This window comes from Haliotis asinina, chromosome 1, assembly GCF_037392515.1.
Source record: "Haliotis asinina isolate JCU_RB_2024 chromosome 1, JCU_Hal_asi_v2, whole genome shotgun sequence".
Taxonomy (NCBI): Eukaryota; Metazoa; Mollusca; class Gastropoda; order Lepetellida; family Haliotidae; genus Haliotis; species Haliotis asinina.
Window position 1 is genome coordinate 96,522,246 of NC_090280.1, and position 218,003 is coordinate 96,740,248.

General features: G+C 39.8%; 7 protein-coding genes, 1 long non-coding RNA gene and 1 pseudogene across 10 annotated transcripts; 5 read left to right on the top strand and 4 right to left on the bottom strand.

Moving 5' to 3' along the window:
- Window positions 1-1,786: 1,786 nt before the first annotated feature.
- Window positions 1,787-2,957, top strand: LOC137277366 (uncharacterized; annotated as a pseudogene).
- Window positions 2,958-18,331: 15,374 nt separating this feature from the next.
- On the top strand, window positions 18,332-30,944 carry LOC137255935 (NFATC2-interacting protein-like). The gene is made up of 8 exons (XM_067793540.1): window positions 18,332-18,484; window positions 21,786-22,026; window positions 23,245-23,326; window positions 23,926-24,060; window positions 25,590-25,749; window positions 26,130-26,274; window positions 26,596-26,720; window positions 27,639-30,944. Exons 1-8 carry the CDS (start codon window positions 18,449-18,451, stop codon window positions 27,798-27,800), a joined length of 1,086 nt encoding a protein of 361 aa, XP_067649641.1. The 5' UTR covers window positions 18,332-18,448; the 3' UTR covers window positions 27,801-30,944.
- Window positions 30,945-33,031: 2,087 nt separating this feature from the next.
- Window positions 33,032-76,396, bottom strand: LOC137255942 (citron Rho-interacting kinase-like). Of its 2 annotated transcripts, XM_067793551.1 has the most exons (45): window positions 76,288-76,396; window positions 75,069-75,278; window positions 73,638-73,813; window positions 71,697-71,845; window positions 71,052-71,147; window positions 70,432-70,525; window positions 69,224-69,436; window positions 68,343-68,496; window positions 67,549-67,720; window positions 66,479-66,794; window positions 65,807-65,934; window positions 65,199-65,361; window positions 64,665-64,790; window positions 62,998-63,153; window positions 62,789-62,860; window positions 61,884-61,967; window positions 61,380-61,505; window positions 61,117-61,191; window positions 60,471-60,566; window positions 58,047-58,144; window positions 54,632-57,242; window positions 53,943-54,134; window positions 53,299-53,343; window positions 50,939-51,010; window positions 50,581-50,697; window positions 50,351-50,460; window positions 50,121-50,204; window positions 49,626-49,761; window positions 49,406-49,510; window positions 48,297-48,437; window positions 48,034-48,144; window positions 47,310-47,472; window positions 46,418-46,723; window positions 44,814-45,009; window positions 43,708-43,944; window positions 43,008-43,113; window positions 42,758-42,832; window positions 42,401-42,551; window positions 41,470-41,702; window positions 41,055-41,163; window positions 40,617-40,748; window positions 40,396-40,476; window positions 40,122-40,203; window positions 34,820-34,990; window positions 33,032-34,095 (listed from the first exon to the last, which is right to left on the bottom strand). In XM_067793551.1, the coding sequence occupies exons 2-45, from the start codon at window positions 75,265-75,267 to the stop codon at window positions 33,981-33,983; spliced, it is 8,574 nt and encodes a 2,857-aa protein (XP_067649652.1). In that variant the 5' UTR covers window positions 75,268-75,278; window positions 76,288-76,396; the 3' UTR covers window positions 33,032-33,980. The 2 variants fall into 2 exon arrangements, with proteins under 2 accessions (XP_067649652.1, XP_067649660.1); XM_067793559.1 differs by lacking the exon at window positions 53,299-53,343.
- Window positions 76,397-77,674: 1,278 nt separating this feature from the next.
- Window positions 77,675-91,618, top strand: LOC137255956 (eukaryotic translation initiation factor 3 subunit I-like). The gene is made up of 9 exons (XM_067793570.1): window positions 77,675-77,736; window positions 79,011-79,191; window positions 80,041-80,106; window positions 80,790-80,927; window positions 81,513-81,640; window positions 82,200-82,310; window positions 83,137-83,226; window positions 90,433-90,599; window positions 91,467-91,618. The coding sequence occupies exons 1-9, from the start codon at window positions 77,734-77,736 to the stop codon at window positions 91,546-91,548; spliced, it is 966 nt and encodes a 321-aa protein (XP_067649671.1). The 5' UTR covers window positions 77,675-77,733; the 3' UTR covers window positions 91,549-91,618.
- Window positions 91,619-95,228: 3,610 nt separating this feature from the next.
- On the bottom strand, window positions 95,229-121,059 carry LOC137277374 (probable ATP-dependent DNA helicase HFM1). Its single transcript, XM_067809082.1, has 31 exons — window positions 120,897-121,059; window positions 120,016-120,060; window positions 119,168-119,235; window positions 118,765-118,897; window positions 116,818-116,969; window positions 115,662-115,742; window positions 114,901-115,047; window positions 114,287-114,333; window positions 113,703-113,856; window positions 112,164-112,302; window positions 111,786-111,887; window positions 111,270-111,415; window positions 110,710-110,757; window positions 110,504-110,550; window positions 109,737-109,870; window positions 109,439-109,486; window positions 108,289-108,372; window positions 107,335-107,426; window positions 106,869-106,978; window positions 105,938-105,985; window positions 105,061-105,158; window positions 104,597-104,725; window positions 103,879-103,964; window positions 102,658-102,741; window positions 101,038-101,192; window positions 99,807-99,910; window positions 99,153-99,232; window positions 98,563-98,844; window positions 97,378-98,020; window positions 96,271-96,559; window positions 95,229-95,586 (listed from the first exon to the last, which is right to left on the bottom strand). Exons 1-31 carry the CDS (start codon window positions 121,057-121,059, stop codon window positions 95,229-95,231), a joined length of 4,296 nt encoding a protein of 1,431 aa, XP_067665183.1.
- Window positions 121,060-121,360: 301 nt separating this feature from the next.
- LOC137286008 (uncharacterized) lies at window positions 121,361-127,077 on the bottom strand. The gene is made up of 3 exons (XR_010956977.1): window positions 127,047-127,077; window positions 126,170-126,215; window positions 121,361-121,465 (listed from the first exon to the last, which is right to left on the bottom strand). It is a non-coding gene; the product is annotated as an uncharacterized lncRNA (long non-coding RNA).
- Window positions 127,078-128,629: 1,552 nt separating this feature from the next.
- LOC137284745 (uncharacterized) lies at window positions 128,630-138,548 on the top strand. 2 transcript variants are annotated; one of them, XM_067816680.1, is made up of 9 exons: window positions 128,630-128,693; window positions 129,025-129,163; window positions 129,397-129,552; window positions 130,496-130,730; window positions 131,199-131,418; window positions 133,862-133,937; window positions 135,668-136,444; window positions 137,335-137,390; window positions 138,077-138,548. In XM_067816680.1, exons 1-9 carry the CDS (start codon window positions 128,649-128,651, stop codon window positions 138,152-138,154), a joined length of 1,782 nt encoding a protein of 593 aa, XP_067672781.1. In that variant the 5' UTR covers window positions 128,630-128,648; the 3' UTR covers window positions 138,155-138,548. The 2 variants fall into 2 exon arrangements, with proteins under 2 accessions (XP_067672781.1, XP_067672790.1); XM_067816689.1 differs by having other exon boundaries at window positions 135,668-136,437; window positions 137,324-137,390; window positions 138,077-138,412.
- A 2,460-nt stretch (window positions 138,549-141,008) lies between these two features.
- Window positions 141,009-151,210, bottom strand: LOC137255963 (ubiquitin-conjugating enzyme E2 G1-like). The gene is made up of 6 exons (XM_067793583.1): window positions 151,065-151,210; window positions 149,191-149,293; window positions 148,345-148,442; window positions 146,495-146,673; window positions 145,160-145,260; window positions 141,009-144,117 (listed from the first exon to the last, which is right to left on the bottom strand). Exons 1-5 carry the CDS (start codon window positions 151,108-151,110, stop codon window positions 145,183-145,185), a joined length of 504 nt encoding a protein of 167 aa, XP_067649684.1. The 5' UTR covers window positions 151,111-151,210; the 3' UTR covers window positions 141,009-144,117; window positions 145,160-145,182.
- A 2,906-nt stretch (window positions 151,211-154,116) lies between these two features.
- On the top strand, window positions 154,117-209,035 carry LOC137255971 (mediator of RNA polymerase II transcription subunit 15-like). Its single transcript, XM_067793595.1, has 17 exons — window positions 154,117-154,212; window positions 155,163-155,250; window positions 155,696-155,747; window positions 159,760-159,903; window positions 160,500-160,660; window positions 160,780-160,860; window positions 161,942-162,025; window positions 162,923-162,981; window positions 165,130-165,242; window positions 167,489-167,635; window positions 174,895-174,958; window positions 175,986-176,052; window positions 176,858-177,009; window positions 181,254-181,423; window positions 188,838-188,936; window positions 206,506-206,603; window positions 207,717-209,035. The coding sequence occupies exons 1-17, from the start codon at window positions 154,154-154,156 to the stop codon at window positions 207,768-207,770; spliced, it is 1,692 nt and encodes a 563-aa protein (XP_067649696.1). The 5' UTR covers window positions 154,117-154,153; the 3' UTR covers window positions 207,771-209,035.
- The last annotated feature ends 8,968 nt before the right edge of the window (window positions 209,036-218,003 follow it).

Consider the following 218,003-nt stretch of genomic DNA (forward strand, 5'->3'; position numbering starts at 1 on the left):
TTGTGTGCATGAATTTGTTCCTTATCATTTCAGGTTATTGGTGGTCCAAAAGACAACTTCTTTGCACATTATATTCGGGTTCCAACAACAAAAACCCCATCCTGCAACATGTGATCAGTATAAACAAAATATTCTTGAAAATGTTGTATGACATGGATTAACATTCAGGTTGCATAAATTGAATTAAAATAGTCATGTATTGCAATACACTGGGTTACAACATTCACACAATACAGTGAGAAAAATAAATTGTATATTTAAGGAAATAAACCTTACCCATCTGTGGAAAGGAATGGCAATTTAATTTACCCAGTTTGGCACCTGCAAATAACATCTGCCAAATTCATACCACTGCAAGAAATACAATAACTGAAATACTTTAAGTACTTGTTATGTTGAAAATAATTTGCTAATTATTTGCAATGTTTCTTAAAATATATTTAAACAGTGTAAATGATAACGTCTATCTTAAATGTATTTGAATAAAAGAATATCATATTAAACTAACCTGTGGCAAGTAACAATGTAGTTTGTGCTGTTCTATTGCTGGATACTAAGTGCCATGTGCATGGACACTCAGTGTAAAATACATTCCTTAAATACGAGCTAAATAGGCATAAACATTGCATCGTGTTTGTACTTGCCACACAAAATTAGGTATATTTAATCACATCACCATAACTGCATTCTGCTAACAATATCTCCTGTGTAGTCTACGGATGTCCAATGAACTATGACCCGTAATTAGGGTTTTTCTTTAATTATGAGTTCATTTGCTGTTTATTCATTCTGTACTTCGTTCTACTGAATCTGTTATTCGTTTGCCAGCGTTGAGCCCTAACTGCTGCTTTAAGGCGTGATACCCTAGGTTCTGTTTCTCGCTCATCCGCGCCGAACTTTACCGTCTCATCCTTAACGATTGCTGTCTTGCTCAGTGGTATCATTGCGAGTCTATACTTCGTTTATAAAATAAATATGGGTATCAAACTCGAGAGTATTTTTGGACTTACCTTTACTTCTGCGCTACATTGTACTTGTAGCGCGCCACTTGTCTATCTGCTACACACTGGTATACCATAAACCTTCTACTTCAAACCAGAGACCATATAATAGATTATACTATTATATGGTCTATGTTCAAACACACTTGTTTCTCACATGAGAATTTGCTTTTCACGTTCAGTGAACAGAGCTTTCATTCACGATGGGGTTCATTGAGGAGGAATGTAGTAGCGGTTAGGGGGATAATGTTGGTGGAAGGGGGTGCACACAACTGCTGGTTACAGCTGACCACCCTTTCTTTCCATTAAGACGAACGTTTGAGGTCACCCACTATGTGGCAACGGGTGAATACAACCTCATGTAGTCCCAGATCATTCTGATAAATGAACTCATTAAGTCCCAGAAATGTTCCACAAAACATCCAATATATTGATCTGATCCTTTTAAATGATCTGTGTCGACTGCCAACAAGCTATGTGAAACAAACCTTTAAAACGTAGCAGACAATAGGTGGCAAGCTGACCAGAGAAACAGACACAAGGACAAAAGTAGCATGTGCAGAGTGTAAGCGCATGGGTTAGTACCTGGCCTGACCCAGTAGAGTGGCTATTGTTAATTGGAGTGATTGTGGGTGCAGAGATACATTTAACTGACAGGGTTATATTTTATTTGTACACATAAAAGCTGACACCTATTAACTATATACAAGTACTTAAAATTGAAACGTATAAACTATGAAACTAATAATGATTAAAACATGACTTGGCCACAGGAACTCGATACCATGGCGGAAGCTTTTCGAGAGGCAGGATTCAAACCCAAGTAGGACTCACCTGAGGATTTAAAGTATTGGATTCAAGGATTATCACAGCAGGATACAACTCCTGTCATTAAGAAGGAACCCGACTGAGTAAACCCAGAATCTGATACGAAAGCATTGGCAGTGACCTATCTAAACTTCCCAAAGTTACCTTCAGTGGACAGCCTGGTAAGGACACTGAGTATGACTTGTGGCGCTATGAAGTCGATTGTTTATTTGATACACAAATCTATTCCAAGATAAAATCCTACAAGCCATGGGAAGATCCCTTAAAGGAGAAGAATCTCTAGCAGCCATGAACTGGGACCTAAGGTCATCACATCAGATATATTATCAAAGAGTTAAATGTGCTCTTGGACACTTCCACGGAGATCTGCACTCGTGTCCACGTTTTACAGCAAGCGATGTCGTCTCAGCATGGAGTTGTCGCTTGGAAAGGCTACTCTATCAGCAAAACAAAAACCAATACCACCTGATGAACAGGATGAAATGTTGAGGACACGTTTATGGGATGGTCTAAATCCAGCTCTTAAAAGTTTGGCTGGATACAAGTATGACTCAATCTCAAACTTTGAAGATCTTGGTTTGTGGCTCAGGGAAATGGAGCTGGATCTCCAACGAAGCACTGCTGACGCAACCTAGGCAAAGGCCAAACAAGCCACAGTTTATTCAGCTAAGGATGAGTCAGCCACTGACTCATCTAGTCAGGACATTTCTGACATTAAGTCAATGTTCAAGGAGATGTACTCTGAGTTTGCCGAGATGAACTAACAACAGAAACACGTGACCGTTCAGACACAAGCTCCATCTGTCAACTACAACCATCAAGTACCTGCAGTTTCATCATTCCGAGGTGGACATAACAGAAAGAAAGGCAGAGGTTAACATAAACATGGAAACGAAGGTTGGTCAGCTTATGGTCCAAGCAGTGTATCATCTGCTCATCCTAGTGCACCGCAACAAGCTACTTCCCATTCACCATCTATAGCAACCCAGAACCGGGCTCAGTCTCAGGAATTGTAGGAGATGTGGGTACCCTGGTCACCTTGCTTATGGATGTTGGGTCCGGTTGTATCATCGCCGCAAACCTTTAAACTGGAACAGGCCTATGGGCAAAGGGGACTATCAGGCCTAGGCTCAAAACCCCGAGGAAAACTGATAATGGACAAATTAGTAGGACGTTCCAATGGAGGTGAAATACAGGTTGAAAACATTTCCTCGAGAGTTTTATTGGATACTGAAACAACAACTGTATCAGAATTATTCTATGACCCCAGTCATACCTGTACAAGTCTTAGAATGCATGTTGGATATTGAACACGGTGAGGATCGCCATTGCCGTATAAAGGATTTGTGGAAGTCAACATCAAATCTGTTGGTAGTGGAATAGGTTCCTGATTCTAGATACAACTGTAGAGTAGAAGTCGTATTGGGAACTAATGTCCTTACACATTTATTGAAGGAATGCAAGGCCTTCAATGGAACAAGGTTTCTTCAAAAAGGCGACTTGTACACACCGTGGTATCTAAGACAAGGAGTTGACTGAGAACGGGGAAAAAATAGCACTTCTCAAATATGCAGAATACAAAGGTATTTCCATTCCAGCTAACAGTCAGCAGCAAAGGACATTCGAGTCGTGGGATTCCATATTGTTAAGTATGTGCACCCCTACAGGCTACCGTAGCCTCATCTGTATCATCTGATCTGGATATTGCAGCGACACTTGTGACCTATGATTACCATCATCCAGAGGAAATAGAGGCAGTAGTGCCTAATGTCACTACACAGACGGCTATCATACACCCCATAAGCTGTGCTCTGAACTGCAAACTGACCATTGAAAAGTTATCACATGGCAAACCTGCGGACTGACAATTTAGTAGAGCAAGTGAAAATTGAACAGGAAGGATTATGTGATGAGATTCCACAGGGATTTGGACTTTTCTTGAAGTTTAAAGATGTTTTCTCCAAACGGATAGACTTACACGATGAGATCCCATTTAAACAGATACCGTAGAATTCCGCCTGGCATGTACAGTTAAGTAAAAAGTCATTTTCAAGACCTTCTGTCTGCCGACATTATCCGACCCTCACATAGTCAGTGGACCTCTAATGTTTTGGCTAAGCGCAACGATGCACAACTGAGACTATGTATACATTTTTGCGAGCTGAACCGTCATAAAATCAAGGACAGTTACGCTCTTCCGCGAATTGAACACTTTGTCTGGGGATGAAATACGTTTCTGAAAAGCAGGTTGAAATGGGAGAAGAACAAACAGAACGGCTTTTACAGTATAGGGTTTGATGAATACAACAGAATGCCTTTTGGGTTATCTAACGCACCTGCCACATATGAAAGACTTATGGAAAAATGCTTGGAGGGACTTCACATGAGTGAGTTTAGTTTCACACTCAGCAATATTACAGCCATATGGCGGCAGTCTGTAAATAATCGAGTCTGGACCAGACAATCCAGTGATCAACAACATGAGTATCGATCTGCGCAATTGGAAACCGATGACATGTGTCAACCAAGTCAGCGAGCCTGACCACCCGATCCCGTTAGTCGCCTCTAACGACAAGCATAGTCGCCTTTTATGGCAAGCATGGGTTGCTGAAGGCCTATTCTACCTCGGGACCTTCACAGGTATGGAAGTGACACGAACGCCTGTGATTCTCAGGCCTGTATGTTCACGGGTGGAAGATACCTGGAATATGTAGGGACACTTGTACTTTCATGCGTTCCCTCATTGGTTTCCATGGGTATACGGTTACAACGAAGATTGACTTCTCTACAAACGCGGGGGGACCAACTTCATATCTTATGTAAATGAATTGTACAGGAGCATGTATCCAATTGCTGAAAAGCATATACCATGCATGGGAACAGCTGCGTTTGGGTATAAAAACTTCAGAACTTGCTAGACATCATTTTTGTTTAACAGTACGAATTTGTTTTAGAAGACATCCGTTCATGTGTAAACAGTACTTATAACTGTATGGAATAGTTTCCAAGAGTTTACGACAGTTGCATGAAGTGGCTACACTCACTAGCGAGTCGACACGTTTCATGGGTAGTATATTTGTAAATGTTTAATGTTGACAAATTGGAACCGATTACACTCAACAGAAAAATGAAAACCGGGAACATTTTTGTATTGATGAAATGGTTATAGCTGCCTACACTTGTGACCAGTGAAAATAGATCTGGTAATGTCACGGAACATCGCGAGACCCTACGTTGTTTACTACTTCCGGTGATTCTTCGAATGTCTCCTGCACACTCCGGCGCAGCGACAACTTAGCATAACATCACTGCCACAAGCTAATTTGCATATCACGTGACCGGACTTCTCATGTTTGTAAACAAATGCGCTCATTCATTAATATGCTGCGACTGGCATAAGGCAAGCGATTCCCCGAGGCTTTCATAATGTTTTACATTGTTACGTAAATAAGTTTCTACAACTGCGTCAGTAAGATCTGACAACACATACTTACATTTCAAACCGGCTGCATAGTTTGCAGTCCATTAGGCTTGATGACAGCACGTGGAGCCGTACAACCCATGTAAACAAAGGATCGCTCCTCAAATCGAAATAGTGTTGCAGGTTTTAGGATAATTTCTCGGTGAAACTGAACCGTTTTAACAAAGATGTTTAATTAGATGTGTAGACTCACCAAAAAATGAAACAGTTATTAAATTTGTATAGTATTCCCAGAAATTATTGAGAATCATGTTGCGTCATGTAACTCATTACGTTTATTAACTTCTGGCGTTTTACTTACATAAACATGTTAAAACATCATCCTTTTACAGTCTCAGTCTTGTTTTAGTACTTTGTTAGACCTCCTCGCTCAGCAATGCATGCCTGAATACGCCTAGGCACACTACCCATCAAAGTTTGTAGGTAATCGTGTGACAGGGTATCCCAGTATTGGACCACCTCGGCCTTCATATCTTCAATATTTCTCAGTCCCTTTTGGTTTATTCTGTCATTCATGACTCCCCACACATTCTCAATTGGGTTTAGGTCTGGGCTGTAACTGAGCCAGTCTAAAACTTGAACATTGTCGCCCGACAACCACTGTTTTGTGTAGCGCGCAGTGTGTTTTGGGTCATTATCATGCTGGAAAATCCAATCATCTTCATACAATGTTTGTGCTGTCGGAAGAAGGTGACCATTTAGAATGTCAACGTATCTTTCTTTTGTCAAGTTTCCCGTGAAAACACACAATGGCGTCACTCCGCGAGCCGATATGCCACCCCACATGTGAAACTTCGGGCTATGTTTTGGTCGCTGGAAGATAGGTTTGACAGTATCTTTGGTCCAAATTTTCACACAATTAGGGAAAAGCCAAACAGAACTTTCATCCGAAAAGAAAACATTATCCCCAATCTTGATTTTCATGAGCCCGACACCAGTTTAAACGTTTTTCCTTTTGTGCATCTTTCATCAACGGCAAGGGAATTCCACGTTTTTTCACCCAATTAAGTCTCTGTAATTCCTGCCTAACTGTTTCATTGCATACCTGAGGACTTCCTCTGCTAATCATTTCATTTCTGATGTTCTCAACACTTTTCAATTTGCCCCTACTCACAATCTGCCCAAGTCTTCGGCGATCCACAACACTGAATTTCCTAGGCCGACCTGCCCCTGCTTTGTGCTCTATCCCGGTGCCTGTTTGAATATTCTTCAAAGTTCTGTATACTGTAGACAGAGGAATACCATGTCTACAAGCTAACACTTTAGCATCAGCCTCACCCCTTTCAAAATCATCTAGAGTGAGCTTTCTTTTCTCTCTTGCTGTAAATTGTGCCATGTCAACACAGGAAGCCGTCTGCTCAGACAAGGGAGATAACTGTTGACGTAATGAGCTGCCTTCTAAGCCTTCAAGAGTTGTCTCCATTATTTAGTATGCTTAGTGCATAGTGAAAGCCCTTTTTCCAATCTTAGCATCATTAGGGAAAAAACAAAGATTTTCTCAATAATTTCTGGGAACACTGTACATTATATTGACTGAACTGTGAAAGATGTGAGGAATCGTCACATCTTTCTGGCCTGTGGCAGAGATACTTCGCTGGCTCGCCGCATGGAGCTCTGGGTACAAAAGTGGGTCTCCTGCACAGTGTTCCATGCGCCCAGCCAGCATAGTACATGTCATACAAAGTCATCACAGCGCCTGAGTGTGGGGGTTCATGTTTGTCAGTTGACAGAAAAAGGTACCTATAATCCTTGCATGAATAACCATTTTCCGATCTAACTATCCCAAAGTCAGCCAACTATTTCGACTGTCATTTGGTTCCGTCAAGTCATCTTTGGAGGTCGAGCAATTTGGAACCAGAACTGGTTCTTGAATATACGTTTGTCACCGGAAGTAGCGCCTCGCGAGACTTATGGGCCTTTGAAAAGTCACATGCAGCCAAAAGTCAAACGTAATTAAAACACTGTTATCACGTGTTTATGATATATATAAAAATACATTGGTGATTGTGAAACAAGAAACAAACTTAAGCGTATAATCGGAAATCAACCAAGCAGCCGTGATACTGAACCCAGAGCCGGAGGGTGTGCACTCAGGTGTAAAGGCCTTTTTCATCGGCCACTGGTTTATTTTGGTTCATTTGCCAGCTCTTTGTTTATGGCGTATAAGCCCGATAGATGTTAATTGCATGTGGACAGTGATTGAAGTTGTGCATTCCATATGATCATTAACAAGCAGTCATAGGTGTCAAACCAGACAGTGAGTTTTCTCCGAGTCTGCTTATCACAACCAACCTGTTTTTGTTTGTTTGGGTTTTTTTCCCCAAAAAACGTAACGAGTAGACTATTTCCTTGTTTGTGTACGCAACCAAGATCAGACTAGCCCTCACGACCTCATAGTCAGGGCAGGCATACCGTTTCAACCTCCGCGAACCTACTCACTGCGCATGCGTTATGAGCGCTTTGTCCTTAGACCAAAATTTCCTCCATCTGTCTGGAGTAAGTCAACTTGTATTTCTAATGAAACAACCAAGCCTTAACCACTCCGTCACCGCTTTGATTAAAACTATGTTTAGACTGAGACCCTCAAAAATGTGACTCAAGATATGATTTTTTAATGTTTCTTACCTTTATTTATCAATTATTTACTTTTTTAGGTAAGCTATTGTAATGCAAGCACATTCACTATGTTCCTATGCTGACTTACTATTACCTTTTAGCACCTATGGTGCTTTTATATGTACCTTTCAAGAGAATTAGTGTCAAAAAGGCAGACATTAGCCGGGTGATATTTTATCTGATATTTTGATATTTCATACTGTGTCTAAGGATTATATTACTTGACATTTAAAATGTTTTTCTTCATTATTCTTCTATGAGCGCAGCACAGCTGTTATGATCAACTCTGAGACTAACTTACCATTTGGTCCTTTCAGCAAAAAGTTAAAGTCGCGGCTTCTTCACTTGTTTAGATTAACATCCCCTAGTATTTGGATTGGGACCTGACCACTGTTTCCTCCAGTGCCAAAAGAATCTTTCCATTGTCTCCGACTGCAGCCTAGGACACCCTGTTCTGAAGTTGAATTCTGAAAAAATAAAGCACGCCATCGGTAGTTACGTGTATGACCTAACCAAGAACTGCAGTGAAAAAAGGTAAATTTGACAGTATGATCATAATTTACATTGCCTGAGTGGATTTAATTACATACGCCGTTTTCAGCAAATGTTAAATATTCCAGCTATATCATTGGTTACACCAGAAATAAGCTGCATACTTTGTACAGAGCCAGATCGAATCATCTACTTTACCGGATAGACTACCCCCACCACACCCTCTTCCATCAAACATATCCATCAAATCAGGGTCATTACTGATCACATACTCTAGCGGGTGCAAATACATAAATAACTCATTTGCATTGTTATAAATGAAACTGCCTTGAAAACTACCCATTTCAATCTTTAATTACCTTAAATCGACCGTTTAGACAATAGTGTGAAAACTGAAAGCTCTATGTTCTCACAATCTACTATCATTTAGTTTTGTCTCCTGCTTCGCCTAGTTTCCGAGTTAAACACTTGTTTGACTAGATGATTCTGTCAAATTCACTTGGTGTCGCTAGGTTGTAATCCGTGTTAGGTGGTATAAACTTACACGTTATTTGTCATCATTCACTTGATGCTCATTTAATGAATTTACAATAGGTATAATTAGTGGTAACGCCACTTAGATTACCCGACAAAACGTCCCCATTTGGCATTTGTGTCTGGATCGATCACAGGATTAACCGATAACACGCTGATTACTTTTATGCGGATTTGTCAAAAGGTAGTTTATGTATGTACATTTACAAATCCATACTGAATACTTTTTTTGTGTGTGCTTCTAAAACCAACACCGTTCTTTCAAAGGATTAACCGTCTATACATTGATTGTTTATTATTGGTAACTACGTTACTTTTTATAAAAGTATGAGACTATACACCAGTGTGATATACCTGCAACGATACATCACTTTTTCGTATATTAGACTGTTAAAAGACAACACTTGCAAAATCTCCAGATGAATGGCACATCACTGTTAGTGATGGATACATTCCTCGAACAAGGCAATAGCCTGACATTGCTCCTATAACCTTGCTTGAATTTTAATATTCGGATTTTGTCGTAGCTTTCAACAAAATCATTGTTTTCGTCGTGAAGTGTAATGATACCGACAACATACACTAGGGCTTGCGTGCGAATTATGATTCACATTGGCAAACTATAAAATGTATTGATATTTTACATTCCTGCAAAACATTCGCTACAAGTATCAGATCGCTTCTTTTTATTAAGTTTCAAAATGCGTACACGTATAATAGAGTAACTGGGATTATAAGACCAAATATGAAGACGCACATTGACAATTAAGTGTCTATCCTGGCGAACGAATGTTTATAAACCAAGTGAATTTAGCAACTGAAGACATTTATCGAGCAGTATTTTCACTTCGATCCCCACCTCGCCTCCGTGGAAGAAGTCGTTATGTCGTGCAAAATACTTTTAGCCATGATTTTGAATATATTGAGTTAAAAAAGAAACTTCACAAAATGTATTTTTTTTAAAAAATAATCTTTCCCTGATGATACATACATGTATCCGAAATGGGATCCCTATCTTTCGACGCTAGAAAAAACGTTAGCAAAATCCTCTCAAACCCATCCATTCGTCGTGCAAATAACCTTAGTGCCAATTCAGGTTTTGCAGGTGCAGTCGATCACGAGTGATCATCGAATAGAAGTGTTCTTCATTTCCACGTGTTTGCATTGGCCTCAATAATTGAAAAAACCGAACTTTTAAACCACAGTTCTAACGGTACTGTAAATGGCGACTGTCATATGTGTAACGTGAACGTGCCGTTGGCATGTTGCAAGCAGGAAGATCAGTTATTGACGTCGCAAGAGCAATGGGATGCAGCAGTCGTACTGTGTTTGACTTGAGAGGTCGTCTACTAACTGGCACCACTTTTGATCGCCCAAGGTCGGGTCGTCCACGTGTGACGTCACGAGCAGAAGACCGTCAAATCGTCCTACGTAACAGATTTCTGCCAGCTACACGAACCAGGGCTGAGATGTTTAGAGGTCGGCTCTCCTCAGACAATCTGAAATCGTCCATTCTCGACGTCCATATTGTGGCTTGACATTCTGTATACCTATGTTTTGGAACGGCGGTGTAGCCTAATGGAACTGATTGCGGCACTGTCAGTATATCGTGTACATCAAACAGATCTCACCAATGAAATAACAATTTAACCATCTTACCATCTCTTGTTCTTTTACAGTGCCCTGAAGAAAGAATGTGAAGTTTCTTTTTTGACCCAGTATACATATCTAACTACTATCACAAGGTAGTTTTGATTATTTAACTAGATGAAAACAAACCATAATCTCAATAATTCTACCGGACTTTAGCCCTTGGAAGCGAGGCGGGGGGTCATTATAATATTACTGACAATATTATTGTCACATCGACCACAACAGTGACCCAATCTTTTGGAGAGAATTCCAATTCTACTGTACATCACCATTACGTATCAACTGTATGATCTTGGCTCCACTTCAAGATATCAGCAACAGGCATATAGATTGTGATATCATCCTGTTACACAGAAGGCAAATTCCACAAATCATGTTATCTTTTCGCATTAATAATAGTAATTAAAGAAAACGAGCAGAAAGTTTATGCGCATGATGCCACTTAAGAAATATTTATTTATTTTTATTCAAACGGTTTACCGATAGTGCTTAAAAGTCACAGTGAAGTCACTGGTTTATGGCACAAAGGCTTGAAACATTAAAACTGCCACCAAGGCAGGTATTGTCACTAACGTGATCTTCGCACTATATAAAGGTTATCAATTGACGGAAAGATTTCAAAATTGCCATGTTTGATCATCAATACTTAAGGACTAATTTCAGACAAATACAAGTCAAAGGACGACAGGTGGCGCTGGAGTGCCAATAACGTGTATGGCCTCCTTTAGCGTTTAATCGACAGTGTTGGATCGTTTGTACATGGCGTGGACGAGGCGGTTGACGAATCCCATATACTAGTATAGGAACTTGCATCCCGACTCTTCTTGACCCTGATACGCCTGCATGCGAGTATAACTGCAGCTGTCGGCCATAGTCGCACATCACTGAGCCTGTGAATCTCGTCCCACAAGTGTTCTACTGCGTTTCAAAGTCTGGAAAGAAGGCAGGTCACTGAAGAGTTTGTATGTCGTGTTGACGGAGAAGGCTGTAATTGCTCTGGCAGTATGGGCCCGGGCGTTCTGCTGGAGGCGTGGTTTTCATGATGACCAAAATGTGGCACAGGGAAAGGGCCTCAACGTTATCATAGGCGGTCTTCCATTGCGAGGACGGTTGGCTGTGCTTCCAGTGGCTTGCATGGGCTCGTTGCTGCAAGTTGTATATTGTTCCAGGGAAAGTAAAAGTAGTAGATTACGATAGTTTATCTGTTGAATATCCCTGATTGTTAGAACATGTCTTAGTCTAGCCAGCATACAGTCTTCCAAAGCTTGGTCCCTCTGTTCCTTTGATAATCGTGGCATGTCGCTACTGTCGATCAGTATTGTATGATATCTCGGGATGTACGTACAGTGTCATGTTAATGAAATACGCACAAAACCTCGTCCCATCATCACTTTAGTAACTGCATTTTAACTTATTTTTGTATCAAATAAAGACTCCCAAACCATTTTTGAACAGTCCACGAACCATGTACGTCTAGCCAAGATATAGAAGGTGAAAAAAATCGAAAATGAAAAATATCCCGCAACTTTTGGTATGGCGACTTTTCTTTTGCGGTTCAGTATATGAGCGGTGTTCTATGTTCACATGTACTATTCAATATTTCAATATTTTGCTCAAAAATTATGGGAAGGGGGTCCACTGGTTTTGTACACGGCATGCAAGGGGGACACGAGGGTGTCAGACTGTACATTTCTTCATATAAGATACCATTCCCTAGCAATAAATTATGAACACCATGTACCTTAGTTTGATAAACCTGCAGTTGATGCATTTCTGGTTAGCAATGTAACTGCATTCCAACTCACACCGTACGTGTAGCCAGAGAAATAGAGCGTAAGCACAAATGAAACATTTTGAAAACCGAGACCATAGCATCTCTAAAAGTAAAACATTCTGAACATGAGATAATGTTCAGACAAACAAAAACCACAGGAAACCATACAAACCATGAAAGTAAACTCCAAACTAGCGGATCAGTCTCAAGCATCTCATGACCAAGTAAATATACGTACAGCAGGGAGACTATAGAGAGTGTTGTAGATTATCGCTGGTACAGTTACTCCATATGACCCCGTATCAACCAGTGGAATCTGTCGTTATTTGTCAGTTCTACCAGCTCAGCAGAGACGGATAGTTTCCGACGGTCTTATTTAACAACTGGCGAGGAATCGGTCCATGACTCAGATAATGCACTTTTATCCGACTGTTTGGGAACACTTGGTACTATTGTTACGTAAAACGAGTGTTTCAGTCAATTTCGGTTGTTTAAAGGTCACATGCAATCAAAAATCAAACATACTTAAAACACAATTATCACTTACTCATGACATCTAATATACATTGCTGCCTGTTAAAAAACAAATAAACAAAATTATAAGCGTACAATCGCGATTCGAAAGTGCAATATTTTGTACTTGGCCTTCCTTCCCTCGAAACGAAGCCCCCTTTGAGACCGAACCCAGTCATAGCGGATGGATTGCACTCAAGTGTAACAACGGCTTCCAATTGGCTGGTTCATTTGCTGATACGCTGAGGGTTCATTGTGTGTTCAGAAATATGATATTGTTGATGGGCCTTTCATAAGTATGGCTAGTCACAAGAAAGTAAGATTCTTTATGGATAGCAACTTTTATTGTACTTGATGCATTGTTTCAGTATCGATTCATCTACCGTTGTCAAACAAAATCATTTACGAGTACACTAGAATAAGTTGTTATCCCTAGAGAATGTAAATAGAGATGTTGGGTTTTGTAAATACGTTCCCTGAATTTGAGTTTGATCAAATCAAAAATCATCTCCGCAGAGATGGGGAACTACTGCGTGACTGGAAAGTGTCATTTGTCCAAGTACAGAGCAGGATTGAAAGAGTTTGCACCAGTTTCCGTCAAATCCAGTCATCCGAAAAAATGATTGTTTGCAACCCACAGACATAAAAACTTGTCATGTGTTCAAGTATCACACCTGCCTAATTACATAACGTGGCAGAGACTGGACTCTGGTACACGAGTCATAAATCAATTCATTTTTTTTATGGCGTATAGTCCGATAGGTGTTAAGTTCAAATTGCATGTGGTCAATGATTGAAGCCGACTATTGTATATTGTCTTTAGCAGACAAGCTGGCAGACATACAGGTGTCAATAATCCAGACATTGAGCTTTCTCTGACAGAGGCCGCTTACTATAAGCTTGTTTATGTAACGAGTAGATTATTTACTTGTTTGTATACACAACCAAGATTAGACTACTGCTCATGACCTCATACTCGGGGCAGGTACACTGTTTCAAGCTCCGCGAACCTATTCACTGAGCATGCGTTATGGGCGCAGCGCAGCACAGCTGTTGAAACCAGTTTCAATTTTATTTTATGTTATTTTCAATTCTAAAGTGCAAGCATGCGCATTTGTGCTACGGTGTATAGCTACGTACGCTACACTTAACGAATTTTTTTTCAAGGTAGTCAAGATGTTCATATTCCACCAGACCGCATCTCCCTGGGGTGTGTATGGCACAAGGAGTAACTAATTTTAAGCATCACATCCTCGCAGTTATCAATAACTACCTATGTACGGTCATGCCATCGTGAACTGTTTGAGAAACATCAGTGAGTGAATATATTGTCTTCCGCCAAAAATACGTTAACAATAAGCAGTCTGAGCGTTAAAATGTATTATGAAGTGTCGAGTTCATTTTAACCCCGCATGGCAGACACCATTCCTGAATAGTTTTTTGTAAATAGTTTTATTATTCAGGTGTTATGTTGTGGTATTTTAGAGTTGTCAGGATAGCAGGTTTCTTTAACTTCTCATTATGGTTTTGGAGCAGCCTATTATTGTAAAGGGGTTTCAGCTTATTCCATGATTGATATTGTCGCTTTGTTTTTAATCCAAGCGTTGTTTTCATTGGTCAATTGAGACTTCACTTTTCACCCACCTCGACAAGACTGACGTACAGACTAGTCATAGACAGTACTCGGGATAGAGGATTGGTATTGTTTAAGGTTAGTAATATGTACTATTGCTAGCTAGTCTGTACATATGTAGTGAGTGAGTTTGGTGTTACGCCGCTTTTAGCAATATTCCAGCAATATCACGGCGGGGGACACCAGAAAATGGGCCTCACACATTGTACCCATGTGGGGAATCGAACCCGGGTCTTCGGCGTGACGAGCGAACGCTTTAACCACTAGGCTACCCCACCGCCCCCCTGTACATATGTAGGTAGACTTAGCTATGTTTAAAACGCATTTCAGTGTACTTAATATATTGTTGGTATGGTATGTCAACATAGGTATTATCTCAGTAGGGATAAAACATTCTGATCTGTTCTAACATCCCTCTGAATCTACCTGTGTGGATGTTCAGCGAGTGAATGTTATCTATTTCAATGTATTATATTTATTTACAATGTGAAACGCTTCCCTCACTGATCATTAGAGACACTTTAGTCTTTAGTGCAGTATTGTTTATGCAGGGGAATTCATTGTGTGTTTAGGTGTCATATTTGCATTTATGTGTTTCTTGTTAGGTGAATAGTCGTTCAACGGGCAAGGCGGCTGAACACTGAACAGGGCAATTTACACCCTGGTATCACCCACAGGGTAGGGATAATTTCAGTATTAATTTTTGTTCTTTGTATACATTGTAAATAGTATATTATGACAACTATGTACCTCTGATTACATTTTATATCATTGGCACCACACTGTGGTGATTAGTTTTACTATTAAGAACATGTAATATAATCCATAACTATATTTTATTATGTTTACGGTATGCCTCATGTACATTACACATACTTGAGTTATCACCCTTGATGTCTCCAAGGTATGGTATTACCTCCGTTAGCTGCCAGGTAGATGATGTTTACCTGGCCGAACCCTGTACCTGCGATGGGCGGGTCCTTACCCGAACTACGGTATACCCCCGTATTTCGGTCCTGACGATAGGGTATGTGTGAGAGGTACAATGTCAGTACCCGGGGGCCCTTGGAGTTTTACCGTAGTTCCTCCAGCAATCACAAGACGATGATCTTCGTTCAATAGTTTATTTGAAACTGTTGCTGAACAACCCACTCTATGGTCACTCTATAAGACTTCGGCCGCAAAGCTTCTGTCTTAAGCCAAATGCTGGTGCCTTTTAAGATAGTTTTCCGACGATTCCTTGTGACCAAACACCAAGAGTGGGAGCGCACCAGACTGTCGACCCTGGGCTTTGCTACCGCTTAAAGCTGGGTCCCTACGTCACAGCCAACACCCTCTTTTTTGCCCATTGGTCAAAAAACCCCTAACCCTGCATACTTTTTCACTCTCCCGTCCTTATTCCGTACCCCCAATACCATATTTGTAAAGCTGTGAGGTGGATTCCAAGAAACTCAAAGTTTCTACCTCCTAACCATATATGTCCCGTGGAATACTACGAACTTCTACCGAGGTCCCCGGACAAGTTGCTCCATCTTGATAGTACCGTCACTATCCCTTTACCTATTCTATGAATCATCTCGACTTGCCCCCACTAAGTTCTGACGACCTACTTTCATGCTTATTTCCTCCACAGCCGATTACCTACCTCTCCTACATTGTTTATGTTTACTACCTCACAGGCCTTTATCTATTATTTCCCATTCTAAATATACTATTAGAACACCTTGATCACTTATTAATATCACCACTAGATCTGAATATTATAACCACAATAATAATTCCTCGGCCCTGATTCGCTACTATTATAATAGGATCATAATTCCATGCCTCTGATAGATGAACCATTTGTGTAACCTCAGGTCTCTTTGACAGATGATCACCTGTATATGAAGGATGAACCATGTTTTCGAGACAAGACACTGATTCTTATGATATTGTCTTATTGTTATCGTATTGTGTTACAGGGTGTCAATACTGCTCTTCCGCATATAAAACCTCACACCCGTAGCCTGTGTTTGGATGTCTTCTATAGGCAACACAACCCGGTTACAATAGTATCACAGCGGGGTACAACGGAAATGGGTTTCACACATTGTATTCATGTGGGAAATCGAACCCGGGTCTACAATGTGACGAGCCAACGGTTTAACCACTAGGCTACCCTGACCACCTGAATATTACATTGACAATGAATCATAATAATCATGTATAAAAGAGAATTTAAGGTCACGTTGGCAATGTTTCAGCCATGTCGAAAACAGTTCACAAATACTTGTTACATAAAATCTGTCTCCAAATGATAGTAAAACTGGTAGTTAGAGATTTGAAGCACCCCTTCAGTCATTGGTGATTGAAGTCAGATCTAGCCATGAATTAAAAGCAAACATTATGCTTTTATAAAGGACAAGTTTAAATTTACATAAAATGTATTGAGATTTGCGTAAACATCACAGTGTAACCCTTATCAGCTTTCATTTTATATGAAAGGAAGCATCTGACTGAACTAAAAGACAGGGAGAGTTCCGCCCGTATCCCTCTTTTTACGTAGTAAATTTGCTCCTTCCCAGGTGTACTATTCCAACACTGAAATAAGTTCATAAATTGTTCTTTACACATGTTTTAGTTTATTAATGTATATTCGGAGTGAAGTATGCATGCAAGTTTGCAATTTATATTTTTGATCGGGGTGGTGGTACGGGCGGAACTCTTCCAAAGCGTCATGTCAGTAAGCAGTTGATAACGCGTGTCAATACTTAATGCTAAGTTTAAACGGCCCCAGGTTTTTAACGAAAGTGACATGCATTCTATATATTCCTGCGATCTATATGTAGGATGGAACATAAGGCCTTAATAAACACTGAATACTCAGTTTGTCAAGTCATGACATCTCTTCCTGTTTGACATACGGCTGACATGCGAGACCCACTTTTGTGGGTCTTGGAACAAACACTTTATATCACATGCAAGTAGAGGAGCATATAACAAAGCTTACAAGGTGGACCATACATAAAGCTACCCATACCCCTAACTAAACTGCACATGTCTGAAAGGAAAGTTTTGGGTTACAAGATTGTATACGTTTCCCACGACGTATAAACGCACTCGAAGAGGGCATTCGCTATAATTAAAACAGTATAACATAGAAATATGTGCAATATATATCCCGCCTTCCTAATACAGTTATTGCATTAGAATGAATACATGCATATACTTGCGAAATACCATTGTTAACACTCACCATTCGGAGCCTTCGCACGTTTGACTGTGTGTAAATGGATGTATCTCAATACCAAAGCCCTCATTAAACCTCCAGCCAATCAGCGCGCTCTTGCACATTTACAAATGCACGTGAAACTGCACGGGCTTTTCGATCAGCACGAGCCCCCAATGATCCACGTGGCAATCACTTTTTCAAATATTTTTTTCTCTTCTAACTATGACCATTTCATTGTGGCATCTAATCTTCAAACGCGCATCGTATAATTGTTGTTTATTAGAATTTGATAATTGTTAAAATGTACCGACGAACAGTCATACGAATAATGTGACAGCTAGATTATGAACATAATCACAGTTCTCGTACAAGTGAAAAATAACAGCGTACATAGTAGTGTACACTGTTTTCAATACTGTGACAAGACAACTAAATAGAAAACTTACAATATAACTGATTGGTTTGCAAATCACAAATATTCCACACGTCGATTTGTGCCTTAACCTTCAAACGTTTCGGTACAACGTGGAAATGTTTTTGTTACATGTAAGGAAACGGAAAAAGGTTTCTGACAATTTGCATAGCCGAAAATATTACATAACGCACTGGCGTTGGTGGGGGGTTGGGGTGATTCACTGTCCGTATCCAGGGAACCTTCAGTTACACTTTTTGAGAAACTGGCGCTAATCGTCATTTTGAAAGAAACAACATGGGAGACAGGATTCCCCTTGAAAGCAAAGATATGGTCAGTGGTCACCTCGGTTTGTTTGACATATATTTACTTTAAATGGAACGTATCATTCAGGTCTCTGAGATTCTATTGTGTCTGAACTGAATCACGCCGCCTCTTTATAGATTTGTCGTGAATGCTGAAAGTGTTCAGAACCATAACGAATACTAATGTCTAGTTTAGTTTAACATCGATACAGTTTGATGATTTTGACCGACAGCGTAAAGGAAAGGCATTATAATGCCATATAGTTTGTCTGTTGTTCTGGTACATGTTTGAATGTCAGTCATACTGACTTCCTCTTAACGTTTGAGAAGCTGAAACAAGACGGTATGCCATTTCATAACGAGCTTATTCACTGTGGCGGAATATACAAATTAGGTCACGTTCGATATGCTTACCATCAAAATGTCTTAGAGAACTAAACATTACAGTAAGGGATTTTCAAATTTGACTGTGTACAAGTGTACCCAGATTTTGGGAACCTTGTTAGAGTGTGTTGTAAAAGTGATGAAAGTCGGGAGTAAATACTTATCTTATCTGTAATTTTTTTAAAAAGACATCGAAAGTGATGTGTCATGTGGTAACAAACGGTTTGATGTCATCAAAACAGAAGCTTGACATTGCATACTTATAGTAATACTGACACAATGTACACTGTACAACCCTGATATCTCTAACAGAACTATCTGTTGTCATTCATGATGAAAGGTAAAGGTATGCCTGTGCCAATTTCACAACATTCACCCTTTCTGAATGGCTTTCAACATTTCTATTACTTTTTCAGTAACGTAAGTAATCTGTAAGAAATTCACTTCAAGGAATGAGAAATTTGTTTCCAAAAATAATTCTTTGCTTACTGCTTGACAAGTATTAGATGAGCCACGACCTGACAAATGACCCCAATTTGCATATATAGGAACGCCTTCCAGAACATTCCATTTGAAACAAGAGGGAAACAGGTAGTCTAAATATTATAAGTTCAATTTCCTCTTGCGAATCCGGTCATGATCGTGTTTTGCTGAACTAAATCACTCTACGAAACACCAGTTAAACAGTAGCGGTACTGATTTCATGCCATGGTCAGCATGTATTGCACATGCTTAATCACCAGTCTACCTGCAGCAACGAAAGGTATTCGTCCAGAATACTTGCCCCGCCTGCTTGTCGCAAGCTTGTTCACTGTGCTGGCTCGTTTAATACTTGTCAAGTAGTAAATGATGAGCAGTGATCATTGCCCAACTTCCAATACAAAGAAGTCAGATATGTAGCAATGGCTAACAAATAACAATATACAATTTTCAATTAAGGCCACTAAACCACAGTTGTACTGGTTGATTAAAATTAACAAACTTCCCCCCACATTGACAACATGCCACGTCAACATGACCATAAGGTCTTGAGATTACCACCGTACTACTGTGATCTCAACCCAGTCGAACTTATCTGGGGAGACCTTAAAATACAGTGACCTGGAAAAGTCAATCATTCAAGTTGAATGATGTCAAGCACATTGTCAACATTGCTATATATGACATTGACAAAGACAGTCTAAGTAAACTTATCCTCAGTGCTTTTCGTAAAACTCCACCACCGAGTCTAACAGAACCTTATGAGAGGTCGCGTCAGGTAACCTTTGAGATTAACCAATCAGAACACAGCGTACTAAATCGCAAAAGTGGACATTCACACATTTCTTTTGAACCTTTTATCTTTACCCGAACGATTCCGAATGATTCCGGGTGATGCACAGGGCGCACGTTACAACCATGACAACGGTGAGTAAACAGTCCCTGAAAATAGTGTTTTGGGCAATATTCAAGGATGTCAGTCATCTTGCGGAAATATTAGCTAATGGTAACCATGTCAACAGAACCCCCAAAGCGTATATACAGCTGGTCAAATAACTGTGTTATATACAGATTTTTGTTTGTGGAGAGATCTGTGTCGGTAACCTGAATATTTTGAAAGTCCCTCCGATCCCTAAATAGTAGCTGTTGTTTGATTGGTTAAATCTGTTTAACCGTCTTGCGTTTGATTGGACGGTTGTGAGTAGCTCAAAGGTTACCTGACACAACCTTCTACTAGGTTTTGTTAGACTCAGTGATGGAGTGTTGACAAAGAGTACTGGCTCAAAGATGGCTTGAAGGAAGGAGCAAGCAGTTAATCCAGTTGTCATTAGTGGGGACGCTGATGACTCCTCTGCAGAGCAATGGAGTGAACTTGATGAAGTTTAATTCTGTTATTATATTTACAGATGACAATAGTATCCAGCCAGATATGCTGAAAGAAATATAAATTCTTTTGACAATGGCAACACTGATTCCAATTATTTATAGTGTAACACGAAACACTCATTTCACATAAAATTATCATGAAAATATAAATGTTAACTATCTATATGCTTAAAGCTATTAGAAATGCATTGCTTAATTTGGAATGTTAGCGACATCAAAACATGACACTTTTGTCTTCATTATATCTTTTCTTCAATGAGTGTGCATGATTGTGTGTGCTTGTGTCTGAGGGAACAGGGTTTTAAAAGTTCTAACCATAGGTGGTCCGATTAATGATTTAGTGTAAATATACTTTCTGTGTTCTTTAAATGCATTTCCACTAAGGTAATTCATAAACAAAATATGACATTAATATTACGAATTTAAAGATTTTAACCCAAAGGATAATTCTCACTAATGAGTTTTGTGGTTCATGTTGAATAACTCAGAGAAACAAACTGTGTGATGGTTAACAGTTGGCACCCACCTTACCCCATTCACGACCTGTGACACCTCTGCCACAGAGGTCACCTGTCACGTGCAGAACTTGACAAACATTTACCTTTCTGACCCAACACTGCCGCCGATACAGGTCATTGGCTCCCTCCCTCTGCAGGCAGTTGGCGTTCTGCTGTTTATTTTGTTGACAGTTACATAGACAGATTCTTTCATACAAATGCAAATGCAGTGACTTACAATGTGATTAGGCTGTCCACTTGCAGCTTGAGATCGATTGGATCATTGGATGAAAACGGACCCACATGCATTTCATGCCAAACTATAGCACGCTTTGTTTTTTATGGTTGACTTCTGTGAAAGTTCAAAGGTGTAGATTCTCTACAGTTCAAACGGGCAGTTATGGATATAAACATGTACATGTATTCACCAGTACTACTCAAAAGAAGTTTAATCATGAGGAAAATTACATTGTCATATATGATTAGCAGCAATTTAGACTCTCAAAGGTCATTTTTGAAAATATTCTGTAGCAACCCATTCTTGTTGTACAAGGTGACTAACACACATTGTTTTCATTACAGAATGTTATCTCTGGGTCAGACAGTGACAGCTCAGATGATGATTCTCCTCCGAAGATCCGCAAAACACGGTCAACAAGGTCCGTCCGTAGCACATTAGCTGCCAACCCATCAGCTAAGCCTGTACCATTTCTCAAGAAACAAGTGTCAGTGTACTCGACTAGAGTTACAAAGTGTTTGGAAGACTTGAAATCAGGCAGGATTCAGCTCTGCATCGACAAAGATGAAGAGGAAATACCAAAAGGTGTTACAGATTTTATGTGGCAATGCTAGATTTGAATTGTAATGACATTGCCATGGTTGCCATAGTGACTGAGCCCACTGAAGATTGCAAAGATGATTGATGATGTCATGTTTTGGGGTAACAATATGGCCACAAATACTGTTTAAAATTGACATTAGTTACGATGTTTGTTGCTTTTTTCACTGCTTACGCATTCTTTCCCTTGTTTTGCTGTTTGTCAGCATAGTCAGTGTTTGGTAGCCTGTTGGTTAAATTATACATTCGTCATACTGAAGACCCGGGTTCAATTCTACATATCAGTGCGATGTGTGTGCGTGAAGCCAATTTCTGATGTCCGCTACCTCACACTCACTCATTCTGTTTTTGTTTAGACAGTCAAATAAAAGTTGGCTCTCTCATTGTCTTGCATGATCAGTCTGAATTATCTGCTTTGTCATAGTTCTATCCCTGTCTCTTGTGTTCTGTCCATCTTGCCACAATCACACAGCTTTTCTTTACCCCAATACCCCTGAAGATCCGTGTTAGAATTGGTTTTCAGCAATCCATGCTTGGCGACTAACAGAATTGTTTCCCAAGTGGGTGGCATTGAATGTCAGTTGTGTAGATTAATGTCCATGCTGTTGATCACTGGATTGTCTGGTCAAACTTGATTATTTACAGGCCATTGCCATACAGCTCTGGTACTGCTGTTTGTGGCAGTAAGCAACAAGCAGATTCCTTCCCCCCCAAACTGTATGAAACATTTGACATTCAGACCATGTTAAAAATCAAAGTACCCCTAAATGTTTTGTTTTTCTCATTGGCGTTACAACTGGTCACTCATAACTTCTTCACTTTGATTACAGTGTGTGAGGTAGTGGTGTTGTGATTAATTGAAATAATCAAAGATTGGTGGCAAGTTTGGTGACCAAGTTAATCGATCACATTTTCTCATAATTGAACACAACCAATTTTGGAACTAATGTTTTAGTGTTTGAAGGACAATGAGGGGACATATCTTTGAAGTTGTCAGGACCTGAAAACTTGTTTAATGCTTAGAAAACTCCTCACAATACTAATTGAAAAGTCATGACTGAATATTTCTTTGATCTTGAGTTTTGATCTTGGGAAGAAAATAACAAAAAAAACTTGGTTGATTTCAACCCATTCCCAACCCATGCTTATCATATTGTTAGATTTTTGTTCTCACCATGCTTACTGGTGTGTTTCTGTTGCTAGCTGACCCCCAACAGCCAGATGTAAAGACCGACAACAGAGTGCCGGTAGTGGCGCTCGATGACAGCAAGGATGATCTGGAGTGGTGAGTTTACAGTACTACTGACCAGTGAAGATCTGGCTTAGAATTCTTCAGCAGCCCATTCTTGTAGTTAGAGGCTGCTAAAGGGGATTCAGTTGTCAAGCTCACTGACTTGGACCTGTTATGATCTGCAGTAGAAAAGGTCTTCAGCAACCCATGCTTGCCATAAAAGACAACTCTGCTTGTTTCAAGAGGCGACTAACACAATTGAGTGGTCAGACTCACTGATTTGGTTGACACATAATCAGTTCCCAGTTGCGCAGATCGATGCTCATGCTGTTGATCACTGGATCACAGACCGTTGCCATATAGCTGGAATATTCCTGAGTGCGGTATAAACTAAACTCACTTGCTGCCTGACTGACTGACTTGGTTGACCCATGTCATTGTATCCCAACTGCATAGGTTGTTGTTCTTGCTGTTGATCACTGGATCATTCATCATAGGGTACTCACATTACCTGCATGGACCCTTAAAGCTAATAATTGGATGTCCCAGGGATCCCATGTTTTTTACGTTGAAGTAAAACACTTTTAATGAGTATCTCACCATGTTTTCCCCCACAAACAGTGTTGCATTAATATTTGCATTTGGTTTATCAGCTCTCATGTCGCAACACCTGAGTCTTCATTTGTGCGTTCCCGTTCGCCAACGCCGCCTCCCACCCCCGACTCTACAGTGACACACAAATCAACCAGGACTCGCAGGATGAACAGAAACATGAAGAAGGCTCTCAAGTAAGCTTGGACAAGCAGCCACACACTTGCTTGTGTGTACTTACAAGTGCAGTAATACAATATTGAACTCTCGGCCTCACTTCAACTCTGGTGCTGTAAAGTTGAGGTATAAACATGGTAGCTCCACAGAATTTCAGAGCCAAACTGAAATCAGTATTTTGAGGTAGCAAGCCAGACTCATTGTAGGGGAACCCCAACTGTGCATATCGGTGCTTATGATGTCAATCACTGGATTGTCTGATTCAAATTTGGATGCTTTAGGTACTGCTTGAATATTACTGAGTATCCCGAAACAAACATTGATTACCTGCACGGACATTGGGTTGTATGTAGTCGTTCAATCAATTGTAACAAATAGGCTTGTCGTAGGGGGTGAGTAACACTAAACAGGATCTGGTGGTCAGACTCAGTGACTTGGTTTCCCAGTTGTGCAGATTCGTATTCATGCTGTTGATCACTGAATTGTCTGGTCCATACTCGATTATTTACAGACTGCCACCATATAGCTGGAATATTGCTGAGTGTGGCATAAAACTAAACTTAATGATTTGGTAGGGCTTAGAGCATATACCGTGTGTGAAATAGGCATTTAAAGGTCACATGCAACGCACAACTTTGCAGATTCTAATACCTTTCAGTATGTACTTACAGTAACAAATTGTAATATTACATATAATATATGTTTTTTCATTAGAAATGCTAATATCATTGTTAAAAATTTCTCATCTTGAAACTGAAATGTTTTGACTCATGTCTGTGGAAACAGAAAAATACATGTTGATAAGCAGCCTCTGTCACAGACCTACATGTCTGCCTGCCTGCCTGCCTGCCTGCCTGTCTGCTAAGGACAATATGCAAAACACAGCTTCAATCATTGACTACATGCAGTTTAAGCTAAGAGCTTTTCTGTCTATACACCATAAATGGCTCGTGCACCTGAGTTTTGTCTCTGTCACGTTATATGTAATTACAGACAGGCAGGTGTGAGACTTGTTCACATAACATGTAATGATGTCTGTTGATTGCAAACAAACTGCATCCATTTTTCTCGAATGACTGGAAATGGGCACAAACTCAGATTGTCAGTGTCAGTCCTGCTTTGTGCTTGGCTGAACAACAGTTTCTAGCCATGCCACATCTCAGTATTTGTTGATTGGATTGAACATAAATGTAGAAAAAATGAGCATGTATTTACAAAACCCAACATCTCTATATATACTCACCCCTGCAAATGAACCATCCTATAGAAGTCTGTTACACTTGACTGCATGCCTATCTGCTCTGACTGAGTTCAGTATGCTAGCTATTTCGAGGGAAGTAAACTCAAGCATAAATTTTGCACTTTTGATTTGCAGTTGCATGCTTTAAAGTTGATTTGTTTTTCCTTAATTGGAAATGTATATTATACGTCATGAATAAGTGATAAGTATGATTTTATCATGTTTTTTTTTGTGTGTGTGTTTTTGTTTTTGGTTGCATGTGAGCTCTAAATATATGTTGTTGTTAAAGCATTGCTTGCTTCTGTTTAGGACATTGGAAGGTATGAAGGACACAATACGAGTGCACTCGTCGTCCGAGGACGAGGACCTGGTGATTGTCAGTCACCTCTGCAGCCCTACACCCGAGACCACAAGCATGACAGCCAAGATCCGCTACAAGTCCAAGATCTATAAGTACAGCATGATGAAGGTGAATACAGATCTCAGTGGATGCCTTCCTTCTTTGACTGAGAAGTTTCTACTGCTTAAGTCTCTCATCATTCATAAGCTGTTATTATCTATGACTGTGGTGGTTCTCACCAAATCTGGCTTGCGAGATGCTGACTGCATGTGCAGTGTTCCTGCATGTTGCATATGCAGAATAATGTCAAGGAAAATATTCATCCACACAACTAGTTAGGCCTCCATTTTAAAATCTTTGAGTGATTATGTGTAATAACAGTGATACACTGATATGATAGTGGTATGTTCTATTGTTTTTTCAGGAATTATGCAAATTATTCACCACCAAATACTGTTTGTTACATGAATTCAAGTTCTGTAAAATGTATGGTGAACTGTTTACTTTAGGCAGACACATTCCAAAGCATCAAGACGAGGCTAGCAGGGGACATTGATGTAGAGGAGGATCATCTGTTCCTAATGCTGGCCGACAGGAACATCCTGCCCACAGACACACCCATCAGCATTGGCCTGCACATCGCTGATATCCTCGGTAGGTGGTGCATATGTATAACAGGTGGACTGTAACTGTTCTAAATTACAAACTTTGCTGGATTAAGGGTTGAGCTTAGCAAAGTGGAAAGTCTTATGATAGCTGGAGAAAGTTGCGAGTTTCAAGGCTCGCTGACTTGGTTCACACATGTGATTGCATACCAGTTGCGTAGACTGATGCTCATGCTGTTGATCAGTGGTTCAGACTTGATCATTTGTAGACTGTACAGATAGCCATATAGCTTGAATATTGCTGAGAATGGCGTTAAAAGTCAAACAAAGAAATAGAAAGGACTGATACAGATAATGGTCCTTCTTCCAGACTGCCACCTGTACAGTCCTGGAGTGTTGGACATGTTGGAGGAAGACATTCCGGCCAGGGACGCCATATCGCTCTATGTGCAGTGCAGCAACAGGAAGAACAAGGTCCTCATCAAGATAAGCAAGGTTGGTACACAGACAGCTACACAGTCCTCTCCACTTTATTTCCTAACCAAAAATTACTGGTCAGGCACTGGTAGGAGCAGATAATAGCCTAAAGGGCATATTTGAACATGGCGGATAGTGACAATGGAAGTTTTGAATTTGAAACTGGTTTAGTACTGGGAGTAATTCTTCCCAAAAATGTCAGTCCTGCCCTATGATTTAAGTGTGGTGAAGAGAGCAGGAACTCTAGGGTAGGCAAACAAGTTTAAAGGACAAATCATAATCTTATACTCAATGGCTTTGGGAAACTGTGTAAATGTGCTTTGAAAAGTAGCCTTAAAAAGCCAATTTTACAAGCACTGCAGTGAGAATAATTTTTCTGGTTCTCAGATTTCAGCTTTTCCTGTTTGAACAAGACAAAGATGGTTGTTGTCAGTTTTATTCAGTTCCAATTTGCAACAAAAGTAAATGTTTGAGAACTGGTACAGCAATATATAGCCCACAAATGCTTCTGGTCAACGAGTTCCATAAGAATTTCTGTTGCATCCTAAGTGATAGCTAGTTTTGTAGTCCCAGACTCGGAATGAACTTTTTAAGTCTAGTAAAGGATCAGTGCCAGCCCGGCAACATATGTAGATTTTGTATTCTTGGTAAAAGTGACCTTGTTGCAGGGAGGAAATGTGAAGTAAATGTTTACGTGCTCATTCCCAGTATGTACGATAAGCTGAACATGTATTGATAAAATGACCTGCAAGAGCCAATTCAGGACATTCTATCAGTTGCATCTTATGGCAAGTATGAGATGCAGAAGACAAATTGTAACTGGCCCTTCACACGAAATACAGAATTAATGTCTCGAAACAAATTGGGTGGTATGACAGCTTTGTTAGCCTCTGTTCAAGAAACTGTCCCTTTACTTCTGATCAATCTGTGTTTCAGCACCAGGCTTTGCGCAAGCTGATGAGTACATATGCAACCAAAGTAAAAACAGAACTGTCGTACTTGAAGTTCATGTTTGATGGAGAAGACATTTCACCGTCCATGACTCCAGAGATGTTGGAGATGGAGGACATGGACACAATAGATGCCATCGAATTGTGAAACTTGCGAGACAAATTGTGCCAGCTCACCACTTAGGTGTGAGACTTGTCAAGAGAGTTGTGACTGCATGTGGCAATTGAAGTGTGAAATTTATAAGTGGTGTTGTACCAGCACATCATTGAGATGTGAGTTTGGACAGAAGTTGCGCCATTATTGTGAGAGACTGCTTGGAGGAGTTGTGCCTTCACATGCCGCTGAAGTGTATGAGCCATCAGCAGAGTCATCTGTGCAAGCCAGTGAAATATAAGACATTCATTCAGAAGCAAGCGTACAGATTTCATATAATTCTCTTTGGCAAGTCATGCTTCGTGATGCAGGCCATTGACCTGGGAGTCTGATGATGGATGCTATTTGTCACTGTGCTTATACAAAACACAACATGTCTGAGTGTTCTGCCACTTGGGAACCAACATGGCAAAGTTCTACTCTGGGGAATCTCGGTTCCCACAGGGCACAACGTCAGCAGGGCTGAAGTCATTACTGTTAGCAAGAAATATGCCCAACAATGCTTTGAGAGGACAGCTCATGTTATCTGATATCTTTTAAAATGACCTTCAAAACTTGAGTCCAGAAATGGTCCAGGACGTTTTTAGCCTTCTCCATCATCATCATGTCCATCCATCAAGTGTGTAATGTATGTAGTGATCTATAAAGTAGGTGCATGTATAAACACAAGAATAGAATCATTTGTGTGTCATTGGTGAAAGAGGTTCATTTCTAATTCAGACCTGCACTTTCAGTGTTCTGTGCCATGGGAATGTACGTGTGATTCATAAGAGGAGTTGTGCATGTGCAATCAACTCTCCCTTACAGGGACACTTTCTCTCTCTCTGAATAAAGAAATTCCTTGATATCTTAAGCTAGCCAGTTACCTCCCTTACATATGTTCTATGGAGGCAAGAAAAATACTATTTTATGAGGAAAATTATTTGAGTATATTTTTAAGTCAGTAAACACTGTATCCAGTCATCAAAGTTAGGTGAACGAACATGTTACCATGTTATCTGATATTTTTAATAAAAAAAAACTTGGTTTAAAAAAACAAAACTGTTACATTAAAAAGATATGCAATTAGACTATTACAAGACACAATGATTTTCTGTTTTAGTTTTCCTGTTCTAGGAATTGTTAAGTTTGATGAGAACATAGTAACATGTGTATTTTTCTTTTTTAACATTTACTTACCAAAGACTGGTGGACACAATGCAATATTTGGCACTGGTGGCAATTAAAATTCCAGATCCAGAAACTAGATTCTCGGTATATGAAACATTTTATGTGGTATGTATTTTATTCTGTGTAAATATGGGACAGTTGGGTAGCCTAGTGGTTAAAGCGTTTACTTGTCACACCAAAACCTGAATTTGATTCCTCACATGGGTACAGTGTGTGAAGCCCTTTTCTGGTATTCCAACTGCCATATTGCTGGAACATTGCTGAAAGTTGCATTGAAACTATACTCCTTGTAAATATTGTCCCCTAGCTGAGATACAGGGTACAAGTGAGGTCCCAATACGCATGATTTTATAGTGTGTGGCACTGACCTGGGATCCAGTCTTCAAGTTTGATATTAAGATTCTCTGAGGCAAGTCATACTTTCTGATGCCATGAAAGTTTGAACTTTGAACCATGACCTCAGGCTGACACGCATCTTGGAATCATGCTGTTGACATGTAAAACACGTTTAGGAGCCAGCAAGGAATACCGAGGATGCATGAAGTGTGGTTGCAGTTTCTACACACTGACGGGGGCAGCTGGATGGTAGCCTAGCATTAAAGTGTTCACTCCTCGTGCGAAAGACCTGGGTTTGATTCCCCACATGGGTACAATGTGTGAAGCACATTTCTGGTGACCCTGCTTTGATATTGCTGGAATATTGCTAAAATAACTCACTCAGTCCTACACACTGGCACAATATCAGATTGTATCCACTCTAAATATGTAGAACAGTGCCTTAAAAACAGTTCCAGTGTCAAAATGGCTTCCACAGAATGAAGCCCAGAAGTGGTGCTGCTGCTTTAGGCTCCTCGTGGCATTTGTCATGAAATGGTAACTGACATAAGCTTGTGGTCGGACTTTTCTGGTCAGTATACATGGTGATGAAGATTTTGTGAGGATGGAACATGTTCAGATATGTATTATTTTAGAAGAGCAGTGCTTTCAAGTTTTAGGCAATATTCACACTGATTGATCTTCGGCATCCCTTGCTTGTTGTAAGAGGCAACTAACAGGATTACGTGGTCGGATTCACTGACTTGGTTGACTCATGTCATCGTTTCCCACTTGCGTACATCGATCACTGGATTGCCTGGTCCAGGCTGGATTACAGACTGCTGCCATATAGCTGAAATATTGCTGAGTGTGGTGTTAAACAACAAACAAATGATATGAAAACAGTCATCAGCAAATTATAACTTCATGCATAAACGTTTTTGATAGAGTGAAGTTTTAATTTACTCACACATCACTACACAACATGAGGTCTTTATTCATGGGCTGCAACTACATCATGTTCAGGAGGTTGTTCTAAAGGTGTGTAGTAGCCTCCTTGTTAAGGTATTTGCTTATCAGTCCAAACAAATGGGTTTGATTCCCCACTTCGATGCTTTGCTTGAAGCCTTGTTTGTACTTGTCCTAGGTTGCGATATTACTGGAAGGTTGCTGGAAGTGATGTATTACTACTCATTGCAGGAACACAATACCAAACGACAGGACTTTTTCCACCATGATCAAGTTGGGGAACCCAGGGTCAAGTTCTTGTGTTAATTTGCGTCAAGTACATCCATCAAGGGTGTCATGTGTATAGTGTGTGTATACTGTACAGTACCTGTACGTAATAGGACAAGAAGAATGGTTGTCCTAATTATTTTTGTGTAGTTGTAGAAAACTGTTTGTTGCATATTTAGACAGACCTATGATTTGAAAGATTTGGGTCTCTGTACCTCTGTCAATTCATTCGCATACAAGGGGTGGCTGAAACGGTCAAGGCACGCATGTACGTGACATGTACAATCCACATGTTAATCCACAGCTTTCCCTCTGCATGTTTCAACTTAAAGTTCCTGTTTTGTCCATTCATATATATGTAACTGTATCCACTGAAAATTAGCTTTCACAATCTTGTAATAAAAGTTCTACATCAAACAGCCTTCCTTGCAGACTACTGCAGCACTTTGGCAAGTGATCATTGAATAATCACAGGATCATGTATGATCATCAACTTCTCACCCACAGAGCAGTTACAGAAGCCATATCTCATCGTGAGTTGAAAATGTTATAAAAAATGAAATGAGTGACTAAGGGGTGGGTATTGCAGAGAATTCTCATATTGCCAAATATTGCGATGTGTATTGCAATATGATGAATGATGTTTTTGTGGACTAAAAAACACTTATAATCAAGTTTTTGGTTGATCTATGAAGCAAAAACACAACAAAATCTCTATGCTCAATTAAACTTTGATAAAAACTTTTAATCTTGACGAAATAAAATTGTTACAAAGTTTTCCAAAAGCATGTTAAGGTACCACTTTTCGGTCAGAGTATTGCAAAAAAAAAAATGTCATTTCATGTCTGAATCTGTAAATCAGTTGTATCGTGCTGCCCTGTAACTCATGTTTCCAATAGCTCTGATTCTAAAAATGATCATGATATAGCTGAATTTGTTGAACAATTTGAAATAATTGACATGCCTTGGGTTCTCCAAAGTTTGTGGTTAACAGGAATTCCAAATCAGTCCTCCTGTGGAATATGCCCTGAAACAGACCATTAATCTGCTATTGGAAATGTTTCCACCACAAGGAGGAATCCTCTGTTGGTGGCATGAGGCATCTTGTAGATCCAGGTTAGAACTTGTCTTCAGCATCCCATGCTTGTTGAATGAGGGATGATGGTCAGGCTTGCTGAGTTGGTTGACAAGTTATTGTATCCAGTATTGATCACTGGATTGTCTGGTCCAGGCACAAAGATAAACAGACTGCCACCATGTAACTGAAATATCGCCGAGTGTCTCTAAACAACAAATAAAAGGCACTGCAGCATGGAGAAAAGTGAGGAGGGATAATCAGCAATTCCATATGAACTGTCCATTTCAGCCACCTTTTTGTACAATATGTCTTGCATTTGTTACACACAGAATGTATCTGAAGTCAATTAGGATGTACATTGTTGATTTAAGTTGCATGTTATCGTTCACTTTTCTGGTAAAATGTTGGTTTTTTATCAGGCAATATATTTTCATGTAGGTGTGAACTGATAAATGTTTCCTTGTTGGTGGTAAACAAATTGTTACTTGAGATGTTACTCATGCATACAGCGTTGTGGAAATGACCAGATTTGTTAAGAATCCTTGATTCAGATAATGAATTTGTGCTATCCTATGCTACATCAAAATATATTAGAAAGTAAAACTAATTGTCATGTGTGCACTTGTCTGATATATGCATCTAATTATAACTTCAAGGCCAGTTTGTGGCACTTTTATACAGACCGATAAATTACCTCAGAATTGTTAGTGTGTATATTTTATGAATAAAGGAAAATGTCCACCAAGACAGCAATAAGTATTGTCTTCAACTTCATTCAAGAATCAAACTGGAGATTGTTGGTCAGCAGGTCAACATGGAAGGTCATTCACAGAACCCAGATTACTATTTCACTGATAGTTGATAAACGTCATCTGTCACCAGTTTGCCTGATAGACGATTACAGCTTGTTCAGCATGCCCTGATAAGTGAATACTAATCTATTTCATGAACTTAACTCGACCTGCTTTTTGTGCCATTTGATCTCCTAGGTCATGCATGAGTACAGTAGCTCAGGTCAAGCTGTAAATGTAATGTTCCTGGATACATTACTCACAGAAGGTGAACAAAGCGCACTGGTCTCCAAGATTACCCCACCAACCGACTACATCGATTTGTATGTCCATTTGATTTTAAACACCAGCTGAGCATTGATCAAAACAACTGGGATACAGTGTCATCTGTCAGCAAAATCCTCGATCGAGACCAGACCAGTTCTAACTTAAATCTTTATGGATGAAGATTTCAAAACAAAAACTCTCTGTTGTTTTGTCATTTGTTTTAATGAGATTCATATTCACAGCAGTATTGATACAGCAAGCATGTACATGATAAATATCAACAAATATGTTTCAGGGGATAGCAAGAGATAAGGATGAAAAAGTGGCTGATGACATTTTACAACATGAACACAACAGAGTTGTCAAAACTTCTGAAACTACCTGCACTGATCTTATACATGTTCTAAAACTTTTATACAACTCAAGTAATATTTAAGCCTATTAGAAAAATTAACCCCCGTAACTGTTGCTAGGTTACTGAAAACACAACCCGAGGTGAGAGATATTGCACAGTCAAGTCGCCATCCAACTCTGTTAGTCCTTCTCAATAAGTTGATGTTATATTCTCTTACATGATTCAGTTTCATAGGCATCTTAAGAATGCAATTAACATCAAGAATATTTTCTGAAAAAAATATTCCAATTACTTTCATTAGCAGTCATAGGACCTCTGAAAATAACTTAAGCTGGTAATATGATAGCAGTTTAGCTTCAACAAACGTCTTGAATAATGTTTCATTGTAAGCTCTACATGTCTACTCTTTCACTCACAATGTCACTGAATGGATATTACATTATGTACTGACATTCCTGCATCTACACAAACAGTATTTTCTGCTTTGGAAATATCAGAGACTTTTCCTCGAGGTATAGTCATGCCATGTAATTTCACTGTATTGAATTAGGTCTGGTGGACAGTAACAGGATTAGGTTCCTAACAGATTACTTCAGTGGTGATGAGTTCCCATGCATCTTGTCACGTAATTTTAGTGATCATTGTCATTACAAAATACACCCAACTGATATTGTCCCCTCACCCCCATCTAACACTCAGTGTTATCTAAAATACTTCAAATTCATTCTCATGCCTGCTAGATGATCTTAAAGAAATATCCATGTGTATGTTTAAGCACTACTGATAGTGATGATATAGTAAATATACTCAGTCAATGACATTTGGAAGTCTGCTTCCATGTTCAACCGATATGGAAGGGAGTGCAGCCTGCTACCTGACAAGATTCAGGAATACATTGCACAGTTCTGATAAACTCTGCAAAATTGGATCTTGGAATTATACTAGTTGTGTGTTCAGGGGAGCTAACTGCTGCTGGAATCTGTTGTATTGCTGTCAATTGAAGTGAGTGACAGTCGTCTCCTTGATTCCTTCTGGGGACTAACAAACCTCACTTGCATTTTGTCAGAATAACGTAAACTGAAAGAACAATAAACGTATATGCAGGTATCTTGTAAAAGTGCAAAAGTGAGAACTGGAAGAGTTAAGAAATATCAATTTTTGGACTTCATTAAGGACTGTTAATTTATGACTGGGGTTGAGGGATGTGATGATGTTAAAAGGAATACACCCACTTTGTTCTCTTTTGCACACACATAAGGGAGTTGGGGCGTGAGTGTGTGCATGTGTGAGATATCAGTTTTGTAAAACAACTATGGGAAGGTGGTGGTGGGCACATTGATTTTCCACATGAGAGACAGGGAGTGTCACGTACTTTGTCTTACTTTGTACATTCATTTTAGATTGGGTCATTCACATTGAACATGCTTCACCATAAAAATCATCATCACAACCCTCACCATAAGTTATGAATGGTCCCTTAGAAATACAAAATATTTTATACCTGTTCTGCCAGGACAGGTTAACAAAATAAACAAAAAAGTCTTTGGAGGCCTTTGACTTCTGAGCAATATATCCATGACACATGCAAGGAAACAAGGCTGGATGGAGTCACTGAACATGACTCTTAAGCTTACCTGAATTAGGTGGAAAATAGGGCAAACATTTAAGATGAGAGGAAACTTTTTTATTAGTATCAAAATGTTGAAGTTAAGTTTCTGAAGGTACCATCCAAAAGTAAGGTCTTTCTGCACTTGTTTGCAGCTTATAGATGGTAAAGAACACAACACAGATGACAGCCTACCTGTCTACTCTTCTGTTCTCCTTGTCGTCTGTGATATCATGCTCCTCCAGGCCACGTAAACACATCAGTTCAATGGCGTTGTTATGACAGGCCAGGATGTACACTGATCCTGATGTCACTGCTGGACCCAAGTAACGAGGAGACTGCAGATCAATGATGGTTTTACGGCCTCTGTCAGAGAGATACAAATACAAGTAGTCAGTCGCAAGTGAAATGAGAGTTTATGTTACTTATGAGAGTTACGATCACTTTGCATTACTCCCTGGGTATTCAGGCTTGCAGACCTGTCTGGATTAATGCAGGGCATGTAATGCTAGCCCACCAAGATACCAAGCCACAGTTTAAAAAGTGCATTTGTCTGTATGACTTGGCAGAGGAATCAAACCATCATCCTTAAACTCGTTGGACCGTGGATTGAGTTCTTCCTACTACCACCAGATTTTTTATTTAAATGGTCAACTTTATCAAATAAATTTTTAACATCTTTTGGAATGACCTGACTAAGACTGAAGCCCTCAGTTTCTTCTCTCTGGGCAGATACACTGTACATTGGACCACCTAGTTGGTCTGCATGTGGGTCATCAGACACCTCATGAAATGTTATATGCTCAAATCTATTAATTTCACCAGATGAACATGTTCATAGTGATAACATGTTCACTAATAAGGAAAACAAATTGTACGCTAATTTGCTCATTGATTCAATGTGTTGTGACCTTCCTTTAACATCACAACACAGTGCTATAACATCACACAATATGACTGCAATGCCATGACATTATACTATAAAAACATTGAAGCTTCTCTCATTCATTTTTGTGCACATCGTAGTTGACTGTCATCATATAGGAATTATTCATTCCTTTCTGCAGCATCTTTTGTGGTTTCAGTTTCAGTTTACGATACACAGTTTTGAGAATAGGGGAATGGATTATTGTTTCTTGTTTAATGCCACACTCGGCAATATTCCAGTTATATGACGGAGTCTGGACCAGACAAGCCAGTGAAAAACATAATGAGCGTTGTACTACACAATGTGTCAACACATGTCCAACAAATCAGAGAGCCTGACCACTCAATCCCATGAGTCGCCTGTTACAATAAGCAAAGGATGCTCAACTCCAATTTCTTGCACAACATTGTGTGAAACTCAATTCTGATTGGCTGAGAGCTCATCAAAACCATAGTGCCCAGTCCTTCCACTTTCACTGCCTATGTTTCCCATATAAAAGCTGGCATGTCTTTCCCAGATTGGGAATTTTAGCATTGTTATCAACAATTATGCTACCGACAAGAAATAAGGGAACTAATGAAATAATAGCGAATTTGAAACCGCTTTAAATATCCACTAAATCAATTTCAGGCGTCAAGTTCAATATCTGGTGTGTCCACCATGTTGGGCAACACATTCACGGCACCTTGATGGCATGTTGTTAATCAATTTCCGGATGGTTGCCCGTGGTACTGCCCGCCATTCCTCTTGGAGAGCTGCACCAAGCTGGGCCAGGTTGGCGGGTACCTGGCGTACACCCTTCGACCAAGAAAGTCCCAGAGATGTTCAATTGGGGACAGGTCTGTGGACTTAGAGGGCCAGTCCAATGTCTGGATACCTCCTTGTCGGAGATAAGCGGAGAGAATTCGGGCCCGATGTGGTCTGGCATTATCATCTTGGAATACAAAATTTCGGCCGATAACTCTAGCCAATGGAGCCACAACAGGACGCAATATTTGGTCAACGTATCGCTGACCAGTCATGGCTCCGTTAATGATGACCAAATCTGATCGTCTGTCATGTGTAATCCCACCCCACCACCATGACAGTACCACCTCCATATCGATCATGGTCAAGAATTGCTGCTCTGGCATATCGCTCCCCGCTCTGACGCCAACAACATTTTCTGCCATCTGTGAATCATAGGCAAAACCTTGACTCATCAGAGAACATGGTGTAACGCCAGTGGCGCATAGCCCGTCCCTGATGCTGCCTAGCCCATGCCAATTTTTGGCGCTTATGGTGAGCTGAAAGGGTGACACCCTTAAAAGGCCGTCTTGCTTTCAGACGAGCTTGATAGAGTCGGTTTTTAACGGTTGAGGTTGAAATGCGTCTTCCAGTGAGTGTGCGGAATTCTCTATTGATGGCAGGGGCCGATTTAAACCTATCGCGTAGAGCAATTAACATAATGAGACGATCCTGTCGTGGTGTTGTTGATTTTGGTCTACCACGCCCAGGTCTCGTTGCAACCCCACCCGTTTGACGGTACTTATCCCACAGGCGTGAAATTACACTTTTTGATTTACCCATCTGCCGGGCAACTTCACATAATGATGTCCCCCCCTCTATCATCCCCACAATTCTCCATTTTGTTGCTTCACCGAGATACTGCCTCGGAGGCATTTCTGTCAGTAAGTGTCAATCTCTGTTGCATTAGTGATTGCGACTTTTCGAGTACATTTACAGGAGTTAACTTCTGTATGCACGTGTAGCACGTGCTGGGCATGCATTATGCGAAATTCCATTGTCATTGGATGTTGCATTTGGGAGATACGCCACAATAACGGACCCTGTCACAGTCAAAGTCATCTACATCCAATTTCTTGGTTCCCTTATTTTCTGTCGGTAGTATACTTCCACGAATAAAGTTAGCAGCATCAAAACTTAGCGAGTTAACTGCTTGACTTGGGGTGAGTCAGTTGTCATACATTAGGGTATATTAATAATTCACTTGAGAAAAATTCAAATAATTCAATAAAAACAATACCTTTTTCAGACAAATACGCCTGTAAATGATTCTAGATACACCCTTGCTGTGGTGTGTATAAGCTTTGTTAATTATCAGCTTATTTCCTAAATTATTTCCTACCAAATCATGCATACTTTTTTCCATACATACGTAAAAAAGTAAAACTCGCTCTAGGCAAGTCTTTTCTGATTTACAAGTATCATCATTTGTTTACAAGAGAAATGGCTGGTCAAGTGACAGTGATGTTATGCTAAGTCTTGATATGAGGCAGAAATGTTAAATGGGAGTCAAAGATTAGGCCCAAGAACTTGGCCTCCTTTACAACTTTGATGGGAGTGCCATCTAGAGATAGTTCGGGGTCCTTATGTGGTTTATATTTTCTGCAAAAATGTATACAGTTAGTTTTGGATTTAGAAAATTTAAAGCCGTTTTCAAGACACCATTTATTTATTTTGTTTAAAAACAACTGCAGTTGTCGTTCAATAGTATGCATATTTTTCCCACGACAAGAAATATTAAAATCATCCACAAATAACGATCCATCAATTGAATCATTTAAAACTTTTGATAAACTGTTTATCTTTATGCTAAAAAGTGTGACTGACAAAATACTGCCTTGTGGAACACCCTGATCCTGATTGTAATGATCAGACAGGGTAGAACCCACTCGAACTTGAAACTGTCTGTCCTTTAAAAAATTTGCTATAAATTGAGGTAAACGACCTCGCAAGCCGTAGTCATGTAGGTCTCTTAAAATACCATATTTCCAGGTTGTGTCATATGCTTTTTCTAGATCAAAAAAGATAGACACAGCATGTTGTTTATTAATTAGTGCATTTTTAACAAATGATTCTAAACGCACTAAGTGATCGACAGTACTTCTGTTTTTACGGAAACCACACTGTATATCAGTTATAAGGTTATTTGTTTCCAAGTACCAAAATAGTCGATTGTTTATCATGCGTTCCATGGTCTTGCAAACACAGCTAGTTAATGAAATCGGACGATAATTGGATGGATCCGTATGATCACGTCCAGGTTTAGGTATGGGTACTACTATGGCGTCACGCTATGAGGGAGGAAAGTTACCCGATGTCCAAATATCATCAAAAATATTGAGAAGAGTTTCTAGGCAGGATTCTGGTAAGTGCTTCAGGAGTTGATAATGTATGTTATCAGCTCCAGTAGCAGTGTCATGAGCTTGATCAAGAGCAGTATGGAGTTCATGAATAGAAAACGTTTCATTATAATCTTCCCCATTATCAGAATTGAAATTAATAGTTTTCTTTTCTTGTTGTTTTTGATATTGCTGGAATTTTGGTACATAATTTGAAGAGGAAGAGTGTTTAGCAAGGGTTTCACCTAGTTTATTAGCAATATCTGATTTATCTGTAAGCAATTGATCTCCATGTTTGAGATGATGGACAGTAGATTTAGTACCTTTACCTTTGATTTTCTGGACCATGTTCCATACCTTGGACATGGGTGTCCGAGGATTTATTTTGGACACATAATTTTGCCAAGATTGGCGTTTGTTTTGTTTAAAAGTACGCCGCGCTTTAGCATTTAAAATTTAAAATTTATTTAAATTATGTACCATAGGATGGCAACGGAAATAATGTTCTGCCTTTTTCCTTGCCTTCCTAGCTTGTTTGCAATCATCATTGAACCATGGTTTTCTTATGTGTGGAACTACAGAGGAATTTGGTATACACTCATCAGCTATGGAATTCAGTTCATCAGTAAAACATTTAATAGCATCAGGAACGTCAATAAAAAGTTCGGGTTTAAGTTTTTCAGCACACAGTGTTTCATATAAAGTCCAGTTAGCCTTTGTAAAATTCCGCCTTGATGATGGAGGAACATCAGATGGAGTTACAGCTTTTAATATAGTAGGAAAATGGTCACTTCCACAGAGGTCATCGTGGACTGACCATTCAAATTCATTTAATAGTTCTGAATTTGTAAGTGACAAGTCGAGAGCAGAATAAGTCCCTGTACCAGGGTGTAAATATGTGTTGGAACCATCATTATAAATACATAAATCATTGTCAGAACAAAAGTCCTCCAACAATTTACCTCTAGTGTTTGTATTTACACTACCCCAGAGTGGGTTGTGGCCATTTAAATCTCCCATTATAATGCAGGGCTTCGGCAGCTGATCATATAGAGCTTGAAGATCGGTTTTGGCAAAAGCCGAAGATGGTGAAATATAAAGAGAGCATAGCGTAAATGCTACATGTAAAATAATTCTCACTGCAACAGCCTGCATATTAGTATTAAGTGAAACAGGGCTTTGAATAACATTTTGTTTGACTAGAATGGATGATCCGCCAGTGGCCCTATCACCCAGCGGTGAAAAACAATGATATGCATTAAAATGGCGAAGGTCAAATGCATCTGTTTGTTTTAAATATGTCTCTTGGAGACATAACGCTGAAGGTGTGAAATGTTGGACTAATAGCTGTAATTCATGTAAATTAGACAGTGATGTTATGCTAAGTCATCGCTGCACTGGAGTGAGTGGTCCAGCTAATGTCATGTAGAAAAATGTAACTCACTTGACTTCCTGTTTGCTGGCAGGGACAACGGTTGCCTGGATACAGTTGAAGTATGTGATGTAGAGGAAGGGCTCTCGGTAGACTGCGAACAAAACATCAAAGTCAAGACAGTTTGCATTTATAAACTTGTGAAGTTTTGATTCATGCATAACCTGTTCCACTGAAATGCAGATATTTTCACATCAAATATTTTTTCTTATGTATTTGTTTGGCTTTTCAGGTGCATCAAAATATGGAAATAGACTTAATAATTGACAATTACAGAGCTACATACCAAATGTAAGTGGAAGTCCACTCCATTTCACATCCAGTGGTCGGCTCCTTCTGCCCTTGCCATCAACAAAAACACCAAACTCTGAAAACAAGGCATATTGTAGAACATTATATTTAATGCATTTATTATAAATTTTCATATATAATTATTACCACAGGGATTATGATGTGTATTTACAGGGAAAAGCATATGAGACAATCTCAGTGTAAATATGATGTTACCATGGAAACACAAGAGGAATTCATGAGGTAGTCCGGCTGGGGAGACTTGTACAACAGCAAGAGGGTAACTGTGATGGTTGGCAGCACCAAATGCAGCAAATGCCAGCGAACTGTCTTGTCGGTCTACAAAATCTGGAGTGGTAGAAAACAAAGCCTTGAAGCATATTTGTCATGGAACACACATATCAAAAGGAAAAACAGAAAAAAGTCTGCCTCAGTAATGGAAAAAGAAAGAGGGTACATATATGTGTTCACATTTATAATGGGTGGGTGGTCCAGTTCTTGTACATAACTATCACGAGTGGGTGGTCCAGTACTTGTACACACCTATCACGAGTGGGTGGTCCAGTACATGTGCACACCTGTTTGGGGTGGGGGGTCCAGTACATCAAAACACCAATCATGCACCAGTTCTCTGGTTCATCTAGAGCTACCTACCTATCATGGATGGATGGTCCAGACTGATTTTGTAGAACTTCTCTGTACCGACCAGTGCATAACTATCAGCAATACACACACAGCTGCATGGCTCATAAGAGTCAAACTCCTACAACAAGAATATCCACAGTATGTAAGTATTTTTCTTAGATCAGATAACTCTTTAATTATCTAAAGAGTAAGACCCACATCAATGCCCTGTATGAGGAAGAAAGTCTAATCATATAGCAGAATTAGAAATATCTATAGTTATAAAATTCTCTGCATTTTAATCATGTCCCTATTATATTTCCCCGTGTCACACCAATCGATACAAAAACAGTGTCACTGAAAACTTTCAGACAACTTTCACCACTCTGATCTGTAAACAAAGTCCTGTTGGTTCTAAAGACTACTTCAATGACAACCTACTGACCTTTCTGGTACAGAACATGCCTAGACTGGGGTTGTACTTCATCAGTAGCACCCTGTCCGTCATCCCCACACACAGGTAGGTGCTGTCCTGCCACATGCCAACATCAAACACTGTACAGCCCTGCACCCCGTCGATGTGCTTGTACGGGAGGGGAGCTGTCTCACCACCATTACACTGAGTCAGACGCAGCTTGATCACCTTCTTCTCCACCATCAACAGCCGACGATCAGTACCTGGCAACCACAGAGACACCACATGTAAAACAAGAGTAGCACCAAAATATTATTGTAGAATTAATAACAGTTTGACTTGTCTGATCAAAACATTTAAAAACAATACAAATAAATCATCGAATTAGAATTAAATTAAATCAAATTCACAATATGATTCAATGTTAATTAGTGAGGAGGATCTTTGGGCACTGTACTTCTTGAATCCAGAGATCCGTCTGAATCTTATTGTTTATTAGGATCTCTTTACTTTCCTTCTAATTTTCAAACTTTATCATATGATGAATAACAAACAGATAAACAGCATGATTTATATATGACATCATCTGGAATTCATTTTTTTCGCTCTAATTTATGACTTACAGCTCTTAGGATTATGGCTATACAGCAGGATTTTTTTTCTCTTAATTAAGACTATGATGAATTCCTGATGTAAATCCTATTTAGCCATAATCCTAAGAGCTATAAGTCTTAAATAAGAGCAAAAAGAAAAAAGAGACTAAAGGATAAAATAAAATTGATAACATATGTGAATCTTCCTATTTAACCATGATTCTAAGACCTATATTTTTGCTATTATTTAGTACCTATACCTCTTAGGATTACGCCTAAATAGGAGGATTTACATATGTTATCAACAGGCATTCATCTTTGTTTTAGCTTTTATATCCCACATTGTGAACATTGTCGGATGTACTGACCTACAATCATGATGATAATGCCAAGCCCGGAGGCAAGGGTCATCTGGTGGATGTTGGAGATGCCAGTGAGGGGAATGAGGACCTTGTCACTGGCCACTGGACTTTGGGGGTTCATGGCAAACAGTCCCTCCTCCGCTCCGAGCAGGACCAGCTGACATGGCAGTTATACAAACGATATCATCAAGACTTGGAGACATAATCACACGTAATCATACTAATCAATTGTTAAGCTATTTCAGTTTGTGAAGAGTTGTAACAAAGTGAGTAAGTGAGTGAGTGAGTGAGAGAGAGAGAGAGAGAGAGAGAATAAATAACTTCTTGTGCTAAAAGTGGGAAATGATTGGAAAACAGACAAACCTGCTTTGAGAGAACTAGGGTGCTGTTGACTTCCTTCCTTTCCGTAAATGTCAAAACAGTGTTCATCTGGATTCTCTGCAAAATCGATCATCATCATGGTACAGTTGTGTTTTGCCGTTGTTTTCATGTCTGGACTATATGGTAGGAGGATACCTCCATAACAGTTTTATACCTGAACATTTATCAATGATGAACATTAATTCCCATCTCTGGCAAAGTTCTCAATATGGTTGAGTTTTAAATGCCTTACACTCTTCCTGAAAGCCTCGCCCTTTGTGGCACACTTGACAGCTGCTTCCAGCGAAGCCACCCACTTCTGTTTCTCTGTGAACGTCAGCGCCATTAGGTACATCACTCTGCACAATGAATAAACAACCTTGTAGCAGTCAGGGGGATACCAGGATGGATCTTATCTTTGAAGCAGTCGCGCAAAAAATGTTTGATCTGCACTTTGTTGAGAAAACCAACTGCTGTGCTGATCAATAGCATGGACATTACATGCTGGTTTAATGAAGGGTGACCAGCACTGATGTTCAACATGGTCAAGATATGCAGTGTTGGTGATAAGTTGGGGGTCACTATTGAGGGGGAAACAGCTATTGCAATACCGATAGTCTATTGCAACATGCTATTGCGAAAGCGATTGCCTATTGCAACCAACTATTGCAATAGATTTTTGTCCTTGAACTGTCTTCAACTAAATAGTTAAAACATAACCCAAAGAAGCTGCAAGTCTGCACCCAACATTGTATGTTCTGCACTGTGCATTTATCAATAGATGTCAATTATTAAACTATCAATAGGCTCACACATTGATTAACTGCTATCAGAGACTCAACAGCTGCAATCTATTGATAGTTCGATGCATCGTTACAGCCAGATTACTTGACTTTGATACTGTATCTACATATGGCCTAGGAGCAGATTGTTTGCGCTATCTCGCTTCTCACCTTCCCGGCCAGCAGGTGGTGATGGGATCTTGATCTATGCGGAGGACGTAGGCGAGGTCACTTGAAGCGGTGTTAGACAGTTCTGCCGCTGTGACGGCACTGTGGACACTAACTTCAGCATCCCCAGGGTTCAACTCCAGTGTGTCAATAGGGTTGCCATCATTCTGCTGGTTGTGCATCATCAGCCATGTACCGTCTAGTGTAACATAGCGCTTCTCCCAGCTTGACTTGCCAGTTCTGTCAGATTTGGAGAGGGGAAAATTTCAAAAACAATTAAGTCGTGGCTTAAGTATTTTTATCAGAGTATTTCAACAATGTCTGCACATCTGCATACAAGGGCAGCAGCAAATACACTATTAGGCAAATACGATATGTTTCAGTAATACATAATAACAGACATGAAGATCTGGTCATGAATACTTCATGTTTAATATCAAAAACAATGAAAATTACAAACGTCATGTAATTGTTTAAGGTGAAACATTTAAATAAAATTTTCCTCAGAGCAATAAACAACACATGCAAACGATGTCACTCATAACCTGATGACAGCAAAAGTAACACACTGTAGTTGAAAAACAAACTAGTTTCAAGTAGATCCACTCCTTTAAACATATTCACAAATATTGATTCTAGTGATCATGAACAACGGAATGATTTCATGAAGGGGTGCGCATGACTGAATGTGTGCATTCCACAGTCCACACATCCTAGACTTGAACAATTGGTAACACTGACCACTACTTTTTCTACAAAGTAGCTAGTAACTCTGAAGAATCATTTTATCCTCATATATTTAACTTAAAGTCAGGTCATTCTTGCTGACTTTTAAACAGATTTTACCAATATTTTACTAAAATCACTGAAGATTTTAATCCTCAAAACTGTCCTAGACTTCAACTACAAGTAACAGACCTGGAACCAACAATTTGAGGGTGTTGATAATAAAAGAAAAGCAACTAGGTCCCTGAAGCATAAATTGATCAGGACATTTTCCCTTGGAATTCATTCGCAGTGCACATTCCATACTTTTAACACTGACAGTGATTCATAATTGTGTGAAAAGAACTTGTTCCCTCATCCTCTGAAAGTGACTTTCAACATACCGTGGCACTTTCAGCCATCCCTCCATGCGTATAGCACTGCTCAGATCCTTCTCCTCCTCCTCCTCCCCGTAGTACAGAGGCTGCTCGGTGTTGCCCCGCGCCATCATCCCTGTGTAGTGACTCACATATTCTGTGGGCAGGCCACACGATGCTGGGACCGATGCCACACATCGAGGATGGCAGACTATATGACATTCTGAAAAGTACAGAGGTTATGGAATTTTCTGAAAAAACTTGACATTTTATACTTATCCTTATGCTTAATTCCTCCCTATATGCGAAGATAGTGGAACACTTGAAGTGCCTTGAAGTTCCCTTCTAAACGTAGCAGACGTACAATACACTCACCCCTTGGCACCCTCCCTTTCACACCAATACGGTCACATGACCAGCCATGCTTGCCACTCATAAGTCCAATACAAGAATTACTGTGAATTCAGCATGCCTGAGAGTGAGAGTGGCGGTTGGGAGAGCTTGACGTCTTGAGTCAGGATAAGTAACAAATATCAATTATATTCAGAAAATTGCATATTTTTCCTTATCCTGACTCATGCTTATAATGCTTACAGAATCCAGCGGAAATGGCGGTATATAGAGGTACATTCAGTACTTCCCCACTATAACAGCGATAGTTCAGTCCTGTTCTTCCAATATTCATCTGTGAGATGTGGGGGGATCACATCCAGTTGAACTTGGCTTCTCTTGAAGCACTCGTTGACTGATGATACATAGATCAGCCAGCATCCTGCTAGTGTCTAATGCAACTGTATGTCAAGATTTCCTATCAAGACCAGTCATGGCCCTTCTTCATGTACATGTATCTTCATTACAGTGTCATAATTCATGCTAGCCTGTTCAAAACGTGCGTATGGACTCTCAACCGTTATACTCTGCACGGCGCTTTGATCTCAACAAGTCACATGATAAAAGGGTGAGTGAAACTCTGTGCATTTTATGGAACCATTAGTTGTTGTGCATGCCAACGATGTTCTCTGTGGCGATGTCCTGTAGGTAGCGATCCATACCAATCCACAGCATTTTCTGTGTCAATAATTCAAGCGATGTCTGGTCTAGTGGCTTGCAAAAAACTTAAAGCAAACACTTATCACTGTATTGGGACCCAAAGTACCTCCAAACTGTCCTCATCGGGCGATGAGGGAGAGAGTGGCAAGCATGGCTGGTTATGTGATCGTATTGGCAGGAAAGGGAGGCTCCCCGTGGTTGAGTGTATTGTACATCCACTTCAGTTAGAGGGGAACTTCAAGGGATTTCAAGTGTTCCACTATCTTCGCATAAGCATAATAAGCATGAGTCAGAATAAGGAAAAATATTAATTATATTACAATTACATGTTGTTATTGAGATGAGTTAAAACAAATGTTTAAAAATTGTTTGGTTCAACATGAAATCATACTTGTGATAAAATATGAAACCTGATTTCTTGTGTTGTGGGTTCAAATCCTGTCTACAGCATAATGAGCTCACACCTTTAGCCACCAAGCAATCCCTGTGCCCTATACTGGGAACTAATGGTCTGAGCTTATATGTGAAAACAGAAACTGAACAACTTGATGTTTCACTGCTACATGTGCTTCAAGACTTACCTTGACATTTTGCTGCCTGTTTGACAAAGTGAACACTCCCAAGGCACACAGCACATTTTGTGGCACGGGTGTTGAGGCCGGTGACAAAGCGGTGGGGGATGTTGTGATGCATGCGCTGCTGTTTAGGCTGTGGTGTTGATGGAGTTCCCACAACATAGGAGGCAACGTCTGGCATCAGTGTACCAGGGTCTGGTTGACTGGATGGAGATTGGGCAAGGGCAGCAACAGCAGCCTTCACCTTGGGGGTGAGAGTACTGGTACCATCCAAGATGAGTTTCTCACGGAGAGGACCCTTCAGCTTCAGTACTACAACAATCAAAACCCCACGTTTACAGTTTGTTGCTTAACACAGCACTCAACAATATCTCCATCACATGTATACAATCCATTGATCAACATCATGACCATAGATCTACACAACTGGAATGTGATGATGTGTCGACCTAGTTAGCAAGTCTGACCATCTGATCCTGTTATCCTCTTATGACAAGCATGGGTAGCTGAGGACCAATTCTAACCCAAATCGTCACTGAATTTTTCTTTGCAATCTCAAATCTTTGTGCAACACTCATAAAGGACAATACGAAACAGCTTAACCAAATTTAGAACTTTTATGCATTTGCAATGTTTCCCACTAAAATTAAGATGAAAAATATTCCCAACAAACTGCAAGCAAAGTCCAAATATTCTGCTAAACAAGGTCTATTGTTGTAGGACGTCTATGCTATCTGCTGCCAGTGAGTAAACATATACTATCTAGACGGTTTAACTGAGTTTGATCACAGCCATTTTATCCTCCAGTGCCTCATGTGATGATTGTAGAAAGTCCAGTCTTGCCAGTTAGGCTATAACACTGTCCGACTCTGTAAGCCAGGGCTCCAGTTCCACTTACAGTCATTGGAAAGCTGGTAGTTCTCCTGGCGTAGTCGGTCCAGCTGTTCCTGGAGTTTACAGTTCTTCTTCCTCTCAGACTCCAGACTGGCCTGAAACTCCTTCCATTGTGGAACAGGAGTTGGTGTGTCCTTGCCTCTCATGCTGCCAAAAATCTTGCCAGGCTGAAGGTAACGAGCAGTAAATAGCAACAACTGGTACAAATGACTGTTTTCACATTATAGTAAACACTAGTCAAAATGAGCCATGGTATCACAGTTTATCTTATTTAACGGTTAGCTAGAGTCAGGAAGACATACAACACTACTCCTATGTGTTAATATGGGCAAGTGGTGTTGTTTAAACAAGCACCAGTTCATATATCAACCAAATTAATGAATCTCACGGTTAATCCTGAACCGCTAGCTCAATCACGATACCTTGCTGTGACTGGTTCTTGGTGCCCAATAGATTCAATGAGTCATTTGGGTTTTACATTATCTATTATGGAATAATTCAGTCACATTGTGCCTGACACCTGGATTTGAGAGAACCGCCTAATATAACAATCTAAATGTTTAACATGTTGGTGAAATCACAGGCATGGGTCAGGTCTGTGCTGACAATTGGGCAACCAGTGAATGGCAGAGCCTTAGATGACAGAAGCTCTGGAGCTCCAGTACTAGTGTGGTGAATCTCATAAAGGTTGAATAATCCACATAAAATCATCCATTTTGCTTACTTACCTTCTTCTTCTTGGACATACTATCATGCCACAGCTCCTGTAGATAATCTATCAGTTTCATCTGCTGGCCGATGGTACTCTCAAACTTGTATTTCTCCAAGAAGTGGAGGCCCTAGCAAACAAAGATGTCTCTCCTAGAAGTTGACCATGTTTGTTATTAAAGCCAGTGATTAATGGAAAAGATTAATGATCACAGACTATTCAGTTCACAGAGCCTGTGTGAAAGGACAACATTATAAAAATGGGAAAGGTTTTTAGGGCTACCTGCATGGCTTCAGTAAAGTTTTCAAGATCAATCTTCTCCCCGAAGATAAGCTCGAACTTGTCCATGGCTTCATCAAGATTCTTCCTAAGCTTCAGGTTGTTCCCTCTAAGTTCCTGGTTCTCAGTCAGGATCTTGGAGATCTGAACACATAGTAGCAGTACATGAATGTGGTTTGTACATAAACCTGAAGGGTGCTTTTCCCTATACATTAGACATGGCATCATTTCCCGTAATAACTGCATTTGAGGTTTTTGTGTATTCCCAGGTTTTACTTTCTGTAAGTATGACTTATTTCCCAGTTTCACTTTTCGTCAGTAAGACCTCTTCCCAAGTTTGACTTTTTTCTGACTTTATATTTACATCAACATTCAAATTCAGATGATATGTGAGTGTTTGAAATCAACTGAAAAATATTGCCAAAGATCAATCTTAAAGTGCAAATATTTTCCCTAGCAGGAATGGAAGTGCATCTACATGTATCTGGTTATTAAGCAATTACTCTACCTAACGGCCACCAGGCCACCAATGTTGCCAGATTTGAATTATCTATTTATAGTTAAGCCTACTGTCACTAAATTGATTTTACTAGCGCTTCAGTTACTGTGATGTAGCTTCATTACACGATCATCTAATTATCCATCATTGACTGTTCACATGTATTTTAAAGCACTCCGCCTCGGTTATGGTTGGGAAAGTAAGCCCTCGACCATTGGGTGGACAGAAGTAAGGTTTCAAGCATTACATGCTCTCAGTCTTACTTTTCTCCACCCTCTAGTTTCGGGTCTTACTTTCCCAAACATTAAATCTGAGTCATGCTTTATCCTACACATAATCTATGACAGGATATGACCTAATACACCCTGTTAGTCATGTCTTTGACAAGCACTGGTCACAGAAAATTACCTCTAACGGTCATATTCATGGTGTCCACCTCGGAGTTATTTCAATTATATGACTGTTAGCTGAATGTTGGAGAAAATCCCACAGTGACTTTGCTGAAGAATAACATCACACACAATACATTGGTATATAATCAGCAGATCCTGGCACACATAAGAAATGAAACATAAAAAATTCCAGCAAATCCAGGTCCAGTCTGTTATCATACCTCCTCCTTCAGCTTGATCTTGTCCGTGTCTTGGGCATCCAGGATCTGCTTCTGGTGGCTAAGGATCTGCTCACTCTTCTCACACTTTTCTTTAAGATCAGACATCTGAAACATCAAACAGTCTCTTACATTGATCGTAAAACCTGGACATACATCTTAACCCCAGTGGATACAGACAGAGCAGTCATTCAGTGGTTGGCTACTTGATACTGAGACTGACCTTGGTGTTGGCCTTCTGTGCCTTGGCTCTCTCTTCCCATAGTTTGTGGTTTAATGCCTCTACTTCACTCTTGTGGGCAGCCTTGGCAGACTTCAGCTGCTGCTTCAGACTTGTCAAACGCTGGTCATTGGCAGATCTGATAATATTGTAGGAAAAACGTCTAGTTGGTTTCCTCACAAACATAAACACATATTTTCCAAAGAAACTAAAACTTCTATATGACACACTTATCCCCTACCTGGCCTTCTCTATGACTGACTTATGCCCTATTTCGCTTTATCTGTATGACTGACTTATCTCCTACCTGGCCTTCTCTGAGACAGGCTTATCCCCTACCTGGCCTTCTCTATGACACACTTATCCCCTACCTGGCCTTCTCTATGACTGACTTATCCCCTACCTGGCCTTCTCTATGACAGGATTATCCCCTACCTGGCCTTCTCTATGACTGACTTATCCCCTTACTTAAGACAGTAAGATAGACTTATCCTCTACCTGGCCTGTTCTATGGCAGACAGCCTCTGACTGGTTCCCTCAAGTTCCTCCTCTCGTTCATCCACCACCTGTTCATACGTCTTCCTGTACAACACACATGATTTTACTATATTACTGCAATGCCAATAAAATTAACACTGAAAGAAGGAGTAGAGCTGGACTGTTCTACAGAACTACAAACAATTTCCTTGAAATGACTTAACAGCCCTTCAGAAAACCTAGTCTGTTACCTGATCTTATTCCACTCAGCTTCACGCTTCTCGTACTCTGCCACAAGAGCTTCCAGGTCCTTCATCTGTTCTTCTAATTCCTTACACACCCCACGGAACTTCTCCACTTTCTGCAACACATGACACATAGGAACTGACACATACATCTGAGATTATTACGTCATTAATATTTATCTTTACGCAAACATTTTGTCAAATGCCAACATAAACTGATGACAAAGGACACTGACCTTGACCTCCAGTTCTATCTGCCTGTCTTTGTCATTAATCTGGGCCTTGACCTTGGCCAGTTCCAGAATGTCAAGGCTGCGCTCCTTCTGAATCTTCACCAGTTTCTCCTCCAAAGTCTGACAACAGGAACACAATAATCACTGCATAACTTAAACAAATAGTCTGACAAGATTCATGCATTTTCTATTCAGACAAAATTCTCCCTTGTTTCATATACAACACACAAGATAAATACCTTTCAAAGCACACATAATCCAAGGTAGACCATGGAACAGTTCTCACTGGGGTTTAAGAATAGCTCCAGACATGTTGCATAATTTCCATTCTATTTCATTCAATTTCCCCAATAAACCTGACCTTGTTCTGTCTGTTGAACATTTCATACTTGGACTTCAATAGATGCAGCTCTGCCTCCTTCTCATCTTGAGCCTGCAACAATAATCCCACAGAGGGAGTTATCTGACATGTGAGTGAGTTTAATTGTATTCCGCTTTTAGCAATATTTCAGCAATGTGGACACCAGAATTAGGTTTTACCCATGTGGAAAATCGAACCAGGTTCTTCAATGTGATGAAAGGACCCTTTACCATTAGGAACCATTAGCCTACCCCACCGCACAGTCTGACATATGATTAGGTGGTTATAAAGTATGATCACATGGTTACAACATAAAGTATGCTGTAGAAAAAATGAGGGACCACAGTATTCAGTTAATATAGTTTACTGTTACGGATTGGCAAATAAGGTTTAGTGTAACTTCAACTGATTATTTATTGCATAAATCATGGATATGTTGCAAACCAAATATGTAGAAAAGTCTTAAAAAATCAAACGCAAAATTTCAAAAGAAATGACAATATATGTACCAACAGAGACTTATGTAGGCAATGATAGGTGCAAGATATAGGTGCTTGGACTGTCAACATCAAAAACTCTGACTCACCAGAAAACAACCCAAATACCAAATGATTGTCCCAAGCTCACATAGTCAATGTGACCAGTTCAAAAGTATGATTTCAGATAAAACATTTCATTCCTTCAGTTTAAGAATGGGCGTCTTACTGATCTCACAAATTTTCACGACTATCTAAATGTACCATATTTCTCAATATTGTTTATAGCATCTGAAATAAGCCTCCTTTCCTGTTTGTTCATCTTGCCTAAACATTCTGTAACATTGGTCATATTTTGTCAGATGAAAATATGGGAATGGTACTAAAATATAGTTATCTGCCTTCTGCTATGTCTTCTGTTATGTCCTCTGTTATGTTATGTCTTCTGTTCTGTTCTGTTCTGTTCTGTTATGTCTTATGTTCTTACCTGTCTATGTTTTGTTATGTAAGGAATTCAAGACTACAAATGTTCACATTTTTTAGTAGCACAATGAAGGGGAACGTAAGGAATTGAATTTTCTATCCTAAACTGGACTTTTGAACTGGTACATATCTTATCACGAGCTTGACATTTACAGCCGAATGGTATAGTGCATGGTTACATGGGATTAACTGTAGTTGTCAGTAATTCTTATCTGTGTGGTCAAAATAAAAGTCACCATTTTCTATTGACCTGAGATCAGATTCCTCTTGTTAAAGACAATAATAAACAGCTATTGATTACACTGTCATGGTATGTTACATTGATACTGGATTAGAATCATTATGATAAAGAGATCAGATTCCTCTTGTTAAAGACAATAATAAACAGCTATTGATTATACTGTCATGGTATGTTACATTGATACTGGATTAGAATCATTATGATAAATGAAGGTGGAATGAAAAGCATGTCAGTAGATATCTCTTGAAACAGATGAGGCCATGAAACGTCCTCCTGTCGCCTACAAAACAGAAGTTAGTAATACCCTTCTAGGATTTAAATACAAAACCTTCCTGCACAAAATGGTCCTAGCTACACAACTGTTTGTTCTTGGACATGAGTGAGTGAGTGTTACGTCACTTTCAGCATTGTTTCACCAATTCTACTCATGTGGGGAATTGAACCCACATTGCCATAGAAATAGAGACTCTATTGCAAATGTCCACGAGAGAACCAGATGGTCAGGAAGCTGTTGTGTAGACCAATTTTCTAGACCTTTGGAGTGATGATAGAGGTGTGTACTAAAGTGGGTTCTATTTCCTGAAAGTTGACCAGAAAGCATTTACCCATAACCCAGGGCTCCAGAAAATGTTTCAACATGAGGAGTACGTACACCTTATGTTTTCAGTATAAGAGTAGAGGAAAAAGTTAAGAGTACATTTAGAGTGCTGAATGGAATTTAATGGCACGTTTCATTTTATATATGCACCACAACATTGCTACTCTTGTGTATACAGGTCAGTAAGCAATAAAGCAATAGTTTTTCAGACAAATATGGCCATAAATGATTCTAAATATGTACACCATTGCAGTAGTGGGCATCTGCTACATTTACTGATTGTTTTCCTACCGTATCGATCATATTTTTTATCTGTACATATGCTGATACAGCCCTGATCTGGAGCCCTGCATAACACATCCAAACAGTCCAGTTGAGACCAAGGGAACACCTATCTCATCCACAGTGGTGTGATGTCATTGATTACTTTGTGCAAGAAGGCTTTGATGTCAAGGTACATAGTGTATAAAATGTGATTAATGATATGAACATGATTAACAATATGAACATAATGAAACTCGCCACCCAATCAACATGATTATGTATAAAAAAGATTTCTTACGACTTTCACAACCTCCTGTGCGGGTTGGATGGCCAGCTGTTCATCCTGAAATATGTGACAACTCCATTCCGGTTCATAATCCAAAACATCACTCACACGCTTACAACCTCAGTCATCAATGCATAAGTCGCCCACATCTATTAGACCTTATGACTGTTCAACCTCATGTTCCCAACAGCAAGGTAAGCAGGCACACCAAATTTGTTTACTCATTCTGACATGGGGAATCAGACTCACTCTAAAACATGGTCTAACCCTTGAACTACTCCACCATGTTTCTTTGGAGTGCTTTTCATCTCACATAATAATCTAGTCTGGACTAGAAGAGAGTAACTGGGTATGGTTTTATGCTGCTGTCACCAACATTTCCCCAACATCAGCAGAAATGGGCTTTGCCCATGTGGTAAACCAAACCTGGGCCTTCAGCTTAGCGAGCAGACGCTTTAACCACTAATCCACTGCCCCATCTGGATCAAACAAAACAGACAGTCTGACTATGTTAGTCTCCTCTTACAATCATAGGCTGTTCTATGACTTCTAAATCCTGAATGAGGTCTTTATGGGACCCTTGTTCAAGAACTCCTGTGGGAGAACTGGACACAAGCCCATCGTAAGATGGTACCTAAAGAGATTCCACGACTTACGTTTCTTTTGACTCCTTGTTCCATGGCGTTGTTGTCCAGCTGCCTCTGCATCAGGTGGATCTGATCTCGCAGCTCCAACTCCTGGCGCTGCGCAGCAGACAGAAGTGACCTTGCCTCACTCAATGCCAAGTTTGACTCGTTCAGCTCTTGTCGCACGGAGGCCAGACTATCGTTGTTGTTCTGGTTTGAGTTCTAGTTGGAAAACCATGTCTGTCTAAATGTTCAGTAGAAACATGGTGTCCACACTCACTTTCACCCTTACATTCTTATTTTCAGAATCAGTTATATTCATTTACATGATGTTGCTAATTAATTGCAAAGTATTCAGAAAAGATGCCAAGAACTGGTGATGAACACATCAGTCTGGTGATGCTTGGTAACTAGTTCTATAAAAAGCATCAACCTTTCAGTGAATGTAATCTATAATAAAAGATAAGGCAAGCTCTGTGGCTCACCAAAATGTTTGTAAATATCATAATATATGAAAAATAAGTGAAAGAAATAACAAACATTTCTATACAAGAGGCATTCTCATGTCTCATTCATTAATCAAAGGTTGAAAGGTTGAAACTATGTCAAACATCAAAATAGAGCCTTTGTAATTCCTCCACATGACTTTTCATGCTAAAAATAATACATTACTATGATCATGTTCAATGTACACAGAAGGTGCCAACACATCCACTGACCTTGACCTGATCCTGTGCATCAAGCTTCCTCTTCAGTGTGTCAATCTCTGTCTTCAGCTTTTCATTCTGATCCTTCAGATCATCCACACCATCGGTCTCCTCCAACAACGTCTCCAGCTCCTTCTGCAGCGTTGCTGTCATCTCGGACAGCTGCTTCACTCGTTCCTCCAGCTTCACCTTCTCCTGTCTGAGACTGACCAGCTCAGATGTCTGATCACTACTCTTGCCATCTGCTACCTTCTTTTGGTCAAGCTGCTTCTGCAGACCATTAACCTTGGCCTCTAGGTATCTTTTTTCCTGCTCAAGGTCACCAACCTGATTGTCTTTTGACACAGCAAATGACTTTGTCCTTTTCAAACTATTTCTAACCAGCTGGAGCTCATTTACTTGAGATTCAAGCTTAAGTTTCTCTGTCTTCAGTTCATCTGCCTTTTCTGCCTGAGATTTGGACTTTTCCAGGGAAACTCTCAGATCAGCATTTTCCTTCATGAGTGACACAACCTTATCCTGTACAGAAGTTCTCCTACTACCTTGATCATTCATCTTGTTGATCTGTTCTTTACTACGGCTGAGTTCTTGTTCAAGATCCCCAGTCACTTTTTCTAATCGCTTGACCTTGTCTTCAAGGTCATTCTTTGCCTTCTGAAGGTCACTTTCATGCATGGATGTCCTTTTTCTCAAATTGTCCCGATTCAGATTATCTTTCTCCTTTTCAAGAATTTCAACCTTTCGTTGGAGGTCAGATTTCTCTGTCTGCAACCTATCAACCAATGAACGTCTGTTGTCACTGCCAGATTTCTCACAGACCCTTTTCTCCAAATCATTCACCTTTTTCTCAAGTACTTCTTTTTCACTTTCCAGTTTCTTCAAATTTTTCTCTAAAGATTGGTTCTCTTTTTCCAACTTATCTGACTGTTTTACCTTTGTTTCTAATTCTTTCTTTTCAGTTTCTAAGCGAACCAAGCAGTTCACCTTGATCTCAAGTTCTCTCTTCTCCTTCTCCAAATCCTCCATCTTTTTTTCAAGTACTTGTTTTTCACTTTCCAGTTTCTTCAAATTTTTCTGTAAAGAGTCCTTCTCTTTCTCCAACTTATCTGACCGTTTTACCTTTGTTTCTAATTCTTTCTTTTCAGTTTCTAAGTGAACCAGGCAGTTCACCTTGATTTCAAGTTCTCTCTTCTCTTTCTCTGATTTCTCCAGATCCTGTTTCTCCTTTTGTGTCTTCTTCAGCTTCTCTTCCAGATCCCTCTTCTCCACCTCCATCTTCTCCAACCGACTCACCTTCCTCTCAAGTGTTCTCCTTTCTTCTTCAGCTTTCTGAACATCAAATTTGCCTTTTTCCAAATCCCGTAACTTGTTCTCTAAATCTTTCTTCTCATTCTCCAGTCTTCCTAGCCGAATGACCTTTACCTCCAGATCTCTTTTCTCATCCTCTGTCCTCTCCAATTCATATTTCATCATCTCCATTTTTTTAACTTTCTGCTCTAAGTCTTTCTTCTCAAGATTAAGTCTTCGTACAAGCGATTCCTTTTCCACCCTGTCATCCTCTGTTCTAGACAGTCTCTGACTCTTTTCATTGTGAGACTTTTCTACATTTTTTAGCTTGTCCTTAAGCTGTTCTACCTCCTTAAGCTGTCCCTGCAATCTTGTCACCTTCCCTTGGAGTTCACTATTCTCAACTTCCACCTTTTCCAGCTGCTGAACCCTCTCTTCTAGATGAGCCTCCTTCTTTTCAATTTTTTCCAGGTTCTCCTTTTCAGACTTCTCCATATTCTTCAGCTTGTCCTTTAGCTCATCCACTTCAGCCTCAAGTCTCTGAAGCCTGATCACCTTTTCCTGAAGCTGATGCTTCTCTTCCTCCACTTTCTCCAACCTCCGAATCTTCTCCTCTAAAGAAGTCTTATCCTTCTCCAACTTTTCCCGAATACCTTCCCTATCCTTCTCCCCACGTTCTATTCTCACTATCTTCCTCTCAAGTTCTCGTTTCTCCTTCTCCACACCTTGCAGCTGTTCCTCAAGCCTGTCCTTCTCCTTCTGAACCCTCTCAAGCCGCACCAGCTTGGTTTCAAGGTCCTGTTTCTCCCGGCTAACACTCCTTAACTTCTCCAGCTTCTGTTCCATTTCCTCCTTGTCCTTCTCCACTCTCTCCAGCCGACTCAACTTCCTCTCCAGTTGACCCTTCTCCCTCTCAATCTCCTCCAACTTCTGAACCTTCACCTTTAAATCTTCCCTGTCCTTCTCCAAGTTCTTCAGCTTCCTCTCAATCTGTTCTTTCTCCTCAGACAGATCTTCCATTTTGGCCTCAACAGTTCTCTTTTCCTGCTGCAAAGAGTTTATCTGGACATTGAGTTCTGCCTTTGCCTTCATGTCCTCATCCTGACTGGCTGACCTCCTCTGGAGGGATTCCATCCTCATCTGGAGGTTGGTCTTCTCCTCACATAGCTGCTGTATCTGAGTCTTTGACTCAGTAAGACGGCGGTCAGCAGACTTCAGCCTGTCAGCCAAGTCATCCACCTGTCGCTGCAGAGAGTCTGACTGGGCATGAAGAGAAGCAATCTTCTTCTCCAGGGTGAGCTTCTCCGAAGTCAACTTCTGAACAGAGGTGTCAAGTCTGAAATCAAAACACCTGCAGTATGACCTTATAGCTTACACCTACTATAATGAAGAAAAAAGCCTTTCATGGTGATTAATACTGACTATGTATTGAATTCACAGGTGTGATGGCAAATTTATTGCATATATATAGCTTCATGATACGTGCCTTATTTATAATGACAGCCCACTGAGATAACATGCCACAAGTTTATGAGGATAATCCGCTCAGGGTCAATCTACTGACTGTGGGCCAACCAGTCTTTCATTTTTTTTTTTGATGATAAGCATCAACCGAGCCTTATGAAGTACCTGTCAGGAATCAAATTAGCCACCTTCTGCTCCTTCAAATGGCCAATGCACTACACCAGCTCTCTTCAATGACACCAAAACAACAACAAGCATCAGTCCCGATAACGTTTTTGGTCATTGAGTTATGTACTCATATATGTTCATCTCAGTTGGGTATCCTAATTTTCCTTTGATAAACTAAATATATTATACTCACCTCACTCAAACTCAGCTGGTATTTTCCACTGATTGTGAAAACAAGACTAATGTTTAAATGTTGGTTTACCTGTATGTTATTAATATTTGATATGTAACACAAGAATTGTGTTTTCAAATAAATATTTGCATAATGTACGCAGACCTCCAGCTTATCTGTACCTCCATCAGAGCCTGAGCATGCTTGATGATTTGTAGGTTCACGCATATATTTAACTACTAAGCAAATCAACCCACAAGTATTGAGTGCTGACTGATATGACATGATGTAACAACTGACCTTGAAGAGTATTCCTCCTTGATATTTACAACTGACCTCGAAGAGTATTCCTCCTTGATATTTTTCTTCTCTCTTTCAGCATCCTCACATTCTTCCTGAAGTTTGGAAACAAGGATAGACAACTCCTCCAGTTCCTGAAAACAACATCATGTTGTACTTCATAACACGCTCAAACCTCGATTCCTTTCATGAAGTAACACCCTGACTGTCCTAAGTCAAAGTTAAAGTGGTCTCATCATCTTAGCACTAAGATGGTTTAGACAAGCTGGGCCATGAGATTTCTTTTACAAAGGCACTAAACGTCTGAGCTGTGCCAGAGATCTTCATGTGAGACCAATGAAAGTAATGCTGAGGTTCCAATAACACATAACTAGACCGAAGAACGTAGCCATGCTTATTTTCATGAGATACAGTGTTCCCAGAAATTATTGAGAAAATCTTTGTTTTTTTCTAATGATGCTAAGATTGGAAAAAGGGCTTTCACTATGCACTAAGCATACTAAATAAGGGAGACAACTCTTGGAGGCTTAGAAGGCAGCTCATTACGTCAAGAGTTATCTCCCTTGTCTGAGCAGACGGCTTCCTGTGTTGACATGGCACAATTTACAGCAAGAGAGAAAAGAAAGCTCATTCTAGATGATTTTGAAAGGGGTGAGGCTGATGCTAAAGTGTTAGCTTGTAGACATGGTATTCCTCTGTCTACAGTATACAGAATATTCAAACAGGAACCGGGATAGAGCACAAAGCAGGGGCAGGTCGGCCTAGGAAATTCAGTGTTGTGGATCGCCGAAGACTTGGGCAGATTGTGAGTAGGGGCAAATTGAAAAGTGTTGAGAACATCAGAAATGAAATGATTAGCAGAGGAAGTCCTCAGGTATGCAATGAAACAGTTAGGCAGGAACTACAGAGACTTAATTGGGTGAAAAAACGTGGAATTCCCTCGCCGTTGATGAAAGATGCACAAAAGGAAAAACGTTTAAACTGGTGTCGGGCTCATGAAAATCAAGATTGGGATAATGTTTTCTTTTCGGATGAAAATTCTGTTTGGCTTTTCCCTAATTGTGTGAAAATTTGGACCAAAGATACTGTCAAACCTATCTACCAGCGACCAAAACATAGCCCGAAGTTTCACATGTGGGGTAGCATATCGGCTCGCGGAGTGACGCCATTGTGTGTTTTCACGGGAAACTTGACAAAAGAAAGATACGTTCTAAATGGTCACCTTCTTCCGACAGCACAAACATTGTATGAAGATGATTGGATTTTCCAGCATGATAATGACCCAAAACACACTGCGCGCTACACAAAACAGTGGTTGTCGGGCGACAATGTTCAAGTTTTAGACTGGCTCAGTTACAGCCCAGACCTAAACCCAATTGAGAATGTGTGGGGAGTCATGAATGACAGAATAAACCAAAAGGGACTGAGAAATATTGAAGATATGAAGGCCGAGGTGGTCCAATACTGAGATACCCTGTCACACGATTACCTACAAACTTTGATAGGTAGTGTGCCTAGGCGTATTCAGGCATGCATTGCTGAGCGAGGAGGTCTAACAAAGTACTAAAACAAGACTGAGACTGTAAAAGGATGATGTTTTAACATGTTTATGTAAGTAAAACGCCAGAAGTTAATAAACGTAATGAGTTACATGACGCAACATGATTCTCAATAATTTCTGGGAATACTATATGTCAAGGACTTGAAAAGAGAAATACATCAAATTAAGGTTGGGTGGTAACTAAATCCATTTCTATTGTTTCCAGGCCTTAGGTCACTTTGGGAATATGATTGCTGATGTATAACACATTCATGAATCTCTGTACATACTAATACACTAGAAACCAGAGAGGAATCTTTCAGACGTTGTGATATTAATGCCCGTAACTGATAGGTTGTTTTGTCTGTTTATTGCTTACTGCCACACTTGGCAACATTCCAACAGCTTGGCAATGGTCTGTAAATAATCAAATCTGGACCAGACTATACAGTGATCAACAGCATGAGCATCAACCCATGCAACTTAAATATAGTGATATGTCCCAACCAAGTCAGTGAGCCTAACCATAAGTTGTGTCTTATGACAAGCATGGGTTGCTGAAAACTAGAGCTGTGACGATATATCGTAGTACTGATAATCATGATACTTTATCGAACGATAAATATATTGATACTTTCTTTCACATTGTGATACATATCGTTCACCCCAAAATTGTTAATTATCACTAGAAATTGACAGTTATGTCAATATTTACACTGTTACTTGACATCAAAATACACCCTTCTAAAGAAAATATCTGAAGATAGCATATCATGATGTGTATAGTATCATATCGTTTCTTAAGAAGATATCGCGATACGTATGATATCGTGAATTTTCTGTATCGTCACACCTCTACTGAAAACCAATTCTAGCACTGATTTTCACAGGTCTCTATGTACAGTAACATGAGGCACTACCTTATTCTGTTTGTCCAGGAGAGCCCTGTGCTGTTCAGCCACCTCCTGCTCCTGCTCAAGCTCTTGCTCCAGGCTCTGCTTCTCTTTCTCCAGCTCCTGTGTAAATAGAAGGGAGATCACTTGTCTGTCTGAATAGCAGCGACTTGGGTTACACTCTGCTTTTAATAGTTTTCCAAATCATATCACAGTGCAGTCACCATACTGTGGAGTGACAGTTGATTGTAATGATCATTGAGACAAACAAGTGTATGTTTGTGATATGTCCAAGGGAAGCAACTCTTCACAATGAACTGCTGTACCTAGACTACCCAATGTCTGAATTGTGCACTTTTAGGATGTCTCTAATAGTATTTTCTATATATCGTCTACTAAAAATGAGTAAACTGGACACACAATTGGCTTGAGTTGTGAGAGTAACGTTAGTGGTGACAGTGTGATCTATGATTACCAAGAAGAGGTGACTTTGTGTGCAACAGTTTGTGGTCAAGTAGCAAACTCAGCAAGTTTCAAGTGAAAACATAATCTGGTCTGAATCAACTCGGTGGCATCATGAGCATCGATCCATACAGTAGGGATACAATCCACCAAGTCTGACTAACTGATAAAAAAATCACCAAGTGCTAACCATGACTTCCACTTTACCCACCTGCACCTGCAGCCTCAGCTCACCAGACTTGACCTGCCTCTCGGCCAGGCAACTCTTCATGGTGGACTGCAGGTCCTGGCAAATAATAGATGCAGCATTGATTAACATACAACACCTTGAGTGAACCAGTATTACCTACAGAAATACAGAGACACTTGTATTAACATGAAGTATTCACTTCTTCACCGAGACCATGGTATGCACAGTTGTGGTACACATTCTGGCTTGTAGAGGTGTAGGGAATGTACAGGTGTGGAGCTGACCTTGATGAGCTGTTTTTGGTCCTGCACCTCCTGCTGGTACAACTTCAGGTGATTGAAGAGACTCTCCTTCTTTTGATTTTTGCTCTCATTCAGCACATTGTTCTCCGTCTGCTGCTGCTGCAGTTTCTGGAAGGACAACACAACTTCACTCAAATACACATACTAACATATCAACACCACCACCTAACCAGGCTTTCTTCTTATGAACACAGGATGGTGGGTTAACCTCATGGTTGACATGTTCACTCATGTCCCAGGTCCAATTTCCCATAGAGATACAATGTGTGAAACCTATTACCAGTGTTCCCTGATACAGTGTTCTTGGAAGCTTGAAGCCTCTCCTACTAACACCCTCCAGGTAACAATTAACGTAGGCGTCACTTCCTGTCACTTTCAGGCCATCACTAATTTTAGGATACAAGCTAACGCTGAATTTCTAAGAAAAACAATTTCAAATTTCTATAAGTTCAAATGATTTGCTGTAAGTTCTATAGGGCTCAATACCTGAATGGTGTTCCTCATATCATCCTCCCTCCGACGCCAAGCCTTGGCCTCTCCGCTGTAGTGGTCGATCAATGACTCTAGATCCTGTACACAGTAAACAGTAGTGGTCAAACAAGATAGCCATAGGTGTCAGTGACAAAATCAAATTATTTACCCATTATGGGCATTAGTCAGCACTAAACATGTTCACAGTTGCAAAGTATTTGATAAAGGTCAGCAGAAACTAAATGGTGACTGATTAACAAATAAACAGGACCTAACCATATAGACATGGTTAGGATAGGCATGATGGACAACTGAAGGTAAAAACATTGCCCAGTAGACATGGTAGACAGTACCAAGAAAACACATTGCCACAGAAGACATGGTAGACAGTACCAAGAAAACACATTGCCACAGCAGACATGGTAGACAGTACCAAGAAAACACATTGCCACAGCAGACATGGTAGACAGTACCAAGAAAACACACTGCCACAGAAGACATGGTAGACAGTACCAAGAAAACACATTGTCACAGTAGACAGCACTAGGTATCACTTTGCCTCAATAGACACAGTAGGCACTAACAGGTAAAAGCATTGACAGAGTCGACAGTAGGTGGTAAAGATATTAACACAGTAGACAGTATTAGATAAACACTGTTGCAAAACAGACATAGTAGACAGCATAAGGTAAACACAGTGTATGACAGAACTCAGAAGATAACCACAATGCCACAGTAGACAGCAGATGGTAAATACATTACCAGTGAACAGCACAAGGTAAACACATTGGCACAGTAAACATCTGAATGTGAACCCATTGCCACAGTAGACAGCAGACGGTAAACCAATTGCCATCGTAGACAAGGTAGAGAGTACTCGAAACACATTTCCGAAACAGACAGGGTGCTGACTGACTTACCTTGATCTTGTCCTCCAGGTGGCTGTTGTTCAGTACAGAAGGTCTCCCTGTCTGGAGAGTAACAAACAGCTCCTGCAAAAACACAGCAATAACATTACAATCCAATGATCCCCTTATGGATGCATCCATATACTAGTAATACTGCACAGTAGCCTTAGCTCTGAACATTCAAAGTGTAACCTATATTGTTAAGAACACAGCACACTCACCACTTTCCTCTTCTTGGGTTCTTCAGACCGGACGATGTGCGGCACGATGAGGCCGTTCTCCCTCAGGGATGTGTTCATCTTGTTATGGAGCAGCTCAATCTCCTCAGCATGTTCCTGCTCCTGCTGTTCATACGCCTCCACCAGGTCCTCGAGGTCCTGTGTCAGTGAATCATGACTACTACACATACATAAACTCCAATACAGGCAGCAGTCAGGACCTCTATATGTTTGTGATTTCACAACAATCTCAGCAATATTCCAGCCATATGTCAGCATCTGCTTTAAAGAAGTATACATCAGACAAACCAGTGATTGATATGAACACTGATCCGTACTGCTGTCAACCAAGCGTGACTTGCCACGTAACACAAGGATAGTTGTTGGGGTGGTCTCTAAACCAGAATCCAAACAGCAGCAACATCTGTTTATCCACAACATGCAGTAAAAATGTCTTAGTGGTTAGTTTGACCAGTAGAAGTTACTGAAAGTAATGAAAGACATCATGTCCCATGCCTTGTTCACCACAGTGTTACTTCTTGCCCATTCAGTGAACATCGTCAGAAATTAGAACAAACTTGTAGAGGTTGCTGAGTGTTACAGACATAAAGACACACTCAGCCAGTACCGGCGACTCAAACAGTGCATCCTCTCCCAATGGATACCGCCTGATTATCTACCGGAGATCGAAGCAAGAGCAGTTACCCGAGAGAAGAGGATTTATCACCTCGCCAACCAGTGATGGAAGAATACAAAGTTTTGCCTCAAACACTCGCGTAGGCGGAAAAGCCTCCCCTAGAAGGCAAAATTCCGACGGGTAAGGCTCAGGCACAGGAACAGTAACCTGTGGCAACGTTTGCGCAATGCATTCGCGCAGCTGCCTCAGTGACAATCTGGAAGAGTACGAGAACCTCACCCTCCGGCTGATCTCCACCCCCATCCTTCTCCATGTCCAAATCATCACAATCCTCAGTAACCAAACTCTCTAAAAAGACAGTGCTACCAGTGCGAAGTTGACATGGTACACAAAGCACTCAAGGGAGAGACTGGAACCAACGGGTTCAGGTCGCCCTGTCACCAGCTGAGACCCAAACTGGGACTGAGGCAAAAGAGTAGGAACTGCCGAGGCAGGCCGCCCCATATGCCTAGCCAAGCCTCTGGATGCCAAGAGACCTGGTTGTCCAGGTATCCTCAGTTGTCCATCGACGGAAGACAAATCCTGCGCCCAACTGGAGCCAAAGTCAGAGCCCTAGTCAGCACTAGGAATAGCAGACAAACCATCCCCGAAACCAAGACTTGGGTCATGTTGCCCGAGGACAGGTGCACTCACTGGACTGCACAGAATATTGGGTCATGTTGCCCGAGGACAGGTGCACTCACTGGACTGCACAGAATATTGTTTTTGTTTTGTAAATATTTCATTCAAAATATAGTGATAACTGTCGCAGGGATTAACAATGGACAACTTAATGCTTATATGTACCCAAAGGAGGATCTCTCATGAAAAAGAACATTAAGTTATTGTCCTTGAAGTCTGGTTATACCATTTTTTCATCAGAGTTACCTGAGTGAAGATGTGACAACCAGACAAGCCAAGATACAAACTTAACGATCCAATGATAAGTGTTTCACATACATTGCATGATATAGACATGACACACCCTACATACCCTGATTTTCTTGTTGAGATCATCAATGGATGCCTGCTTCTGTTCCAGCTGTTGTTTCCACACTTCATCTCTGTTCTCCATCATTGCCAGCTCACGGCGTTGGTCATCCCGAGACTTCCTCCTTTCCTAGACAACAAACAACCTAGCTTACTTGGGTGCTTGCATCATATTGGTGTCAATATATCACCTCAAACAGAACTTGCAGGTCTAGGATAAGTGTCTGAAGTTTTGACAGTATGTGCAGAAGGAGCACCCCAAAATTAATCTTTACAATCTGTACCTGTGTCACAAACATAACCCTTCTATATAATGACAAATTAACATTGAATTACATCACACCGTAGGAGCTGTAAAAGTGATTGCTACTTGATAGACTTAAACCAATGTGCCTGAGTCAGCTAGATCCCAGGAAATGACAACCAACACACAAGACTGAATAAGGGTGAAGATCACTGTCAGAAATGCAGTAGCAGATATCTGCAACTGATGTACCAGAAGTGTCAGATCAGACCCAAAACATCATGGCTGCATTACCTTATCTAGTTTGAGCTGGACACTAGTCAGTTGTTTCTGTGTTTCATTGAGGTTGTTGGTGACAGAGTGATGCTGTCGGTCTTTCTGCCGTAGCCGCCTCATCAGGTTCTCGTTCTCCATCTCAAGCTGGCTGATGATGTCACGGAGGTCATCCAGCTGGTTCCTGCAGACACATAACACAATCCTCCAGCACATAACGATGACAACACTCACCTCTTCACAAAAACCACCACAACTCCATTGAAATGTAGAGGGATTAAAGATCAGATTAGACATTAGTAAAGTGACACAAATATGACAACAAATCCATCTCTTGGAGAGTTCATGCTATATTCTTCAGACCAAAGCAAAACTAAATAATGTTCAGGCTGACTTGGAAGCTCTATCTTCTATCAGAATCCATCTCCCTGTGAGTTCATGCCATATTCTTCAGACTATTACATAACCTGAACCAAAACTACATAACGTTGAAGCCGACTTTAAAACTCAACCTTCTATCAATCTTACAAGAGCTCATGGACCACAAATGAAGAGGAAGTGGTTCTCTGTACAAACAGAAAAGTGGGCACAGGAAATCTGAAAGAGATAATTAATAAACAAGCACTTGCATGGTAAGTTCATCCTGGATGTTCCGAGCCTCTTGAGACATTTCCTGTATCTGTAAATACATCTGCTCTGCCTGCTTTTCCAACTGCTGCCGCTCATCAGATTCATTCATCAGTTGTTCAGTGAGCACCTACAACCAAAACAACATTACCCATCATTCTACAAAACACAACTGGATGTTCTTGGATTGTTTTATTCTTGTTTTGATCTTGTTGAATTTGGCATATATGCCATTCACACTGGACAAGACTGGTGGATTTGGTTGACTGCATATCACCACACCCTACTGCCCCGAGACATTAAACATACAGACAAAATCTTGTTGATGCATGTTGATCAAATGAGTGAGTGAATGCAGCCTTTAAATGCTTGAATAAAGAATGATTGAGAGTATGAACTTACACATATTTTTAAAGCAAAGACATTATTTTACTTTTAAAGAACTTTACAAACGCAACATAGGAAAAAATATTCATCTTATTTATTTAGAAGATTTATTTGGTTTGGTTCATTATAAAAACACCAGAAATGGGCTTCATACATTGTACACATGTTGGGAATCGAACCAGGGTCTTCAGTGTTAAAAGCCAACGCTTTAACCACTAGGATACTGCAAAGCCCCTAAGTTTTAAAAGAAGACCATAAAAACATTTAAACCCCCTGAAGCTTCTAACCTTGGTTTTGTTAATGTACATGTCAACATCCTTCTGTAACATGGTTGTCTCCCCTTCCCGCAAGCTACTCTGGTTGGCTGTCTCCTCAAACTTGTGTTTCCATTGCTCCACCTCTGACTTCAGCCTGATCTCAGAGTCCTCCAGCTCACTGCAACGCTCCTTCAGTGACCTCAGCTCTGCGATCTTCACAGTCAGTGTTACCTCCAGATTGGTGGAGTCTGGAGCTGTCTGGAGCGCTGTGGAGCAGGAGGTCTTACCATCGGACTCTTTGAGAATAGTTGTTGACACCTTACCACTGTGGCAGGAGCAGTAGCAGCTGACAAGGTAGAAAACACAGGTAATGAACAGTCCACAGTAACCAAATCAGTCCTTGATCTTGTTTATCTATCTACACTATGCTTGATTCCGGCAGTATAGTGTAAAGATCTGATGCGTATGATAGCCAAGAGTTGAACCCATACTCAAAGGCATTTAGCAAACTTAAACATTACAGAGAATTCAAGCGCATTCAGAATTCAAGTGTGGGCTCATTTCTCATTAAAAGTGGTTCAAGGCTATTGTTCATGGCTACTGTCACAGTATGGTCTCAGCTTTCATGAATACTGATTTCATAATCAAGTCATGACAATCCGGTGATTGATATTATGAGCAGTGGTTTGTGAACATCCCATGATATAAGCCACTGAGTCAGAACACTGTATCAATTCTTAATCTCTCATTAGTGGTCATAAAAGATAGCATAGCATAGTATGTCAAACTTAGGATATGACCTAAAATAATTGTCAGGGTAAACACCACAAATAATGTAATTCTTATGATAAAGTTGATATTTTATACTTATCCTGACTCATGCTTATTTGGGTTCTCTTTTCTCTCTCACAGTTAAATGGAAACTCAAATCCCTTCAATTCCCTAGAAGCAAATGAACAATCACTCACTCTGGGCTACCTCCCTTTTCCTGCCAAAAGCACCCTCGTGACCTGTGCACACACAATCCTCACTCTCTCCTCTAAGCGCTATTTCTCTTTGCGACTTATGACAAATATAACAAAATAGACAGTGCTACTCACAGGTCCTTCAGATCCCTGACATATGTGAATCCCACAAAAGGCAGATCTCGTCCAGAGAAGTCCTTCTGAATCTTGAACTCATCTAGTGAGGGCTGAGGTTTCACCTTCTCCACCTCCTCAAAGTTGGATGTGTCATCCAGGCTGTTGACGGTCGGGATGAATGGTGGTGAAGCTGTCAGCAGATAGAAGCGTGCAACATTAGTCTCTAGTTTCATGCCATGATCAAGTCAAATTTGTTTCAATCTACTGCAATCCTGTGAAAGTCTGTTAAAATTTACAACCTGTCAACTTAAAACACAAATCTACATCTTCTGTCCAGCTGACAACAGACAGAATGAACGGTTTCTTCATAGCCCAGTAACACCCACATGCACTGACGTATTCACAACAGATTAATTCACCTACACTACTTCACATCTTTCTTTTTGCTCTGTTTACTGATGTTACCATTTATTTTTTTGGTTTGTTGTTTTACATCCCATTCAAAATATTCCAGCTAAATAGCGGAGGTCTGAAAATAAATCTGGACCAGACCATAAAATGATCAACAGCATGAGCATCAATCTACACAATTAGGACATGATGACATGACAGCCAAGTCAGGCAGTCTGACCACCTCATCGCCTCTTACAATAAACATTGGTTACTAAGACCAGTTCTAACCTGGATTTTTATGGGTCATCATTTCGTTGATGAACTTACTAGAAACAAAATTAGAATTACTAAATTCACATATATAAATTGTTGATGGCCTTGTATGTAGAAAATGACTGCTGCTTGATGTTTGTACTGACTTTTGCCGATGGTGCTCCAGTTGATGGTGTTGAAGTACTTGTGGCTGTAGATGTCCTGCCAGGTGTAGCGCTGGTCCTGCTCCATCAGCAGATTTTTCATCAGATCTTTGGCTGACTCAGAGACGTTGCTGTCCTCCAGAAACTTTAACTTACTCTGAAACATGAGCTACTTGATGAGAAAGTGAACTGAAAGTCATTCCACTTTAAACAATATTTTGGTTCCGATATGGCGTATCCAGTACAGACAAACATGAGCGAAACCACCAATCCTGTGATTGGTTCCATCAGCAACCATCCACAACTTCACAAAAGACTAACACAAAACAACCCAATGAACCTGCAGTTGATGTCTTGAGCTACCATCCATAACTTCACAACAGACTAACACGAAACAACCCATTGAACCTGCAACTGATGTCTTGAGCATGTCAATGTAACAAGCCTGCTAAATGGTTCATACATATCATCGTATCTCAGTTCCCTACACTGATGCTCATTTTGTCGATCACTTAATTTTCTGGCCCACACTCAATTATTTTTAGACCAGCACCACATAGCTGGAACATTGCTGAGTGAGATGTCAAACAACAAACTTCATTCTGAAACACAATCGATCAAGACCAGTGAAGGTTGGGCTAAAATAGGCCTTCAGCAACCCATGCTTGCCATAAAAAATGTGATCGGCGGTCAGACTCGCTGACTTGGTTGACACGTCATCAGTTCCCAATTGTGCAGATCGATGCCTAAGCCGTTGATCACTGGATTGTCTGGTCCAGACTCGATTATTTACAGACCGCTGCCATATAGCTGGAATATTGCTGAGTGTGGCGTTAAACTGAACTCACTCACTAAAGATCAAACTAATTTTTGTCCCAACTGACCTTAAAGTTCATGATATTGCTGTAGGTTGTGACCATGGAACCATAGTCGTCAGTGAAAGGGGTTTTCCCATACATCATCTCGTAGGCACAAATGCCCAGAGACCACCAGTCCACCTCCACGCTGTAGGTACGAGGTCCACGATTGTTGTTCATAGATGTCAGCAATTCGGGGGCAACATAGTCTGGGGTACCAACAGGCATACGAGATGAGACCTGCAATATACACATATATCATTTGTACAATATCTCAAAAACATCAAGAACTGGCTTGTGACATGAGACCTGTCTTCTTTACCTTACTTTTAAATGTTTTAAAGTGTAGGTACATTTCATTAACTCAGTATACATGTCTCCAAAACATTTGTTATTCCCTTCAATGAACTGATTAGTCCCTCACACTTTGCTAAGTAACCTGTGCCACATAAGTAAGTGAGGGAGTGTGTTTTTATGCCGTGTTTGCAATATTCCATCAACATCACGGTGGGGGACCCCAGAAATTGACTTCACACATTTTACCCATGAGGGCAATCGACCTAAGTTGTTAGTATGATGAGCAAATGCTTTAACCACTTTGGTACCCCAGAGCTACAACAATCACCTGTGATATAATTGATGATTTGACCATGTGAATAACATATATACTGTATCATTTCACCTTTCACAAGCTCATATCACATAATGATGACAATTTAACCAAAACAAAATGTTCATAGTGCATCTACACAAACACAAGCATAGCAACCTGCCAGCTCTCTGTCTAATTCGTACTGTCTTGGGACCAACTAAAAACTTCACACTAGACAGCAGTCCGAGTTACTCAGAAATTTCCTATATCGATTCCTGATCGTCTCCATTTTATGATCATTTCAATAGTTTACAAATTAGTGTTAATCACATCAAAGGTAAATAGGCATTCACCACTAGACAAAATACGCAAACCAATCAACGTGTTGTTTATTCAAGGTTTATTGGCCAAGCAGACTTCCTGCTCAGTCCGAATTATAAAGCAATGTTTTTACATGTAACTACCTTTTCACGCTGATACTTTGGTCTGAAATCCAAAATGAGGGTCGAGATATAGAGCTTTTTCATTATGACAACAAAGAAGGATTACACTGGGACCGTAAGTTCAGTCTGGTTTATACAGCAATCCGAGAAAGACAAGAGTCTCAGCTGGACAGAGTGCACTGTATTCTGTATACACATACCAGCATGTCTGCAGACATCTTGGCAGCAGAACCAAAGTCAGCTAGTTTAATGTGACCTTTCTGGTCCAGTAAAATGTTTTCGGGTTTGATATCTCTGGAAATAAAATAATATTTGAAAAATGCATCCACAAAAGCATATGAATAAAAAAGTGTACTTCTGTACTGACCACTGTCAAACTGAATCTAAAACCCACAAATATAAGCCTTTTCTAATGTATGCTTTACTGAATTTTCAGGTGTAAGCAGTTATGTTATCAAAACTTAGATTTGACCAAAACACTTTCAGTATTTGTTAATTTGTTTAACACAGCACTTAGTGTTATTACACCTTTATCATGTATACATATGACAGTGGACTGTAAATAATCAAGTTTGGGCCAAACAATCCTGTGTGTGACAGCATGAGCATCGCCAAGTGCAACAGGGATATGATGATATGCAATTATACCAAGTCAAGAAGGTTGACCTCTACATCGATTTTTCAATAAGTTGCGACATACAAATAACAGTAAATCACTGTGAACCATGTAGAACGATTCTCCCCAGGTATGGTATTGGATCCAAATGCAGATATGACAGAACACCCTTATATGTTTTATATGAAAATCCTTCCAGTTTACCTGTGCACATAACCCATCTGATGAAGGTCATTGATGGCGACAGACATCTCAGCCAGGTAGAAGCGCGCCATGTCCTCTTCAAATATGTCATCATGTCTGCCAACAAACAAGACTTGTGTTACATTCTTAATGGTGGGCAACAGGCAGGGTACCTACACCTTTTAATGTCTATGAGCATGACTCGAAAGTAATTGCACCTTCAACCTTCCCCTGAGTAGACTCTCTAGCCACCAATACAGGGAGGGGTCAACGAGATTTGGACTATTCCTAATAGTTTCAAAGTCTCTCAGTCATTATGTCCAGCAACATTTTAAATCAATTTCCCAGTTACCACTGTCAGTTTTATTTTTCCTCAAAAAAGATTATGTTTTCACAATGACCCATGGACTCAGGTGTTGTCAAAATAAAAATTGCAGTTTGGGATACTCCAAGCTATAAACAGAAGCATTGCGATACCATCTACATTTCTGATCGGTCGTTAAGGTGCAATGTCTTGCGCACAATGAAAAGCATGATCCCTCGACCAGTAAAACTTAACAATAACTGGTATTTGAAATGATAGCTGATCACAATGTGAAGTAGTAGAAAGTGTCTGTGGAAACAGTTCCTAATGACCTCCATCAACAACTCCAGCAATGGACTGACCTTGAGAGGAGAGAAAGCAAGTCACCACCAGGGTGGAAATCCATGACAAGGTAGAGACAGGAGTTGTCCTGGAAGGCGTAGTGTAGTCGTGTGATCCACTCACTGGTTGCTAGAGCCATGATGTCACGCTCCTCCTTATAGAAGGAAATCTGTGGACATACAGCCACGATGTAGACATGTTACTTGATAGTTGTCATCAATATACTACATGTTAACAACACATTTTACAAACCAATTTCAGAAAACACACCTTGAACAAATTGAATCAATTAACAATGCCTATCATTTCAATTCAATCACACATTAATCTCATAGTTCAAAATTATCATCACCAAAGACACATTTGCCAGCAAATTCAGGTTACATTTTGTTCCAAGTCTTACATGGAAAATATATCTTGTTATCGGTTCATTCCCAGTATGACTACTCCCAGTTTTACTACATAACCAATACATAACCTGTTCCATTTGAGTGGTTTTTAATTACTCCCCTCCACCAAGTAGACTGTTCCACCAACACTTACAAACAATTATAGCGGTACCAAGTTCATACAACATTTATTCAGCTAATCATATAGAACATTCTTGTGGAAGGGTTTTAGCATACACATATATTGAGTTACATGATATATCATATACACTGCATAGTAAGTGAATTAAGAAGTTATTGTTCCGTATCATAACAAGAAACACAGACTTTGTAAACACTGTGATGGGTCCGCTATTCACAGCTCATTGAAACACTGGTACTTTCATATGGTTCGAACATATTTTACTTCATCAAAACAGAAGCCTGGATGGGCAAACAACTTAGTGCCTCATTTAGATGCCACTCCAGCACACTGTTCCAATAGCTGAATCATTATATGATTAATGAATTTGTGCATTTAAAGATTATGGTGTTGATTATGCCTAGCAACGAAATGAGCTGCCGTGGAAAATCAAGTTATATAAAACTTGTCTTACATTGAATATATATGTAGAAGTGATAATCACTGGAAGCAATTACTTTTAGAAATGAACTGATGTAATGAGCTGAGAATGCTGATATTTGCGGAGTTGTTCCAAGTGTTGTTACCGTATGAAATAGTTTTAACAATGTATCCTTGAATATGAAAACACACAGCTGTTTTTAAATTTTGATAGTTCCAACATGTATACAGTTAGAGAATAATATTGTCATTATAATGATCACATGAACACGTAGATGTTTCTGATATATGTTGATTATGTCTGTGCTTTGATCACTACAAACAGCTTTGAGACGAAAATGCATGATTTGTTAAAATCTATTTCCAAAATTTATATCAAAGTAATTGTGTGCTTCTGTTGGGTTTACAGCACTTTTAAATTGATTCAGGAACATAGCGGTAACAGCTCCCCCAAGAAATCAATTCCATAATCATGCTCAGTAAAAATGATATTAATAATTTTGCATTCTACAGTTAATAGTTTGAAAAGAAAGTTGGAGGGATATGTCCAATTTTCAAAACAAACAACATCAACTTTAAGTTTACAAAGTTTATATCACAGCAGAGGAGTTATCTCCAGATATGAAAACAATGAATGTTTACAAGATTCCCAATTCACTTGGCTTCTTCTTGTTATAAGTAGACCCTAGGAGTCTCCCTTATACTTAGGTTCATTTCAGAGAGTAGACAAACTTGGAGTAATCAGCTATACAGGTACAGTACATTAATGTGCAGGGGTGCACCATTATATGCTTATGTTCATGAGAAGTCAAACTGGGAGTCGTTATAATGGAAAGATGACCTGTTATCTAAACTGTTGGTCAACACACTTCTCATTATAAACCAAGTAATAAACATAATAAACTTGGAATCTTTTCACAAACAATATCTGCTTTTGAGAATATTGTAAAATAACAATGTGATCAAATACCTATTGGTATCATCATTTAAAATTCTAATGAGAAACGTACATCTGGTTGTGACAAAATGTCATTTTTCCTGAGAACTTTCATTGCATAAACTGTTTCCAGTTTCTTCTCCTTCACGACCTGCACTATCCCAAAATGGCCACGGCCAATGATGTCTTTCACCTCAAAGTCAGAGGCTTTCAACATCAATTGATGGGCCTCATTCACAGCATCTTCATCTGTAAAAACAAACAGACACTAATAGCAGTGTTTCGTTGATTGTAAAAATCACATTTTCAATTAATTAGAATTTTGTTGCTTTAGTTCACACACTTGAATGAAGTAAACTAACCATTAAATCTGAAGAATATTCACAAGCAAAGATGTGCTCAAAAGTGTTAAATGATATTCACTTTAAAATTTTAAAACTTTTATTGTTTAATTACCATTCCAATGTCTTTCATTCATGTGTGCTTTTCATTTCAAGGCAGCATTAGTTATAAAAAAACGTCAGAAAAACGCAGGGAAGAAAACTTAAAACTGGTGATTACATTAAAAATGTATATATTTCGATTTTAATCTATAATCGAGAAAAAGTATTGGTCATCCACAATATCTCCAGGGCATACATTCCAATAAATCTCTGCTGTACCCTGCATGCATCTACAGCTTGAATTCACCAGGTAAACTTATTACCACCCTTGGTTGGCTTTTTAACTGCAATCAGTTGTCTACATTGGGAAGTTAAGCGTACCAGTTACAACTCACTTTCACTTTAAGAATTATCTAACCAATTAAACTTGACAACACAAATGATACAGAGATACTCTGAAAGGAGTAGAAAGAGTTCTTGCATATTTTGTGTCAATTTGTCCATATGGTTTCCCTCATATCTGACTCGCACTGCAAACAAACTTTCACAGCAGCAACCACTATCTTTGTTGACACTGGCAAGCTCGGTTTTAATGACGGCTTAGCTGACTGGCTTCTCTGTGAATGCAGAGCCATGAGGTAACAAAATTAGTGAGCCCGAGCTGTGGATGCATCCAGGGTATAGTGGAGATTTATTGGAATGTATACCCTGGAGACATCTAAGATGTATCCCAGCAGCTGTGATGGATCTTGAAACATGCCCAGTTTGTCTTAATTTTGTTGTTTTCGTGAAAACGGTATAAGAATCTTTACTGAAACATAACCATTATCAAAATAATGAAGTTGATCATCTATTAACGTCTTGTCACCTCTATACCACTAACTTTTAGAATGCCACTCAAACAAAACACACATGAGTCCTGTCTGAACACAAACAAACCATGATCTGTGTGACCACTATAGCATCAACATAATGAAAGTAAGATCCAGCAATGAGGCTTTTGATAGTGAGACACAATATATCCACATGTATGACATTAACCATCCTAACAGTAACATGAATCAAAGGATCATTACACAACATCATGATTCTCATGTTCAATATGCTATTGAATGACTTACATCTCTTGGTGAAGCCTGATATATGTTTGATACGAGCCAGGTTGTCATGGGTACACTCATCATACAGAGTGAGAAAACCATCCAGTAAACCCTCCTGGCTCAGAGGAAGCATCTCCTGACCTTCCGCATTGTCATGGTGATTAGCACAGATCTCATACAGGCTTTTTAGCCTGTCCCTTAATGGATCCTCATTTGACATTTTGATGATATCTGGAAAGAATAATAATATATATATGTTTTTACTATGATTACATAAACACATGAACGAAAATGCAAATATGGAAAATGAAATCCCTAAAATAATTTTGTAGCAACTTAAAAGGCTATAAATTAGCAGAAAGTGTCTGTAACAAATCCCAAACTGAATTAACAGGTATCCAAATTACTAAGCTCATCAGCAATGTTAGCATGATGGTAAGGTTTTACCAGTGTGACTTCCTTTAAAATAATCATGTTTATAAGAATGCTACAAAAATGTCAAAATGTCCCCATTTGTAAGTAACTGTATCCAATGTTGTTCTTCGATTTGGACATAGCTGTGTTCCTGATCAGGCCAAAGCTGACATACTTAGACCATAATTTGGAAAATTTACTTACTCCAGGCCAGTATTGGAAACAATTCAAATACACTTTAAGTTTAATGAATCATTCATCATTATTCATCTATTCTAAGATCTGGTATTATATCATACGAATGTGTACTGTTAACATGATTAATATTCTAACATATAGGTAGTATGGCAAGTGATGACAATTGTTTTAGCAATTCACATAATTCAGTCAACATATTACAGAATGAGAATGGAAGTTCAAATATCTTTATTATTTTCAAACTGGTCTAAAATTATATTGGGTAGTAACATACGATTAACCATGGACATGTTTTCCCATTCCCTGACTCAGCTGTTCGTGAAATGTTGTTCATGTGGAATATTACAACAAAGGGATGTCTGTGAGTCTTGCCCGATGGATAAAAACGATATAAAACTTGCTATCTTTGTTACCACCTTAGATATGTTATTATCGCAGAGATAAATCAAACGTTGTGTTTAATGCACAATCTGACACGAGGACTGCAGTTCTGTAGCTGTTGGATTCTCAATAAAATGATTAAGGCAGGTTCATCACCAAACTAGAATGGTTCTCCTAGATGATCGCCTGTGTCACTGAAACCTGGTGGTTTAAGAGAATGAAACATTCTAATTAGAATAAAACTCACCAGTCAATCAGGAATAAAAACAACCACTATGATGTATTTACAAACATTGTCTTTGAATGAACCGCGTATGCGTGGTGAAATCGTAATTTTGAAGTAGCAGCCAATCAAATAGCACCTCTTCGCGAGGGCGCCATCTATCTAGAATTTAGCGCGAGTATTATAGTTTTCGTGTATGTAACCTTAAACGAATACAGAAAAAAACAACTACAAGAACTGTATATTTGTGGCTGATAATTTTTGTCTGTATCTCAAATATTTGGCATTAAATCGGAAGATTTGACCTTTAGTCTGTGGTTCTTAGATCCGTGGCAACATAAGCTGAATAAAGTAACATCTATAATTGTGGTGTTGCAAAACGCTACACAGCTTTATGTGTCCTTGGTTTTACAAAATAAAATAAACAAACGGAAAACATGAGAGTGAAATGCAAACAAAACAAATATGACAATTTCAAAAGAGAAAATCAATATATGCATTAGGTTTCAACATAAGAAAGTAAATTGTTCGTAGGTTTTATTGGTGGGCTCCTTGCTCGATGTGTCAGATTCGATATTTTGACATTTAAAGGTTGAGTAATTCATGAAAGTGATGATTTTATATTTCGTTTTACTTGTTTATGAATGGGGTTCCTGTTAGATTTAAGACAAATCGCACAGTATGTCACTTTGTTCATCATGGTTAGTTTAGAAAACAGGAGCAGTTCGTCGCCTGAAAGTCCACGTTTGACAAAATGAGAGAAAGTTCAGGAAGGTTTTAGAGGTTAGTTTACCACTCTAGTATTTTTTTTCACACTGCTTTCTTACTTTGAATTTTTTTTTCAGACGCAAACTCTGTTCTCTCCTCATGAAAAATAATGTTGTTAGTTTTCAAGTGTTCTTAGCTGTCAGCTGACCAATGAGATTTATCCGTTTTGAAGTGATTTTCATCATGGAAATGTAACATTTAACTGTGTTCTGATTTCATCAAACACTCCTTCTGAACGTAAAAAGGTTTTAAAGACCAAAATACAACCTTGTAAAAAGAAATAACAATCAATATCCATAAATTACTGATGGACACTTTGGTTTTGAGAAAAGAAATCACGATTTCTTTGGTCAAGTGTTCAATCTCCAATCATTTTTCTAGAATTTCTTAATACATTGGGCATATAAGTTGCTATTTTCAGACACTGTTTGCCATGTCACATGTATGTGCAAAATGCTAAAAAATTGATTGAATAGTTTAGAAGATATGGTTCTCCTAAACCTCAAGATCAATTTTACTGAAATAGGTTTTACTGACTTAGCACACTCGCGTTTTCAGGCGATGAGATATGCCACATCGTGTTCGTTTAAAGACGCCCAAAGGATTCAACAATGTTCAGAACAGAGTACTTTTTGTGTGACACATGCGCAATTTCACTCGCTTGCCCATGCTTCCTGTTTGACTTGCGATCCTAAAGACAGCATGGTATGTTTTAAGCAGCTGTAAATTGTGCATTATTTCTTTATTTGGGTGAAGACAAAATGCCATTCTTGTGTGTGGCATGTCTTTCCGTCTAGGGTACGTTTATCAACTGATCGGTCCCCAAATGTTTACGTTTTGAATTTATTTGCTTGGTATGGCGCCGGCAAGAATCAGCCATATGTCATACCAATGGTGCATGTTTCCATTCGCTGCGATCATTTGTTTGCCTCACGTATTATACACTTATATTAGACACTTATGAAATTCATTCTTATGCCTTTTCACTTGTAGTTACCCAAAAGTGCCAGGTGATTCGATTGAAGTATCATGACCAGCTGTTGTAAATTATAAACTTCAGGCGTTAAATTTGGTAGATTATCAGAACACACTCTGATGAAGCCTAATGGTTAACCAGCTTCAGTTAATTTGCATGATACAATGTCTAGAGCTGTATGTTATATGATTAGGTTCACATTTATGATTATGTTGTGCTTGAGCGAACGTCTTGAGTGACAAATAGTTAAGAAGATGTTTTAAGATGATGTTATTTATAGACGTGACAGAATGTCTGTTGCAACATACTTGACTGATTTGTGTAATCTCGATTGATTTGATATTGGAGATTTGGCATTTATCTATTTCATGTAAATCAGCCTACCTGTTCTTAATTACTGTAGCAGGACAGCGATTATTTGAACTTAGAGTTTGAGTGCCTTGTTAATCACATGAATGACAACACTTCTATGATAATCAGAAATGCCATGTTTAGAATGCAGGAATAAATAATTCTTAATATATAGATAAGATCATACAGTCTGTTGTAAAGTTGTGATATGCATTAAAAGTACATGTAAGAAGGAGTTAAAGAATGCCTGATTATTTTATGTTGCTATCTAGAATGTTATGTGCCATGGCTGATTATGTGAAGTATATATTTTATAAGTGCACAGGGGTTTGTATCACTATATTATAAACTGCCATGAAGGTATGTACTGTCACTAACTATATACCGGTTAGTGACAGTACACAGTGTTAGTAGTGCACACCTTGATGGCAGTTTCTATCATTACAAACACTTGTGCAATAGTTGGGTTAAATTAATCAGGTAATGTACACAGTGGCTGGAAATTGTAGACATTGTACACAATGACTGAGTGAATCAGGCAGTGAAACATGGTCTGGTTATGTCAGTCATTGTACACATTGCCTGATTGTAGACATTGACTTTTAACCTATAAAAGTGAATAGTTTGCAATGTGATGTATTTGCTGTTACAGAGGCCTATACTGCTTCAAGGACACGAGAGGTCCATAACACAACTCAAATACAACCGAGAAGGAGACTTAATATTTTCAGCAGCCAAGGATCAAGAACCAAATGTTTGGTACTCATTGAATGGCGAAAGACTTGGAACCTTCCAGGGTCACAATGGTGCCGTTTGGTGCATTGATGTCAACTGTATCCTTGGAACTGCTGAACTGATCATGTAGAGGCCCTTGTGAACAGTTATATATCTCTGTTCAACCTGTTATCACATGCTTCATAAAGGCAGTCAGCAATTCAATTCACTAGTCAGAGAGCCAGAGTCTATTAAAAATAATAAATGGTCTTTTTCTAGGCTTACATAGTAATAATCTAATGACAGATATACTGGAAGTCATGGTCATTGCCAACTGCAGGCAAAAAGAATCTAAATGTTTTGGCATGCTTTGGAGGTATTGATAGACAAAAGTTTTATTATTACTTTTGACGAGTAAATTAATGGATTGGAATTTGGTGTTTTTTGTTGATGGCCCTGTTTGCAAAAGTTGGTGTTCATGATGTCTGTCACTGGATCATCTGGTCCAGACATAATAACTCATATGCCACCTTTCTATCCTGGAATAGTGACATGTTTGATGTTAAGTTTAGAAATTACTGTGACAAAGTCTTGTGAGTCCTCTTTAAATCAGCAAAATAGAACACTGGCAAGTCTGTAGTGTTAATTATATGTTTAATGGAAACACGGTTATAATGAATGACAGTACAGGTCCCTAATGCAGTTGGGGTACAAATCTATAAACTCACAGGAGTCATGATATTTCTGGTAAACAAATTTACAGATTGAAGATAGTTGACAGCTGCTGAGAGATTAATGTAGACATGGGCTCAAGCAGTCTTGATATGTCAATGTCAGCAGACAGAGGAGCGTAATTCCAGTGTAGTAGTCCCTCATCACTCTCACGAACAATCTTTGATATGGATTTCTCTTTGGATAACTTTTTGAGATTTTGATGTAGAGTTTGAATGTCCTTGACCTCTGACCAGGGGATACCACCAAGGTGTTGACAGGTGCTGCTGACAACACCTGCAGATTATGGGATTGTGAGACAGGTGAGTCATTTTCTGGAGAATAGTACAAAAACATAGCCGTGGCTGTAAAAGTACTGCAACTGGATGAATTAATCTGTGCAATTTCCAATGGATTTTTATCCAGCATGTAGACTGGTGCCCAGCCTGTGCTGCACATGCTTCATTGTACTACACAACAACTAGGTAGCTGAGGCTATGCATTAAGACTGGGAGCCAGACTAGTATCGCAAAAAATTGGGTAGTTACAAATTGTTATTGAAACATGCTGCATCATCAGAGTTTGAAAGTTTATGCCAGTAATTTTCATGATCAATACCCAAGAAAACCTGGGTTAGAATTTGTCATTGGTACCTCATGCTTGTAGTAAGAGGTGACTAACAGGATCAGGTGGTCAGACATACTGACTTGGTTGACATATGTCATCATAACCCAGTTGAGTAGAGTGATACTCATGCTGTTGATCACTGGTTTGTCGGGTCCAGACTGGATTATTTGCAGAAGACCACCATATAGCTGGAATATTGGTGAATGCAATCTTTAACCCCCCCCAAAATAAATTTCATATTCACACTTACTCAGTATGCATTTTCATAGTCCCAGCATACTTACTAAACACACATTTACGAACAATGCATTCAGATTATGTTAACCTGTTTCAAATGTAAATTTTTTGCTAGAACAGTTGTGTTGTTGGTGTGTTGCAGGCAAGACATTGAACATTCTGGATTCACGCACAGCTGTGCGATCTTGTGGTTTCTCGTACAGTGGGAACCTCCTCATGTACACCACAGACAAGACAATGGGATTACCCTGTGAGATAGATATCTTCGACATCAATGATTGTAAGTCTGACAGTCTTGTCACTTCCATGTAACAATACTTCAGATAGTATCAATGACTAAGTGTTCTGAGATTGATGGTATTACTATACTATTGTATGTCTATGCTATTTTAACATACATATTATTGTAGCATCTCATGGTAAGGGAAATACTACAAATACTCTCAGTCTGAATGGAAGTTATTGGTTTAACATGGATTATTTCAACCTTCATTAGTGCCATACAAGAACAAGAGAGTTGAGGTAGCCTGGCAGGGTAAACTGTTTGCTTGTCTTGCCTAGGATCTGGGTTTGATTCCCCATGTGGTTCCTCTATGTAAAGACCATTTCTTGTGTTCCATACTATGAAATTGCTGGACGATTGCAGAAAGTTACAATGCACTATTTGATTCATTCAATCAACTACTTGATAAAAAGGCTTCATATATATGTTGTACATAATTAAACTCTCTGTTGGATAGATATCAGACAACATCACTGTTGTACATGCACCATCTGGATTGTAAAACAAACAACTACTCATAGACTTGACCTCAGTTATTAGTCCTGTGTAACCATCGTAACCCAGGTTTCACAAACATTTCAGCTTCTAATGAACCAGTGATGGTGATACCAATCGATGGGTCAAAGATCACATCGGCCATCTGGGGTCCGTATGAAGAATGCATCATCACTGGCCATGAGAACGGAGAAATCTGTCAGTACGACCTGAAGGTAAGACAGCCCTGTTCCAGGAGTAGTCTTGTTATGAAGACATAATCCCATTAAATGATGAGAAGTATATCATAGTAATTGGTCACGTACACAGTGCTAACTCCATGCTTGGGGATATACCCTAAGCTCATGCATCATGATGGACATTAATACTCCTGATAACCCGTCAGATGCTGGAAGGTTAATAGTAATATGACTTTCTGCTGGGTGAACAGACGCAGTTTCATACATACACATTTCCCTATGGTGTGACCACACAAGTCCAAGAAACTCTCAGGAGTTCAGCTGTCAAATATGGTTACGACCAAGGACTTTCCGTGACCAACTTTGCTTAAAGTTAACTTTAACTGATTTGGGACCTCTGCGCTATGCACAAGACCTCACTCCACCACATTACATGGTATGTTTAGACTGTTTGAAAGTCTCCTTGCCCTTGGGAAACTATGAACTGCAACAAAACTGGTCAAGGCTTGATCTTAGGCATTGGATGGGCACAAAAATAGTAATGAATGAAGACTTTGTTTCCCATGTGTAAGAGACATTCCATGACTTTTCACAGACTGGCCAGAAGGTGAACTCTGTCAAGGAACACACAAAGAACATCAATGATATTCAGTTATCAAAAGATGGGTCCATGTTCATCACAGCTTCAAAAGACACATCGTCCAAGGTGAGACGGCCATTTTCTCACATCTTTTAAAGGCATGTACACCAAGGAAAATGTGAAACGCATTTGACTGTCATAATAAGGATGATCCAAACTTTGTTGTTAATACAGTACATGATCTAGGGTACATGATCTAGGGTACATGATCTAGGGTACATGATCTAGGGTACATGATCTAGGGTAGAAATAGTCTTCAGCAACCCATGCTGGTCATAAGAGGCAACTATTGGGAAAGGGTGGTCAGACTCGCTGACTTGGTTGGCTCGTCATCGTATCGCAACTTCTTTGCTCTTCACTCACGGTGTTGATCACTTGATTGTCTGGTCCAGGCTCAATTATTTAGAGACCACCCCATAAAGCTGGAATATTGCTGTGGCATTATAGAGCATAAGGACTAAGGGACCTGTCATTTATTGTAGGGCTTTGAGGAAGGATGGCCCCAGGACTTTCATGTTTTGTTTTCATATTAACATTGAGCAAATCATTCACTACTTTATAACAGATGTGATTTTTATCCAATCCTGCACTTATTGCAGAGGTCTCTAAATGTGAAGTTTGTTCACCACTGCTCGATCTCGACAACTTATGTAACTTATACATGGTTCTGATTGTAAACCTTTGTAATTTCATAAGGCACTTGTTACTTGAGTATGATAATGATAACGCCATTACCACTTGCCTGAACTGTAGGGTATGCATCAGTTTGATTCCCTAAATAGGTACAATATCTGGCTTCATTCTTAGGAGTCCTGGGAGTTTTTGTCTGTCATCGTTATCTCTATGCCAGCCGTGATTTCTTTTCAAACAATCACTGTTTAATCTACTGCAGCTGTTTGACACAAAGACATTCGACTTCTTGAAGTGCTACAAGACTGAGCGACCTGTGAACTCTGCATCCCTCTCACCCATCTATGAACATGTAAGTGTTGTTGCCAACATGTGTCCACGTAAGGATTGTTCACCCAATTCATGTAAAGGGGTAAATTAAAAGAATACAAAATCTGGTTGGTCGATACAATATTATATCCCATTTGTATAGATCAATGCTCATGCTGTTTATTCCTGGATTGTCTGGTCCAGCCTTGATTATATATAGACCGGAGTCACGCATGTTAGTTTGGCATTTGCTATTTGATCAACACTGATATTCTTTTTCAGAAGAAGTCCTCCTTGGGGTACATATAAGCATTTTTATGTCCATTAAAAATCCCTACGACAGTTGTAACTATTTTGATAATAAAATATTTACAAAACAAAAAACTCGTTTTTGTCTTGTGGGACCACCTTTACAGGGCCCCCCAGGCCCCCCACAGCCAAGAGCAGGTAACTCTGGCCGTCTACCTTGCACCTCACTTTTCATGCTGTCGTTCGACTAGAAAGACGTGTGTAGTCCATTTAGATAGTTTTTGTGCTATCTGCCTACGGAATTATGAGTGAGAAAGAGTCAGCTACTGTATGTATGGTTCCTTTTCTTTCGCACGGGCGTTAGTTGGAATTTCTTGGCTGAAATTTTCATTCATATATTGTTGTAACTTTGCCGGTCGGGTCCTATCTTCCTGTCATGTGGCAGGCAAGATGGCGGTCTTTATGGCTTCTTTTTAGTGCGGGAAGTGTTTCGCTTGCGTCTCACTTATTCCTACGTGTTTCTTATTAGTATGTTTTACATGCTAAGATGTCTTAACCCATTTGTTCTTGTTTCAGTCAAAATGGGGATGTTGGTTTTTAAGACTTTTCGTCTTTTTCATTGCATTACGCACTTGTGTGTGCACACTTGTTATTGCATTTATCCGCTTATACTTTCTTGTTTAGCTGGGTTAATGTATTTTGGCAATTTATTATCGCCCGTGCGTTTATATTTTGCATATTGTGTGTTCAATTGCGTATGTTTTCTGTACATCAGTTACCATTAGTTGGTTCTGATTGTTACAGTTTCGGGGTGCACCCAAGTCTTGGGTCTAGGCTCAGGCACGGGTGCTGTCCCTGTGGGAATCTCAGATCCAAGCTACGGCTCTGGTGTCGTTTTCCCAGCTGGCTCTAGGGGTTTTGCACCGAGCACCGGCTCGGGTGCAATTCCGCTTGCCGGCGCCGGTCCATCGGGTCTCGTACCGTTGGTCACCGGCAACCTAACTGGTGGTTCTCGAGCACCGGCTTTGCCGCCTGCCTCGGTTCCGCTCAGTGCATCGGGTGTCCCTGCTTCGGCAGCCGACCCCACAGGGTCTCGACACCCTGGTTCTTCAATGAGCCAGGGGTAGGCCGACTCGGACATCTCGGCTCTTCTGGGTCTGTTGTCCTTGTTGACGGGTCCCTTGTGCGTCGGGGTTACCGGCAACCTAACTGGTGGTTCTCGAGCACCGGCTTTGCCGCCTGCCTCGGTTCCGCTCAGTGCATCGGGTGTTCCTGCTTCGGCAGTCGACACCACGGGGTCTCGGCACCCTGGTTTTTCAGTGAACCAGAGGTAGGCCGACTCCGACATCTCGGCTCTTCTGGGTCTGTTGTCCTTGTTGACGGGTCCCTTGTGCGTCGGGGTTACTGGCAACCAAACTGGCGGTTCGAGCACCGGCTTTGCTGCCTGCATCGGTTCCGCTCAGTGCATCGGGGTCCCTACTTCGGCGGTCGATCTCACGAGGTCTCGACGCCTTCTTTTTTCGACGAACAGACGGAGGCCGATTCGGAGCTTTTCGCTCCGTTCGTCCCCGGGGCAGGTACGCGAATGGATCGCGGTAGCACTGACCCGATTCCACAGAGTTTCGTCTTCCTGGGAAGTGTTTACTCCGTGCAGGGTAGCCGAGATCAAGGGGCTGTGCCGCAGGTGGTCGTCCCTCTGGACGCCCCCGATCCCGCGGAGTTTCGTCTTCTTGGGGAAGCGTTTGCTCCGTGTAGGGTGGCTGAGGCTCAAAAGGAGAGATTGCCTATTTTACCTTCACTCCTCAGTGAGGTAATTAATCTGCTCCTGTAGGGTAGCCGTTCGCGGTTCGATCTCCCGGAGCTTGACTGGCTACTTGATGGGGGACGATGCGCTATTTGACCCTCCCGCTGTCGACGAGTGCGTGTACGCCTCGATCGCGCTTGGGGGGTCGTCTGGCCACTGCCAGGCGTCGGCTTGTCAGGGTCGCCGCTTGCCGCTTTGTACCTCATCGAACCAGGTGTTGCGCTCGGTTTCCGCTCCTTTGAGGAGCAATATCGGAACGCCGTGCAGCAACTTAAGGTTGCAGTGCACGCAGCCTACCTCTCTGTCTTGCAGAGGCAGGTGGTGTCGCAGGAGGACGGGGACGAGGATTTTTCCTCGTCCACGTTAGAGCGGCAACTTACAGAGGTGCATTCACATTTGATGCGCGACTCAATGCGTTCACGAGTCAGATGATGTATGCTGTGATTGGCCTTCGTAGGTTATGGCTGTCGCCAGGTATTCACCGGCTACACAGCAGGCACTGCTGTCTCTGCCTTTCCGACTGGGCTTGACCCTGTTCCCGGTGGCTTTGACGGGAGTTAGTGAGGCTGCGGAGGCCGTTAGTCAATTCAAGGACTCTTAAGTCTTTTCTTGAACAACCCTCCACCTCTCGCTCGCGGCCTTCGGTCCTCAGCTCAAGCTATCCTGCGACTCAGTCTAAGGATGCGCCGAAGTGGACTGCTCCACTACAGGCACGGAAGAGCAAGGGCAGGGGTAAAGGGAGTACCTCCGGAGCCCTCAGTTGTCCCGTTGCAAGCGGCAATCTCTGCCGTCGGCCGGGACACTTTGCCTTCTACCCGAAATTCCTGTGGGTGGTCGCCTCCCGTTATTACTCAGGGATGGCCACACGCCACAGTGGAAGCGAGAGCTTACTCCTTTTGCCGGGATTCGCTGCACTCCGGTGCCGAAGTCGCCAGAAAAGGTGGCAATCCTCCGTGCCGAAATTCAGTTTTTACTGGACAAGGCAACTATAGAGATGGTTCCATCAGGACAGGAGACTATGGGGTTTTACTCCACATTTTTCCTGGTAACCAAAAAGAACGGAGGGTTCAGACCCATTCTAAATCTCAAGGGTTTGAACAACTTGATAGAGATGCCGTCTTTCAAGATGGAGACACTGAGGTTAGTGATCTCGTCTGTAGAGGCAGGGGATTGGCTTACGTCAATCGACCTCAGAGACGCATACCTCCATGTACCGATGCATCCCGAGTTCAGGAAATACCTTCGGTTTTCCTTCGACGGGGTTTGTTATCAGTTTCGTGTGCTCCCCTTCGGCATCTCCACGGCGCCAAGGGTGTTCACCAAACTCATGCTAGTACCAGTTCAGGTCGCCAGGGCGCAGGGCAACTTTTGTTTCCCGTACCTGGACGACTGGATCCTCAGAGCGCTCTCCCAACACCTAGGTCTAGAGCGCTCTCCCAACACCTAGGTCGAGAATCCACACAGCAGGTGATGGATATTCTCACCAGACTAGGTTGGGTTATCTATCTTAAAAATCAATTGGTGCCGAGGCAGGATCTGGTTTTCTTAGGGGCGAGGTTCAAGACAACCCGAGGGGTGGTTTCTCTGTCCCAAGAGCGCATTTTCAAGGTACAGGGCATAGTGTTAAGGTTCCTTCAGTCCCATATTGCCTCAGCACGGACGTGGCTTCAGTTGCTAGGCAACATGGCGGCGACGGTGGACATAGTCTGGCGTGCACGTCGTTCCATTCAGCAGGCGTTAGCACAACAGTGGTCCCACTCGGAGAGCTACGAGAAGAATCTGGCTATTCCCCAGTGGTTGATACGTCACTTGCGGTGGTGGACAGATACCGGGAATCTATTCAAAGGTTTACGGTACCGTCGCTCACAGTTCAGACGGATGCCTTCCTCACAGGGTTGGGGGGGATGCGTCCTGGGCGACCTCGCGATGTCGGGACTATTGTCCGACCAAGAGGCGACCTTGCACATCAATGTGTTAGAGTTGAGAGCTGTGACGTTGGTGTTCGAACGCTTCGTGGATCAGGTTCGAAGCCGAGTGGTTTGTCTAGAGATGGACAACCAGACGGCGATGTCCTACATTCTGAAGCAGGGCGGCACTGTGTCTCCGTCGCTCCTTCAGGAGGCGTGGCAGTTTTCTACTATGGTGCGATCAGTTCAGCATACGGGTTATGCCTGTGTATCTCCCAGGGGTCGACAACGTGCGTGCAGATGCGCTCTCACGACGTGTTCTGGCTCCCCACGAGTGGTTGCTCGATCGGGAGATATCCGGGATTATCTCCCTGGGTCGTTCTAGGTGGATCTGTTTGCCTCTGGAGTGACGAACTAGATTCCGGGGTTTTTGTTCGCGGATTCCTGATCCGAGAGCGATTGCCGCCGACGCCTTCCAGCGGGACTGGACGGACAGGGTGGTGTCGGCGTTTACGCCAATTCCCCTGATTTCCAAAGTTCTGTCTCAGCTTGCCACCCAACCAGCGCGGCTACTAGTGCTTCTCGCACCTCTGTGGCCGTCTCAACGTTGGTTTCCGGTAATACTCAGGTCGCTAGTGTAGCCGCCGGTACTATTACCGCGGCGACCGAACCTACTATCCCAGGACGGCCAGCCTCACCCCAATCCCCAGGATTCAGTGGGTGGCCTGGCCACTGTCCGGAATCGTCTCCAAAAGAGCGGAATTCCTGCATCAGTTGCAGACACAATTCTGGCTTCGTGGACGGATTCCACGAATGTACAGTGTGAGGATAGATGAGCCTGTTATGCGCGCTGGTGTGGAAATAGAGGGATTCTCGATCCCTTTTCTTCGACTGAAGTTGAAGTATTGGAGTTCTTACCGTCTCGTTTAGAATCTGGCTTAGCCGCTTCTACGATTCGAGGCTACTCCCTGGCTATTTCAGCCTTCCACATACCCGTTGAGGGTGCCTTGTTGGGACAATACCCCCGGGTACAGCGTTTTCTTGCAGGCGTGGACAGACTGCGTCCGGTCGTGAAATTTGTCTCGAGTATTGGAATGGTTACCCACTCCTCTCGTTTATGACTTGGCCAACCCGTCGTTACAACTGTTAAGTTGGAAAACGACTTTTTAGTGGCGGTTACGTCTGGTAGATGTGTTAGCGACTTACACGTCATGTTTTCAGACCCGGATCTTACTATGTTCCATAAGGATCGGGTTAGCATTCGCTTACCGGATTCATACCGCCCAAAAAAATTCGATCATTCGCTTCGAATGACCGCGCCTATCGATCTAACTGGGTGCATGCTGCCTGCGTCGTCTGATAATACATACCGTAAGGTTCGTGTATTAGACGTTATGAAACCTCTTAAAGTTATTTTAAGAGAATAGCCTTGCTCCGTACGGAGAAACAGCTATTTTGCTGTTGTGGTGGCGGAATGGCTGGCAATCCAACTGATACACAGACGGCATCCCGATGGATTGTATCGGCAGGCTGCAAGGTCTATATACATAAAGGCTTATCTCCCCAAAAAGGGGTTGTCAGCTCACTCAGTGAGAGCAGGGGCCACGTCAGAACCGTCATTACCAACTGAACAGACACTCACGAGAGTGTGCTCGGTTCGGTCAGTCAGTTCCCTGCAGTAGACAGAATAGTTCTGCTCAAGCTGATTAAGCTTTGTTTGATAACTATATCTGTTTGCACTCGGTGTTGGGTAACTATCCATTCCCATTTTATCGGCGGTGATATTTGGTGATGGTTTCTTAGTCCCGCCCTCTTTGGCTGGGTGCCTTACTTTCCTTTCCATTTCCCTGCTTAGCTTGCTAGTGCGGTATGGACAAGGTTCAGTTTGGCGAGTGTCCCGTACGTCCAGGTCTCCAAACTTTGATTTGGGTGGGCGGGGTTTCTCATTTGGGATTTCCCAAATTCTAGCCAATGGGCATGTAAGCTTTGACAAGCGGGTCCTCAGCTTTGTCACGCCCCCGCCTTGATTGACATCAGCGGTCAGGTGACCAGGTCGGTGCCTTTTCTATTTCCGTGTGATTGTAGATTTGCACTTCGATCGAATGGACTGTTGCTGTCAGACAGAATACCACTCCCAATTGCTTCTCTTCGGGAGTCTGTTTAATGCTTATATGTACCCCAAGGAGGACTTCTTCTGAAAAAGAATTATACAAACCTGTAGAGGTTATGAATTCTTTGAAGAATGTCCTCCTTGGGGTACGGCCACCCACCTCCCCTCATTCTGTCTGATACGTTCAGCATGAAAAGTGAGGTGCGAGGTAGACGGCCAGAGTTACCTGCTCTTGGCTGTGGGGGGCCTGGGGGCCCTGTAAAGGTGGTCCCACAAGACAAAAACGAGTTTTTTGTTTTGTAAATATTTTATTATCAAAATAGTTACAACTGTCGTAGGGATTTTTAATGGACATAAAAATGCTTATATGTACCCCAAGGAGGACATTCTTCAAAGATTTCATAACCTCTACAGGTTTGTATAAATTTTCTGGGTTTCATCTTCTTTAGAACAAAAGATGATAAATCCCAGAAGATCCTCTATGTTCAGTGCCATATAGCTGGAATACTGCTGAGTGTGGTGTTAAACAACAAACCAACCAACCTTATGAGGGCATGACTGTAAACACATACACACATGTACATGGATATATAAGTGCAACATCTTGAAGACAATGCTGTTTCCCCTCACCTACATGTGCTAGCAATTCAAGGGAATATGGTTAAAGTTGTTTATGGAAAGAGTGTATCTTCAGTCACATGCAAACTGTAGCGCAACTAGGGTTGCGAAGCATAGAGAATATGACGAGTCTACTATATATGTGAGCAAAACGAGCAAAGGTTGGCAACTTACTTTCCTTGCTTTGGATCGAAAAATATTTTTCATGTCAAAACCAAATATTGCCATATTGAGGTGAAGAACGATCTGAATACCATGAGTGGCGCTTAAATGTTGATGAAATCATATTTCACATGAGTAATTATTACATGGGTTGGAAACGTGAGGGCACAACCCAGTGAAGAAATAGGTGTATACTCTTGATGGTGGTGATATTTTATTTTGACATGAAATTTTTTTTCAATCCAAAGCGAGAAAAGTATGTTGCCAACCTTTGCTCGCTGCGCAACCCCATTTGCACTGAATGTTTGCCTGTGCTTCAGTTAAGTTCATGTTACAAGTGAAATGAACACCTTGACCTCAGGAATTCTGTACTAACAGTTTGTATTCTGTCTTTTTCAGGTGGTGCTGGGTGGTGGTCAGGAGGCGATGGATGTCACAACCACTTCAACAAGGGTTGGAAAGTTTGATGCTAGGTTCTTTCACATGATATTTGAGGAGGAGTTTGGCAGGGTCAAGGGTCACTTCGGTCCCATCAACAGTGTTTCATTTCATCCTGACGGCAAAAGGTGAGTTGTGCTTTGTTCTTTGCCCCAATCAGGAGTTTGGTTCAGATTAGGTTCCTAGTAAGGTCCAGTGAAGGTCTGGACTAGAATAGGTCTTCAGCAACCCATGTTTGCCTTATAAGGTGACTATACTTGTCGTAAGAAGCAACTAACAGGATCGGGTTGTCAGTCTGACTGACTTGGTTGACAGGATATCATCGATTCCCAATTGCACTGATCGATGCTCATGCTGTCGATCCTTGATTTGTCCGGTCCAGACTCGATTATTTACAGACATATTAATGTTACCTGCACTGTCCTCTACGGGTTTGTGTTTTTCTTTTGCTGGATAACTTTCAGGATGTCTGATGTAGCTGAAATTTGCAACATTGACAGAAATGGCACGATAGTGCTGATAATCTGTTAATACTACAACAGTGCTGCAATCTTTATGCCTTCAACATGTTCTCTGAGTGACATAATAGTGCTTAGATAATGGGATTCCACAATTGTGCTTAGATCATGTGATGGCACAAGGTCATGCAATGATGCAGTTGTGCTTAGATCATGCAATGATGCTATTGTGCTCAGATCATGTGATGATGCAATTGTGCTTGGATCATGGGATGACGTGATTGTGCTAAGATCATGTAATGACACAATTGTGCTTTGAGGAACCAAACACAGTTACACTGGCATTTGCTTCGAACTTTATCAGCTGTATTAAATACATATCAGTCCAAATAAGTCTCGAGTACACAGTGTTTGGTGTGTTTTTAGCATGGGTGAAAGGGTTAACATTATGAATTTAACTGCCCCCAGTTGTTTTGTGGTAATTATTTGTAGTGTGTTGTCAACCAACCTGATCTCGTGGTCTTGTTTGTGTTTCAGCTACACGAGCGGAGGAGAAGATGGTTATCTCAGAGTACACTTTTTTGATCAATCTTACTTTGACTTTAAATTTGAATATTAAGTTATGTCTGTATATTTTCGTTTCCTATGTAAAAAGCCATCAGTCAGGTTAAAAAAAAATATCAATCTGAGTGGAGTTTTGTTGTTTTTAAGAACTTGGTATGTTCTTATATGGTACGGTAAACTTAACTTGACTCCAAAAGAATTGGTTTGAGCAACATTACGAGAGACTGTAGATCCTGTGATCAACATCATGAACATTGATCTACGCAATTTGGATACGATGGCATGTGTCAGTCATGTCATGTCAGCAAGCCTGACCACCTGATGCCGTTAGCAGCCTCTTACAACTAGCGTTGGTCACTATAGACCAATTCTGACCAGGATCTTCACTGGTATTTGTCAATATTACATTCGTAGGTAACAGAAAATAGGTTGAAAGCCTCAGACACTGTCAGTCAAGCTAAAAGCTAAGAAGGACTCATGAAGATACTGTATGAGGATATAATGTAATGATGGAATGGAGAGGCAAGTGCTTTTCTCTTTCTACTCATGTCCAATGGGTCCAAAGCAATGGAGTCAGTGTAATTCTTGATGTACATGCTATGTAATGTTCATGAGTAAGATTGGAATACACTACAGTTGTGCCCCATTTATCCGAACACTTGTGTTTTTATTGAAATTGTCCGGATAAGCGAATTTTCATATATCTGAATCACGGGCCATATGTACAAAGAAACGAACATAGTAGGCATCAGACAAAATCTTTATTGATTACGGTACACATAAACAAATATCAGTGCATACAATGTCTCATACCTGTTCATGCAGTTATGCTTGCTTGAAGAAATCAATCATAGCCTTTTGCACTGGCTGTATAGAAAAGCGAGAGGACTTTCGCCGGTCAGTTTGTCACTGTCGACATTCACAAGATCATCGGCGGTAACAGTCACAGTTGCAACTTGTGCACATGATCGTAGTTCATCGTGAAGTTCCGACAAGGCCATGTCTTCTTGTGGGTCCTCAAGTTTGGATAATGTCCACATGACGAAAGCCGTTAGCAATTGTCTTTTGGCTCACAGCTGTCCAGACTTGCTTGATCATCCGGATTAATTAATTATAGTGACCCACAAATTGACACACGTCAAAATTAACTCAGTGTCACCTTGCTACTCAGAGGTAGTTAATCGCTTGTGTAAACATACAGGTGCTCAACCATCCGGATATACGAGACAAAAATGCACATAATTTAGTGTTTTGTATGTGAAAATGATCGTACGGATACGGAAACCGGATTTCCAGATAGGTAATTTTACAACGTTGTGAATTCGTTTTAAGGAATTTTCGTTCGGAAGGCGTGTTTTCTGGATATCTGAGGTTCGGATAAACGGGGCAAAAATGTATCAGGTTTATCTGATTTGACTTCATGTGACTCAAATGGATTAGGTCTGAGTCTGTTGGGACTTATAGACTGACCACTGATAGTAGATCTGGGTTGATTTGTAACCAGTGAAATTAGCAATCAACTGGTACATCTAGCTTGGACTATTACATTTTGTTAGGACTAAACTCACAGTTGATAAATGGTTTAATAATCTAATACATATTCTACACTGTCAGGTCCAGTTCTTTTGTTAGAACCACTGGCTGCAACAACAGTATGTAAATGTTATGAAACAGCATCATTAATGTACAATGTTTATATCACAGTTGGGTAATATCAGACTGTCAAAACATCAGGAAACGTGAAACAATCATAAAAAATCATTCAATCTACTGTTATGAAACAGTTTTTGGTACATTTTTGTCAAATCAAATGAAGCCATGGTGTGACATTCACTTTATCACACTCAACAGTCATTCCCCAACCTGCACGCCCAGAATAAATATACATTGTACCGATTAAATGTTGTGTGGGATTACAGTTCACAGAAATAACATTTCACACTGGCAACTCATTTCTAGTTTGTGTCAAAGAACTTCATACATGTATTTTGACAGCAAGATGCATCTTGATGAAGAGGTTTCAGAAAATGCCAGCGAAAATGTTCTCATTTATGTCCCCCATTTCATCAGTCATGTTGGGCCTGAAACACAAACATCACACATGAACAAATATGCATCAATACCTGACCGCTTGGGACAGGTTGTTCTCCACACAGACTGACAGATTCTCAAATTCACCGACCTGACAGTCCTATGAAATTTAGGCATGTATATGGAGATATTCATCATACTTTGGGATGATAAATCATTTATTCTATTCGTAAGAATGAATGATGAATTCCAGTTGGATGACTGGAACTATGTTGCTTGTCAAATTATTTGTGGGAAGGTTAGTTTTGGTCAGGGCTGGCAAGTTTTACATCTAATTAGCTCTGTGGACTGGTTGGAATTTTTTTCTTTCATACCCTGAGATATATACAACACACCAGCAAAGGTGTCATAATCCACGATGGCAATGATTAAATCCTTTTCTATTCTTGGAAATTGTATTGGTAGACATGGCAAAAGTTGAGACTTGGTAAATACAGCCAGACTCAGATGCACATGTATGTGTCACTGTATACTGATATCATGAAAATAAAAGATTGAAAAAAATCAACTGTTTTAATTTTATTTCATTTCAATTGCAACTACCGACTGGAGGTTTGTCAGGAATATCTGTTAAATTGGTAAAAAGAATGTTGTAAATGTAATATTCTTGAATGCAACGTTGAGACCCATTTCACATCACAACACTGAATATACCTGAATAGATGGAAGAAGCTGGATGTGCTCGTTTCTGGGTAAGCGAGGTCACCTTTCTTCCCAGACAGCTGCTGAAACATGGGAACAGAATCTCTGTATGAGTGAGTAGAAATGTTACAATCACCACATTCCATCTACATCACCAATATCCCAGGTTCAGTGACACTGCTGCAAACAAAAGTGTGACAAGAACACCAACATTCCAGCTATATCACCAACTGACTTTGGAAATATCTCTTTGAACATACAACTTCTTTATTTTCATATACATGGCATCGGTAGATGCAAACACTGTTATGAAGCAAATGAGTATTACCTGCAATACTGTACATCATTTGCTTGTTGACAGTAACTATTCTTTCCAGTCGGGCCAACAATATTTTCCATGTAATATAAGACAACTGATTTATATGTTAGACTAGGGTGCAGTACTAACTTACCACAGATTTCTCTTCATTTTCACTGGTCCTTGAGCCATTTGTGGGTGTTCTGTTAAATATTGTGATTGAGTTTAGTTTTATAAACACTCCTCAAAATTCCAGCTATATGGTGAATAATTGAGTTTGGACCAGACAATTCTGTGATCAACAGAGTAAGCATCAATCTGTGCAATTAGGAATCGATGACATGCATCAACCAAGACAGCGAGTCTGACCACCTGATCCAAGCATGGGTTACTGAAAAACAATTGTAACCTGGACCTTCAAAGGTTGTCAAATAAAGTAGTCAAACAGGAATCTACTGCCTCAAAACAGTGGCAAAGACAAGTTTTGGAAATACTCTGGATATACATGAGAAACATTACATTTGAAGTAGTACGTTGAACATTACATCTAAGAGTTATTTTGAAACTGGTACACAAAACTGAACAGGTGGGACACAATAGGGTAAAAAATATTGAATATCCAAAGAGAGATGGCAGTATGCAATTTCAATATTTCGACCTAAGTAAATACTCAGATGGTCTTAACCATTATCGAGCATCCAGCATTACCTTTTCTGAAAGTCAACCATTAAATTGCTCTTTTTCACCAGTGGTGTCCTTGACCTTGGAATGGACTTCTGGCTGCAGGGAGAGGAGTCTGAGTCTGCAACCCAGGCCACAACTTGCCCAAAACTATGTTTTCTGGATTTAGAAGGCTGTTCATAGGGACTGTATGGAGGAGTTTTCTGTCCTAGAGGCAGCTTGTCAGCACATGGTGCATGGTCGGGACCTGTTGGGACTGGGCTGTTACCTGTTCTCAATTTTCCATATACATGTAATGTTTTTGGTGTGTAGTTTGTTGGTTGCTGTATATCACAGTCCTGTCTCGGAAGTATTTCTCCTATATGGAACAGTTCATCATCACTGAAACAATGATTATTAGTCACATAATATAAGATATGTTTGATACGTAACAAGTGATTGCAAGTGTATGTCCAGGTATGACAACAATAACAGGCATTGAACTTGGACAATACATTATTTTAATGATGCACGCCCCAAGGCATTGATTCCACAGACTATTTTCCTGGTTGCTGTCAGTTGGAGAAAAAATATTTCCTGAATTCCACTATATTTTCCTTCTGTGTCAGCATACACCGAGGACAGTGATCATAATGTCATTATACTTTCACTATATTATGTAATAGAATAGAATTCTAAGTGCCAAAATATAAGTGGCGAGGAGGAGTATGAGAAACCTATTATCATCTGTTTGATTCCCAAATTTGAATAATTAAGCTATTAGGTCTGTCAAGGCTATATTATGCTTGTATCTTACATAAATTTTCATAAACATCTAAGACCTGCTGACACGCCCTGATAAAAATTGAAATACTGTTTGAAGCCTTTTATATCAAACTCATCATGCAAGGCCCATCATTACTGTGGAACATGAACAGCTCTATACAATGTACCAACATCGAAAAGAGCATTCAGGTCTCCTGGATCATGAACCATTCCATAAGAGTAAATATCAGATGCTGGACCAGGATCATGGCAAACAGATTATATATGTCCATATGAAATTCTGGCATGATCAAGCATTACCTTGACTGACTTGTTGGAAAGTCTCCAGTGTAGTTCTTGACCTCATCTACACCATGATGGGACAGATGCTCTTGTCCATCCTTTTTCACACTGCCACCATTCCTATACTGGGTCTGCTGAAGTACTGGCCTGCCATATGTTTGAAGTTGTAAGCAGCTGTTCCTTGTTGGACAAGACTCTGTCAGTCTGGTGTCTTCAGTCTGAAGGTTGCTGTGTCTGTCCAGCTCCTGGAGATCATCACTTGTAAATGATTCTGGGGAAAAGCCATCAGGATCTATGTCATACATCTCTGGAAAAGCAAAAACAATGACTATTTATACCAGCTCCTACACCACTTGAAAACACTTGGGTGAAAAGCCACCACTGTTTTTGTCAAACTTGCCTGGAATAATACAACCAAATTTTGTACCTGCTCCTACAGATCACCACTTGAAAACACTTGGGTGAAAAGCCATCACTGTTTTTGTCAAACATCCCTGGAATAATACAACCAAATCTTGTACCCACTCCTGGAGGTCTTCACTTGTAAATAGCTGGGTGAGAAGCCATTATGCTCTATATCAAACATCTCTAACAAATAATTTTGTATAACTAGACTCTTAAACAATTTGTTTCTTCAATACATTATATATGTTGTGTGCACATACAAATTTTATGAAAATATCATTGATACCTATTCTGACACTGATTATCATTCAGTTCTCCTGACTGAACACACTTGTTTATCAACTTTTAATTTCGATATTTGAATTTGAATTACAAATTGTTTTATCTCAATCTGTCAAGCAATTTTCATCTTAAAGCGGAACAATTCTCCACACTGGTGCCCATTTATAATCTACTCCCAGACAAAGTAACAAGCATTCTGTGCCAAACTGGAACATTTCCTTATTGTAACTACGTAAATATAGTAGATATCACAAATACAAAGTTGTGTTTAAAGTACTTGAAACAAGCTTTCGGGCCATAAATTCACTGAAAGGGAGTATTTTGTTCAGACATATTCTGAGATAACACTGCTGCAGGTAGTAGGGTTAATCAATAATCATGTAATAACAGAGGGAAAGATCAGGGTTTCAATGTTGAGTTTTTGGAATGCTACACAACCTTGTCCAAGTGTTTCTCTTTCCTTCTGATACATATGGAGCTCAGCCCAGTCGTCATGACAAGAGATGTGTGTTGGTGACTGGTTCCGTGACTGCTGTGCAGAGGGCACCTGCTGTATGCTCACACTGTCCCAGTTATCATCAAGCTCTCCAGTACTGTCAGGATTGCAAGATGATCCCAACATCCAAGCAGTAGCACATCCTCTCTGCTGATTTGGTGCTGGGCCTCTCAGAAAGGCTGGAGATTCACTGTCATTCCATGCATCCATGCAACCGTTGTTTGGACACGAGTATTGCATGGATATGCTGCCATCGTCATTATCAAATTGAGCTAAACCATACTGAACTGTGTTGACATCAGAGTTATTCTGCCACTCTTCTGCATTTAGATCCTGATACAAAGAATTATTGTCGATGTTGGTATCTTGTCTGAGCCCTGGATCTATCCTCCGCCCACCTACACCGTATTTGAGAACAGGGATGTTTCCAAGAATGGTTCCAGAGTTGAATGGCTGGTGCCTCTGTTGTGGCTCTGGTATGGAGTGAGCAGGTGCTTGCTGTGGTTTGTTATGTTGGTCATATATTCTCATGGAAGGAGGCTTCTGGTAGGCATACTGCTGCAAACCCAGACCCATGTCATACTTCTGTAGAAAATACAAATGAACTTTTCTTCACCTTTCCTTCAATATATTTACTCGACAAACCTGCAAACTCACACACCTTTGCCCATAGACATTCTATTACAATATCATTTTAGAGAAGAATTATTCAGCACATGAGTGAGTTGGGTTTTAGGTCAAGTTTAGCACTATTGCAGCAATATAAGCAGGGAATGACACGACAGAATTATTACGATACCTGTACAGTGTAATAGGAAAGACAAATGAACTCTCTATGTTACTTGAAATATTTAATAATATGCAAGTTGATGAATATAAAGATACCTTCCAGTACACATTAAAATGGGGTTTTTTTTAGGTTTCCTCACTGAGGTTAAACAACCTATTTTCATTAGGGTCAGTGGTGTAGCCTGAGGTCTATGCCTTCATTCATCATGCAGTAGATCTGATTCAGTTGCAATGTGCATCGTGTGAAGCTCATTTCTGGTGTCCCCCTGGAGTGACATTGCTAGAATATTGGTAAAAGCACCATAAAACAACACTCACTCACTTATTTTCAAACTTACCTTTTTCCTCTTGGATTCTCCTGACATTAGATCAAGTGAACTTGCTTTACTCTTCAGCATTCTGATCTGTGCATCGACACCCTTCTGATTATGACACCGTGCTGGTGTTGCGACAGACTGGTTCCTTGATGGTACCTGACTGGCCAGGGTTTGAAAGTCCTCCTTGCAGCACTTGTGGCCACACTGGGCTTTATTGTGACACTTGTGATTACACTGTCCTGTTTGGGCAGATAATCTGAGCTGTGGCTGTTGTCCTTGGGGGCACTTGATGACTGCACCACCCTGAAAGCATTATCATAATTTTATTAGTAGCATTCTATGTCGCCATCATCATCATAAATGGCTGCACTGACAGAATTCATATTATTATCGTGGTTCCTTATTCATTGTTGTGGTCATTGTGGAACTGTTGCTTGCTACTAATATCAAAATGATAAGCAGAAGTAATAGCATACTCACCAAATATGACTAATGAAAACCTGTTAAATTAAAAATTCCATAGATATATGCAATATGCTACAATTCATTGTTACAACTTGTCCCAGGAACACATGCATGACTAGGCCATGGCTAGGCCAGTGATGACTTACACTAAGATGACTTGTCATCTGTGTGTGCTCATGACACCACTGGTACACTGGTGAGTAGGTTGTATGGATGTCCAAACCAACTGCAATACAAAGAATTCCATGTTGTAAAAATTATTTCATAGGAATTACATGAGTATTCCCATATCTGCTTCCTAACAATTGCAAGTGACAGTGAGCTAGCTTACTCTGCTGAAAATTCTCCACCTGACTCATACATCAAGAGGCATATGTTTGCATATATGTGTATATACACTTGAGTCAAACAAACAGACAAACAAGTAATTGACATGAGTGCTGGTTCAGCCAGTTGTCAATCACTTGACCACCTGGCAAGCATGGGTTGAGAAGACCAGTTATGACCTGTTCACAGAGTCACATAATGTAAGATCTGTGAAGTCAGCAAGAACCCTCCTTTTATCTGTAATTAGGTAATAATGGAAAACTTCGGCACTTACGCAGCACTGTTTTAAAAAACAAAGCTTTCCCATGTCAATTTTTGGGCGGGTAATACTTTGAAGTTACTAGCCCTGTTTCAATTTCCTTTCACTCAAGTGTAAAGTATCACCCACCGAACATATGATTGTCAACAGATCAGCTCAGACCATATCACATTCCTTATACCTGAAATGTCAACTGTGAAGCATTCAAACTGACCGTACTGCACACTAATAAGGTGCACATAGAGTTCTGGGCCAGCACTGCTTCGGGTAACATCAATCCTCCGCTTCCAGACTTCATCTCTCAAGATCTGGCTGTCACTGGAGAAGATCACAACCAGTTTGTACAGGAACTAACCAGTACAGACATGCACACATGGATACAACACATCTCAGACTTTAGGAATAGGTAATGGAGGGTGGGTAACCTGTCATATAAACCTCAGATGTCATATTTCCGTCGTTTTGGAGGTTATTTTTTCTCAGGTAAACCTCCTTTCAGGGTCATATACAATATCCCTGGACATTCTATAGTGAGTGGTTAAGTGAGTTTAATTTTAAGGAATTTAATTTTAAGCTGCATTCAGCATTATTACAGTTATATGGCAACAGTCTGTAAATAAACAAGTCTGGACCAGACAATCCAGTGATCAACAACATGAGCATCAATCTGGGCATTTGGGAACTGATGACGTGTCAACCAAGTCAGCGAGCCTGACCGCCCAATCCCATTAGTCGCCTCTTACAACAAGCATAGTCGCCTTTTAGGGCAACCAAGGGTTGCTGAAGGCCTTTCTACCCCAGACCTTCATGGGTCAGGACATTCTATACTATACTCTAAAATGGGCTCGGAAAGTAGATTTCCACGAATTCTTTTAAAATCAACATTCAAGTGTTTGAAATCAAGTGAAAAATGTCATCAAAGATCAAATTAAAAGTGCAAAAGTTTTCCATCTCTGGATTAGAACCGTATCTATCAGATCATGAATCAGATGCCATGTCTCACGGCTACTCAACCAACAAACAGTTTGGTGTTATCTTTCTCTAGCTAAGCCTACTGTCATTAGATTTTACTACCGCTTTCAGTTACTGTTATATAGCTATATTACTTGATCATCTAATGATCCATCACTGACAGTTTATATGACCGATTTTGGTAAATTTGTTGTTTGTTCCTTCGATTTATATAACAGATATAACACTCTCCCTGGGTTTGGGTTGAAAAAACATTTCTAACCCAAACCTCGGGATCACATTATATCCTTTACATCCATATGTGCACGTGAAATACAGTCACACTCACATAATTCTCGCTTTGAAGACAGATTGGTGTTAAAATGGGGAATGGAAAAATTTCTCTGCATCCATATGTATTGTCAACATAGGGAACTGCATGATTCTCAGCTTAAAAACAATGTCATACATGATGACATGTCATAAGGACCTACATGATTCTCCACTTGAAGACGATGTGGTTGTCCTGATCTCCAATGAGCAGCACAGACTGGTGATCTGTGGAACCTTTCTTGGTCTGGATGGTCTCCTTGTTGGCAAGATTGATGCTGATTACAAGAACACATGTGTTGGTCTTGTATGGGGTTATCTGAAATAATACACTAACAAATGGACATGTTTGTAGAATTTCAATCTTTACACATGTGTATGTGAATAAACAAATACTTGTCACACAGATCCTGAATGTATCATTGGTGGTATGTACTGAACATTTTAACTGTGACAAAAACCAACCAATAATTTGTGATGGAAAAACATCACAATATAACAATAAAACCTTCATTGCAATAAAGAAGTTGACTATCAATAGAACTCGCTTTTCCTTCACCTATACAACTTGCCTCTCAAGAAGCAACAATTTGTGAAAAAGGTAAATCATATTTTTTCAGCTATAGTAATGCCTAATGTCTGTTACATATATCCACACAAGCGCATGTTTTCAGCATACTGACTGAATGTCAAGTGCACAATTGTCACCTGTCTGTGCATTGTTAATATTCATCTCCTTAAAGCCGAATATGACTGAAATTTTGAAAGAAACATCCTAGCTATATTGTTACTAAGAATATTTCACAGAATTTCAATCCAATTCAAAACATGGGTTAACATTATTACTTCAGATAAGCTTCAGGGCCTTGAGGCTCTATTGTGCTTTCAATTTTCATACATAAATTAAAGTATGCTTAACGAAGAAGTTCAACAACCAAGGTTTACGCACTATGTACGCATTGTGGAACCTTCCTTCTGACACTGGCAGTAATATTCAACATGTGCATGAATAGATGATCATCAACTCACTCACTGTTCACTTGCTCACATGAGATCACTGCTGAAAGGATGTTCAATGATCAGCACTCTGATTACAGGGGGAGCAACTAATTGAAATAATTGAAGAATGGTCACAGAGACTACATGACCAACCAATCGATAGTGTATTCTCATAATCAAACACAAACAATTTTGGAACATTTGTTAACCTTAATAATGTTTTTCACATGGTTGGGTTTGTCTATGTCATTAAATTATTCTTTCATAAACGCTACAAGCTTGTACCAAGTCATGATTGAATTGAATTGAATCATGACTCCAGGGAATTTATGTACCTATCATTGTAGTAATCCTTCAAAGATGTGAAATTTGCAAATGCATTTTGTGCAGTTTACAAAAAAGAATCTAAAACACTTTTGGTCTATAATGAACAAGAATATTTGACAAATGACCCTAACCAATATTTTTGATGATGGATTGGTTGTAATGTATCATATTTTAACTAACTGCCAGCACTAACTCTGATACAATGAAATTCTCCTTAAACTTAATGCATCCCAGGCAATGAGAGAAGGTTAAAGAGGGAAGAGAGTAAAAATTCAAACTGTAACTCTAGGCTTATGAACACCTCTGTCACTACATGGATGGAGCTGAGAGTTTCTTTAGGGAAACAATGACATAAATGAACCAATTTGGCAAGGTCTACTGAAGATGTTCATGGGTTGGAACATGCTGGAAATGATAGAGTAATCTCCACATCTTGGTAGATCCCCTGTACGGTTTACCTGTTCAATTGACATCTCATACTTGGGTAGGACAGCGACAGCATCTCGGACTTGGTTGCCAAACGGTGGGTGTCTGTTTACTATCTGAAAGAGAAACTTGTTCAAGTTAAAGACACAGGAAATCAGATACAAGAAGACAGGTTGTCCATATCACACAATATCTATGAAAGGTTGCAATTGTTCAAATGAATTCTCTGTGAAAATGATGGGTGCTAGTCCTTAACTGATTACGCACTGCCACAAAAGGTTATCCCCAAAAGCAAACACTTCTGCTCTCAATTACCATTGTCACCTTGGAAAGCAAAACATAATACTTTTGAACTTCAGCAATATCACACTCAACACCACTTGCCTGAAATGTCAAAAGAAGAAATCTCATGAAGAAATATAAAACAATTTCACATTAATGATTTTGAAAGGAAACCTAACTTCACTGGAGCGAAGACACAAGAAAATTAATCAGCAACTCTGTAACACATTTATTCTAGATAGCGGCTGTCAAACTTAATAACATCATCACCAAGTCATGCATGCATAATGCCATCCTTGTAACTTTAATGATTTTCAAGAAAACTAACCCCAATTAGGTGTTCTGTGCACTCATAACTCTTTCACACACGACATATGACTGTATATTAGTTGATCTCAGATAAGCCAAGGTTCTTACTTGAACCTAAAATCTGTATGAAATGATATGTCCAGTACATACATCAAACCAAGAACCTTCAAACACCTTCTGGTTGTATTGATTTAAACAAGTTGACAGTGTTCTTACAATATTTTGTAAAACAAGGTCTTTGCATAGCTACACTTATGCTTGTATGTTGTGTATGCCTTTTCGATGGTTTTCAAAATCCATCAACATATCTGAGTATGTTTGTAATGATTTATGCAACATAATATCTATCCATAGTACGAGTAGTTTCTGACAATATCAATTTATTTCTCTGTCAAAATCAAGATACCCATAAGTATTCTATGAAGGAATTGGACGCAGACGACCTATGGTTCGACTTAATGGAACAGGTCATCACTCACTGACTGTGAGGCATACAAGGAAGGCAGAGATCTTTACTCACAATACTCATCACTTGACTGTCTGGTGCAGATGCCAGTATTCACAGGCTCTCTCCATATGGTTGGAATCAGAGTGCTGATTGACAACAAACAAAGCTGTTTGATGAGTTCTGTAAGTTTTACAATACATTTTTATTCACACACCAGTTCTATTTCCCTGGGGTTCGTCTGTTCCAGTTTCTGAAAGGTCGTCAGGCCAGCATTCACCAGTGACAGGGACATGGTTGGGCCTATAAGCATAAATTATCATTAATTATAAAAAAAACAGCAAATATTTCTTAACAAAGAAAGGTTCAGATTTCTCCCTGCTCAATACTGTGTACTGCATTGTACCTTCTGACATCATGTGTACATCACCTATTCAAAATCACACAGTCTGCCTACCCCTCTGATAGTTTTGGTCAAGACGTTGACTGCCTCTCACGAGTACACCATCATATTCTGGTCAAATTTGCCACTATGAGTTATCTTGTAGTTGCTTTAGTGGTATTTTAAAAAAATGTTTCACCTGTTGGCATACAGGCACAAGAAACAAACGTCTCCTTGCATCCTTTGTTGCCAACAGGAGATCATTGGAGCTTGTGCTGGTTTGCCAGCATGTGAAACTTGTTTTAGTTTAACACTGACGTAGCAGCAAGGTACCTCGTAGTGACAAACTGGTCCAGACACTGACACTATGAGTTTACTCATTGTGGCTGTCAACATGTTAAAATCCCGAATAAAATGACAAGAAATACAAGAATCTGTACTTTTCAGACAAAGTGTAATCCCAAATATAACATGTTACATTTTGTCTGTCTGATCTGAGTAGGGAGATGTAAAATTAATAAACATTTTCTAGTATTTTGCCAACATCACCTACCAATGCCTTCCAGTTGCTTGGCAACATACTTGGTGTCCACCCACAGTTTGGTCTTGGTACTCTTGAACAGCTCAATGGCCGTCAGCAGAGCTCTGTAGTCCTTCCTTTGCCACAGGAACTCCATCAGGCCTAGGTACACAAACCAACCATAGTATTTGAAACTGAAGGAGTACATATCCCAAAAGGAAGGCATATCATGTGACTGACCCAGATCAGGCAGAGTTGTATTCATGAAACTTCAACAACTTGCCCAAAATTACCTCAGGACTGAAAGGATTCAGCACATGGTGTTATTTCCAGAGTGTATGATTGCTGATAAAAGCCACATTAAGCAATGTTCCTGCTGTAAGAAAGCGAACAACAGTGAACAACATACTCTTGATACATCATAAAATTACACAAGCTGGGCACCAGGTATCATACCAGACTTATCTATGGTAGCTTCAATATGATAACATACATACATTTTGACACACGCTGTGCTACTCTAAATATCTTGAGGACATCCTGTGACAAGGAGAAGTCCTGTATGGGAAGACATCCAAACTGGGCTTGCATTAAACTGAAAGTGACAAAGGAGCAGGAGTTGGTTTGACTTTAGTTTTGTGTCACTTTCATCTATTTTCCAGCAATATCACGGTAGGGGACACCAGTAATGGGCATCACATATACAGGGTTTTAAATAGATCTTTGAAAATGGGGCTCCTGGGTACTCTAGATATATTTTTGGGGAGTCCATTTCCAGAATTAACAGTCCATTAATTTGAAGGAAATCAGTGATCATGGATGCTACCCATTTGATAATAGCTATGTTATAATATGTGTTACTTTAAATGTCATTAGAATAATGATTGTAAACAGAATATTTATATTTCAATATGGGCGATCATTATAAACTCAGAACATTCTTTCCCAGAAAAAAAGTTATAATGCATCCACCAGGATATACAGGATTTTAGTTTGGGGCATCTCATCAAATTTTCCAATACACAGGAATCATGCATCCTGTAAAACCCTGCACACTGTGCCCATGAAAGAAATCAAACTTAGCTCTTCGGGTTGATGAGAAAACACTTTGACCACAAGGCTATCCCCATCGAAGGCTATTTGAAGTGTTTTAACACAACACTTATCACGTAAAACCACCTTACTCAGGAAAAATTGCATGGATGAGATCAATAGATATCTCCTGGGAGATATCGCTAAGCTTTCTGCCACTATAAAGAGGATAGCCATATTTTCTACACTCAACACTCAGTCTCTGTATGGGACATCAGGGTCAGCATGAATTGTTTCAAGGGAAAGAAAAACACTAAATTTATGAAAGAAAATTGTACAAACCAGTTTGTTTTCATCTGTTTTGTTTTGATTCTTCCTGTCAAAGGATATCTGGGGAAAAAAGGATGTCTTTGTCTCCAAAAATATTCTTAACAACCATTAGTGGTATAATATAATCAATATTCCAGATGTATGGCTAAAGTCTGTAAATACTCAAATGGAGAAGAGACATGTCTTGTTTTGTAAACAGCTGTCGGTTATGACAACACATGTACAGTATCCATGAAGCCACTGAGCCTGACCACCTTGGAGACACTTATTACAACCTATGTTAACAAAGGTGAGAGAGAGAGTGAATTCAGTTTTAGACAGCACTCAGCAATATTAAAGTTATATGGCCTGTAAATAATCTGGACCAGACAATCCAGTGATCAACAACATGAGCATCAATCTGCACAATTGGGAACCGATGACATATGTCAACCAAGTCAGCGAGCTTGACCACCCGATCCTGTTAGTCGTCTCTTACGACATGCACAGTCGCCTTTGATGGCAAGCATTGTTTGCTGAAGGCCTGTTCCACCTCAGGGACCTTCACAGGTTGTTAACAAAGGTTGTTGAGGAGCAGTCCTAACATGGAATCCCCATGGGTCATAAAGAAATCTTCTATCCAAGATGTAATATGACAAAAACTGCTATAACTACTGTTAACATGATTAATAGGTGTTTAATCAAATGCTGATCATATACTGAGGGTAACAAATAAGGGAACACAACTTCATGGTCTATCTTCTATATATTCTCAGATTTCCTCCTACAGCATTATTCAAAGCTTGTGATGAACACTGGAAAATGTTAAAGGAACACTTGAACTTTCTGTGCTGCTTTATTTGTTTCTCTCAGTATGTTTACTCCTCGAAAAAATGTTTTACAAAATTCAAAGACATTTTTCACAGACATCAGATTATTGACAATAATCTCAAGCCAGTGTCACCTGATAGTGGGCTTGTTCTTGTTCTTGTTTAGTGCATTCAGAGTTGCCTTCTCATTGTTTCGCAGCTGCACAAACTCATCAAACTCAGAGCAACTGACCATCAGATCTAGCTGAAACATTGACAGAGGAAACGTTTTGCTTCAGGGACCATCATTGTAACACCAAAGAGAACCCTTGCACATATGAAGACCACAAAATATGTTTACTGGGAAACAAAGAATGCATTCAGATCTGTTCCTTGACTGACATTATCCAAAATACCAAAAGGTTCTCTTTCAAATTTGATAATAAATCTTATAATAGAAGCATGTACTATCAACAATGACAAAATCATTAAAATACAAGAATGACATTATTCTCTAGCAAAACCGCTGCTGAAAAACAATTCTAACCCTATCTTCACAGGTGGACAGATGGTGAGGAAAACATTTAACAAATTAAGCAAACTGAGTGCAGTTCTATTTACCATATCTTTGATGGTTTCCTCTCCCCTGACAGAATCAAATGTCTTCATTGTTTCAAAGGCAATGCAGTATCTTGCCATCAGCTTCCCTGTCTCTGCATAAAACATGTCAGCATTTAGAGGGTCATGTATTGTTAAGTACAACTACACAACAATATGCAAAGTTGACTGATCCACAAATGCAAACTAACTATAAACAGGACATATGGACAGTTAATTTTCAAAGGGGTTAGTTTGGATGGAGGGGGTAGGGGGGTGAGTTTGATCACCAAACAATACCAATTTGTTTGCTGTTCCTTTTTGTTTTGAACGTCATTTTTTCATGTCCCTACCATACAGCTCATACATTCAGATTACATTTATCGATCACATTTGTTCATACTCCTTCTTAATCTTAGTCTAACTTAATCCCTTACCCCATAATAAAATAGCAGTCCCTAAAGTAACACAAACAAATGTTCAGGTGTTTTTAAGATGTAAAATATAATCTTATTGTTATTGTTTATATTTCTTATTGGTGCATATTTCCTTTGAATTTTAACATGTATTGCACTTGTATTGTTGGGTGGAGGTATACCTTTCTTCTCTACCAGTGGACAAAATGCAGATGATCTAAACAGCTAAATTTCTGGACATGCCTTGTTACTGGATCATTCCAGTAGTCCAGCTATATGAATATATAGAGAGCTCTCGAATATAACATAATTATTATCATTATGAGCAGAAATCTAAAGTGTGTGTTAGAATAACATGCATTCAACCAAGTGCCTGACCATCCAATCCATTAGCTCATTTGCACAGGTTGGGGGACCAGTTCAAATCCACAGTGTTAGCAGGAATACTGTCATGAAGCACGATGCTTTGGTTCAATTTCATACCAGGGGACACTATGCAACATGCTACCATGTTACAACAACTGACAATGTAACATAATATTAATTATCCTATTATAAGTACCTGTTGGTAGAATGGCAAATGTTTCCTCATCCATGGTCACAAGTTTCAAGTCTGTCAGTTTATTCAGGTTTTGCAGACAAAGATCTGAAAATATCAGCAATAAAAACCACAGTTTCAACACAGCATTGAATCCAATTATACAAGATGCACTAGATGCACCTGTCTAATCTTACGTTCGTTTCATGGAAATAACATACACATGTACTTAGTATGTAATGGAGGTGTTATCAGTGCAATAAAGCAATCTGATCAATATGGTATCCAAATCTGATAAACATGTAAATTAGGTCAATACAGAAACTACTTTGATGAAACCCCACACATCAACCATGCAAATCTTCAAATGATAACATTTCATTGATGACAATGTCATGAGTTTGCAGGAGTTTTTGCACTGTGTGAGCGAGTTTGTAAACAGACACTGGTCTCATTAACAAGATATGTGATTCTGTAAGAATTAAGAGTTTCTGGAGTCATTACTGCAGTAACTAACTTTGGAAAACATGAAATGGAGTACTTCCTTCAAATTGAAGATACAGATAATGAACCACGAGTGAAAGGACATCGCTAAAGAAAGGTACCAACAAAGGATTTCGATCTATCGATCACAACAAGGCATATTCTGACGAATTTAATCTTTGTTTCTGTTGAAAACTGCCTTATTTGGTGTCTTTTCAGACAGAATGACCCTATTTTACATAAGATTGCTGTTTGCCCTATATCAACAATTAGTCACAACTATATGCTGCCATCATAAATGACCCTCACCTTGGTGTACCACTACATAATTTTATGTGATGCTTGATTCTCTTCATATAAATTCATGTATGACTTAGTTCCTTTCTAAGAGTAATTTTAAGAAGCATTATATGATAAATAACCTTGTGTGTTTCCCTATAATTATTATATATTAGGAATAAAAATTGTATTATGCAAGCGTTTGGATCTATATTTCTTTGCCTTACCCTGCATGAAGATAACTGTTTCTGATTGTCTAATGAAGCTGTTTAATGACATATTTCATGAATCCTGCTGTAAAACTTCTTATCAGAGTGTTAATACACCATATTAACCCTAGGGATATGATAACATCGAAATTAAAAAAAACACACATAAAATTATTTAAACTAATGCATGTACATTATCATACCTTCAAGTCGTTTTTCAACTTGCTTTCTGTCCAAACCAGTTGGATATCCTGGACAAAGAGGGCAATGTTCTGATGAACAATATCATGCAGGTACAAGTTTGGAAGAAACCCATACACATATTTCTGCACAAATTATTTATAATGTTCTCATGAAACTACTTTTATTCAATATCTTTATCCCCATATTTGGTGGATCAATGCGCGTCATGTCAATCACTAGTTTGTTCAATCCAGTTTAAAGGGTAGCATTTGAAGCTGGAGTATTGCTGAATGTATATATAACATCAAACATCCTTACCATAGTGTGTTGGGTTCTGCATGATGCAGACATACAGGAAGGTGTGTCTGATCCACTCCACAGCCAGGGCCATGTCAGTGATAGTGTGCAGGACGACTTCCGCGTTCAGGTGCTCGATCAGGTGCTTGTGGAGGCTACAGGTACAGAAGGAGGGTCAGGTTCATCTAATTATATTATGAATTTGCATTATTGATAAATGTTCAAATGTGTTTAGACAGAACTAATTATCATAGAAATCACAGTATTTGGGGGCACTTGTTTTTTCATCTCACTGCATAATATACAACCATCCAAGTTTATAGCTGCTATGAAAAGGTTATATCAGCATTCAAAATTAATGCCAAGCAGAAGGCCCAGCGCTTGGGTTTTTGTGATTAATATACGTTGTTTGTACTCCCAGATTTGTAATTAATTGAGTGAATGTGTTTTTTTTTCGCTTAAAATGCTCAAATATCCACCTTATCTGGAGCTCTGGCTACATCCAAGTGTGTCATCTTACATGGGAAGAAAGCCTAAAGTGATGCATGTATAAGGCTATTTGTCCTGAAGCCCACAAGTATGGATAAGGTGCTGACAATCCTTGAAACATGATTGGGGCAAACACTGTTCAGAATCTCTGCACACCAAATTGTGGTCCCGTAGACTGGGCCGTCTGTGACCTCAATACATATTGAAAAAAGGACGGAATAAAATATAAACTTACCAGTTATCTGATTATATATTTTGATTTCTACACTTTCATAAATTAGTATTACCAAGTTTCCTACCTGCTTTCAATCCTTTGTGTGCCATTCATAAGGTTTTCATACTTTGACTGAAAGGTAAACAGAATATGTTCTTTTATCTACCATGTGATATTGAAACTACTGAAATTTGAGAAAAACATGTCAAATTTTCCATACTTTAGTGTTCCTACTACTATTCTTCAACAATATGAATTTAACAGGAATGTAGTTTTTCTCAGAAGTAATACCTTTGTATCTGACTTTGTCATGATGACAGCTGTAGCCGAGGTGTCGTACTGCAAGAGATGCAAGGAGATATTAGGATAGGCTATCATTAAGGCCTACAGATGGCTGAATTAACATTTATTAATGTGTCAGACAGAAAATAATGCTTCAGTTTCAACATAATACTGTAAAATTATACAGTTCACAAAGAGATTCCATAATCTTTGCAACATTGAATTGTAGTGTAGTTAGTGCCAGAATTTTGACTAACATGGAATATCTGGTTCATCCACAAATACACAATTTTCACAAGAACGTAAAACATTCTATCTTTCTTGCATGTGCTTGCATATAATACACAGGTGCTTACACAGGTGCTTGCATGTATTACACAGGTGTTTGCATGTGTTACACAGGTGCTTACACAGGTGCTTGCATGTAATACACATGTGCATTTGTTTAATCCTGATTCTACATGCACATGTTTGAAGCATGAAGAAATATTTCCTGCTTCAAATAACACTAAATTCTCATATTCAACCCGTGGTCTCCATGCATGGCCTATCACCTGCACCTACTCTACCTGTGGTCTCCCCGCACGGCCAATCATCTGCAGAACCTGAGAGTCGGAATACTCGGTTGGGGACCCCATGCTGTAGAACACTGTAGACTTGATCACCACCAAGTGGGCGGGCAGGTTTACACCCATTGCCAATGTGCTGGTTGATACTGCAAATAGTGACCAAAATCAATTAGGATAAGAACTGAAAACAAATATCTTGACATTATGTACATATATAGAATGTAGTAATGACAACAAATGTTTTTCACTATGGATGCCATGGTGGCCATATTGAAAATAGGATTCAAAGCTCTAAGAAAACACAGTGTATTATCATAAGTGGTACCATGTCAGTAATATTACAGCTGACTGACAATAAATGATGGACAAACATGACAAAAGTTAAACTGACTCTCAGCCCAGTAAGTTAACAATTAACAAGAAGCTTGAACTATCTGCTTCTTTACCATCTGTCTGTTGACCACTTAACAAAGTGCTCAGTTTTATGGGTTGAGAGGCCAAATGGGTCATCCATACCAAGGACAGGCAGCATGGCATTCCTGAACAGCTCTTCCACATGTCTCCTGTCAGCAGTACTCAGGCCAGCATGATGCACCCCAATACCCACACGCACCATATCTGTACAAACACATGTTCACCACCCTGAGAAATGTATTTCCTTCCAGACAAGTCCAGAGTACTGGCAGAAATCATATCTCACTTTTCTTTGGAGCTTGCAACTAGTACAGTTAGAATTATAAGTTTTAATCACTGGAACTGGAGATTCTCTAACTCTTGTTGGCCAAAGTTCAGTTGGACTTAGATCTGTTAGTAATTATTTTTCAACAAGGTGTGTAATAAATACTTTTTACAACTATTACAAGTGCTTTTCTTAATGGGTACAATCCCACATACCTGCAATTTTAGTTTCTCTGATGAGCTGGCATGTCTTGTGGACCATCTCTCGGAACTTTGGCTTCACTAGGGACCTTCCACAGAGCTCCTTCCTCAGGATGTCAGCACTCTGTTCAACACTCTTCCGGGACGAGCAGAACTACAGCAGACACGGGCAACATAACACCCTTCTGGGAGGAGCAGAACTACAGCAAACAGGGAAATCATAACGCCCTTCTGGGAAGAGCAGAACTACAGCAGACAAGGGCAACATAACACCCTTCTGGGAAGAGCAGAACTACAGCAGAAAAGGGCAACATAACACCCTTCCTGGAGGAGCAGAACTACAGCAGACAAGGGCAACATGACACCCTTCTGGGAGGAGCAGAACTACAGCAAACAGGCACAACAAAACAGTCTTCCGAGAGGAGCAGAACTACAGAAGACAGGTGTCCAAGTAACACTGGTGGAATATTGCTAGAAGTACCACAAAATGCAAGTCACCTACTCTTTAGAGAACAGATGGCATAAACAAAAAATTTTCTACAGTTCACCACCCAAACACCCAGATGTGTAAGTATAGTAGCCAACAAATAGTTTGATGTTAAGAACTTTATCTTTTTAAACAATAAAATACACTGCAAATAAAACTGATGTCAATCAACATCTAAACACTAAAATGCCTTTGAATTTGAAGAGTTTGGTGCCAAGTATTTTATTAGCATATTATTATGATGATTATCATTATGTTTGCCATAATCATAATGGTTGGCATGTCTACTTACCCTAGAATGTAGAATCTGCAGCATATACTTTTTCATGGTTTAAGTTTCAATGACTAAGGGCGGACTCACACAGGTCAGTCCGTTGAATAGATATGCTAAATTCAAGTGAATCATGTCATCTGAGTGATTAATGGAATTCAAATCGACTGTGTTGTGAGTATGTAGAAACTGTTCTAGTTATTTGGCAAGTTGGATGTGGTGCAACCAATCAGACTGCATTATGGCGTCACATGGTAAATGTTTACATACAAGCATGAAACATGGCTTGGTTGCTACAAAGACACCATGCCTTGATTTTTCACAGGGGAAATGGAGCGTTTTGTGGCTCATTATCTGAGCCATGAAACATTATGGAATATTGCGATAGAGAATCCAATCTTTCATCCAACAGCTTCTTTTTCTTTGCTTTGGCACTGCCGTCATCTTCACATAGCATAGCACATAACATTATGAATTATGTGAAAGGTAGCAAATTGATCAGTCAATATTTGTTATGTAACATGGTGTGGAATCACAAATGACATCCTTATCATGCTAGCATGCTGACAGGGTTAACCTTTTTGGTCATGTGGACAACGGCATCCAACCTCGGATCAGAAGTTCAGTGGTTCAGAAATTTTATGGCCACTACAGTTACAACTACCAAATATGTACAATGTATGTAAATCGTCAGGTTGTTACGACATGCCGAACCGCACATAGAGCATATTGAAAGTAAACATGCTAACTTACTTCTCAATGCTCAAATGTTATACACATATACGTGAGGGATTACCACTAGGGAGGGCTTGTTGTTGGAGTATGTTTCTATGATACTTTTAAGTCGGTAGGCTAGAGTCATATCAAATCTGAAGTCAGACGAGCCTGGCTTGAAAGGGTAGCCAACCACAATCTTCTGTAGCCTCACAGGTCGGTACTTTTCCCCAAATCTGAAAATGCAAAATGTATTTGAATCCATTATTATATACTTACAGTTTAAAATTATAATGTGGGTTTGTTTATAGTTGTAGATTGAAAAATACGTAAAATTAAACTAATTTCTTGACACTATATTCAGTACATCTATAAAAACTTGACAGAAACCACAGCTTGCAGTTATGAAAGTATGGAAGAGTTTATGTGTTAAGAATTGAAACTTTACAGATCATTCTGTCTTAACTGGATCATTTAAAAATCATGTAGAGATATGTGTTGCTTTCATATGTTGTACACAACTGCAACATGTAAGAAAGTAATGTGTACAACACAACTGACAAATCATCGTTGAAATTATCAAATACCTTCAAGTATTCAGTCAAAGATATTAAGAGTGTAACAAATGAAGGCAAAATGATAACTCATGCTAAAAACCAAATATACTTGAAGCTTGTTGCAGGATTTTCTGGATTCCCAAGCCATGTAGCAATCTGGAAAGACATAGTATTGAGAACAAGCATTCTTCAGGTTAATGTCTTTTAGCAGCATTTAGAAGTTGTTGGCCAAGATCTTTTATGGATAAATGTTCTTTTAATTCTTTGACACACAATGTTTCGGGGTCATTTCAGACCCTTTGGAGGTCAGGAAGTGCCATTCATTCTGGCATGTTTGCCAGTGTATGTGTCTCTTTAGGATTACACTGATAATATCAAGGGTACAGTATGAGGAAACCAACAAACAGTTACAGACAGTTTGTAAAAGTGGCATGAGCTTAAAAAATTCAATAAGTTTTAATCTGTTATAGCAGGACTTGCAACTGTTGTATTAATAGTAGCAATATCAGTAGTAGTTGTTGCAACAGTGGTGGTATTGGTCTTGGTCGTAGTCATAGTAACAACTATAACAATGAACATCATGCATCATGTCCAGCATCCCTGTTACATATTGGTCAACGGTGTTAATTTTAACAATTTCAATTCAACATAATTTTTCATCAAAACCTTAGACAGTTCTTACCAAAGGACAGTTATAAAGAGGAAAAGATTGTTACAACCTACGTCTTCAATGTTGGGGATAGTCGCTGAGACCCCCACAAATCTCATGAGGGGCCGGTCAGTGGCTCTTTCAGTGAGTCTTAGAATCTTCATCCTACTGACTACAGCCTCTACTGTTGACCCCCTTGTGCTGTCATTCAAGATGTGGATCTGTGAACAGTAAGTTAAAGAATATATTACATAACAGGGCTGGGACTCGGGTGGGTAATCAGAGTGATCTGTATTACTTTGTTGTTTAATGCCGCATTCAGTAATATTCAAGCTATATAGTGGCAGTTGGTATATAATCGACTCTGGACCTAACAATCCATCTATCAACAGCATGAGCATAATTCTATGCAGTTGGGAAATGATGGTAAACGTCAACCAAGTCAGAATGCCTGAAGATGTGATCCTGTTAGTTGCCCTTGTAAGCATGGGTTGCTACAAACATGGGATTCAAAACCCAGAGTCTTGTGAAGTAACAGTCTAGAGAAGTGTATGTTTTGATAATTTCTTTTGAGTCTGGAATGAATCATCGATCATGTTGACTAATGGATGAAATGATGCATGTAACTGCCCTCAAAGAAAGAACCAAACACACAGATGTGTAGTAGGTACAACATTTAATACCATGCCTCCATTCTCTACATTTCTGTGTACTGGACACACATTTGCACATCGCATGAAAATCCTGTTTCATATTCAACATAAGCACTCAGTCTAAGTTACTAAGTTAAAAGATAGGACCATTATATTTTCCTATCTAAACATTTGTGACATACCTCATCAATAAGAAACAGAGATATTGTCTGGAACAACGACCTGTTATCTTTCCACTTCCTTGACATACTGTCCCACTTTTCCTGAAAAGAGAGAATACTGAGAAGCTGTCTGCCAGAACAGTTCAGTGTTATGCATAACTATACAGATACAATCTTGATACATAACTGAGTGAGTTGGGATCATTTAATGCCACTTTCAGCAGCGGTTAAGTATTATGGTGTCAGCAGTAAGTGATGCAGGTATGAGATGTTTTATGCTATACAACAACCTAGAAACCAATCAGGTAGTCTGTCGTAGTCAGACCCTGAAGCAAATATAGCCAACAAAGTCTATGCAAATCTAGAAAATGTGTCCAGTCTACATTCCCCTAACGTCAGGAAATGAAGGAAGTCTCAGGGCTCCATTTTATTATACTATGTTTTTTTACTATGACCTTTTTTCCAGTAAAATATGTTCATTTCAGTGTCTAGTTGTTAGTCTAACAGTCAGGGACAACAAGGATTTCAAGTCATTAGCTTCTAGCATGTCATGGGATGCAATTCTCCATTGTATGCTCCAGTGCTTTAGATATCTGAACAATCTGTGCCCACTTTTAACTTCTATTGCATTATTTCATACAAACAGAGACGAATTTGAATAGTCACATATGTATTTTAGCTTCAATCATTTACGCTAATAAATGTATGGTAATAATTATGACTACTGCCAAATAAGTTGTTTCAAAGGCATTTAGAAGTAGGAGGAATCAAACTAAAAGTGCTTTATGGTTCAAATTCTTTATTATACAAGGTCACAACGTTTCGAGACAAGATTCTAGTCTCTTCTTCAGTTGAAGAGACTAGAATCTGTCTCGAAACCTTGTGACCTTGTATAATAAAGAAGTTGAGCCATAAAGCACTTTTACTGCCAAATATACATCATGGCAGCACAACCACAACAGCCAATGTATGATTTAATTAATAACATAAGTTTACAGGAAAAGCATCAAAGGATAGAATTCTACAGCTCATAAAACAAATCAGTACTCTCATCAAGGAAATAATTCAAAAACAAATCCAACATTCACACAGTAAAAGTGCAGCAAGGGATGTAACTCTACTACACAAATGTTTGACTGAAACAGATTTCTCAACATGGATGGTGTGAGTATGTTACTGGTGTGGTGAGAATGAGATTGGCAGTGTGTAGGCCTGACAGTTCATCCATCTCTGTGTCCCCGGTCAGCTCAAAACAGCTCAGCCCATATGGCTGAAACTTTTTCCTCCAGTCCAGGTATCTCTCACTGCACAGTGCCTTGACAGGAGCCACTGGTGAAACATGGATAGATATCACACATTTGTCTGAACTAAGTTTTTAAGTGAGAAAATTGCACCAAGTTGTATTCAAGCTTCATGATCGTGGTTTGTAAAATATCAGATCTGGGTCAGACAATCTAGTGATTGACATCAATAGCATCAATCTAAGCATGATTTCATGGATTGAACATTATCAAACAAGCCTGAACATCTTAAAGGTCACATGCAAAGTAAAACACAACTTTGCAGATTCTGATACCTTTAGGTATGCACTTTCCGAAACAAATCATGAAAAGTCCCAGTTCAGTCTATAAAGTTGAAAAAAAAACGTGATGAAAAAAAAGCCAGCGAAATCTGAGTGAAACGATTCACTAAATTCCCCCCAGCGCTGGGGGGAAAACTGGTTTCAACAGCTGTGCTGCGCCCATAACGCATGCTCAGTGAATAGTTTCGTGGAGCTTGAAACAGTATGCATGCTCGGAGTATGAGGTCATGAGCAGTAGTCTAATCTTGGTTGTGTACACAAACAATTAAATAATCTACTCGTTACATAAACAAGCTTGTTGATTGTAGTAAGCAGCCTCTGTCACAGAGAAAGCTCAATGTCTGGATTATTGACACCTGTATGTCTGCCTGCCTGTCTGCTAAAGACAATATACAATAGACAGCTTCAATCATTGACCACATGCAATTTGAACTAACAGGCTATATGCCATAAACAAAATAAATTGATTGATGACTTGTGTACCCGAGTCCAGTCTCTGCCACATTATGTAATTAGGCAGGTGTGATACTTGTACACATGACAAGTTTTTTTTATGCCTGTGGGTTGCAAACAAACATTTTTTCAGATGACTGGATTTGACGGAAACTGGTGCAAACTCTTTCAAGTCCTGCTTTGTACTTGGACAAATGACACTTTCCAGTCACGCAGTATTTCACCATCTCTTCTGAGATGATTTTTGATTTGATCGAACTCAAATTCAGAGAATGTGTATTTAAAAACCCAACATGTCTATATAAATTTCTCTAGGGATAACAACTTATTCTAGTGCAAATGATTTTGTTCGACAACGGTATATGAATCCATACTGAAACAATGCATCAAGTACAATAAAAGAAGTTGTTATCCATAAAGAATCTTACTTTCTTGTGACTAGCCATACTTATAAAAGGCCCATCAAACAGATCATCTCTCTGTACACACAATCAGCCCTCAGCAAATGAACCAGCCAATCGTAAGTCGTCATTACCCTTGAGTGCACAGCCACCCACTATGACTGGGTTTGGTCTCCCGAGGACTTGGTTTCGAGGGAAGTAAGCCCAAGTACAAAATATAGCACTTTTGAATCGCGATTGTACGCTTATAATTTTGTTTATTTGTTTTTAACAAGCACCAGTGTATATTAGATGTCATGAATAAGTAATAATTGTGTTTTAATTATGTTTGCTTTTTTGGTTGCATGTGACCTTTAATCAATTAGTGGTCTCTTACAACAAGCATAGGTTGCTTATGACCAGTGCTCATCCAGAATCATCAAATGAGAATGTCTTTTAATGCCATAACTGCAATATTAAAGCTATATTGCAATGGCATTATGACAGACAGACAATGGCATAATGACAGGCAGACAATATCCAAATTATGTAGAGAAACCTATAAAAGCAAAGGGATTCAAGAACTATTTCACCTACATACTTGTATAAGAAATGATGTGTGTGAGATCTGACCATGATCTAGCTCAATGCTGATGTCCTGCATGGGATACAATAGCCTTCATGTGTCAGAACAAATTTTTCAACATACCATAAACGATTTTCCAATTTTTCTTGATTTGCCCAAACTTATTGAGCAGTCTGATGATGGCAAGTTCAAATATGACGGTCTTCCCAGCCCCAGTCGGAGCAGACACCACCAGCGGCACATCTCTGTAGAGGACCTTACCAATACAAGGATCAGAGTATCACTTATAGTCATACTTTTGTTTTCAAATTGGGTCAAATTTCATATTCAGGTATTATGTATGCTAGAGACATGCACAACATGCATTGCAGGTAGTCTGCTTGAACAGTCATCTCCCTCACATCTGCAATAATGATTTCTTTCATATTCTCTCAGGTCACAACATCCATTGTATGTGACCACCAATACATGGACCTTCATCATGCATTACTCATTTTGAACTTTGCATAATTAGTTTAGTACTTACATCGTCTAAAACCACTGACTGCACCATGTTGAAGTATGGAAAATCAAACACCTCCCTAAAACTGGCAGGTACAACATGTTCAGGAAATGGAACATAGAGTTGTTTACAACTACATGTACTGAAAACTGTGTTATGACTTAACTACGGTGAAACCCCAAAATGAGTTTGGCACTATTCCTGGTGAATTGTCTGACCTGTCCCTTTAATTTCAAAGAGTCATTTCAGTTTTCATAATCAAAATCTGAAATCTCTTTCTTTGCTTTACAAACTTTGTGATGTCAGTGGTTTCAATGGTCATTAATCTCTCTGCCACTGAAGCTGATTAGCTATATATAGTGTTAACACTCAAGACACTACTTATGACCAAAAATTGTGGAGTATGGTATTAGAGTCACAAACTCTTTTGACATCAAATATTTCAACATATGTTGATAAAAGGTTAACATGCCTCAACAAGCCAGGGTATGTTTAACCTGTGAAGGTCCCAGGGTAGAATAGGCCTCCAGCAACCCATGCTTGCCCTAAAAGGCGACCATGCTTGTCGTAAGAGGCGACTAATGGGATTGGGTGGTCAAGCTCGCTGACTTGGTTGACACGTCATCGGTTCCCAATTGCGCAGATCAATGCTCAGGTTGTTGATCAATGGATTGTCTGGTCCAGACTCGAATATTTACGGACCGCCGCCATATAGCTGAAATATTGCTGAGTGCAGCATGAAACTAAACTCACTCACTCACTGACCATGGTATGTTTAAATTTCATTTCCTAGTGTTGCAATATTTGATATGAAAAATAACAGTGATATTCTCCATTTATCAGTAACTCTCAAAGTATTTTTCCAAGGATATGAATTTCATCAACTGAACGCAGTCTTGTTTGGCCATTGTCTGCATCTGGAAAAAATACCACAATGTCAGTCAATTTACAAGTGACAATGGGACAACATAGAACATGCTTCAATGTTACTATAGTTCGATCCAGCTCAAAAGCAGATCGATGAATTGCAATCTAACTTGAAAACTAATAAACATATAATACTAAATGAAACGCTGATTATAATTACAAAGAGTGCAAAGAGAAGAACAGCCAAGCATGCAAGAAAGGAAGGAGACGACAAAGCACAGGTAAATGAATCAATAACTTTGTCAGCTCTTGTACACATGCTCCTCAGACACATGGCTGTCTCTTTCTCTGCACTCCTCCCTCATAACAAATAGTAAAGTGCATCAAAATTTAATGATAGTTTCTTAAACAACCTCTGTATTTTTAGGTCACAAATTTTACACAAAAAAAACACCATAAAGTTTGTATGATGTTTTGATTATGATCAGCGTTTCATTGAGCATTATATGTTGTTTCAATTTTAGAATTAGACTGCAATTCATCAGTCCCCTTTTGAGACATGTATTTGTATTTTCACTATACCAAGATATTATCACTTTTGATGTTTCTCTGTTCTCTATTACAATCTGTCTGTAGCCCTGCTACATGCTTATGTATCATGCTTCCATGCCTTGAAGTGGCCATTGGTGGCCACTGATTCGTCTTTACAGACCACAATGTGCTGAGCAGAGTTGCTACAGTTCAGCACATCAAAACCAGGTATTGTAGAGTGGAAACACAGCTTAGCCTGATAATGTCACCAGGTTTATACACCTGGACTGACCCAAGACAGCTGTAATAATTATTTGGCACATACAAAATAAAGTAGCTAGTGTTGAATACATACTTGGAACAATAAGACAAGCAGGAGTCTTGAGAGAATCAACTGGACTAGGCTCACAGAACCCACTACCTGAAGCATCAAGCTTTCTCCTTGATGTGATGTGTGGTGTGGAAAAACTGGACCCTATGTCCTTTTGTGGACGTGTCCCTGAAAAGTCTGAGACCATTTTTCTGCTTCCTGTTTCTGATGGACAACTAAAAGATGAAATCCCTGACTTTTTTGGCTGAATATCTGAATTATGTGCTAGTGAAAACTGGAAACATCTTCTTTTTGGTGGAGTCAGCCCTCTCTGCATTTCATCATCTTCTGGATCTTCTTCTGGGGTATCTGAGGGGTTGACATAAGTTTGTAGATTTCTGTCTATAAGTTTCAACCTCCTGAGAGTCGCTGATGAATGAGATCGTTTGTCTACACCTGAGAATCCTTGTGCAGGTGTGATGCTGAGCGATAGTCTCTGTGGGGTGGCATAGTTGAAGCTACTGAGGTCATCAACATCAGATTCTCGCTGGTAGACTGGGTTAAAATTCTGTTTCTGGGAAGGCTTAAAGCTGTGCTGCCTTGGAAGTTGACTTCTGAATAAAAATTTCAGGAAATACAATACCTGCAGTATAACTCACAGACAAAACTAAATATAAAAGAAATATTACTGACATCTCTTCAATCTTGATAACAAGAAAACCAATTGGCTTGTAAACATAACTGATGATAGGCCTTTTATGCAAATGTTCAGTCTGGTAGAAAATTTTACAGACAATAGACAAGCAATAGTGTAAATTACAAATACACCAGTGACAAAAAATAAGGGAACTCAATGTTATTTGAATGTAGATCTTGCTGAGGTGTTCCTTACAAACATTAGAGCAGGCTGTGGAACATCTGAGATGGGATGTATTCTTAGGGACCATTCAAAATTTATGGCTATGTGAATATGAATGTGAATGTGAATGTGAATGTGAATGTGAATGTGAATGTGAATGTGAATGTGAATGTGAATGTGAATGTGAATACGAATGAATCCCACCTCCAAAGGTGCCCACACACACCAAACTGACTTGATAGTTACGAATGGATGTGGATTTGACGGGTCAGCGATATGTTGTTACATTTACCTAGAATGTTTAGATGCAAGATCTCAATAACCGACCATAATGTGCGCATAAGAATGAAGATTTTTATGGATATCAACTTCTTTATGAGAGAACACAACGTTTCGGAGTTAATGCTTACTCCTTCATCAGGTGATTGAGAAAGGGATACAGAGGTGTATTTATATGTACAGGTAAAACAATAACAAAGTAACAAGTGGAATGAGTTAACGAAAGCTAGTATAAACAAGCACTGATAGGAAGCCGATAGTTAAGATAACAATGATGGAAGCCAATGGTAATGCATTACAGTTGATTGGATATGTTTACATAACATGATTGGGGATAAGGGTGGAAGCCAGTGGTGATACATTTCGCATGATAGGATGATGTACATAACACACGATAGGGGGTGAGCATGTTTACATGAGGATTGGTGATGTACAAACACAAGTATGTACTCGGGTAGATAGGCTATACATGAATTACATAGATACAATGTACACAGGTGGATGAGATTAATTTATCAATAAGTCCCAGGCACTTGGTAGGTACACTCCTTGGTCGCGGTTGATGGCTGGTTTCTGTCTCCGGATCTCGATGGCCTCTTGCAGTTTCCTTTGGCGCCAGTTGTTGTTGTTGGTAGATAGTATCCTAGTGTCCTCCCATCGAATTGAGTGTTCAGGGTTCTTGAGTATGTGTTCAGAGATGGCCGATTTCTGGTCGAGTTTCCTGACTGAGGTCTGATGTTCCTTCATTCTGGTGTTGATTGGTCTCAGCGTTTCTCCAATGTATAGGTCGCCACAGTTGCAAGGGATCTGGTAGATGCATCCTCTCGGGTTAGGGTGTTCACAGCTGGGTCCTTTACCGTTGGCTTTTAGGTAGGTCTTGATGGTCTTGCCACTGGAGAAGGTGACATCGATGCTGGCTTTGGTCTTGATGAGGCGTGATATTTGATGACTGATGGGGCCAAGGTAGGGTATGGTTACTCTGATGGGTGATGGAGAAGGTTTGGGGCGGGGTTCTCGGTCCTTAAGGGTCTTGTTGATGGTGGCTGTGACGAGTTGGGGAGGGTAACCGTTGAGTGTGGTGAATGTCTTTCTGAGGTGGTCCAGTTCATTGTTTAGGGCATCGGGGTGGCAGAGGGCTTTGGCACGTCTGGTAAGGGTGGCGATGATAGCTTGCTTGATCTGAGGGTGGTGGCAGGAGTTGTAGTGGATGTACTGGTCGGTGTGCGTCGGCTTGCGGTAAACTGAGGTTCTAAGTCCATCGTCTGTGGTGTGGAGGGATACATCAAGGAAGGGCATCACCATTGATGCTGACAAGGGCAAAGCAGCAGTCATCATGGACACCCCGGAATTCCTCCAGCTCGTCAACAACAGCCTCTCAGACACCACCACCTACCTCAACATCAAGAAAGATCCGACGGCCAGACTGGAAAGACAACACAAGAAAACCCTGAAGGACCTCCATGAGAAGAGAGAAATCAACGACATCATCTTCAACCAGCTGAACCCTATCAACTCCCAAGCCCCATACGGAAGAGCCACCATCAAGATCCACAAGAACCCGCCCAAAGCCCGGATCCTAGTCTGCTCAAGAGGTTCAGTTTTCTACAACACCGCCCAGTTCCTCACACGTCTCCTCACTCCACTTGGCAAAGATGGCAAGTCCTACATCAGCGACTCTTCATCCTTTGTCAACCAGCTGAAAGAATCCAACCCCACAGGCACCATGGTCAGCTACGACGTCGTGGACCTCTTCACCAACATCCCACTAGAAGAAGCCCTGGACATCCTTCGCAGCAAGTTAGCCAACCGGATAGATGACTTGGACACCCAGCTCACCATAGACAGCATCATCAACCTCGCCCGCAGCTGCTTTGACACCTCCTACTTCACATTCAATGGTAAGATATACAAGCAGATCCACGGTCTCCCCATGGGCTCACCTCTTTCTCCTCTCATTACAGAAATCTTCATGACCTCCTTCGAGGAAGCAGCCCTCTCCACAGCTCCGTTCCAGCCCCTCTGTTGGTACCGCAAAGTCGACGACACCTTCACCACCATCGCCTATGACAACGACCCCAATGAGCTCCTCAACCACCTCAACGACCAACATCCAAGAATCAAGTTCACCATGGAGACTGAGACCAACCAACACCTGCCCTTCCTTGATGTATCCCTCCACACCACAGACGATGGACTTAGAACCTCAGTTTACCGCAAGCCGACGCACACCGACCAGTACATCCACTACAACTCCTGCCACCACCCTCAGATCAAGCAAGCTATCATCGCCACCCTTACCAGACGTGCCAAAGCCCTCTGCCACCCCGATGCCCTAAACAATGAACTGGACCACCTCAGAAAGACATTCACCACACTCAACGGTTACCCTCCCCAACTCGTCACAGCCACCATCAACAAGACCCTTAAGGACCGAGAACCCCGCCCCAAACCTTCTCCATCACCCATCAGAGTAACCACACCCTACCTTGGCCCCATCAGTCATCAAATATCACGCCTCATCAAGACCAAAGCCAGCATCGATGTCACCTTCTCCAGTGGCAAGACCATCAAGACCTACCTAAAAGCCAACGGTAAAGGACCCAGCTGTGAACACCCTAACCCGAGAGGATGCATCTACCAGATCCCTTGCAACTGTGGCGACCTATACATTGGAGAAACGCTGAGACCAATCAACACCAGAATGAAGGAACATCAGACCTCAGTCAGGAAACTCGACCAGAAATCGGCCATCTCTGAACACATACTCAAGAACCCTGAACACTCAATTCGATGGGAGGACACTAGGATACTATCTACCAACAACAACAACTGGCGCCAAAGGAAACTGCAAGAGGCCATCGAGATCCGGAGACAGAAACCAGCCATCAACCGCGACCAAGGAGTGTACCTACCAAGTGCCTGGGACTTATTGATAAAGTAATCTCATCCACCTGTGTACATTGTATCTATGTAATTCATGTATAGCCTATCTACCCGAGTACATACTTGTGTTTGTACATCACCAATCCTCATGTAAACATGCTCACCCCCTATCGTGTGTTATGTACATCATCCTATCATGCGAAATGTATCACCACTGGCTTCCACCCTTATCCCCAATCATGTTATGTAAACATATCCAATCAACTGTAATGCATTACCATTGGCTTCCATCATTGTTATCTTAACTATCGGCTTCCTATCAGTGCTTGTTTATACTAGCTTTCGTTAACTCATTCCACTTGTTACTTTGTTATTGTTTTACCTGTACATATAAATACACCTCTGTATCCCTTTCTCAATCACCTGATGAAGGAGTAAGCATTAACTCCGAAACGTTGTGTTCTCTCATAAAGAAGTTGATATCCATAAAAATCTTCATTCTTATGTATTTTCACTTCTAAATGACATTCAAAGACTTGATAATGTGCGCAGGTTGTTGCTGGTTATCTCTGATCATGAGACATACAATTGTGGTCTACTAAGTACCTATCCCAAGCATGGCATCTTCCAGATGACTTCAGTTAGATACAGCTCACCAGACATTATATACTTCCTGGCATCCACCAAGATAACGTGCCAGGGTGAGGTGACTTTCAAAGTCAGCAAGACAACCATAGGCAAATACATCAGCAGTATGTCACCAAACATGTTGACAAGTCATTTATTACTCACCTGCCGCAGATATTTCTGTTTAATAATTTTACAAAGTCATTACACATTGTGTAAAAACATCGTGTGATGCCGTACATATGACGTCAAAGTGTTTTACAGTTATGACATCACAATGATAATTCCTCTGTCACAGTAGTATTGGACGTTGTTTGAGTGTCCCCACACTCGATGACTTCTTAGGAGAGAAGGACTTTGCTCGATATTATTTTGCTAATGTTGGGTGAGTAATAAATAAAATACTAAACTATGTCAAGTGTAACACCATATTTATGAAACTTGTGAAAGGTATTGGTATCTAACGAGTGAAAGCGAGTTAGATACCAAACCATTCACTTGCTTCACAAATATGGTATTACGCAGGACATAGTTTAGTATTCTCTATGTAATGATCTTCATGCATAATTTCACAGACCGCTGTCATCATTACACCTTCTCTATCAGTTGTCTCATTTTCTGTTGGAAGTACATAAAATATAATCATACTGTTCAGGAAGTTTGATCTTACTTGAAACTTGTTTGAGACTGAGATTTCATCTGTAGAAAAGCATTCTCTGAAAATTAAAGTGTAATGTATAACTGTTGTAAATCTAAAGAAATTGATGATTTCAAAGAAGGTCTAAACAACCAAGAAATCACAGGCAATTTTTCATCATATAACACAAACAATACTACAATTCTGAAGGTTTCAACTCAGCAAACATTTAAAAGATAATGAATCCACAATGCCTGTGGTCAAATGTAATAGTGGGTAACAATGTTAGATTGATGACTTTGCATGATAATGATTAGGTGCCTGACTCGACAGTGTGGGTTCCAATCCCAGATGGGATTCAACCTCAAAAGTACATGTATCTGTACTTTACACTGACAAAGTATCATAAATACATCATATATGTTACCTTAAAAAGTAGATTATACAATATATCTTACACAATATATGACACAGTTTTGTTTCCTTAAAAGGAATATTCACTTATTGTTTCTCATTGGACAAATTAGTTAGGAGTGAACTTTTGAACTGTGAAGTAACTGACTGACAAACTGTTTAGCTTTAGTAGTTATGTGATCTGGCAATGTTGCATTTAGGGTTGAAAAAACAGCAAAATGAAACTAATTTCAAAGATTGGTATTGGGATGATCCAATTCTACAACGAATTCTTCCCACTCACAAACAGAACAAGATATGCTTGACTTGATACATTTCTGCAGACATTCACTTCTTTAATCATGATATTGTCATATTTCAGTGTATGTGGCAGATAAACACAAACAATAGTGTCCCCTGAAAATTGTTTCAGTCAGGTGAGTCAAAACACACCATCAGGCAGTCCTGACTACATTCTCAGGTTGCCTAACGTCATCATGTTGTATTAACTTAGTACCTTTTTCCTGAGATTGGAAAATAAGAGGTGATCTTGGTTTCTTCTGGGAAGGAGAAATGTAGAACCCTTCTGATGGTAATTCTGAGAAGAAAGAGCTGGATAAGATTCCCTCATCACTGTCTGTTGGAGGTTCGGGTATTCCACACCATTTCGTTTTCTGAGTATACAACCTTTTAACAAACATGTTTATTCAGTGACAATATTATAATTCTTCAATCAGAAGTGTTAGCAATGTAACTGGCATCTATGTGTCTTTGATATTGAGCATAACAGAATATTTTCAAACATAACTATTTACATGAACATGTATAAATATATTATATTTGAAACTGATGAGCTCATGAATACCACTAATTGCTCTTGGTTTCCCACTGATAAATAAGAAGCCTTTTCTTCAGAAATACAAACTTCAAATGGTACTTGCAAATTGTTGATTTTAAGTGTGGCTACATTTGCAAATTTCATTCAGTGCTTATGAATGAATCAGCTAAATACTACCTATCCGACTGTGAGATAACAGATGAAGGGAAGATATTACTGTCCATCATTAAGCCGTGTCTTCCTAGTTCAAGCTCAGTTGATTCAGAATTTGCGCTAGCGAAAAAAACAAAACAAACACAAATTATCAGTCATATGAAAAGAGTCAATACATATGTGGAGCAAAAAATGTATATTGACTTTGGAATATGGAGATGGTAGTTAATGCATTTTTCTAAGAAATGTAGAAAAATGGTTAAGATGGGTTCACAGTGAAATTCAGACTCTCCTGCCAGCAATAGGTCTAAGTGAATTGTCAAGCAACCATTTGAAAAAATGGCTTTAATGTGGATTATATCCTAAATAATTCATTAATTCTGTTTTGGCTGTTTCTGGGTTTTTTCAGGCATTTAGCTTCGTACTCCTAAAGCATAGTCTTAGGAGGACTAGTGAGTGAGTGAGTTTATATATTATTTTTACAGCAACTATTCCAGCTATTTGGCAGTCAGTAAATAATTGTGCCTGGACCATACAATCCAGTGATCGACAGTATGAGCATCGATCTACGCAACTGGGATACGATGACATGTGTCAACCTGACAGCGCCTGACAAACGATCCCGTTAGTGGCTTCTTACGGCAAACACTAGTTTGATCTTCCCTGGTCTAGGTGTCAGTAGAAAGCAAAATATACACAGCTGCATTTCTACAACGTCAAGAAATGACAATTGGATTTTATGTAAACAACTCGTCAAGGAATCAAAAGAGTTGGCACATTACACAAACAGAAGATATTCTACTGAAGGTTTTGTCAACAGTGAAAAAAGCACTTGCAGTTGCAAAATCACTTAGTGTTTCATAACTTGAAATGCAGACGACGCATCTCGATCAAAATCAACAATTCAAAACTTGAAATATACGAACTCGGAAAACTTTAACAAAGTAAATTCAACACTCAGAAACAAACAGTGTAGTCCTTAAAGTATATAAAAATCTTAAAATTAATTTTACACACAGTATTGGTCGAAAAGTAGTAAAACTACCCATCTATCGTAGAAGTAAACATTCGTCTTCCGTTATATTTAACACGCACTAATTTGGGTTCAGCATCCCGCGAAAAACAAATATGGCGCCAGTGGCTATAAAATTTGTTGTTTCTTTTTCTTCACAGGTAATAACCGTTTCCAACAAGCCTCTAATTTTATCGATTTTGCTGTGGGTTTCTCAGTTAAATAGTTCAGTAGTCGGATCCATGAGTGTCACAAGTATGGGATGTAAATTATCATTTAGAACAGACGATGACTAGGCGAGCTCAGAGTCCCGTCATGACACTGCATCGGGATTGACGAACCACATCGCGGCTCTCGTCTAAACCAGCCCAGCAAGGAAGTAAAGACTGCAAGTGAAAATCAGTTCCATGCCCTAACAATATTGCACATTTGGTAGATATGTTTCTATCCTATTCGGGATACTTCAGCATGGTCAATGTTTACATATTTCAGGACGAGCACCACAAGGTACAGAATCTCGTTGGAGGGGATGGTTTTAAGAAGTGGTTGTCTCACCCTCGAGAGAAATCAGGGCAGATACAAGCAGTCTTTCAGCTTGAGGAACCCAGCCAGTTAGCCTACATTGACATTGGTGATTATCTTTGATTATTATTATTTTATTATTATTATTATTCTAATAGTCTGACATTGCAGTGTTATTTCTGTTCTTCGTGTTCGCGGCATTCCTGCAACACAATTTAAATATTGCCTCACAGACCAGGGTCACTATGGTTACTAACCAATCATTCTGAGCTAATAGGAATTTTGATTTTATGGTTGTAACATGAAATATTAGTTAACTGTACCATTTCATTCTGTTTTAAGGTAGTCAGTGGTGTGGAAGTATTGAGATCAAAGTGGGTAATTCTGACTGGCCTCAGAACATGCTGTACAGAACACTGGTCCCTACCTCAAGCCTGATGACGCCAGTTGAGTGCAAGATGGGGCAGGGCATTGTCAAGACAAGGATGTTCTCTGCAGGTGACACATGCCGCTTGTTGCTTGCTGCCTCACTCACTGTTATGTGACATATCTGGACAAAACAGTCCAGTGATTGATATCATGAGTACTGATTGATACTATTAAGACACGATTCCATGCATCAACCAAATCATACCTTGCTATTGCATTTTTGTAGATAGAGGGTAATCACTCACTGTTTTTTCGGATTTTCATAAACAAAAAATTAGTTGACATTTTATGATTATATTTTTGAATTGATAATCTGTGGCTTCATCTTTAGAAGAAATCGTAATCTTGTGTGGGCTGTGGAAATACGCAGTCTTACCTAAAAGAAGGTTTATTTATGCTTTGTTCAAAGGTCACATGCAACATAAAACACAACTTGCAAATTCTGATACCTTTAGGTATGAACTTACTGAAACAAATCATCAAAAATTCCAGTTCAACCGAAATGGGAGTTCAAACGATTCACTAATTTTCCCCCAGTGCTGTCCGATTGGGCTTTTGCGCCATAAACAAAGAGCCTGCTGTGCATATCGGCAAGTGAACAAGTGATCAATGACATGGCATCGTTACACATGAGTGCACACCACTGGTCCTGACTGGGTTCGGTGTCATGGCTACTTTGTTTTGAGGCAGGTAAACCCAAGTACAAAATATTGCACTTTTGATTTGCGATTATACGCTTATAATTTTGTTTATTTGTTTTTTCACTATCACCACACTGCATTTTATATATCATGAACAAGTGATAACTGTGTTCTAATGCTTGATTTTTGGGTTGCATGTGACCTTTATTAGATCAACCCTGTTTCAACCATTTGAATTTTAGTGTCATTGTTTTCATAGCACTTTTGGATTTGTGGTATTAGATTGACACAGTGTAGTATGACTGGAATACAGCTCAAACATGTCAAAGGAGCCTCAAACCCAACTCACTTGCCTGTCTTTTAATACTCAGAGAACTTTGCACCTGGAGTAGCAGCTGAAAAGTGGGATCGAGTCCAGGTGATCTGCCGGCAGCCTTATCGTAAAGATGTCCAATATGGTCTCTCCTTTGTGAGGATCCGAGCAGCAGGTGGCAAGATAAAGTCATCGGGTGGAAATGAGGATGACCTTCATCTGGAGTTACGAGATAAAACAAGTTCAGTGGCATCAATTCAGAAGCATTTCTTTGGATCATCAGTAAACAAACAGTAAGTTGTAGGTAGCTCAGCAGACCTATAAAATAAGGCAAGTGAAGATTTGGTTAGAATTGATCTTCAGCTACACATGCTTGTCGGAAGAGGCAACTAAGGTGACTGGCTGGTCAGACTCATTGACTTGGCATGTCATTATGTGACAGTTGTGTAGATCGATACTCATGCTATTGATCACAGGATTTTCTTTTTCCAGACATGATCTATTTACAGACTCATGCCATATAGCTAGAATAATAAGGAGTACAGCGTTAAAAAAGAAATCGAATGAAGCCATGATACAACGTCACACTGAGGTTCAACGTTTTTCTTGATTTAGTTTGTTGAGGAACTTTGGCATAAAGCTGCATAAAGTTAAGCGTGTATAGTTTATTTAGTCTTGTAAAAAATCTGATTATTTGTGTTGATGATCATGATGTGCCGACATCTTTGCATCCCTTTAATCTAGTAACATTGCTAACACAGAAGTGCTTCTCCCGATGTTGTAAAGTCTCGTCTGATGAAGTTGGCTGGATCCTCGGAGGGTAGAGTCGAAATGGAAGGGGCATTATCCAGAACAGCCAAACTTGTATTGGCAGCATCAGAGAATGCAGGCAAATACAGCCCCCAAGTCCGAGCAGGTCCAAGCAAATCTGCCAGGGCTTCGCTTTTCTCTGAACATCTAACACAGAAATATGGATCAACTGTAAGTATTGAGCATGTTATCAAACATTTCTGTTTTTTACATGAAATCTGGATATATGATATGAAGAACAAAAGCTGACAAATATTAATACATTCATCAACGGTTGACATCTATTTGCTTGTTTGGCCCAGTATTACGAGGTGTCGACAGGTTTGGCTTGTCATTGATTCTTGTTTCACTCTGGTTCATACCCGGTCTGTCAGCACCAAACCTGAGCTTGTGACATTTGTGTGTTTTGCCTAAGTAAAGTAGTCGATAACAAGCTGACAAGTAATCATATGGAAAGAAAATTAATACAATAACAGGGGTAAAACACTAATTTTTCCTTATCCTGGCTCGTGCTTAATTGCTTGTCTCCTCTTCCTTTGCGAAGGTAGTGGAATACCTGAAATCCCTTGAAGTTCCCTTCTAAAAGTAGCTGACATAAAATACACTCACCCACGAATAGCCTCCCGTTTCGCGCGCAAATAGTCAGCTGACCAACCATGCTTGTCACTCTCTCCCTATCACCCAACGAGGGTGGCTGGAGGCACCTGGGGTCCTGGATACGGCGATAAGTCTTTCAGTTAGTTTGGTCCTTGAACTAAATTTACGTTTTACGCAGTATTTGGCTTAGTATATGTATCATAATTTGTCAAATGTTTTTACTTACCTTACCATAGGTCTATAGCATATTACCTCAAGCTTTGCTTAGTAGGAGATCTGACAGATTTGAATTGCTATTCAATCTTGAATGGCTACTTCGCATTCGATGACTGTACTTATACGGAAGTATCTGGATTTCCCCACTCCATGAGAACTTCACTTTTACTTCCCAGTCCGAAGAATCCATAGTGGGGAGGAGTATCCAGCATTGGGAGGGACTAACCGCCCTATGGTAAGGTAAGTATTTAAATATCTAAAATATTTAGATTTTAACAAATGTTTTTATTTACCTTACCATAGGTCTATAGCATATGGATGCAACAGACAGGACAGTGGTGCAGGACTCCAGAGGACCGTCAAAAACGTCCATCGTCCCACATATGCCTCGGGGCAGCCGGACCCCTACTGATTCACAAACTCTGTTCACGGGTCTGCCGCAACAATCTACCTGCACTTCCCGATACAAGAATCCAGGAAACATCTGCACTTCCTTTCCAATGGTCAGCACTACCAATGGACGGTCCTACCGTTTGGAATATCTTTAGCCCCGTGGCTATTTACTTGGGTAGCCAAGCTCATTGTCTATCATCTCACTATCTACACAGCGCTTTCTTCCTGGATGACGGCATACAAGCACATCAAGAGAAAAATCAACTCAGGCTGCAGTTAGACTTCACCACCAGGCTGCTAACACAACTGGGATGGTTAGTAAATCGTCTGACTTCGGAATTGGAGCCTCAACAAGATCTCAAGTTCCCCAGGAGCGGGCAACATCATGGCAGACGCCCTATCTCCCTCTTCTTCCATCACCAACAGAGGGGATGCTGCATTGGGAGGCTTTTCAACTAGTCAGCCGCTCGTAGTTGCAGAGCAACTAACGGTTCCTCGAAGACGCTGAGTTCACTCACCCGTTTTATCAGTTGACTTGTGGAAGCCAGGCGCTCTGCAGAGTATAATGGTGGAAAGTCCATACACACATCTCGAACAGACTAGCATGAGTGATTATGACCCTGTACTCGTAATGAAGATACTTGTACATGAAGATGGGTCGCAACTAGTCTTGATTACAATATCTTGACATTCAGCTGCATCGAAAACTAGCAGAATGGTAGTTACTTTTGATATCATCATGTTCCAGTCAACGAAGTTCAAGGGGATGTGATCCCCACAGAATCTACAATGAATATTAGAGGAACAGGACCGAATTATTGCCATTACAAGTTCCTGTTGGTGGTGGTAGGGGGGATATTGGACATAATTTTGATAGCCTGCAGAATCCAGCGTGGCCTGACCCACTACTGTTTCCATTGGATTCTGTAAGCAATTAAGCATGAGTCAGGATAAGGAAAAACATACAATTTTCTGAATAAAATTGATATTTTATACATATCCTGACTCATGACGAAAGCCCTCCCAGCCGCCCCTCACAGACACACTGAATTCCCATAAATCTTGTGTCTGTCAATTTATAAGGCGAGAGTAACAAGCATGGTCGGTCAGCTGACCATGTGCACGTGAAAAGGGAGGCTACTCGTGGATGAGTGTATTTTACATCAGCTTCTTTTAGAAGGGAACTTCAAGGGATTTCAGGTAATTCCACTACCTCGCCGGGGAAGAGGAGATAAGCACTTAAGCATGAGTCAGGATAAGTATAAAATATAAATTTTATTCAGAACATTACAATATGTTCAGTGTTATCTGACAAGCTTTATCATGGTCATGACATCCAGTTAATTTGAGATGGGTTCAGTTGCATGATCGTTTACATTGTGTACAACATTGTTATATTATGTTTCAGTTTGAAGAAGAACTGTGTCAGTTCTTAAGCTCAATACAGATGGAAAACATTGATTTGGACAAGGTGACTATCGCAGGTGTGTTTCCTACCAGACCAGACTCTTTAGTAATTGTGTAGAAAGATTGGAAAGTGTGATGTCAGTTCGTCAGTGGAAACTTTTGAAGCCAGCACTCATCTGGACTGAGGAAATAATCTGGATCAGACAGCAAGCTAGATTGTTGAGCTGACACAGTTTGTTACTCTCATATACATTGTTGTAGCAACTGGTTCTCTCAATTGCTGCACACATTTACGATAAAAATCACATATTTTTCACACATTACATATACAAATATAGCCATACTGACCTAAGATAAGTTATCTTTGCCGGCAAGCATGTAGTTTCAATGCAGAATTAATTGGTGACAATACACATCTGGATGACTCCTCGCCACATGCCAGATAAGACAGCAATGATTGCTGTATAAACACATATTCAGGCTACTGTATTCATGGGAGATCTGGAATTGATAGCTGCCAGATTACAAAGCTTGTAAGTGATGATAAATGTACTAGCCACATAGGAGACTGAGATTTTATGCCAGTGTTGACAACTTGCTGGATTGGACAGCTGCCGGTTTTGACAGTTTTCACTGTATGCCATATTGTGGTCTGAGATATGACATCACGTGTTCTTCAGATCTCTTAAATCTCATAAATGTGTTCTATTAAATTTACATTGCAATCTTAGTAGTAATTAAGTGTCTTCATCGTCTTTGATAGTATGAGCAACAGTTCTTCATATATAACTAGATTTTCACCACCATTCAGTGATCAGGGCAGTTGGAAAGAGTAGTCTCTTGTCACACTGAACACAGGGTTCAATTCCCGACATGAATACAATGTCTGAAATCATTTCTGGTGTCCCTGCACTGATATTGCTAGAATATTGGCAGTTAGCTGAGAGCAGTATAAAACTATAGTCTAAACTCGATCACCAGTTCCTTTTGACAAAGACATGCGTAAGGGCAAATGGCTATTGTTTCACTCACTGAGTAACCTAGATATGTAGTTATGCCCACTGTTTGTCATGGTGACATCATCTACACATTCAACCATTACCACCTGCTGATTACAATAATGGTCCTGTGGCACCTTGCTAATTGTCAGGGAGTGCTTAATTTATCAATACACACAAGATTAAGTATAATTTTTAATTGAGTAAAATTAAATTGAATTTTCAGACATGAGACTGTAGAAAAGAAGAGTTTAAATGTCAGTGAAGCCAAAATTGCTTTTGTTCATTGTGATAACAGTTACTAGGCAATGGATGCAAGGTTCTGTTTTGAAAAAAACCCAGTTATTTTGTTTTTGTGTGAATTTACAACTTACACCACATATTTATCTACACTGAAACTGGTCTTCATCAACCCATGCATGTCATACTCATAGGAGGGATCTGGTGGTTAGGATCGCTGACTTGGTTTACATGTGTCGTATCCCAGCTGTGTAAATCAATGATCACGTTGTTGATCACTGGATTTTACAGACCCAATTACTTACCTACAGTGGAAGCTGCCAAAACCGGCATCTGTCCAATCCAGCAAGTTGTCAACATTGGCATAAAATCTCAGTCCCATTCGTGGCTTGTACATTTATCATCAGCTCTACAATCCAGCACATTGTCTAAGCCGGATTAATTCTTCCGTCCCAATGAGTGCCGGTTTAGACAGCTTCCGCTGTATATAGCTGGAATATTGTGAGTGTGGTGTTATACACCAAACAATTTATTGCACCCTTAATTATAGAGGCATTACTGTTTTTCAGATTTGCGCCATAAGTTTGAAAAAAAGAAAAAGCGAAAGCTAAGTCAAGATGAGAAGAAAATGTTCATGCAGCAGTGTGGAGATCATATCTGTGGCTTGTTTGACACAGCCGAGACACAGAATAACACTCAAGAGTTGTCTCCCCTTGCACCTTCCTCTTGGTGTCAAGAGAGAGAGCTTTCTAATTCGTTTTCACCGAAAAATTACCGAATGTCCACAGAAAAGACACATACAACACCATCAGGTTGTAAAAGAAAGTTTGAAAATGAAAACGAATTTTCTCAGACTCAGAAAAGCCTCAGAACAGAGGGGTTTAAACCTAACATACACTCTTCCAGCTTGTCCAGATCAACCTTACTTCCCCAAACATGTCTAATTTCCCATGTTCAAAAGACATTTCAGCAGCAAGATGATCTGAGCAATGTCAATACTCCCAAAAGGCAGCCATTTAGTTCAAAAGCACTTAATACAAGTGTCAGTGTTGGTGATACAATGGGAACTCCGAAAACCCAGAAGAGAAAAAGGAATGTCAAAGAAGCTGGAGTCGACCGAGTTGATACATGTGATAGGTGGTTGTCTAAGGACAAGGGAAAGGTCTGTTGTAGTGTGTCAGTGACAAACACCACACAAGCTTGTTCTAATCCCCTTACACCAAGACCTTCAGGGTCAGGTGAAGCTGCAAGTACAAGAACAACACCTAGGCTGTCTGCAGCTTTTGGAGCATCCCAAACCCTAGGAAATGGAGGACGTAAAAATATACATGGAGGAAATATATCAAGTTTGTAGACTTGTTTTTATTCATTCTTGGCTTTGTATTCATGTTGATTAACTTTCCATGTAAGTGATACAAGCACAAAAAGGACAGAAAAAGCCTGAAATTTGGACATTTTACCCCAAAGAAGTACTAAATTCGTTTTGGCCTTGATAAAGCCCTAGTTGCCTTGATTTGCCAAATTTAGCTACTCACCTCGAAAAAATTGTACAATGATGAAAGAAACAAATACATAAATATAAAGACGGTGCATCTTATTAAAGCTATGATATTTTCACAACCTTGCAAGACTGAACTGTGAAGTCTGTATTAATCTTCATTAAATAATACATATTGCCAGACAACACTCATCCTTGATATCTCTAGGGTATACGTTCCGTTAAGTCTCCACTATACCCTGGACGCATCTACGGCTCTGCCCGACAAATTTATTACCTCCCTTCGCTGGCTCTGCCTTCTCACTGTAGCCAATCAGCTAGGCCGCCGTTATAACCGAGCTTGCCAGTGTCAACAAAGGTAGCGGTCGCAACTGCGAAGGTTTGCTCGCAGTGCGTCCCACATTTTAGGGAAATCATACAAACAAATTGACAGGTCCGAAACTTTAAAACAACATATGCAAGAACGCCTTCTTCCTCTTCCAGAGAACCTCTGCATGGTTTCTGTTGCTAAGTATAATCGGTTAGATAATTAAAAAAACGAAAGTGAGTTGTGATTGGTTCGCTCAACTTCCCAGCGTAAACACTTGACTGGATCAAAAGACAGTCAAGGGAGGTAATACATTTATCTGGCAGAGCCGTAGATGCGTCCAGGGTATAGTGGAGACTTATCGGAACGTATACCCTGGAGATATTGAGGATGGACAACACTCTATGATGTTCCAATTACATGTTTTCCAGACAATCTAACCAAGACTCAAGTTATGGTGACTATGTCAGCTGTCCATCATGTAAAGGTGGGTATTTCCGGACACTAACCGGAAAGCATGTCTGTGATGTAGCATCAACAGTATTCAGTATTCTGAAACAAAAACTATCACGTTTTTGAGGATTTCAAAACATAGATAATTAAGTATTGAGGATCCTAAAGCATAAATGATCAAATATTGGGGGTCCTAAACCATAGATTATCAAGTATTGGTTCTCAAAGAACTTAGACAATCAAATATTTGGGGTTGTGAAGTATAGATAATCAACTATTGGGGGGCCCTAAGGTATTTATGATCAAGTATTGTGATCTTTAATCAGATAATCATGTATTGGTGTCTTAAGGCATGGACAACCAAATCATGGGTGTCCCAAAGCATAATCAAGTATTAGGAGTCCCAAAGCATAGATAATCAAGTATTGGGGATCCTAATTGGTGATCACAAGCTGATACACTCTGATATATTTGGGAATCTAGTTCAAAGTGGAGCTAAGCCCAACTTGTTCGCTTGCTCCCTCCCTCCTACCCAAGGGGTAGCCTAGTGGTTAAAGTGTTGCCCCACGATTGATTCCCCACATGGGTACAATGTGTAAAAGCCTATTTCTGGTGTCTCCGACATGATACTGCTGGAATAATGATAAAGGCAGCTCAATCAATCTTTCAGCGTTGTCATTCATTCACTCACTACTATTTAAATTCTGGCAATGCTTGCAGGTAATGTTCCAGAACACATATATTCCCAGCATGTCCGAACCTGCAACGTGGGACAAGATGGGTCTGCTGCTGTACTAAGATCTCCCAGTAGATCCACACAAGCAGGTGAAGAGGATGTGTACACTGTAGTAGATGACAGTGCTGACTCAGATGTTGTCCTCACACATGATGCAGAGAGCTTTGTGGAGTGCCCCCTGTGTGGAGACTTGTATCCATCAGATGTCATTACAGTTCATGCTGATGTGTGTGCTACTGCCATGGAGTTTGCATGATGTGATAAGTTGTGATGGATAAACACTGTATACCATAGTAAACTGTGATATGTCATTTACACATCATTCAATGAGTATACATCAAAATATTTTGATTGCTACTCTGTTTGTACTGTTTCATAATACATCTGGAGAATTTAACTATATCCATTCATGAATTCCGTGTATTATTTGCAAATATAGTATTCATGAATTTTTTATGAAAGTGTTTTTCTTTGAATTTGGCTGTTGCGGTCAAAATCAGAAATGTGAAAAGGAATATATCAAACCCAGACAGGATAAAAGCCAACCATCTTACATATTTAAGCTGCCAGTAATCATAAATTAACATGTTCAAAACATGTCAGATAATTAGTTTGTTGTTATCTCACTGAATTCATCAAATAAGACATGAACTGCTATCTTTTTATTGATAGCCAATATATTTGATTAACAGTATTTTTAAATCCATTGTTGCCACGTGGTTTCGCTGCGGCATTAATCGCAAGTGTCTGAATTATGGTTGATACCTTTGCGGCAATGGGTGCATCACCAATGTGATTCAGTCTTAAAGATGGTAAAGTACATGTACTATGTGAATGCAGTGTTGTGTTCTTTCACTCCTGATTTGACAAACATCTCCTAAGAGGATTTTTTTTCATAATTTTTTTAAAAAATTTATTTCCCCCTGTTCCATCAGCATTTTATTACCTGGGCATAACTTTCCCGTGGTGCAGTTATTTTATTTTTTTTTTTCATAAATAACTCAGGAAAAGTCATTTGTTTTCAGGTTTTACCTTCCACTGATTGCTACTCATGCAGTTCAGTCTAAGCAAACGTAGCCTCAGTAATTTTCATTCCACTCCACTACTGAGTCTAACAAAACCTTATAGGAGGTCACGTGAAGTAACCTTTGAGATTGACCAATCAGAGCACAGCTTACCAAATCGCGAAAGTGGACATTTGTACATACCTTTTGAACTTTTTATCTCATAAAGGTTCATAACCGAATGATTCAGAATGCTATTTAGCGTACGATTGCTTCTGGGTGATTCCGGGAGTAAAACTGTCACTGAAAATAGTGTTTTGGGAAATATTTAAGGATGTCAGCTTGCAGAAATATTAGATAAGGGTAACCATGTCAACAGAAACCACAATGCGTATATACAGCAGGTTAAATAACTGTGTTATATGCGGATTTTTCTTTGAGGAGAGATCTGTGTCAGTGACCTGAATATTTTGTAAGTCCCTCCGATCCCTAAATAGTAGCCATTGTCTGATTGGTTAAATCTATTTTTCTGTCTTGTATTTGATTGGACCACAGGCAAACTTTGGCACAAAGTCTTCTTATAAGCGAGCAAAGGTTGGCTTTCCTCGCTTCGGATAAAAAAATATTTTATACATCTCAAAATAAAATATTGCCACCATCAAAGGTACACACCCATTTCCTCACTTGGCTGTGCTCTCACATTTCTTACCCCATGTTTAGTAATTACTCATGTGAAATACGTTTTTTTTTTCAACATTTTAAGCGCGACTCTTGGTTTTCAGATAGTTCTTCGCCTCCATTGCCCCTGCCACCTTCCGGTTGAATGGAGTGACGGAACAAGAATAAGCAGAAATTAGAAAGACACACCATATTGCCTAATTTTATCCTGTTGGAGCTTATTTGTCTTTTCTGTCATCGCTATTGGTAAAATGTCCGTAACATTTATTCCACATAACACTTCTGGCGCAAGGGGCGAATGAAGCAGGGGAGATAACTGTAAGGATTCCATGTAGAATAATAGCCTCCTGTTCCTTCACTCCGTTGAACCGGAAGCTGAAAGGGGGAATGGAGGCTAAGAATGGACTGATTTACTACGGGTTACGCTTAAAATGTTGAATAAAAAATATTTCACGTGAGTAATTGTCAACACATGGGATTGGAAATGTGAGATCACAACCCAGTGAAGAAATGGGTGTATACTTTTGATGGTGGCGATATTTTATTTTGACATGAAAAATATATTTTGAACCGAAGGGAAGAAAGCACGTTGTCAACCTTTGCTTCGCTCGCATGCAAGAGAACGGGTCATTTTCTCTATGCTGTGCAACCCATTTGCGTTAGTTTTCCTGTGATTGGATGGTCATAGATCACTCAAAGGTTACCTGACGCGACTTTCTATTTGGGTTTGTTTGACTCAGTGGTAGAGTGTAACAAATAACACTGAGACCAAGTTTACTTAGACTGTCATGGCACTGTTCCCCTGGCCTAGGTGTGAATACACAATACCATTTAGAAAGGGGTCAACTGTAACATGTTATAAATGGGATTACACTTTCTCAGTGATGTGCATATTTTAGGGTTAGATGGAGGACGTCTGCTGGTGATCAGGTGCTTGACTCGGATGGTATGGGTTTGAATCCTGGATGGGACTCAACCTAGCAAAAATACTACAATCTGTACTTGACTCAGAAAGTGTAATCCCAAGCGTTCACATGTTCCATAATTTGTCAGTTCCAAATTTATTCAGCACAGTTTACTGTACAGCTATCCCAGCTCAAAGTATCATCATTGTCTAACAGACTCATTTCACTGAGAGCAACCTTTATCAAAAATAAAAAGTAATTTTGTGTTGGTATCATATTTCCAGTTTCAAGTATCAAACTACAACAAAATGAAAACCAAACACAGTACATTGAAATCAATAGTTTATTGACTGCAGTATTAATGTACCAATCTGATGAAAACAGTCTCCCATATCACAAATATGTACAGAGGTACTACTTACCAAAAACTTAGGGCTCACTCACCTGTGTTCTACCTGCTGGAGATGGCAGAGTGTACCATATAGTAATACGTTTATAGATATATCACACAGACTTGATAGTAGCCAGCAATAACACTGAACTGTTTAACCAGAATATATAGCACTTATATGCATATAGTAATCCACCAGTACACAATAGAATATAGACTTAGATGGTGACTATTGTTGAATGAGCCCAGTGAATTAGCACACCTATAACAGTTCTCAATGCAGACTTTGCACCAATGCTAAAAAGTGTGTTAGTAAATTGTAGAGCAGTAACTACTAGCTAAAGCTTATGATTGTTTTTGATGGTCCTTAACCCCCAAATTTTGTTAACTGTTGTGGAACTAGATACAAAATAACTTGAAAACAAAATTTTAACCCACTCACTTCAATAAACTCTGCAACACTAGTTCTAACTGCAGTTAACTTAACACTCTTGTGAGAGAAAGGGAAATCCTCTATTGGTGTTAAAATTCCACATTGCCAGGTATGAAGTAAGTGGAAATGTAGTAAGACTGCAACCAGTGCACATCAGGGTGTAATACTACAGTGACAATAACAAACACACAGAGAATTGTATCAAACAGGTTGTATTTAGGAGCATTCAACCTTAGAAACTACACTTAGAAACAACTTCAATCCATATATAAAAAAAAACAGATTCACTCCAGAAAGCAACCTTCCGAGTTTGCCTTGTGTATTCAAACTAAATATCCAAATATTTTCATTTCACAGTGTCTACTTGCATGAACATAGTTCAGAGATAATTTTCAGTAGATTGTAATCTGCTTAAATGCTTTTGTTTGGGTATTGAACAATGCTTTTTTTGGGTCCAGTACCTTTGATCATGAAATTGTAGATTTTAGACATTTATGCCTGTAGATTCTCAGATAAACTCTGAGAGGACTCAACAGAAGAAAAGCCAAAGTGAGTGAGCATGGTTCTATGCCAATGTGACCACTTTAAGTTGCAACATGTCTATTGCCAGCTTGATGTGGGGAAAAACCTAAAGTGATGCACATTGGCTACACCCATGAGCAGGAGCACGACGCAGACAAACCTGTGTAACACTGGATTTGACCAATGGCTCAGAGGTTTCAGGCGTGCCTAACTGATCTAGTCTACTAATATTAAACTGACTTCATGTCATAAGTATTTACTGACCACAAACTGGAAGAAAGATAAAGCCAAAAACATTTAATTGTGACCTGTGTATTGCATCACTCTGGATATCTGCCATATTGCCCACATACTTGTCTGTACCACCACACCCTGAGCAGAATTCCAAACAACACTAACTTATCACCCTACAGTAATATAGAACATTCAACATCACACATATGTGAAGAAAGATATTTTCTGCTCATTAACTGAAAAAAGCAAGATCTAAAGTACAACGTCATCACACACATTCATAATAAATTAATCTAAAAGTGTGCAAACAACCCACTTCTTTGAGGATGAACACAGATAAATTTCATATGAAACATGCAACAACAGCCCAATGTTTTCAGGGATACAAGGGACTCAACACTTAAGGGGTGGAGGTTAGTTTTAGGAATCGGTAACGTCACCAAAAACAAGGCTGACCAGGGGCTCCTGTCACAAAGCGACCTTTACTAAGGTTAACCTGAACTCCCATTCTTTAACACTGCACTAAGGTTACCTACGTCCAAGGGTCGTTAGAATGCATATATTTTCAGGGGAGACATGAAAGAAATGTACAAGGGCATATAAGACTTATCCCCAAACTATGAAAGGTTTTGTGGAAAGTAATTTGCAGTACACTAGGGCATCAGAAGTTTTGTCTCACCCACCCCCGTTAAAAATAACCGGTTCTTAATCCTATAAAACTTGTCAGTTGATGGAATTTAACATTTGTATACTTGTAAAACATGACCTAAATTGTTGAGGGGACGACTTAAACACAAGTGGCCATAGATGGAGAAGAGGCAAGTGTATTTCAAGTAGCGAATCAGACTTGAACATCTTGAGACAGTCTTCTCAAAGTTGAGGAAATGAAGTGAACAATTTGAAGAGAAATCAGAATGACTGCACATTTAAATTTTGATTTACTGATTAATAGCACATAACCTGCAAGCACTGTTCCTTGGTTAAATCTTCAGACTGAATATTGTTTCAAATGTATCGCAATTTCATGCAACATTTACTATTAAACCATTATTTTGACAAAATATATTTTATCTAATACAAAGATAACAACAGTGAGCCAACTTGAAGCTTATACACTGTAACAGTTAATATATTTGGTACTTTTCTCCAATAAATAGAAGGATATCTTTGTATTAGACTTTAAAAGGACAACAAGTAAAAATGAAAAAGCATACACTACCAAACCCAATACACCAAACCATTTACATAACCTCAGGGCTGTAGAAAGGAAGATTCTGCTATCCACATTCTATCCTCAGTTGAGACAACACAGGGAAACTATTCTGGGTTACAAATGCCTTCTTTCCAAAACAAATACCAATTCTGAATTACCACAGAATTCAATTTCATCATATTCATGCAAACTGGTGACAACATATAGTAAAGTTTCAAATAATTTCAGAGAAGTAAGACAATATTATATAAACAAAAGTTAATAGAAAAATAACTTTTAGGCATAAAATATAGCCTTAGTAACTCAGAGAATAAATTTACAAATTTGCTTCTGATAAAAAATAACGGAAACAATAAAAGAGCATGTTATAATCCATTTGTGCTACAGCCCTGAGAGTAAACCTACAATAAATGCTATGTAGAACTGACTGGCAGCACTGTTATTGTATTTATGTATATAATATATTTACATCATCGCATGTACTTCATCATGGTAAGGAAATGAGAATTTGGATGGATGAGAAATCAATGGACTGTACAGTACTGAAGTGTGGCTGTATAGCTCATGGCCACATGCATACTAATTCAAATGAGAAAAGGTTGTTTTCTTTGCCTTGTTATCTTGAAATCTTTTCCTGAAAAATGACTGGAAAGAAAGCAAACAGTACAGGTTAATAACATGGTTTACCCAAAATGATCATATGCTACTAGTCATATTAACATGAAAAAAATCGTCACAATTCAAATGGAGTTTGGGAGACCTGTGATAAATAATGTTAGAATAATTTCTTTCTTCTGAAAAGATTTGGTCTTCCCATGATGATCCTGGTTAGAATCTCTCTTCAGCAACTCATGGTTGTAAGAGGTGACTAATGGGATTGGGTGGTCAAGCTCACTGACTTGGGTTAACCACATGTCAGTGTATCGCAATCTCATAGATCGATGCTCATGTCATTCATGACCATATTGTCTGGTCCAGACTCGATTATTTACAGACTGCCACCGTGTAGTTGGAGTACTGCTTAGTGTGTGGCATGAAACAATAAACAAATCTGCCATTCTGATTTTTCAAATTGCACATGTTGGCAAACACACAAAAAGCAATTATCTCTTGGCGATGACAGGAGATGTTTGATTGTTGCGTCTATTTTGCCAAAACCTTGTTTTAAAAGATTGTTTTAAAATACCACTGATGTAGTTATTAGATAACTAGAAGTGGCAAATTCTGCCAGAACTGATACTATGAGTATACGTGTGATAGGCATGTCAAAACAGACATGAAAAAAGATCAGTATTTCATGTTGTAGTCAATAGACTGGGTTTGGTGCCCCATTGGGCAGTATTTCAGATGATGTGCCATGTGTCATGAAATTTGATGAACTGACTGAGGGAAGGAGGATTAAGGTCACCTTTTATTCAAGTATTACCATACCAGGGAACAACAGACACGGGCTGAACACTCTGTACTCACACAAGAAATCGAACCTAAGGAATGCTAAACTACTGGCCATTCCACTCTCCCAGGAAAGACTAGCATAGGTTGCTGAAGACTTCAAAATTCTACCTGAGGTCTTCACACTGCCATTACAGAACACTGATCAACAATCCACAGAGTGGAGACATAACCAGATCATTAGAGTATTCTCTGGTGGTTACATAAATAACTTGGAAATAATGTCAAATCCTACCTTGATGATAATGTGTGCTGCCATCATAATTCATCCTGACTTTTACGTACACAGCGGGCAACCTTCTTTCTGAATACCTCTGGCTCTTCTCGCCAGTCTTTCTGGAAAACAAAAACAGAAATTGAATAGTTATTAGCAGGCACTTTATTAAGGGCTAATATTGACAATCCAGTGTGAGCATTGTCTCTGCAATTGGGAACAGATGACTTGTGTCAACCAAGTCAGCCGATCCTGTTTTTTGCCTATTATGACAGGCATAGTCACCTATTTGTGGCAGGCATGGATTGCTGAAGAGGTTTTGACAGAGAGTAACTAATGTCTACAGATACACGTATATTTCAACTAGGTAGGCACAATTTTACCTGAACCTTTACCAGTCCATGTCATATTTTGCCAGTAAACATACAGTACCTTTTGGAGATTGTGACCTTACTTGATAAGTTATCTAAGATATTGTCTCATGTAGTAATAAACAGGCAAGATCAGTGTGCAATATAGCCACTGGCCTGTTAGCCTATGGAGAGGTACAAATAAGGTCAGGCCAGTAAATCTCCACAGTCCAGTCCAAACTTTACTAATCTGTGTCCATATTTTACCAGTAAACATGCAGTGCCTACTGGAGACTGTGACTTTAGTTGACTCGTTATCCAAAATGTAGTCTGATGTAGTAATAAACAGGCATGATCAGTGTGCAATATAGCAACTGGCCTGCTAGCTTTTGGCTAGTACCAATAGGGTCAGGCCAGTAAATCTCCAGTCAATTGCCCAACTGGATAGTGAATTTTCATGGGGTCATTCGTTTTTATTGGCATTCCACCTCTTCGCAATCTTTTGCATAAAGACAAGAGTTTTTATGGATGACAACTTCTTTATTGTGAAGAGTCACGACGTTTCGAAGTATGTTCTTACTTCTTCAAGAACATACTTTGAAATGAAACATCGTGGCTCTTCACAATAAAGAAGTTGTCATCCATTAAAAACTCTTGGCTTTAAGTGTATCACTTCTAAATGCCCTTCAAAGACTCAATCTTTTGCATAGTTTCTAGATTCAAATTTTGGGCCAGTGAATAATTTTGTGGGCAAGTAACTTTCAGACATGCCTAGCAAGACTGGTAAGCAAATTCTTGAGCTAGCAGTGTGTTGAGAATGAAATCAAATGCAAGCTGACCATGTGACTAGGGTAAAAATATTGTGCTTTCTTTGTCATAAGCTTTTGAGCATAAGGCATTCATAGTACTCATTTGGTAGGAGTAAGAGAAAATGTAATCTTGCAGCCATATTGCACTAGTAGTAGTAGTAGCAGCTGTATTATTAGTAACAGTAGACGGATCTTACAGCAGCATCCACATTTGCTGGGGATTCATCATTGGGATCTGCCAACATGGATATTACACTGATGAGAATGGTCTCCACTGTGTGGACTGGCAACCACCTCTCTGAGGCTTTCTCGTATCCATACTTGTCATCCCCTGGCTCGTGTAGGATTGATATGCAAACATTGCCCTCCTTGTCAACTGTTAAAACAAAACACATAGGTATTATGAACATTCTCAACACTTAAAACATTTACTATTATAGCAGTCATAACATCTCCTATTTTGGGATTTGTCACGGATCTACTGATCCAAGGTCAGATGCCATGTCTATATGGCGAGTAAAGTTAACCCTCCGAGCAATCTGACAAGATAAGGATGTCATCTGTGAGATGACTCTATGCCTAGTTGCATGATCATAGAAGAAAGTGATTTTGTTTGTTTGTTGTTTCAACACCGCACTCTGCAATATTCCAGCTACATAGCAGCAGTCTATAAAGAATTGAGTCTCGACAAGACAATCCAGTAATTGAAGAGCATTGATTTGCTCAGCTGGCATATGATGACAAGAGTAAACAAGATAGTGAGCATAACCACCTGACACACTATAAGCAAAGGTGAGATCAATATTGGGGTTAACTGTCCTACTTAAGAATATTTTGCTCACATGACAATGTGCATGCATGTGCTAGTGTGTCTGCCTGTACTAGCCCTGACTGAAACTGGTCTTATTGAGGCAGCTCACTGAGATCCCATGTCACAATTAACCATGAATACCCCACTGAGACACACACTATGCCGACTCCAAGCTGACCAGTCCTTCTTGTATCCATTAATGCCAAGTGCCATATTTTAATTTATTAAATGTGAGGGCAAGCATTTCAGGGTTCATATTTTTCATCTGATGCCCTTGGTCAAAATATCACTCTGTCATGAACTATGCCATGACGTCACGGTTCTTCTGTTACTATTGTAGTAGCCAAAACATCTCCTGAATGTTATGTTTGTGCCTGTATCATACTATGTTTACAACATTCGTGCCTAAATATAGGTATAGCCCTCGCTCTAGTTCAGGATATACCAATATTTACGTACTCATGTCGTAAACATAGTATGACATAGGCACTCATCTAATACACTCTGCCTTTTGGTATGACGTGGCCAAGGATAGAACCCTCAACCTTATGCTCTCAAATGGATACTCTAACCATTACACCATGGAGGTGTTCAATCAGCAAAGAATCCATCCTCAATCATCCTGTGTGTAATACTAATCTCAGTTGTATTCCAGTTTGAAATAAAACTGGTGGAAATCTGTGTATCAGCAGAAAATTGCCATCCCTGCTATTATGATTACTACCCTCGACCCATCTGCAACAAGAGCTTCACAAAGAAGTGACATTATTTCACTGGGTGTGATTAAAGAATCATGCCTCCATAAATCCTTACCATGGTGATATGCATGTGTGTACTGACACCAGCAACTTATCACTGTTCATATCAGTCTTTGGTATTGCATGTTTATACTGTATATACTTTTGTATGCATGTGTGACATTTGTATTTTGTTAAAAAACCTGAATCCTTCCTAATGTCTTTTTCTGGCATGACTTTTTCTGGTTCCCTGCAACAGCCATTCAGGAATAAAATATTAAATACAAACAAAATAATCCTTGCCATGGTTAGCTATTGTTTTATAACATATTCCTCAGATCATGTATCACAAACTCGTAAGCCTCTAAAATAACAATCATAACATTGATGTATATGTTCACAGTTAAAGACCCTTGAACATGTGGGTATTCATGGATGAATTACCTGGAGGAATGTCTGATAACACAGAATGGTGAAATAATACAGTGAATTATCTTACTGTTTGGATGCCATATTTCCGACACAAACTTCATCTTTGGAGGGCGATGTGGGTACTCTTTGGGGAACAGCAAATGTGCCTTGAAAAATCCTCCTTCACTGAAAAATAAAAAAATATTGAAATTACTTCCAGTTTCATCATTTGAAAACTAGGTCTTCTTGCTAATTTCATTAACATGAGATCACATAAAAATTATTCAGAGGAGAATTGGACAGTGAATTAGTGTTTGCTTCAGTTTACAAGCTGATTAGATTCTGGTTTGTGTAGGCTCAACAATTCAGTACAACATATACCACAAACAATTTTTGAGTGAGTGAGTGAGTGAGTGAGTAAGTTTAGTTTTACGCCGCACTCAGCAATATTCCAGCTATATGGCGGCGGTCTGTAAATAATCGAGTCCGGACCAGACAATCTAGTGATCAGCAACATGAGCATCAATCTGCGCAATTGGGAACCGATGACATGTGCCAACCAAGTCAGCGAGTCAACAATTTTTGAGCACTTGTTTGAAATAAGAATAGTTTTCAAAAACTATGGTTTGTCTTTTACATTCCATAAGCACTAAAGGCTTGTTTGAAGTAATGAGTTCATCTTAAAGACTTCTGTAAATCTATGTTCCTAACATACCGGTCATCACTTAAAGATGTGAAATTTGCAAATGCATTATGTGCAATTTGAAAACCCTGACAGAGATATATCTTTTCTTTATTGCTTTGTGCAACAAACATAGCCAAGAAAATTCGTTAAATGATGCCAACCAATTATTTTTTATGACTGACTGGTTGTAAAGAACCAGTCATTAATTAGGAGATTTTAACCAATTCCCAAGACTAACAATATACATACAAGACTGTGTCTGGTGGGCCATAAATGACAACCTCCCACTTGTAGATGTCATTGTCATCAATAAGTCCTGCAGAAAATCCCTCTACGGCATTGCGGTTAAGCTCTGAAAAAGGAAATGCAAGGTGATCAACAAAATACTCCAAAATATCAACTTATAGCATCAATCCAACAAGAGTGAAATCACAGTATTTTGCCTTCTGTTTGGTAAACAATGCAATCCAAAAATTCAGTATTTTCGGTTTTCATACAGTCATTTCTATCTAATCATAAAATGACGGTTTTGCTCATACAATATAGCAAAGATTATGGCCATTTTTTTCCATGTTATTAAACAATGTAAGGTTTGGCTCATGTCAATTTTCTGTGTCGCGATCCTATCTCATATGCCGAACTGAAGGCCTTTTACCACAAAATGTTACTGTGGTAAGAGCGCACTGTTTCATCACAGTAATGATACAAATGTTGTACATCACACCATTTACAATACAACTGCATACAATAAGAGGCATAACTATTGAGATGTTTGACATGAGGGCCGACACTGAGTAACACTGAGTTAATTTTCAATGAATTTCATAATCAAAAATATGATATTTTGTGGATAACAACTTCTTTATTTATTATGAGGCGAGGTTTTGGGTTAGGTTCAGATACAATTGTCAAGCAAGAGTAAAATGATACAGCACAGATACGTCTTACATACATGTAATGGGGATGGATCAAAGAAACCAAACCATTTTGATGGCACTGGCAATATTCCAGCAGTGCAAGTGACTGATAGTTGGTCCAAAATTCAAAGCATCCAACTTAGAGTTTTCATGTCTTCTCACAGTTGTCCTGATAATGAACAACTCTCAGCTTGAATTATCACAGTTCAAGTTCAAGCTGAAGATATTTCAAAATATGAATCTTGGGCATTGCTTCTGCCATGTTTGCACATGAAACAGCAGAGATGTGTTGCTAGTGTGGATTCATAGAAATGTCAACTATGAATCAATATTCATGTCCATCAAGAAGATATGTAACAGATTTGATTTTAATCTGTTAACAAAACATCTTTAGAAAATATTTACACTTCAGGTACAGACATGGTTGATAATACTATACTCATTCTCATAAGTCACCATAAAAGATCGATTTCAGTCAGTCAGATATCTTAGGAAGTCTGCTTAAAGTTTACTCATTTCAGAACACACATATCTTACAAGAATAGGAAGTAATATATTTAATTAGACAAGTTATACTGAAATAATGTCTTAACAGAGGAATACCGGAAATGGTAACAAGAGATGCCCAAGAGAAATACACGTACATATTCCTGTGTTAATTAAATGAGATAAAGATGAGAAACATCAAAGTGAGAGCCAGTGGTTAAATGCCTCAATTGTTTTCAGCTGGGGCTATCAGGTTCATCTACATATAAAATTGTTCGCACTGATCATTTATGTCGAGTGGGTAGCATTATTCTGAGAAATTCTGGTTCAGATCATACTTGCACATGGCCCGTCATAATATCCATAATATTGCCGAGACCATTTTCATTATAACTTGAATAAAGCAGAAGATCGGAATCAGTTGCACTTATGCGGAAAACGGTTGCACATTTGAAAAAAAAATATAATCAATAGATCACATAACGCATGTGTAAATTGGGGTTAATAGCCAACAGAATCATTTACACCCTGCTCTTCATCGACTTTAAACGTCTGCTATAAGATGATTCCAAACTTCAAGACCGATTATTGTTATTGTTTCCAACTGTGGCCTAGTTGCCAGCTGTACGTGGGGCTGGGATTTGGTTACTGCGTCTCTCTCTCAAATGGGTGAATGAGTGGTAAGTTTCCAAAAGATTGCAGGAAATCCTTTCGACCCACCTGCAAGTTGCTTTCTAAGCAAAAGGGACGACTGGTCGTGGGACATGGTCCCCGAAATACGAACGATCGTGTCCAAAATCGTCTTCCTCTCTAACGAATTTTACTCTTAATGCGCATGTGCAAGTTATCGCAAACAGTACAAAGGCACATAACTCCTTATTGGATACCGCAGAGTCATTATTGTTTTTTAACTGTTCAGAAAACACTCGGTTCGAACCTATATTTATGATGCTATTAGTTGTTGTTTTTTTGGGTTTTTTTAAAAAACCCAAAACAATGGAAATATTCGTCTCTTTTTACACTATTTAATGAACACTATTTTGATTATCAAATTAAAAAAACCAAAAAACTAAAAAAGCATCAACACCAAAATTTGTATTAAAAAAACCCAAAGCATTATTAATTACCTAATGTGTTAAAAAAAGTCGTCCAAATATGTAGCAAAAGTGTTGATAACATCACTTTACACAATTGTACAAGTGAAGAATCGATTTTACCTGAAAATGTTGATTCTTTATGAGATTTCTTACAAGGATTTGAAAAGCATCGCCACAACGCAACAGAAATCATCTTCCAGTTGAAATTGTGCAGCAAAGAGCATTCACTGTCTGGTAAAAAAAAAAATCCACATTACTTTCAGAAAATGGCATTCGATTTGAAGGAGTTTCAAGGTCAAATCACTACGTCACGTCTTGACTCTGCGACACGGAACATCCCCACTGAAAGAATGCATTCTGGAGATTACCAATTGTCTGTTGCCAGGCGTCTGAATGTTTGTCTGAGCAAGATATCATGGCTTGCAGCTCGTTGCAACTAAACGGGTATAACAAATGACCGTCCCCATACAGGCTGACCCCGAGTTACCACTGCAGCCCAAGAGCGGTACATCCGGGTGCTACAGCTGCATGGCGATACTGTACCGAACAGGTTGAAAGAGATTGGTTAGTCTGTCGTACAGACCCTGAAGTATATATATCCAAGAAAGCCCATGCAAGTCCAGAAAATGTGGCAAGTCTAGATTTCCATATCTTCTGAAAATGAAGAAAGTCTCAGGGCTCCATTTCATTATATTATTATATTTTTTTTCACTATGAACGTTTTTTCAGTAAAATATGTTCATTTCAGAGACTAGCTGTTAGTCTAGAGATTGGTCTGAGAGCCCGGAAACCCGACGTCGGCGTCCTGCTACGTCATCGCCATCGCGCCCAACGTCTCTGTTATCTAAAAGTTATACACTTGGTTGTATAGACATTATCTTCTAAACTGGTGTAAACTTTTTGACTGGTCTAAAATTCCACGCACCAAAGTCTATTTGTGGACGAGTTATACATGTTTGAAAATACAGCATTTTCGCCACAGATTTCTCGCCTGTGCGCAATCATTTGTTCTTATCTTATCTCATCTTACCTATCGTAAGACCCGAAAATGGGCCAGACAACCTGATGATTAACATCATGGGTCACCAACACCGTCAGCATTCGGTGGTGCATAGTCGATAAAGTTACCAGAACCTGTCACAACAGAAGTTAGAGAGGACCCATTCTACACGGACTCCACATTAGTGGAATGTTGTCAACAGTGTCCGTTTGTGATGACATAATATCACGCATGTATCGACTTATTCAAGCGTATGAGAGAGTTTGAACCCATGGGCGTAGACTTCTGGTCTGCCCAAATGACTCATCTCTGCAAAAATTGCGACGTCCAGACTATTTGGCCAGATCCGTGGCTGGTTTCTGAATATACACAATTCTCAAAGACTCAAACACGTCTTTCCAAAACTTCATAAAAGTACTCCCGGTGATGGGGATATTTTAAACTTATTTTTCATTTACGACTTTTGCATGACAGTGAAGGGCTGGAGGAATTGAAAATAATATGCATTGCTCAGAGAATGAGGCACAGATTTGAACCACTCGTGCCCCATCATGAAATGTGCTTGGGTTATATATAGCTATCTTCAGTTGTCTTTTACAAGTAGAATTAAGGAATACAGGGCAAAAACAAATATATACGTGAAGAGTACAATGGATAAATGTGAAACGCCACAAAACGTAATTGGCCAAAATGATACTTTGATTCGATAAAACTGCATTCCACCAACGACGAAACAGCTAAAACGTTGCGGAAAATCAGTCCTGTCACAAGATTGCTGAATGTTGCTGCATGTGGTTAATGTAAACAAATCAAATAAAAGCCGTTTGATAAGGTATCCATCAAAATGCAGAGTGGATTGATGACTTTCTAACGGAACTTGCTGTTACATCCAAGATATCACGGTTGGTAAAGCGATTATCTTTTATTTCAGATGTTTTGAGAAATGTGTCAGCGAAGAACTAGACTTTATAAACCCTGTGTTAATTTACTTATAACTTTAACAAACTAAATACATTTTCACCTCGATGTCAACCTTCATTATCATGGGTTAATTAATCCAGGATGAAGAGAAATGCCAGATTACCTTGAAAATCAGTTAACGCACATGTCCATCTGGATGAATACTTCTATTGGAATGAAACTACTATCATTTAAGAAAGGGATAAAGTGTCATTATTTCTTTATGAATGCATGTGATTTTCGGTGTTATATTAATTAAACTAATCTCTGAGTACATAATATCATATCCTCAAAGCGAACCTTACTAACAGAGTTAATATGCAGAACAGCAGCTTTTTTACGTCATGAAAAAACCTTGCTTGTGTTATCTAAAGTTGTCTATATCGTCTCTAACCCCATTGAGCAAACAATCCAGCTCTATATAGCCCAATATGGAGCAGATAAACCAGTGACTGATATAGCGAAAGAGAGACTCAGACGTCCATGCCATGTCACATGTCCCATTGGGTTGCCTTTTTCCGTCCTCGTACTGTCAGGGGCCTAGTTGAACCATAGGGGTTTATTTATTGGATATGATACGGTATATGTAATTTATTTCATTACCTTTCCTGCCATGTACATGAGATCATAGAATAGTGAAATAGCAACATGTGAAAAAGAGGTGTCGCTTTGTTCTTATCGGCATGAAAGACGGACTTTAAACTGTATTACTTCCCCTTTCGTAAGGGGCGATAAATCGCAAGTTGATCACAATGGCTGACCAGGCAGATTGGCGTACTCAAAATTTCCGTCAGAAGCTCGTTGCTCAAATGTAAGAGAACATGTGTAGCGACTGTTTTTGAGTAGTATATGTTTGTTTTAACTGGCTGTATACTTCTGTGACAATTGCGTTTGTTTCTACCGCATTATCATTATGAGTAACGTTTATGACAAGTGCGCAATGTTTTGATTGTCATTTGCTGATTTGGATGTTTGGAGATTTAGTTCCGGGGAAGGCGTTTGACATCGATTTCACAGCCTCTGGGCAAATAAATGCTAAAAGTGAAAGAGCTCCGCCCGTTATTCCAACCCTAAATACGTTCAATAAGTTCACTGATTGTTTCCGTTTTTTGTTTGTTTTTTGAATGCCCGTTCTAGTTTATTGAATGTGTATTTAGTTTGAGGTATGCATGTCAGTTTGTAATTTGTGTTTTTGATACTGATGGGGGTACGGGCAGAACTTTTACCACAAATCGTTCTGTCTTAATTCTTCAGCTGACCATAGGAGAGGGGAAACACTGATATGTTTAAGTTAATTAAGTCATGGCTAAACGATGACAAATTTACCAGATTATACTTCTCGTTGGGTCAGGCTACCGGCTCTGGCCATTGCTTTGATTGCACATGACTCTTTTTGTCATAGGCTTACAAGGCATAGTGAAAGTGCCCCAACTCTATCTATAACTCTCAGTCAGATTAAGTTCCCATTTGTGAGAAAAAAGCAGAGGTAACTACTGGTCAAGGATGCCGTTTCCAGCCTAACAGCCCTTTGTAATCCCTTGGGTTTCTGCTCATGCTCCGGTGAAGCACCTTTTGTTCACATTCCTTTGAGTAAGGCAGCCTTAGGAATAGATGTTAGCAGAGTTAGGCCCTGGGTTAGCAAATTACTCTGTTGGATAGGTTGAATGAATGAAGGAATCCTTGTATCTTCTGATATGTTAAACAAAGAAAACAAGATAACCTTCTTGTTATGTTAAGTGTTTTACATTTTGTCTATTTCAGAGACGAAGCAATCCGACAGTCAGCTACTCCAATGGTGCGATCAAGTATGGACATGGAAAACCATGTTTTCCAAAAAGCTAAGACACGAGTGAGTTCAAATATACTTTCAGTGTGAATGTCATTTGATACCAATATCACATGATATTCAGTGATGTGTCACAGGGACCCATGGTTTGTTTGCAATTTGGGCACATGATGTTCAGTGGTGTCCAAGTGATCTATTGTGCCTTAATTCTCTGCCCAGAGGTATTTCTGTCGCATGGGTTGATCATTATGTTCCTGGCCTTGTCAACACCATACCTCTGTTTTGTTATTCACCAAAATGGTAAAAGTTTAACTCCTGCATCTTTTCAAACTTTCCTCACATTGTAGACAGACACACTGATATAACTGCAATTCTGTTCAAAGAAATGTTAAACCCAAACCACTCTCTCTCACTGTGTGCCGTTTCCTTTATCATGTTTATACAAGTATTAATGCTACAATATTATGCACATACCAAATACATTCATTCCCGATGGTTTCCTTTTCAGGAGGAGTACCTGGCCTTGGTTGCCAGACTGATTCTGCATGTGAAGGATTTCAGTAAGTAACTTAGTTTCTTCGAAAGAGACAGTAACATTTAGGGGCTGTGCAATATAACCGGTTTACCAGTGTATATAGGTTCAGACATGAGAACGATGCGTATTACGATACACTGATTGAAAACTGGTATTTTGACATGCATTCATAACACTTCGTAATACATGGAAATCTTTGGATACTTCTGTTCTTCACACTGGAAGTCAAGTTAAATTAGATTTAAAGTTGCATTCTTCGCCTTTGGTCAAGTGTTTCGCAATGTTTTGGGTCTGAATATTTTAAATATTCACTCACTATAGACCAATTTTCCCTGATATGTCCTGATTAAGTCAAGTTGCTGTACAAGATTTCTGGGCTTTTCTTTTTGAGAGTGGAGATTTGTCATGATCAATGGTTTCTATTAAGGCTTAACCAAGCATAGTGATCCTGTTGTGATTTTTCTTTATAAATCAAGCCTTAATGCTATTATAAATAGCATTTTGTTAAAGAATCTTCTTGCAGTATATTGCAATACAATGTCTAAATTACAAAACCTGTGAAGATACGGATAAGAATTGGCCTTCAGTAAACCATGCTTGTTGTAAGAGTCAACTCATTTTGTTGGGTGCTCAGACTTTGACTTGGTTGACACATATCATCGTATCCTAAATGATGAGATTGATGCTCATGCTGTTATTCACTGGATTGTCTGGTCCAGACTTGATTATTGAGAGATGACCGCCATATAGCTGGAGTATTGTTAAACACCAAAGAGAACAAAACATGGATTGATGCTCATTATGTCAATCTCAGTTCTTGGCTTAATTATTTACAGACTGCCATCACACAGCTGGGATATTGCTGATTTTGGCATTAAACAACAAGCAGATAGAGAGATGTTTTTGTTCCATGTAGCTAACATGCTTAACTTAGAGCTCCAGATAAGCTGTGTATTTGTGTATAATACGCTGTGACCCGTGAAGGTCCCGGGGTAGAATAGGCCTTCAGCAACCCATGCTTGCCATAAAAGGCGACTCAGCTTGTCGTAAGAGGCGACTAATGGGATCGGGTGGTCAGACTCGCTGACTTGGTTGACGCGTGTCATCGGTTCCCAATTGCGCAGATTGATGCTCATGTTGTTGATCACTGGATTGTCTGGTCCAGACTCGATTATTTACAGACCGCCGCCATATAGCTGTAATATTGCTGAGTGCGGCGTAAAACTAAACTCACTCACTCACTATAATACGCTGTAGAAAAGTTGAAATGCGCAAGTGAAATAAATGCCAGCATATGAAAAAACACTTAATATATCCATTTATGTTATGTTAATATAGCAAATCATATTGTTCAGTGTTTTATACTCACCAACTTTCAGCCAGACGTGATCTGGTAACTTTCAAAAGTTACCAGACCGGTTGGAAAGTTGCCAGTCCAGAATTTTCTGGATTAAGAAAAATCATAAGGTAAATAAGTGGAGGGAAACTGCCTAATGTTTTCAAGTCTGTTCAGTCAAGGCAGTAGTAATTTTACTCAAATTCAAATTTGTCCAAGATCATTGGGTGTGCAACTTTTAAAAAGTGACCTTCCAGTCGCAAAACAGGCTGTCGCGGATGATTGGGCAGGCAGGAGCTTGCAACTCTGCATGTACCCAAAACATCAAAATCATGTTGTGTATCGTATCAAATCAAGCCAACGGAAACAAACCTTAAGTTTTTTCATCTCCAAATTTTAATGATGAAAAGAATCTTGAATAATTAGAAACGCAACACAGAGAGAAACATGCAACACAGAGAGACAACCAGTCATGGTTTGTTAACTCTTCACTGATTGGCCCTTCTGTAAATAGCGTCTAATGACATAGCTGTTGTCTTTCTACATATAAAGTAAACAACCGATAATGTCAAGAGAGCATGGTCAAAAGCTTTAAACACTCAAAATAATATGTCTAGTTTTTTTGTTCATGGCACTTTTATGTAGACTAAGACATATAACGTGTCTTACACCATGAGTGGATAAAGCTGTATTAGCTATAATGTATCATTATTAGTTATTCATCTTTATTCTGAAGGGTGTTGTAGTATCATGTGTTATCAAATGAAAACATGTTGCACCTCTTAAACTTAACATATATACCCAGATGGACTTTTTGTTATCCCCTCTGTCTGTCCGTCCATCCGTCTGTAATCATTTTGTTTCCGGACATTTTAAGACCAACCTTGATAGATATAATAATCTCAACCTATAGTTGTACCTTTTGCTATTTACAGAATTTTGGCATTTTTATTTTTTTTGTTTTTCCATGGAACATTTTGGTGTTGGTCTAATGGTAGGGTGGGCTTCGTTTCTGGAGCAGAACTCAAAAATCATTCAATATTTTTCTGCAAAACTTGGTAGATATATCAATCAGAACCTAAAGTGGTGCCTTTTGCTATTTACAGGTTTTTGTGATTTATTATTTTCTTGGTTTTCATAGAAACGTTTCGGACATAGTCTCAAAAGTGAGAGGTGTGTTTCGTTTCTGGAGCACATTTCAAAAAGTTCCTAATATCTGTCAGCAAAACTTGGTAGATATATGTGTCAGACCACAAAGTGGTGCCTTTTGCTATTTACAGATTTTTGTGATTTATAATTTTCTTGGTTACCATGGAAACGTTTCGGACTTAGTCTCAAAATGGAGGGACTTAGTCTCAAAATGAGCACAACTCAAAAACTTCTAAATATCTTTCTGCAAACTTGGCAGATATGTAGGGGAGACCCTTTGTGATTTATCATTTTCCCAGTTTCAGTGGAAACGATTGTGACTGGTCTCAAAATGCAGGGACGGGCTTTGTTTCCAGAGTATAACTCGAAAACTATTTAATATCTTACAGCAAAACTTGGCAGATATTTGAAGCAGACCATAACATGGTGCCTTTTGCTATTTGCAATATTTTGGCTTTTTTATTTTTCCTGGTTTCCATGGAAACAATTCTGACTTAGTCTCAAAAGGGACGGATAGGCTTCGTTTCCAGAGTACAACTCAAAAACTCAAAAACCTTTCAACAGATCTTGGCAGATATATTAGACGGAACTTGAAGTGGTGCCTTTTGCTGTTTACACATATATGGCATTTATATTTTTCATGACTTCCATGGTAACAATTCAAACTTAATCTAAGAAAACATCAAGTAACTGTCACATGATTTGTCCTTTCAAATATGTTGGAGCCGGGGGGATATGTCATCTTCTGACTCTTGTTGTAAAACTACATGCAACAATATGGAAGTGATGGAAATGCACATGTTTTCTCAAGAATTATATATGATTTAATTTTGCACAGTTTGGAATATGTATTTTCCTGAGCAAGAGTCATTTGGCCTGGAAGGATGTATATGATAATATATATGTGTATGTGAGTACTGAGGGGATTCAGAAATACTGGTCTTGGTTTCTCAGGCCTCCTGGTTCTGTTGTATAGTATTGTTAACTAGGAAATCTATTTCAGCTCCTCTTCATGTAACCTAGTAGGTAGATGCAGGGCACTTTATCTGGTTTGCGATTGTAGTAGGTATGTGTTTCTCCAACTGATTTTGACACAAGTGACACATATGGTCTCACCCCAGGCAGGTGAGTTTGTTAAAAATTCCTTCTGTTCACCAAACAGTGAAACGGTACCTGGTGGGTTATGTCATGTGCTTGTTTACCTTCTAGCACCTTACAGGTAGCTTGGTCGAACCATGGTGATTGTGTGGTTGTGTCTTTAGTGTGTGGATACAGTCACTGTATGAATAACCATTATCACATAGTACAAGACAGGAAATCAAGATGGTATGTAAGAATTCTTGGAAACAATCAGAAGAGATTGTTATTGATTTTGCAAGTAAAGTCACTGACATCGGTAATGACTTCAAGTCAATAATGAAGCGACACAATCTTCAAAGTTTAATCAATTTGTCTCATTGTCACCATGGTAACATATCTTTACCCACCATATGAGAAATTTTGATGCTGAACTGTCTCATCAATGAGAGGTCTATTTCTGTTTAATCTTCAGATGCAACCAAGAAGAACCAACAGCCAGGGGTGGCTGGCCCTGGAATGGCAGCCCATGGTATGGGGGGTGGGGCCGGAGTGCCAGGACAGCAGGACCCCATCAATGCCCTTCAAAACCTCACCAGGCAGCCGGTGGGGCAACAAGGTAATAAGCAGAGGAAACAATGTTTTTTCATCACTTTGCGACAATTTCTAGATGTGGGTTAGAATTGGTGTTAGGGGACTCATGCTTTTCCTAAGAGGCAACTAATGAGATTGCTGAAATGACTGACACATTATCATATACTAACTGTGTAGATCAATGCTCTTAATGTTGATTACTGGATTTTCTGGACCAGACTTAATTGTTACAGACTTTTGATATTTTGGTGCAATATTGCTCAGTGCAGTGTTAAGCAACACACAACCAGTCAGTCAAAGTTTATGACTTAAGCTGATGTATTAGTTAGGGAATTTTAGAATAAGGGTTTGCTTACTTTTCACTTTATGTATTCTGGACTCAAACTGAGATGGCCAAAATGTTCACTGTTTGAAGTTCATCATTGATAAGCCTATGTTAGTAAATACATAAATTTGATTTGGAGCTTTCTCATTTTCTTCCTGTAGAAAACAATCCAGCTCTTCTGTTTGCAAACTGGCAGTTAATGATAGTGTTTGTAATGCTACGTCACTTATCTGTGTTTAGCTTTCATATGCTGACTGTAACACAAAACAATATTCACTTGCTAACCATTTTGTTAGGGATGATGACAACACACCAGATGACACCACAACAGAGACAACAGCTTGTTGCACAGCAACAGGCACAGCATTTGATGCAACAACAGCGAGCTCAGCATCAACAACAACAGCAGCAACAACAGCAGCAGCAGCAACCTCAGCAACAGAAGCCCCAACTGCAAGTGTGTATTCAGGCAGTTTGTATACTTTACTATGTAAATTTACCTGATATTAATGAATCCTGAGAGTTGTACCTATGTTGGGTAACAGGATGTTGAAGAATCTCAAATATTTGTTTCAGAGACAAGATGCATTCATTGTTACCTCTCCACAGAATGTGCAGCCTGTTCAGAGTCAGCCCCTCCCTGCCTCCTGTCAAAATGTAAGCATAGTTGTGTTGCTACTTTATTACACCCAGCAACAGAGACGTTGCTGGGGATATAGAAATGAGTTTGTCAGAGTGTGCTTACATGTGTTGGGCACGCTTTCTCAGAAACATATCTACTAAACTATTATGATAGCATAACCAAATTTGGTACACATATCAGCCATGATCCCAAGATATACCTTTTGTGGGTTAGACCCAGATATAAAATTTATTTTCTTGCTGTTTCAATTAAAACATGTGACCATGAGGATGTCATCTTGTCCAGAGCAGATCTTCCAAACTATACATGCTAGCTTCATCAAATATGGTACATATGTCAAGAATGATCCACAGATATGTCATTTGGGGTTTAGACCCTGGTATGAATTCTTTTTTTGTTTTGTTTTGTGGTTTCCGTGGAAATGTGACCTAGGCTGTGGCGATAAGGATGTTATCTTGTCCGGAGCAGATCTCCCTAAACTATACATGCTTGCTTTATGAAACATGGTACACATATACAGCATGATCCATAGATGCACTATTGATAATTTGACCCAGATACAAAGTTTATTTTTTTGTGGTTTCCATGGCAACAGGTTTGACATTGGCTGAATGTGGTGGTAGTGCTCTTTTCTAGAGCAGATTTTCAGAATTGGTCATTATTTCTTCATTAAAATGGCACATATGTTTTGTGTTTCAAACAAGTTTGGCTTCTACTGAATTTGGTGATACTGCTCCTCTCTGAGGCAGAACTTAATGACATTTCAATACTCACCTTCCACTTTGCCATATACACCCCAAAACATTTGACATGATCATAACTAGAAGACATGTATGAAAAGTATTTTGCCATTGCAGTTGAACTTGATGACTTTGTCTTCTAGTTTCCTTATGATTTACTTTTCTATGGCACATGAATATTGTCAGGTGAATAAGAAATGTTTTGCTGGTCAAGTACTCTATGTAGAATACAAAGTAAAAAATTATGCTACTCTCCTAAAAAAATCAAAATGAATATAAAGTTTTAACATTGATCAGTGGTTGATCAAGAAAGGAATTTATGGAGGTTCTCACATATTTTCCATGCTTAATTCAGATCCCGTTCCAGCCCACGTCTGGGGCAGCTCCTCGCCCCGTCGGTCCAAGCGGAATCTCAGGCCAACAACAGCAGTTCCAGCAGGTGCTTCATTATACTCAACAAACTGCATGTTGCACAACCTACATTACGTCAATGTCAGATGAAATAGTGGAATCTCTCTTTTATAAGCATGACCTCTGAGGAGTTACGTGAAGTCATGTTCTAAGGTTCTCATTATAACAACGTGTGAAAGTGAATGTAGAGTCTGAAAATCTATTGAAACTTGTTTTGTGAGTGAAGTCTTGTCACTGCTTTGGACAGTGTTCTCCTTACATCCCAGAGTGTCAGGTTAACATGGGAGGAAATCCTGGTCGTGCACCACTTTGGAAAAACTACAAGGTAGAGGTATGAACCGACAGTAGATTTCTGGCATGTCCAATGGTTGCACACCTACACTGAGAATGCTGGCACCTTGACATCAGGCCTTCCTTCAACATCGTACTGATGCCATCTTTGTTCACAGCAATGTTTATTACTGACTGGATGAACGTAAAGAAAGAAAATATACGCTCCAAAAATGGAGCAAGATCATGCAAAAGCTACACAGCAAATGCAAATTCATCACCATCAAATAACCCATGTCCTTAATTGCCATAAAACATTTGTCAATACTTCCTTTTGCTCAAAGGGGTGGTGGGTAGCCTAGTGGCTAAAGCGCTTGCTCTTCATGCTGAAGACCTGGGTTCAGTTTCCCACGTGGGTACAATGTGTGAAGCCCACTTGGGAAGTAATGATATTGCTAAAAGCGGCTTAAAACTAAACTCAATCACATTATAATGACACACTGTGATGTAACTGGAATGCTGTTGAAAGTGGCACTGAACCCAGTTCACTCACTCATTTAACCTCACTGAGAATCCTGCCTGAATAGTAAAAATTTGCAGCAAGCGTGAAGACCTATACAAGTAATACTGTTACTTTCTCTTGATATTATTTCAGTCCTCTGGATCTCAGTCAGCCGGCTCCGTGGCTCCGGCCCACTCCCCTGCTCAGATGAGGTACGGTGAACTTGCACTTTCTCTCTTTCACTCTTGATGTGGATATGTATGTTTCCAGGATACACAAGACTGATTCTTTTACATCAGGTGAACATCAGGTGTGACTGACATCTTGAACGTGGATCAACACAAGTGAGATACAATGACATAAATCATCTAAATTGGCAAGTTTGATTTCTAGTCCTGCAAGTCTCCTCCAAGAAACGTGTAAATGCAAAATAGTGTTTGGTCCATGGTCCAGAGCTAAGAAAGCTCTGTGATTTACTGGCCCCATGCTGCCTTGAACACTTTTTTGCAATCGAAACACTTCAAATGCATTATGTCTATTAGTCTAGATAGACAGTGCCTCAGTTTTGTACACAGAGCCCAGGTTACTGTGATTAGGCCTTGGCTGAAATGTAGCACTAGTCCTTTGAGCAGAATCTCTTTTGTGGCTATGAATACTGATATCATTTGTACTAAAAATAGCTCAAAATAATGTTTTATGAGAGGTTACAAGTGAAATAATTTTAGCAATGAGACTTATACTATAGTGCTGTGGTGAACTTACCATTGATGATATCTAGCATGTCCAAGAGGCATTAAGTTAATGGTTCTTCAGGTAAAGGGAGATAATACGGGCAAATGAAGTTGTATCAATGGATGCTGGACTTCTTTGCATGATTTAGCCTGAACTTATATCCTCAGTGATGACTGAATTACAGGCAAACTGTAGTGCAAATGGGGTTGCGCAGCGGAGAGAATAACAATGAACCAAAAGCTGGCATGGGGAATGGAGGTGAAGAACGGTCTGATATACCATGAGTTGTACTTAAAATGTTGAATAAAACATATTTCAAGTGAGTAATTATCAAATATGGGATTGGAAGTCTGAGAGCACAACCAAGTGAGGAAATGGGGATGTACCTTTGATGCGGGCAATATTTTATTTTGACATGAAAAATATTTTTCGAACTGAAGCAAGGGAAGTATGTTGTCAATTTTTTCTCTATTTGCTTGCATAGCATGATTCTTTTAACATTATTCTGTGTGAAGAAAACTGAAGAATTTTGAACAAAATATTTGACTAAAAATGATTGTCTAAACAGGGTCTCTTATTACCAAACTACTCAAAGCAAAGTAGTTCCAATGTCTAATGCCCCAAAGCCAGGACTATCATTTGCGACTGTCTTAAAAACTATCTTACATATCATGTGCGCTCATAGGGGAGGATGGGTAGACTAGTGGTTACAGCATTCACTCATCACACTGAAGACATTCGATTCCCCACATTTCTCCTATTGTGATGGTGCTGCAAACCTAAACTTACTGCACTCACTTACATGTTATTATTATTACTGGATATTTATATCGTGCATATATCCACGCAACTAGTACCTGCGCAAGGGGCTGGTATTTTTTCCTTCAATCAGTGAGTTGTTGGTGGCCAGCTTTCTCAAGTCTGTGTTCATCCTGATATTGGGTTCAAACCAGGGGCTCTGGTCAAACTATTATGGATTATATGGGCTGGTCCAGAACCCCCATTATTTATACTACTCAGTGGATGTCAGTCTCAGTGGCACATTGTATTATCAGTCTCAACTCACTGGGGATCATATAACTCTACTCTACTCATACAACATTCACAGCTGGGTGGACTGGGACATATAGTCAGTACTTTTGTTTGCATATATTCATGTGGCCACCATCTGGTCATACACCAACAGATTATGTGTTCTTTTAAGCACACAGGGTTGTGTACTGTACTTTAGGGGGTGTGACAATGTGTAAAGAATCTGCACAGAAAGTTGACTCCATGCTTTTTTACATTCAGTCACGGGGGGCTCGATCCCGACACCTCAACTAGCTGGATCGCTAGCCTGACATCTTATCCAACTCACCCACCATGCACCATATCTGCTTCTGTGCTTATGTTCTAATCACATGACATGACCAGTAAACACTTGGTGTGTCTTGGTGAGCTGTTTCAATGCAACACAAAGATGTCATCAGAACAGTAGTTTAAGTATCAAAACATGTGACACGTGATGTCCAATTACTACATTCAACAGCCATCAACTCACATACTTAGTCCATTAGTCATCATTTGTAAAATTGTTTGATTTCTTTCATATAGAATATAATAAAATGCATGTCCTTTAATGACAGTTCCCCAGTGACCATGCTGACGGCCCCGTCACCTCAGCCGCAGGTAACACCATCGCCTGCAGCCAAGGGTAACACCGGTACCCCATCCCCTAGTGCTGCTCTCAACACTCCAGGTAAGTGTGGCCCGGAACAAACTCCACAATATCGATTTTTTCCGGCAATATTGATTGTTTGGCTACTGATAATTGACTGAAAGTGTCACATAACAGGAGGTTTCTAGGCAATGTTATTTTCAAGTCTTTGAAGGGCATTTAGAAGTGAAATGCATAAGAATGAAGATTTTATGGATATCAACTTCTTTATATGAGAACACAACGTTTTGGAGTTAATGCTTACTCCTTCATCAGGTGATTGAGAATGAGGTACAGAGCTATATTTATATGTACAGGTAAAACAATAACAAAGTAACAAGTGGAATGAATTAACGAAAGCTGGAAGCCAGTATAAACAAGCGCTGATTGGAACCCGACAGTTATGATAACAATGATAGAAGCCAATGGTAATACATTACAGATGATGGGATATGTTTACATAACACAGGTAGGAGGTAAGGACGATGTACATGATAGGGGATAAGGATGGAAGCCAATGGTGGGTGATGTTTACATAACACATGATTGGGGATTAAGGATGATGTACATGACTACATGAGGGTTGATGGGCATGTTTACATGGGGGTTGATGATGTACAAACACAAGTAGATAAGGATGTACATGGGTAGATTGGCTATACATGAATTACATAGATAGAATGTACACAGATAGATGAGATTAATTTATCAATAAGTCCCAGGCACTTGGTAGGTACACTACAACTCCTGCCACCACCCTCAGATCAAGCAAGCTATCATCGCCACCCTTACCAGACGTGCCAAAGCCCTCTGCCATCCTGATGCCCTAAACAATGAACTGGACCACCTCAGAAAGACATTCACCACACTAAACGGTTACCCTCCCCAGCTTGTCACAGCCACCATCAACAAGACCCTCAAGGACCGAGAACCCCGCCTCAAGCCTTCTCCATCACCCATCAGAGTAACCATACCCTACCTTGGCCCCATCAGTCATCAAATATCACGCCTCATCAAGACCAAAGCCAGCATCGATGTCACCTTCTCCAGTGGCAAGACCATCAAGACCTACCTAAAAGCCAACGGTAAAGGACCCAGCTGTGAACACCCTAACCCGAGAGGATGCATCTACCAGATCCCTTGCAACTGTGGCGACCTATACATTGGAGAAACGCTGTGGCCAATCAACACCAGAATGAAGGAACACCAGACCTCTGTCTGCAAACTCGACCAGAAATCGGCCATCTCTGAACACATTCTCAAGAACCCTGGACATTCAATCTGATGGGAGGACACTAGGATACTATCTACCAACAACAACAACTGGCGCCAAAGGAAACTGCAAGAAGCCATCGAGATCTGGAGACAGAAACCAGCAATCAACCGTGACCAAGGAGTGTACCTACCAAGTGCCTGGGACTTATTGATAAATTAATCTCATCTATCTGTGTACATTCTATCTATGTAATTCATGTATAGCCAATCTACCCATGTACATCCTTATCTTCTTGTGTTTGTACATCATCAACCCCCATGTAAACATGCCCATCAACCCTCATGCAGTCATGTACATCATCCTTATCCCCAATCATGTGTTATGTAAACATCATCCACCCTTGGCTTCCATCCTTATCCCCTATCATGTACATCGTCCTTACCTCCTACCTGTGTTATGTAAACATATCCCATCATCTGTAATGTATTACCATTGGCTTCTATCATTGTTATCATAACTGTCGGGTTCCAATCAGCGCTTGTTTATACTGGCTTCCAGCTTTCGTTAATTCATTCCACTTGTTACTTTGTTATTGTTTTACCTGTACATATAAATATAGCTCTGTACCCCATTCTCAATCACCTGATGAGGGAGTAAGCATTAACTCCGAAACGTTGTGTTCTCATATAAAGAAGTTGATATCCATAAAATCTTCATTCTAATGTTATTTTCATCATTTAAAGCCTGTATAATGGATTTATGATATGAAGGATTTACAAAGATTGACATGGTACTTGGATTTCTTTTTATGAAATATTACCAGAATATTGGCATTACAGGATACAACAAAAGATATGACTTAATGTAAAACAGCTTCTTGATTATTGCATGGTGACATTCTGATGTTGATTTTTACTCCATAGTTAAAGTATGTGTGCTATTCATAAAGTTGTATGCTTTGTTATTTGCTTTGCCAACTTCAAGAAAGGTGGGGTCAGAAAAGAGATATAATACTAACTCTCTGTAGAATAATGATCAAACAATTATGAAATACATTACATGTATGTGTCAGGTAATCCAGGCTCTGTGGGCCCAGCCCCAAGTCCTGGCCAACCCAGGAACACCACCGAGGAGCAGGCGTATCTGGACAAACTCAACAAGTTGTCCAAGTACATCGACCCTCTCCGCCGCATGGTCAACAGATTGGAGAAGGACGGCGGTAAGCAGACACGCTGTCATTTATCTCTGTTGCTTAGTCCTAGAAAGTTCACTTGTTTGTGTGTCTGGTGAAGGATATTTCCTATGAGTTTCCCATTGCAAATCATTGCTAACATCTGTTCCCCAATCGCCATCATCTGTTTTTGTTGCATAGTCCAGGTATTTTGTTGGTGTGTTTGTTAGTTTATGAAATTGTTTGTCAAACATTTTACCTAGTGTTTTGCTTGTTGGGATATTCAAAGTTTAAATGGGTTCCCAACACACCATCATCTAGTTCTGTTGCTTAGTCCTGGTAAGATCAGGTGCTTGTGTTTTTGTCAAATCAGGATTTTCTATGTCAAGAAATTTACCTGAGGGTATGTTCCAATAACCTTTCCGGGGTTGCACAGGCCCTAATTCACTTTCACAAAGGCAATCTTAAGACAGCGATCTTAATTAAGACTGAACTCTTCAACATTGGAGGTAGAATTTGTTAAACTAAGATTAGTTGCCCTTGAGTCATTTAAAAGGTCATGGCCATTAATTAAGATTGAAATTTTTAACTTACCTTACCATAGGTCTTATGCATATTACCTCAAGCTTCGCTAGAAGAGATCAGACAGTCGTTGATTCGCCATTCCCTGGATGGCTACCTCATGTAATCTACGAATGTAGTCACGGAAGTGACGTGATCTCCCCACTCGCGCGAGAGCGCAGAATCCAAAATTCACTTTTACCTCTAGCGTTCGTCTGTTCGGACGTGTTTGGTTCGCTTAGTTTACCTACTTTGTGGTTTAATAAATTTGTTTTCTCACGGGTAGGTATGGTTTGTATCCCTTAGGTGTGCGTGTTTAGGTAAGTAATCATTTAACTGCACTTACTTTGCTACCTCGTGTTGTTTTTTTCTCTCACTTCGGGGTGGGTTCGCCCGCGTCGTGTGTGAGTGCGGCATGGCGTCCGTGGGGGTATTATATCTTGCTGGTTTTTTCTTCCTCCATGTGATTTTACATGTCGATTAGTATTTTTGCCCATGTTTCACAGCATTTATATGTTTTTCGTGCCACGTTGCGATGTACGCAGACAGCCATTTTGGTTGTTTGGCCTTCGCTGTCACGAGCTTACGGGCGTGCCTACTTTACAGTGGGGGTGCTGCATTTCTGGTATAGGGGTGTTTTTTCTACCTCCTAGCGTTGGTTTCAACGCATTGTTATGTTTGTTTGTTGCACTTAACTGTGTATATCTCCCCAGTTTTGCACTATCTGCTTGGGGCAGGAATCGGCGAATATCCCCACCCTTGGTGCCCGGATTGTGCGTCTCTAGCCTGCTCTTTTGACGGACACTGCCAGTACTGCGAGGCGTTATTGGTGGCGGATTTCGAGACTTATTGCGGCTAAGAGGAAGTTTTTTTCACAGCGGTAGAGAAGGTTGTTGTCTCCAGGGTCGTCGTTGGGATCTCTGCCGGACGACCCTGACTTACAACCTCCTTCAACGCCTGTGCCGACGCCTGGGATGGGGCGTTCGTCTGTGACGCCTGTACGTTTGTCCCCGGAACCACCTCGCTCGGATTCCATCGTGGATCTGTTTTCATCCAGATGCCTTGTCTCATCCGGAAGTCCAGAGGTTCCTGCGCTCTCTCCTGACGCCCGGTGCTGCTGCGATGCCAGCGTCTGGACATCTCGACACCAGCGCCTATGCCAACACCAGTGCCTTTGCTTACGCCAGCGCCTATGCCAGCGCCTGTGCTTGTGCCTACGCCTATGTCTACGCCAGCGCCTATGTCTACGCCAGCGCCAGCGCCTGTGCTTGCGCCAGTGCCTATGCCTACGCCAGCGCCTATGTCTACGCCAGCGCCAGAAGCTGTGCTTGCGCTAGTGACTACGCCAGCGCCTATGCCTACGCCAGCGCCTATGCCTACGTCAGCGCCTATGTCTACGCCAGCGCCAGCGCCTGTGCTTGCGCCAGTGCCTATGCCTATGCCTACGCCAGCGTCTGTCTACGCCAGCGCCAGAGGCTGTGCTTGCGCTAGTGCCTATACCTACGCCAGCGCCTATGCCGACGCCGGACCCTATGCCAGCGCCAGCGCCTGCGCCTTACCGTATACCCAGGGTGTTGCATACGTTGTCCAGGGAAGAGGTTTTACAACGACAGTTGGATGAAGGGCGCGCTCGGCGCTTGGAGGCAGAGCGCTCTCGGCGCAGATCGCGCTCCAGGTTCCCTGGGAGTCGGTGATCCTGTACCCTCCACAGTAGTCTTTGTCGGCGCTCTCGGTCCCCGCTACGCCCTTTGAATGAGCTACCAGGTGAAGACGTTGCTTGCGCTCCCAGTCCATATCACCTCGACGCTCCTCTAGAACTCGGCGTTTGCGGTCGCCGGAACCACCTTGGATCTCGTCCAAGGAATCTGCTGCTCATGCATCGACTTGGTCTCCTACATCGCGGCGTGATTCGAATTCCGTTTCCTATGAGGACCTGGAAGAACAGGTTTTTGGCCCGGACTTCGACGAGGAGGCAGGAGGCGACGGCGATGGTGATGACACTTAACTACCCTTATCAGTCGTCTTCGAGTGGATTGCTGACAGGTTACCGTACTGCCCTTCACCTTCGGCTAATTCCAACAACCCTGCAGCACTTCATTTATCGCCGGAGCTACTCATCCCGCCTGATCCTATGGTGGCGGACGCCGTGGCTGTATTAGATGCGGTCTTTGAAAAATTGTCATCTAATCCGAATTTCTAAGTGTGTAAATCCAAGAAGTCAGATTACAAGATACACAGCCTGGTTTTCGCGGACAGCGTGGCGGTCTTGGTTGAATCTATGTAGCGGTTATTGGGCTCCTCGCAGCTCTCTTACAGAGTGCAGGATTCTAAGCGGGTGACCATTGAGACTGAACTCAAGCGGATGCTTAAGCCGTTGTCTGCTCTGGTGTCAGCTACCTCGGCGGCGGCGATGGACTTGTCTGAAGACAACGCCTCGAGGATTGATCACCGTACCAGATATTCCTCTGCTGGTAGGCGTGAGACTGGGTGTCCTTTGGAGGGACTGGCTGCATCCTCGAAGATCCTTACTTTACAATTTGTCTACATATACTTCAAGCGGAGAAAGTTTTCTTTCACGTGCTTTACGCATTTTGTCACGAAGATTTTTCGAGACAACTACAAAGTGCCACGCCTAACTACACCTCTTATTACAAGAGAGGGCAGCATTTATCTTCGGGGAAAATTCCAACACATGTACTTGGAAAGCAATTTGTCTGCGTCAGTTTTCAAGCGGCGGAAGGGTTTTCGCTCGCTTTACTCCTTTAGACACGTGCTCGCCATACAGCATGGTTACTGTTAAGCCTACAGGCTAGCAGGGTATCACCGTTTACAAGATTTCATGGTGATCAGTTACCTGCTACACCGGTGACGTCACATCTACATTTTGATTGGTCCCCGAGAGACAACGCCCTGCAAAGGATCCCAGGGACGTTACATCTACGTTCTGATTGGTCATCGAGGGACAACGCCCTGCGCAGAATGTGTTGTTATTATTCTAGTGTAAGGAAGTTGTCTGCAGTGACTTAGTCATTTACGATGGAAAGATGTCGTTACACTCTAGACTAGCAGTCTACAGCGGCATTGGATTTCTCTAGTCGGCATAGAGATCCTCTAACAGTAGTCTCAACGCTGCCTATCAGGAGGCGTGCAGCGATGTATGGCAGTTTCTGATCGGACAGACAGCCAGCTATAAATAGACTTCCTTGAAATGTCAACACATTCATAATGAACAGCGTGGTTATTCTGAAGTCGAAGAATGACGCATCTTTACGGCATACAAGATTATCTTGAGAGGGGTGGACTTCATTATCAGGCTGTTAAGTCAGCTTGGATGACTAACTAACTCCGCGGGACTTGATTCATCACATCGCCGTCCCAGGTTCGGGGGTCGAAGTTCAAGGCTATGTTAAAAGCAAGCTCTACTCTGTCCATTATCACTATGTCAGTGATAATGTCTACTCGATTTGCTCATGTCACCTTAGGATATGATCAGACGTAGACGTCTACTATTACGTCTATGACAGCGTTTTCTTGATCATGATTTCATGACAGGTTTACGACATTGGACGTCTTGACACCACACCTGTGGTAGGCTCGCTGGTCAATGTTTGCGTAGGAAGTTACTTATTAGAGCCGTCATTCAACAACCATCTTTAGGTAGACACTTCTCTCCAAGGATTGAGTGCCTATCTAGTCAAGAAGGTTGCAGCAGGATTCTGGAAGAGTGGAGCTCAATCTCTTCACATCACCCAGTTGAAGATGAAAGCGGTGATGCATGTCTGTCATTGGTTGACAGCACCGAAAGACAAGCTACTGATGATCCATACGGTCAACTCAGTAGTAGCTTTCTAGGTAAACAAGGGTCAAGGAGGCCTCGACCTCTACTACACTTGTCGTTTCTACCCTTCGATGTGGTCGAGTCTGATCCTCCAAAATAAAGTATCTCACATACCAGGAGCCTGCATCTTCATGGCAGACGCCTTATCTCACCCCCTACGTCTATCACCAACGGAGAATATGTTGTGTGGAGAGACGTTTCAAATAATCGGCTTCTAGAGTGGGACCAATTGTTGTTCCATCCTCACAATCGGACACTGCACCTGGTTCCGTCGCGGTTTCATCTTTGCGCCTGGACCATCTGTGAAAGTCTTGAGGGCCAAGGGGTACTCATCTCAAGTGGCGAAGTTAATCACCCGGGAGCACAGGGTTTCCACTCAGTCACTTTATGGACCTGGAGGCGTGAGCGATCGACGCGATGTCCCTGTCGTGGGAAGGTCTGGACGCTTACACGTTTCCACCACCAGCCCTTTCTCTCAGAAGTGGTCGCTAAGGTCAAGCAGACTCAGAACCTGCAACTGCTTTTGGTCGCACCTTGGTGGCCAGCCAGGCCATGGTTCCCCAACCTTCGACGACTCGCAAGCGGAGAACCATACAAACTTCCAGAGTGGTTGCATCTACTTCGGCATCCACACAGTCGACAACTGCATCTGGATCCACTGCGATTCCATCTTCACGCATGGGTCATTTGCAGAGGGCGTTAAAGGCTAAGGGCTACTCCATGCACGTGGCGAGCGTTATAGCTCGCGCGCATAGTTTCTACCCGATCCCTATATGACGACAAATGGCGCTCGTTCGAGAATTTTTGCGCTCATAGATCTCAAGATCCTATGGCAACATCCCCTCAGTTTGTGTCAAAGTTCTCTTTCTACGGAACTTTAGACATCTCAGAGGCAGTACCTTAGGCACCTATCTGTCAGCATTGAATTCTGTCCTTGCGATCAAGTCAGGTAAACAGATCTCCAAGGTACCGGAACTGATTGCGTTTCTCAAAGCTTTCAAGCTGGAAGACCAGAAGGCCAAGTTTCGTCCTCCAGCCTGGGATCTTAATGTCGTTCTACAACATCTTAGAGGACCGCCGTATGAGCCGTTAGAGGAAGCCTCTTTTGAACACCTATCCAAGAAGACGGCTTTCCTACTAGCATTGGCGACAGCGGCTAGAGTCAGTGAGATCCATGCTCTTGACGTCACACAGATTCACTTTGAACAGTCAAGGCACGGACGAGTCCATTTGGGTCTGCTCTGGGACTTTGTGGCTAAGAACCCGCTTCCCGGGCAGCCCAACAGGTTATTTTCCATCCCTCCTTTGTCTACGATCCTTGGTCATCATGACTTGGAGGAGGAACTGCTATGTCTGGTCAGAGCTCTGAGATGTTACATTAAAAGGTCAGCCTCTAGGAGACGGTCCCGCAAAAGACTATTCATCCCATTTGCGTCGACCTGCAAAGGAGAGGTAAACAGGAACACGATTGCCCTTTGGCTCAGATCGACAATCCTGGCTGCCTACGACGACAAGCTCCTGCCTCATCCGGTAGCAAATAACCCGCACGAGATCAGGGCTTTGGCATCTACAATGGCCCTCCATCGATATTGCACGGTAGCGCAGATCATGGAGGGTTGTTTCTGGAAATCATCAACTGTCTTCGCTTCCCACTACTTGAGGGACCTGACAGTTGAAGATGTGGAGGGGTTACAGTCATTTGGTCCACTGGTAGTTGCTCAGCAACTTACCCAACCGTCCGCCCATTAGGTAATAACGCTGTTACTTACCGTTGGTCTTAAGATTAACCTCACCCTCAGGGTGCGTCGGTTTTTCTTTGGAGTTCTATTGGGTTACTCTTTGTCCTGCTCCAGGTGTTATCCTGAGACCGTTGGCATTGGTTTCCCAAGTTCTCCTGTTGCATGTGCACTGTTTGCTGAGGGATGGTCCTCCGGAGTCCACACCACCATCCATCTGTCGAAGCCATATGCATAAGACCTATGGTAAGGTAAGTTAAAAATTTATTAAAATTTAAATATTTTAGATATTTAAATACTTACCTTACCATAGGGCGGTGACTCCCTCCCAACGCTGGATGCTCCTCCCCACTTTGGACTCTTCGGACCTTCCGGTTGGCGGTAAAAGTGAATTTTGGATTCTGCGCTCTCGCGCGAGTGGGGAGATCACGTCACTTCCGTGACTACATTCGTAGATTACATGAGGTAGCCATCCAGGGAATGGCGAATCAACGACTGTCTGATCTCTTCTAGCGAAGCTTGAGGTAATATGCATAAGACCTATGGTAAGGTAAGTATTTAAATATCTAAAATATTTAAATTTTAATAACTCTTCAACGTTTGGAGGTAGAATTTCTTAAACTAAGATTAGCTGCCCTTGAGTTATTGAAAAGGTCATGGCCATTGCTAATCACTTGCAGTCACCTTTCGTTACTATCCTTTCCTTGTTTATCAAAAAGGTATTCATACTTTTTCCAACACTTAATCTGGTGAGAATCGTACTTTATGATATTGACTCGATACAATGTTGTTCACAACGCAAATAACGGTATTTATGACATTAAATCGATTCTGCATTTTCCATGTTGTTGAAGTATTGTGGTGAATCACACACTTTTATGCAATATAGAAGTCATCTCCAAATGTACAGTTAATTATTTGCGTGAAACTGACACTAACTTGAATGCCATTTTGTTTCAGACTACAAAGTTTTTATTGTAACTTACAATGATCTTGGCCTACAATCACTTTGTGCAAGTGATGGCGATTGTAACTGAAGCCTAAGATGGTGATTTTAAGGATATAGCACTGCGATTGTTTTATGCAAGTGGGCCCAGGTGGGCATATGACATTGGCCATGATGTCTGGTATGCAGTATGAAGAGCTGTTATTCATACATGTTTAACTTTCAGATCGGAAGAAAGATTACCACAAAATGAAGAGTTTACTGGACATTTTGACCGATTCCACAAAGAGGTAAGACTGTCTACACAGATTGCAGTATTAAAATAATTCTGTAATGGAAAGAAAATCTGGTGTTGGGAATCAATGTAATACAGTCCACAATGTATTGCATGATCTAGTGAACAGAGCCCCATGTCAGAAGGCAGTAGGTGGTTGTTCGATCCCCTGGCCTCTTTGTGCCCCTCAGGGATGATGTATGTTATTACATATACACATATGTTGTTACATACCTGACAGTTACCATGATGGTGTCTGTGATCTACTAGTAAGCACAGCAATCGAGATTAAGATTTTTTCAAGTGTGCAGAACACCTACTTTGCAAGTGGAAAGTTGGAAGTTGATTTTCCATGACTCCTCATGCCAAGTGACATTACGTGATGATACCACCTGCCCAAGAGAGCGGAAGGTCGCATGTTGATGCTCGGCTTTGTCATATCCATTGACGTTAAGATTGGTGCTTGTTGGTTCCTGTCTGATGCTTGGCATTAATGGGTATGGCAAGGACTGTTCGGCTTGAGTCTGAGTAGGGTATATGAATGCATAGCTGCAGAATAGTATATCAGTGAGCCAGTACTATAAGACCAGCTTACTTCTAGTTCAAGCAGCCACACAAACATGTGCATGCACATCGTCATATGAGTGAAATGTCCTTATGTGAAAGTTAAACGCCATTTCAGCTCACCTCATGGGCTGATACCCTGCCTGACACATGGTATTTAGAGTATGAAACAAGGACTTGTTAGCTTGCATGAGCATATAGTGTCTGAGAGGGATATCCATGTTAACTGACTCACGGTATCTCACTGGGCTGGCACTATCAAACTTAGCCGAGACAGTTACTTACATTTCTGTAATTCCAATGATCTTGAACAAGATATTAAAACCCATTTCACCTCACCTGACTTTTAAGGAAAGGCTGGTTACCGATTACTGACTTCAGAAAGGGAGACAACCCATGAAAGTTGTGTGACATAGGATCAACACAGCATGATGGTTGTTGGGAGCAACTGTGCTTGATGATGTCATGTGGTGTTGCAGGGTGCCAGTTGCCATGTTACAGCGATGTGAGCAGGTGCTTCAGAACTGGGACATACAGACCAAAGGGGTAAGAAGTCAAAGTAAAAATATTTACAGTCCGGTTTAGCCAGAAACGGACCGATGAATTGCAAATTTTATCACTGTTGAAAATTGCACATAAATATAAATAGTACACATGTTTACCATTTACTAATACCCAAAGCTTTCTTATATTTGAACATTTTCCGGACTCCTCCGAAAAAGTTGTTTAAGAAACTGTCATCATTGAAAACACAAAAGTTGTTATCAGTCACGGCTGCGTGAAACCGCAGAAATGGTACAGCCACTATCTCGTCGTGCAAGGGATACACATGCCTGATGTCCATTTCGGACACAAACGGACTGTAGAGCTGTGAAACTTGAAAATAGTCTTCTTTTCGTCATAATGAATAAAGGAAATGAGGAAATTGTAAAGATTTTCAGTTTTGTCTGAGAGGACCACAATATATGTTGTCAAATAATTTTGCTTACAGGATATGAATATATGACCTGTTGAGTGACTAGCCTATCTGGTCTAAATCTGTCATGACCGTTTTAGTTAATGTCCTCAGTTCCAAATAGATTTGCATGCTTCAAATAATTAACAACAGAGGGAAATTGGCCAACAAATGATATTTATTGACGTTGTAAACACAAAAGTAAACCAAAAGGCCCACACAGGTTTTGATATCTATACTCTTTTTACTTTGAGTATTGGTACAGCAGTGAAGTGTCATCAGCTGGCGATTTCAGAGAATTGAATAACATTTGATCATGTTTTTTAATCAGATTAAAGAACACAATAACTTTTGGTTTAAAATGTTGGCTAAATATCTGTTTGACTTTGCTTCCAGAGTTCAAGTACGGCAGTGTCTAGCGTCCACAGCTCCTGGTGTCAACACTTAACAGATGCTCTATCCACTCATATCAAGTCCTCCACTATCAACCACAGCCTCTTTCGCTCCTTTGGACCTGCAATCAACACCCTCTGTGGAGCTCCCATCAGGTACACATACATCTATGTCATGAACACCACTCCCCAACAAACTGCAATCAACACACTCTGTGGAGCCCCCATCTAAAAGAACCCGATCTTGATAGGATTTCTTGTCCACTGAGTACAGTACCTCTTTATAGGGTTCCTGGCCAGGAAGGCTAAAATCGTCATGCTTCTCAGTTCAACGAGCATAACCTTCACAGTACTTCTAACACAATGTTATGGTTGAATGAACATGGTGCTTCTCACTCAGAGGCTCTGACAAATTACAAAGAAAACAGGATTAGCAAGGATGCTCTTTTATTTGAGCACATATAACAATATAAATGAAATTATTTATACATTTTCATGTCTATTCTTCATTATACCTTTTATTGAATTCAACTTTAAATTGTCATTGTCCCTGGTAAATCACATTTCAGTCAGTCTGTCTTTGAGTTAAGACAGTATGAGAAGTCCAGACACGTGGTCTGTGTAAGCGACGTTCTATGGTTTATGGCGAATTTGGTAGAGCCGCATTAAATATAAGAATCCATGTCAATATGTTGTCCTTTTGGCATAAACTCACATCTACTGAGATGATCAAATTATCTCATGTTTTATACAGGTATATTAGTCATGATTATGAGCAGTATCATTCGGCATACCTTAGTTACACTCCTTAAAACAATCAATAGACACAATCGCAATTGGTTTATCTGAAAAATATGCAAATCCCACGGCATATTCTGCAAAGTCTCTAGTTTCAAATGCAAAGCAAATTCTAACAGATCAGTTAAAAAATGACAAGAAGATAAACGTTCCAGCCCTAAGGGATCATATATTTTTAAAAAAACTTGCTTTTGAAAAATATCTTTTATGTCCAAAATCTATATATGTTCATATTTTGAATTGAAAACCTCAAATCTAAGCCTTCCGATCAAAGCCGGCAGGTGGCAGAACATACCGAGAGGAGAAAAACTATGTAAACTATTTAACTGTAATTTAGTTTATGATGAAATCATTTATCTTTTTAAATGTATAGCACTTAATTCCTACAAAAAATCATTCATCCCCCCAAAATATCACAATTGGGCCATATAATAAACACTTAACAAGGTCATGTTGCCTGTCAGTTTTAAAATGTTTATCACTTTTTATCTCTCATGCGTGTACATTGTTACATAAATAACTCATCAACATGACACATTTATATTTATGTATATTTGTTAATACTGTATATTTTTTGCTCTTTTACCACCGATGGTGGTTGATGAATAAAGAAGATGAAGTTAAAGTATGAAGTTTTAAAGAAGTGAGGTTTATAACTATTTTTGGAAAAGAATTCTCTCTACACCCACATGGATTATGCTTCCCGGCACCTTATCTTTAGCTTTGGCGGTACTCCCCTTATTAGCTGTCCTGGGAAAACCGAAATGTACATTTCAGCCTTCCGGGGACATTTGAAAATATATTTTAGCCTTCCCGGTATGACACCCTTCATAGGATGTATAGAACTGTAGAACCCTACTTATCCAGTCTCGAGATTACATACATGCCTTTCTTCCTTGACAAGATGTATGTGAGACAAAATGAAAAAATGAATACATTTTCTGGATGGCATCTTCTGTGGTATCTCATCAGGATATGGCTGAAATATTGCTCTAGTGGTGTAAAAGTTAAGCTCACCCATTCTTCTGGAAGCTAGGAAGCAGATAGTTTCATATTTATAAAAGCAATAAAAGGCACAGTTACATGGGAAGCCAGTTGTTCATTTTTGTTGTTTGGTTATGGCTATGGATATAGACAGAGAGAAGCTAGGTATAAATCCAGGTGTAATTAGGTCTGACAGGTGAAAACATTTGCACCAATCGGTAATAAATTGCAGAAAGGTAATGTAAAGGAAGTGGGGAAAGGGGGTTAATAGCCATTGATATCATTATCATGGCTACTAAACTCATTTACCCTACACCTCCCTATCCATAAACCATCAGTGCTTTTTATCCTCCACTGCAACGAAGTTGCAGGGATATAGAAACGAGTTCCATCTTTGTCCAAAGCATATATCCTAAACTATTTATGGTAGCTTAACCGAACTTGGCACATATGTCAGGCATGGTCCCTAGATGTGTCTTTAGGGGGTTAGACCCAGATATGAATTTTATTTTTTGTGTTTTCCATTGAAACATGACTTAGGTTGTGACTAAGACTGATCTTGTCTGGAGCAGATCTTCCAAACTATATTTCATCAAACTTGGTACATATATCAAGCAGGAACCCTAGATGTGCCTTTTTAGGGGGTTAAACCCAGATATTTATTGCATTTTGTATGGTTTCCTTGGAAACATGACTTACGCTGTGGATTTGAGGATGTTATCATGTCCAGAGCAGATCTCCCAAACTTAAGCTTTATCAAACTTGGTTCACATGATTGCCATATTCACCATGATCCCTAGATGTGTCTTTTGAGGGATACATCAGTGTATGAATTTTATTATCCCACGCTGTGCGTTTAGTATGAAGCAGGGGATATAGTATTAGGCTCTGTCTGTGCTTCTGTACATATGTACAGATTGGAATATCTTAAGAACCGTAGACTAGATTCTGTTCATATTTGGTATCTAGGTTTACCACAGTAAAAGAAAGGTCTCTGTCAGGTTTGGTGACCTTGACCTTCAAAGTCACCAAGGCGACTTCAGCGTTGTAACGAGATATCTCAAGAACCAGTCACTGTATTTTCTTCATATTCAACACCAAGCTTTATCTAGGGAAGGCGCAGTTCCCAATTGATTTTCAGTTAATTTTCAAGTTCATGGCAACACTTTGAAGATTTCAGCATGTTAGCTGCATTTTAAGCTTGTCAGATATCTCAAGAACCGTTCACTGTATTTTCTTCATATTCAACACCAAGCCTTAGTGAGACAAAGCGCAGGGCCCAGTTGATTTTGGTGACCTTCACATAACTTTCAAAGTCACGGCGACACTTTGAAGATTTCAGCATGTATACTGCATGTTAAGCTTGTCAGAGTGATATCTCAAGAACCGTTCACTGTATTTTCTTCATATTCAACACCAACCTTTGTCTAGGGAAGGTGCATCGCCCACTTGATTTTGGTGACCTTCACATATTTTCAGTGTCATCTGGTGGTATGTGACCCGTGAAGGTCCTGGGGTAGAATAGGCCTTCAGCAACCCATGCTTGCCATAAAAGGCGACTATGCTTGTCGTAAGAGGCGACTAACGGGATTGGGTGGTCAGAGTAGCTGACTTGGTTGACACAGGTCATCGGTTCCCAATTGCGCAGATCGATGCTCATGTTGTTGATCACTGGATTGTCTGGTCCAGACTTGATTATTTACAGACCGTCGCCATATAGCTGGAATATTGCTGAGTGCGACGTAAAACTAAACTCACTCACTCACTCACTGTAGGTATGTATGGATTGGAATATCTTAAGAACCGCTGAATAGATTCTTTTCATGTATGTTATCTGATTTTATCACAGTAAAAGAAATGTCTCAATCAGGTTTGGTGACCTTGACCTTCATCTGAAGCTCACAAGGGGACTCTAGTGTTTTACCTTGTCAGCGAGATATCTCAAAAACCATTCCCTGTATTTTCTTCAAATTCAACACCAAGCTTTATCTAGGTAAAGGTGCAGGGCCCAGTTAAATTTCAATGTCACAGCGACTGTGTTTTTTAGGAGTTTCATACACTGTCAAGGTCTAAGTGACTCTTCAAAATATATTTGTGTTTGAACAACTACAGTGCAAGATATCAAGAGAATTTGAGCTTAATGTTTTTGTTGACATTTTACATCATTGTAAACTACAGCTTTCACTTTCATTTCTGTTTAAGTCTGAGATGATAATATGCGGCGGGGAGTATGTCACCTTAGTAACAATGCTTGTTTCTTGTGGTTTCCATGAAAACAAGTTTGACTTTGACTGAAATTGGTGTTTGTGCTCTTTTCGACAGCAGCTTTAAAACTGTTCACTATTTATTCACCAAACTTGGCACCTACATAGGTCTGGTGGTATAGTGATGCCTTTCATACATGATTCATATCATACATGATTCAATGTTATACCAAATGAGTTGCCATTGGCAGCGGGGTACATTGAAATGTACCTCACTTGTAATTGGGGTACATTGAAAATAATGGAAGGGTGCTTAGCCAATCAGAAAAAGACATTTCTGTGTGACGTAAGATAAAATACATTATGCCTCATATTTATTATGTGAACGTCATTGCATGTCTTGCTTGTCTGCAGAGGTCCTAGTCCACCCAAGAAACAGAAGACGATGCCCCTCCAAACAAAGAAGGAAGGTCTACCAGACCTCCTGCAGGGCGAGATTGCTCGGCTACATAATCGGTTCCGTGTCAGCCTTGACCCTCTTCACCATGCTGACTCCAAGTCCATTCACCTGGTCTGCCGCCTTGGTGAGTTTTAGCAATCTGGGAGAGTGATCATACCTGTCTGAAGGAAACAGTACTCTGTGCATGTTACGCCTGGTGCCTTGTGGACTGCAAGGCTACGTACATGGTTCAACTTGGGGACTTTTAGCAAGATTCAGTGAATCTTAGCGAGTCTAAGTTTGCTTTTGCATGCATGTTTGATTGCAAGCATGATGTCTGTGACTCTGTGCACTATGAAAACTCCTTGTTCATAAAGAAACATTGACTGTACATCAACCCATGGGCCTTGAGGGACCAATGAACAACATATTTATGTCACTGAACACCTCAGTGTTTATTTTTCATTGTTTGCAGCATGGGCACATATCCACATATTTAGGGTTATCTCCCTTCCATTGATATATGCATTCACAAATCATCAGTAATCTACGTACATCATGTGATTCATTGTCATTTTAGATAAAGAATGACTACCACAAAGTATCAGATGAGTTCAGCATTCCCAGCAGGGTACATTGAAATGTTGTTCACTTGTAAGCAGGGTACATTGAAATGTTACTCACTTGTAAGTAGGGTACATTGAAATGTTACTCACTTGTAAGCAGGGTACATTGAAAATAATAGAAGAGCACTCAACCAATCAGAAAGCAACATTTATGTGTGAGGCAAGATAAATGACGCTGTCAGCCCAGTCTTGCTATATCCAACTCTCCTGTGTTGTATGTAGCTTATCCTTATTCTACTCAGTGTTTTTGATTCCCCTTTGAAGACTCATCTTCCCATGTAAAACAACTAAGTCATGGACAGATGAATTAGCCAGTGGCAGTGATGTAATACTAAGTCATGTCACATGTTGTCATGTAATATGCTAATTAGCCTGTGGCAATGGTGTAACACTAAGTAACCATGTCAAGTATTATCAGGTAATAGATATGCTAATTAGCCTGTGGCAGTAGTGCAATACTAGTGAATGAGTTAACTTTTACGCCGCTTTTAGCAATATTGAAGCAATATCACGGTGGGGGACACCAGAAAATGGGCTTCACACATTGTACCCATGTGGGGAATCGAACCCGGGTCTTCAGCGTGATGAGCGAACGCTATAACCTCTAGGCTACCCCACCGCCCTGATGCAATACTAAGTCATATCAAGTGTTGTCGTTTAGTATACTAATTAGCCTGTGGCAATGGTGTAATGTTTAGTCATCATGTCAAGTATTATCATGTAATAAATATGCTAATTAGCCCATGTCAGTGGTGTAATGCTGAGTTATATCAAGTGTTGTCATATAGTATGCTAATTAGCCTGTGACAGTGACGTAATGCTAAGACTGTCGAGTGTTGTCATGTAATATGCTAATTAGCCTATGGAAGTGGTGTAATGCTGAGTCAGGTCAAGTATTATCATGGGATATGCTAATTAGCCCATGACTCTGGTGTAATTCTCAGTCATTCTTGTTATAAGATCATAATGCCTAGTTTTTTATGTTTGCCTTTGATAATAAAGGGTACTTCAGTAAAGTTGGTTTTGGTATTCAATGTGTCGTCTGGTTTTGTGATTAATTGAAACATGTTATTGTATTACATGTGCTATTGACAACTGATGTCAATCTATTTTTGTGTTCATTGTACAAGCAAAACACCCATGGTGCCCATTATGTAGGCTGAAACAGATCACACTGTCTTTTGTATAAAAAAATTCAAAAAATAAATTGAAATAACATGTTAAGGAATTGAACTACTCTTTGTTGAGAGCATGACTTTGGTTTGTTCACTGAATGAGTGAGAAAGGAGTTGTTTCCCTTGCATCATGCTGCAGTAGCTTCAAACAATCAAAAGATATGTCCATGATCAAAAAACACAGAATGATTCTTGATCCCTTTTTCACTAGTGAAACAGTCATGTTTGAAATTTTGTGTTTAGGTGTAGTTACATGAATAGTCGGTATGACAGATGTTTAAGAATTTGTAGTATATTTATGGGGCAGTGATGATTCTACCAACTGTTTGGTCTTGTCTAACTAGTCGTTATATCATTTATCACCCAGTTAACATGTCAGTTATATATTTAGGTTGTACATAAATCAGGATATGTATGTGCCATCTATACACCAGCATTAGTGTTGACTTAATGTGCATTAAGCATCAGTCTGTTAAAAAGTAACTTCAAGCAAATGCTGTTTCTACTTTTGTAAGTATACTAACTGACTTCTGTCAGTTTGGAATCCTACAGATAGCATAGTAAACTTTATGCCGACAGAGTAAGACATCTACAGCGTCAAATAGATGCTTATGATGATGATGATGATGATCATCATCATGGGTGCAGTGAGTGAAAGCCATTTCTGGTGTCCCCTACTGTGATATTGATGGAAATTTGCTAAAAGCGATGTAAATCCACAGTCTCCTACTCATTATTCATCATCATCATCATCATCATCATCATCATCATCATCATCATCATCATCACACATACACATTATGATGGTGTGTGGTCATGTGTATTGGACCAAGGTCACAAATCAGTTGAAGTTAAGCAACATTGGTCGGAGAGTCATTAGGTGGGTGACCATGTTTGGCAGGTGGACTCTTGAGAATTTCCAAAACTTCTGAAATTGAGGGGACCAGGAAGTACTGGTGTGGTTTATCAGACCTGCTGGTACTGCTGTCAACAAGGAAGTGTATTTCAGATCCTCTTCTTGTAACCTAGTAGGTAGATGCTGGGCACTTTACCTGGTTTGAGATTGTTGTAGATATGTATTTCTCCAAACTGATTTTAACAGTAACATGCACAAGTGAAAGATATGGTCTTACGCTGCAAGTGGGTTTGTGCAAAATTTTTTTTTTACCCAACAGAAAATGGGTACCAAGTGGGATAAGTCATATGTCCATTATCCTATTACCTCACACCTGCGGTAATAATGTCCATCATGTTGCCTGTGCTCAGAGCTAGTCTGTCTGGCATGGAATTTGGTGCTATATACGTGGCCTTATTATTATCCAGATAGTACTGTCTGCCCAAATGCAGTTTATTATTTCCAGACCAGTGGATTGCATGCTTTCCAGTTATTGTTCTCAACTCCTCTGGAAGTATACAACCCAAGTATTAGCATTATACTTATTGACATTTTCTGATCCTGCACACAGTACAGTAGTTGTCATTCTGGCAGGGTAGCCATAACTCTTGTTGTGCTATAACCAGGAGTATTGCCATCTGAGTGAATCATATTTCAGGTTATATGGTATACTGTACCCAATCAGTCTATGCGTGATGCCAATATAAAAACAGTAACTGGTAAGAAATTGGTTCAGTATCCAATGATCTTACCACCCAAGAAATTCTGAGTCATGGCTTGGGTATTGTGTTGCATGTCTTCGCTATAGGTCTGGTAAATAGTGCTGATGCTGCAAGCAGGATTCCTCTTGTTTGTACAGATGGGCCTCATTCAATATGGCAGCTACTGCACTGGATCAGGTTTAGCACAGTGGGTTCATTGCTAGCTTGCTGTTCGCACAGTATGGGTTCTGTTATCTGTTAGTGATTTTTTTTTATTTTGTATGCTTGCTGGGACATTGATTGTTTTCAGTTTCTTAGGAAATGAGTAATTCTGATAGAGAATGTTATCTAGTGTAAGTGACATTTACAACAACCTCATGGTATTGTTATGTCAGAGGAATCTGAGGCAGGAATTTTCTTGCCATTCTGAATGACAACAAGTGAAACTTATGCAGTGATGATGGTTAGGTCTGTTATGATTCACAGTGGATCTGTGAATTTAAACTGTAAATTGTCGTGAATCAATTTGTTGTTTGTTATTACTAGAGTCATGTTAAATCTTTATGCCCCTGCCATGTATGGCCTGGGGTATATAGGGTTACCCTTCTTGTCTGTCCGTATGTCTGTTTGTACGAAACAGGGAATGAACTCTATTCACTTCTCCACAAAAAAAAATGCTCTTGGGACTCTAATGGGGTGCACCTTGTATTTTATGTTTGAATTTTATTGGATTTTTTTGTGGTAAGTTTAGAGATGTTTGAACTGCGACACATTTTGCTGAATTTCTCTATGATGAAAGTGTAATAGGGGATGAAGTCGATCCACGTCTCCACGAGAACTGCTCAACAGAATTGAATGAACTTGTACATGTTTTTCATAACTTTTTATGCTTAATTTTATTTCTTAAGTTTGTCACTTTTACAGACGTTTGAACTTGAATTTTATTCTATTCAGCCTGTTCGTTACATCCTGGAGGAGTGTACGTTATCCACCTCTCCTCAAAAAGGATGTGCTTTATAGGGACTCTAAAGGGGTGCATCTCATATTTTGATGTTGTGTTTTATTTATTTTTCCAATTTTAATGCTCTTTGAACTTGCATAGATTTTGTTGAATTTCTCCCTGAATATAGTGTTATAGAGGATGAAGTTTATCCACTTCTCCACAAAACTGCTCAACAGAACTCACTGAGCTTCTGTGTGATTCATTGAGACTCTATAGGTGTGCATCTCATACCTTGTTTATCCAGTTCCTTAATTTTGTAATTACTACAGATTTTGGTCTATTCATACTGTTTGTCAACAGGGGGTGTACTTTATCCACTTCTCCTCAAAAGCCATGGTACCAAACTCATTTAGCTTACATGTCTTTTATAGAGACTCTAAAGGTGTGCATCTCATATTATGCTTTTGCATTTTATAGTTTTTTGTACGTTTAGAGACATTTAAACTTAGATAAATTATGTGGAATTTATCTTTGATGATAGTGAAATAGGGGAACAAGTCTGTCTACTTCTCCACAAAAACAGGCTTGATTAAGCTTATACATGTGTTTCATTGGGACTCAAAAGGTGTGCATCTCATAGTTGCATGGACGTTAGCTGAACTTGTTTAATAGAAATTAATCACCAGAGCACACTCAGTGTAGGGAACACTTCCTTCAGCAGCGGGGGAATCCGTGTCCCTGGACACAATTTTGTCTTGTTTTAATATACTGAAGTGAATCATACATAAGCTGCAGGCTTGTTTATTAAGTGTTTCCCAATATTCATATTCAGTATTAATAGCCATGATGTGTATCATATTCACCTCATAGTGGATTTGTTGTAGCTCTAATCATTTTACAACTTTATAAAGAAAATATGTATCACTCATTACTTGGTTGAAGTTAGAGAAATTTGAATATGTTGATTCCCAAAGTGAATTTGATGCTAAGTTTAATATATTATTTGTCCATCACTCTTGTAAATCAATGCATCAACTCAAAGTCCAAAGCTTCTTGTTCATGGATTATTTTAGGAAAGGGAGATCACTATAATTACATTGTAGAGCTATATCTGTTGTATTTATATTTGTGAAAAAAAAAAAAAAAAAATGCGGATTTGGGAATATCTGGACAAAATAGAACTCCAGCATTAAATATTTGTCGTAAACTAGTGATGATTGATTGTCCTGTGCTTGGAGAACTTCACCTTTTTGGTTTTGTGTTTTCATTGCACATTCACAGGTTTGTTTGTTCAAGACTCCATATCTAGCATCTAAGATATGTCTTTAATGTTCTAATGACATTATTCATCCAAAATTACTTCATGCTTATTAACATTTGCTCATATGATTTAGGCCCAATATACAAGTCGCAGGCTTGAAAACTCACAGCCTTCCACAATAATACCTATGTTGCTAATTCGTTGAAAGTCAATAAAATAAAGTGATTCAAGCAAATGTTCATTTGATCATATGATTAAGGCTGTAATAAGATGACAATATCATGTAGCAGACTTTATGACTTGTAGCGTTCAAGGATATGTTCCTGTTATAGGATGTTGAAAAGCAGACAAATAATATAGCTGGAATATTGCTAGTATGGGTTTAAATCGTTTGAAGAATTGCCAAGCCATTTGTTCCGAGATTCACTCTAAAATCATATGCCAATAAATAGCTGAAAGGAAAGCTTTTGTCTTTCATTTTACTATAGTAACTTGTTGCATCATGTGATAACAAATTTACTGTAGTATCATAAAGTATATGAAGTAAAGTTCTTTTGAGGAATATATAATATTTTTTTGCACTGAGTGAGGAAGAATAACAATATAGGGACGAACAATTTCTTTATTACAGTGAGAGTCATGTTTCAGTGATCTCTGGCTTGATAGTAGTGTTAGACCCTACATCAGTACATTGCTGATATGGTAACGGTGAGTGAGTGAGTGAGTGAGTGAGTGTGTAAGAATAACACCAAGTATAGTTGTACTGCTTTAAACACTGTTCCAGCAATATTAATTAAAGCATAATTAAAAATGATCATCTGTACATATGTAAACATGTGGGCAATTGAACCCAGGACCACAGAATGAAAAACAAACACTTTAACCACTAGGCTACAGCTCTGCCACCATTTACGTACAAAGCAAAGTGCAGAAGTGCATAGATATAGATATACATTCCAACTCTGCCATGCATTACCATAAACCATCGTGCAGGAACACGTTCCAAAGGCTGTTTGTATCATATATCTTCATTACCGATATCATTTCAGCTGCATGCCAAGAAATAAAAAGATGGCTTCCAGCTAATAAACACAACTGGCACTTTAGTTGCATTGAGTCAGAATCTGCAGGAAGTAAATTATCTTTCAGGAGCAAATGTTGACATTGATGTATGTGTTATCATTACGTTGGTGGAGACATGTATTGAACTTGGCGTGCAAGAGGTTGGGTTGGGGAACAAATTGGAAGAGTTACCTCCCCTGTTGTGGTAATGGCTGCCAAAAGTTTACTCCCAATGGGGTTAAGTGCATGCAGAGATTGATTTGTGTGGGAAAGTTTTGTCTGTGTTCATCTGAGTAATTCAAGAGGAATCTTAGTAAATGGACAAATATGGAGTTTTTTGTTAGGCCGTTTTCAGTTAAGGAGCCAAAGAAAGTTTTGTCATCATTGGGGTAAATTTGTTGTGAAATTTGTCTTGAACGGTGATTATGTCCTTCTCTGCTTTGGAGAATGTCAGCACGAGCAGTATGCTTGTTCAGTCATCAAACATTTCTTTTGTTGAAGTTCAGGCTCTAGTGTGCAGGGTGCAGACTAAGATATTTGCAGACTTCGTGATATAGTTTGACCATTGATCACTCACTCGCCCACTTACCCACTCACCCACCTAACCGCTCTGCCACTCTGACACCATTGAGAGTCCAGGTTAGAATATTGGCCTTCAGTAGCCCATATTTGTCATAAGATTCGACTAACTGAATCAGGTGGTCAGACACATGTCATCAGTTCCCTGCTTCGCAGATCGATGCTTATGCTGTTGATCACTGGTCCAGACTGGTCCAGACTTTATTATTTACAGACCACCACCATATAGCTGGAATATTGCTGAATGCGGCATAAAATAACTGATTTCACCGACCCACCCACTCTCTACTAGTGACTGAGTATATCTGATATTGCAGATGACAAGTCTCTTCCAAGTGTGCCTCCGATCTCTGTGATGATTCCAGGCAACTACCCGATGTCCAGCCCACAATGCAACACTAGCTCCGAGGGCTACGGTAAGTCATTATCTTCTCCTTGCATCAAATATTCATGCATATAGCTGAAAAAAACCCCACAAAGGCACTTTTGACCAAGGTGCTTGCATACTGCACCAAAATGTTGATGTAAAAAAAAATAAGTCAAAATCCACAACCCTGTACTGTAACAGAGATAAACAGTCATTTCATGATTCATCAAGAAATATGTGAATGAATTTTTTTTGTCTCATTCTTGAACAGGAGACTGTAAGTGAAACATACTAATTTGTTTGGAGCCAAGACACCTGGTATCATAACAAATATCTCGGGAGCCTCCATTGCAAGTCCCTGCTGTTTGTATATGGAGTTTTATTTGTTACAAATGTTCCTTTGATGTTTTCAGCTGTCATTTTGATTCTCTTGAAACTTGAATTTTGAAATTGTTTTAGAGAGTGTGTATCATGCAAAGATTCTGCAAATGTCATTGTTAATGAGGAATATTTCCAACTACACTTATTTTAATAAATAATTATGACAATTTTTAGATCAATTTTATCTTTTTTAGCAGTTTACTTTGTCCATATTTAAAGAAATGTTCTTTGAACTGACATCCCCAAAGAAAAACCTCTTGAGTCTTTTAACTAAAATGTAAAGGCTTAGTGGAAAAAAATATGTCTATTGAAACACATGATCATTTACTCTATCCTATCCTATCCTATTCTTTTCGTCTCTTTAAAGAAACAGGAGAAACGTTTCTGGTATTACAGTTAAAAATACCACACTTTTTGGCAGTTTTCTGTATTCTACTGTTGCTATTGTTGTAAAGTTAAAAATACCACATATTGTGGCAGTTTTGTGTATTTGGTGATAGTTATTGATGTACAGTGAGCAATATTTATTGTCCAGCTACTGATAAGAAGCATCAGGAGTTCTAAATGTGGTCTGTTTTTCTTCTCTCACACAAGAAACTAATAGACCTAATCAGTTTATTACTCTGGCTTAGTTTGATGGCACAAAAGTTTTGCAGAGATTCAGCTGAACTTCTTAGCGTGTCTATGACAAAAAGCATGGATCTCCATACAAAAAGCATGGATGGCTCCCTGACATTCCGGTGTTAAGTGACTTGACACCGTTGAATGTATTAAGTTTGTAGTAGTAACCAGAGCTCCCCCTTCCTGCTATGGCCAGCTGTCTTTTCAGGAACACATGCTCATGTGAACAGGTACAGCTATATTTAACATCATCCTCCTCTCTGACATTCACAAAGAAAGCACAGTTATTTTGCCAGTAAACAAATTGGAAATAGTTGAGCTGAAGTAGCACATGTCTGCTGCTGTTTCTTGTTTCAAGGGATTTGTTTGACCCACTGTTGATGTAGGCCAGAGAGGTGTAGGGTAAGGGGGGTTGTTGAGGGAGGAGAGGGGTGGTGTGGTAGGGTGCTTGTTTGACCCACTGTCGATGGTGGGAGGGAGGGTGTATGTGTAGGGGACGGAACGTATAGTGCTTGTTTTGACCCACTGTTGGAAAGGGAGGATGTGTGGTGTTGAGGAGGGGATGGTGTATGTGTCACTGCATTGGGGGAAGGGGTGGTGTGATGCTTGTTTGACCCACAGTCGATGGGGGTGAGAGAGTGTGTGTGTAGTGGGGTGTAGGGGGAGGGAAGGGGTGGGGTGGTAATTGTTCGACCCACTGTTTATGGGGATGAGAGTGTGTATGTGTGTGTAGGGCAAGGGAAGTGGTGGTGGTGGTTGAACTAGGACAGTATGGTTGGTGGTGGAGGGATGCAGGTATATATAGACAATTGCTACCCCACCGTTATAGTCCATGAAGCTTTACCTCTGACATTTAATGACCACTAGCAGACTCCAGTTATTTACCTAGTTCAATGATAAACACGGTATTACTTTTTGAGAAAACGTAACCACAAACTCTGTTATGAGTTTTCCTGACCCTTGACTTTTCACCTTTTCATGACATATGCCAAAACAATTGCCACAACCATTTGGAAGATATCTATAGAAGAATATTGTCTAATGTCAATAATCCTTGTAAAGTTGACATTCAAAAGTGGGACTAGTTGGGATTGGTTAAACTGCAATATTACACACCAGTGTTTTGTTATTCTGCTAACAAGTGCAGGTCAAGTGCTTGGAATGGTTGCCTTGTGCTTGGAATGGTTGCCTTGTGCTGGAGGAGAGATGGGTGTTGGGCAAGACAATTTATTGTAAGTCAAGAGTTGTGGCCCTTAGATTGATGTTCCAGTTGCTTTTGTCATCGAAAAACCTCTTCTGAGTGAATGAGTGCACGTGATTCGGTGCCAGAGTAAACTAATATGAGACCCAAACCCAACACCCTACACTTAATCAACAGACAGATGTCACATTATCTTGGTCTGAATTTACCATTTGCTGGTACCCTACATCCTTGTGTTGTATTTTGCCAAAAAGCTTTATGTGGATTCTCCAAGAGAACAATGTGGAAACTATATGTGAAACAGAAATACAGCTTATGTATGGTAAACAAATCCATTGACACAGAAATATAAAATGAGAAAATGTAAGTGAAAGCAGTTGTCGTTTGTTGTAATCCATATAGATTAACTATTTATGAAACAAAAACACAAGTAAACTTGGTGAAAATTGTTCCCCAAAATTTCAAAGCATACAAGCAATGGGCAAATGGAAGCCAGGAGTAACTCCAGGTGCAGTTTAGTGCTGATAGGTAATACGCACTGATTGGTTGAAAGAGGGCAAGGGAGGTAATTAGTTAGTGATGGATGATACTGACAGACATGGAAGCTGGCTGGATGGAGCAAGGGAGATATGTTCCTGGTCATGCTCCAAGCCTTGTTGGACTTTCCTGATGTCTGGGAACTCTTGTAGCTTCCTCTGATGCCAGTTATTGTTGTTAATTACTGTCTACCTTTGTTGAGCATTCATATTCTATTTCTTCTAGTTCTCACATGCAAAGACATGTATTCCCTTTCTGCTTCTTTGCTTTCACCCTGTGAAGTTTTGGGTTAGAATTATCTTCAGTAACCCGTACTAGTCATAAGAGGCGACTGATTTGGGTGATCAGACTCATCGTCTTGATTGACAGTCATCATTTCAGAATTGTGTAGATTTATGATCATGATGATGATCACTGGATTATCTGGTCAAACATGTTTATTTGCATTAATCAAATTGGAAACTAGCTTTAATTCACATGATAGAGGAATAAGATTATCCTATGAAGTGTCACTTTCCTATTAATAAAAGAATTTTACATCCATAAATATCCCCTGTTGACCTTTCGGAAAGATACACCCACACTTCATGCCCGACACCCAACGCACCATGAACCACATCCAACACCCCACCACCTGTTTGACAAAACATGCATCTGGCATCTGTGTTTTATATCATTAACTATAGCATGTTTGGTCCCTAGTCCTAAGGGAACTAGAAATGTTAGGAAAACACTCCATATTATGTGATCTTTAAGCAGGTCAGTGTAAATGTTGGGGGATGACCTCCCAGATACAGACTAGGCACTGTTCTTATCTCTTGCCATCAGCAATAACATGGAGCCAAACTGATGCTAGGAATTTGTGGTAATATGCATCAGTAAGTTAAAGATATTTCCTGATATATTCAATTATACATCCCTTTTATCTTGAATCATGCAGATCATTCATATTGCAGTGGGGATTAAATTAAGCTTAAGAGTTCTCAGAGAAAATTGAATAATTTTTTCGCAAGCTATTTCTAATTTTGGTGTGAAAATCTGGCAGTACAAATTTACACAAGGGCAGTGTTCCAATTACACACTTAACTTTCATTACATCAAAATCTAGGACCTTTATACTGTGTTCTTTAGTCTTCCTTCAAGGAGAATCTGTTTAATAATAGCAGCAGTGGTATCGGTTGAGACACAACGTGTGAAACAAGGGAGAGAATAGGAAACAGGGAAAAATTGCATCTTTTTAGAGTCATGTGTGTTATTGGTTACAGTAAAGTCTTTATGATCATTATTGCTGCATCTTATAGTCTTTAAGATCATTGTTCTTGTGTCTTACAGAGTTGGAGATGGCATCAAGTTTGATAAGAGGTGTATTGTAATGAGTGAGTGAGTGAATATTGCTTAAAGTTTTTGGCGTCCATCATTGATAATATTAACATTTTGAGAAATGGGATGACTCTGATTCTTATCAGTAATCACTAATATTAATACAGGAAAGACAGCAGCTTTCATAAGGTTGTGGGGTAGCCTAGTGTTTAAAGCATTGAAGACCTGTGACCTGTGACACTGAAGACCTTTGTTCAGTTCCCACATGGGTACAGGGTGTGAAACCCATTTCCTGTGTGCCCCTGCCGTGATATTGCTGGAATATTGCTAAAAGTGACATGAAACCATAGTCACTCAACAGCCCTGATGACTGACAGTGGACTCCACAGAGTTGTACACTACGCGGCTTGACATAAGCTTCTTAGGGTTGCAGATTGGTTCTTGTTTTAATTTTTGTCATTGTCTAGAGTATTTATGCAGAATTGATAACACCACGAGGGTTTCATAAACACCCAAAGGAACCCCTCATGATATCAGTTCTTTGTAAATATTCCTGAAATATCTGAAAGTTCAGCAAAAATCCCAGTTCAACGGATGAGTGACGATGATGTCAATCACTGTATGATGTGGTCAAGAGCTGATTATAAATACAGACCACCGTCATCGAGCTAGATCATTGACCTTTAACCAACCAACCAAAAAACAACCTGAAACAACTCTACTTGTCCTAGATTTTTTTTCTCTAACGAATTCCAGGTTTAATATGTAACAATTTTCCAGACAGCAGCACTGTAAACTCATCCCTTCACATATGTGTAACTATGACAACTAGATCCAACAATGACACATACAGTCATCATAACTTCCCTATGGTGCCTTTCTGGCACATGTGGGTTGACTAGTAATCCTTCACGTTTACCTCATCTCACTCATTCCTCACATTCACCTCGGCATAAATAGTTCAGGCCTATATAGGTGAATACAGCAAAAATCAAAGGTGCATTTTCCCAATGATATGTAGAACTGGTTTTAAGGTTCCATGTTTCAAAACTTTCTAAATCAGCATCATTGAAAAATTAACATCTTGATCAAGCCATACAGGTAAATAATGTAATAAAATCAGAAATTGTTTTGGTGCTTGATAGACAGGTGTTGTATGACATAGTATTGTTTTCTGAACGTTGAATCTTTGTAGCAGTTGTATTTTAACAATATATTCATTCAATATCATTCAATAACCACAGAAAAATCAAGATACTGAAATGTTTTGTGATTTTTTCAACTGATCCTTGTACATGTACAACTCATTACAAATATTTGAAGAGTTTAAATTCCTATGATCTCTACCTTGACCACTGACAAAAGTAAGTAACTTATATTAAGTGATTCATTCATGTTGTTATATTCATTAGTTTAATGTTTATTCCCAGAAGAATTTGCTTTTGGAGTTCACTGAGACTGTTTGGTCTCTGACAATAATTATTTTATATATGACAAAGGATTGTGCAGCACTGACAACAATTATCTTGTATATGACAAAGGATTGTGCAGCACTGACAACAATTATCTTGTATATGACAAAGGATTGTGAAGCACTGACAACAATTATCTTGTATATGACAAAGGATTGTGAAGTACTGACAATAATTATTTTGTATATGACAAAAGATTTTAAAGCACTTAAGAATATCCTATGGAACATTTTCTTTCAGCCTCATTAGACCAAGTTTGTTTCAGTTGTGTCTTGAGATAAACTCACTTCCGCATGCTTTGTGGATTTAAGGTAGTGTTGAGAGTGAAGAGTTGTATTGCCAGTTGCTCTATCATTGCTGTCCACCTTGATGTTGTATTCTGATAACTGTCTGGCTCTGCTGTCAGATGTTAAAACAACAGCAGTCATGTCAGCACCACACCAGTTTTGGGTACTTGCTCTTGTTTGCCAGCATTGTTTCAATGTTATATTCATGGAGCTGTGGTGGGGTAGTCTTGTGCCAAGGGTCTTGATATGGTACAATGTGTGAAGCCCATTCCTAGCCATGATAATGCTAAAAGCAGTATAAAATTTTATTCACTCACTCAGTCTCACTCTAATGCCCCTGGTTCTGTATCGACGATGATTAAATGTAACTTCAACATATCAGCCTTATTTCAGCCATGTGATGAAAACAGCCTCAGGTTTGAGACCCTGATACTCTGATATTGTTGGATTATCTAAGCAGAAGAGCAAAGTTGCTTACTCAGCTGTTTGTAAGTCTCTGTGCATCTTGTCAGAATGATATGCTGTCATGGTGATATATACCTGTGATGAACCTGGGTTAGAATTCAGAATTAAGAATTCAGCAAGCCATACTTCTCATAAGAGGCAACTATCAGGTTCACTGATTTGGTTGACACATGCCATCTTATCCCAATTGTGTATATTGAAGCTCATGACATCAATCACCGGAATGTGTATTGGAGACTTAATTATTTATAGACCACCACCATATCACTAGAATATTGCTGAGTCCAGTGTTACAAATGAATAAACTAACAAAGTGGTACACTGTTAGGAACGTTGAGATTGTCCCCCAATACTGTTAGAAGCTGCATTGAACCTCGTGTACTCTCATTCAAACAGATGTCTCGCATTTTGCAGCAGATTTCCTGCTTGGGAAGGCAACATGTGCATTTCATAGTTAACATTCCCAGCTCATTTCAGAGGCTGTAGAGATAAATCATGGTATATTTATATGGAAAATAAAAACAAACAATCCGGAGATAGACTACATCAGGCTTTTGTGAGGCCATGTAGAGAGACATGTCTGCGCTGGTTTTGCAGACAGTCTCACTGGTGATGATACTAGCTAGGTATTGAGAATTCCAGTGGAAGAGGGATGTACTTTAAAATACAGACAGTGATGCAGTGCTGAGCAGTGTTTGTCATGTGTTTCCCATACTCAACTTCAGAGGCTTGAATTAAGCTGGAAGTCAAGATGATCTAGTTGACCTGTGAAGAGTTGGACTTCAGCTACCCGTGTTAGTTGTAAGAGGTTTTGGGTGGTTTGGGATTGGGTGGTCAGACTTGCTGGCTTCATTGACACATTTCATCCCAGTTATAGTGATCGATGCTCATGCTATTGAACACAGGATGGTCTTGTCTTGATTTGATTATTATCCAGCCGGCATGTAATGCGAGGGGATATAGTCGATGCCTTGTCTGTCCGTCCATCCATCCGTCCATCTGTAATCATTATGTTTCCAGAGCATAACTCAGAAACCGCTCAATATTTTTATACCAAACTTGATAGATATGATAGTCTCAACCTATAGTTGTGCCTTTTGCTATTTACTGAGTTTGGGCATTTTTATTTTTTTTGTTTTTCCATGGAACATTTTGGTGTTTGTCTAATGGTGGAGTGGGCTTCGTTTCCGGTGTAGAACTCCAAAACCATTCAATATTTTTCTGCTTGGTAGATATATCAATCAGAACCTGAAGTGGTGCCTTTTGCTATTTACAGGTTTTTGTGATTTATTATTTTTTTGTTTCCATGGAAACGTTTCAGACATAGTCTCAAAAGTGAGAGGTGTGTTTCGTTTCTGGAGCACAACTAAAAAGTTCCTAATATCTGTCAGCAACACTTGGTAGATATATGTGGCAGACCCCAACGTGCCTTTTGCTATTTACAGATTTTTGTGATTTATGATTTTCTGGGTTTCCATGGAAACTTTTCGGACTTAGTGTTAAAATGGAGGGATGGGCTGCGTTTCCAGAACACAACTCAAAAACTTCTAGATATCTTTCTGCAAAACTTGGCAGATGTGTACGGGAGACCCTAAAGTGGTGCCTTTCACTATTTACAGATTTTTGTGATTTATCATTTTCCTAGTTTCAATGGAAACAATTCTGACTTAGTATCAAAATGGAGGGATGGGCTTTGTTTCCAGAGCACAACTGGAAAACCATTTCATATCTTTCAACAGATCCTGGTAGATATATGAGAGAGATCTTCAAATGGTGCCTTTTCTGTTTACAGATATATGGCATTTATAGTTTTCATGACTTATCAAAATATATTTCAAATATGTGGGGACCAGGGGCCGGGTAGATATGTCATCTTCTGATGACTCTTGTTTACTTTTGGCTGGGATAATGTTGACTTCAGCTTAAAAAGCCAAACTAAAGGTTCTTGAAATAAGCCTCATATTAAGATTTTTAGATGCCAGGATCCTGGGACATCTCGTAATTTTGAACTCTGTTTAAATGTTATTTCATAGTCTGTCATACAGACCCTGAAGTAAATATATCCAAGAAAGCCCATGCAAGTCTAAAAAATGTGGCAAGTCTATATTCCCCTAGCTTCAGGAAAATGAAGGCAGTCTCAGGGATGCCAGTTGACTCTTACTTAGTCTTAGTCCCAAATTACTGTAAACAAAGGATAGAGGAAAGATGAGGGATTGGAGTTGTTTTTTTGTGTGTGTGTGTGCATGCGTGCATGCGTGCACGCGCAAAAGAAGGGGAGTAGGGGAATCACCTAAATCTTGCAGGATGTCTTGTGTGAAATTGTGCTGTGCTTTTGGTGGTGGTTTTGTGGATTTATGCTCAAGGTAGATGATGGGAAAAAATGCTGTTATATGGGTTATGGTTTACTGACTCGTGAAGTACATTTTGTTAACTCGCTACAGATATGTGGGTCATGCATAGATTTGATATGGATATAGATTGGAGACAGTTTTATAGTTGTGTTTATATTTCTTCTGTAATCAACAGTAAAAATGTCTGTGCCAAAGATTTTGAGTCTGCTATCCAGAACCTGACCCATGGCATTGTTTCTGGTATTTTTTGTGTTATGATATGACATTTTATTAGCTCTTTGTCTTAACCAATTTTACAGGACCTAAGGCTTCAGACATTTGGATAATGCTGCAGACTGACATTAACATCATTTGGTAGGTTTTCTGGTTAGATGCAACTTGGCAATGGGTTTGTCAGTGATAATCTAAGGGCTTGCAGAGTTTCAGACTTTTTAGACATTTTTGGACTGGTACAGGCTTTAGGTTAAGTTAAATCCTTGAGTCATGACATTGGCTCATCGTACACTCCCTGCATTGGCTTAGGTTTTCTGCGTCTGTTCAAATGAACAATACCGTTTCTGGGATTAAATAGTCAGGGAAAAGTCATAACGCTTGTCACCAAGCAACAACCCAGTTGCATAGATTGATTCTCATGTGTCATGTGGTTGTTAACAGTATGGTCTGGTCCAGACTTGATTATTTACAGACTCCCGCCATATAGCTGAAATATTGCTGAATGCAACCAAAACTTGCCAACAGTGGCTATTTCCAACCAGCATTTGAAATAATCACTGGCTCCGCAGGCCCAGTGTTGGTTGTTTTTGCATCAGGACGGCAGTTTGAAATATATACAGACTCTTGTTGCCTTCAGAGAATTATCAGGCCTTTTTTATCAACTTTAGTCTTTCCCTTGTTTTAATTGTTATTAACATTATTAAAACTTTCTCTCTGTGCCATGGGCTTTGCCAGTTGATTTTGTAAAAACAGTGTGAAATTGTGTACAGTGTCTACCTTTTTTTTTATTGGTTTGACTTTAACAAAATGGGCCTGCACATTTCATTCAGGGCCTGTAGATGTCAAGCCTGCAGGCAGCAGTAGGCCCTGATGGCCATCTGGCGAATCAAAATATTGCAAACACTGTCTCCAACTGGACTAAATGATTAGCTATTTGATTAAATCATGTGACAGTAATTATGTCTGATATGGCACAAGTCTCTCAGACTCAAGTAGGTTTTTCAGGGCTGGTTCTGAAGAAGAAAATCAGATTCTGTTAACTATTCATCAAATTCATATGGCAATCCCAGATTTAACTGCAATATACCATTCATATCAGCATTGTCACAAAGAATTGAAGATGATCATGCCCATTACAATGACGTCTTAGTTTTTTAAGTGTCTTGTCAGCGAGCTTTATTAGTTTGCCAGCAGTAAGTTTCCTGAACTGATTTCTTTCTTTATGACCAGAAACTAATATTTTTCTATATTTTCTCCCACAAAAAAGAAAGGATAGAAAATATTAAGACGAATTAAAACTTGACCTCCAATCCCAGATTTATCTGAAATATTAGTACTTATTAACATTGTCTATTAGTACTTATTAACATTGTCTATTAGTACTTATTAACATTGTCTATTAGTACTTATTAACATTGTCTATTAGTACTTATTAACATTGTCTATTAGTACTTTTTAACATTGTCTATTAGTACTTTTTAACATTGTCTATTAGTACTTATCAACATTGTTTATTAGTACTTATTAACATTGTCACAAAGAACTGAAGATAATGTTACCTATTTACTTGACAACAGTTTCATGTGTCTCTCATCAGCAAGCTTTAGTGATATGCCGACAGTAAATTTATGGAGTTTAATTCTTTGTTTATGATCAAGAAACTAATGTTTTGTATGTTTTCTTAGAAAAAGGGACCAAGGGTAATACTTAGTCCAATAAAACTTTGTCTTTAACTTCACTGGAAGTAGTTCCTGTATTCTGTGTAAATAAATTCTGAAAAAGACTGTTTGTTTGTTTATCTGTCAACACAATTTCTTTGCTTAATCAAAATGGTTAGGATCTAGGACCTGAATATGCTTTGGCTTTCCTCCCTAATCAAGTTGACATATATGAAATTTTGTTCAATATGGCATTAAAAACAATTCACTCCAAGAACATCATCCGCTTTTATTAAAATGTCTTTTGAGATGGTTGAGACTTCTGTATGAGAGATGAGTGTCCCAGCTGATGAGCACTGCACTACATGATTGTTATCTAACCAGGGATCAGATACGTATTAAATAACATCCACTTCTATTCCAGCAGAGGTGTATAAACACATTACTACACCCCTGTACTTTGAAGGAACAGACGTTTAACGCCAAATTAAATATCCTGACTTCTTCATCCTCTGAAAGAGTTGTCTTGAGATTTAATCAAAGCGAATGCCACTTGAAATCTTTTGCTACAATGTGAAAACAGCTGCGATTGTGTGCTTTTATATCTGCTAAGTTGCCACATGAAAGAAGGGCTTCTAATGGATCAGTAGCCATTTGCATTACTGGGGAGTAAACATTGACATCATCATGTGTGTTATGAGATGAGGATGTTGATGAATGAGATAACGTACTTCATCTGATGATGTAGAGGAGATGGGTATCACACACTTCCGTCACAACCCACTGGGAAATAAAAACTTTGATGGGACTTTGGTGTAACTCACCAATCTTGTCAGTACTTTCTATCAAGGGTATCATTTAGAGGGGAATCACCAAGCTGTTAGTAATAGCATTTCATTGAGGTATGTCAAACAGCGTTGTGGTAATACGCCTATTCCAAATTCGTCATGTATCAATCAGTTTATTATTATTGCAATTATCCATGGGAGGTGTCTGTGATTTACACATCACTAATCAGAGAATCTATGCCTATGCCTACGTTTAAGTTTGGCTCCCTATAATTGACACCTTCAGCCCCTTTTAACATAAGCCAGGAGTGTGAATGGTGTAGAGGTGCTGATTTCACATTGACAGCAAGATTGAAAACTCCATTGAAGCAATATTTAAGAATGGTGTAACATTTTGTGATGCAGATGTTGCTGTAAATTTTAATGTCTGCAGAAATGAATATTGATAAGTTAATCATTTACTTCCACAGAAATGTTTACATTTATCAAAATTACAAAGGCTTAGAAGGACAACAAAACATCAGAAAATTCTCTTTCAGCATTTAATCGCTCACCTAGTTCTTATTCAGCATTGAACTGATAAAGTCCAGGTCTAGATGGATACTGGTTATCTGGGCAAATACAGAATGTTTAATTTGATCATTATTTGATACATTGCGATACTGTGTCTGAGTGGGTGTCCATTATTGGACTACAGCATGGCACCTCAACTGACATGAACTATAAAAGCAGCATATGTCTACACCAGCAGGGCTTTACTTAACTGATGCAGCTTCAGGACTGGTAACACAGCAATTTATTTATCAATTACTGACCTCTGATTTTGATCTACATATTGTGAGCGATAACCAACTCTACTCACTACTCTTTGTTTGAGCTTAAAATGAAAAGCATGTGAGTTTGGTTTATTACTATTTATGTCTTTCTGAGCAGGATGATTTCTATCTTGAAGATGAAATATGTTTATGACTGACAGCTTTTGATGTTTTTTACATAACACTGACTGTGGCCTGAAGCATGTTGAATATCAACATGCTGATGGAGCAAGCCATCTGGGTAGCCAGGTGATGAAGCAGTTGCCTGTGAGGTGAAAGCCCATGGGATGTTGTAGGTCCCACTGTCTGTAAGTGTCCTGATATAAACCAGATAAATATACACACCTCTGTTCAGCAGCCGAGTCAATGCCACCTTCAGGGATCATCCCCATCAGTGTGTGAATCATCTGTGGATCTGTGTGAGCGAAACCTGGCCTGTCAGACTTGCGTGTGATGTGAATCGCCAACAGGTTCTGTACCACTATTAGCATGGTTCACATACAGAACTCATATATAGATAGTGGTGTTAAGGTCCATCAGATGGTACTGATGAAAGTTCTTGATGGAGGCTGTTGTGAGAGATGCGCGACAGTTGTGTGTATTAAAACATTTATTCTTGCTGATATTTTAATACAAGATGTAGCTTTTGTCACTGCCATTCATATTTTGAAGAAAATAAACATTCTGTTTTCATAAAATGCAGTAAAAAATTAATTGCTGGTGCAAAGCAACTTCATGAAGATCATTTGATAATGTTAATACATGATGTTTAGTGTCATGATTCAAGATTATGTGTAGTGTAAGCAGCAGAAGAATGTATTGACATGAGAACATTAAATCTTGAAGGTGTTATTCTGTAAAGTCTGATTTTATCAGAAGCACTTGAGTCATACACTGTATCCACTGAATGTTATAAATATTCTTTGTTGGGTCGGGGATGCAGAGGTAGCCTCCTGGTTAAAGCCTCCTGGTTAAAGCCTCCTGATGAAAGCCTCCTGATGAAAGCCTCATGGTGAAAGCCTCATGGTGAAAGCCTCATGGTTAAAGCCTCCTGGTTAAAGCCTCCTGATGAAAGCCTCATGGTGAAAGCCTCATGGTGAAAGCCTCCTGATGAAAGCCTCTTGGTTAAAGCCTCATGGTGAAAGCCTCATGGTGAAAGCCTCATGGTGAAAGCCTCATGGTGAAAGCCTCATGATGAAAGCCTCATGATAAAAGCCTCATGGTGAAAGCCTCATGGTGAAAGCCTCATGATGAAAGCCTCATGATGAAAGCCTCATGGTGAAAGCCTCATGGTGAAAGCCTCATGATGAAAGCCTCATGATGAAAGCCTCATGGTTAAAGCCTCATGGTTAAAGCCTCATGATGAAAGCCTCATGATAAAAGCCTCATGATGAAAGCCTCATGGTGAAAGCCTCATGATGAAAGCCTCATGATGAAAGCCTCATGGTGAAAGGGGAAAGCCTCCTGGTTAAAGCGAGTGAGTGAGTGAGTTTTGTTTTACGCCACACTCAGCAATATTCCAGCTGTATGGCGGCGGTCTGTAAATAATCGAGCCTGGACCAGACAGTTCAGTGGCCAACAACATGAGCATCGATCTGTGCAATTGGTGTTCCTGTTGGGGTTCCTGATGACATGAGTCCTATTCTACCCCGGTCACTGTAGAGGTAGTTCAGAGATTAAGCCTGTGCAATACACGCTGACCGTAGCGTGAACTCAGTGATGCTTCTGTTTAACATGTGTCCAGTAGTATGATGTAACAATCAAAACATGATTCACACAAGTAAATTGAACTTCTCAGTATTTAGACGACAACATGTTTCCCTCTTGTTTCAAATGGAATGTCCCGGAGGGCATTGCCATATATGCAAATTGAAGTCATTTGTCAGGTCATGGCTCATCTAATACTTGTCAATCAGTAATAGCCAACATGTGGCAGTTATTCCTCCCCAATTTCATCTGGGCACAACTGATCGGGCACAAGATAGCCAAATGCCAATACATATATAATACTCCAGGAGGGAATACGATATGTTAACACATCCTGTAGACTAACTGGTATTTGACGATCCGACAGATCCTATCGCAGTAAAGCTGCAGGTTGTTATTACATGTGTGAAATACATAGGCAACTGGCATGATAACGACATGTAACAGTGATCAACATGAAACATTTGTTTGTATTATCAGGAATATCACAGAAATGATGATATTTCAAGTGAAGTACTTTTTTTTATAAAGTTGCCTATTCTATGCTTTTATTTATACTGAGCCAAAACAAGTTAAATCATTGTGATTGTTGTGATTAGTGGGGATGTTTAAATGAAATGGTAAGGTCAGACTTAACTTTATGAAAAAATATCTTGTAAAATGTTTCTGGTCCTTAACTATATTGTGTTGAGTATTTTGTCTGCATCTACGTGTGTGTTTGTGTGTGTGAAATGAGAGGAGGAGAGAGAGAGGGGGGGGGAGGGGTAGAGAGAGAGAGATAATCTGTCTGTCACTCTGTCTGTCTGCCTATATATCTGTGTGGATTGCACTTTGAATCTGACTTTATCATTTATTGTAGCATCAGAAAATACTGTGTTTTTGAAATGCATCAACCTTTCCTAATAGCTTCTTTATCAGGTATGATTATGTGAAACATCCTCATAAATAACCAGATAGGAGAGGTTTCCCAGTAGGTTTAAGGTGTTGTAATCTGTAGACCTACAGATAGACAGGAGGTGATATATCACTAGATGGCACATTATCACACAAGCAGTTTGTTCTGGGAAGATGATTGATCACCTGGAACACGTAAACTGTTGATGTGCTGTGCCTACAAATTTAGTTTGACTAATCTAACAGCTGCAAATAAAACAGAGATTGTGAGATAAGTGTGTTTCTGTATCATAAATATCTCCTACTTTGAACAGAAATTGTAGTAGCGGAGGTTTAATGACCAATGTTTATTCCTAATATTTGATATTGATTTGTGGAAAAATCTGGGGTATTCTAATTTCTTTGTCATGTAGTATCATACATGATGATCCATGTTTAAACCTTACTGTTCTCTGTAAAGGAACTCAATTTGTCTGAATATGTGTCTGAGAACTGTCAGATTTATGATATGCATGTAACAGCAGATGATCTGAGGTCATACAGAATAACACACAGCTCTGAAAACACCTGTCCACTCTTACTCGGAATATGAGGAGCAAGTAAACTTTGACTTAATGTTTGGAGATTACAAGTAGTTTGTTCTTGCTAAAAGATTTCATTTGGAGATGGACTGTGGCATTGAATATATCTGATTTGTTCATGGCATCAGCAACACTTTTGGTTTAACGCATCAATAAAACTTTAAAGGTCACATGCAACCAAAATATCAAACATAATTAAAACACAGTTATCACTTATTCATGTTATATATATAATGTATTGCTGATTAATAAAATTGTTTGAACTGCAATTTCACAAGCTTTTTTTCCAATTTCATAGGTTGAATAGGCATTTTTGATGATTTGTTTCAGTAAATGAACCATGAAGGTCGGTTATAGAAAGGCCTTCAGTAACCCATGCTAGCCATAAAAGGCGACTAACGGGATCGGGTAGTCAGGCTCGTTGACTTGGTTGGCATATGTCATCAGTAACATTTCCCAATTGTGCAGAACGATGTTTATGTTGTTGATCACTGGATTGTGTGGTCCAGCCTCCATTGTTTACAGACTCCCGACATATAGCTGGAATATTGCTGAGTGCAGCGTAAAACTAAACTTACTCAGTCAGTCACTTCAGTAAGTGCATGCCGAAAGGTATCAGAATCTGCAAAGTAGTGTTTTACGCATGTGACCTTTAGTATGTTATAAGTCCTGACCACTCACTATTACGTGGACACACTGACACATGACTGATTCAGTGTGTATGTACATACCTTCTATTTCAATGTTGCCTCCCTTGTAAATGTCAGGTTCAGCGAAGTGGTGATTTGATCAAATTGTGTTCATTGATTTGTCTGCATCTTTGATTTTATAAATCTATAGCTTGTTTTAGTTCTGCTTTCTTTCAAAATTAGGTTTCTGTTGTGATTTAACTAAAATTCAGCTCAAATAATGAGTTCTGCCCAGGTAACTCTCCAACTCAAACTACAGTCTCTGTGACATGAAGTTCATATGATATGACATCCTCATAAATTATGGGAATGTTAAGATGTAGGCAAAATGTCTTCACAATTTATTTTGAAACTTTTGACATGCAACAGAATTAGGTCCTTTCAGATGAACACTTTCACCTAGAAGATAGTTAACATGCTGAAAATATAAATGACAAAAAATAGTTTATTATTTCTAAGTAAAACAAAGCCAGACATGATAGTGTAAACAGTGGCTAATGACAGACTTGGATGACGGGTGTGTACAACCGCCAACAATGAGTTCATGCCAGAGTCGGCACTGCTGCTGTGCCTTGATGTAGTTGTGACTGTAGCAGGCAGGAGGAGTGTATAGTCTTTTTAATCAATTAATGTTTGGGGCCATGTGTGCAGTGTTTGGGATGAAGGAGAGTACTTAAACCCGGTGTGGTGTTGTGTTGGGAATGTTGGGTGAACGTTGTTTGGATGTAATGAGACTGTGAAATGCCAAATTCTTGTTGTAAATGTCAGCATGTGGTGTGTACCAACTCAACCTTCAATGATTTGAGGACTTGACAGAGACATTGTCTGTTAAAGGACAGTCTGTTTGGAGGACAATGTAACAAAGGAAGTCATTATGTTGTAACAATGGTTTCTGTCCACCAGCTAGGACAGTCTGTTTGGAGGACAATGTAACAAAGGAAGTCATGATGTTGTAACAATGGTTTCTGTCCATCAGCTAGGACAGTCTGTTAGGAGGACAATGTAACAAAGAAAGTCATGATGTTGTAACAATGGCTTCTGTCCACCAGCTAGGACAGTCTGTCAGGAGGACAATGTAACAAAGGAAGTCATGATGTTGTAACAATGGCTTCTGTCCACCAGCTAGGACAGTCTGTTAGGAGGTCAGTGTAACAAAGGAAGGCATGATGTTGTAACAATGGCTTCTGTCCACCAGCTACGACAGTCTGTCAGGAGGACAATGTAACAAAGGAAGTCATGATGTTGTAACAATGGCTTCTGTCCACCAGCTAGGACAGTCTGTTAGGAGGTCAGTGTAACAAAGGAAGGCATGATGTTGTAACAATGGCTTCTGTCCACCAGCTACGACAGTCTGTCAGGAGAACAATGTGACAAAGAAAGTCATGATGTTGTAACAATGACTTCTGTCCACCAGCTAGGACAGTCTGTTCGGAGGTCAATGTAACAAAGGAAGTCATGATGTTGTAACAATGGTTTCTGTCCACCAGCTAGGACAGTCTGTCAGGAGGACAATGTAACAAAGGAAGTCATGATGTTGTAACAATGACTTCTGTCTGGCTGGGGCCAGGCTGGCAATGGAATGATGTCAGTGGTGTAACTGGGGAAGTCAGACTATTGTAACAATGGTCTCTGTTTCAGATGTGAGCTCCTTCTCCCAGGATGTGCAGAAGAACCTCAATGACTCTGTCCTGAAGATGCCCAACAAGTTCTCTTTGACGTCCCTCCTGGACACGTGGGTAAGATGCTGCAGCATGTTTATATGCCAAAATCACAGGATATATATTCTGAGCTTTCCTATAATAATATTTTGTGTTCCTGTTTGTTGTTTAACGCTGCACTCAGCAAAATTACAGCTATATGATGGCAGTATGTAAATGATTAAGTCTGGACTGGACAATCCAGTGATTGACATAATGAGCATTTATCTACGCAGTGAGGATGTGATTACACATATCAACCAAGTCAGTGAGCCTGATAAAATAATTGTCTCTTAAGACAAACATCTTGCCCAGTTCTTAACCAGGCTAAACTTTTGCATGGAGAATCTGGCCTAGGCCAAACTTTACCTGGGTATGTTTTGTCTGAGGATATTCTTAGTCTGGGGAAAGTTTGGGCTAGGATAAAGTTTCCCCAGGGAAGGTTTGGCCAGGGGAAACATTTGGCCTGATACACAGGATCTTTATCCTCTAATAATGACTGGAAAGAGTCACCAATCTGATGGGACATATTTCATTTTTAGCCAATGAGCTCCCTGGCTCTGTTTAGTGCAGCACTGAGCAGGTCAAGGCCAGTGTCATCAATGACACTTGGGCATGACACAATTCAGTTTGCGATGAATGAATATATGTAAACTCATTATGACAGTAAGGTGTAAGTGTCTTCAAAAGAATGGCGATCAGCATGCTTACATGTGTCGTCAATTCAACATGTTTTGGTGCATGTAAATTTTATCTACTGTGTAATAAACAAGAAAATAGGTGAGTCACGAAATCACAATTTTTCTAGCTTCCAAAGGCCCTAGCTATTATGTACAGCATCAATTTTTGTGATAGATACAGTGATCAGTGTTGAATTTGACATGAAACGAACCTAGTGTGTTGACCTCTTTTCATCCCTTCCCTTTTATAGTGACCATGTTAGTGACAGTACATACCTTGATGGCAGTTTTTAGCGTTACAAGCCCTTTTGGGTGGATCAATGCTGGTTGTAGGAGGCAACCAGATAAATGGTGTGGTCAAACATAGGGACATAGTTCATTGGTTGACAGGTGGATTATTACTCTCAATATCAATGACAGGATTGGTTCAGGTGGTCTTCCATTAATTCCTTCTTTCCTTTGTCATTTGCAGGAGATGTGTGTGCGGAGAGCCTGTGCCTCCATCAATGTTGCAGGAGGGTGCTGAGGAATTTGGTCTTCTGGAACAGAAACATGGAGATCACATATGGGCCTCATTCCAGCAGTATTCAGTGTCTGACATCTGATTATATGTCCGATGGTCCAGCAGTCTTTTGCCATATTTGGATCTGATGCCTGCAGCTCCCTGTGTTACCATATGTAGGTCTTGCAGGGGCAATTTGTCGTCACAAGAGCTAAAGTGAACCTAATGTGTCAGTGTACCATGGAGTAATTCTCTCCCTTTTTTAAGCCAGAATCCAATGATCATGGGTTTGTTACGATCCATAATTTACACGGATCTAAGCTGTTGTAGCATTACAAACTCTTTGTGAGTTGGGGCCCTGATCCCCATCCTGTGTTTGATAAAAATCTAAGGTGATTTGAGGGATGTCAACCTACCCCTACACCTGGCTCAGATATTGTTTCTTAAGAATGTGGTTGCAGTCACACTGACCACTTGTAAAACTCCAGAGTCCACTCATGGCCAAGGGTTCCTTTCATGAAGCAACTTTTACTGAGGTTAACCCAAGTTAATTCCCATTCTGTAACATTGCACTAAGACAGTGTTTAAAACTCCCAAAATATTTAAGCCAGACAAACGGACTGGTAACTTGAAAATATTACCAGTCTGGATACAAACTTGCCTGTCCGATTTTCAGCAATAAATAATGAAAATAATCAGGTTTCTGAATACTATCTTTACTGCATGTAAGCTAAATGGCCTGGTTTTTAAATCTGTTCATTTTTTGCCTCACAGTTACAATCAAGATCAGACAAATCAGAGTCATTGTCTGAGTCGGGAGTGCAATTTTTACAGCAGCAGGAACCATTTCATCATCTGCAGCTAAATGCTGTGGAAACACAACAGCACTCTTCAAAGCTTTTTTTGACCTGGGTAAGAAGTTAGGTCTTCTGTGATGATTTTGATTCTATCTGAACCTGTCCGCTGATACTATGAAAAGTATATTGTTAGCCAGTTAGGCAGCTTAGGAGTAAAAATATCTACCACACCACCAGACTGGCTTTTGAAATTAGACTGTCCGAGATGAAAACAGACCATTCTAGATGATTTGGTAGGCGGGAATTTCAAACATTGACTAAAGTTACCCTTTATGATCCCTCAGTGCTTTGTGAAAGGAGGCCCAGATCTTGCAAGTCCAGTAACCAAGTCTGAGGTTGATCAGAAACATTGTACATACTGTGTTATGTAGTATTCTGTCACATGTCAGTTTTCATTTTTGAGAATAGAATAAAATGTAATTTAAGCACTAAGATGTTTGTCTTTGAGAAATTGATTTTACTCACCTTCTGTCTGCAGTGAAAACATACCAGTGCATTTCACCTGAAATAAAAAGATACATTGAATAAAGTGAAATTGAGATAGCGAATCCTCATAATTCTACCTCGCCAACTGCACATTTAAGGGGGTAGGCACATTAAATGAAACAGCGGGAACAAGTAGGGTTGAACAAGTAACACTCAGGCATCACATGAGTCTGTTTCTCTGTTCCAACTACTGCACTTACCCCCTTGTAATACAAACCAGTAATAGCGATATGATCGTTCGATAAGCGACCTGTATCCTTAGTTGAACAAAATTCTGAGATTTAAATGTGCAGTTGGCAATGTGAAATTATGGGGATTCGCAATCTTTATTTTATCTCATTTATTTACTTTTTTTGTCACAAGTGAAATTCATCTGTATGTTTTTATGACAAACATACAATACGTCCAAACATGGTTAGTATTCTCAGCTACTAGTTTTCCAGTGTAGTAATGCTTCCAATATCCAGATTCTATCTTCAGTTGCAATAATGTTCTGGCAACCAACTGATGGGAAGTATTCCTTATGTTTGTTTTTGCAAACTTTATAAATGTTTGGTATACAAATTGAAACATTGAACAATATCCAAACATTTTTTTCGTTAATATATGAACAGTCATTTCGTAAGCTTTCAATATCTATGAAAATTAGATGAGGTGCCAGCCACAGCAATTTCATATTTTGACTTAAACTGTGTGTCATGAATGTAAGTCAACATTAGATGTTAATAAAAGCAGCATTTCCCTTTTCATATTTGTAAGATTGTGTGAGTCCGTTGTACCAATGTTGGTGTAAAATTAGCCTTTGTACACAGATTACATCAAACAGTGATTATATCAAGTGTTCATAATGGTCAAATAAGGAAATTAGCTTCACGTGTCTACTGAGATCTCTTTGGAAGTTTTGCTTAGGTCTGAAATACAAGATTTTTCTGGAAAGTTGGATCTTTAATGGTGTGATGTTCTTCACAGACACATGACAGAACATGTTGTGTTTTTGAGTTGATGATTTACTGTATTGATTCTTGACACAGTGAAAGTATATTATAGCAAAAATTGCAGCCAATTATGTTACACCAAGGTCAGCCAGTTCCTGTGAATCCATTCCTGTGCATGGGAAACTTGTCATGCTTTCTTGCATTAGGCCTGCATATTGAATAATGTACAAGATTTTTACACCCACAAGTAACTTGTTTATCCATTCAGTTATGAAGATTACATTTCTGACTGTATTGTCAATTATTTCCGGATGGAGAAAACCTAACCTGCATAAAACTGTCACAAAAAATGACATTTGGCAATCATTAACAGAAACCCTGTTTGGATCCACTTGCTTGAGAAGGGTAGAAGTCAACATCGGAATACTGGCTATGAAGGGGCTCTTGTTAACACACACTGCAGGTGCTTGGGAGTTATGTGATCATCTATAATGAACATACAGGCATGAAGGATTGACAGACCAAGTCAACCGACTTGTGTGGTGCTAAATATAATCACCTGTCTTTGAGCAGGAGCAGAAACAGTTATTGGTCATGGATAGATACTGTGTCCTTTTATGGTCCAGCTATCATGGCCTGATGGTATCAATGCTGAGGTGACAATATATGCTGCAACAGTGATCTGTTGGATCTGCTGGTGTTCTTTCTTTCATGGCCAAGAGATTAGTTTACATTGACAGCATTAGGTTTTAGGGATGGGGTGTGGATTTTATTGAGGTGAGTTGAGTTGAACTTTACATCTATGTATTCTATGGGTAGCTTTTGGCAGGTAAATGTTGTTTGTTGGATTCTATGGGCAGCTGTTTGCGGGTAGATGTCTCCTGGATTCTAGGGGCAGCTGGTAGTGGGTAGGGACTATCTTGCTGTGTTCTATGTGCAGCTGTTTGTGGGTAGATGTCCGCTGGATTCTGTGGGCAGCTGTTGGCGGGTAGATGTTGTTTGCTGGATTCTATGGGCAGGTGTTGGTGAGTAGATGTTTTCTGCTAGATTTGATGGGCCTGCTGCTGGCGGGTAGAGGTTGTTGTGATGGATTCTGTGGTCAGCTGTTGGAGTGGCAGAATGAGGTGGAAACCCTGACATTGAGACATTGAGTCAATGCGAATGCCCCATAAACTTTTTAATTGATTTGTGTAAGTTTTGTTTCTCCCAAATTCGATTCCATTTCCTTCAAATTTAAAGTACATTTTCCGGAAGGATTGGTGCTATTTCTCCCTTAATGACCCTGGGAACGTTTGCAAAGGTCCATTTTATCTACCCATTTTACTAGAAAAAGACGAAAAGCATTTTTCCCTGACTCGACTTTTTTTGTACCATCCTCCCCAAATTTTCAACCGCCAAGAGTGAAAGAAAGTGATAAGATCACCAGTTTCGTCTTCCTAATATTCGATCTTCCAATTTTTCTCTGAGTGAGTGAGTGAGTGAGCGAGTTTAGTTTTACGCACTCCGCAATATTCCAGCTATATGGCGGCGGTCTGTAAATAATCGGGTCTGGAGCAGACAATCCAGTGATCAACAACATGAGCATCGATCTGTGCAATTGGGAACCGATGACATGTGTCCACCAAGTCAGCGTGCCTGACCACCCGATCCTGTTAGTCGCCTCTTTCGACAAGCACAACCGCCTTTTAGGGCAAGCATGGGTTGCTGAAGGCCTATTCTACCCCGGGACCTTTGCGTGTCCTATTTTTCTCTGAATCCAAAGATAGATACATTCAAGAAAACGTGTTGCGCTCGCACATGTTCAGAAAACAACGTGTCAGGAGGACCTGGTTCATGGTGATCTTTCAGCTCTTGTCTGATTAATACACTGAATCTGACAGTAACTTAATCTCCACGGCCTGAACATCGCGCTCCTTTCACAATAAACCAAGTACTTGCTCGTCTTCATGCGTCTATAATCGGAGACAGACGGTAAACTATTATCGTTTGCTTCTCAGGACCGTAGCTCCCAATAGGAACAATAGTCTCCCCGATAGGAGCAGTCCCTAATACAGGAATCTGTTAGAAAGTGACAGCATCCATCTCCCGTCTGGACGACCGCACTATCGTAGGAGTAGCTTTTCTAGGGGTTGTGACAGGTACGCATTCAAACATGTCGACTACTCTCATAATTTGATACATTTTCCCATACAACCTTACTGCCAATTGCCTGGATTCCATCACACACAAGCTTGTTTCTCCGAAAGTACAACTGTCGTCTATAAATGAAGGATGTTCACCATACTAGTGTTTAGCTACACGTGTCTGCTAAACAAGTACAACGTTGTCATTCGTCGTGTTTTCACAGACAGGCAAAACTTCCAGCAGTTATTTTTAAGATTTGCGACTTGGTGGTGCGAATTTTCTCCTGTGTTTTCTCTGGGATCTACGTCGTATAACCTGCTGACAGTTTGTACATTCTGTGATGTCTGTTAGATAATAAACACCCCAGACAGGAATTCTCGGAAGGTGTAAAATCAGAAGGATGGTGTTGTCGATACGGTTTCAGAACATGAAGAAGAAAGGAGTTCGCTTGCAAATTTGCACCGAAGTGTTTGTTTATTTATAGAAAACAAACAGCAAGGTTCTGAGGAATTTGTCATAACACGATTCTCCAACCTGCATTGTTTTCCTTACTGGAAAGAAATATGGTGATAAAATATATACTTGCCATGCGTCTTTAGAGATGAAATGCTCTTCCTAACGGTATTTCACTTCAGTGAACGAACATTTCCTGTTCTAACCACTTTCACTTAGTGTGACTGACACCATATTTTAAGGTTAAGTGAGTGAGTGAATCACGTTTATCGCCGCTTTGCAAATCTTTCCAGTTATGTCACGACGCGAAAGTCCTAGTGATGCAGGTATCACACCTCTACCGCTTTAGTCTATCACGAAGACGGATATTTCGCTGACAAACCAGGAAACAGGATTCAAACCCGCTGTCACCGATTTTTAGTGTGTCCAGGGGCGTTTACTCTGCCCAACAAAACGTGGCGCCTTTCACGACTGGGCTACTCATATCCCTTCAAACTAAGACATGTACAGTCAAGAAAATGTAATTAATGGGACTACGAAAGACAAAATGGTGTGAGAAGAGTAGGCCCACGGAAGATATCTGTGTTGTGACACAAATAACGTCAGCAGTCATAATAATCTCTAGTAGTAACGGAATTAGGAAGAAAGGTGAGCCAAGGCTGGAGAGCCGTTGATTTTGATGTTATGCTAATTATACAGACGCGTGCATGCTTCCCTATTTAGTCTTAAACCATTTCAGAATGTGCTATACTATGTCAAATCCGTCTGTTTTTCTGGCAGATCCCAGATCACATTTGACACCAAAAGGATCTAAATACAGCAACATCCACACCACTAACGTCCGTAGTAATACGTTTCGGATGGATACTAGTGTTTAAACATGACAGATAGAGCTAAAACAATAGAACACACTCACAACATTTGTCGGTCCGAAGCGGTGTCATGCTCATCCCATCAATCAAAGGTTCGCACATCCCAGATTCGAATGTGGCATTGTGGGAAATATTAAATATGGGATCATGTTTCGCGGCCTGATGCACACATTTCATGTTGATGCCAGTGATTAAATCTGAAACACTTTACAATTCGAGAAATCATTACTTTCAGACCGACATAAAGAATTCAGTTGGGAAACAAAAACATTGATATTTGGACTTAAACCTACTTTCTTCAAGTGACACTATAAGTGACACTAGTCTTGACAAACATATAGTTCCTGATTTAATGTTATGTAAAAGGTTAATAAATAGTTTGAAAGTGATTCCAGTGTCTTTAGTTTCCTCACTAAGGAAAAGGTTTTACGTCTTTGTTTCCATAAACCACTCATTTGTCAGAAAAGGTAGATTGCCGAGTTATGTTGCATTATTCAGGTGAGTTATTCCACAGCTAGCTAACTGTTATTCTTTCACAATATATGAATATGTAATACAGGTGGTGGCCATCCAGCTTTCATTTTAATATCCGAATTGACTTCAACAGACATATTTTCCAACGTTTGGAAGTTATAGTAAAGACATTATAGTAAAGACAAGTACGTGGTATATTTTTGCAACAAGTTTTTGCCATAGCTGCCACGCTCTAGTTGGAAAATCTCTCAGTGATAAATCACAAAACACAGGAATGCGCCAGGTTTATTACTCGACAGGTTGTGTAGATGTTTATATGGATGCTGTAAAGCTGGTGATAATGAAGGTTACACTCCATGTCTTGATGTTCCCTTCATCCAGCGACGGTGGCTGCAACTCAAAGTGGTCGTATCACCCACATCGCACACACTCCAAACAGTGAAGCGTTAAAGAGGCTGGAAGATAATTGGTAAGACCTTTCCCCGACATGAGCTGAATCGTCTCCAGCTGAATATATTCTGGCATAGTATGGTCTTTAAACATCTATTAGATTCATTACAGGGGAGATATACTGCAATAACAGCTATTGCGTGTAGTCCTTGGACAGAGTCGTGGAAGGGTATGAGTGAGTGCGATTTACGCCGCTTTTAGCAATATTCCAGCAATATTCCAGCAATATCATGGCGGGAGTCACCGGAAATGAGTTCCACACATTGTACCCATGTGGGAAATCGAACCCAGGTCTTCGGCGTGACTAGTGACTTGGACTGTCAGGCGTCCCCACAGTCACTAGTGTGGTATGAAGGCTGGAGAATACAAAATACTGGTTTGAATCTATGTCCATTCTTAAAGGGTTCTTATGAAGGGATGATCACCGAATAAATCGGTTTCAACCTTTACGAATCTAGCAGCCTCGTAAATCAGATTCCTTGCACAAAACTCCAGTAGTCATTAACAAACAGATCCCTGAACTTGTATTGATCTATCACAGTGAAAGATTACTGTTCAACATTGATAATTACATTGTTTCTGTCCAGATTCAGTTAAAGTTCATAACATTGTTTTCTGATGAAACCCATGTTTCGGTGTGTAAACTGACGACATGCCTGTATCTGTCTACTGCACCGTCACAAGTACCCTACCACTCTTAAAAGACCCCTGCCTGCCCGAGTTAGAATAGGTCCTTCAGTTATCCATGCTTACGTACCCTCTCAGTTTCGTTTTCAGAAACAGGTTTGTCATAGGAGACGACTAAAGGGATTGGGTAATCATGCTCACTGACTCGGTTGACATATGTCATCGCGTCCGAATTGGGTAGATCAATCAATGCTCATGATATTAATCACTGGATTGCCTGGACTCGGCTCCATTATATACAGATGGACTATTGTTAAACAAATAACAACGGGACCAAGTCAAACCACACTTAAACCTAATATCACATTTCCATGGCATGCACGTGAAGCAGTCACGTCTTTGATCAAATTACCATATCCCAATGGACAAAGTGTGTGGGTATGTGTATACACCTGCTTTCACAAAGGCCTTTAAGGAGATAGTGGGATATCCACATAAACGTCCCCTATGCCACGGGTGTCCGATCAACAAACACACTCCGCCTAAAACATACCTCTCGCAGAATAATCTCCGAGTTGTGGCCATCAGCAGGTAGAACCATTTTCCCGTCACCTTGCCTTGAACCCCAGCACATCTGGCACGTGTAGCTTCCAGCAAGGGCATGCTTAAAACACATCATTAGCAGGAGATATCGGGGTTCCAGCGCTGCACATCCGCCGTGATTCGTCATGTTTCCGAAAAGATCTCACATGATATCTGATCTCAACTATGACGTCATGGAGATTATTCCACGTCCCACGAGGTTATCGGATATTTTACCACCGACAGTTTAGAGGAGCTATGTCATTTTGTGACGCATGATTTGAACAAACAAACTTAAAGTAAAGACACACGCCTTCCTCTCCCTAAATGGTAACTGATTGGTCATTTGATGTATTATTTATCATTCATTCTAACGGACTTGCATATATGCATGAGTGAGTGAGTTTAGTTTTACGCCCATTTTTAGCAGTGTTCCAGATATATAACGGCGGGGGCACCAGAAATTGGCTTCAGACATTGTACCCATGTAGGGAATCAAACCCGGGTCTTTAACCACTTGGCTACCCACCCCATCAGACGCACAGAAAGCAAATTTTTCCGTGTATGCCCGATGGGTTTCAAACCTTTATGATCAGATAGTATTGACGTTTTGCTTACTGACGTGACCGCCGAGGAAAACAAACAAACATTCATACATACAGTGATGCAAGTTACATACATCTAAATAATTCGACATAATTGTTCACAAATGCTATATATCCGTATCTTCTCAGGGCTTCCTAGGATGTAAGCAAACATGTCTTGAATAGTCATTTACCAACTTTTCACACTTCTTTGCTATCATATGGAATTGAATTATTTTCTTGAGTGCGGTTGTTCTGAACTGTGGATCGCAGAAATGAAAACGCTATCGTCTCGCGTCAGATGTCTGTAAGCTGTTTTCGATGAGATATTATCAACTGGGCAAGTTGTCCAACATCAGCCTAAGTGTCCTACCAGGCTTGCTTAACTCGCTCCCCAACACGGTTATGACGTGAAAAAGTTATTATATTTTTAACAACATCGTAGAGATTCGTTTGCAGCCTCACTTAAAAATGTATGCTGCAAAATTTCCAAGCTCTGTATCTGTTGAAATTAAAATTGATGATGCTGATGATGTCGTTACCAAATTGATGGCATCTGAGTCTCATCATCATCAATTTTCTAATGGTAGAAACTTTATGAGTTCACGCCAACACCCCCGGACCCATGTTGAGAAGTTGGTTAAACTCAGTAATGAGTCATCAGTTTAACCATGCATCATTTCGCCATACCGTGTCTATGTTAAGTGGACCCGTGAAGGTTCCAGGGTAGAATAGGCCTTCAGTAACCCATGCTTGCTATACAAGGTGACTGTGCTTGTCGTAAGAGGCTACTAACGGGATCGGGTGGTCAGGCTCGAGGTTGACACATGTCGTCGGTTCCCAATTGCGCAGATCGATGCTCATGTTGTTGATCACTGGATTGTCTGGTCCAGACTCGATTATTTACAGACCGTCGCCATATAGCTGGAATATTGCTGAGTGCTGCGTAAAACTAACCTCACTCACTCACTCACTATGTTAAGTGAGTGAATGAGTTTAGTTTTACGCCGCACTCAGTAATCAAGCCATATGACGGCGGTCTGTAAATAATCGAGTAAGCTCATGATCAACAGTATGAGGATCGATCTGCGCAATCTCAAGCAAGTTACCAAGTCTGACCACCCGATCCCGTTAGTCGCCTCTTACGACGAGCATCAGTTACCGAAGATCAGTTCGGATCCTCCCGGGTGATCTATATTAAGAACTTTCGTCATTGCTGTTCCCAGTTCCGCCCTGCTGTTGTAAAAACTTTGCCAATTGTAGGTGTGCTGCCACTTCTCGTATACGTCAGGTTCTTGTGGGTGGCCTGTGGCTAAAGCGTTCGCACGTCACGCGGAAGACTCAGTTTCATTCCCATCAAGGGTACAATGAGCAAAGCCCATTTCGAAACAGGTTATATTGCAGGTAGGGTAGTCAACTGGTTAAAGCGTTCGCTCATCTTGCCACAAATCTGAGTTCTATCCCCAGCTTTGATACAATGTATGAAGCCCATTTCTTGTGTCTCTCTCAGTCACTATGTTGGGATATTGCTAAAATCTGTCGTTGTTTGACGAGTTATACACCCATGATTGATGTAAATAGATCACATTTGACAAAAATAATGCTTTAGACGTCATGCAGTTATATAACAGCTGTTTCAAATCAATTATATTTTAAAGGAACACATTCGATGTATCTAGTGACCTGATAACTAACGTTGATGACGTAAATCGGTAACATTTACGGGCATCTGCTTTGGAGAAGATGAGATACAATCCATATGACGTCAATTCTGCTGTCAAGAAAATAACGTATATTCCCTTCTTGTTTCTTG

Excerpts from the sequence above, each read along its gene's own strand:
- LOC137255935 (XM_067793540.1), top strand. The coding sequence starts at position 18,449 with ATGGGAGACAGGATTCCCCTTGAAAGCAAAGATATG. Across the intron at positions 18,485-21,785 it reads CCCTTGAAAGCAAAGATATG|AATGTTATCTCTGGGTCAGA; the intron begins GTCAGTGGTCAC and ends TTTTCATTACAG. Across the intron at positions 25,750-26,129 it reads ATAAGTACAGCATGATGAAG|GCAGACACATTCCAAAGCAT; the intron begins GTGAATACAGAT and ends TGTTTACTTTAG.
- LOC137255942 (XM_067793551.1), bottom strand. The coding sequence starts at position 75,267 with ATGTCAAATGAGGATCCATTAAGGGACAGGCTAAAAAGCCTGTATGAG. Across the intron at positions 43,945-44,813 it reads GGATGGCTGAAAGTGCCACG|AACTGGCAAGTCAAGCTGGG; the intron begins GTATGTTGAAAG and ends CAAATCTGACAG. Across the intron at positions 42,833-43,007 it reads GCGAGGCTTTCAGGAAGAGT|AGAATCCAGATGAACACTGT; the intron begins GTAAGGCATTTA and ends TCGATTTTGCAG.
- LOC137255956 (XM_067793570.1), top strand. Across the intron at positions 79,192-80,040 it reads TTGGTGCATTGATGTCAACT|GGGATACCACCAAGGTGTTG; the intron begins GTATCCTTGGAA and ends ACCTCTGACCAG. Across the intron at positions 81,641-82,199 it reads TCTGTCAGTACGACCTGAAG|ACTGGCCAGAAGGTGAACTC; the intron begins GTAAGACAGCCC and ends GACTTTTCACAG.
- LOC137277374 (XM_067809082.1), bottom strand. The coding sequence starts at position 121,059 with ATGGTCTCAGACTTTTCAGGGACACGTCCACAAAAGGACATAGGGTCC. Across the intron at positions 115,743-116,817 it reads ATCTCATTCTCACCACACCA|GAAAAGTGGGACAGTATGTC; the intron begins GTAACATACTCA and ends CTCTCTTTTCAG. Across the intron at positions 111,888-112,163 it reads CAGAGAAACTAAAATTGCAG|ATATGGTGCGTGTGGGTATT; the intron begins GTATGTGGGATT and ends GTGTTTGTACAG.
- LOC137284745 (XM_067816689.1), top strand. The coding sequence starts at position 128,649 with ATGGCGCCAGTGGCTATAAAATTTGTTGTTTCTTTTTCTTCACAG. Across the intron at positions 128,694-129,024 it reads TTGTTTCTTTTTCTTCACAG|GACGAGCACCACAAGGTACA; the intron begins GTAATAACCGTT and ends TACATATTTCAG. Across the intron at positions 136,438-137,323 it reads AAAATATACATGGAGGAAAT|ATGTTTTCCAGACAATCTAA; the intron begins ATATCAAGTTTG and ends TGTTCCAATTAC.
- LOC137255963 (XM_067793583.1), bottom strand. The coding sequence starts at position 151,110 with ATGTCCCACGACCAGTCGTCCCTTTTGCTTAGAAAGCAACTTGCAG. Across the intron at positions 146,674-148,344 it reads GGAAATATGGCATCCAAACA|TTGACAAGGAGGGCAATGTT; the intron begins GTAAGATAATTC and ends TTGTTTTAACAG. Across the intron at positions 145,261-146,494 it reads CAGCAAATGTGGATGCTGCT|AAAGACTGGCGAGAAGAGCC; the intron begins GTAAGATCCGTC and ends TTTGTTTTCCAG.
- LOC137255971 (XM_067793595.1), top strand. The coding sequence starts at position 154,154 with ATGGCTGACCAGGCAGATTGGCGTACTCAAAATTTCCGTCAGAAGCTC. Across the intron at positions 154,213-155,162 it reads CAGAAGCTCGTTGCTCAAAT|AGACGAAGCAATCCGACAGT; the intron begins GTAAGAGAACAT and ends TGTCTATTTCAG. Across the intron at positions 167,636-174,894 it reads CAGATTGGAGAAGGACGGCG|ATCGGAAGAAAGATTACCAC; the intron begins GTAAGCAGACAC and ends TTTAACTTTCAG.